This window comes from Protopterus annectens, chromosome 6.part1 (assembly GCF_019279795.1).
Source record: "Protopterus annectens isolate FY-2018-M chromosome 6.part1, PAN1.0, whole genome shotgun sequence".
NCBI lineage: Eukaryota > Metazoa > Chordata > Ceratodontiformes > Protopteridae > Protopterus > Protopterus annectens.
This window is the reverse complement of record NC_056738.1, coordinates 239,379,121-239,667,478: the sequence shown is the minus strand read 5'-3', so window position 1 is coordinate 239,667,478 and position 288,358 is coordinate 239,379,121.

Genomic DNA, 288,358 nt, shown 5'->3' with positions numbered 1-288,358 from the left:
GATGTGGTTATCAAAGGTGAGACCACTGTCCACCTGTGTCCCTAAGTCTCTTGTCACACTTTCTGTGTTTAGTGTACTGCCACCTATATGGTAATTCATGGATACATGTTTTTTCCCAAAGGGGATAACAATACATTTCTTGGCATTGAGCTTGAGCCCATGGCTCTGGCACCAAGCATCTGTTTCTGTAATACCCTTTTGTAGAGTATCCACATCATTTGGGGATTCAATAATGGCTCCCAGTTTGCAGTCATCTGCAAACTTTGTTAGCCAGAGTCCCTTAGTGTTGACCTGTATTTCAGAGAAGTAGATGCCAAACAAGAGCGGCCCCAGGACTGAACCCTGAGGTACTCCTCTTGTCACTTGTCTGGAGCTGGATTTGGAGTTGGCTACTTTTACAGTGTGGGTTCTATCAGTAAGCCATTTAGCAACCCATTGGGTGACATAGGGATTAATGCCCAACTTAGTAAGTTTATCTATGATTCCAGAGTGGGGGATGGTGTCAAAGGCCTTGGCAAGGTCTAGATAGGCTGTGTGGACCACCTTACCCTTGTCCATGGCTCTGGAGACTGATTCAAAGAAGTCAATCAGGTTCAGGAGACAAGATCGGCCCTTCACAAACCCAAACTGGGTGGGGTCCAGTGTTTGAAGGTTGCCAATGTCTTTGTTTATAAGTTCCGTGATAATACGCTCCATGGCCTTGCAGATAAGGCTTGTCAGACTGATGGGACGGTAGTTTCCGGGATCCAAGGTGGATCCCCCCTTGTGGATTGGGATAACTGTAGCTCTGCGTCACTCAGTGGGCATGAAACCTGAGGTGAGGCTATGATTAAACATGACACTTAGGTGAGGTGCCAGTTCATATTGTAGTTCACGTAGTACACAGCCCGGGATGTCATCTGGTCCCATGGATGCTGTATTCTTGGCTTTAGAGAGTGCGTTTTGTACCTGTGTGGCCGTTATTACTGGAATTTGGCAATCTTCCGGTATTGAGATGGGCCATTTAGGGGGTGAGAGGGGGGTGAAGTTGGCACTGAATCGATCTGCCAGGATATTGGCAATATCCTTTGGATCAGTATATTTAATGCCATTCTGTTTTAGCTCAGAGCAGATCTGAGCATTGCCATTTAGATTCTTGACATAGTTATAGAATGCTTTGTGGTTGTCTTTGGAATCTTTGGCAATTTTATTTTCGTAACTAGCTTTGGAGGATTTTATGAGGCATCTCAGTTTCTTACTGAGGCTAGTAAGGGAGTTTTTGCATCCTGGGATTTTCCTCTTTTCTGCAAAAGTTTCTTCCTTTTGTTGTAAAGTTTGTTTATGGCAGGGGACCACCAGATTGGCTTCCTTTTTTGGATGAGAGCATTTTGGTTCTATTTGGGATGGCACGATTCATGCATGAGTGGATGTGCTCGTACAGTGCCTTAGTGTAGGATTCAGCAGTTGAACTTTCAGTTCCGTCTGCATGGGTGTCATGAAGTTTGTCACTTCTGACTTGAGTAGCATGAAGTTGGCTTTGGAGAAGTTTTTATGGTGGTTTCTTTACTGGGGGTGGGGTGGGATGTGGATGTTAAGGGTGATTAGCTTATGGTCAGACTTGACTAACGAGGGGTGACCATAGGTATGGAGCATTGATTTCCCATGTTGGTAATGACCAGGTCTAGGATATTGGAGCCCCTGGTGGGACTATGGATTAGTTGATCCAGGGCATGGAATTTATGAATTCCAAGAACCGTTGCGCAAAGGTGTTGGGACATGAGTAGTTTTCCCACTTAATGGCAGGGTAGTTAAAATCACCCAGTATTAGGGTGTTTGGTTCTATCTTAATATTTTCCAGTATGTTTAGAAAGGTGTAGTGAGAATCTTGGGGTATGGTGGGGGATCTGTAGCAAGCTACAATTTGGATTGCAGTCTTACTTAGTGTTAGTTGCACTTGGAGAATTTCAGACACATTGTGTTGGCTAACTAGCCTGATGGTGTGAATATCCTTGGTGAATATTGACACTCCTCCACCTTTAGTGTTTCGGTCCTGGTTTGGTGGCCGAAAAGTGTGGTAAGAGTTGTAGCCTGGTATTGCAGGGGTGCTCTCTGGAGCCTTGAACCAGGTCTCAGTTACTGCACAGATATCAATGTTCTCCATTTTTAGGAGTGCCTCGAGAGAGTGCATTTTGAGGTTTAGACTTCTAGCATTGAGTAGCATTACCTTCTGATTTTGCATGCTTGTACCTGTTACGGTGGTGGTTTTGTCCTTTGAAGTTAAAAGGCACTATAGGGGTGGCAAGAGCCTTAGCCAGTAACCTGAATCCCAGGGGCGACAGGTGCAGACCATCTCTGGCAAAGCATTGTGGTCTGTCAATCATGTCATCCCAGGCAGACAGATACTGGATCCCCTTTGAATAACACCATAAGCTTAGCCAATTGTTGAAGTCAATCATTTTATCCTTATATTGTGGTATCATTCTGGGCGAAGGCAGGATGCTACTCAGGGCTAGGGTCATACCTGCCTGGGCCACATGATCCGAGAGCTTTTCCATGTCTCTTTTCATGTAGTCCAGGGAGGTACGTCTCAAGTCATTCACTCCAACATGGACAATGACAGAGTCATATTTGTACTTGTTGTGGAGTGACTTGAGTGCATGCGTTATGTGGTGGATCCTGGCACCCGACAGGCAGCTGACTGTAATTTTCTCCTTATTCAACCTGGTGAGAGGGACATCAGTGTGCCGGACTATAGAGTCACCTATGACTAAAGTGTTAGGTACATTGTCTTGCCTTAGGGGCTGTTGCTGGGTGGCACACTGGTGTTGTGAACTATGTGACACACTGGTTGTGATTTGTGTTTGTTTGCGTTTCAGCTTCAGAGGTCTTTGTTGTTCGGGCAGGTTACAGTTAAGGGCCTCTGCATATGTGGATTTAGTGTTGCTATATGTGGATGTTGGTGGTGCGGGTTTAGAAGGGCTATGTGTTGCTTGAGGTGTAGTGTGGGTGTTAACCTTCTCAGCAGGAGTGAATTCCGTACAGCTTCTGAGGACAACATAAAACTAAAAAGCAACTACACTAAGAAACAGTGTATTTGACAGTGCAACCCAGATGCAGGGAGAGCCCATAACCCCTACTCCAATATAACTGACAATGAGATCACCACATCTTAGGGAAATGGATTATTCTCAAGGTCATTGAATGGAGAGATGAGAAGTTTCACCTGTATATGGTCAGTGAGGTGTACTTCTACTCTTTTTCCATGAAAGCAACTAATGTACGTTATCTAATCTGTGGTCCTGTTCTTCTCTGTGATAATGTTCTACTTTTATCATTTCATGCTTATGCTATTGTCTATTTAGCTACTTTTCTAGAACCATTAATATGAAACTTTTACAATGTATAACTAACCCAGTGTTGCTCTCAATTTTTTCTACTAATTATCTCTCTCTCAGTATTGCTTTTACATGCCCTCTCCTATCTCTCTTCTATTCCCAGACCTATTTTCACCTTGTATTCAATATATATTTCTTTTTCTTTGCTCGGTAGGCCTTTCCTCCATTTTCTGTTCCACTCATATACATCTCTGGCATACTTCTACAACTTCTATCCATTCCATATTTTCTACATTATACTTTTGGTTCTTTAAAATCAACCTTTTTTGTAAGTCTTTCCTCCTTTCATCCTCTTTCCATTTCTTAATTCCTAGGAAAAGTAAGACTACATCGAAACTCACTTGTCTTCAGTACTCTTATTGGAAAATGAGCTTCTGTCTCAGTTAGATTTCCACTACCTTAAAGCTTATGCATGCAAACATTTTACTCTTCTGACTAATGTAATATTGCAATTGCTAAACTTTTTTGCTGTATTAATTGTTTAAAAACTTTATTATGTATTTCTTATGTTTTACTGTTCATTTTTGTTCAACTTTTCTCTACTGGTCTGCACAGACAAGTAGCATTTTGCACTGTCAAAATTTCCTATAGAAAAAAAAAATCAAATAATTAATTAATGCATATAATATCTTCTCAATATTCAAGAAGTAATTGAGTTATTAATTAATATTAGATAAGTATCCTTTGTTCCAGCATGATTCTATCTCCTATAGAACAAAGTCTGAGAATATGAAGAAGCTGTAAAACACAAGAATAAGTGAGGGCAGGGAAGAGAAGGAAAGATTTTAAGTGGATTAGAAGTAATTGAAATGGGACAGTACATGCTTAGATGTTTTGATATTGCAATGCAGGGTTATGGCATCATGTGACACAACAACTCCTATGAGTTTAGCATTTTAGGTGGATGGTGAGGACAGATGTCAAAGCTTGGATGGTATTTTATTGGGGAGTACTGTTATTCCAGCCATGATGACGCTATCCTCAGCAGCACAGTTGCTGTATTTTTTGTTGGACCTCTTAACACCCGAGGGTGAGCAGGATAATGATCAATGCTAGATGGTTTAAGGTTGGCTACATTTTCTTATAGTTTATTCTGTATGCCAACCTTAGTTGTTTTTTTATTGAATGATGACAGTGGAAGACAATTTATTGCTGCACTGCTGATGGACTGATGCAGGTTGTAATTGTACAGCAATGCATCATGGAAATTTGGTTTATGTGAAAGACACTTTTTGTATCTCAGACCCTATAAGGATAGCTGCAAAACCTATTTGCATGGGAACTAGTGAAAATAAATGAAGATAAAATATATTTTGCCAATAAGAATAGTTTAAAACTGTGAAGCACTCTGTTGGCATAATTTGTTCTATTACCACTGCACAGTCTTGCTTTAGCTTCATCTTGTTAGTCACATAAATTGCCAGTATGTGTTAATAGCTACATTTTCCAGAGTCTCTAGAGTAATAGTTAGACAGGCTCTGTCATTGTTAGACTTCACAGAACTTTAGAAAATAGCTGTATTTTGATTTTGCAGCATTAAGTATAATGCCATAGTTGGTAAGCCACTTGATTAGATTAATAAAATGAAATTTCAATTATTCATGAATATTTTGTTCCTCGGTGAAGAAAGTAGAAGCATCCGCATACTGTTCTTGGAGGCTCTTTGTTAAGAAATGGTACTGACAAAGTAAAAGAACAGTGAAGGACTACACAAACATCTTTGTGGTACTCATGAAGTAACTGACTTTGGACTTGATAGGTGTAATAGCAAATGCTATGTGTCACTTTCTTGTCCAGGACATGAATAAAGAGTCTTTGTGGGTTCTGCTCAAGCAGGTTTAATTATTTCATACAAACACATTACTACTGTTGACTATTGACTCTAATTAAATAACTTATATACAACTAAAGACTAAGATCTTGCATGCTCACTCCCTAGCTGCTCCTTCAAAATGGCACTAGAAGTTTTCACAAGTGGAATATATATACATGCACGTATAGCCTCGCATGCTTCTTAAAGACATAGCACACATTTTATACTATGATCTACATAATATCTCTTTGAGAAATAGACCATGCAATTGTTATGAGACTGTTTGGCATGCAGAAATCACAATCTTTTTTAGTCATGCATCATATTGCGTGACATAAAATGGAGTGTTAACTTTAGCAACTGGAACAGTTTCTGTAAAGTGATTAATCTGTAGAATGTTCAAATCACTTTCTGGAATGGAGTCAGAATTCTGAACACATTCCTGTTTGGAAATAGTGTCTAACTCATTCTTCGATTTATAGTCCGTATCACAGATACAGTGTTGTGACTGCAATGATGATGATGATTCTGGTACAGGAAGAAGATGTCTGCAATTCCTCCTATACTCCATGTCTTCGGAATTTACCAAATAAGATCTCAGCTCTGCACAGATGCCTGTAATCTGTCCTATTCGATCAAATAATTTTGTTGTCTGGATTCGTACCGTCTCTCCTTCCCTCAGTGGATGAAGTAATCTACTTAATGGGTCATAACTAGATTTCTGGATATTACACTTTTTAAACAATACAGCCTTAATGGTTTTAGTGTTCTTCAACTAAGGCTGCAAAAAACTTGAAGAAATAGGTAGTGTAGTTCTAATTTGTCTGGAATGTAGTCTTTGAGCAAGTGAGTCAAGAATATCATCATGAGGTATGTTTCTGAGATTAAGCAAATTCAGGAACACATCAGTAGTGTCACACTTTGACCTTTCAAGTAATTGCTTTGCACTCTGCACTGCTCTTTCAGCTACACCATTGGACTGAGGATATTCAGGACTACTAGTGACATGTACAAGGTCCCACTCTTTTGCAAATTTCTGAAACAACTGGCTAGTAAATTGAGTATCATTGTAAGAAAAAAGGTTGTGTGCACTACCATGAATTGAGAAATGATGTTTCAACTTGGTAATAGCAGTTGAGGTTAGGTTAGGTAGCAGATCAATCTCAAACCAATTTGAGTAAGAGTCTACCAACACTAAGTACTGTTGATTGTTCCACTCAAAAATATCAGTTGCTACAGTAAACCAGGGTAGTTCAGGAACTGGACTTAGATGAAGTGGTTCTCTTTGCAAATGCGATCTTGTACTATTACATACCGAACAATTAAAAATTGCTTTATCAATGACCCTTGGTAATGAAGGTGAAAATACTAAATCTCGTGTTCTTCTCTTAGTCGATGTGGTGCCTTGGTGACCATGATGCAAAATACCGATGTATTCTTATTGTTAAGAAGCAGGAACAATAATTTTTAGGACCTTTGAAAATAATGCCATCTTCCATCAAAAATTCATCTCTGTAAGAAAAATACGTTTGCACTTCAGGCGATAAACTAGATTGTTTTGACGGCCATCCGACAATAACATAGTGATTGAGCTTCTGCAAAACCAGATCAGACTTAGTGTGATGTCTTAACTCATCTAGTCTAGTGGTGGAAAAATTACACACTGACATCCCATCAAAGTCAAAAGTTTCTGCATTAAGCTGTTCTGTTGTAATCCTGGGAAATCTGGATAAAGTATCAGCCAGATAAAGCAATTGGCCTTTGGTGTAGACCATTTTGAAATTGTACTTTTGCAATTTGAGCATCATTCTTTGTAACCTCACTGGAGCAGAATGCATAGACTTCTTTAGAATAATAACTAGAGGTTGATGATCAGTTTCAATCTGAATAGCTCGATCATAAATATAATCATGAAACTTGGAGAATGCAAATACTAGTGCCAACAGTTCCTTCTCAGTTTGAGTATACTGCAGTTCAGTTTGAATTAGTCTACTAGATTCATAGGCTACTGGTCTGCCTTCTTGAAGTATAATCGTGCCTAGACCAAATTTTGAAGCACCACAGAAAAGAATAACTGGTTTGTTCATATCATAGTATCTTAATGTAGAAGGGTGGCAATTTTCTGCTTAAGGTCTTCAAATGCCTTCTGGTGTTGTTCTAAACATGACCAAACAACATTTTTTGTGTGTGCACTCTCTTAAAGATACTGTCAACTCACTGAAGTCTGGTATAAATTTGCATAAATAATTGACAATGCCCAGAAAAAGCTGTAAAGCTTGCACATTATCTGGTGCTGACATTTCAAGAATAGCTGCTTGTTTGGTCGGGTCAGGTCTCAAGCTTGTACTCATAAATAAATTTCCTATGTACGTAATTTCTGGAAGTCTGAATTTGCACTTCAGAGGATTGAGCTTTAAGTTTACTTCATGTGCTCTGTCTAGAACATTCTTTAGGTTTCTGTCATGCTCTGCTTCGCCATTACCTTCAACAAATAGATCATCTACTATTATGGCATATTCATAACCTGAAAAGATGTGTTCCATTGCACGATGGAAGATTTCACTTGCAGAATTTATTTCAAATGGCATCCTTAGGGATCTGTATCTGCCAAACAGAGTACCAAAAGCAGTCAGAAATGAGGAATTGCAATCTAGCATCACTTGCAAAAATGAACTCTTTGCATCCAAAATAGAAAATGCAGTGGCATTTTTTATTAAAGCTGCAACCTCTTCAACTGTGCGCATTGGATGATACAGTCTTTTTAATGCTTTGTTCAGATTTCTTGGGTTAATATATATTCTGATTCATCTGAGCCTTTTATGTGAGTGGCTACCATGGATGTCACCCATTCCACTGGTTCTGTGACTGGACAACTCACACCTTGCTGCACCATTTTATCCAGCTGAGCCTTAACTTTATCTTGCATTGGTATTGGAACTCTTCTTGCTGGTCTGACTACTTGAGTGACCTCTGGGTCTTACTTCATGGTATGTACAACTGGAAGCCTGCCTAACATGTCATCAAAAGCATCAGCATACACTGAGAAAATGGTTTCTGAAAAATTAGAACTCAGGAGTGCACTTATGCGATGGAATCCTTTGGTAAAAGAAAGCAGATTCATTCTTAAACTATCTTTGAGACCCAATAAAGATTGCACTTGTTTTTGGATAGCAAGCTGTAACAGTTCTTGGTCAAATAACATGAAAGTATGAACCTTCGGTTTGAATTTCTTCACCTCCATAAGAAACAAGTCTTGCACTACTGGTTACGCTGAGTGATTTGTTAGTTCTCACTCTAGCAAATGTGTCTGCTGATATAACATTACACTTTCAACCAGTGTCTACTTTGAACTTTGTGGATTTCCCATTAATCCAGACATACAAAATACTTTGCTTCTTGTTAATAAGGTCACGGCATCAACTCTTTCACCAAGCACTGATACACCATCCAGATAAAAAGCTGACTGCTTTGGCTCTACTTGAGCAACTTGTTTTTTTGTGCGACCTTTCTTTACAACTGTGTGAGGCTTACTTGATTTGAAAAACTTTTGGAAATGATTCAGTTTTTTCCACTTGTGACATTGCTAACCATATGTTAAGCATATTTCTCTTTTAGACTCGATTTGCACCACAATTGCGACAGTTTGCTAGATTTCGGTTTTGCTGATTCATGCTTATACTCCACTGAGCTGGAGTAATCTCCTTTCTTCAAACTTTCTGGAAAGCTGCATGCCTTTTTTAGAAACCCTGTAGCTGCCAAGTGCTTAAGCCTGCTCTTGTTTGCCACATGTTGCATACTATCAACATGTGCTTGGAACCAATTGAAACCATGCTCTTGTCACTCGCAAGCAGAGTCATGTGTTCTACTGTCACTTCATGGATTTGACAAATCTCTGTGGCCTTGCTCAATGTTAAATCACTGTCATGAAGTAAAATCTTTCTCATAGCAGCACTGTTAATACCACATACAAGCCTGTCCTTTATCAGCTCATCTTTTAAATCACCAAACCGACACATTTTAGCTCTGTTTCTGAAGTCAGTTATACAAGCTGCAAATGTTTCCCTTGGTTTCTGATCTCTTGTGTAAAGCAAATGCCTCTCTAGTGTAATATTTGTCTGGGGGGTTGCATGTTTCTCTGAACTTGAACTTCAAACACTTGGGGTCTTCCCTTGATTCAGCTTGTACAACAATATGGCAGTCTGCACCTTCTCCTTCATATACTGCTGGCACAAACACAAATGTATGCTCTCCTTCTATGGCCTCTGACCCAGCTAGGTTTAGCAAAATGAATGCCCTTGTGCATGCATCTCCATCTGCATAAGCTGCTTGTATTAAATATCCTACTCTTGTTCAAATATTCTCCAGTTCTCTGCAATATTCTGATCGAATACAAGTGGTGATGTTATTTAAAATCCATTTGCCATATTAACACATACCAGTGAAGGGTTTTGCAAATAAGCATAAACATACACACATGCACATATGCCAGAATTAATGCCAATAATTGTCCAATGCCTTTGTACTCTGAACTTATACCTTTGTTGGGCTTTTTAGAACTATGCAAATAAACAAACTTGTATTCCTTTCAAATAACTGGACTTCGTAAAATAAACTTCTCGACCAGTTTGGTACTTTTGGAATATTATCGGTAAAGGTAGAAATTCTACAGTCATTTACTATCGTTTGCTAAAGTAAGTTATTATCATTTTAAGAAACATTCAGGAACTTTATGATGTGACTGAATAACTCACAAGCACTGTAATACTCTTGTAATGGTATCTTTTGTAAGAAAACATCTCTTATCAGTGTAAGAAACATGCCAAGTAACTGCACAATGCAAATAAATCAATCATTTGTTGCCTTAAACTCAACAACTTTTCAAAGTAGTTGCACATTGTGAAACTGTAAGCAGTTTTACATACTTTGAGATACATCAAATAACTATAGTTGTGCCCTTGATACAACACAAAATCGTAGTTATGCCCAAACACAGCACTTTATCTAACACATATAGTCACCTTGCTTTTCTTTTGCTCAATGTGCCCTTTACTTATCTTTATTATATTTGTTTTGCTCATTTAAGTCCTTTTCATGCCCAGTATACTTTTTTGTGCTTGTTTTACTTTAAACATGCCCAACTTTTCCTTGAACACACTTGTTTTGCTTTAAACATGCTTGTTTTTGATTTTTAACATACTCATTTTGCTTTACAGTTAATCGTTCTATAAACATTTTGTTTAGTTAACAAACTTTTTGTACTTTTTGCTTGGCTGATAATGTGGTTTAGACCCTTGTAATGCCCCTTTATTTTCTTCTGTATTGAGTAAATAGTTTGTGTTATTTCTCATTACCTTTGCTTCTTTCTGGCTATGTTTGTCCACTTTTCTCTTGGTTTTACCTTTACTGTTGTCTTTGCACCCTATCACTCCCATTATTCTTCTCTATTATCCCGGTTCTGACACCATGTCACTTTTGTGTCTAGGATACGGATAAATAGTCTTTTTGGGTTCTCTTCAAGCAGCTTTACTTCATACAAATGCATTACTACTGTTGACTATTAACTTAAATAACTTCTATACAACTAATGGCTAACATCTTGCATGCTCACTCCCTAGCTGCTCCTACAAAATGGCACTAGGTGTTTGCACATGTGGAATATATATACATGCATGTATAGCCTTGCATGCTTCTTAAAGACATAGCACAGATTTTATACTATGATCTACACTATGTGAATTATTTACAACTTAAGCATTTGGTAAATCAGTTTTCTTGGTGACTCATGGATTCATTTCAACTGTCAAGTATAGCCTGTGTAGCAGTCTTTTTATCTATAGTGTTAAAACCTTTGGGAAGTCCATAAATAGTAATGCTACCATTTGTAACTATTTTTTTTCAAAACAGGTTTATTGTTTTAACATATAAGGGAAATATCATAACAATTTTATACAAGTAATTAAAAATAGGTATTGTTATAACATTCAACAAAACAACTAAAGTATTTACAAAGACATCCACTACAATCAGATCAATTAATTAAACTAAAATACCATGCTATTGAAATTAAATTTTTTTTAACAAATTTTGTAAATTATCCCATACAATATAATAAGATGTTTTTCTATTTGTTCTTGTCCTAATTGTGTTTATTTCCATATGGCACACTATATTCATAACATTTTTAAATTCATTAAACGAAGGAGGTGTATCTGAAATCCAATTTCTAGTTATTATTTTCCTAGCCACTGCTAGAATAGACCATAACAAGGGAAGCTTAACCTTTTTAACACTTTGAGGTACAGGTGTGTTGAATAATATAAGAGATTTAGAAATAATGAAATTATCTGTAAAAAGAGCCTGCAAAAATTCATTAATTGACTTCCAGTATTCTTTCAATTTTATACAGTCATAAAACATATGAGCCCAGTCAGCATTAATTTCTACATTACATTTCTTACATAAATTATCTTTATTATTTATTTTATTCATCATCAAAGGTGTATAAAAAGATCTATGTAAAAACTTCCATGTATAAAGTCTCCAGACAATGGACAACGTAGTTCTATAAGCAGATTCCAATATATATTGTTTATCTTGTTGATTTGGTGGGTCCCCATTAATAGAAATGAAATAATTCCAGTATGAATCTACACTGTAAAAAGTTTCTTGTCTGATAATTTTATGTATGTATGAAAGTTTACCTTTATCAGAAACTTTATGTTGTAAATTTAATATCAAGTAATCAATCAGTGTTGGAATAGATTCTTTAACTGTTATAGACATTAGATCTATTTTATTAATGAGATGTTGTCTAAAGGTCTGAACCTCTAACCAGCAAGTTTCTCTTAGATCAAATTCTTGTTTTAAAAAATCTAGATTTTAACTTTATTATCAGATATCAACTGATACCAGTACTTTAGATCATTATCTATAGCTAAATGAGTTCCTTCAGAAGTAGATGACAAAAGCATACCCTGAGTATACATTATAGGGAATACAATAAAATTCCATTCCCTATACTTAGGGTGCATGAATATAAAGTTACGATAACTAATAATAATATTTAATGGGTAACAAACCATATGTTTAGGTGTAATAGGTGAAGTACAAAATTCCTTTAGTAACCATAACATAGTGTTATTTACAATCATATTTTTATGTGTTAAGGAGAATTTCATGAAGTGCATACTAATTAGCTCCCAATAATCTTTCCATTTTGCAACATATGACTGATCTATTAATGAAGTAATAACTTTTACAATAGAAGAGATAGTATATAAATTAAAGTCTGGAAAAGAAATACCCCCCTTGAGACCAGCTATTAGTATGTTTCTTTAATGCAATCCTAGGTCTATTAGGTGCCCATAGGAAATTTAACATTAGTGTATTCAGTTTCTTGATAATTATTTTTGTAGGTGGAAGTATTATTGATTGTATTAAGTATAAAATCTTGGGGAATATTATCATTTTAATAATTGTAAGTCTCTCCTCCATAGTAAAAAACATATTATTCCAGGTATTAAAAAGATTTTGTATATTAAGAAAACAGGTATTATAATTATTATATATAATAGATGTAATATCTTTAGATAGTATTATACCTAAATAAGTTATCTGGCCTGAATTGGGTACATATTTAGTAAAATCACTAATGAGAATATTTTTTCGTGTATATATAGGTAGTATTTTAGTTCTTTCTTCATTGAATATTAAACCAGAAATACTTTTAAAATTCATCATGTTATCAAATAGAGACTGCATAGAAGAATTAGATCCTGCTGATGTAATTAGAACATCATCTGCAAAAAGTTGAATTTTGGATGTTGTATTTTTATCTATTTCAAAACCCTCTATGTCAGTACTGTTTCTGATCAAATTAGCCCAAGGCTCCATTACTAAAGTGAATAATAGTGGAGAAAGTGGACATCCTTGTTTTGTACCTTTAAGAATGGGTATTTTTTGTGAAACATATGTTCCTACCTTAATATAAGCCAATGTTCCTTTCTATAAATGCTCAATTAGATTTACAAATGCATCTGAGAAGTTTGTGCACTTCATTAAGGTAAACAGATAGTCCCAACTTACTGAATCAAATGCTGAACTTATATCAAGACTAATAAGTGTTAAATCTTTCTTTTTCCTATTTGCAAAATCTATTAATGTTAAAGTTCTTCTTATATTATCAAAAGTATTTCTATTTACAATGAAGCCTGTCTGATCTATATCTATAATGCCGGGAATGATTGTCTTCAATCTATCAGCAAAGATACTCATAAACATTTTATAATCAACATTAAGTAATGAGATGGGCCGATATGAAGAACATCTAGTTGGATCTTTATTAGGTTTTAAAATTGGTGAAATAAATGTATATTGCCAAGATGGGGGGGGGGTTATTAACTCAGTTTGGGCCAAAATAAAAACCTTATGTATTAATGAATATGTACTTTTAGAAAGGATTTTATATATCTCTGGTATAATACCATCATTACCCGGTGCTTTGTTTGATTTAAGCTTATTTATTTGTGTAATAACCTCTGTATATGAAATACTTTTGTCCAGTAGTTTAATCTGTTGTTTATTAAGCTTTTTATTCATGTTTGGGGTTATAAACTCCTTTATTTTATCTTTAGGTTCCATGTTAATGTTATTATGGTTAATTTTGTGAAAGTGATTTCTAAATTCATCTAGTATTTCTGGTATACTAGAAACATTCTTCGTTTTCCTTAGAGAAAAGATTTCTTTGATATGGTTTTGTTTATTCAACCTTTTTGTTTTATTTTTAAGTCTATGTAAGTATTTGGGGCTTATTGAACAAGACAAAAACTTGTATTTCTCTAAAGTTATTTTAACTTTATGAGTTAAAATTTCTTTGTATTTCTCATTTAGTTTGTTTATTTCTTCAATAACTTTCTTGTCTATAATATTTTCTTTATTATTATGTTTATAGGAGTCTAATTTACTTTGAATATCTAACAATTCCTTATCCCAAGATTTCCTTTTATTATTATACCATCTGATACTTTGTCCATATAGATATGATTTTAAGGCATCCCAAACATAAATAATGGAGACTTCAGGAGTATTATTTATGTCTAAAAAATGTTTTACTTCTGAAAGTATATATTCTTTATAGTCTTTTAGTTGAGTTAAGTATGCTGGTATCCCTTTGATCTGAACATTATGAGTATTTTTTATCATGAATTCAAAAACAATTGAGTTATGATCAGATATAGGACATTAAATGATTTTGAAATTAATTAAATCTGTTACCATCTGGTTAGAAATAAAGACTCTATCTATTTTTGAATAAGTTTTGTATCTGTTAGAAAAAAAGGTGTATGGTAATGATTTTGAATCTATCTGATTATTAATATCATTCAAATGATAAGAATTAGCAAAATCATTTAAATGTTTTACATTAGATGTAATTCTTCTTTTCCCTATAGTGGTAGTATCACTTTCATGTAGTATACAATTAAAGTCACCAGCTAAAATAATATCTCCTATAAAGAATGATATGATCTTATCAAGATGATGTTTCACTGTATTAATACCAATTCCAGGTATCCAATATACATTAATTAAAGTGTAAGTCTTCCCATTAATTTGTATTGTAACCATACAAAACATTCCTTTGTCATCCTGATAAGACTTAATGGTTTTAGGAATGGGCATACTTTTATTCCATAAAATAGCCACTCCTCTTTTTCTGAGTGTGCTCTGAACTAACCAATACTGTATATTTGTTTGTGGTTAGTTTATCAATATCTTTTCAAGAGATGGGTTTCTTGCAGGAAGACTAAGTTGGCCTTATGTAAATTAATGTATCTTATTAGGCTTGCCCTTTTACATGGATTATTCAATCCATTAATGTTTAAAGAAATTCCTTTTAAAGATGTCATTTGGCATTTTTAAAACTTAAGAATCTTATGATCAAAATAACAAATAACAAGATAAGTAATGTTACATCTCCTCCTTTAGGTGTACCTTTAAATATAGCTGTATTTATTGAATCTCTTATGGGATTTCATATAGGATTCAATTTTGTTTGTAGTGACAATGAATGTACAAAATATATTGTGGATGTCAAAACTATATACAAATAACAATGAACAAGTGAAAATAATGTAAGGATTCAACCTTGCATCCAGCCTGGAGTTATAAACTCCAACTTAGAGTAGTATTTACCACTCAAGTTAACCCCTACCCTAAGCAGCAGTACCTCAGTTACCACCTTATCAATATGATACTAGTTATATTTAACTGAGGTTAACAGTTTTCAATTCAATTATCTAGCAAGACAAGACTACACATTTGGTAAAACAGCATCATATAAACTAAAATAAACCTTTTTTTTTTAAAAAAAAAAACTGTTCATATTACTATATACATTCATGTAATATAAAACACTTGTATTCAAATAGCATTCAAATAATCTTGATGTTAGAAATCAAGAGGAGAGAAAAATAAGTTCTAACATTCATTTAAATCAAATCATTTAAATCAAAAACTTTGGCTAATATGATTCAGACATTACATATATTAAGATGCATCTATTTTCTGTCATGTAAATGCAATTAACAGCTTCAAAAAAAAAAACCTTGAATTGCTTGTATATGAGCATTTACTCAAACTCATTATTGTCAATAGAATAAAATATTGTATTCATAGACATTGTTATAAATCATACTGCATAGTTATGCATATTTTCTCAGAAACACTTATATACATATATACATACACACACACACACACACACACACACACACACACACACATACATATATATATATATACATATACACACACACACATGAATATATATATATATATATATATATATATATATATATATATATATATATACACATACACACACACACACACACACACACACACACACACACACACACACATATATATATATATATATATATATATATATATATATAGATATATATATATATATATATATATATATATATATATATACACACACACACATACACATATACATATATATATATATATATATATATATATATATATATATATATACATATGCATACACACACACACACACACACACACACACATACACACATACACACACACACAAACACACACACACACACACACACACACACACACACACACACACACACACACACACACACACACACACACACACACACACACACACACACACACACACACACACACATATATATATATATATATATGATCTCACTGAGTTGTGTCCTTACTTAGCACTATCTTACTTGCTGTCCCTACAATAAATCTGTCTGCTTTATACAAAATAATGCACAGCAAACACATTTAGTAACCAGATTTTACAACCATGCTATACTACTGCTTTAAAATATATCACATGACAATTTCTTCCAGTATAGAGTTATAAAATTATTTATGCTTGTCAATCAGATGAATTAAATGAGTTATAGTAATGTATATGTTTGGACCATAAGTTTTTAACACAGATTATTAAGCTGCTGTTAAGTAGATTTTCAACAAAACACTTGAATAAATGTTTCATTTTCTATGCCTTCTAAAATAAGACATTTACTTACTACAAGAAACTGTATCATTTAAATTCATTATAACTGACATATTTTATGAATTATAACATAGATATTTAAGTAATTATATAAAATAACTCACATTTAGATGTTAAAGAGTTCATTTTCCTTCACATAGTCACATTTGTATCATTTCTATTTCCTGGTAGAGTGTCATTCCTGAATCTGTGATGTGTCAGTGTGTTATGTAGGTCAAAGGTGAGACTAGCTGCTTTCAGCTTCTCTGTGAGAATTCTGAGAGTTGAAGCTTTTGAAGTAACTCATGGACACTGTGCATGAGACAGCCCACATCCCAGATTGTCTCTCTTAACATTTTGGCAGGAAACATATTAAAAACTAGTGACAAACATTCATTTAGCAGTGTAAATGCATCTAAACATGACAAAACCTTCACAATGTATTTTACAGGTTATTACAGCTTCTATGTAAGTGAAATTAAGCCCAAAATTATTAATAAGTAATAAAACTCAATATTTTTGTCCCAACTCAATTTTTATGCAAATCTTATTATTTACTGTGTTTATATGATCAAAAGCATTTCTATATATTAATAAAGAAAAGAAAAAGAGAGTAGAAAGTAAAAGGGTGTAAGGCAGAAATAAAAAATGTAAGAGAAATCTATAAGAAGTATATACAATGGAATATTACTTACTGTTTATATTAATAGAGTTAAAAATAAAACATATTATTTACTATTATTTAGTTCTAATTATTATTAGTTAAAGCATGACAGATTATTTACAAACAAGCATAAGCAGTGTAATCAAGAAAGTATAATTAGGAATAGCATTTGAAGTACATATAAACTTTTTACAAGGAATAAATATGTTATTATTCTATTAATCATATTTTCATTACTCTTCTCTCCCTGCCCTCCCCCACCCTTTACCCACTACATAATCTAAATAGAATGTCATTGTTTAAACAAAGAAAAGAAGAAAAGAAGAAGAAAAAAAAAGATAAAGAAAAAAATGTATCAAATTACTGACCTTACTTCTCCTTTTCAGAAAGAGAAACCAGTTGAATCACAATTTGCCATTAAATCTCCAGGTATTTTGACTAGTTATGAAACAAAACATTTCTTTGCACACAGAGAATAATTTTGATTAAATCTTTTTCAAAATATTTGTTGCTTCTTGGAAATGCAGGAACTATATTTAAAAAGATTAATAATGAAATAAAACGATGAGAGAAAAAAAAACATAGAACAAATCATTTGTTTTTTAGTCTCTTCTTCTTCTCTGAAGTCTTCCACGAAGTTTCAGTTGCCAGTCTCTTTAATGAAGGACTAGCCCATTCCATTTCTTCTATTTTATCCAAAATCTTATTTTTTGATAAACAGTAAAGCAGAGTCTAAGTCATCGAAAATTTTAGGACCATCAGGAAGGAAGATTTTAAGCTTGGCAGGAAACAGAAGGTATGTTTTAAACTGTGCTTTTTTAAGCTCCCTTATTAGTGGCAGAAAAACTTTTCTTTTAGCTATTACCATGGAAGAATAGTCATTGTCAAAACGCACAGTTGTCTCATTAATCTTAACAGGAGCTTTAGCCCAAGCAGATTTAAGAGCCATCTCTTTGTCAAAAGATGATAGAAATCTAACTATAACTGATCTAGGATAGTTTTTGTTAGAGTTAGTATTAGCTATAGATCTATGTGCTCTTTCGATACCAAAAGAGAATGCTTCTGGTAAGTCTAAAGTTTTAGGGAGCCATGTTGTTAAAAAAGAAGTAATATTGTTACCTTCAATATTCCATTTTATCCATCTTAGCAGTAAGTTGCTAGATTATAATTATCAGAGACTGAAGTTCTTTCTTGATGCTGGAGTCTTGAGAATTTGTCTTACTGGAACTCATTTCAGACTGATAAACTGACAGGAAAATTTCCAAAGTGATTTCTGACAGGAATATTGTTAAGATTTCCTTTCTTTTTTAGATATAGTTCAAGAACTATATAAAATAAACATATTTAGAAAGAAAATTACTTCAAAAATTAATTTTTTAAGTAATTAATTCCTGTCAGTGTAATGAAATTGGTGGAGCTGAAGAAATCTGCTGCTATCCTGTGTTCATCCTTGGCCACGCCCCACCATTTGTAACTATTGATTGCATGTTTTCCTTGTCCATTTATACATAGAAGTGCAATGCAATCAAGATGTGATACTGTGAAACTGTATTGTAAGATATAGAAAAGATTATGTGCTGTCATTATGTCAGTATAGTATTATTTTCTTTAATATCTTTGCTATAGGATTGTGCGTAATTGGTCTGTAGGAGGTGTATAGTCTGAAATTTCTGATTCACATGCAAGACCCAATGATTTTGCCCCCTCTCAAAACAAGTGTCCTTTCTTCTGTGGCATATATCCTAAATATGTAATTAAAGATACAGCATGTACCCGAACTAAAACCTATTCATTTGGCAGCCAAGAATATCACAAACACATTATTGTAACTGCACATTTCTTTTTCTGGGTCACTTGTACCTTTCTGATTTATTTTTGAGTTTGAAGACCAGAAGTTAGCTGACTTCAAATGGGTTGAAATACTGTATCCTGAAACATAAATTTGTACTTTAACGCATCTAGTTCACAATTATATTTTATAATTATACTGTACACATTTTGTTTCTATTACATTTGTTATTGATTTAAATAGAAACAAGGTTTCTCTTGTTGACAAAATCTCTCAAACAAAGGTAAAAGCATTATTAAGTCATTCCAATCACAACAAATCCTCCTGGGAGCAAAAGTCAAGTAAATTCACTCTCAACCCCACCAAATAAGTTTGCCAGTCTCAAACAATCTCGCATGCAATTCAGTCCTTATACAAAACTCTTTCATGATTTTTTTTTACCCAGATTGCTATAGAATTTCAAGCTATATATTAGTATGTAAGCTTGCAGCTCAGTGATGTTAATGTCTTTCAATTTCTACTGCTACTAAATCAACTCTCAATAGCTCACAAGCTCCACTAACTTCCAGAAAAAAAACATCACTCCAGCATCTAATTCAGCCCTACACAACCACCACAGCCTTAAGATGTAGCAACCAGAACCTAATAAATGTCATCAAACATAAAAATGATACTGGTAAATCTCTCTATGGCTGCACTATTGCTAAAATCTGGAACTCACTACCAAACCAAATTACGTCTACAAACTCCTCTACTCAATTTAAAAAAGTCCTGAAAACCCACTATTTAAACAACTGTCTCTGCTACACCCCTGGTTAATCTTTGACATTAAACTGTTACTGACATTCTGCTAAAGGTGACCAGTTCTTTTTCCCATGAAAAGTTTGTTTACCTGCTATTATGTACTATGCTAAATACTGCCATTTTCTTACAGTAAGAACATTATCACCAGACAGATGAAGACATTTTTAGATTTCTAAAAAGTGCTCCTTTAAAACTTGCTTAGTGATGGTTACAGATTGACTACTTTTACATCTTCTTAACCTCTACTTTAATATATGCTTATATTTAAGTTTTCATGTATTGTATTGAATGAGTCTGTATTATATTTGAACTGGTATTGATTACACTGTATTTCAATGTATTGTAGTTTTTGGAGCTTTTCTCCCCAGACCTCCACTGAAAATGGACCTGTGTCCAGTCATACCTCCCCGGTAAACAAATACACACACCACCACAAGTGCACATACACACAAGTACACATACACCTACCTAATGACACTAAAACACACAAAACAACACACACAAACACAACATAACAAACACACCTACCCTACCAATAAGCAGGGGGGCAAGCCCCCTGCACCACCCATGTGGGGGGGGTTGCACCCCCACAACCCCCGCTACATATATATATATATGCAAACTCCAAGGTCGCACTAAACACACAAACACATAAAACCCACCACTACATACACACTAAAATCCCTACCCAGTACCCTTACAAGAACACCAGTTACCTGAATCCCCAGCTAAATCCACAAACTGCACCACACATCACAAACACAACAAAACAACAGCAGATTTGATATTTCTGCATTCGACATTATGCAGTTTTGCCTAACTACACTTTCGACCTTATAGTCATAAAATACTGAATTCGGTATTTTAGTATTTCGAGATTATAAAGTGAAACGATATATATATATATATATATATATATATATATATATATAAATATATATATATATATATATATATATATATATATATATATATATCTATATATCTATATATATATATATATATATATATATATATATATATATACATACATACATACATACATATACATTACAGAAGAAAGGTCTGGCAATCTACTTTAATTCCTTACTTGCATAGCAAACCCTGTGGATGGCATCAGCTTTTCATGAGACCACTATGGTAGCCAGATTCAACTCAGAAGGATGGGGGAGATAACATACTCTAATTCATGATGAAGAACTTACCAATGGTTTTACACTTGGAGGATATCTATATATAGATAACCTTCAAAAGACTACATTTTACCTTGTAGTCTGGATCACCAATGAACTGATACTATAACTTAAGTTGTATTAACAAAAAATAAAATTATTATAATTATATATGCAGTTTAAGAAAGATCACTTTTCCATACAAATATGCCTATTGGTAATTGCATTTAATCCTTTTTCTTTGTTATGGCCAGTTTTAAACCTTTTGAATGCAAAACTTTTAGAACCTACTACAAATCTTTCACAAAAATGGTATTGATATTTAGGTTCATAGGTTCATAGGTTGGTATTAGGCTATCAGCCCTAGGGCCTATACAAGCCTAGCCATAACAGTTCCCTGGCTATTTCTTCCCACACTATTTATTTCCCTGGACCCCTGTCTAGCAGGGTGACTGACATGATCCCTGGGGTGAATTTCCTTTCTTCCATCCAATCGTCAATGTTCCTTTTGAAGAGGGCCAAAGAGGCACTCTGCTTGACATGTATGGGCAATCTATTCCAGAGTCTGAGGAGTCTCTGGGTCAGGAAGCTATCCCTCCAGCATATTTCAGAAGCACTTGATGAGGGTTTGCATCAATGATATGACAAGGCAAGACAGACTAAGAAGATATTCAGGGAAAATATCACTGTATTCAGGATTCTCTAACAGAAGCCAGTTTCATACCTCCATGAAGCTTAGGCTTCATATAAATGGCAATGGTGTTATAGAACATTTACTTATAATTATAACAGATACACTTACTTTTTCAATGAAAATCTTTATCTCATATTAAATCTGTTTGAACTTGTCCATTTTAACCATGCCTGGCTGTGTTGGAGTGACATTCATCCCACCAGTCTTTCCTCCTCCACCATTTCCATTGACCCTTTCTATAGCCCTGTTAATGGATTCCCTCATATATGGAATGCTTCTCTAGCTTGTTGTTTCTAATTGTTCTGTGTGGAAAAGTGGAGATGCTTGCATTGTTTTATTTTCTGTTTTCCTATAGTTAAGGCTTATTGCAATGTAAAATGCACTGTACTTATTAATTTCAAGTTTCTAGCATGTAATGCATATTCTGATTTTTACTAGTGCCAAGTCTTAGAGGTTCCTGTGTGTCCTTGTGAATAGCAAATAGTTAAAAAAGGGTAAAGAGAGTGAGTGCCACATAATCACTGACAAATAACTGTATTTAAATATTAGGGCATCTAAAACATACTTTAATTTTGTTTTCCTGATGCAAACAGAGCCTTTTTATACACCACTCCAATGGCATAATGGTTAAGATGTTTGCCTTACAAACAGAAGGTGCAGGGTTTGATTCTCACTTGGGGTAAGTGGCAAGGCTTAAAATGGCCTGCAAAGGCAGTTAGCCTAGTACCAGCCTATGTACCAGCCTATGTAATGTAGGTAGGACCCACTTGGGATAGCTAATCAGTAAGCGATGGGGATATAGTTGATGTGTTGGCTGCTATGGTGGCCACTTGCACCCAAATCATCCAGTGATTATGCCCCTATCAGTCCATGGAGCTAAGATTGACTGCCAGTGTGGGAATGCTTTAATGGATGAAAACTGCTTAGCATGCATTGCACCAGAGACATTACCTATCCACTTCAGACACATTTTGGGTGGTGTATCATCACAACTCACCAACATGCATCCATTCTCTTTGATAGGTGAAAAAAGGGTCGTATGTTAATGTGGTGGCTGTTCTATTGGTTTCAAGATACTAATGGAACAGAGAAAAGCTAATTCTTGGTTTGCTTTATCCTTCAGCAGTAGCCATAGAGTCCATATATTAAAATGTTTTGTAATGTAAAGAATTGCTCCTATTTGTATGTTGTTTTCCTCGTTATTCCTTCTTCCTGTCTCCTTCCCTTCCCTGTGTAGTATTCCGTCTTACCTAAACCCTATAAATTAAACTGGGTAATGGTCTGCATAGGAATGTCATGAAATATGCCTGAGAGTAATGCAAACTTGACTTCACTCCCTCCGTAAACTTTTTGCACTTGCCTTTACTGAAAATGTTGTGGAAGATAAACATTTGGTTTCTAGGTTTGATATTGTACATATACTGACAGTGTATAATAAGGGACAATAGTGCAATCAGAGAGCAACTTGGTTTGTCACGGTAAGTACAGAGCTCAGAATTCTTGTAATGAACTCTATTCTGATGGGCAGGTTTCAGCAGTGAGAATCAATACAAACTGTTCATATTTAAGTAATGGATTATAATGGTATAATAAACTGTTCATATTTAAATAATGGACTATAATGGTATAATAATCGGGTCTATATTACATAGACAAAAAATCAAAATTTGGAACGCTTGGATGAGTGAAAACGCAGGTAATCGAAATCGCTATTTTGGGGGGGTTGTACCCTCACACCCCCCCTAAAAATATATTCCAACTCTGATATCGCACTACAGTAAGGAAAGGGCAAATTTTCTGATCTTCACTGTACTGCGATCTCACACTATCAATTTCAATTACCTGTGTTATCGCTCACCTGAGCATTCGAGATTTTGATTTTTCATCATTCTGATAGGAACCCTAATAATCAGCATGGACTAATGTGCAACATGCTTGGTCAAGACTTTAAGAAAAATTCTCCTTTCTTGATGAATGACTATACATCTGCATGCCCTAAATAATTTTAATGTGCGCAGAGCGATCATCAAAACTGCCTACTTTTGTATGCATGACTTCAGTTACAATATGGGCTTTGTGGAGGCACTTTGAAGACACGTTTCATAATACTAGAGAAGTCTGAGCTTTCCATCCTAAACAATGTTACAATAGCTATTTTCTAGATGATTAGGCTGTTCTTACACATACTTCTGCATTCACTTATCTGCATTCTGAATTTCTTTGCCCCTTGTTTGTTCCTATAACCTGTGCACTCTTCAGAGATTGTTTCAAACAAGAAAGAATAAGTTACTCAGCAACCACTGAACAAACATCATCAGGACATCTTTAGCAGTAACTATTCAGATAACTCTTGTATTACCTCGTGTTTTTCTAGTACAATTAAAATTACCTCTTTGAATATCAACTGACTATAAAGACGAATAAATTATTCCAGAGATTCCCTGCAGAAGTGTTCAAATTACATGAATTCATATTTTTGTATGGAATGCATCTAAATCCCATGAAGTACTTCAGATTAAAAAATGTGGATACCAGATCTTTGCTGCAGCTTCACAACCTTTTGATAACAGAAAAGTATGATGGTATGTACAGTTTTACTGTAGGCTAGGTGGTAACTCTTCATGTCCTTTATGAGGGAAGATGGGTCATCCTTGATTCAATATATCTGCATCATGTTAAAGGGTAACAGGATCCTGCAGCCTCTCCTTAATTTAGGAAAAGGGGTAAGTTTTTTTTCTCTTTGGAGATGTTAACTGTGTTTTGGGCAGTGATGGTATCAGTGTGTCACAGTGGCTTATGTAACAGCTCTAGTCAGATGCCACCAATCCCTTATCTAAGGAGGGGACTAAATATTGTTAAGATGCCCATTCAGCTCATAGTACCCTGTATTACATATACTACTTTACCATGCACCATATGTTCAGTACATCTAATAGACTGTTGATGACACGGGCTCTTTGACTGTGTTTGAACTTTGACATACCACCTAATCCTCTCTCAGATTATTATCCTTCAATGACATGTCATTTCAATCCAGCTACCCCCCCCCCCCTTCGGAAAGCATGTGAACTACACAAAATTCATATTAGGCATCTACCTTTTAAGTACTTGCCTGCATATTTAACTTAACAGTGTATAGAGGTCCATCAGAATGAAATTGATGCAGTGAATGTCCATACATTAAGACTTCACCTATGGCACTTCATATCAATTATGTGACTATCTTGGTGTAAAGAGACATATCATCTTTGATGTATGACCTAGGAGAATGGACATATTTTTGAGTACCCAGACCCTGCATATATTGTGCCCTTCTGCTGCACTTGAAATGCAGGTTTCAGCACATGCTAAATAAGTTTGCAATAGTTCTCAAGAAACTGAAATCACATTTTATCTCCTAAATTATAGAGTTACTTCCACAGGTAATTTAATTACAATAAGAGCTTGACAATTTTCAGATCTTAAAGATGTTATGAGTCAGATACACACTCAACATCTTCAAAACATTTTTTTATCAGCCATTAATGGAATCCAGAAAGATGCAATCCTGTTGTGCCCAATCAACCTTCATGAGAATAGCATGGGTAAAATCTCTTTCCAGCTCATAGATATGTCTCTTTGAGACACCTATTTCAGAGATGAAATGTTCTGACAATTCAAGACATAGAATGAATAAATCTTTAAGCCATTACAGACTCTCAGAAATGATCATGCAGTGGACATGCATGCCCTCTTTATAATTTCTCTAAATCTTTTGAGTATCTAATACAAAGATGAGAATGGACCCCATTTCTAAGTCAACGTATGATTAAAGTTCATGAAATTAGTATTGTTTCAATCTTTAATGTCAGACAAAAGTGCTCTTCGCAGCACCAGCAATGTGCCCAGTAATGACTCCTTCTGCAATTTATATGGGGTTACATGTGTTGGTAACATATCTAAATATGATTGGAGAGTCTTTCTCATAAAACCCGTTGCTTCTACTATAATTGGAACTGTCTGGGTATCTTTCTTCCACATTGCTCTCATTTCAGCCTATAGATCCTGATATTTTATGACTTTGTGTCTCTCTGTACACAAGTCACTGGGTATGGTGATTTCAATGATCAATGCTACTTTTATCTTCTTTTCATGGACCACTATATGTGGTTTTCTAGCATCTTTCTTTTGAACTATTGGTAATGGATGATCCCATGTGATGTAAACTTCATCATTTTCTAGGATGCTTTGTGGCTTATGCTTCCAGTGTTTTTTTCAGCCAATTCAATACCATAGTGTTTGTACAATCCCCACTGCAACAATCTTGCCACATTATTATGTCTTTTGGTATACAGTCATTCTGCCATTAGTATGTCACAACCAGCAATGAGGTGTGTGACTTTTTTCTAATTCAGTTTTACAAAACCTGCATTTGTCTGTTTCTCCCACATGTTCAATCGACTTTGTAAACTAACGTGTACACAGCCCACTATCTTGGGCCGCCAATATTAACCTATTATCTCTTGGTTTGAATTCACCTCTCCTTAACCATTCTTGCATTCATTCCTGATAAACATGAGGTTCTTCCAGGTGTTTTCTATACTTGGTAACTATATTTATGCATTTTCCACATTTCTTGCTTTCTCATCTAGTCCTTCACTTTATAGTCTTTTGTTTTTTGGCACATGCATTTGCTGCCTGATTTTTATCTACTTCTGGTTTGAGTTCCATTCCTGCTTGATGCTAATATGCTTCTGCTTGACTAAGCAGATAAGTCATCTTAGATTTATTCTCCTTTGCATAAATATTGTATCCTGTTGTTAGCCAGGTTGGTGTCTGTTCAGTGTGTGCATATAAATACTTCTTACTCATGGCTAAATTATCGTGCAAAGATGTTAATACTTTTAGCCAAAAGTTAAGTATTGCATCTGGGACTGGGGTTTTCCAGTTAGAGGCTTTTCTTAACTTTGTTTCAATCTCTCTGGCTGTTACTTTATCCCATTTCATATCATCTACCTTTAAAATTCTTATTCTTTCTTTTACTTCTTCTATCCATTTAGCATCATTATTATGTTCCACAGGATCTTCATAGATACTTGTCCAAAATGTATATATTTCTACTTTTATTGGCAGTCTTTCAATTCCTTTTACCTTGTTTCCCAATTCTGTATAAAACTTTTTTGGGTCATCAATAAATTGCTTATTTTGTACTTTTTCTTTATATTTTTTCTGCATATCTTCTACGTCTTTCCACCTGTGCTGAGATTTTTAGTTTGTTATTTGTGATAGTGCATGATAGATCCTGGTCTGTTCTAATACTGCACATTGCTTTTATCATGTCTATCTTTCTTAGTATTTTTGTTGATGTGTTCCCTCTTATGTATTCCTCTAACAGTGACACTTCTTGTCTTAACTACTTTATAGTTTTTGCTATTTGATATTTCCATGATGGTATTTGATTTCTCCCCTTCCTTTCCCTCACTACCCAGTGTTCTTGTGGTAGAACATTACCAGCTATTAATTTAGCTGCATAGTAACATATCCTGTTTACTTCTGTTATATTGCATGGGTTTCTATGGACAGTCCTAATTACTGTGTTCATTTGTTTTATCAAACTTCTGACTTTTTGAGTTTTATTAACCTTCTGCAGTCTGTTTCTTTCATTGATCTTAATATGTCTGCCTATGTCAATTAAATCAAGCTACTCTTCTCAACTTATTTTCTTCAAAACTGAGGGAGCATTATTTGTTTTCCATTTCCTGCTGGCATTCTATAGAAAGTTCTATAGCATCTTCCAGTGGCACATTCTCTTCAGTTTCATCCTGTGCCATCCATTGCTCTGTCATATAGGAATTCACTGGTCTATCACTCCTCAACATTGACTGCATCAGAGTTTCCACAGATTTGTGCTCCTTTCCTTGCTGTCCAGCTTCAAGTGAACGTGTTTACTGGTTTCCTGTGGAAGACACCAAGATATCTTCATATGGAACCTGACCAATTGCTTCTCATGCCACTGGTTTCCCCTTAATTTGGATATCCATTGCGCTATCCTGTTTTGGTGCTTTCTGAATTAAATGTTCTATACTGAATCCTTCACTTTGCAGATACTCCATAACCTCTGTTTCTATTTCTTTAACTTCTCCATTACTGATCTCCTTTACTACTTTTCCTCTTTGTCCTCTTATTGTTTGTATTGTAAAAGTTTTCCATGTCTGGATTCCTTTGCCTGTATTTCTCTTCAAATATCTTTGGTGCTGCTTTTTTTGTATTGTTTAGTTTTGCTTTCTCCTTCCATAAATATTACACCATATTAAATCTCTTTTTCTTTCTAATGTTCATATTTCTTCTTCAGATGTCTCAAGATCTTTCTGCTTCTCCTTACTTTGGGGACTCACTCCATCATTCTGTGATGTAACCTGCCCTTGTGCACCAAATACTTCAATTTGTAGGCACTCCATAACTTCATCTTCTATTTTTTTAACTTCTGCTTTACTAATCTTCTTTTCTGCATTCCCTCTCTGTGATGTTATTTTTATTGTGAAATTTTCCATATCAGGATCCCTTTGCCTGTATTTCTCTTTGAACATCTTTGAGGCTGCCTTCATTATATTAATTAATTTGGCTTTCAGCTTTCTCCTTTGCATAAATATTGCGCCATATCAAATCTCTTTTTCTTTCCCATGTCTGTAGTTCTGTCTCCTAACAGGGCGATGTATTTAACACCCCATCCCTTTATAACTTCCATAGCCAATTTTTCTATTAAATTGTTGGGATAGCCCCTAACTCTAAAAAACCCAATTATTAATTCTATTTCAGAAAAGAAGTTGTTCTTTTCTGAGGTCATGCTGGTGGCCCTAACCATCTGACCTTTTACTATACTCCTTTTCTGCTTCCATGGGTGTGCGTTAGTGTATGGGCGGTATGAGTTACTAAATGTATCTTTTTGGTGTATTCTAGATTTCAAACATCCTTCATATTTTTCCAATCCCACATCTAGATAATCTATCCTGATAGATTCAAATTTATGTGTGAACTTTAGAAAACTAGTAGTGGAATTCAAATAATATGTAAAATAATTTAATATTTCCTTGGACCCATCCCAAATTGCAAAGAGACACTCAGTACAACCCTGCAGGCCATCAGGGTACTGAACAAAACTTTGGAAGGGCGCTAGTGATTCAATATAGCAATTTCTCAAAAGAAATTAAAAGCTTAATTGAGAAAAATTGGAAAATGTTGAAATTTAATTAAGACATTGTACATAAGTTAGGTGAAACCCCTCAATATGTCTTTAAAACAGGGACTAATCTAAAAAAACTCTTTGAGAAAAACAAAAATGACATTAGGAAACAGGGAGCTTTTGGGACCACAAGGTGTGGGAGATGTGGCTGTTGTAGATATCTTATAGATAAGGAAGAAATAGTGCTAAACAACAGTGTGAATAGTGCAATAAAATTTAGGAAGGGACATTGTTTGACCAGAGGTATAGTGTATTTAGCCCTGTGTAAAGAGTGTCCTAGTTTTTATGTTGGAAAATCAGAGAGAACATTTAGCAAACATATATATGAACACACGTATAATATTAGGAAGAAAATTTTGAATAATGCACTCTACAGACACCTTCACATGGAAACTAGTCACACAGGGTTTTTATTTGGAATTTTAGAACAAGTTGTAATGCCCCCTAAGGGGGAGACTGGGAAAACTGGTTAAGTTGGAGGGAAAATACTGGCAAATAAAACTGAATGCAACAAATCCTCCAGGTCTAAATGACCATATATCAATTAAACCATATTTGGTTAAAAAAGCAAAGAAAATGTAGTTTTTTTTATTATTAACAATTTAATGAAGCAGTAATAGGTGTATGATTTTTATTTCTGCATTGACTGTTATTTTGGTTTATAAGTATTGTATTTTTTTCTAAACGGAGATGTTGTGATAAGTGTTTATACAATGACATGCATTCAACAGCTTTTGTTGGTTGTTTTAACTAAAGGGGAGGGTATGTACCTTTAAAAAGATTTGCTGCCTTTTTGTTGGCTAAGAGTATTTAAACAGATGACTTTTAGCTATTTTTATTAACTTGAAAAAGCCCTGCATTTTGGCATGGTGAAAGCACTTGTGTATTAAGTTTTATTATAATAAATCAATTTACAGCCATTCTCAGTGTGCCTAGACCATTTTTTCTACATATTCCCAGAGTTTACAGCCAGTCCATGGAAATGTTATGCCACAACAACACAGCAGCATGCATACAGTCTAGAATATCTTGTTCCATATATGATGATTATATCTGTCTAGAGTAAAGTACCAAAAGAAAGCACCTGTTGTTACGTGGAGAATTCACAAAGCACATGCTTACAGCATAACACCTACTTAGTGAGTACTGCAGCACAAATGCAAATGTTATTAGTGTCGCTAGACACAAAGTCCATTTCAAAAATGTTAAGAAATACCCAGAAGATATATAAGATGCATGTGAACATGGTAAATAAATGTTGGAGAACATTGCATAATACTGCCTAAAAAATGCCTCCACCACTTCTTACCAAAGATATGGGCAAGTCAGTGGCCCAGACAATAACCATAGTAAAGCATCTACAGATCCCAGTCCTCAAATGTCAAAAATACCATTGATGTCTGCAACACATGAACATGTACATATTAATATAGAAAAATGGTAAGAAAGTGCAGTTGCACATATCCATAACAGTGTATGTTCAAATTCCTCACTGCTGCAGGAGCCCTCAAACTATATGGGCTGTTTTCTGCCCAGGAAACAATGACAGACCAGATTCAAAAGCCCCCCCCACACACAGACACATATATATATATATATATATATATATATATATATATATATATATATATATATATATATATATATATATATACACACTCCTTCACTCGGAATGCTGATTGGCTAACCCCAAGGAGGGAAATCAGCACTCAGAGTGAAGCTTCTTCAGGACTTTCTTGTTATACAATGAGAGAAGAGCTTAATAATCCTGAAGTAAACAAACCAATAATAACAGTAAATCATATAAAGTAGAAACAAACATAGCCCTATATTTTATATCCCAAGTACAACTATATACAAGGGTAGGGGGATCAAGGGTTGGTGTGGCTAATGCAGCAATGAGGAAATCAAACATTGACTATTATAGAAAAGTGAAACTAACACAACTACACCATGTTCATCATTCCCACTGATTTGCCCTTGCACTACAGGAGGTTTCAAAGTATTACAAAGTAAAGACTCTAGGTTGGTTGAGAATTTCACACAGTTTTTACTGAATTGTTTATCTATGTAATCTTTTTTACACTTTGCTTTGATGGGTTTTTTTTAGATATTTTGCAGGTATCTTAATGTTTGTGGGCTGATATCAGCTGGGTTTAAAGCCCTGTGTTTTTAAAGTATAGCCAAACAATCCACTTATGCTGTACTGTTGAGGTCAGAAAAAATTTGAAACATAGCATGCCTACAGCTACTTGGTTTTGGCTTTATTGGCCTGAATGAACCCATTAAGATTTAAAAAGCAAAAAGTCATGGGCAATCAGAAGCCATGTAGCTGACACACTGCTATATCCTTGAGGAGTCATTTGCATATATTCCATGGGCCTCCACTACAGGAGATTTAAGATATTATGCAGCATACTTATAAATAGATAGGCGGACAGATACAAATACAGAGAGATGCATCTGAAGGTCAGTAGGCTGTAAGCCTGAAAGTGAACTCATGAACCTATAATTCTGTGAACCTTTTACAGTGATTAGCACCATTTAGATTAAAGCTAAACTCTTTCCATATTTCTCATCATATATTGGTATTCCTTGAAATACTAATGTATCCTTATCACTGTAAGTCCTTAGCCTCTTTTTATTTGTTATACCACAAAAAATGACAGAAATTGGAATGATGGGGATTATCATACTAATAAGTTTTTGCTTTTCATGATATTTTTTTCACAGAGCACACTTGGTGTCCTCATAATATAACACAATTCAGATGAAATAAATGAGGTGATTTATTTTCAGATGTAGCCACTATTCACAATGGCTATATAACTTTGACTTCTTAACCTGTCACTGGAAACAAATTAAGATTAAAAATTATATAAATAATTTCAATTTTAGCTTTATTGGCAAGGATAGAGCTTCCCTGCCTAAGACTTATAGTATTACAAGTTGCACTGTATGACATGCATGTTCATTCTAGAAGGTGCAGAATTTGCAGCTCTCATGTTATTGTTAATGATATCACAGAGCTTTTGTCATAACATTCATCTGTCATCATGTTTTAATGTGATCTACAGATGGCTTGATATGAACTTGTGCTACATTGGTGTATGAAATGTTTTATAATTATATTTGTTTACAAAAAAGAGGAATGATCTTGATAGATAGTCAAAGTTATTTATCAAATATAAACTTTAACATAATACCTACAATAAGAGAACTAAAATAGCATCACATGGACTTTAACAGGGCACTTTGGCATACTTTCCCTGTCTTACGGTTATATAAAACAGTCCTTAACATGAAAAAGCAAGTTAGAAACTATGCATTTTAAATGCATTTTACTAAACAACAACATATATGTTGTCCTGAAATAATTTCCCAAGGCACCAAACATTACATGATATGATAGAAATTATTATGGTGACTATCTATTTTCATCAATTGTATTGGTGACAGCAATAATTCATTTGCCAAAACTAAGACTGATTTTTGTTCTTCATGTAATAATTTCTGCAATGACTAAATCTTAATAAAATAGCTCCTCTTTTGTTGTTATTTGTGATTGTTTTCACTTAAGCAAAGGCGCACCTGAAATATTTCAACAACAACAATTGCTGGTCATCTTTCCAAAGGATTAAAGTAGGCTTTAGTTACAAGAAGGCATGGTAATCCCATCAAGTTAAAACCAGTTTAAATACCAGCTAAGGGAAAGAGCAGAAACAAAAGAACAGGGGAATTTAATGCATGAGAACAGATGTTACTTTTACTTCCCTCACCAGCAAACATTTTTGACTCAATAGATAGCAACAGCTGCTTTACAAACAAGACCAAACATATCTCAATACGTTCTTCACTACACTTTTGGAAGACAGAATGCATCAAAGGTAGATTTCCTAGATGCTAATTTTCCTAAATCCCTGCATTATGCCAATTTAATAACTCCTGACAAAACTGGCAGGACCAATAAACTCAAGGGGATCCGACAATGGTTATGAAGAAACTGGATCCGGTTTCAGTTTTGATATTACCACCCCGAAACAAGAACAGCAGTGTAAATGATGACATCAAATGGACCACAGAGAAAATTTTCTAAACAATGCTTAACCGTCCATAAGCTAAAGGAATTCTGGGGATAGTTTGCAAGACTCATTATCATTCTAAGTAAAAAAAGCCTCCTAACAATAACCAAAATGCATGATTGGGAGAATAATGATGCGTAATTCCATAAACATCTTCAAATAACAGCCCTTGCACAGCCTTGTACATGGTATGCAAAAAGAAGTCTACAATTTCCTCTTATCTCATATGCATATTTTAAAAAAATTGCTGGAGTCATAAGCAATCTGATCCATCACTAAGTTGGGTCTAAAATATTTGGATGCCCCAACATCACCTACACCCACCACTAAATAACGCAATGATTACATAGTATGACTCTAGAGACATGAGGTCTAACATTTTCATCCAGCTAACTGCCAGTGATAGAATGCAAGCTCTCTAGTTAAATGGAGTAGGCTAGAAAACAGAAATGTGCCCTTTACACATTAGCAAAGCAAAATCCATGTGTGTCTTAACCCCACCCCCGCCCCCACACATAGATACCTAAACACAATAAGCAATGCCAAGAAAACCTAAATTATTACCTGGGATGGAAAGGATGTATAAACAGACAAAGTACACAAATACATCCCTGATGTAGACCAAAGACATTCAAGGTAATGGACAATACACACTGCAATATGTATGGAAATTACAACTAATGTATTACAGAGGGCTTAACTAATGCCTAAAGAAGTAGTCAAAAGAAATTTAAGAAGTAATGCAACAATGCAAATAATAAAAAAATGAAATGTAGACTGAAAACTATGAAGACATAAATTCCCCTTCAAAAACTAACAGTTTTCAGATATTAATGAATATACTTTATTACCTATCCACTTATCCAAATTTCCTTTCATTGTTTCCAATGATGTACTCTTTCTGACACCCACTGGAAATTTATTCCAAGATCTATCTAGGAGATGTGTAATGAATTCAATTCTTTTGGTCATTCTATTAAATTCAATTTTATATCTAATATAATTATTCCTCAATTTTTTTATTAATAAATATTTCTGTGCTACTTATTGTCTGTAATTCAGTATTGTGCATTGCATTATAAAACATAGCCTATAAAATATAATTGCAACTGTTTCAATCAAAGGAAATATGAAAGTTTCTTAAGCTCGTGTATTCAGTTGTAAAGTTTCTTTATTCACTTTCTAACAACATCAAATCACTCCTAGTGTAAGCAAAGAATGTTGAATTATATTCTAAAATTGGTCAGATGTAATTAATAAATAATTGCTTTAATACACATAATGACCTAGTTGATATACCACTAAACAACAATCCACATACTCACGAATCTTTATTTCTGACATTGCATGCATTATTGGTAAATAATAAAATATTGGACATAAGGATTTCAGCTTCTTATTTATAGACATCTGTTACGTTTGTGCTCCCCATAAATCAAAGCTATTCTATACTAGCTGGGCCATAAAATATAGTCCATTCTTGTCAGATATAATCCCACTATATATCACTATACATCAGTGATTCAAGAATGGAGCAACCAGAGTATGGTCACATAAAGTGGCTGGCTAATAAGCTGCCATGTATACATGCCTGTGAATATGTGGTGAGTGCATGTGTCTACAAGTCTGGAACTTCTTAACCTACTGGTTCTTTTTTAACGGCCATTCTATACCATCATGTGAGGTGTGAGAAAGGCATGCCTCGAGCCATTCAAACAGTTACACTACCTACAAGTCCTGCCTGCATACCAGCCCAGCTGTATGCCAATTTTCTGGGTTTTTTTGGTATCGCTTCATGTCATCTTATGGCTCCACACCCCAGTGCCTTGTGTTCATCACCCGGTCTACCAGCATGTCACTGTTATTCCATATGGGCTTGGCCTGGCACAGAACCTAAGGACATTTTGGAAGAGTATGTCTGTCTCACAATCTGCTGGGGGAAATCCAGTTATCAACAAATGCAAAAATGGGCCGACACTACAGTAAACCAATTTCAAGTACAAATAAACACTCAAAGAAATTAAATGCAAACTTGGAAACATCAGAAAAATGAAATTTATTAACAATAAGACCAACAGGCAAAGCTTTTGGGTACAACTTGGTCATCCATTGGTTAATGTGATAGTTCTAGGATACTATACCTTTAAATTGTTATTGTGAATGTGTATAATGTTTATAAAATGAATGGTTTGACATGTTATTTTTTTATACAATGAGGAAGGGTAGTTGTACCAGAAAGCTTTGCCTGTTGCTCTTATCATTAATACATTTCATTTGCTGGTATTTTCAAGTTTGCATTTATTTTATTTGGATTTTCAATTATGGCTTACTCCATTTCCACCCTCCCCTGTGATTTCTTGGTGATTTCCAAAAGGCAGATCAGCTGGGGACAAGCTGAAAGTATTACCATCCCTCTGAGGTAGCGCATTTAGGGATCCCATCCTAATCCTTCTCTAGTCTATGACACCCTTCTTCACATGTTCCCAAACTCCACCAAGGACTGTGTGGGGAATAGCCTCAAGACCGCTCACCCCCATGATTGTAACACTCATGCCTCTCCTGCCACAATATCAGTCTCCCAAGCCACGACACAAACTTAGGTCAACTAGGCTATAATCAGAGCTTTATCCCGCTATACTACCAAAGTGACATATGCTGATTTTCTGATCTCTCATCCGCTGTCAGGCAGCAGACAATGGCCTGCACCCCAGTGCATCAGAAATCACCCTCCATACTGAAAAATGCAAGCAGGCACATGTTTTGCATCTTCCCAATCTATCAGAGTCCATATCACCAAACAAATATGAGTCATCGGAATTATAGTCAGGACTTTATCTGAATAAGCCACAGAGCTGACAGGCTTGGTTGCTTTGAACAGAGACATCACTTTAAGTACATATGACAAATGTGCACACCGAAACATTCATGACATAAAACGTGACCTACATTGTCTGGATAATGGGAGCAACAGCACTGAATCAGCAATGTGTTATAATCTATATCTAACTATATATAAATATAGCTAGTGTGTGTGTGTGTGTGTGTGTGTGTGTGTGTGTGTGTGTGTGTGTGTGTGTGTGTGTGTGTGTATATATATATATATATATATATATATATATATATACAAATATATTCTGTATATATAATATATATAATATAAATGTGTGCATATGTGTGTGTGTGTGTGTGTGTGTGTGTGTGTGTGTGTGTGTGTGTGTGTGTATGTATGTATGTGTATATGTATCTATCTATATATATGTATATATATGTATATATATATATATATATATATATATATATATATATATATATATGTGTGTGTGTGTGTGTGTGTATGTATATAAAAATAAAAACTTCAAAACAAGGCACAAAGAAAACATTGAACATGTATCTAGTGCTTTCGTCAATTATTGCTGTGGAACTTCTTCAGAAAATATAAACATCATGACAAGTAACTGTATTTATATACAACTTTAGTCACTGAAAGACCATCCCATCAAAACAGAACAACCTGTCATATATTACACTGCCTCCTGTAATAGTATATCTATGTAACCAACCTCATTGAGACTTGACACTAAACAGTTCAATTTTTCAAATTATCCCAGGAGTGTTATCAGCTTAATTAATGCAAGTAAGTATGTCTTTTGATTTTTTCTGTTTGTATTATGTATAATTAATATTGCTAATGCTTTTCATTTTTTGTGTCTACACCGAAATAATTGTAGCAGAAAATTGAAGAAAACAACAAAAATTACTTTGTATTGTTCCTTTTTCAAACAAAAGATAGCGATGTGTGATTATAATACAACAGATAAAAAGTATAATAACCACTTTAATAAAGTTATTTTAAACAGTGGAGTCATATTATTTTGTGATATGACATTAACGCCTGTTATCTAACAAAAGACTGCTCTGTGTACTTCAGCAAAATATACGTAGAAATGCATTAAAAAATTAAAAAATAAATTTCCAAAAGTAGTTTGTATTGAACATTAGTGCTTATTCTGATTGGTGTTTATGGATATTGTGCATACTTGGTAATAAAATAAAGAAATACATATAGCAAGTGAAACTATGTTTTAGAAAGAGTAAGGACCAATGAGAATAAGCACTAATGTTCAATACAAACTACATTTGGAAATTTATTTTTTAATTTTTGAATGCATTTCTACATATATTTTGCAGAAGTACACAGAGCAGTCTTTTGTTAGATAACAGGTGTTAATATGTCATATCACAATAAAATATGATTCCACTGCTTAAAATAACTTTATTAAATGTGTTATTATAGCAATAACCCACGCCTGGGTGTGGGTAATGCTGGATTTACCCACGGTTGGTGTGGTTTGGTCATGAGGACGAAGCCCGAGTGGCCAAACAAAGCCAACCGTGGGTAAATCCAGCATTACCCACACCCAGAAGTGGGTTATTGCTATTATACAATGACATTATTTAAGAAAAAAAATAATTACTTTTCTTAAATAATGGCATTGTATAATGCCTCCTTGCTGCCCTTCCACAGCTGGCTGGTATTCTGCAGCAGTTCTGATGTACTGTGCATGCATATGCCTACGAAGTACATCAGAGCTGTGGGCAAAAGCAACGGAGAAAGGAAGATCTCGGTTGCTTTTTACAAACTGTTTTGCTATGTTAAATGGGTTTAACATAGCGAGACAGGTTTAAAAAAAGCAACAGAGAATCTCCGTTGCTTTTTTTAAACCTGTCTCGCTATGTTAAACCCATTTAACATAGCGAGGCAGTTTGAAAGCAATGGAGAAAGCAAGATCTCCATTGCTTTTTACAAACTGTCTTGCTATGTTAAAGCGGTTTAACATAGTGAGACAGCTTTAAAAAAAGCGGAGAATCTCCGTTTTTTTTTTGTCTCGCTATGTTAAACTCGTTTAACATAGCGAGACAGTGTGAAGCAATGGAGATCTTGCGTTCTCGTTGCTGTTAAAGAGTTATAGTAATGGAAAAAGTCCGGGCGACCGGGCCTTTTTCCATTACTATAACTCTGATTTACAACGTGCACGCTGACCAATCAGCATGCACGTTTTTGAATATTAATGCGGGGTCATTGTATAATATACTTTTTATCTGTTGTATTATAATCACATAACACTATCTTTTGCTTGAAAAAGGAACCACACAAAGTATTTTTTGCTGTTTTCTTCAATGTTCTGCCATGATTATTTTGGTGTAGACACGAAAAATTAAAAACATTAGCAACATTAATTATACATAGTACAAACAGAAACAAATCAAAACACATACTTACTTGCATTGATTAAGCTGATAACACTCCTGGGAGAATTTGAAAAATCTAACTGTTTAGTGTTAAGTTTGTTACATAGATATACTATTACAGGAGGCAGTGTATATATGACAGGTTGTTCTGTTTTGATGGGATGATCTTTTAATGATTAAAGTTGTATATAAATACAGTTACTTGTCATGATGTTTATATTTTCTGAAGAAGCTCCACAGCAATAAAGGGACGAAAGCGCTAGATACGTGTTCAGTGTTTTCTTTGTGCCTTGTTTTGAAGTTTTTATTTTTATTAAGTTTCAAGTCTTCATGATATTTTCACAGTTTTGTTGTGCTATATATATATATATATATATGTGTGTGTGTGTGTGTGTGTGTGTGTGTGTGTGTGTGCATATATGCATATACACACACACACACACACACACATATATATATATATATATATATATATATATATATATATGGGAGCTATGAATTTAACTGAATGTTGTCTTTGTCACCATCTGTTTAGTCAACTAAATTTGGTTACCTAAGTAAATATTCAACAGGTGTGTGAAATCGTAGTACAGTTCTTGGGATTTGGGAATATGCCCTTTCCCAATATAGTGCAGACTCAGAGTAAGTATGCATATTGCAGAGGTTTTGTAAATCTGCCTTCCCTGCAAAAATAAATAAATAAATAGTTACATAAATAAATAAACAAACATTTTAGCTGTTATTTTTGGTTTAATTGTGCATGTTCTAAGATGATTATTCAGTGGATGAGTAGTAAACTGTCAACACTTGCAATGTCAACACTTAGTAGAGCCATATATATATATATATATGTGTGTGTGTGTGTGTGTGTGTGTGTGTGTGTGTGTGTGTGTGTCTGTGTGTGTGTACATATAGATAGATAGATAGATAGATAGGTAGATAGATAGATAGATAGATAGATAGATAGATAGATAGATAGATGTGTGTTTGTGTACAGACAGATAATTGCTACGTCATATCCATTGCAAAAAAAAAAAAAAAAAAAAAAACAGTTTGCATATCCAAAAGAACAGAACATACATATGTTTTCTTCTTATCTAGTTTAGGCCCTGATTGCTTAGAAAGTGTAGAAACTCTTCAGCAGATTCTTCCGAGCTAATAATCAAGCAAAGATATGCAAGTATTTGATATTTCATTTCATAACATTTCACTTGCAGACATAAACAGTTTGGGCATAATGTTAAACAGCCTTCTCTGTCAGACAGTATTCTTCCCACACCTATTGGTTTGGCTGTCAATGACCACCAGGATGACGGAGATTCAGGCCTTGCTGGGACCACCATGATGATGGAGATTCAGGCCTTACTGGCTTAGTTCCGGTGATAACATCATTCTCCTTAGTCTTGAAATTATAGTGATTTAATCTTTTGCCAGAGGCAGATATTTTATAGTGAAACACAATATTGTTTTTAAACGTTAAGTTCTTATTTATGAACAACTCCTACTTGTGCAATCTTCTTTATGTATTATTGGATAGTATTTTGTTTCACTTTAGGGTAGTGATACTCTGCAATATTTGGAGTATTTCACAGCAAACTGCCCTCAGCTGCTAACAGACATCAACAGCAGAGCTGGTATGGGTATGACTGTCATAATATTGCAGTAATTACTGAGTGCTAACAGAGGATATTGGCTTATGATGGGACGTTTCACAGGTGAATGAGTCAACATAGTGATCTAAAACTTTACAGAATATTGTAATGGTTTTACAATCATTGTAACATGCTTCTAGGCCTATTGCATGCTGCAGTCTGATGTAGGAGCCATAACAGACTTTATAATGCAGCACTTACTACAAGTCAATACTGTCCCCAAACTGGTACCCCATCATCTCAAAACTAAATAATAATAGTATTAATAATAATAATACTCAGTTTGCTACAGTTACTAGTAGCACAGGCTAACCTAACATAAAGCACGTTGGTGCTTCAGTAGAGCCATAAATGTAGTAATAGCGTTCATTCATCAGTGGTACAACTGTACCTCCAGGCCAGTGGTACCTGACTATCATGCCTTCTGACAGCTTGCACCTGGGGCAGACTACACCAGTACTTATCCTTTGGTGATATACCTGGATCCACTGCACTGACAACCACATTCACCACTAGTACAATGACCTAGCCAGAAGGATGCCTATCGGTCTTTCACAGTGATTGCTTTTCATGGTGCCCTGTTATATAAAAATATGGTACTACAGTGTTATAAATTACTTTTCTGCAATTTCCGTCTACATATTATGTCTCAGCTATGATGATTACAGTATGTTTGATTTATGTTATTTGCTTCTGTAAGACTATTTAAGCACTGTCTGGTGATATGTTTGACAGGCTTAAGACTTTATGCTACTAGACCTAGACACTATAACAGTCCTAGGCTTGATTCCCGCAGCTTCCATTTGACTGGTGTGTGAGACTGAGCAAATCACTTACACCAGTGTTACTCAAAGGCTGCCCTTGAAATCAATAGTTAGAAATATTTGCCAAGTATTTTATAATGGATTTAAATATAGTAGCTTAGGGGTCGTCTAACTGCGGTGGTGGTGCTGCGGTAGCTTTGTCGCCTCACAGTAAGACGTTGACCTATTTGATTCTCAGCTAAAGCGTCTTCTGTGTGGAGACATGCGTGAATGGGCGTACCTTCATTGAAGGTTGTAGGTCAGGGCTGGCAACTCGGTACGTAAAAATCTACTGCCAATCATTAGCGGACCGGAGTTCCACTGTGGCGACCCCCAACCAGAAAAAGCCGAAAGATACAACAACAGCTTAGGGGTCATCTGTGCATGAACATTGTATTATGGGTATTTTCTTATCAAATACCACAGACATCATTAATTAGCACAGCAAAGATGGATGTCCTGTTGACTTAAAAGGCTGTAGCCATGCTTACAAACAACAGTGATCCTGTAGATAGATAGATAGATAGATAGATAGATAGATAGATAGATAGATAGATAGATAGATAGAGTGGTATATCAGTAGATGGATAGACAGATAGCTAGATAGACAGATAATGTTTATATTTAATAGAACTTAATACAGACATCTCATTGTGAGTGGAAATGCATTTCATAGCCTTGGTAGTTGCTATATTATTCAGTTTATATTGACTTTTTTCAGTGATTGATATTTCATTGTTTAATATTTTACTGTTTCATTTAAAAATTTTCACAGCGCAAAGTGTTTGGACTCAAGCAATTCAAATAAATTAAGACAGCAAGTCAGTTAAAAAATTGTTTCAAAAGAAGAAATTTAAGTTTTATTCCTGGAAACAAATTCCTGCTCATCCTGTATATTATCATTTAATGAGTGGGCCTGTCTCTTGTTTAGCTGTGGAAATCAATGCTTAAAAATGCAATTTTATGATTCTAAGAACTGGAAAGATCTATTACACATAAGCACATCTTTTCAAGGATGAAATTGAAGAATCAATGCTGTAATCAGACTTGCTCAAATTAACTCAGTTTGTAAGCTGAGAAGGTAGGAAGCAAACTCAAGTGTACAAAGCAATATTTTTGCATAGCTCATTATGCTAGTTTATGTTCCACTCTGCCAGTCTTTTCTTACCCATGATACTTCTGTGATACCAGCTTCACAATGGGGAACTTATACATCTATTCAAATCAACTGATTGGGAAACTATCCAAGCAAAGTATCCCAGTGGGAAGAAATATGAATGGTAAGCACAACAAATTTGATATTCTGTGACAATGAAAGGAACACAAGTTGGCACATTTCAGCAAGACACATTCTAATGAAACAAAAAGATTTAAGTAAAAATAAATGACTTAATAAACAGATGTAAAATATCTTTTATAATAAATTTGAATGTCTAAACTTGTTAAATTTAAGGCATTCACACAGAGATCATAAGTCCTCTGATACAGTGAAGATGTTTTAATATTGCAGTGATTGCAGCCTGAGACTGTACATATGGAAATAATATTTGTTAATGTTCTGAATGGAAATACACCTTTGAATGATCATACTAATAGCCATAGAATTACTTATATTACTTAATGCAACAGCAAACCAGGTTGATCACCTCCACATCTGTGTCATTACCATTTGAAGTAACAACCACGAATGCTATAGCATTCTACTATATCATTGGTATTTATCTTGATTCACAGGTCACCTCATTTCAGATAAACAACAACTGCATTTAACAATATTTAATGATTCAGGTTATCACAACATTACCCAAGGTTGATACAAATATTCATCTGCCAAATTAAGCTTGCATAAATACTTAAACAGTTTGGGCAGCCACGGTGATGTAGCGGGTAGCGTTGCTGCCTCACAGCAAGAAGTTGCCCAGTTCAGTCCTCGGCTGGGGTGCCTTCTGTGTGGAGTCTGCGTGTCCTCCCTGTGGTCGCGTGGGTTTCTTCTGGGTGCTCTGATTTCCTCCCACATCCCAAAGACATGCTGTAGGTGGATTGGACACTCTAAATTGGCCCTAGGCATGCATGTGTGTGTGTCTTCTGTGGAAGGTTGGGTGCCGGGTTGACAACTCGACACCGTAAAACTCCACTGCCAATCATGAACGGACAGGTGATCCACTGTGACGACCCCTAACCGGGAAAAGCTGAAAGAAGAAGAAATACTTAAACAGTTTATTTTGTCTGAGGTGTAACAACTGTTCATAAATCCTTCATCTGGAAGACTTCTGCCACATGATCTGCATAACTGCAACAGCTGTTTGCCATATCACACAGATTCTGATTGAAAATGATTTTACTCTTGTGTAGATGCAGGTCAGTTGGCAAACTACCTTTGAAATACTGCCACCTTGCTGCATACTGCAAAAATGCAGGCAATGATGTCAGTTCATGTACTGTAGCTAACTGAAGCAAACTTCCACTACAATGTAATTAGCATATCTATAAGATCAACAGTCATATTGATAAGCTTGCAAAAGCCGGCTTTGACACTATGATCAAATCAAATCTACAACTAGTCCAGACATATACATTCTCCCGTTCATTTACAAGGATAGGTCCTGTGCACTCTGAATTAAATCCTTACTCTACAGCCATTGGCTAGCAGGAAGATGAAATGGGATGTATTGATACCTCTCAAATGTCTAGATTTTCACAGACTGTACATATTTTTGCCTCCTATTTTTGGTCTGTCACTCATAAACTTTGTGTTTTTCTTGCAAATCATTGAGAATCGATATTACTAAATAATGACAAACATTTCAGTTTCAGACTTCATATCCGTTCAGAAAACACATGCTAATGCAAAATCTTTCAGCATATCAACTTTCTAAGTTTATAAGAACAATATTGAAAAATGATCCCTATTTTAGGCCTTTATCCCCCCATTATTTCTGGCTTTGTCTAGATTTCTTGTGCTTTCAGGTTGACGGGTATGGAGGTACTACTTCATTTTTAGAAAACCACTTTATCTATCCCAGTAGCAAGTCCTAGAAATGATTAAGAGTTATTAGAACATTTTTTTTTCTTTCTGCTTTTTCCCTTTTAGGGGTCACCAGAGCGGATCACCTGTCCGCTCATGACTGGCAGTGGAGTTTTTATGTCCTCAAGCTATAAGAAGTTGCTTGCTGCTTGCAATATCATCTTATTATTTGATAGTGATCACATAACCAGTCCCTATGACATATTATAAATGCAGGCAGGTTACACTATAAGCAAGACTCAAGAGATGGATGTACTTACTCTACCAGAACTTACATTTTTGGAAAGCCCTTATTCAGTAAAGTAGTGTACTACTAGACTTCATTATTTATTTTGGAGACTAATGCAAGTTATTCAAAAGTAAGATGTTAATGACATTGTATTATAGTTACTAGAACTAGTCAGAATGGTGCATGCTTTCAGAAGTAAGGGTGCACAATTTCAGAAAGAAAGCACAAATTGCTTGGTCACATGGCATAAAATAAAGCCCTAACTATGACCCTGATGATCTGTGTTTGACTAGCAGTACAAGCACTGGTGGAACCAGGCAGAGACAATTAGAGTGAGCAGCTGATGCTGGCTCAACCATCATTGGATGTGGAAGAAAACTAATGTGTTGGAGACATCTACAGGAGTGAGAAGATGTATCAACCACAGTTATGGGCCCGTGATATTCATTTTGCAATGAACAATAAGGTGCCATGTGCTCCATGGTATTTTTGGATTTGTAGGTTTAAGGAGAATAAATAAAACCAAAAAAGAAATTCTTATCCTGTCAGTGACTGACGGCATGACTTTAGGCATGTGACTTGGTTCACAGTGGAACAAATGGGCTTGTGGGCTCTTTAATTCTGGGAGAGAGAAATGGGGAAATTGCATGTCCATGGAAAGGGTTGATGCTCCTCATGGAGGTGGGGGTACCCAAAAAGAAGGCACAAACAATCAAAAGTCTAATTTTGCCAATAAAGTATTTAAAGAAAAGACTAAATTATATGGAAATTAGCAAATTTAGCAACCATTTTAGAGCTGCAAAGCTATAAACATTCCATCTCCAAAATATCAAATGCTGCTTGCCATAACAAGGAACAAATGGGCAAAATGTGAAACACATGCTACAAACTTCAATTAGGAAGATCACAGAATGGTTTTAATACAATCCCTTCATACTTGAAAAAAGCTTTGTTGATTAATTAATATAATGCCATGTTATCATGGTTTTAATCTAAGAATTCAGATTTAAAAAAAAGTTCTATGAAACAAGATTCAAAAAGTGGAGCTTTTTCCTCCCAATAAAGTTATTCTTCAAATTGAGATAAAGTTGAATGGTATGAGGATCAGACCAAGAAGAACCCACATTATTTACATCACGTGGGTATTACTAGGGTATAGCTATGTTCCCACATTCTATTATTACATTACAGGGTGAACTAGGAACTTTCCAAAAAAGGGGGGAGATAACATTTGGAAGTTAGTTATTTATTTATTTTTTTGTGGGGGACATTATGTCACATTATCCATATAAAAGATACTGAACATAAAAAGAGGTCACTTGCCAAATAGACTAAATTATGCAATACTTGATTATTTTGACATAAGCATGGATGAGATAGTAATGCTAAAGCTAAAAAGGACTACAGTGAGAAGGCTTGGGGTTGTGGCAGGAGCCCACAGAACATAGGTTGGCTGGACTATGCCACATAGCAGAAATAGTCTGAATTACAAAGCAGTTGGTAAATGGCCTGTTGTTGGTGAGGACCATGTAAAGACTATTTGAGCCCCTTGTGTGGTTGCAAACTATCTGTTCCAGGTTATTAGTGTTAGCAAAGTCCAGGAACCTTTGTGCAAGCAGGCTGGTACTCGTATAAGTTTGTCAGTCAATGGAGGAATACTTAAAAATCACCTATGACTAGAGATTTTGGTTGTAATTTGATTGACTCGAGTAGGTCCAAATAAACAGTGTGGGCATCTCGGTTCATTGAAAAGAGCATATAGCTAATGATGCCTTAAAGGGGGTTCTTGCCCACAGTTAATTGAACTTGCAGTAACTCCATGGAATATTCCTTTTCCTGTCTAACCAGTCCAGAGGTATATTTATCTTCGATGAAGATAGATATTCCTCCTCCTTTGGTTCTCAGATGTTCACTTTGTGGTCTGCAGCCTTGCAAGGCCAGGGCACTCTCTGTGGCCCTGAACCAAGTTTCTGCGACTGCACAGATGTCAACATTCTCCAGGGAGAGGAGTGCTTCCATAGAGTGCAGTTATTGATTTAAACTCCTAGCATTTAGCAGCATAACTTAATTTATTTGTAAGTAATATTTTCACATAAGACATTTTTTTTCTTGAGGCATAGCCTAAATAAGGCACTATGGGGGTGGCAAGTGCCTTAGCCACTAACCAAAAACCTAGAGGTGACAGGTAAAGACTGTCTCTGGCAAAGCAGCATGATATATCAACCATGTCATCCCAGGCTGACAGAAACTGGATCCCTTAGAATGACAGCAGAAACTAAGTCAATTGTTGAAGTCAATCATTTTTTATATTGTAGTAACTTCCTAGGTGAGGGTAGACTGCTGCTCAAGACTAGGAGCAAATCTGCCTGGGATGCATGTTCATAGAGCTCAGTCATGTCTCTCTTCATATAGTCCAGTGAGGTACATCTCAAGTCATTCACACCAACGTGAACTATGATGCAGACATAACAGTACTTGTTGTTGAGAGACTTGAGTGCATGTGTGATCAAATGAATCCTGGTACCCGATAGACAGCTGGCCATAACCTTCTTCTTGTCCAGCCTGGTGAGTGGGACATCTGTGTGTCTCACAATGGAGTCACCTATGACTAAAAAAATTGGTTTAGGTGTGCTTTGCCTTAGGTTCTTATTTAGTGAGACACTGGTGCTTGTGTTTTCATGTGCATTGAGTACTGTAGGTGCTGTATTAGGTAGGTTTCTTGTGAGTACCTCCAAGTATGATGGTTTATGTGTTGACTGCATGGTTTGCATAGGAGGTGTAATATATGAGCTGACAACCTGTTCAGTGTTACTGTTCTGTGCAAGAGAGAGCAAGGATTCCAGATTCTTGGTATAGCTGCATCTCTCACAAATTATAGTGGGTTATTTAGGAGTACAGGGTTGTCACTGTACATGAGGCAGTTGTTACACTGCCTCAGGATATCCATGTCAATCAGGTTTGGTGGGAGAAATGGAAGGAAACTGACCATCCATAATGCTAGGTTAAATCCTGTTTTCACAGTGGGGATTGAAAATGGAGGGGTGTGGTATAACTGGGTGCTCTAAATAAGGTCTATACTAATGGGGTGCTCTATAAAGGGTCTATACTAGCAAGGATTCTCTAAATGAGATGATACTATTGTATATTTGCTGGTTTTGGGAATGTTTAAGGGACAAAAGTGCAGCTGAGTTGTTCTCTGAACAGCTAAGTGCAATCTAAGAACTTGTTGGCTGAATCACGGGCAGCTACTAAGGGAAAATTTATTTACTGAAGTTTTTGTGTCTATAACTGCCAATGGTTACCCCCACTGGATGGTAGGGTGTGATGGTGCATGGAGGTGCGCTACTCATAAACAGATGACTATAGCAGAGCAGTGGTTGGTCACCTAACTCTGTCTGTGTTAAAACAAGTGCAAAACTGAGCAAAAGTGGGGCTTGTGTAGCAACAGTGAGCAAATTGTATTAAACAATTTAACCAATAACAAAATTCAAAACTGAGCCCTGTGGCAACACCTTCAATCAGATGAGTCCTAACTGTACTCTACTGCCTCAAGTGTGCAGGGGAGCCTTCACTAACAAAAGACAGCCTGGTTTAGTGCTCAAGTTAACAATTAGAACCGGATTCAGCAGGTCTGAATTTAGTCTAAGTTACAGCAGACAAAAAGTGCAATAAATCAGCAAGAACAATTTTGAAAATCAGCAATATAGCAAAAATACAGTTTAAAAGTGCAAAATACAGTATAAAATTGTAATTTTGTTTAGTAGAATGCAACAGATTCCTTTGGTTGCACTGATGAATACAGCAGAGCAGTGGGTGGTCGCCTAACTCTGTGGGGTTGTGTTAAAAAAGCGAGAAAATTTAATTAAACAATTTAACCAATATAAAAGCTCAGAACTGAGTCCTGTGCCAACAACCTTCAATCAGATGAGTCCTAACTGTACTCTCCTGCCACAAGTTTGCAGGGGGCCATCTCCAACAAAAGGTAGCTTGGTTTAGTACTCAATTTAACAAACAGAACCAGATTCAGCAGGCCTGGATCTAGTCTATGCTACAGCAGACAAAATGTGCAACACATCAGCAAGAACAGTTTTAAAAAACAGCACTATAGCAAAACTACAGTTTAGAAGTGCCAGTACAGAATAAAATTGTACTTATGGTTAGCAGAATGCAGAATGTTGGGCACATTTCTTGTAAATGTAGCATATGTATTAATTCAAAAGCATATCCACCTAAAACAATTTCTCTAGGTTTATGCATTCTTGTAAAGAAGCAGCTAGGATCATGGATTCTGCAGATACAATCACAAAGACCAGGGAGTCAACAGACTGGCTATATGGCTATAAAACACAGAGCAAGCAAGCTTAGAATGTGCTCAATCTCTACAGACTAAAGCAAAGCTAAGAGATGGCCTCATTATCAGTCACTGCTTCAGATAATATTACACTTAATTGGGCAATTATAGAGTTCTCAAAGAAATCAAGACTTCCTCAAGCTATTTGGCAATACAATGTCAATAAATGGAACAAGAAATAAGTAAACTCATCATTTTCAACATAATATAGGGGATACGTTCATTTACATATTTGCAGTCTGGTTTGATTTCAGCAGATGAGTTTCAGAAAAAAAATAATTGAGGTTAATGAAAGTCATTAAGAAACTGTAGCCTTTTGTAAATGATATATTAATGTTTGGTTGCACTATAGAAGCACTTATTACAAATCTTAATATGTTGCTAAGAAGAAATACTTGGCAGAAAGAAAGTACAGAAAGCTAAAGCAAAGCAAGTAATAGGGGTAGAGAAGTGTCTTTGCAAAAAGGAGAAGAAAGTGGAATTAAAAACATACAGGATCTGTGGGTAGACAAATCTAGAACAGCTATATTAAGTATTAATGAAGAAGGAAGTCAACATAATGTTCTCACATAGGTTGGTTAGGATTTGAGCATCTTAAACTTGAAATACATCCAAAGTGAAAGATAGATAGATAGGAGACTCCACAATAATCATAACTGTCACCAGATAAGTCCACTTTTATCAAAAAGGTAATAAATATCAGGAACTTACTGTAAAACACTATCTTGAGTTAAGGAAGTTCTGAGCCTTAGAGTCCTTTGTTAAATTATGATAAGCAAATATTAAAGGAGAGAAAAGCTGGAGACAAAGCAGCATACATTATAAAGCTTGAACTATGGCATAGTAATTCAAAAGTTTCAATTGCATAGATGATATTTACTCAAGAATTTTATATTTAACACTTTTGAAGTTAGATGAGGGAGTCTTAAAATTCGAGAACAAAATTTGCTGTGTTGGGAATTATGATGAGCAGACATATAAATCTCGACCTGCTTTACCCAGTTTATATATGACAGACAACAGCTACAGTCTCATGAGCAGCTTCATGACTACCAAGTAATATGCAAGGAAGAGGATGACCTTAAGAGAATACAGTAAATGCACAAAGCTGACTTAACAAATAGCCAACACCTGCCTGCCTCATCCAAATAAGTGTTAGACTAACCAGCAGTAGAATAGAAGAATAATTACTGCCTCCTCAGGTCCTCAGGATTTTACCCACCTTGCTTCCAGCACAATGCCTTCCAATTCTATATTGCTAACAGTAAATGAAACACATTCAAATTGTTTTGCACTTACAAGCACGTAAAAACACATATGCTCACATAGACATGCTTTTGAATACACAGTTTTGCAGGAGCGGTTAATGATATCTCTCCACAATGAATACCCCTTTCCTGACGTCACAAAAATCACACTGAGACCCGTTAGCAAAATCTGGCACACCAAAAATATAATGACCATTTGCACCTAAAATAAGCCAAGCATTAATCTTTTTCATGATAGGAATACCTTTAGGCAGTCACACTGCAAACAATGTATGCCAGTAACTGAAATGTTTCCAGGTCTCTCTCTCTCTCTCTCTCTGAATATGTATATACATACATATATATATATATATATATATATATATATATATATATTCATATTAATGGATACATCAACATCTGTATGCTTTTAAAATAAAACTAATAAATCTCTTTGCTTGAAATAAAATTAAGTAGAGTAAAGGAGAAGGTGTTGAGGGAAAAAAAGATATACAGTGGGATTCATGAACCTTGCGCCAGGCGCACGCATGGCGTAGGCGCCACAACGCCAGACATGGCCGCCGAGCAATTCAGGTACGATCCAATTCCACGTGCACCACCGGTGTACGCCTGAGTTGCGCCGCCTCCGGCATAGGTATGTTAAACACCCCATGTGCGGTGTTGCACCATGCAAATGAAGGCATGTAGCGATTCACGAAGTGGCGCAGGCATAGCATAAGGGCACGGCAATGTAAACCAAAAAAAACCGGTTTACATATATCCAGACATGACATAGGAGTAACGGAAGGCTGTCAACGTCAGGTGTCATACTGGTGCAACATGCCAATGGCGAAAGACACCGAGAATGTCAAAAGAAAACATGCAGAAAATGTAAATAATGACACAAATGGTATGTACGCAGAAACCACAGCAGAACCCCAGGACATGTCCGCGGAAGGTGCGGAACAATGAAATAATATGACAATGTCATAAAAGAGCAGTATAATACACATCAGCTTCACAGCCAAAATACACCATAGTATGCATGGAAAGCCACAACCACAGCCCAAGGGTTGCCAAGGAGTGGCGGCAGTGTCCGGCACCGTAACCATGTATTACTAGTCAATTCCATGCAAATGAGGCAGATAATACTGAATCGCAAAACCCCCGCTGGCGTAAGGCTGCACCAAACGGCGCAGCGGTAATACACCGAGGAGTGGCCTAGAGGGAATACATGTCAATCGCAGAGGGGTGTGCCACTGTAGGAGGAAGCACATTGGAGCCCAGCAAACATGGGCTGTACAATGCACATCACAGCATCAGGACCAGTGTGTGAGGAAATAGATGCGCTGAGAGTACACAATGCGCGCACAGATGCATGTGCACGAGGATGACTACATTCCCCAACCCAGTCATGTGACGGCCGCCCCGTCAACAACCACGGATACAGGAAGGTGATGCGGAGAATATGAGGAAATGCGGAAGCAGTGTAATTGGAGTCGTAATGAGCAATCAACACCAATCAACCCACGAAGGGCAATCGGCGGCAGCTGACAACTCTGCATGCAGAATCCCGCAAAACGGGAAAGGGGAGGCATATGAATGCAAAGAAAGTAGGGGATGTAGCAGAATTGCAAAGAGCGAAGAAATGATACAGCACAGACAAGTAGAGAGGTAGCATAATGGCGGCGGCAAACAAAATGCATGATATGCCATGTGCCTGCAGGATGCACTCCAGGCAATAGTAGGTGCAACGTGCAGAAACAGTAAGGTAAGGTGTAAAGCTAAACCAATGCAGGCAAGTGTAATGTAACACCAAAGGCAACAGCGTTGCAGTGCCAACGGTAAAACACGGAAGATAATCCACAGATACGGCCGCACAGACACACCCAATGACATCACCGGGTGTACAGCACAACAGTATAAAGTGTGAATGCACACAACACACAGCGTATTCCCAAACGCTGCACTTTAGGGTGTAAACACACGGGGAACTTTTAAAATGTATATGTTGGGTGCCGCCGTGGCCGTGATGCATCGGCATGTGTCAGAGACAGACGGAGTTGCGGAGGAGGGTGCCGACAACTACCGTAGGCCTCAGAGGAGAAGGAGAGTGTTCAGACCAAGGGTAACCTACCAGGGGCTTCAAGAACTGGAGATAGTAGAGCGTTACAGGGTGGACAGGGACACGTTACAGCAAATAGTGGAGCTGTGCCAGCCACGCCTGAGAACAACAGACAACAGAGGGGAGCCCATCCCAGTGGACACAAAGGTATGTGTAAGCTTGCGAATACTGGCAACAGGTACCTTTCAAAGGCCAACCGGGGATATAATGGGCATCTCACAGGCATCAGCATCCAGGGTACTACACCAGTTTCTGGATGCCATGTTACGACATGCCCATGAGTATATATACTTCCCCAGATCTCAGGAGGAGTTGGCTAGCAATATGCGCCACTTCCACTGTGTGGCACAATACCCAGAGGTACTGGGTGCAATAGACTGTACGCACATAGAAATCAAGTCACCACCCAGGGAGCAGGGTAGACGCTACATAAACCGCAAGGGATTCCCCTCCATCAATTGCCAGGTCGTGTGCAATGCGCAGGGCATTATCATGGATATGTGTGCTGGCAGCCCTGGAAGCTACCACGACTCCCATATCTGGCATGCCTCACAGCTGTATCAGGTATTTGCCAGGGGGGACATCACACAAGGTCACCTTGTGGGGGATGCTGGCTATGCACTGGAGCCGTGGATGATGACACCCATCAGAAATGCACACACACACATGCAAGACCGCCATAATGAGGCACACGCACAAACCAGAATAATCATAGAGCGTGTGTTTGGGATGTTGAAATCATGGTTCCGGTGCTTGGATACATCCTGTAGAGCCCTGCAGTTCTCTCCAGGCACATGTGCCCACATATTCATAGTATGTGCCATGCTACATAATATGATCCTGCGGAAACAGCTGCTGCAGGGACATAATGGTGTAGGGCCACCAAGCCCGCCACAACTGCCAAGGCAAGCACAGGCACAGAGCGTTCAGCACCATGAACACACTGTGCCAGCCCCAGTAGGCAGACAGAGGCGTACCCAATATGCCTATGCCTTGGCAAAGAGGGAACGTATAGCACATACTCTGACAGCGTAGGCCCCATGGACTGACACCTCCCTACCTGCACACACAGTGAAATGGATGGCACACAAACCTGGCCGCCCGTAATGTGTACCGTATGGGCGGTCCCATGTGTGACTCCAACATAGGTAGCACCCAAACACTGCACACCCAACAGCCAGCGGAGCATGGAACGCCAACACCTCAACCGTACGCGGGTCCTACAGCAGACGGCGTATGCTGCCACGTTCGCCGCAAGGTGTATACATATGTTACATATGTGCACACACAGATATGGAGATAGATATCATTACACACGTAGAAATATATGTACACATACACAGATATAAAGTACAACAGGTAAAACAGGGAATCACAGGGATGCAAGGTGACAGAGAAGTAAGACGCAAAATCTCTAGTAAACATAGTGAACGACAACCCGAGTATCCGGGAGGGTGGACAGAACAGGGAACGCCACCCATGGAAAGGTCAACCTACCTAAATGCATATTCGCGAGTCGGGATGATCGGCAGGCCACGGTACAGTAACAGGTCATGTGCGGGTAATATTCTTAGGATATGAGGGCGGAGGTAGACACCGCCGCCGGTGATGCGGGCAACATAGGTACTGTGTGCAACCGTCCCTGCGACAGCGGCAGTATGTGTATGTGTGAGGTGAGGGTGTCGTGTGTTCCGCTGTGCGAGTGTAATGTGTGTGCCACTGTAAAATGTGTATGTAGGTGACATGTGACAGGCGGAGTGGAATAACATGTGTAGGCATACAGTATAGGAACCACAGGCGTATGTACAGCAGTACCCACAAAGTAGTACTGAGAGCTCCTCCCTGGCTAGGCACGTGGCGACGTAAAACGATGCAAAGCGAAAATGTCCCAGAATGTACCACAGGAGTATAGCCAACATGAGATGTAAAGGATGCATGTACAAACCATGACCGTATGTATGGCACCGATATGTTAATTTCAAAACGATACGTCGGCAACGTTATACAGCAATAGTCATGTACCGCGGAAATACGCATGTGCTACCCCAGCACCGATCGTGGCCACGTATCGTCCCGTAAACACCACTGTGTGTTCTACGAGTGTTAAACAAGCAATCGCCACCCGAATAGGTGGCAGCCGGTAGCACACAGGCCGTCCCAAGTACAGGACCACAATGACCGTAAATATCCGTGACAAAATGCCAAGGGATAGTCGGCACGTACGAACAGCCGCAGATATACTACCGATGTGATGGAGGAATACATGCAGGAAGCACACATGCAGGCGATACCGACACCAGATGACATTAACAAAACCTACACTCCTAGAACAACAGACAGGTAACTTGCAGCTCACCAGGCAGGGATGGAGCACACACACAAGCATATCGTGTATGTATAAATGCAAGGCCCACAACCCGTACCCGTCACCCACAGCCGCCGATATACCCCATCGCACATATCAAAGGGATACAAGCCGCAATAGCAGCAAAAACATACAGGCAGTCAATGACAGCAGCATAACCGCAACATCTCGCGTGGGAAACACTATCAGCAGCGGATGCATACCTGCATCCATTGTGTAAAGGAATACAAGAGCTATGTTACACATCCGAATGCAAAACGCCATCGACAGCCGCCAGGACAGGGACACCCACATGTCGAACATAATACCATACCCAACACACACAATCCACGGCTAACACCACAGCGAAATGTACCTGACGCCACACATAGCGGCTGCAGTCACACATAACATAACACAATATAGACCATCTCCACGAAGGTAGTGCAAATAACCAACGCCCAGGCGAGGAATGAACCATGCCCTAGTTCCGACGCGTACTGTACGAATGGAGGAGATGCACAGGTGATATGCGCATAAGTACACACCGAGGAACAGCTATTGGTGTGATGAACCCACATGTCGCAGGTGACGACGGATATAAGGAAGACTCCTAGGATATTCAAACTGTATGTTCATACCGAACAAATACAACCAAACGGCTTGAGTGAGAATAAAGTATCTAGCGAGACTCGAACGGAATACGGAAGTCAACACAGGAAAGGTATGTAGAACCCACGAGATGTACTGGTGTGTAACGCATGATATGTATGACGAAGCTGCACTGTATGTGAACGGTGTTTGTAAGTAAAGATACCTGTCCATAAAGCAGAGAGTGATGAAAGGTGGTTATGTAGTGCTAACCCGCTGATCATACCAACGACTGTGTACACCGTGTGCACAGCAGTGGGACATCATGTACACAGCCAGGATAACCCAAGGGCTGCCATAGGGGGGCAAAACACAGAACAATGCCACCACCCACGCCGATGCTGGCAGTGGATGTCCAACAAGGAAGTGCCACAGCAGGGGATAGGACATGTATGTATACTGTCACAGCACACATGTGTATGGGCATATACCGTCGATGTCATACGTAATGTGCGCACGACATGCACGTATGCCTCGCAGTAGGGGTTACTATGTCAAGTATGTGTAATGTAAAGCTGTCATGATGGATATGTTCAGACATCATACACAGTATCACAGGCATAGCATGCATAATGGAGGTATGGCCTAGTGTTATGTACACTAACAGGATATGTATGGCCTGCACATATGGGACAGAGTAGTAGCAGAATAGCCACCCGAAATGGAAGGAACACCAAGTAACCATGTCCAAACGATCTGTAGCAGGTGCAATGTGTGCAACGATGACGTCCGGCAGGTCCATGTGTAAACACATGTGCAATGTACACAGTAGTGTCACCTCCCCATGGTAGTGTCCACTGAACAGCAGAGGTGGATGTCAACTGCATGTCTACACAGTACTGCCGCTGTGGTGGTACCATGTCTATGTGTCACCCTATCAGCAAGGGAGCTATCACATGACCAGTGCCACAGTGTGTCCCTGTGGGATGTGCACAGGACCTACGTTCCACAGCATGGTGTGTGTCTAGTCTGCGGAGGTAACACAGAAGCCCAGGCTAAGCAACATGGCATGTGTGCACATATGCAGGAGCGCTTCATTCACCCCGCCCACTGCAAACGCCATGTAGGAGTACTACATGCATCACTAATGTGGAGGACATGGCCCATGTCAGAGTAGATGACACCCCTGTGTAAGTGGTATGCAGATGAGTACAGATGTGTTCCCCATCTGTCATCTGCATATGTAAACTGTCTGAGCCTGGTATACATCACGGCATGACTATACCGTGCCATGTAAAGTTGTAGCTGTTGTGGAAGGTACACCACGAATGTGTTATTGTAAGCCTGCCCGTGTGTAGATGTGTGTATGGCACAGGTACAAAGGCTACCAATGTACCAGCAACACACACAGTACAGATATGTGTGGCCCTGCAGATGTGTACCCACGCCACAGTGGAATATGGCAACCACAGCACCATGTGGGGCATGTGTGTGTACAGCAACCATGTACAATGTGATATGCATGTATGGGGACAATATCCATGTGATACCCAGTGGATGACTGTCGCTATGCAAAGGTGATGTGTATGCACCATGTGTGATGTATCCGACGCAATGACATCTACACGATATATCTGCCACACCGACACCTGTATGGTTGTTAGCAGTATGAGCTGGTGGAGCTAGAATGCTGCCAGGTATGTAGATGTGGGATATGTAGGCATGGACAGTACTCTGTGACAGCATGTTGTGTATGTAAGCAAATAGTGAACATGAGGGGCCACATGACTGAGGACTGTGTAATGCCACATGTACCTGACATGTAGTAGGTAGCATGATATGCTTGCACCACTGTGTGACCTGTCCAGGAGTCATATAGCCTAACATCCTGAGACACAGGGTATGATGTGATGGTGGATGTGTATATTGGCAATACCAGAATGTGGAATGGTGCTGAAGGGCAATGTGGGGATAATGTCTGATCTGTTACCCTCTGTACCACACCAACCACCCATGCAATGGTATGACAGGTGGCCAGCATGTGGATGTGGCATGCTGTGGCACACAGAGGCCCAACAAGGGTGCCAGTAAAGGCATGGAGGTCATCAATGAGTGTGTGAAGCACGGATGTGAGGATGTGCCCCAGTGCCATACTGAATGGTCCAGTCATGGGTGTACGAATGCAGTCCCACATGTGCAATGCAGTACCACCCATGTGTAGTGTGATAGATGCGGTAGTGTGGTGGTCAAGGTACACAATGTCCATGAATAGGCTAGCAGTTAATTCAGTGGGCTGCTGCAGAGACACATACCAACCAGGCTGGCAGGACATAACAGCTAGGGAGATTGGAGGTGACATTGGGACAGTGTCCTAGGACATAACGTGTGCATGGCAGTACCATGTATGTGTCCACAGGGACAATGCGATGTCCATGTATGGATTGGAACCCTGTAGTGAGTGAGAGTGTGTATTGTTGGTAGGTACCCCATTGGCTGGCATGTTGCCAACAACATCTCAGTTGGCAATGCCTGGGTGACTGTTGTATGCTACATCGAATGTGGATGTAGCCAAACAACACAGACATACCACCACACTGCGTGAGGGCCCACACTGCAATGTACGGCGGTCATGTGTAGGTAGCTAGCTGTGGAGCATGTGATGGACCACGAGGACCCACCATGACTGTCAAGTGATGCACCCCACACATTTGAATATACCCACCGTGCAACAGCCTGCACATGCGCCCATACAGCACATGTGCATGGAACATGAATACCACTGTGGCATCTGTGAAAAGGCCAGTACCGCCATGTCTCTGTGTGGAATAGCATGGTCCCTACCATTGCATACATGTAGCGGAAGTGCACTGTGATATGTGTCAGCATAGTCATGTATACTGTCCAGCTGCCGGGGTGCCATGCCATTAACCACCCCCGTCAGCAGACGTCAGTAGTACCGGCCGTTGAGCACATGTACCATGTATGCTGCGATGGGTGTGTGTCCAGGGTGTGGCTTGCAGGGCCGCAAAGCATATATGCTCATCTACCAGAGGGGGGATATCCGTAGGTTTAACACACAGACACATGGAGGTATGGTGCATGCCGAGGGTAGTGTAGGTATGGTATGTGTTGTGTAATGTGTCACCCAGCTATGTGTAGTGCATGGCCAAGCATGTGTGGGTACATGGGAGTCCATACTAGGGAAGTGTGGGTTGCTGTCAGCACATGGCAGTAGCAACTGTCCGAGGTGCAATGTACAGTATGACAACACAGCCAGCATGTAACCTGTGGCGTACAGTGTACTCTCTGTTGCGTGTCACAATGTGTCTAGCGGTCACAAACATGGGTATCCGAACATGGAGTACCTATGATGCATTGTGTTCTGAAAATATACAGTATGTGTGTAAATCATTGTGTGATGTGGGATCCCCTCACCTGTGTGTGTTGCAGTCCAGGTATGTGCCTGGGAGGTATGATCTGTGTACAATCTGGACTGGCAGGTGTGCTGTGCAGAGCATGGAGGCAGGTCCCAGGCACTGCAGATAAATGTCAGGCGTGCCTTACTGTGTGTGCAGTGCTTGTGTGCAGCACAGTGGAGGGTGCAAGCATTGTCACACATCACTGCATGCCGTGCCTGCCTGTGACAGCCCTGCTGGAGACAGACATGTGACACCGCTGCAGAGGCAGCATAGCATGTGAAGATGTACATGTGGGCCCCACACCCTAGGCAGATGTCCGCAGGTCATGTGTGCCACAGTAGTGTGGTTGACCACGACTGTCATACTGGACAAATACCACATGCCTGTATAAGTACAGTATGAGCATAGTCAACAGTCGCAGTGACAGAGTAGGCCAATGTACAGTATCCCCGTGTGCAGACCACTGCCTACTGTACACCTGGCTAGACACACACCGGGGTGAATATACCTTTGAGCCATCACATGTCCCAGTCCACGAGCCTGTACAATGTCATCACAGGGTGGTCACAATAACGTGTGGTAAGACAGACACGTTGTACCAGGTGATGTGTCATGTGTGCATATGGTGAGTTGCACAGCCGTTCACATGTCCACAACATATCGGTGCATGATGTATACTGTTACATGATGTGTGGAACTGCACTGTGACCCACAACAGGGCCATCTGACACAGGTGTGTTGTGAATGGTGTAACCCATGTTCACACAGGATACACACTGCTGCTGTTGGCAGCCATGCTGGTGGCTACCAGTGGTGCCTGCAGTGGTCATACAGACATACTGCACACAGTGTTCATGCAGGGATGTCCATTGTTGTGGATGATGTGTTGCTACGTGAAGGTAGGTGTGTGTTGTGAATGTTACACATCCAGATGTCACCATCTGGCGCAGTCATGGTCGTCGACAGCATCACACACATCCACAGCAATCAGAACCCTGTCCTGAGAATGTGTGTCAGTCACCCTCGTACTGTGTGACATATGTGCACATGGCAGAACACCTCCCACTGGCCAGATAACAGTGTCAGCTAGGATGGCTACGTGATGGCTGGAATATGCTGTGATAATGTACAATGCTGGTAGCCCAATGAAGTACCTGGAATCACACACAGTACGCCATGGCTGCCATGCAAACCATGCACAACAATGACTGTCTGACAGACACAAACAATGCGTTGACATGATGAACATGCACACATGAGAACACCCAATGAGGTATGTTGCACATATCAATGTACAACTGTCATCTATGGCCATAGCATGGATACAGACGCACATGCCCCACAGGCAGTACCACGTGATGTAGGTAGGGGGCATTGCTCGTGTACATGTGACAGTTGCTGTACCGCCACATGTCCTGCATAGCCGTCATGTAGGGGTAGCAGTGGCATGTGACTGTTGGACATGCCTGTACATTTGACCATGTCCCACAGGACATGTGTTACGTGTACAACATGTGTTGTGCCGTCACCAAGCTGTGAAGTGTACGGCTGCCAGTGTACCTGTGTGACTTGTTCTGCGATGGGTGCAAAGGCACGTAGTACTGCATTGCATGCCCACATGCCCCACACAGGTGCATAGCCTGAACATACAATACAAAGAGGGTGTTGGATGATAGCAACCCACAAGAGGAGATGGGTACAGGTGGCAACCCACTACCACATGTTCGGGTACAGTGTGCATGTCTATGACACATTAGCACCCGAGAAGCTAGCGGTACAGCAGTACAGGGTTGCATGCATATATGTTCAACAATATCCCTGTGTGTCCCACCACTGGCCCGTGGACAGACAGACACCAACACAATGAGCAGATATGATATGTGCACAGCACATCACCGATGCCTACTGTAGAACAGGCTTACTGTGTAGACATGTGCACAGTAGGTCTGCGCCAGCCGCACTCAAACACGTTATGTGCCGAACCACACCAATAGTCCAGGCCATGCCACAGACGGACGTGCACGCATCTGTGTATGTACGTCTGTGAATGTCTCCGGCATAGCAGTATAGCTGTGTCAGTGTTGTGAACAACATAATGAATGGGTTGTATGTGTGAGGGGTGCATCATACGTGTATGGTCAGATCGACGATACCATCAGTGCCCCTGCTATGTGAACATCCCTGTCCCCATACATGGATACCTATGCTGTGCCCAACACCACGTTTCCCGTGGGAGGGATGGCAGTGTGCAGTGCACCAGCAGACATGGGGGTGGCAGCAGGCACTGGATGTAGACATATGTGGTACCCACGTCAGTCCAGGCAACCATCCATGTGCACGGGATAGCAGTGTGTGGCCACATACAGCACTGTGTTGATCAATATCGCAGCACATAGCACCTGTCAGGGTTAAAGTGTATGCATGGATGTGCGATACCTGCATGCACCTGACACACCCCCACCAAGCAGCGTGCAGCCTACCTTGCATAAGGCCAGTGTCCACACCATGATGATAGACATGTGTAATGTCCATATACACATAGCAATGACATATGGAATGGACAGCCACCCTGCCAATATCATTACCCCCCAGGTGGATCACATCCCAGTGCCATGTATGTAGCATATCCTGCCATACCATGCAGCCCTGCCCAGCAAGGCTGCACATGCTATCACAGTCCTACATGGTGTGATGGACAAAAGGCACTGTCACTATCAACCGTCCACAGCAGTAATGTGGCGGTGATGCACCCTGCGGTGTTACAGGTGCTGTGTGTTGCTGTGGACAACGTGCGTGTGCACATGCTATGCATGACCTTTCCTGCTAATGTGACATGGTTACACATTGTCCCATGTGTATCACATGTGCAACACAGGTGAGCCGTGGCAAGTTGTCCAACACCCGTACAGTGCTGTGTGGATGTACATGGCACAACACATGCATGTGCAGGTGTCCATGTGTATGTGTGCAGTGCCACCGCTGACGTTCATAATGGCCGCGTACGTGATGTCTAGTGACATATACACAGCATCCAGGTGAACAGTAGAACTGTTGTCACATGGGGACCCGTGCCAACTGATATGGACACAGGTGCAGGCAGGTACACATGTCCACAGCAGGCTAACATCAACATGGTGCGTGTACAGTGTGATGAGGTGACACACAGATATGATATGACACCCACTGCTCAATGGTGTGACGGCAGCACATCAGCTGTGTCACTGCCATGATGCATCACAGAGATTACTGTGCAGATGTTGTACATGTCATAGCAATGTATGTCCAGCAGTATGCCAGCACAGCAGTGTAAATGTGACCTGTCACCATCATTATGTCTTACAGATAATGCCACGTTCCCGGCTGCCTGCCTTTAGCCGACAGGAAGATGAGGTGATAATACAGTTGCTCCATGATAACTATGACATCCTGTTCAGCCACGTGCCACTGCAGGCACAACAACATGAAGACATGTGGCAGGATATGCGCAGGAGGGTGAACACCCTGGGCCACAACCGCACATATCAACAGATCCGCAGGCACTGCACAGACCTAATTCGGCATGCGAGACAGCGTGCCGCTGCAATCGCCAGACAACAAGCCCCCACTCACACCCACGGAGGAGCTCCTGGCCAGTCTGGGGACACCCATGGAACAACATGCTGAAACCCTCGCATCCATCGTGGAGGTGGGTGTCTCCCAACCAATGAGCTTGGAGCTGCCTGGTAAGTCAGTGTTGCATGTTTGTATGATAAGCGACATAGGAGTGGGTGTCATAGTACAACACATAATATAGCAACACATGCCAGGTATATGGCCACACAAGATGCATACTACAGTATGCTATGTTGTGTTTGCAGACATGTGCATAGCACATGCTAACACACAGGTGCATGATGTGACATGCACAGTGCTTACCGTGGCGATAGTAATGGATAATGTGTATACTTTTGTGTCGTCCCTATACAGGTACGTCTGGCGTGTCGCACAGACATGGGTCTGTCGCAGGTAAGACTGTTGCTAGTAAAAGGCATGATACAGTGTATCGACATTCCCCATGTGTCCAGGTATGACATGCACACCTGGGTGTGCCCCAGTCACGGTATACAGGTTGCACCACCCGACACACACACCACCCATGTACAGTAGATACAACCATTAGTATAGACCGGCATGCAACCACATAACCCATTGGTGTGATATGTGCAGTCAGCTATGCATACAATGGTGGAGGTGTTCCACAATGGCTGCATGTGTAGTATGCATCGGTATGCCTCTGCGGCATGCACACAGTACCACATAGTGAGCTGTGATCTGGCCAGAACACAGGTGTTACCACTGTGACCTATGCCCCTGCATTGGGTGCACATGTTGTGACATGGCACATGACATGTCCCATGCACGTGGATGTCTGTCCGCAACATTGTCACACCACAACATGACCTATGCACGACATAGCAGACATCCACAATGTCTGCATAGCCTTAGGGAATGTGACACCTCAGACTAGTACGGTTGTATGTCACATGGGTCACCACAGGGCTGTGTGCACGATGCCCATCACACACAATTGTCGATGAACCAGACAAACATGGCCATGGGTGATACCTACAGGCATGTTGCCACACAGTACATCCGCAGTGGGTAGTCATCGTTGCACCCTGTCCACACATAGTGGGCTCATCACTGTAGTGGACTCCCTGGACATCCGATGTGGTACACCAGAGGAATGGAATGCCTGTCTGCAGCCCCTACAGGTGCCACCAATGTCTACCATATACGTGCTGTTGAAGAGCAGAACTGACTTGCAGACATGGCAACGCAATGCGTCCCGGTCACGCATCGCACAGAAACATACCTGTGTCCTGCTGCCGTGCAGTGGCACAGTGCCCGTACTCCCCACTGTACAGCTATGTACACAGCTCACACCAACCACACCTGCACAGACATCCTTGTTACACATGCATTCTATCTGTAGACTGTACACATAACACTGCACTGTGACATCCGTTGTGATGTGGTGCATGTGGTGGGACACCATTGTCACATGTCCGCATTATACCGCACATGTTTGCGGTGTACATGACATAGTGACGCCAGCCATGTGTACTGTTAACCCACCCGTGGCCACACGGTGTATCACGGTGATGCATGCAAACTACCATGAATGTGTGTACTGCAAGCCTACTAAAAGACACCTGCCTGATGTAGTGTGCACTCCAGGGCAGTATGCATACTGCCACTATTAATGTCTGGGCTGCATTCACTGGGCTGTGGTGTGGGAATGCTGCTTGTCACCTGCAATATCACATGCATGATGTGTCTGCATGTGTGTGTGTCCGTGTGTGTATGTCAGCGTGTGTGTGTCCACATGTGTGTGTGTGTGTGTGTGTGTGTGTCTGTGTGTGTGTAATGTAACTTACGGTATGTCTTTGTATTCACAGGTGCTGTAGGTGCATTCCCCTCCTGCGGTCCATCTGATGCTAGTGTCCCCACAGATACTAGCGGTGATGACCATGTGCATGAGGCACAGGCAGGGTCATCACGGGCAGACACTGTGCCATTGGAGAACAGCACACTTATGTCCCCTTCATCCTCGCACACGGTTTAGATGCCGACACATACCACAACACCGTTGCCCATAGATGACGGACAGTCAGCGTCTGTTGGCACCGAGCAGGAATGTGTGGTGGCTGCAGAAGGTGCGGGTACACACCATGTTGCCAGTGTAATGTCTGGTGAAGTGCCACACAGGCATGTGGCAGGTGCTGCTCGTAGGAGGAACACTGCTAGACATTCACCTGCCGTACAGGGTGCAGCAGCTGGTATAACCAGACGCATGTTTCAGACTGTAATGGCGGCGCAGGCATGTGCCGAACGGCAGAACCAGGAAGGGCAGAGGCTGCAGAGGTCCGTAATCCGTTCCTTAAATGAGAACATCCAGTCATTGGCGAATGCCCAACAGCAGCTTACCGATGTTCTGGATAGGAGATTAGGTGAGATGGCTGGGATCCTCGACCGAGGCATGGCCATCCGTGAGCGTGAGCTGTCCGTGCTGGAACACCTGGTATGGGTGAGGCATAGGGCACGTGGGCATAGGCCAGCAACACCACCAAGTGCAGGTCGACGTGTGCGTGCCACCTCCCATGCCCACCCACACAGTGCTGGTAGCAGCAGCAGTGCAGCTGCTGCTACACCAACCACACCAGGACACAGCAGGCCACGTGGACATGGCCCTGGACGGTCCCAGCATGGACACGTTTCCAGCGGACATGTGTCATCGAAGAGTGGCCACTCTGTACCTCCACCCGGTAGTGCCCGTGCGACCCCAGGCAGGCACGGGTCACATCGCCGCAGGCGGACACAGTGAGCCGTACCACCTGCACTGTACAGTCTGGGGCTGCCAAGTATACCCCGTGTAGGCATCACAGATGACTGAACTGTGTACACACATACCCACACACAGCAGACACAACTGTAGGGCTCCACCACATCCACATGCATTCTGCACAGTCATGCCCAGTAAATGCACAGGCCCTTACACACACACATGATGTCATCCATTGGTACAGCCTATGCCCGTGGCACACATATCACCCTGTGCATATGATGAAGCCTCTGCCACAGAACCGTGAGCTACACCATCGGTGCACGGTTATGCAAACATATTCGGATGCACAGGGTGGACAAGATAGTGAGAGGTGTATGTGATACCTGTGTCCACATAGTACGCGATGTGTATGTTGCGGTGGTTGTGTATGGCAGGTGACAGGTGCGTATGTGATGTGGGTCATGCACTGACATCATGCAGCAGACATACCATGTAGTGCAGGTGCAGCATTCATTGTTTTGTGTACACGGTATGCGTGGTGGTTACATGTGTAGCACCATGTTGGTTCAGTTAACCCGTATGCCAATTATGGTGTACTTGCATGTGCCTACTGGGAGCACTGTTATCAGTTCCCCACGTGTAGTTGTGGGGTACCCACAGGCACATCTGGCAATATCAGCATAGCACAGGTACCCGCAACCGGCATGGACCCCTACATAGGTACATAGGCGCACATGTACATACCAGGCTATGTGCCCTATGGCATGTGTAATCCTAGCCAGAGTGTGTGTGGCTGCTAACACCCCTTAGGATGAGGATACCACATCCATCGGTCTCCTGTCCCCCGTCCAGCACTGACACAGAGATGATGCCTGGCGCATACCTATGATCACACATCCACACATCATGATTACTCCTGGACAAAGTCAGTCAGGGCCTCTGCTTCACATGGGCTGGCAATCCTCTCCGTGTTGTAGGGGGTCTCTGGGCGTTGACCCTGTTCCCCCAGCACGTCCTAGTCATCTTCGTGGTGAGGTGTCTGACAGTCGCTTCTGTGCCCGTGTTTGCCTGGAGCCTAGGAGGTGGAACATGTCCATGTCACCCAGGTCGGACATGGCCGTGTATGTCAGGCACAGATCACCACAGAGCAGATGTGCTGGGAAGGTATACAGCCGGAGTCCCCTTGGTCGGGCAGTGTGTGACACATGTCCCAGCACCTTTATCCCCGCGTCGTGGAATGTTTGTGGTCCTTCCGAGTGCTGCAGGTGTCAGGTTAGGTACAGCCCAGATGTGCCATTGTACGCAATCATTGGTCTGGTGTGTGATGTGTACAGGGGTACAATGAACACCCCTGATGTGGATGTGATTCCTTCCAGACCAGGTGGCCACAGTGGAATGTCTTCCCACCCACATTGGCATTGTGTGTGTTGACAGAGGTTACCGACAGGTGTGGTACCCATTTCCCTGAACACGTCCACCATGTTGAATGGATTACCACCTACATGTTACGTCAGGGCGAACATGTCCTTCCCACTGGGTAGGTCTGCACCTTCTCTGGCATGTAGCAGCAGGCCATGGCTCTGGCACCAGTTATCCATGTCTATGAGGCCCCAGGTGGATGTCCGTGTCAGATGGGGTGTTGGGTATGGTGGCCGGTGTGCAGTCATCTGCATACCTTGTCTGCCACAATCCCCCTATGTTTGCATGCACATTGGAAGGTTGAATGCCGAACGGCAGGGGGCCCAGGACTGAGCCCTGTGGGCCTCCACTCGAGACCAGCTTTGAGTCTGACATGGCACCAGGAACACAAACCCTGTGTGGTGTGACCTCCATCCATTCTGAGAACCAGCGTGTGACATATGTCCCCACATATACGCTGGCGAGCCTTTCCATGAGTCCCACGTGGAGTGTGTTTTGAACGCTCCCGGCAGGTCATGGTAGTGTGTGCAAACCGACGTACCCCCATCAATGGCCTTAGTGACCGCTCCAGACAGGCCGAGCAGGTTTGGGAGGCAGGATCTGCCCTTGACTAAGTCGTTGTGGGTATGTTCCGGTATTGGCTGTACACCACTGTCTGTATTCATGGGCACCAGTATGGACCTCCCCGCAGCTTTGCAGACGAGGCTTGTCAAGCTGATAGGGCAGGAATGTCTACAGTCCATAAGAGCACTACCCTGGCGTAGTGGGACCACAGCTGCCGTATGCCATCCAGCGGGGACCTAGCCCGTAGTAAGGCTAACATGACACAGCGGCCTTATGTGTGGGGCGAGGGCCTCAATGAGGTTGGGTAGCACACAGCCAGGGACACCATCGGGGCCCATTGGTGCTGTGTTCACCGCCTAACAGATATCCAATCACTCCAGGGCATATGAGATGTTTTGGAGGCTAGACTCTGGTGGGATGGATACGTCCCCTCTTGGGGGGGGTGGATATATGCATGGAACATGTCCGCTGGTTTGTTGACAATGTCTGTGGGTGCAGTGACCGTTGTACCATTCTGGATTAATTCCGGCCATGACTGTGCACTCCCACCCATGTCCCTTCCACAGCTAAGGAAGGCCCTATGGTTGTCTCATGTGCCCTCTGCAGTACCACTCCCACAAGCGGCCTTGGATGATTGTATGTGTGGCCGTATGTTAACGCCGGTATGAATGGGTGATGGCTTCCCTGGTACTGATATTGCTCTGTCATGTATTAGCTCCAACTGTTGATGTACAGTTTGTCAGTGGCTGGGGTCCACCAGACCATGTGCCTGCCTTCGGTGGACAAGGTCCTGATGTTATCATGATCGCTTGGTGCAGACATCCCTGGGGGTGCTCAGAGAAGGCATTCGTAAGGGTTTTGGCAGTGCGGCCTGTGTTCACCACTGGCATGGAGTACTTGTAGGGTACCACACCGGTGGTAAGATGTGTGTGGTTTGCTGTGGAGAGGTCGTCACTTAGGTCTCCCATGCCGGTGTTGGGTGCAGGATGTGGATTACCAGTGGATCCACTATATGGTCTGACATCACCATTGAGGGATGTATATCCTGTGTGGAGCATATCCTCCCCATGTGTGATGAGCAGAACTGGTATACGTCCCCCCCTAGTGGGTATGGTTCATGGCTGTTTCACAGCAGTCAGGTGTATGAACACCCGGGACCTGTGGCGTAGGGTGTTGTGTCATGGGTAATGTTCTCAGTCTATGTATGGGTGGTTGATGTCACCCAATACGGCGGTGTTGTGAGAGCATGCACACTCACCAGTGTCCTCAGGACGGCTGTGCAGGTATCCTGGGTTTGGGAGGGTGGTCTGTAGCATGCAACAAATTGTAGGGCAGTCCTACCCATGGTTAATTGCACCTGGATATTCCCCGCTGCAACGGCCACGTCTGTGTCATGGCCGGGTTGCTGTTGTGTGGCTGGACACACACGACTGTCCACAGTCTGCCACCCATGCCATCGCACCATGTGTATGCATGTCTGCTCTGTGCCGAGTCTAAGTGTCTGAGCATGCCCAGTAAGCAGCTGTGTAGATGGACACACAGTACAGTGCACACCGCGCCCGACTGCATTAATACCCCGGGTGCATGCCTGTTTCCCCGCAACGCCACGCCTTTGGCATGGCCGGGTTGCTGTTGTGTGGCTGGACACACACGACGGTCCACATTCTGCCACCCATGCCGTCGCACCATGTGTATGCATGTCTGCTCTGTGCCGAGTCTAAAGTGTCTGAGCATGCCCAGTAAGCAGCTGTGTAGATGGACACACAGTACAGTGCACACCGCGCCCGACTGCATTAATACCCCGGGTGCATGCCTGTTTCCCCTTTACAACGGCCACGTCTGTGGCATGGCCGGGTTGCTGTTGTGTGGCTGGACACACACGACGGTCCACATTCTGCCACCCATGCCGTCGCACCATGTGTATGCATGTCTGCTCTGTGCCGAGTCTAAGTGTCTGAGCATGCCCAGTAAGCAGCTGTGTAGATAGACACACAGTACAGTGCACACCACGCCCGACTGTGTTGATACCCCGTGAGCATGTCTGTCTCCCCTTTGCAACCGCTAGGTGTGAGAGGCATGGCCAGTACACCCGCCGGGGGTACACACGACAGTCATCACCGATGTCTGCTACTAGGCGTGTAGCCATGGCCAATGGCATCCTGCATAGCCATTGTGACCATCCAGGTGACACATATGTGGCTGTCATGCCACATTGGCTGCCTACATCCTGCACGCCGGATGCCCTCTTATAGGGTATACTGTCATGTAGTGCATCCCGTATTCCTGTCGTGATGTACTGATCAGTAGTTATTTGGTATTCCCGACTGCAGCACTAACGTGTTACTGTACGGCCACCTTGGGATGGTAACAGGCTGCATGACTGCGCACTCTGTCTTCATTCCCTATCGGACGCATTGCCTCTGCAGATGATACCACCCACCTAGGAGTATGCCTCCTGACAGTGCTGTGCTCAGTAATCCCGGTAGTGCGTTCTGTAAATGCTTCATGCTGTAGTGAGTTCATGTAGGTAGGCGTAGGTTCGACTCTCGGCCCTTCTGTGTGTGTGTGTGTGTGTGTGTGTGTGTGTGTGTGTGTGTGTGTGTGTGTGTGTGTGTTTCCAGCTGCCTCTGCAGATGAACAAGCTTTTAGATGCTTCGCAACACATACCTTGGCTATTGCCAGCTATTCTCTTACGGGTGATGTCACCCGCCTAGAAGTATGCCTCTGACAGCGCTGTGCTCAGTAAACTCGGTAGCGTTCTGTAAATGCTTCATGCTGTAGTGAGTTCATGTAGGTAGGCGTAGGTTCGACTCTCGGCCCTTCTGTGTGTGTGTGTGTGTGTGTGTGTGTTTCCAGCTGCCTCTGCAGATGAACAAGCTTTTAGACGCTTCGCAACACATACCTTGGCTATTGCCAGCTATTCTCTTACGGGTGATGTCACCCGCCTAGAAGTATGCCTCTGACAGCGCTGTGCTCAGTAAACTCGGTAGCGTGTTCTGTAAATGCTTCATGCTGTAGTGAGTTCATGTAGGTAGGCGTAGGTTCGACTCTCGGCCCCTGTGTGTGTGTGTGTGTGTGTGTGTGTGTGTGTGTGTGTTTCCAGCTGCCTCTGCAGATGAACAAGCTTTTAGATGCTTCGCAACACATACCTTGGCTACTACCAGCTATTCTCTTACGGGTGATGTCACCCACCTAGAAGTATGCCTCTGACAGCGCTGTGCTCAGTAAACTCGGTAGCGCGTTCTGTAAATGTTTCATGCTGTAGTGAGTTCATGTAGGTAGGCGTAGGTTCGACTCTCGGCCCTTCTGTGTGTGTGTGTGTGTGTGTGTGTGTGTGTGTGTGTTTCCAGCTGCCTCTGCAGATGAACAAGCTTTTAGACGCTTCGCAACACATACCTTGGCTATTGCCAGCTATTCTCTTACGGGTGATGTCACCCACCTAGAAGTATGCCTTTGACAGCGCTGTGCTCAGTAAACTCGGTAGCGCGTTCTGTAAATGCTTCATGCTGTAGTGAGTTCATGTAGGTAGGCGTAGGTTCGACTCTCGGCCCTTGTGTGTGTGTGTGTGTGTGTGTGTGTGTGTGTGTGTGTGTTTCCAGCTGCCTCTGCAGATGAACAAGCTTTTAGACGCTTCGCAACACATACCTTGGCTATTGCCAGCTATTCTCTTACGGGTGATGTCACCCGCCTAGAAGTATGCCTCTGACAGCGCTGTGCTCAGTAAACTCGGTAGCGTTCTGTAAATGCTTCATGCTGTAGTGAGTTCGTGTAGGTAGGCGTAGGTTCGACTCTCGGCCCTTCTGTGTGTGTGTGTGTGTGTGTTTCCAGCTGCCTCTGCAGATGAACAAGCTTTTAGACGCTTCGCAACACATACCTTGGCTATTGCCAGCTATTCTCTTATGGGTGATGTCACCCGGCTAGAAGTATGCCTCTGACAGCGCTGTGCTCAGTAAACTCGGTAGCGCGTTCTGTAAATGCTTCATGCTGTAGTGAGTTCATGTAGGTAGGCGTAGGTTCGACTCTCGGCCCGTGTGTGTGTGTGTGTGTTTCCAGCTGCCTCTGCAGATGAATAAGCTTTTAGACGCTTCGCAACACATACCTTGGCTATTGCCAGCTATTCTCTTACGGGTGATGTCACCCACCTAGAAGTATGCCTCTGACAGCGCTGTGCTCAGTAATCTCGGTAGCGCGTTCTGTAAATGCGTCATGCTGTAGTGAGTTCATGTAGATAGGCATAGGTTCAACTCCCGGCCCTTCCCTGTGTGTGTGTTTCCAGCTGCCTCTGCAGATGAACATGCTTTTAGACACTTCGCAACACATACCTTGGCTATTGCCAGCTATTCTCTTACGGGTGATGTCACCCACCTAGAAGTATGCCTCAGACAGCGCTGTGCTCAGTAATCTCGGTAGCGCGTTCTGTAAATGCATCATGCTGTAGTGAGTTCATGTAGATAGGCGTAGGTTCGACTCTCGGCCCTTCCCTGTGTGTGTGTGTGTGTGTGTGTGTTTGTATCCAGCTGCCTCTGCAGATGATCAGGCTTTTAGACGCTTCGCAACACAAACCTTGGCTATCAGCGGCCATTCCTTTACGGATGTTGTCACCCACCTGTACATGTGCCTCTGATGGTGGTGTGCTCGGTGGTCCACGTAGCGCATTCCATACCTGTGTCGACGCTTGTGCGCTTGGGTATGTGGGGTGTGGTCAATCACCATGCCTGCTACATGTGTGTGTGTCTCCATGCTCCCAGCTGCATGGGTTCATACGGTATTGCCTTGTGGTTTACGAGAACACTCATATCCTGCCGCCATCCCTGTGTTTGTGGATGGTGGTACGCAGCTCGTGTACTGCTTGTGTGCCTGTTGTGGTGCACCATACTATGGTGTGGTGGGGTGATGCTGTGTACCTTACACTCCCGGGCCTGCCACATGTGTCCGTCTGTATCTCTGTCATTGTATATCTACGCATCTATGTTGTGCCCGCATTGCTGCTCTAGCATGGACGGCTGTCTTTCCCATGTATCGCATATTTGCACGGCTGACACATATAACTGTGGTACGTTGCATATCCACTCATTGTCCATGCACTGTCTGTATTCCAGAACACCGTAATGACATCTGCTGGATATCGTGGCAGACAGCTATCCTTGCTGTCCTGACAGTGTACCCGTACACGCCATACACCTTGTGTGTACTTGCCTAGTTATGGTGTGTGTATGTCTACCTGTGCTGTATGCATGGCCGTGTGTGTGTCCCGCTACAGCCATCTGTGCAGGTGTCGCCACTATGGGTAATCCTTGTGGACCGCTGTTTCCTGTGCATGCCTGCACATACCTGCAGACCGTACTACCCCTCCTACGGCAGCAGACTTAGATCGACTGCTGCCCTAGGCTGTAGGGCTCCATGGCGCCCACCACCACAGCACATGGTGCCCCCATCTTGGTATACCTACATGACACAGCTATTAGACAGGTGGCCCTACTAGTGCGGCGCTCTGGGCAGCCGCAGGATTGCTGTATGCCTACGGCCGGATATGGGCACATCACAAGGCATACGTCTACATTCGGTGTTTTACGACATCCAGGTTATAATACCAGAGGGGGGACCTCATCAGCTATGCTATAGAATGCGGATCTAGTTGGATTAGTAGGTGGAGGGTTGGCCACACACCAGGGCTGACCGATGGAACACTGATAAGGCCTCTTTTGAGAGGCAGGTGGAGCAAGCCCCCGTAACAGTTTGTAGTTTAGGTACAGATGTAGGGTTAGCACACATTTGTCCACTCTTTCAGTTTTGTACCGCTGTATTACAGTGATATGCTATGCATATCTTCCATATACATTGTTAAATCTTTGATTGATGAGTATTCGGCATAGTACAATATCATATGATACATGTGTTAATAGGATGCCTTCTGAGATGTTAACATATGTGTGTGTGGTTAACATTGCGTCTGTGCTTTCTATGCTGTGGTTACATGTTCATTGTTTGCACAGAAAGTAACACATGGAAGTGTAAGGGGATATATAAAGCCTGGACACCTCTATGTTATGTGTAAGTCTCACGGAGCCTACGGGTGATAGCGCTTACATGTCTATGGAGTAACCTTTGGATACCACATGTGACCTGTCATGGACGAAATGTCTACGTTGACTGTTTCATCTACCTATGTGTGTCTTGGTTTGTGTGCCATAAGGTGCCAGCGGGTCTTTGATGTTGATTAGGTGTATTCCATGGTCAATTGACATTAACCCTATTAATTCACTGAAGGATGTTCTTCATTGGTGGAGACGCCATAGTTTGACTATCGTATGGCTTTCCTAGCTGATGTTGATATTGTGCCATTGGTATGTGTTCCACAGGTCACCCATTTTTTCCGCGATATGGGAGCGTGTGATCCCCATTTCGGTGCTGGCAGATTGAGTGCTGTGTACGCCGGTATTCGCACAGCAGTCTGGCTTTGTATGGGGAGTGTCTACTGGTTTCCCTATCTGTATTTCCTGTGTTATGCCTCACTGCAGCTGTGTGGTTACACCAGGTTCGCGGTTATGGGTGCCATCTTGGTCCTACCCTTGTCCATCCCTAGCGATTGTCTACTGGACACTGGTATGGAGCAGTACACATTTCACACCTGCATTTCGCATTAGCCGGTGGATGCTTTGCACTATCAGTGGGGAGTAAGGCACGTACTACTCCCACATCCTTCCCACGGTGCGGGACAATGTATTATCTGCCAAACAACACTGAGCCCCGTTTCTGCATACCCAGGATCCCATGGCTGCAGCCCTCGATGGTACCCATTACACATCCGGCATGTGTGCGGGAATGGGATGTGGACGCACCTCTATGGACTCTACAATATGGGAATATCTGTACATATGTCCTGCATTCCGTGGACAGTTGTCGTCAACCCTGAACACGCTGGGGGTGCATATGTCTGGCTGTACCATAGACACGGCTGTCAGTTCTTTCGGGTCTCTCAATCATAGCTGGTTGACATTGCGTACGGATGAATCTCTGGGGTCCTACTATGAACACCATTGTGCATATGTACAGTGTAGACCTTGTTGGACTGTGTCCATCTGGCTAGTGGGTTTGACCGCTGCTGTATGTTCCCCAATCGCGGATGTGTGGTTGCTACCCATATTATGTAGTGCTATGTTAACCAGGGTATTCTAAACTGAAACCGGATGGTGTAGATCCAATGATGCAGGCTAGGAGATGCTTTAAGTAATCCTCAAATGTCCCATTAGGATATGTCCGCCACTGTATTGTCAAACTGACACAACCAAAACATGTAGATCCCATTAATTCATTGACGGATGTTCTTTATAAGCGTGAACGCCATAGTTTTAGGATCCTATGTCTTTCCTACTTGACGTTGTTGGTGTGCCATTAGTATGTGTTCCGCAGGTCGCCCATTTGTTCCGCGGTATGGAAGCGAGTGATCCCCATTCACTTTCTGGCAGATTGAGTGCTGTGTACGCCGGTATTCGCACGGCGGTCTGACTTTGTATGTGGAGTCTCTACTGTAGTCCCTATCTGTATTCCCTGTGTTGTGCCTTACCACAGCTGTGTGATTCCACCAGGTTTGCAGTTATGGGTGCCATCTTGGCCGTACGTTTGTCCATCCATGGGAACTGTCTAATGGACACTGGTATAGGGCTGTACACATTTCACAGCTGCATTTAGCATTCTCCGGTGGATAATTTGCATTATTAGTGCGGAGTAACGCATGTGCCATACCCACATCCCTCACACGGGGCGGGACAACAGATCATCTGCCAATCAACACCGAGACCCATTTCTGCATACCCACGATCCCATGGCTGCAACCCTCGACAGTACCCGTTGCACATCCTCCATGTGTGCGGGAATGGGATGTGGACGCACTTCTATGGACTGGACAATCTGGGGATTCCTGTGCATATCACCTGCATTTCATGGACAGTTGTCATCAACCCTGAACACACTGGTGGTGCATATATGTAGCTGTGCCGTAGTCACGGCTGTCACTTCATCTGGGTCTCCCGCTCGCAGCAGGTTGACATTGCGTACGGATAAATTTTTGGGTCCTACAATGGACACCAGTGTGCATATGTAAAGTGTAGAACTTATTGGACTGTGTCCATCTGGCCAGTGTGTTTGACTGCCACTGTATGTCCAGCAATCACGGATGTCTGTTTGAGTACCCATATTATGTAGTGCTACGTAAACTGGGTTTTCCGCCACTGAACCCAAATGGTGTAATTCCAATGATGCAGGCTAACAATTGCTTTAACTAATCCGCAGATATCCCATTGGGACATTCCCGCCTCTGTATTGTCACATTAACACGAAGAAACCATGTAGATCCTATTGATTCATTGAAGGATGTTCTTTATATGTGTGTACGCCATAGCTTAAACATCCTATAACCTTTCTAGTTGACGTTGGTGTGCCATTAGTATGTGTTCCGCAGGTCGCCCATTTGTTCCGCGGTATGGAAGCGAGTGATCACCATTCTCTTGCTGGCAGATTGAGTGCTGTGTACGCCGGTATTCGCACGGCGGTCTGACTTTGTATGTGGAGTCTCTACTGTAGTCCCTATCTGTATTCCCTGTGTTTTGCCTTACTACAGCTGTGTGATTCCACCAGGTTTGCTGTTATGGGTGCCATCTTGGCCGTACGTTTGTCCATCCTTGGGAAATGCCTACTGGACACTGGTGTAGGGCTGTACCCATTTCACAGCTGCATGTAGCATTCTCCAGTGGATGATTGTCATTATTGGTGGGGGGTAAGGCATGTTCTATACCCACATCCCTCCCACGGGGCGGGACAACGGATTATCTGCCAAACAACACCGAGCCCCATTTCTGCATACCCACGATCCCATGGCTGCAGCCCTCGATGGTACCCATTATACATTCATCATGTGTGCGGGACTGGGATGTGGATGCACATCTATGGACATGGCCATATGGGTATTTCTGCCCATATGTTCTGCATTTCATGGACACCTGTCATCAACCTTAAACACGCTGGTGGTGCATATGTCTAACAGTGCCGTAGTCATGGCTGTTACTCCTTCCGCGTCGCTTCCTCCATCACGTTTATCTTGCTTAGGGCTAAATTTTTGGGACCTACAATGGACACCAATGTGCATATGTAAAGTGTAGAACCTGTTGGACTGTGTCCATCTGGCCAGTGGGTTTGACTGCCGCTGTATGTTCCCCAATCGCAGGTGTGTGTTTGACTACACATATTATGTAGTGCTACGACATCCTGGTCTTTCAAACCTGACACTGGATGGTGTACATCCAAAGATGCAGGTTAGCAACTGCTCTACATCATCCTCTGAAGTCACAATACGACATATCCGTCACTGTATTGCCAGAATAACACCACCATGACATGTGGATCCTATTAATTCATTGAAGGATGTTCTTTATATGTGGGTACGCCATAGCTTGACCATCGTATAACCTTCCTAGTTGACGTTGGTGGTGTGCCATTACTATGTGTTCCTCAGATCGCCCATTTGTTCCGCGGTATGTAAGCGAGTGAACCCCATTTTCTTGCTGGCAGATTGAGTGCTGTCTACGCCGGTATTCGCACGCCGGTCTGGCTTTGTATCGGGGGTGTGTACTGTGGTCCCTATCTGTATTTTCTGTGTTATGCCTTACTGCAGCTGTGGAATTACACCAGGTTTGCAGTTATGGGTGACCATCTCAGTCGTACGTTTGTCCGTCCATGGGAACTGCCTACTGGACACTGGTATAGGGCTGTACACATTTCACAGCTGCATTTATCATTCTCCGGTGGATGATTTGCATTATTAGTGGGGAGTAACGCATGTGCTATACCCACATACCTCCCACGGGGCGGTTACGACGGATTATCTGCCAATCAACACCGAGACCCATTTCTGCATACCCACGATCCCATGTCTGCAACCCTCGACGGTACCCATTGCACATCCTTCATGTGTGCGGGAATGGGATGTGGACGCACGTCTATGGACTCGGCAACCTGGGGAGTCCGATTCATATGTCCTGCATTTCATGGACACTTGTCATCAACCTTGAACACGCTGGTGGTGCACATATCTAGCTGTGCCGTAGTCACGGCTATCAGTTCTTCTGGGTCTCTAGATCGCTGCCTGTTCACATTGCATACGGATAAATTTTTTGGTCCTACAATGGACACCAATGTGCATATGTCAAGTGTAGAACGTATTGGACTGTGTCCATCTGGCCAGTGGGTCTGACTGCTGCTGTATGTTCAGCAATCACGGATGTCTGTTTGAGTACCCATATTATGTAGTGCTACGTAAACCGGGTTTTCCGCCACTGAACCCAAATGGTGTAATTCCAATGATGCAGGCTAACAATTGCTTTAACTAATCCACAGATATTCCATTGGGACATTCCCGCCTCTGTATTGTCAAATTTACACGAACGAAACATGTAGATCCTATTAATTCATTGAAGGATGTTCTTTATATGTGGGTACGCCATAGCTTAACCATCCTATAACCTTCCTAGTTGACGTTGTTGGTGTGCCATTGGTATGTGTTCCACTGGTTGCCCATTTGTTCCGCAGTATGGCAGCGAGTAATCCCCATGTTGTTGCTGGCAGATCGAGTGCTGTGTACGCCGGTATTCGCACAGCGGTCTGGATTTCTATGGGGAGTGTCTACTGTAGTTTCCATCTGCATTTCCTGTGTTATGCCTTACTGCAGCTGTGTGATTCCACTGGGCTTGCAGGTATGGGTGCCATCCTGGTCGTAGGCCTGTCCATCCATGGGGATTGCCTACTGGACACTGTTATGGCCTGTACACATTCCACACCTGCATTTAGCATTATCTGGTGGATGCTTTGCATTATTAGTGGGGAGTAGGTCATGTGCTACACCCACATCCCTCCCACGGGGCGGGACAACGGATTATCTGCCAAACAACACCAAGCCCCATTTCTGCATACCCAAGATCCCATTGCTGCAACCATCAATAGTACCCATTACACATCCATCATGTGTGCGGGACTGGGATGTGGACGCACATGTATGGACACGTCGATCTGGGGTTTTCTGTTCATATGTCCTGCATTTCATGGACACCTGTCATCAACCTTAAACACGCTGGTGGTGCATATGTCTAACTGTGCCGTAGTCATGGCTATCGCATCATCTGGTGGTCGGAAACGGCTGGATGGAGTTCTGTTAGAAGGTATTTTTGGGTCCTACAATGGACACAAATGTGCATATGTAAAGTTAGATGTTGCTGGACTGTGTCCAACTGGCCAGTGGTTTCAACCGCTGCTGTATGTTCCCCAGTCGTGGATGTCTGTTTGACTACCCATTCTACGTGGTGCTACATAAACCAGGTGTTTTAGAACTGTGAATAAATGGTGTATATCCAAAGATGCAGGTTAGCAACTGCCTTAAATAAACCTCAAACGTCCCAATAGGACATATCCGTCACTGTACTGTCAACATAACACCACCGAACATGTTGATCCCCTATGTATTCATTGAAGTGTTTTCTTTATAGGTGGGAACGCCATAGTTTGCATATCCTAGTTGACGTTGTTGGTGTGCCATTAGTATGTGTTCCACAGGTCGCCCATCTGTTCCGCTGTATGGTAGCGAGTGCTCCCCATTTTGTTGCTGGAAGATTCAGTGCTGTGTAAGCCGGTGTTCGCACGGCGGTCCGACTTTGTATGGGGAATAAAACAAATATCACAGAATACTTTCAAAAAACACAGAGAACCAGCTGAGAAAGTCCAAAGCAAAAATAAGGTACTGTAGAAACGGTCAGTGACCACTCAGAGCCCACCAGGAATTAAATTCAGTCACCAGAGTTTATTGAAGCGCTTTTCGTCTGCTTCATAAGCAGACTTCTTCAGAATACATACAATGCAGTTCAACCTACTACATTTAAAACCCTTAATTGGTCATTAAATTAGATGTGCTAAGTATTAATTAAATGCCTTAAAGACAAACAAGCTAAAAAACTTTACTTGGGTTACAGATTCCACACAGTGAGTAAATCACACATTGATTCAAAAAGTATATTCTTCATAAAAAAATAAAAATATATGTATATATATGAAAGAAGAACCAACATACCACGAGATTCATGAACCTTGCGCCAGGCGCCCGCATAGCGTTGGCGTTATAAAGCCAAATATGGCCACCGAGCGATTCAGGTATGAACCAATCCCACGTGCACTACCGCCCCCGGCGTAGGTATGCTAAACACACTGTGTGCGGTATTGCACCATGCAAATGAAGGCAAATATCGATCCACGGCGGCGCAGGCGTAAGCACGGCAATGTAAACCAGGAAAAACGGTTTACATTTACCCAAACATGACCAAGGAGTAATGGAAGGCTGTCAACGTCAGGTATCATACAGGTGCAATATGCCAATGGCGAAAGGCACTGAGAATGTTTAAAGAAAACATGCACAAAATGTAAATAATGACATAAATGTTATGTACGCAGAAACCACAGCAGAACCCCCGGATATGTGCACAGAAGGTGCAAAACAATGAAATAATATGACAATGTCCTAAAAGAGCAGTATAATACACATCATCTGCACAGCCACCACACACCATAGTATGTATGGAAAGCCTCAACCCCAGTGCAAGGGTTGTCAAGGAGTGGCGGCAGTGTTCGGCGCCATAACCATGTATTAGCAATCAATGCCATGCAAATGAGGCAGATAATAGTGAATCGCCAAACCGGCGCCGGTGTAAGGATGGAGCAAACGGCGCAGCGGTAGTATACCGAGGAGTGGCCTACACGGAATACATGTCAATCGCAGAGGGGTGTGCCACTGTTGGAGGAAGCACATTGGAGGCCAGCAAACATGGGCTGTACAATGCACATCACAGCAGCAGGACCAGCGTGTGAGTAAATAGATGCGCTGAGAGTACATAATGCGCACACAGATGCATGTGCACGAGGATGACTACGTTCCCCAACCCAGTCATGTGACGGCCTCCCTGTCAACAACCACGGATATAGGAAGGTAATGCGGAGAATATGAGGAAATGCGGAAGCAGTGTAATTGGAGCCGTAATGAGCAATCAACACCAATCAATCCAGGAAGGGCAAACGGCGGCAGCTGACAACTCTGCATGCAGACTCCCGCAAAACGGGAAAGGGGAGGCATAGGAATGCAAAGATAGTAGGGGATGTAGTAGAAATGCAAAGAGCAAAGAACCGAAATAGCACAGCCAAGTACAGAGGTAGCATAACGGCGGCAGACAAAATGCATCATATGCCATGTGCCTGCAGGATGCACTGCAGGCAATAGTAGGTGCAACGCGGCAGAAACAGTAATGTAAGATGCAAAGCTAAGCCAATGCAGGCAACTGTAATGTAACACTAAAGGCAATACCGTTGCAGTTGCAACGTAAAACACTGAAGATAATCCACAGATACGGCTGCACAGACACACCCAATGACATCACCGGGTATACAGCACAACAGTATAAAGTGTGAATGCACACAACACACAGCGATTTCCCAAACGCCGCACCGTAGGGTGTAAACACACGGGAACTTTTAATATGTATATGTTGGGTGCCGTGGCCGTGATGCATAGGTATGTGTCAGAGACGGACGGAGTTGTGGAGGAGGGTGCCGACAACTACCGTAGGCCTCATAGGAGAAGGAGAGTGTTCAGACCAAGGGTGACCTACCAGGGGCTGCAAGACCTGGAGATAGTAGAGCTACAGGGTGGACAGGGACACATTACAGCAAATAGTGGAGCTGTGCCGGCCACGCCTGAGAACAAGAGACAACAGAGGGGAGCCCATTCCAGTGGACACAAAGGTATGTGTGAGCTTGCGAATACTGGCTACAGGTACCTTTCAAAGGCCAACCGGGGATATAATGGGCATCTCACAGGCATCAGCATCCAGGGTACTACACCAGTTCCTGGATGCCATGTTACGACATGCCCATGAGTATATAAACTTCCCCAGATCTCAGGAGGAGTCGGCTAGCAATATGCGCCACTTCCACCGTGTGGCACAATACTCGGAGGTACTGGGTGCGATAGACTGTACGCACATAGAAATCAAGTCACCGCCGAGCAGGGTAGACGCTACATAAACCGCAAGGGATACCCTCCATCAATTGCCAGGTCGCGGTGCAATGCGCAGGGCATTATCATGGATGTGTGTGCTGGCAGCCCTGGAAGCTACCACGACTCCCATATCTGGCATGCCTCACAGCTGTATCAGGTATTTGCCAGGGGGGACATCACACAAGGTCACCTTGTGGGGATGCTGGCTACGACTGGAGCCGTGGATGATGACACCCATCAGAAATGCACACACACACATGCAAGAACGCCATAATGAGGCACACGCACAAACCAGAATAATCATAGAGCGTGTATTTGGGATGTTGAAATCACGGTTCCGTGCTTGGATACATCCGTGGAGCCTTGCAGTACTCTCCAGGCACATGTGCCCACATATTCATAGTATGTTGTATGCTACACAATATGATTCTGCGGAAACAGCTGCTGCAGGGACATAATGGTGTAGGGCCACCAAGCCTGCCACAACTGCCAAGGCAAGCACAGGCACAGGGCGTTCAATGCCATGAACACACTGTGCCAGCCCCAGTAGGTAGACGGAGGTGTACCCAATATGCCTATGCCTTGGCAAAGAGGGAACGTATAGCACATACTCTGACAGCGTAGGCCCCATGGACTGACACCTCCCTACCTGCACACACAGTGAAATGGACGCCACACAAACATGTCTGCCCGTAATGTGTACCGTATGGGTGGACGTATGTGTGACTCCAACATAGGCACCACCCAAACACTGCACACCCAATAGCCAGCGGAGCATGGAACGCCAACACCTCAACCGCACGCCAGTCCTACAGCAGACGGCGTAGCCGTATGCTGCCACTTTCGGCGCAAGTTGACCACATATGTACTTATGTGCATACACAGATACGGAGATAGATATCATCACACACGTAGAAATATATGTACACATACACAGATATAAGGTACAACAGGTAAATATGGAATCCCAGGGATGCAAGTTTACAGAGAAGTAAGAGGCGAAATCTCCACATAGTAAACATAGTGAACGACAACCCGATCATCCGGGAGGGTGGGCAGAGCAGGGAACGCCAGCCATGGAAATGTCAACCTGCATCAATGCATATCCGCTGGTCGGGATGATCGCCAGGCCACGGTACAGTAACGGATATGTGCGTCATATTCATAGGATATGGATGCGGAGGTACACACGCCGGCGATGCGGTCAACGTAGGTACTGTGTGAAACCGTCGGTGCGAAAGCGGCAATCATACCTCTCAAGTGTATGTCATTATGAGGAACGTACCTCATTTGGGGTCTAAAGCAGTTCATGTTCCTCGAAGTTCCTCAAAGTTCCACATTGAAATAGTCTGTCACACATTCATTGTTAGGAATTTATTGAAATGAAATCCTGGTAAATAGAAATTAATCATATTAATTCATTAAAGGTTCTTCTTTATAAGTAAATCAGCATATTTTAACCATCCTATGATCTTCTTAGCTGAAGTTGTTAGTAAGCCATTAGTATGTGTTCCACATTTTGCCCATTTGTCCCATATTATGAAGGTGTGTGTTCCTCATTTTGGAAATGGAAGGTTGAGAGCTATGGCAATATGTGTATGTGTGAGGTGAGGTTGTCGTGTGTTCCGCTGTGTGTGTGTAATGTGTGTGCCACTGTAAAATGTGTATGTAGGTGACATGTCACAGGCGGAGAGGAATAACATGCGTAGGCATACAGTACAGGAAACATAGGCGTATGTACAGCAGTACCCACAAAGTAGTAGTGACAGCTCCTCAGTGGCTAGGCGCGTGGCGACGTAAAACGATGCAAAGCAGAAATGTCCCAGAATGTACCACAGGACCATAGCCAACAGGAGATTCAAAGGACGCATGTACAAACCATGACCATATGTATGGCGGCCATATGGTAGACTCAACATGATACGTCGGCAACGTTACACAGCATCAGGCATGTACGGCGAAAATACGCATGTGCTATCCCTGCAACGATCGTGGCCACCTACCGTCCCGTAAATACCGCTGTGTGTTCCACGACTGTTAAGTAAGCAAGCGCCACACGAATAGGAGGCAACCGGTAGCATACAGGCCGTCCCAAGTACAGGACCACAATCACCGTAACTATCAGTGACAAAATGCCAATGGATAGTAGGCACGCATTTAACAACCGCAGATATATAACCGATGTGAAGGAGGAATACGTGCAGGAAGCACACATGCAGGCGATACCGACACCACACATCAACAAAACAAACAGTCCCAGAACAACAGACAGGTAACCTGCAGCTCCCCAAGCAGGGATGGAGCACACACACTAGCATATCGTGTATGTATAAATGCAAGACCCACACCCCGTAGCCGTCACCCACATCCGCAGATATACCCCATCGCACATATCAAAGGGATACCAGCCGAAACCGTAGCAAAAACATACAGGCAGTCAATGACAGCGGCATACCCGCAACAAGCCGCGTGGGAAAGACTAGCAGCAGCTGATGTATCCCTGCATCCGTTGTGTACAGGAATATAACAGCTATGTTACACATCTGAATGCACAACGCCATCGACAGACGCCACCTGGACACGGACACCCACATGTCGAACAAAATACCATACCCAACACACACAATCCACGGCTAACACCACAGCGAAATGTACCTGACACCACACATAGCGGATGCAGTCACACAAACATGATACAATACATACCATCCCCACTAAGGTATTGCAAATAACCAACGCCCACACGAGGAATGAACCATGGCCTAGTTCCGACGCGTAACGTACGAATGGAGGAGGATCACCGGTGATATGCGCATAAGTACACACTGAGGAACAGCTATTGGCGTGATGAACCCACATGCCTCAGGTAACAACGAATATAAGGAAGACTCCCTGGATATTCAAACCGTATGTTCATACCGAACAAATAGTGAAGACAAAACAAGGAGTATCAAGCAAGTAGTGACGAATACAGAACCAAAGGCCAGAAAGGTATGTCGAACCCACGAGATGTACTGGTGTGTAACGCATGATACGTATGACGAATCTGCACTGTATGTGAATGGTGTGTGTAAGTGAAGATACCTGTCCATCAGGCAGAGAGTGGTGAAAGGTGGTTATGTAATGCTAAGCCGCGGAGCATACAAACGACTGTGGACAACGTGTGCACAGCAGTGGGACAACATGTACACAGCCGGGATAACCCAAGGTCCGCCATAGGGATTTCAAACACAGAACAATGCCACCACCCACGCTGATGCTGGCAGTAGATATCCAACAAAAAGAAAGTGGACATCGCCGATCTGGGGTTTTCTGTTCATATGTCCTGCATTTCATGGACACCTGTCATCAACCTTAAACACGCTGGTGGTGCATATGTCTAACTGTGCCGTAGTCATGGCTATCGCATCATCTGGTGGTCGGAAACGGCTGGATGGAGTTCTGTTAGAAGGTATTTTTGGGTCCTACAATGGACACAAATGTGCATATGTAAAGTTAGATGTTGCTGGACTGTGTCCAACTGGCCAGTGGTTTCAACCGCTGCTGTATGTTCCCCAATCGCGGATGTCTGTTTGACTACCCATTCTACGTGGTGCTACATAAACCAGGTGTTTTAGAACTGTGAATAAATGGTGTATATCCAAAGATGCAGGTTAGCAACTGCCTTAAATAAACCTCAAACGTCCCAATAGGACATATCCGTCACTGTACTGTCAACATAACACCACCGGAACATGTTGATCCCCTATGTATTCATTGAAGCGTGTTTTCTTTATAGGTGGGAACGCCATAGTTTGCATATCCTAGTTGACGTTGTTGGTGTGCCATTAGTATGTGTTCCACAGGTCGCCCATCTGTTCCGCTGTATGGTAGCGAGTGCTCCCCATTTTGTTGCTGGAAGATTCAGTGCTGTGTAAGCCGGTGTTCGCACGGCGGTCCGACTTTGTATGGGGAATAAAACAAATATCACAGAATACTTTCAAAAAACACAGAGAACCAGCTGAGAAAGTCCAAAGCAAAAATAAGGTACTGTAGAAACGGTCAGTGACCACTCAGAGCCCACCAGGAATTAAATTCAGTCACCAGAGTTTATTGAAGCGCTTTTCGTCTGCTTCATAAGCAGACTTCTTCAGAATACATACAATGCAGTTCAACCTACTACATTTAAAACCCTTAATTGGTCATTAAATTAGATGTGCTAAGTATTAATTAAATGCCTTAAAGACAAACAAGCTAAAAAACTTTACTTGGGTTACAGATTCCACACAGTGAGTAAATCACACATTGATTCAAAAAGTATATTCTTCATAAAAAAATAAAAATATATGTATATATATGAAAGAAGAACCAACATACCACGAGATTCATGAACCTTGCGCCAGGCGCCCGCATAGCCGGGCGTTATAAAGCCAAATATGGCCACCGAGCGATTCAGGTATGAACCAATCCCACGGCACTACCGGGCGCCGACCTGCGCCGCCGCGAGGGTATGCTAAACACACTGTGTGCGGTATTGCACCATGCAAATGAAGGCAAATATCGATCCACGAAGTGGCGCAGGCGAAGGTATAAGCACGGCAATGTAAACCAAGAAAACGGTTTACATTTACCCAAACATGACCAAGGAGTAATGGAAGGCTGTCAACGCCAGGTATCATACAGGTGCAATATGCCAATGGCGAAGGCACCGAGAATGTCCAAAGAAAACATGCAAAAAATGTAAATAATGACATAAATGGTATGTACGCAGAAACCACAGCAGAACCTCCAGATATGTGCACAGAAGGTGCAAAACAATGAAATAATATGACAATGTCCTAAAAGAGCAGTATAATACACATCAGCTGCACAGCCACCACACACCATAGTATGTATGTAAAGCCACAACCCCAGCGCAAGGGTTGTCAAGGAGTGGCGGCAGTGTTCGGCACCGTAACCATGTATTAGCAGTCAATGCCATGCAAATGAGGCAGATAATAGTGAATCGCCAAACCGCGCCGTGTAAGGATGGAGCAAACGGCGAGCGGTAATACACCGAGGAGTGGCCTACACGGAATACATGTCAATCACGGAGGGGTGTGCCACTGTAGGAGGAAGCACATTGATGGCCAGCAAACATGGGTTGTACAATGCACATCACAGCAGCAGGACTGGCGTGTGAGGAAATAGATGCGCTGAGAGTACATAATGCGCACAGATGCATGTGCACGAGGATGACTACGCTCCCCAACCCAGTCATGTGACGGCCTCCCGCCAACAACCACGGATATAGGAAGGTAATGCGGAGAATATGAGGAAATGCGGAAGCAGTGTAATTGGAGCCGTAATGAGCAATCAACACCAATCAATCCAGGAAGGGCAAACGGCGGCAGCTGACAACTCTGCATGCAGACTCCCAAAACGGGAAAGGGAGGCATAGGAATGCAAAGATAGTAGGGGATGTAGTAGAAATGCAAAGAGCAAAGAACCGAAATAGCACAGCCAAGTACAGAGGTAGCATAACGGCGGCAGACAAAATGCATCATATGCCATGTGCCTGCAGGATGCACTGCAGGCAATAGTAGGTGCAACGCAGAAACAGTAATGTAAGATGCAAAGCTGCCAATGCAGGCAACTGTAATGTAACACTAAAGGCAATACCGCTGCAGTTGCAACGGTAAAACACTGAAGATAATCCACAGATACGGCTGCACAGACACACCCAATGACATCACCGGTATACAGCACAACAGTATAAAGTGTGAATGCACACAACACACAGCGATTTCCCAAACGCCGCACCGTGAGGGTGTAAACACACGGGAACTTTAATATGTATATGTTGGGTGCCGCCGTCGTGATGCATAGGTATGTGTCAGAGACAGACGGAGTTGTGGAGGAGGGTGCCGACAACCACCGAGGCCTCATAGGAGAAGGAGAGTGTTCAGACCAAGGGTGACCTACCAGGGCTGCAAGACCTGGAGATAGTAGAGCTACAGGGTGGACAGGGACACGCTACAGCAAATAGTGGAGCTGTGCCGCCACGCCTGAGAACAAGAGACAACAGAGGGGAGCCCATCCCAGTGGACACAAAGGTATGTGTGAGCTTGCGAATACTGGCTACAGGTACCTTTCAAAGGCCAACCGGGATATAATGGGCATCTCACAGGCATCAGCATCCAGGGTACTACACCAGTTCCTGGATGCCATGTTACGACATGCCCATGAGTATATAAACTTCCCCAGATCTCAGGAGGAGTCGGCTAGCAATATGCGCCACTTCCACCGTGTGGCACAATACTGGAGGTACTGCGATAGACTGTACGCACATAGAAATCAAGTCACCGCCCGGGAGCAGGGTAGACGCTACATAAACCGCAAGGGATACCCTCCATCAATTGCCAGGTCGTGCAATGCGCAGGGCATTATCATGGATGTGTGCTGGCAGCCCTGGAAGCTACCACGACTCCCATATCTGGCATGCCTCACAGCTGTATCAGGTATTTGCCAGGGGACATCACACAAGGTCACCTTGTGGGGATGCTGGCTATGCACTGGAGCCGTGGATGATGACACCCATCAGAAATGCACACACACACATGCAAGAACGCCATAATGAGGCACACGCACAAACCAGAATAATCATAGAGCGTGTGTTTGGGATGTTGAAATCACGGTTCCGGAGCCTTGCAGTACTCTCCAGGCACATGTGCCCACATATTCATAGTATGTTGTATGCTACACAATATGATTCTGCGGAAACAGCTGCTGCAGGGACATAATGGTGTAGGGCCACCAAGCCCGCCACAACTGCCAAGGCAAGCACAGGCACAGGGCGCTCAGCGCCATGAACACACTGTGCCAGCCCCAGTAGGTAGACGGAGGCGCACCCAATATGCCTATGCCTTGGCAAAGAGGGAACGATAGCACATACTCTGACAGCGAGGCCCCATGGACTGACACCTCCCTACCTGCACACACAGTGAAATGGACGCCACACAAACATGTCCGCCCGTAATGTGTACCGTATGGGTGGACGATGTGACTCCAACATAGGCACCACCCAAACACTGCACACCCAATAGCCAGCGGAGCATGGAACGCCAACACCTCAACCGCACGCCGGTCCTACAGCAGACGGCGTAGCCGTATGCTGCCACTTACCCCGGAGGTTGACCACATATGTACTTATGTGCATACACAGATACGGAGATAGATATCATCACACACGAGAAATATATGTACACATACACAGATATAAGGTACAACAGGTAAATATGGAATCCCAGGGATGCAAGTTTACAGAGAAGTAAGAGGCGAAATCTCCACATAGTAAACATAGTGAACGACAACCCGATCATCCGGGAGGGTGGGCAGAGCAGGGAACGCCAGCCATGGAAATGTCAACCTGCATCAATGCATATCCGCTGGTCGGGATGATCGCCAGGCCCGGGTACACTAACGGGATATGTGCGTGTCATATTCGTAGGATATGGATGCGTAGGTACACACCGCCGGGCGATGCGTCAACGAGGTACTGTGTGAAACCGCTGCGAAAGCGGCAATCATACCTCTCAAGTGTATGTCATTATGAGGAACGACTCATTTGGGGTCTAAAACAGTTCATGTTCCTCGAAGTTCCTCAAAGTTCCACATTGAAATAGTCTGTCACACATTCATTGTTAGGAATTTATTGAAATGAAATCCTGGTAAATAGAAATTAATCATATTAATTCATTAAAGGTTCTTCTTTATAAGTAAATCAGCATATTTTAACCATCCTATGACCTTCTTAGCTGAAGTTGTTAGTAAGCCATTAGTATGTGTTCCACATTTTGCCCATTTGTCCCATATTATGAAGGTGTGTGTTCCTCATTTTGGAAATGGAAGGTTGAGAGCTATGGCGGCAATATGTGTATGTGTGAGGTGAGGTTGTCGGTGTTCCGCTGTGTGTGTGTAATGTGTGTGCCACTGTAAAATGTGTATGTAGGTGACATGTCACAGGCGGAGAGGAATAACATGCGAGGCATACAGTACAGGAAACATAGGCGTATGTACAGCAGTACCCACAAAGTAGTAGTGACAGCTCCTCAGTGGCTAGGCGCTGCGACGAAAACGATGCAAAGCAGAAATGTCCCAGAATGTACCACAGGACCATAGCCAACAGGAGATTCAAAGGACGATGTACAAACCATGACCATATGTATGGCGCCATATGGTAGACTCAACATGATACGCCGGCAACGTTACACAGCATCAGGCATGTACGGCGAAAATACGCATGTGCTATCCCGCAACGATCGTGGCCACCTAGTCCCAGAATACCGCTGTGTGTTCCACGACTGTTAAGTAAGCAAGCGCCACGAATAGGAGGCAACCGGTAGCATACAGGCCGCCCCAAGTACAGGACCACAATCACCGTAACTATCAGTGACAAAATGCCAATGGATAGTAGGCACGCATTTAACAACCGCAGATATATAACCGATGTGAAGGAGGAATACGTGCAGGAAGCACACATGCAGGCGATACCGACACCACACGACATCAACAAAACAAACAGTCCCAGAACAACAGACAGGTAACCTGCAGCTCCCCAAGCAGGGATGGAGCACACACACAAGCATATCGCCTATGTATAAATGCAAGACCCACACCGTAGCGCCACCCACATCCGCAGATATACCCCATCGCACATATCAAAGGGATACCAGCCGAAACCGTAGCAAAACATACAGGCAGTCAATGACAGCGCATACCCGCAACAAGCCGCTGGGAAACACTAGCAGCAGCTGATGCATCCCTGCATCCGCTGTGTACAGGAATATAACAGCTATGTTACACATCTGAATGCACAACGCCATCGACAGACGCCACCTGGACACGGACACCCACATGTCGAACAAAATACCATACCCAACACACACAATCCACGGCTAACACCACAGCGAAATGTACCTGACACCACACATAGCGGATGCAGTCACACAAACATGATACAATACATACCATCCCCACTAAGGTATTGCAAATAACCAACGCCCACACGAGGAATGAACCATGGCCTAGTTCCGACGCCAGAACGCATTTAATGGAGGAGGATCACCGTGATATGCATAAGTACACACCGAGGAACAGCTATTGGCGTGATGAACCCACATGCCTCAGGTAACATTTAATATAAGGAAGACTCCTGGATATTCAAACCGTATGTTCATACCGAACAAATAGTGAAGACAAAACAAGGAGTATCAAGCAAGTAGTGACGAATACAGAACCAAAGGCCAGAAAGGTATGTCGAACCCACGAGATGTACTGGTGTGTAACGCATGATACGTATGACTAATCTGCACTGTATGTGAATGGTGTGTGTAAGTGAAGATACCTGTCCATCAGGCAGAGAGTGGTGAAAGGTGGTTATGTAATGCTAAGCCGCGGAGCATACAAACGACTGTGGACAACGTGCACAGCAGTGGGACAACATGTACACAGCCAGGATAACCCAAGGTCCGCCATAGGGATTTCAAACACAGAACAATGCCACCACCCACGCTGATGCTGGCAGTGGATATCCAACAATGAAGTGCCACAGCAGGATAGGACATGTATGTATAGTGTCACAGCACACATGTGTATGGGCATATACCGCCGATGTCATACGGAATGTGCGCACGACGTGCACGTATGCCTCGCAGTAGGGGTGACCATGTCAATTATGTGTAATGCAAAGCTGTCATGATGGATATGTTCAGAAATCATATACAGTATCACAGGCATAGCATGCATGATGGAGGGATGGCCTAATGTTATGTACATAAACAGGATATGTATGGCCTGCACATATGGGACAGAGTAGTAGCAGAATAGGTACCCGAAATGGAGGGAACAGCAAGTAACCGTGTCCAAACGTTCTGTAGCAGGTGCAATGTGTGCAACAATGATGTCCAGCAGGGCCGTGTAAACACATGTGCAATGTACACAGTAGTGTCACCCCCCCCACAGTAGTGTCCACTGAACAGCAGAGGTGGATGTCAACTGTATGTCTATACAGTACTTCCGCTGTGGTGGTACCATGGGTCTGTGTCACCCTACCAGCAAGGGAGCTATCACATGACCAGTGACACAGTGTGTCCCTGTGGGATGTGCACAGGACCTATGTCCCACAGCACGGTGTGTGTCCAGTCTGCGGAGGTCACACAGACGCCCAGGCTGAGCAATGTGGCATGTGTGCACACATGCAGGAGTGCTCCATTCACCCTGCCCACTGCAAACGCCATGTAGGAGTACTACATGCATCAGTAATGTGGAGAACATGGCCCATGCCAGAGTAGATGACACCCCTGTGTTAGTGGTATGCAGGTGAGTACAGATGTGTTTCACGACTGTCATTTGCATATGTAAACTGTCTGAGCCAGGTACACATCACGGCATGACTATACTGTGACATGTAAAGTTGTATCCATTGTGTAAGGTACACCACACATGTGTCATTGTAACACTGCCCGCATGTACATGTGTGTATGGCACAGGTACAAGTGCACCCAATGTATCAGCTAGACATACAGTCCAGAAATGTGTGGCCCTGCACATGTGTACCCACGCCATAGTGGAATATGGCAACCACAGCACCATGTGGGGCATGTGTGTACAGCAACCATGTACAATGTGATATGCATGTATGGGGACAGTATCCATGTGATACACAGTGCATGACTGTCACTATGCAAAGGTGATGTGTATGCACTATGTGTGATGTAACTGATGCAATGACATCTACATGATATATCTGCCACACTGACACCTGTATGGTTGTTAGCAGTATGAGTAGGTTGAGCTACAATGCTGCCAGGTATGTAGATGTGGTATATGTAGGCATGGACAGTACTCTGTGACAGCATGTAGTGTATGTAAGCAAATAGTGAGCATGAGGGGCCACATGACTGAGGACTGTGCAATGTCACATGTACCTGACATGTTGTAGTTAGCATGATATGCCTGCACCACTGTGTGACCTGCACAGGAGTCACATGGCGTAACATCCTGAGACATAGGGTACGATGTGATGCTGGATGCCGACACTGGCAATACCATAATGTGGAACGGTGCTGAAGGGCAAAGAGCGGATAATGTCTGAATTGTCACCCTCTGTACCACACCAACCACCCATGCAATGGTATGACAGGTGGCCAGCATGTGGATGTGGTGTGCTGTGGTGCACAGAAGCCCAACAAGGGTGCCAGTAAAGGCATGGAGGTCGTCAATGAGTGTGTGGAGCATGTATGTGAGGATGTGGCCCAGTGCCATACTGAATGGCCCAGTCATGGGTGTACAAATGCAGCCCCATACGTGCAATGCAGTACCACCCATGTGTACTGTGATAGATGTGGTAGTGTGGTGGTCAGGGTACACAACGCCCATGAACGGGCTAGCAGTCAATGCAGTGCTGCTGCAGAGACATATAACAGCCAGGTTGCAGGATACAACAACCACGGAGATTGAGGTGACATTGGGACCGTGTCCTAGGACATAACGGTGCATGGCAGTACCATGTATGTGTCCACAGGGTTAATACAATGTCCAGCCATGGATTGGAACCCTGTAGTGAGTGAGAGTGTGTATTGTCGGTAGGTACCCCATTGGCAGGCACGATGCCAGCAACATCTGTGTTGGCAATGCCTGCATGAGTGTTGTATGCTGCATTGAATGTGGATGTAGCCAAACAGCAGAGACATACCACCACACTGTGTGAGGGCCCACACTGCAATGTATGGCAGTCATGTGTAGGTAGCTAGCTGTGGAGTATGTGATGCACCATGAGGACCCACCATGACTGTCAAGTGATGCACCACACACATGTGAACATAACTACCGTGCAACAGCCTGCACATGTGCCCATACAGCACATGTGCATGGAACAGGAATACCACTGTGGCGCCTGTGAAAAGGCCAGTACCACCATGTCTCTGTGTGGAATAGCATGGTCCCTACCAGTGCGTAAATGTAGTGGAAGTGCACTGTGATATGTGTTGGCATAGTCACGATACCGTCCATCGACGGGTGCCATGCCATCAACTACCTCTGTCAGTGGATGTTGGTATTACCAGCTGTAGAGCGTATGTACTATGCATGCTGCGATGGTCGTGTGTCTAGGGCGTGGCTAGCAGGGCCGAGAAGCATGGATGTTCAGCAAACAGAGGGGGGATGTCTGTAGGTATAGCACACAGACACATGGAGGTATGGTGCATGCCGAGGGTAGTGTAGGTATGGTATGTGTCGTGTAATGTGTCACCCAGCTATGCACTGCATGGCCAAGCATGTGGGTACATGGGAGTCCATACTAGGAAGTGCGTGTTGCTGTCAGTACATGGCAGTAGCAACTGTCCCAGGTGCAATGTACAGTATGACAACACGCCAGCATGTAACCTGTGGTGTACAGTGTATTCACCGTCGCTGTCACAATCTGTGTAGCGGTCACGAACATCGGTATCTGAACATGGATTACCTATGATGCAATGTGTCTCCCGAATATACAGTATGTGTGTAAATCACTGTGTGGTGTGTGAACCACCCACCCGTGTGTGTTGCAGTCCAGGTATGTGCCTGGGAGGTATGATCTGTGTACAATCTGGACTCGCAGGTGTGCTGTGTAGGGCATGGAGGCAGGTCCCAGGCACTGCAGATAAATGACATGTGTGCCGTATTGTGTGTGCAGTGCTTGTGTACAGCACAGTGGAGGGTGTAAGCATTGTCACACATCACTGCATGCTGTGCCTGCCTGTGACAGCCCTGCCGGAGACAGACATGTGACACTGCTGCACAGGCAGCATAGCATGTGAAGATGTACATGTGGGCTGCACACCTTAGGCAGATGTCTGCAGGTCATGTGTGCCACGGTAGTGTGGTTGAACACGACTGTCAGACTGGACAAACACCACATGCCTGCATAAGTACAGTATGACCATAGTCAACAGTCCCAGTGACAGAGTAGGCCAATGTACAGTATCCCTGTGTGCAGACCACTGGCTACTGGACACCTGGCTAGACACACACCCGGAGGGTTAATTCACCATTGAGCCATCACATGTCCCAGTCCATGTGGCCTGTACAATGTCATCACAGGGTGTTCACAATAGCAGGTGGCAAGGCAGACACGGTGTACCAGGTGATGTGTCATGCGTGCATATGTTGAGTAGCACAGCCGCTCACATGTCCGCAACATACTGGTGCACGATGTATACTGTTACATGATGTGTGGAACTGCACTGTCACCCACTACAGGGCCATCTGACACAGGTGTGTTGTGACAGGTGTAACCCATGTTTGCACAGGATACACACTGCTGGTGTAGGCAGCCATGCTGGTGGCTACCAGTGGTACATGCAGTGGTCATACAGCCATACTGCACACAGTGTTCATGCAGGAATGTCCATTGTCGTGGACGATGTGCTGCTATGTGAAGGTAGGTGTGTGTTGTGAATGTTACACATCCAGATGACACCATCTGGCGCAGTCATGGTCATCAACACCATTACACACATCCACAGCAGTCAGAACCCAGTCCTGACAATGTGTGTCAGTCACCCTCGCACTGTGTGACATATGTGCACATGGCGGAACACCTCCCACTGTCATCTAAGATGGCTACATGATGTCCGGAATGTGCTGTGAAATGTACAATGCTGGTAGCCCAATGAAGTACCTGAATCACACACAGTACGCTATGGCAGCCATGTAAACCATGCACAACAATGACCGCCCAACAGGCACAAACAATGCGCTGACACGTGGAACATGTGCACATGACAACCCCCAATGAGGTATGTTGCACATATTGATGTACAATTGTCATCTATGGCCATAGCATGGATGCAGACGCACATACCCCACAGGTAGTACCACGTGATGTAGGTAGGGGGGCATTGCACGGTACATGTGACAGTAGCTGTACAGCCACATGTCCTGCATAGCCGCCATGTAGTAGCTGTGGCATGTGACCGCTGGACATGCCCGCATAATTGACCATGTCCCACAGGAGATGTGTTATGTGTGTACCACATGTGATGTGCCGACAACAAGCTGTGACGTGTACGGCTGCCGGTGTACCTGTGTGACATCGTCTGTGATGGGTGCAAAGGCATATAGTATCGTATTGCATGCCCACAAGCCCCACATAGGTGCATAGCCTGAACATACAATACAAGGAGGGTGTGGGATGATAGCAACCCACAGGAGGAGATGGGTACGGACGGCAGACCACAACCACATGTGCGTGTACGGTGTTCACGTCCACGACACATGAGCATCTGAGAGGCTAGCGTTACAGCTGTACAGGGTTGCATGCATATATGTTCAGCAACATCCCTGTGTGTCCCACCACTGGCCCGTGGACCGATGGACACCAACCAAATGTGCAGATATGATATTTGCACAGCACATCACAGATGCCTACTGTACAACAGGCTTACCGTAGACATGTGCACAGTAGGTCTGCGCCAGCTGCAGTCAAACACGCTATGTGCCGAACCACACCAATAGTCCAGGCCATGCCACAGATGGACGGCATGCATCTGTGTATGTATGGCTGTGAATGTCTCCGCATAGCAGTATAGCTGTGTCACCGCTAGAACAACAATATGAATGGGTTGTATGTGTGAGGGGTGCGTCATACGTGTATGGTCAGATCGACGATACCATCACTGACCCTGCTATGTGAACATCCCTGTCCCCATACATGGATACCTATGCTGTGCCCAACACCACATTCACAGAGGGAGGGATGGCGGTGTAGTGCAGCAGCAGACATGGGGGGTGGCAGCAGGCACTGGATGTACACATATGTGGTACCCACATCAGTGCAGGCAACCATCCATGTGCACGGGATAGCGGAAATGTCCACATACAGTACTGTGTTGATCAATATCACAGCACATAGCACCTGCCAGGGTTACAGTGTATGCATGGATGTGTGATACCTGCATGCACCTGACACACCCTCAGCAAGCAGTGTGCAGCATACCTTGCTTGAGGCCAGTGTCCACACCATGGTGATAGACATGTTGAATGTCCATATACACATAGCAATGACAAATGGAATGGACAGCCACCCTGCCAATAACGTCAACCCTAGGTGGATCACAACCCAGTGCCATGTATGTGGCATACCCTGCCATACCATGCAGCCCTGCCCAGCAAGGCTGCATGAGCTATCACAGTCCTACATGGTGCAATGGACAAAAGGCACTCACTATCAACCATACACAGCAGTAATGTGGCGGTGATGCACCCTGTGGTGTTACAGGTGCTGTGTGTTGCTCTGGACAATGTGTGTGTGTACATGCTATGCATGGCCTTTCCTGCTAATGTGTCATGGTTACACAATGCCCTATGTCTATCACATGTGCAACACAGGTGAGCTGTGGCAAGTTGTCCAACACCCGTACAGTGCTGTGTGGATGTACATGGCACAACACATGCATGTGCAGGTGTCCATGTGTATGTGTACAGTGCCACTGCTGACGTTCACAATGGCTACAGACATGATGTTTACTGACATATACACAGCGTCCAGGTGAACAGTAGCACCGACGACACATGGGGACCTATGCCAACTGATATGGACACAGGTGCAGCCAGGTGCACATGTCCACAGCAGGCTAACATCTACATGGTGCGGTACAGTGTGATGGGGTGGCACACAGATATGATGTGACACCCACTGCTCAATGGTGTGAAGCCAACACATCGGCTGTGTCACCGCCACGATGCCTTTCACAGATTACTGTGCAGATGTTGTACATGTCATAGCAATGTATTTCCAACAGTATGCCAGCACAGCAGTGTAACTTTGACCTGCCACCATCATTATGTCTTACAGATAATGCCACGGTCCCGGCTTCCCGTGATTCATCCGCCAGGAGGATGAGGTGATTATACCATACCTGCATACAAATCATGACATCCTATTCAGTCATGCGCCACAGCAGGCACAGGAACGAGAGGAGATGTGGCAGGAGATGTGCAGGAGGGTGAACAGCCTGGGCGGACACAACCGCAGTTACCAGCAGATCCGCAGGCACTGCACAGACCTGATCCGCATGCAAGACAGCGTGCCACTGCAATCGCCAGACAACAACGTGGGACAGGTGGTGGCCACCAACCCAGCCCCCACTCACAGCCACGGAGGAGCTCCTGGCCAGTCTGGGTACACCCACGGAACAACATGCAGAAACTCTGCGCCCATCGTGGAGGTGGGTGTCTGCAAACTATGAGGTCGGAGCTGCCTGGTAAGTCAGTGTTGCATGTCTGTATGATAAGCGACGGGAGTGGGTGTCATAGTACAACACATAATATAGCAACACATGCCAGCTATATGGCTACACAAGATGCATACTACAGTATGCTATGTTGTGTTACCAGACATGTGCATAGCAGATGCGAACTCACAGATGCATGATGTGACATGCACAGTGCTGACTGTGGCGATAGTAATGGATAATGTGTATACCTTTGTGTCATTCCTTTACAGATACGCCTGGCGGTCGCAAAGACAAGGGTCTGTCGCAGGTAAGTCTGTTGCTAGTCAAAGGCATGATACGGTGTATTGATATTCCCCATGTGTCCAGGTATGACATGCACACCTGTGTGTGCCCCAGTCACGGTATACAGGTTGCACCACACACACACCACCCATGTACAGTAGATACAACCGCTAGCGAGAGTGGCATGACACCACACAACCTATTGGTGTGTTACGCAGTCAGCTATGCATACAATGGTGTCGGTGTTCCACAATGGCTGCATGTGTAGTATGCATTGGTATGCCTCTGCAGTATGCACACAGTACCACATAGTGAGCTGTGATCTGGCCAGAGCACAGGTGTTACCAATGTGACCTATGCCCCTGCATCGGTGCACACGCTAGACATGGCACATACCATGTCCCATGCACGTGGATGTCTGTCTGCAACATTTTCACACCATGACATGACCTATGCACGACATGGCAGACATCCACACTGTCTGCATATCCGTAGGGAATGTGACACCTTAGACTAGTATGGTTGTATGTGACATGGGCCACCACAGGGCCGTGTGCACGATGTCCACCACACACAATTGTCAATGACCCAGACAGACAAGGCCATGGCCGATACCTACAGGCATGTTGTCACACAGTACATCCACAGTGGGTATTCACTGTTGCACCCTGTACACACATAGTGGCCTCATCACTGTAGTGGACTCCCTTGACATCCGATGTGATACACCAGTGACATGGAATGCCTGTCCACAGCTACTACAGGTGCCACCATTGTCCACCATATATGTGCTGCTGAGCAGCTGAACTGATTGTCAGACATGGCAATGTAATGCGCCCAGGTCACGCATCGCACAGAAACATACCTGTGTCCTGCTACTGTGCAGTGGCACAGTGCCTGCACTCCACACTGTACAGCTATGTATACAGCTCACACCAACCGCACCTGCACAGACATCCCTGTTACCCATACATTGTATTTGTAGACTGTACACATAACACTGCACTGTGACAGCTGTTGTGATGTGGTGCATGTGGTGGGACACCATTGTCACATGTCCACATGATACCGCACATGTTTGCAGTGTACATGACATAGTGTCGGCAGACATGTGTAGTGTCAACTCGCCTGTGGCCACACGGTGTATCACGGTGATGCATGCAAACTACCATGAATGTGTGTACTGCATGCCTACTAAAAGACACCTGCCTGTTGTAGTGTACCCACCAGGGCAGTGTGCATACTGCCACTATGAATGTCTGGTCTGCATTCACTGGTCTGTGCTGTGGGAATGCTGCATGCCACCTGCAATATCACATGCATGATGTGTCTGTGTGTGTGTGTGTGTGTGTGTGTGTGTGTGTGTGTGTGTGTGTGTGTGTGTGTGCATGTCTGTATTGTAACGGATGGTATGTCTTTGTATTGACAGGTGCTGTAGGTGAGTTCCCGGGCCATCTGAGGCTAGTGTCCACACAGATACTAGTGGTGATGACCATGTGCATGAGGCACAGGCAGGGTCGTCACAGGCAGACACTGTGCCATTGGAGAACATCACACTTACGTCCCATTCATCCCTGCACACGGTTCAGATGCCGACACATACCCCAACACCATTGCCCATGGATGACGGTCAGTCAGCGTCTGTTGGCACCGAGCAGGAATGTGTGGTGGCTGCAGAAGGTGTGGCTACACACGATGTTGCCAGTGCAATGACTGGTGCAGTGCCACACAGGCATGTGGCAGGTGCTGCTCGTAGGGGGAGCACCGCTAGACATACACCTGCCGTACAGGGTGCAGCAGCTGGTATAACCAGACGCATGTTCCAGACTGTAATGGCGGCACAGGCACAACGGCAGAACCTGGAAGGGCAGAGGCTGCAGAGGTCTGCAATCCGTTCCTTGAATGACAACATCCAGTCATTGGCGAATGCCCAACAGCATCTTGCCGATAGGAGATTGGGTGAGATGGCTGGGATCCTCGACCGAGGCATGGCCATCCGTGAGCGTGAGCTGTCTGTGCTGGAACACATGGTAGGGGTGAGGCATAGGGCACGTGGGTGTGGGCCAGTAACACCAACAGGTGCAGGTCAGCGTGCATGCCACCTCCCATGCCCACCCACACAGTGCTGGTAGCAGCAGCAGTGCAGCTGCTACTACACCAACCACACCAGGACACAGCAGGCCACGTGGACGTGGCCCTGGACGGCCCCAGCATGGGCACGTTTCCAGCGGACATGTGACATCGGAGAGTGGACAGTCTGTATCTCCACCCGGTAGTGCCCGTGCGACCCCAGGCAGGCGCAGGTCACATCGCCGCAGGCGGACACAGTGAGCCGTAACACCTGCACTGTACAGTCTGGGGCTGTCAAGCATACCCCGTGTAGGCATCACAGATGACTGAACCATGTACACACAAACCCACACACAGCAAACACAACTGTAGGGCTCCACCACATCCACATGCAATCTACACAGTCATGCCCAGTCAATGCACAGGCCCTTACACACACACATGATGTCATCCATTGGTACAGCCCATGCCTGTGGCACACATATCACCCTGTGCATATGATGAAGTCTCTGCCGCAGAACTGTGAGCTACACCATTGGTGCACGGTTATGCAAACATATTCTGATGCACAGGGTGGACAAGATAGTGAGAGGTGTATGTGATACCTGTGTCCGCATAGTACGTGACGGTATGTTGTGGTGTGTGTGTATGGCTGGTGACAGGTGTGTATGTGATGTGGGTTGTGCACTGACATCATGCAGCAGACATACCATGTAGGGCAGGTGCAGCATTCATTGATCTGTGTACACAGTATGCGTGGTGGTTACATGTGTAGCACCATGTTGGTTCAGTTAACCCGTATGACAATGATGGTGTACTTGCATGTGCCTACTGGGAGCACTGTTATTAGTTCCCCACCATGTGTTACCCACAGGCATGTCTGGCAACATCAGCATAGTACAGGTACCCGCAACTGGCATGGACCCTACATAGGTACATAGGCGCACATGTACATACCAGGCTATGTGCCCTACGACATGTGTAGACCTAGCATGACTGTGTGTGGCTGCTAACACCCCTTAGGATGGGATGCCACATGCATCAGTCCCCAGTCCCTCGTCCAGCACTGACACACGGATGATGCCTGGCGATAACTATGTTCACACATCCACACATCATGATTACTCCTGGACGAAGGCAGTCAGGGCCTTTCCTTAACATGGGCTGGCACTCCTCTCCGTGTCGTAGGGGTCTCTGGCCATGACCCTGTTCCCCAGCACGCCCCACTCATCTTTGTGGTGAGGTGTCTGACAGTCGCTTCTGTGCCCGTGTTTGCCTGGAGCCTAGGAGGTGGAATATGCCCATGTCACCCAGGTCGGACATGGCCGTATGCCAGGCACAGATCACCACAGAGCAGATGTGCTGGGAAGGTATACAGCTGGAGTCCCTTGGTCGCGCAGCTTGTGACACATGTCCTAGCACCGCCATCCCCGCTGTGGAACGCTTGTGGTCCTTCCGAGTGCTGCAGGTGTCAGCTTAGATACAGGCCAGATGTGCCATCGCACGCAGTCATTGCTGTGGTGTGTGATGTGTACAGGATACAATGAACACCCCTGATGTGGATGCGATTCCTTCCAGACCAGGTGGCCACAGTGGAATGCCTTCACACACACATTGCCATTGTGTGTGTTGACAGAGGTTACCGACAGGTGTGGTACCCATTTCCATGAACATGTCCACCATTTTGAATGGCTTACCACCTACATGTTACATTGGGCCGAACATGTCCTTCACACTGGGTAGGTCTGCACCTTCTCTGGCATGTAGCAGCAGGCCATGGCTCTGGCACCAGTTATCCATGTCTATTACGCCCCTAGGTGGATGTCCGTGTCACATGGGGTGTTGGGTATGGTGGCTGGTGTGTAGCCATCTGCATACCTTGTCTGCCACAATCCCCCTATGATTGCATGCACATTTGAAGGTCGAATGTCAGATGGCAGGGGCCCAGGACTGAGCCCTGTGGGCCTCCACTGGAGACCAGATATGAGTGTGACACGGCACCAGGAACACCAACCCTGTGTGGTGTGACCTCCAACCTTTCTGAGAACCATCGGGTGACATATGTCCCCACATGTACGCTGGCAAGCCTTTCCATGAGTCCCATGTGGAGTGTACTGAACGCCCCACCAGGTCATGGTACTGTGTGCAAACCGCGATCCCCATCAATGGCCTTGGTGACCACTCCAGACAGGACGACCAGGTGCGGGAGGCAGGATCCAACCGTGACTATGTTGTTGTGGGTATGTTCGCATTGGCTGTACACCGCTGTCTGTATCCATGGGCACCTGTATGGACCTCCACACAGCTTTGCAGACAAGGCTTGTCAAGCTGATAGGGTGTGGCTGTCTACAGTCCAGAAGAGCACTACCCTGGCATAGTGGGACCACAGATGCCATATGCCATCCATCGGGACATAGCCCATAGTAAGGCTAACATGACACAGTGGCCTCATGTGTGGGTCGAGGGCCTCAATGAGGATGGGTAGCACACAGCCAGGGACACCATCGGTGCCCATTGGTGCTGTGTCAACCGCCATAGAGTTATGAGATCACTCCAGGCCATATGAGATGTTTTGGAGGCTACACTCTGGTGGATGGATATGTCCCTCTTGGGGTGGTGGGGGTGGATGTATGCATGGAACATGTCCGCTGGTTTGTAGACAATGTCTGTGGGTGCAGTGACCATTGTACCATTCTGGACCATTTCTGGCCAAGTCTGTGCGCCCCCAACCATGTCCTTACCACAGTTAGGGAAGGCCCTATGGTTGTCTCATGTGCCTCTGCAGTACCACTCCCACAAGCGGCCGTGGATGATTGTATGTGTGGCCGTATGGTGACGCCGGTATGAATGGGAGATGGTTTCCCTGGTACTGACATTGCTCTGTCATGTATTAGCTCCAACTGTTGATGTACAGCTTGTCAGTGGCTGGGGTCCACCACACCATGTGCCTACCTGTGGTGGACAAGGTCCTGATGTTATCATGTTCGCCTGGTGCAGACATGCATGGGGGTGCTCAGAGAAGGCATTCGTAAGGCAGTTGGCAGTGTGGCCTATGTTCAACACTGGCATGGAGGACTTGTAGGGTCGTATGATGTGTGTGGTTTGTTGTGGAGAGGTCATCACTTAGGTCCCCCATGCCGGTGTTGGGTGCAGGATGTGGATGACCAGTGGATCCACTATATGGTCTGGCATCACCATTGAGGGCTGTACATCCTGTGGGGCATATCCTCACCATGTGTGATGGGCAGAACTGTTAGACATCCCCCCCTAGTGTGTATGGTGCATGGCTGTTTAACAGTGGCCAGGTGTGAGAACACCTGGGACCGGTGGCGTAGTGTGTTGTGCCATGGGTAATGTTCCCAGTCTATGTATGGGTGGTTCATGTCACCCAACACGGTGCTGTTGTGAGAGCATGCACACTCACCAGTGTCCTCAGGACGTCTGTGCAGGTATCCTGTGTTTGGGAGGGTTGTCTGTAGCATGCAAGAAACTGTAGGCCAGTCCTACCCATGGTTAATTGCACCTAGATATTCCCCGCTGCAACGGCCATGTCTGTGGCATGGCCGAGTTGTTGTGTGGCTGGACACACGACGGTCCACATTCCGCCACCCATGCCGCCGCACCATGTGTATGCATGTCTGCTCTGTGCCGAGTCTATGTCTGAGCATGCCCAGTAGGCAGCTGTGTAGATAGACACAGCACAGTGCACACCGCGCCGACTGCAGTTATACCCCGGTGCATGCCTGTATCCCTTCGCAACGGCCACGCCTGTGGCATGGCCAGGTTGCTGTTGTGTGGCTGGACACACACGACGGTCCACATTCCGCCACCCATGCTGTCGCACCATGTGTATGCATGTCTGCTCTGTGCCGAGTCTGTGTCTGAGCATGCCCAGTAGGCAGTGATGTACTGATCAGTGGTTACTTGGTATTCCCGACTGCAGCACTAACGTGTTACTGTACGGCGACCTTGGGATGGTAACAGGCTGCGTGACTGCGCACTCTGACATAATTCCCGATCGGGCGCATTGCCTCTGCAAATGATACCACCCACATAGGGGTATGCCTCTCGACAGCGCTCTGCTCAGTAAACTCGGTAGCGCTCTGTAAATGCTTCATACTGTAGTGTGTTCATGTAGATAGGCGAGGTTCGCCTCCGCCCTTCCGTGCGTGTGTGTGTGTGTGTGTGTGTGTGTGTGTGTGTGTGTGTGTGTGTGTGTTTCCAGCTGCCTCTGCGAATGAACATGCTTTTAGACGCTTCGCAACACATACCTTGGCTATTGCCAGCTATTGTCTTGCGGGTGATGTCACCAGCCTAGAAGTATGCCTCTGACAGCTGTGCTCAGTAAACTCGGTAGCTGCTCTGTAAATGCTTCATACTGTAGTGAGTTCATGTAGATAGGCGTAGGTTCGTCCCCCGGCCATTCCGTGTGTGTGTGTGTGTGTGTGTGTGTGTGTGTGTGTGTGTGTGTGTTACCAGCTGCCTCTGCGAATGAACATGCTTTTAGACTTCGCAACACATACCTTGGCTATTGCCAGCTATTGTCTTGGCGGGTGATGTCACCAGCCTAGAAGTATGCCTCTGACAGCGCTGTGCTCAGTAAACTCGGTAGCTGCTCTGTAAAGGCTTCATACTGTAGTGAGTTCATGTAGATAGGCGAGGTTCGCCCCGACCTTCCGTGTGGTTTTGGGCGTTTCCAGCTGCCTCTGCGGATGAACATGCTTTTAGACGCTTCAAAACACATACCGTGCCTACCAGCAGCCATTCCTGTACGGTTGTTGCCACCCACCTGTACATGTGCCTCTGCTGGTGCTGTACTCGGTGGTCCACGAGCGCATACCATACCTGTGTTGTACGCTTGTGCGGTTGGGTATGTGGGGTGTGGTCAATCATCATGCGTACACATGTGTGTGTGTGTCCAGGCTCCCAGCTGCATGGGTTCATACAGTATGGCTTTGAGGTTTACGCAGAACACCCATAACCTGGCGCCATCCTTGTGTTTGTGGATGGCGGGATGCAGCTCGTGTACTGCTTGTGTGCTTTTCCTGGTCGCGACCTCCGAAGCGCAGTTCTCCACGTGCACCCTACTATGGTGTGGTGGGTGCTGCTGTGTACATTACACTGACGGGCCTGCCGGATGTGTCCGCCTGTATCTCTTTCTTTGTATATCTATGTACCTATGTTGTGGACATACCGCTGCTCTACCATGGACAGCTGTCTTCCCCATGTATCGCATATTTGCACGGCTGCAACATATAACTGTGGTACGCTGCATATCCACACATTGTCCATGCACCCTCCGTATTCCAGAACACCTCATAGACATCTGCTGGATTACGTGGTAGACAGGTATCCTCGCTGTCCTGACACTGTACCCATACACATACACCTTGTGTGTACTTGCCTATTTATGGTGTGTGTATGTCTAACTGTGCTGTATGCATGGTCGCTGTGTGTCCCGCTATAGCCATGTGTGCAGCTGTCGCCACTATGGGTATCCTTGTGGACCGCTGTTACATGGGCACGTCTGAACATACCTGCAGACTGTACTACCCCTGCGACGGCAGCGGCCTTACATCGCCGCTGCCCTAGGCTGTGGGGCTACATGGCGACGCCACCACAACACATGGTGCACCCATCTTGGTATACCTACGTGACACGCCTACTAGACAGGTTGCCCTACTAGAGCGGGCGCCTGGGCAGCCGCAGGATTGGCGATGCCTACGGCCGCTATGGGCACATCACAAGGCATACGCCTACATTCGGTGTTTTACGACGCCTACATTATAACACCACAGGAGGGACCTCCTCAGCTATGCTGAAGAATGCGGATGTAGATAGATTAGTAGGTGGAGGGTTGGCCACACACCAGGGCTGACCGATGGATAACTGCCGAGGCATCTTTGAGAGGCAGGTGGAGCAAACACCGTAACGGGAATGTAGTGTAGATACAGATGTAGGGTTAACATACATTTGTCCACTCTGTCAGTTCTGTACCGTTGTATTACAGTGATATGCTATGCATATCTTCCATATACATTGTTAGGTCTTCGATTGTTGAGGATTCGACATAGTACAATATCATACTACGGAAAACTGCAAAACAAACAATTGGTTTCCGCGGTAAGTCTTCAGAGCCGACATTAAAGCTTTAAACAGTTTATTAAAACATGCAACGCTTATTAACTTCTTCAGAAAAGCAAATTTAACATAGCCACAATCAACAATGTGAGATTTAAGAACCCGCTAAAACTCACATTGTTGATTGTGAACATTTGTAGAATCTGCTGTTTTCTGAAGAAGTTGTGGAAGCAACGAAAACGCTGCATGTTTTAATAAACTGTTTAAACGTTAAGAAGACTTGTGTTGTGTCGAACTACGGGGACTATTCTTGCCGCAGGTTTCTGGTTTGTTTGTTTGTCATAGTACAATATTATGTAATACGTGTGTTCATAGGATGCTTTCTGAGATGTTGACATGTGTGTGTGTCGTTAGCAGTGCATCTGTGCTTTTCATGCTGTGGCTACATGTTCATTGTTCGCATAGAAAGTGACAAATGGAAGTGTAAGGGTGGATATTTAAAGCCTGGATGCTTCCATGTTATGTGTAAGTCTCACGGGGCCTACGGGTGATAGCGCATACATGTCTATGAAGAACCTTTGGATACCATATGTGACCTGTCGTGGACGAAATGTTTCAGTTGACTGTTCCATCTACCTATGTGTGACATGGTTTGTGGCCATAGGGTGCCAGCGAAGTCTTTATTGTTGATTGGGTGTTTTCCATGGTCAAGGACATCAATCCTATTAATTCACTGAAGGATGTCTTTCATTGGTGGGAACGCCATAGTTTGACCATCGTGATGTCTTTCCCAGCTGACGCTGATATTGTGCCATTGGTATGGTTCCACAGGTCACCCATCTGTTCCGCTGTATGGAAGCGCAGGATCCCCATTTATGTGCTGGCAGATTGAGTGCTGTGTACGCCGTATCTGCCCAGCGGTCTGGCTTTGTATGGGGAGTGTCTACTGTAGTCCCTATCTGTATTTCCTGGGTTATGCCTTGCAACAGCTGTGGGATTCCCCCAGGTTTGCAGCTATGGGTGCCATCTTGGCCGACGCTTGTCCATCCATGGGAACTGCCTACTGACACTAGTATAGGGCTGTACACATTTCACAGCTGCATTCTGCATTTTCCGTGGATGATTGGCATTATTAGTGCGGAGTAACGATATGCCATGCCCACGCCCCTCACACGGGCGGCACAACGAATCATCTGCCAATCCACACCGAGACCCATTTTTGCATACCCACGATCCCATGTCTGCAACCCTCGACAGTACCCATTGCACATCCTTCATGTGTGCAGGAATGGATGTGAACGCACGCCTATGGACGCAGCAACCTGGGGAGTCCTATTCATATGTCCTGCATTTCATGGACACTTGTCATCACCCTTGAACACGCTTGTGGTGCATATATCTACCTGTGACGTAGTCACGGCTGTCACCTCTTCTGGGTCGCACGATCGCAGCCTGTTGCCAACACGTAAGGAGAAATTTTTGGTCCTACAATGGACACCGATGTGCATATGTAAAGTGTAGAACATGTTGGACTGTGTCCATTCGCCAGTGGGTTTGACCGCCGCTGTATGTTCCCCGGTCGCGGATGTCTGTTTGCCTACCCATATTATGTAGTGCTACGGAACCCGTGTCCTTCCACAATTAACCCATATGGTGTTACTGTAGTACTGCAGGTTGGCAACTGCTTTAAGTAATCCTCAGAGGTCCCATTGTGAACTATCCGCCACTGTATTGTCATTATAACACAGCCGGTACAAGTAGAACCTATTTATTCATGAAAGGATGTTATTTATGGGTGGGAACGCCATAGTTTAACCATACTATGACCTTCCTAGTTGTCGTTGTTGGTGTGCCATTAATATGTGTTCCACAGGTCGCCTGTGATGTTCCGCTGGAGTGGAAGCGGTGATCCCCATATACTTGCTAGCAGCTTGTTTGCTGTGTACGCCGATTCGCACGGCAGTATAGATTTCTATGGGGTGTGTCTACTGTTGTTTCCATCTGTATTTCCTGTGTTATGCCTTACTACAGCTGTGTGATTCCACCAGGTTTGCTATTATGGGTGCCATCTTGTCCGTGACGCTTGTCCATCCTTGGGAAATGCCTACTGACACTGGTGTAGGGCTGTACCCATTTCACAGCTGCATGAAGCATTCTCCGTGGATGATTGTCATTATTGGTGGGTGGTAAGGCATGTTCTGTACCCACATCCTCCCACGGGCGGACAATGGATCATCTGCCAATCATCTCCAACACCCATTTCTGCATACCCACGATCCCATGGCTGCAACCCTCGACAGTACCCATTGCAAATCCTCCATGTGTGCTGGAATGGGATGTGGACGACATCTGTGGACTCGACAATCTGTGGATTTCTGTGCATATGTCCCGCATTTCATGGACAGTTGTCATCAACCTTGAACACGCTGGCGGTGCATATATAGCTGTGCCGTAGTCACGGCTGTAGTTCATCTTGGTCTTCCGCCGCACCCGGTTGGCGCAAAAGGACAAATTTATGGGTCCTACAATGGACACAAATGTGCATATGTAAAATGTAGAACATGTTGGACTGTGTCCATCTGGCCAGTGGTTGTGACCGCTGCTGTATGTTCCCAATCGCTGATGTGTGTTTGAATACACATATAATGTTGTGCTACGAAACCCATGTTCTACTACGATTAACCCAAATGGTATTGATGTAATGCTGCAGGTTGGCAACTGCTTTAAGTAATCCTCAGAAGGCCCAGTAGGACATATACGCCACTGTATTGTCAATATAAAACAGCCAGAACATGTATACCCTATTTATTCATTGAAGGATGTTCGTTATATGCGGGAACGCTAGTGTTGAAACATCGTATGACCTTCCTAGTTGAGGTTGTTAGTGTGCCATTAGTATGTGTTCCACAGGTCGCCCATTTGTTCCGCAGTATGGAAGCGAGTGATCCTCATGTTGTTGCTGGCAGATCGAGTGCTGTGTACGCCGGTATTCACACGGCGGTCTGACTTTGTATGGGGAGTGTCTACTGTAGTCCCTATCTGTATTTCCTGTGTTATGCCTTACCGCAGCTGTGTAATTCCACCAGGTTTCCAGTTATAGGTGCCATCTTGGTCGTACACTTGTCCATCCATGGGAATTGCCTACTGGACACTGATATAGGGCTGAACACATTTCACACCTGCTTTTAGCATTATCCAGTGGATGCTTTGCATCATTAGTGGGGAGTAAGGCACGTTATACCCACAGCCCTCCCACGGGCGGACAACGGATTATCTGCCAAACAACACCGAGCCCCATCTTTGCATACCCAGGATCCCATGGCTGCAACCTCCACGGTACCCATTACACACCCGCCATGTGTGCGGACTGGGATGTGTACGCACTTCTATGGACACGACAATCTGGGGATTTCTGTTCATATGTCCTGCATTTCATGGACAGTTATCATCAACCTTAAACACGCTGGTGGTGCATATGTCTAGCTGTGCCGTAGTCACGGCTGTCACTCTGTCTGAGTCGATCGCAGCTGGTCGATATTGCGAACGGAACAATTTTTGGAGTCCTACAATGGACACCGATGTGCATATGTAAAGTGTAGAACGTGTTGGACTGTCACCATCTGGCCAGTGGTTTTGACTGCCGCTGTATGTTCCCCAATCGCAGATGTCTGTTTGACTACCCATATTATGTATTACTTGGCCTATCTATATCCACGTGCCAGTAGGCGGAAATACAGCAAACCTTGAGTCCTGCTCATGTTCATGAAAGACATTATTGAACATATATCGGCCAAAACAGACACTGACAAAAACGATACACTCCACAGTCAAAAGATACTGAGCTCTTTCACCCACTAACATGGGGCATCGCCGGAGTACGAAATACATTACATATTCGTCCCTTATACACTTCCTTCAGAGTCAGTTTAAAGTCAATTAATCAATAAACCTGCTCATAGTTAAGTGGACAGTGCTCCAAGTCTTGATGATAACGTGACATATACAAATCAGTGCTGCATACATTACTTAATGGGAACAATAATACGACAACAATGTGTTAATATAAATACAATATTGGTCAATACAATCAGTATATTGAAACATACTTGATAATTGTTGTGAGTAAACCTTAGAATGTAGTGTGTTGATCATGATATTGTATATCAATGTGTATAATTGTAGCATTACGATTCCAAAGCATGGAATCAATATGTACAATCTAAGCATATATTTTATAATTATGAATGTAAATGTGTCACAATGGTACATATGAATATGACTGTATTATAACTATATCAATATGAAATGGAATAAACTGTAGTTGTTTACATCTTGTTTTCAAGTGACAAATCTATGTCCATGCCCCATATATACCGCCCGTCGGACTGCTGTGTGTAGATGTGTACATGTGAACCCCTCGTTTCATACCTTTCTTTGTTACCGACTGTGGATTACCTGTCTACACTGATCAATAACCATGCCATACCTTTCCACTGTACAGGTTCTGGCATGGTGTACGGCGGTTGGCCCTTACTCTTGCTGTGTGTTACATTGACCAGTGTCTATCTGGCACCCGCTGGCGGTCATGTGTGACCTTCTTGCTACTTTAGGACCTGATCCCATAATTGTGACGTGCTTCCACTGGCCATATATCTGTCTGTCGCCTGGGATCTGTGTGTAACCAGTCCTTTCAGGACACTTTCTATTGTTGTTCTTCTTGGTTACATATATGAGTACTTTGGTATGTTGTGCTATTATTGTGTGTGGAGAATTTCTCCACGGGCCTCTGCTGACACTGGACATATATCCAGCTAGCCTAGCCCGGTCAACAAGTGTGAGCCAACTGAACGCAATTGCACGGGGCACCTTCTGACAAGTGGGTCGGGTTACTGATGCATAACCGACATCAATCCATACTACTAACACATACGTTATTCTATCCACAGTCTATGTTTGTCTCATCACATAGCGTGTGTTTCTCACTATTTCTAACGGTACTTTACATGGCATTGCCCGATGCCATACATTCAGAGGCTAACATTGTTGAGACATGTCTGGTTGACGTGGAGGACACATCCTTAACCTTCCCTGCTTCGAGTGGATGACACACGCACACACGCATTTCCTAATTGTGGGTTACGCGCAGGCGCACATGCATATCCGTATTCTGTTTACATATGTTTACTGGGACTGTGTGGTTACGTGGTGTGTGTTAGTTGTGACTATTCCGGTAACATATCTCTGATCCGGTTGACGGACGTGTGCAGAATGCACTTACACCTTTATACATGTAACAGTCTTTGCAGCATGGACGATTACGCATCACGCTCACATGTATATGTTCTATAGTCGTAATTCAAACGGACTGCATTCACGCTTGCCGGTTACTGTGACCACTACACGTTAGCTGTTCGGTCTCATTAATATGCATACCCATGGTACTTAGCTACATTAACATATCCCCCCACCCCCACCCCCCCGCACTCACGCACGTCACAGGCATCCATTCCCCTGCTGGGAAAGGTGCGGTACTACATGTTAAACATTCCTTATTCCCTCTCGCTCATGGCCCAGGATGCATATGTCGTGACCGCAGGGATGTTCAGATCACAGGTGCTTATATCCCCCACGCATACAGGCCTTCGAGTGTCAGGGTGTTCCTGTGGTGCTTTGGGTTTGGTCATGTCCGCCCAGTGTACGGAACTGCCCTGACCGTGTACGAATGTTAGATGAGTCACATGGGCACGGTTTGTCCGTGTCTATGATACCATGTCCCCCCCATTATTCATAACCGTGTGCGCTGATTGGCCGGTGTACCCGCTGTAGATCTTGTTATACTAATTGCACACGGTCCGTCAAACGGACCTATTTCCATTACTAACCCTCGGTATGTATGACCTGTGTCGCTATATTACATGGGTTTAACATTGCGTGACGGCTTTCACTGAGCCACAGACATGTCCGTTCCGTAGTTTGGCCCGGTTCCGCCCTGCTACACACATTTAACATGGCGGGACAGGTTCAACAGCTCAGCAACGGCGACATCGGGCTCTCCGTCGCTGTTTAGTATTAAATCGCTATGTTGACTTTGTTTCACAGAGCAAGACAGTGTCAACATTGGTAACGGACATCTCGCGTAGTACGCCCACACCGCGGCGGGTGCCGTATGTCTGCGCTTTGGGCGGACAGGCATTATGCTGTGCCATTATGTCTGGGAATATATGGTTTCTTTCCATAGATGATATGGCATACTTGCAATGACCCGCTGCCTGGGTGTGGGTACTGCTGTATTTACCCACGGCAAGAGTGGCCTTAGGTTAAGTAGTGCCCCAGGCAGAAGGACTCCTGGTGCCACCGCCACATCAACCGCCACCCTCCTGGTCTACCTACACCAAAGAAAGGCTGGAAAGGTGCCCCGAGTAGAGCAACGCCTAGACGCCTGCCTAGTTGGCCTATGCCTAAGGCCGGCTATGTGTGTGGTCCTCGGCATCGGACTCTGAACGCACCACGTCTGCCATGGGTATGTCCAGCATTACCCACATCACGCCGTGGTTTATTGCTATGATGTTCCATGTGTACAGTGGTGCCGGTTACCATACATATGCCTTTCTCAAAAGCCAAATTCACACTTCTGAACACTACTGTGGTCTCCTTTAAGGCCCCTGAGCCAGTGGTAAACATTACTCAAACCGCTGAATCACGTACATATGCCTTCCACCAGCACCTACAGGACTGCATGGATCAGGCAATCCCATGCAAAACTGAGACTCTTTGTACCAAAGCCAAGCAGCCAGTGTGGTGGACCCCAGCCATGAACAAGCTCTACAACGACAGGAGGTAGCTACTACAAGATAGAGCGGAATACTTGTAAGGTAAGACACCCTTGCTCATTATATGTGAAGAACTACAAGCTGTCATGACATCATCCAGGGGAAATTCAACAGAGAAATTAACAAGGACTCAACAGACAATCATAAGGCCTTCTTTAGCTATGTTGGACACCTGGGAGGGCACTCCCAGATATGCTCAGACTGGGTTCAGAATGATGTGAAGATGACTGAACCTACACACATTGCCAACATACTGGCTGACAGGTTCGGTGCTAACTTCTCCCTCCCCCACATGGAGAGATATCTATACCAGAGGATTGTAGATCCTGGAACATCTGTAACGCACAGGTGGGAAATGCTCTCTCCAAGGCAGTAAACACAGCATCCATGGGACCAGATGTTGTCCCAGCTGTGTACTCCATGAACCCAATGGGGAATTAAACCCACAGTTAGGACAGCTGTTTAATTCTAGCCTCACCTCAGGATACGCACTCCAAGTAGTGGCACAAGGCACTGTAGTCACACTTCACAAGGATGGTGCCTCCACTGACCCTGGTAATTACCATCCCATTAGCTTGACAAGCCTTATCTGCAAAGCCGTGGAGAAGGATCATAATGGAACTCATAGATAAAGACATACGGGACCTGCATACTTTGGATCCAACCCAGTTTGGCTTGGTCAAAGGCAGATCATGCCTTTAAACGTGTTCGACTTTTTAGGATCAGTCACCAAGGCCATTGATGAGGGTAAAGCAGTCCATACAGCCTACCTCAACCTGGCAAAGGCCTTCAACACAATACCCCTCAGGTATCATTGATAAACCCGCCAGCTTGAATGTGAATACATACATCGCCAGATGGGTTGCAAACAGGCTAAGTCACAGAACCCACACGGTCATAGTTGCTGGCGCCATGTCATACTCACAGCCGGTCACAGGTGGTGTCCCACGTGGCTCAGTCCTGGGTGCACTGTTTTTCAGCATCTACATTTCCAAAGTACAAGCAAACACTGGGGGGTTATGGTTGACAATGTTTGCAGATGACTGCAAACTGGGTGCCATAGTCGGACACACATCTGCCACAGACATCCTTCAGAAGGGCCTCACAGATGTGGATAACTGGTGCCAGAGACATGGCCTACAGCTAAATGCCGGGAAATGCATAGTCATACCCTTTGGGAAGAACAGGGTTACCCCTAGCTACCATATAGGTGGCAATCCACTGAGCACAGAGGGAGTTACCAGGGATCTGGGGACCCGAGTTGTTGGTAACCGTTCGCTCGACACACACGCTGCTAACGTAGTTAGGTAGACCTTCAACATTGCCCAGATCATCATGAAGGGATTCACATCTAGATCAGGGAGGTCATTGTCCCCTTGTACTCATCACTCATTAGACCTATGATTGGGTACAATGCCCGCTCAGAATGTATCTGACCCAACACCTGCAGCAGCTGGAAAGGCCCCAACAGTTCATCGACAAACAGATGCAGGGTCTCAAGAATATGTGTTATGCTGACTGACTGGAAGGATTCCAGCTCTATTCAGTCGCATACCACTTGCCCAGAGGTGACCTGTGCCTGGCATACAAGGCCATGTCGAACCCAGATTTGATGACTATGCTTCACCTAAAGAATCTAGATCCCTCAGATCCACAAGGGCAGGTGACATACACCTTGACACTGTCATTAATAGAACGTGCTGGTGGGACAGAGTCATCACCCAGACGCTCACTATGCTGTGGAACAACATCCCAGTACATGTGAGGCCAAGCACCTCGCTGGCCTTGTGTTAGTATTTTGACAAGGATGTCTGAATTGATTTATTTAACTCACCTTCTAAATGAATATTTACTTTACCACATTGTGAATCAATACATTTCATTGATATATTTGACATTAGTCATAATCATAAGGTTTATCTCTATATATTATGGTTCATTTATATTACTAGGTGTCTGTAGTTCTTTAATATATTGGCACAATCCCTAGAACATATATATGTAGCTTAAACACTCAGACATTTGGAAAACATTATGTTGGTTCTTCTTTCATATATATACATATATTTTTATTTTTCTATGAAGAATGTACCTTTTGATGCAATGTCTGATTTACTCACTGTGTGGAATCTGTAACCCAAGTAAAGTGTTTTTGCTTGTTTGCCTTTAAGGCATTTAATTAATACGTAGCACATCTAATTTACTGACCACTTAAGGGATTTAAATGTAGTAGGTTGGACTGCATCGTATGTATTCTGAATAAGTCTGCTTATGAAGCAGACAAAAAGCGCTTCAATAAACTATGGTGACTGCATTTAATTCCAGGTGGGCTCTGAGTGGTCACTGACTGTGTCTACAGTACCTCATGTTTGCTTTGGACTTTCTCAGCTGGTTGTCTGTGTTTCTTGTATGGGGAATGTCAAGTGTAGTCCCTATGTGTATTACCTGTGTAACGCCTTACGGCGGCAGTGTAATTCCACCAGGTTTGCAGTTATGGGTGCCATCTTGGTCATACGCTTGTCCATCCATGAGAATTGCCTACTGGACACTGGTATAGGGCTGTACACATTTCACACCAGCATTTACCATTCTCCAGTGGATGCTTTGCATTATTAGTGGGGAGTAAGGCAGGTGTTACGCCCACACCCCTACCACGGGCGGACAAAGGATTACCTGCCAAACGACACCGGCCCTATTTCTACATACCCAGGATCCCTTGAGTGCAACAGTCGACACTACACATCACACATCCTTCATGTGCGGACTATGATGTGGACGCACTGCTATGGACTCGGTACCCTGGGTATTTCTGTGCATATGTGCTGCATTTCATGGACAGCTATCATCAACATTAAACACGCTATGTGCATATGTGTACCTGTGACGTGGTGACGACAATGAGTTCACGTAGGTGATGCCGGAGGCTAGCAGGCATTCAATGAATGGAATTTTGGGTCCTACAATGGACACCACTGTGCATATGTAAAGTGTAGAGCTTGTCGGACTGTGTCCTTGTGGCCAGTGGGTTTGACTGCTGCTGTGTGTTCACCAATCGCTGATGTCTGCTTGACTACCCATAGTGTGTAGTGCTACGGAAGCCATGTTTTCCCAGACCGAACCAAATGTTGTACATCCAATGTTGCAGGTTAACAACCGCTTTAATTAATCCCCAGAGGTCCCGTTGGGAAGTATCGCCACTTTATTGTCGGAACGACACCTCCAGACTAGGTAAATCACGGCACTTTAGCCCGGTCTTACCGCCATTTGCAAGTGTGATTAGCAGACACGTGTCAATACATGTATGATAATACATATTGTCATGCCGGGTTAATCTATGTTATTTGGACAATGGCTTCTGCTATTGACATCCATTGCTGTGGGTGTTGCCGGTTACCATACACATGGCTTTCTCAAAGGCAGAATTCACAATTCTGAACACTACTGTGGTCTCCTTTAAGGACCCTGAGCCAGTGGTCAACAGTACTGCAGCCACTGCATCACTTACATATGCCGCTCACCGTACCTACAGGACTGCATGGATCAGGCATTCCCTTACCCAACTGTGGTTCATTGTACCAATGCCAAGCATCCAGTGTGGTGTACCCCAGCCATACACAAGCTGTACAGCGAGAGGAGGTGGCTACTACAAGGCGGAGCAGACACCTTGTGAGGTATGACACCCTTGGTCATTATATGTGTAGAGCTACAGGCTGTCATGACATGGTCCAGGGCATGTTCCACAGATATATCTACATGAACCTGGCTGACAATCATACAGCCTTCATTTGCTATGCTGGACACCTGCCAGGTCACTCCCACATATGCTCTGACTGGGTTCACGATGATGTGGAGTTTACTCAACATACACACATTTCCAGAATACGGGCTGACAGGTTTGGTGAGGACATCTACTCACCCTCCCCCCCACATGACGAGATGTCTGTACTGGCGGTTTGTGGTCCCCAAATGTTCTGTGACGACGGTGGGACATGCTCTCTCCAGGGTAGTGAACATAGCATCCATGGGACCAGCTGGTGACCCGACTGTGTACTCCACGATCTCATTGACGGATTACACCCACAGTTAGGACAGCTGTTTCTTTGTAGCCTCACCTCGGTAATGTACCCGGGTTGTGTCGCACGGCGACTGTGGTTCCACGCCACAGGGCCAATACCTCCACTGACCCTGGTTATTACTGTTCCATTACCATGAGGAGACCTATCTGCAAAGACATGGGAAGGGATCATACTGCGCTCGTAGATGAAGGCATAGGGGACCTGCATACTTTGCATCCAACACGGTTTGGCTTGGTCAGGGCGGTTCATGCTTAAAGCATGGTTGACGCTTTTGCGACAGTCACCAAGGCCATTGATGGGGTCTTGCAGTCCATACAGCCTACCTCGACCTAGCAAAGGCCTTCAACACATCACCCCTCAGGTATCATTGATAAACCCATCGCCTTGATGTGAACACGCATATCGCAGGATGGGTTGTAAACTGGCTATGTGACACGCCCACGCCGTCATAGTTGCTGGCAGCATGTCGGACCCACTGCCTGTCGCAGGCGGTGTCCCACAGGGCTCTTCCCTGGGTCCACTCCTCTTATACATCTACATTTCCACAGTACAGGCACACACAGGGGTGTTATGGGCGACATTGTTTGTAGATGACTGCTAAACGGTGCCATAGTGGGACGGACATCTGACACGGATATCCTTCAAAGGGCATCCCAGATATGCATATCTGCTGTCAGGAGCATGGCCTACAGCTAAATGCAAGGTAATGCAACATCATACCTGTCGAGGAGTACTAGGACACCCCTGTCCAGCATATGGGTGGCAGTCCACTGAGCGCAGGGGTGATTACCAGGATCAGGGACAGGAGTTGTCGGTCACCATTCGCTCAACACACACGCTGCTATCGTGGTTTGCTGGGACTTCTACATTGCCCACCTGTTTGTGCAGGGATTCACATGTAGATCAGGGTAGGTCATTGTCTCCTTGTACTCATTACGTGTTACACCTATGATTGAGTACAATGCCCCGTTCAGAATGTCTGTGACCCAACACCTGCAGCAGCTGGAAAGGCCCCGACAGTTCATCCACAAACGGATGCAGGGTCTCAGGAATATGTGTTATGCTGACCAACTGAAAGGGTTCCATCCCTATTCCGTCGCATACCACTTGCCCAGAGGTGATCTGTGCCTGGCATCCACGGCCATTTCGAACCCGGATTTGATGACTATGCTTCACCTAAAGAATCTAGATCCCTCAGAATCACAAGGGCAGGTGACGCACACCTTGGCACTGTCAATAATAGAATGTGCTGGTGGGACACATTCATCACCCAGACACTCACTATGCTGTGGAACAACATCCCAGTACATGTGAGACAGAGCACCTGGCTGGCCTTGTTTTAGTATTTTGACAAGGATGTCTGAATTGCTTTATTCAACTAAACTTGTAAATGAATATTTACATTACCACGCTTGTAATCTTTACATTCCATTGATATATTTTACATTAGTCATACTCATAGTGTTTATCTCTATATATTAGGGTTCATTTAGATTACTAGGTGTCTCTACTTCTATTAATGTATTGGCACAATCCCTAGAACATATATATGTAACGATACACTCAGACACTTGGTAAACATTATGTTGGGTCTTCTGTCATATTAATACATATAGTATTATTTTCATGAAAACTGTACATGTTGAAGCAATGTCTGATTTACTCACTGTGTGCAATCTGTGACCCGAGTAGACTTTTTAGCTTGTTCGCCTTTTAAGGCATTTAATGAATACTTAGCACATCTTATTTACTGGCCAATTACGGTTTTAAATGTAGTACATTTAACTGCATTGTATGTATTCTGAAGAGGTCTGCTTATGAAGCAGACGAAAAGCGCTGCAATAAACTATGGTGACTGCATTTAATTCCTGGTGGGCTCTGAGTGGTCACCGCCGCTTCTACAGTACCTCAGTTTTGCTTTGGACCTTCTCATCTGGGTCTCTGTGTTATTTGTATGGGGAATTCCAAGTGTAGTCCCTATGTGTATTACCTGTGTAATGCCTTACCGCTGCTGTGTAATTCCACCGGTTTGCAGTTACGGGCGATTCTTGTTCATACGCTTGTCCATCCATGTGAATTGCCTACTGGACAGTGGTATAGGGCTGTACACTTTTCACGCCTGCATTTAGCATTCTCCGTGGATGCTTTGCATTATTCGTAGGGAGTAAGGCAGGTACTACGCACACATCCTCCCACGGGCGGACAAAGGATTGCCTGCGATACAACACCGTGCCCAGAGTCTACATACCCACAAACCCTTGACTGCAACAATCGTCAGTACCCATTACACATCCTTCATGTGTGCGGACTGTGATGTGGACGCAGTTCTATGGACCCGTACCCTGGGTATTTCTGTGCATATGTGCTGCTTTTCATGGACAGCTATCATCAACATTAAACACGCTATGTGCATATGTGTACCTGTGACGTGGTGACGACAATGGGTTGACGAGGTGATGACATAAGCGGCATGCTGTCCCATAAGAAATTTTTGGGTCCTACAATGGACACCACTGTGCATATGTAAAGTGTAGAGCTTGTCGGACTGTGTCCTTGTGGCCAGTGGGTTTCACTGATGCTGTGTGTTCACCAATCGGATGTCTGCTTGACTACCCATACTGTGTAGTGCTACAGGAACCATGTTTTCCAACACCAGAACCCAATGGTGTACATCCAATGTTGCAGGTTAACAACCACTTTAATTAATACCCGGAGGTCACGGTTGGGAGGTATCGCCACTTTATTGTCGGAACAACACCTCCAGACTGTGTACATCACAGGAACTTTAGACCAGTCTTATGCGCCATTTGCAATTGTAATTAGCAGACACGTGTCAATACATGTATGATAAGACATATTGTCATGCAGAAGTTAATCTATGTTATTTGGACATTGGCTTCTGCTATTGGCATCCGCTGCTGTGAGTGTTGCCAGTTACCATACACATTGCTTGCTCAGAGGCAGACTTCACAATTCTGCACACTACTGTGGTCTCCTTTAAGGACCCTGAGCCAGTGGTCGACAGTACTGCAGCCACTGCATCAATCACATTTGCCATCTACCAGTACCTACAGGACTGCATGAACCAGGCATTCACTTACCCAACTGTGGTTCATTGTACCAATGCCAAGCATCCAGTGTGGTGTACCCCAGCCATACACAGGCTGTACAACACGAGGAGGTGGCTACTACAAGGTGGAGCAGACACCTTGTGAGGTATGACACCCTTGGTCATCATATGTGTAGAGTTACACACTGTCATGCCATGGTCCAGGGCACATTCCACAGATATACCTACATGGACCTGGCTGACAATCATACCACCTTCAGTTGCTATGCTCGACACCTGGGAGGTCACTCCCACATATGCTCTGACTGGGTTCACAAAGAGGTGGAGTTTACTCAACATACACACATTGCCAACATACGGGCTGACAAGTCCAGTGAGGACATCTCCACACCCTCCCCACACATGAGGAGATGTCTGTACCAGCGGTTTGTGGTCACCAAATGTTCTGTGACACACAGGTGGGACATGCTCTCTCCAGGGTAGTGGACATAGCATCCATGAGACCAGCTGGTGACCCGACTGTGTACTCCACTATCTCATTGAGGAATTAGACCCACAGTTAGGACAGCTATTTCTTTGTAGCCTCACCTCAGGTAACGCACTCCAGGTTGTGTCGCATGGCAACTGTAGTCCCACGACACAGGGCCAATGCCTCCACTGAGCCTGGTTATTACTGTCCCATTACCATGAGGAGACCTATCTGCAAAGACATGGGGAGGGATCATACTGCGGCTCATACATGAACGCATAGGGGACATACATACTTTGCATCCAACACGGTTTGTCTTGTTCAGGGGCGGTTCATGCCTTTAAAGCATGGTTGACATTTTCGCACCAGTCACCGAGGCCATTGATGGGGTGTTGCAGTCCATACAGCCTACCTCGACCTGGCAAAGGCCTCCAGCACAAGACGGCCCTCAGGTATCGTTGATAAACCCATTGGCTGGGATGTGAACACGTATATCACAGAATGTGTTGTAAACTGTCTATGTGACACAACCCACACGGTCATAGTTGCTGGCAGCATGTCAGACCTACTGCCTGTCGCAAGTGGTGTCCCATGGGGCCCTTCCCTGGGTCCACTCCTGTCATACATCTACATTTCCACGGTACAGGCACACACAGGGGTGTTATGGGCAACATTGTTTGTAGATGACTGCAAAACAGGTGCCATAGTGGGACGGACATCTGACACAGATATCCTTCAAGGGGCCTCCCAGATATGCATATCTGCTGTCAGGGACATGTCCCACAGCTAAATGCTAAGTAATGCAACATCATACCTGTCGAGAAGTACTAGGTCACCCCTGTCCAGCATATAGGTGGCTGTCCACTGAGCACAGGGGTGATTACCAGGGATCAGGGACAGAGTTTGTCGGTCACCATTCGCTCAACACACACGCTGCTATCGTGGTTCTGTGGGACTTCTACATTGCCCACCTGTTTGTGCAGGGATTCACATCTACATCAGGCTAGGTCATTGTCTCCTTGTACCCATTACGTGTTACACCTATGATTTACTACATTGCCCCATTCAGACTGTATCTGACCATACACCTACAGCAGCTGGGAAGGCCTCATAGGTTAATTGTCGCACAGATGCAGGATGACATCGATTTGTGTAATGCTGCCCCACTTGTAGGACCCCTGCCCCATTAAGTCACATACCTGTTGTTTAGTGTTGACCTGTGCCTGACATACGAGGCCATGTCAACCCATATGTCATGTGTATGCTTCACCTACTGTATCTGCATCCCTCAGAACCACAAGGGCAGGTGACATGAACCTTGTCACGGTCATTAATGGAATGTGTTTGAGTGACACATATATCACCCAGACACTCACAATGCTGTGGATCTACATCACAGTACATGTGAGACAGAGATCCTTCCTAGCCTTGTTCAAGGGTATGTTGTCCATTGGATGGAGAATTGCAGGTATAGGCCAGGGATTACATCATTATCACTGCTTGACGGAGGTACAGCAATATCATGAGTATTTTATCTGAAGCACAGAAGGTTGGCAAAGTCATCCTAACTATGGTGTAGGGTTATGGCTGAACCTGGGACGATGGCCTACCCTGTACCTATGGACGATGAACCTATATTCATAGTTTGTCACATTTACACTTGTCTATCCCCTATCCTCTTTCTCCAGTGTATATTTCTGTGGCACATGATTGTCCTCTGTATTACTTGCAGGTATGCTGTCTACAGTGCACATACGTCACAGTTGATGACAGTGTATCTGTGTCCCTAACACTGTGATACTGAGGACTACCACACATCCTTCACAACATTACATGCATATGTCCATTCTATTCTTCTTTGGCCTATGGGGTTGTGTTAAGGCGAACATTACACAAGTCCCTGTTTGTGCATGCTTCATGTTGGTGTCTGACCAGGCTCCGCTGCAGTCGTGTGTTGGACGGTAGTGTTTCTGTGTGTTTGGCATGTGTTTTTACTGCCGGTACATCTGTGGGAGGTGTGGTTGGCACATGTTCCTCTTTGCAGGGACACCCATCCTGGGGTTTGTGTCATGCATCTGCACTTGGCATGTGCCATATGTCCTGTACTATTCCCACAGTCGTGTATGCCTTCATGCACTACTACTGCGTGTTACTGGCTGTTTGTATGTGGTACACATGGACATTGTGATGGTTGGCTTGACCTATTCCCATGCTAGAACATACACATCTGTCAATTACGTTGTTTAAATCAAACTGTAACACTCATTCGCCTTTTCAAAATGACAGTCAATAACACAGGAAGCTGAGATTAACAACGTTTTACTACTGTGCAGCAGGAGGCAAATAACTATGCAGTACAAGTTTAGAGTTTTGTTTTACTCTATACATGTTACAGCTGTATGAGTATTGTGTTTACAATCATCTTTTGCACACATTAATGATGTGGTCAGTCACAGGGCATTTACATCACTATAGTCCACAATATTGTATTCCTACAACAGTGCTAAGGTAATGCTTATTAAATGTTTTCCCATGAGGATAGCACAGCCTTGCAGCCACATAGTCAATTAGAATGTACTTCGTAAATTCTGCTCTGTCACGGTTCCAACACTGTTCAGATCCGTCGTCACTTCATTTCCTACTAGGTTCCTTTGTCTCTCTGGTGAGCAGCTGTACTCTGTGTTAGATAGAGCTCACAAGCCCATCCTCCTCAGTGGAAGGATGACAGATATACCTGTACATACATTTATTATTCTCTAACCAAGCAGATGACTAATGCTGAATGACATACACCTGCTGCACTGGTTACTGCCAGGGTCAGGGTTCAATCACACTGCAGCTACACTACAGGCAATTACATGCATGATAAGCTCTACTGCCATATTGTAAGATAGAATAATATGCATTATACACTATTTGCTTCTAAAGTAGCACGTCATATATATGTTTAAATATGTATTTTGATAACATTCTCCTCCTTTGATTGCTTCTATTCTATCCAGAAACATATACAACATTATTTCATTCCCTAGCCTCTTCCTCTCTGGAACGCTTAACTAGGCAAGTAATTTGTTGTACATTTCAGGAAGGATTGCATTTTGTATTGACAAATACCACTACAGGTCTTGATACATAGTCTCGGTACAGATACGCCGACAGAGTCCCTGACTAATACTTACATGCAAAGTATCCCGCAACAGACACATGCTCCCAATATGAGCAGAACAACACAAATGGCAATCATGATATTCAGTATGACTGAACCCCATCCACCAAATGGTTTGTGGAAATGGTTCGCCAGTGGGTTTGGGCCTGGTTCCGCCATGGATGACACCTGCTGTATTACCTCTAGGTGGGCGTTGATTTTGGTCTTTTATGTGGTACTTGGACACAGCGGTCTTCTTTAATAAGCGCCAAGACGCATCAATTCTCGCCAGGGTGCAGTCGTATGCTATTACATTTTGTGACACAACAGTTCTCATTGCATCCAGTTCATCAGTCACAAGTTCAAGAGCGGAAAGTCACATTGATCAGTCCTCCGACAGGTTTTGACAACTTCCTCTGTTCCCTGATTGATTTCACTACTCCACAAGCTGGGAGTGTTCCAGCCCAGGTTATGACGCTGTCACCATGTCCATATGAATCGATATTCCTTTATCTCTTGCAGAAGACTGGAGTTTCAGAACAGCTTCCATTTCACCCACTGGATTAGTAGGTTTCTCGACTGTGTTCCCAGTTCTTCGAGCTATATGTGTTATAGTTCGCTTGCACTCCAGAGGCAATTGTGCAGTATGTCATGTGACTGGAGCCAGATAACCCAAATAACAACTGCCGGACCAATTCTCAGGTAACCATTGATATGCTTTTTTCCCACAAACAACATAACAATATTCTACTTTACTACTGATGCGGGTTACCTCTGCATGTAACATTTTCCTGTCTATAACAGAGGACTGTTTAAACAATTCAGGATGTTTCTGCACATCCTTCCACGTTATTCTCATGAAGCTTCAATACAGATAATGAATGGTGCTACAAGTAGTACTGTGATCTTTGGCTGTTATATGACATTTGTAAGACACAGTTATGTTACAAATACTCCCACCAACTTGAACTGTATCATGTTTATGACAACATACAATTACTTTTTGTGTAACAGGTAAGTACAGTGCCACTTTGTCCTGTGATCTCACAGAACCTGTATCAAAGTGTAAATATTCACAAGTCTCAATCTATCCCCAAGGGGACAACATACATCGGAAGTCCTCCATATGATGTAGGTATGGCAGTACAAACACAGCAATTTAAAATGTTCATAGTCTGTACATGCACACGCCATGCCTAGGTATGTGTTGAAGTGTGGAAGCCACTCTGTGGCCAGTTCATCACGTATCACTATTTGTATCCGTGTAGTTATATGCAGGTAAGGTCCCAGCAAATGTAAAGTAAACACAAACATGGTTAATAGGTGTATAATCATTAGGACAGTAAACCAAATGTCTTTGGGGTTGCTTTGTATTGTTATACAGTCTGGCCCGGTGATTCAGGCTCTATGGTATATCAGCTACAAGATGTAAATCAGACTTGATATCCTTTACCGGTTTGAAAACTGTGAGGTGAACCCAGGACGACCTCTCTGCAAACTTTACTGCAGTAGGCAGTGCCAACAGTAGCTGGTACAGACCTTCACACATTCCACTTGGCAATTATGTTCTTTGGATAACAGTGACATACACACAGGATACTGGTGTCAGCTATGCGTCCGCTTCGCTTTGCTCTTTATCTGTAAAAGACTTTAACTGCAAAACAGTGTTATTGGTTAACAATCCTCTCATGTCACCTGCTAATGAGCCATCGACCTCCGCTCTGCAGGCATGACAGCTTTCCACTCTGGCACATGATATGCCATTCCACATACTACTCAAGTGGGTGCAACACTTTACATTTGGAACTGTTGTCATGCTCAGCAATGCTAGAGGTAGACAGCAAATGTAACTCGCCTGGGTGTCACCCACCAACCTCCTCTACTTATTTCTCGATCCCATTGTACCGCCAGCAGTCATGCTGACTGTGGGTTGTACATGCAATTTACATTCATGGAAATACAAAATAATCCCCAGGTTGCGTGATTGTCTGGTTCACTAAATGTGTTCTATTGTCACTGTAGCTTCTTTACAGTATGCCAGATCTAGGATACTTTATTTTACTGGCACCTTTGCCACTGCTGCTGCATCCGGATTCATGGTTGGGAATGCTTCTACCCATTTTGATTATATATATGTGTAATCACTAAACAGTATTTCTTCCCTTCACATTTATTCAGATGTATGAACTCCATACAAATAGTACGGAACGGTTATGGTGGTGTAGGTAAACTCACTCCCTTCGGTTTAAATGCTCCCTGTGCATGATGTCTACTGCAAATGTGACACGCTGCTCATGATGTTTGTATGTGGTTCCTAATTCCGTATGTTAGGGCTATTCTGTTAACCAACTGTACCATCCCCCCTGTTGAGACATGGCTCTACCCATGGCTCCACAAAGCCACATATCTGAATACATTAGACGTTAATATTGGCTTTCTCACTGTGGATATGTGCAGTCCGTCTTCAAGGATTGCTCCTCGCCATACCCACGACGGCTTTTCTGCTTTCGTAGTTGATGTTTGCATTGTTTGTAACATTTCTACATCTAGAATGTCTGAGGATTGTCATTCCTCATTCAAACAGACACTTTCCAACTGTGAGGCTGCTTGTTTTGCAGCTGCATCAGCTCGTGCCTTACCTTTCCTACTGTTATCCTGTTGCTTTCTATGACCTGCACATTTACAATTAGCTACTTTAGTGGGTAACTGAATGGAATCTAATGCATTCAAGATCAATTGCGCATGATTAATCGGTTTACCGGTGGATGTTATCATTCCCTATTCTTCCACTGCTGCTCATAAACATGCACTGTACAGACAACATACTGACTATCGGTATAAATGTCCACACATCAGTTTTTCGCTAGAGTACAAGCACGTGTTAAAGCTATCTATTCTGCTGCTTGAGCAGACACGCTATGCTGCAGGGGTTGGGCGCCTACAATCTCATTATCAATAACTACTGCATAACCTACTTGATTCGCTCCTGTAGGACTCTGTCTACATGATCCGCATACACATAAACTGTCACCTCTGCATCATCTAAGGGTATATCAGTGATATCATGTCTGTGTGGAGTTATTTCATCCATTTCATATAGGCAACTGTGTGGTGTGCCATACACAGGTGTCGGACGTGACGCTGATAGGTTTAATGTTGTACAACGTTCAATCACCATATGAGGTTGACTCAGTGGTATGGTCAAACAAGACAAATGTCTAGCACGGGTCAGGAATGCTATCTTCTCTTGCAGCAGAATGATCGCAACTGCATGAGACATTCTCACAGTGAGAGGGTGGAATAATAACATTAAGGCCGGGCCTGTACTGCCATGGGTGCTACAACAACTGCTCTGTACACAATGTGGCACTGACCATGCCACAGTGTCCAACTGCAATGAGTAGTAAGCTATGGAGCGTTGCTTACTTCCATGCTGTTGCATCAAGACTGACGCCATATATCTCCGCTTACAATCTACAGTCTGACAACATGTGTTATGATTATTCGGGAGACCTAATACAGATGTTGAAGCTATCAATCGTTTTAGTCTGCAGAAAGCTGTTTCTGCTACTGGAATCCAGTGTAGTATATGTTGTGCTGCCATAGGTGTATTAAAGATTAAGGCAGACAATAGAGCGGATTCCAAAGCATTGTTTGGTAACCAGCTTTGACAAATGTTAGTCGGCCCAGAAAGGACTTCATTCCCTTCTTGGTAGTTGGCTTGGGTGCTTGTGAAATTGCTACCTTCCTATCGCCATGTAATGTTCTACCCTCCTTGGATACCACATATCACAGGTACTTGACCTGTATTCTCTGTAGTTGCAATTGATGCTTGCTTAATTTATGTCCCTGTTCTGCTGAATATCTCAATAATGCTATTGTATCTTCCATACATTGCTGCTGGGTAGGGGCCGCAAGCAGAATATCATCCACATAAAGTAGAACTTGACTGGCCCCGGTGGAGTAAACACCGAATGTAGCTAGCCATCTCCTGTGGGAATGTCGCTGTACTTTCACAGTATCCCTGCGATAGCCGGGTATGGCTGTATCTGTTACCCTGAATGTAAATGCAAAGCAATACGGACTATCTGGATGTATAGGTATTGCAAAGGAAGCATAGCTTATATGTACCACGGTAAGATACTTCTGTGGCGTGTTCATAGCATTCAATATTGTGTGTGGGTCTGGCACCATCGGTACCCTAGGTATTATTACATGATTTACAGCTTGTAAATCCTGTACCATCCGCCATTCCCCTTTGTTTTCCGATCAGAAGATACAGGGTATTGCATGGTGAATAGCGATTACTTTGTAGATGGGGAATTCTCTGTGACTTTACAGATATCTTCTGGTGTCCACGGTCTATACACTAAGGGAGTTGGGTCCTGGCCTTCCTGTCCTGCATGAGGGTTCGGTACTTCAATTAATTGACAGATATCCTCACTCTGTTCTAGTGACTGTCTTCTTACTCGAAAGTGTCCCTAGGTATGTTACGAGTTCGGGATGTGGTTTCAATAGCTTCTGTTACATTTGGTCGCTGTGATACCTCTGTTGCCACAGGATAACGTGGGGACTAGCCTGCCCTCCCGCCTCATATCCTGGATGTGGTATCGGAGGTGGTAGGGGTGGGGGCTGTCGCTACTACTGTATTATGATCTTCTCTGTGTAATGATGATGCTTTCGCATTTTTAGTGTTCTGTTCCCTTCGGTTCACTACCTCAATCCACCTATGTGCTTGACGGATACCCAATTGTCGCTGTTTTGTCGCCTGCACATCTTAGGGCTGCCACCTTTTCAAATGCACAATGTGGGACATTGGTGTTTGAACGTGTAATTTGCCAGGAAAACATACCCACGGCCAGTACATAGGACAGGAATTCACTTTTTGCCAGGAGAGCTACCAATTCTTGTAGCATTTCAGTTGCTTATTCTGTTTATTATGATATTTTGTTGTTCCAGATACAAAATTACTGTTTTATGCTACCATTTGAAAAGATATCTGAGAAATCTTTGTCCTGAGATATCAGGACATTTGCCATTTGTTCGGTTTGTTTGCAGGACACAACTGGCCAAAGAGGGACTGTCCTCACAGGGTGGGACAGGTGGTTACCCTAGAACATCTGCATCACATTTTCAGAGATTCCAATGTTTCAGTAACGATATTTTGTCTAATATACCATCAATGACATATTTATTACCCCATTTTGCAGAATATCTCACATTATGTGCTCTCTGCGATTGCATATACTTCACGCCACCCGTCAAACGCGGATCACATGATCTGTTTGTGCACTAATCTCGCATATCCTCTACACGACTGTTACGCACCCTTCTCTCGCACTCACGTGGTATCTCCTTCCCTGTATCCACTGTAGTGTCTACAATGACTATTTACTCTACTCTGTGTTCCCTGATCTATGTCCAGATTTAACACTATTTGGATTGGTCTTCGACCTGCTATCACAACTGTTAACAGAAATACAATGTAGTCTGGTCCCTGATCTACAATAGACACAAAGAGACAAACCCTCCTTACCTGAGCCTCGTATTTATGACTGCACGCTTTCTTCTTGGGATCCAGTTTTCCGCTTTTCAGCCACAGATCAGACAGTGGACAGCCTCTTTACACACAACAATTCAGTCGGAGGTCTTTTCATTCAAGAAGAACCATTTAGGCAAATTCTCCCAAGCAGATGTCTAACCACCCATGCACTCTGACCTGTAGCTTACCAAGGGAATTCGCTAAGAAGGACCACAATGTCAAATAAGTTGTTAAAACCAGACTGTAGTGATCAGTAGGCTTTTCTAAGTGACAGTCAATAACACAGGAAGCTCGGGTTCACAACGCTTTAGTAGTGTACACAGGCAGGCAATATAATATACAGTCCAAGTATGAGAGTTTTGTCTGACTCTATACAGTAAGCAATTTCTTTATATAGTGTTTACAATCAGCTTTTGCCCACCTTACTGACGTGGTCGGTCACAGGGCATTTCCATCACTATGGTCCGCAATAGTCTATACATACGTGGGTGCTGAGGTCGTGCTTTTAAAATGTTTTCCCATGAGAATAACACAGCCTTGCAAGGCACCTGGTCAATTACAGTGTCCTTCTGTGATTGTAGCTGTTTCAAGGACCCTGGACTGTTCCGATACAGTAGTCAGTTCATTTCTTACTACGCTCCTTTGTCTCTCTGGTAAGGAGTTGTACTCTTATCTTCGATAGTGCTCACAAGGCCATCCTCCTCAGGGAAGGGGTGATGTTATGCATGTACATACATTTATTTTTCTGTAACCCAGCAGATAATTAATGCTGAGAGACATAAGCCTGCTGTACTGGTTACTGCCAGGGTCAGAATTCGATCACACTACAGCTTAGCTTCACCAATTACATGCATGATCATTTCTACTGCCATATTGTACGGTACAATTCAATGCATTATATAGTATTTTGATTCTAAACTGGCACTTCCTATGTGTTTCTATATATATTTTTCTAACAACATCCATCCGCCATATGCATGTTGTTCCGCCCTTTACCTTGACCGTGTGTATTTGGCCATCCGCAACGCTACTCTCCACATGTGATGTCCCACCTTCCCTTCTTTGCCTGTAGCACCCTGTTAGGACGTCCTGTTTGGTAGGCACATGTTCCGCTATATGTGTTTGACTTCTCTGCATAGCTAATCATCGATGCGGTGGTTCAACAACCCGACTTGTCCACATGTGTACAGTTATGTGCACCGTGGCGTATGCAAACCTATATGGTTTGGACGGGTACATACCACATGCGGGATGTACACATTCTGCACACACATTCACATGCAGCCATTTCCATATCTGTACCTGGGGTGGGTTGGTGACATGTGGGGTATGATTTGCCGCGTGGCACTGCCTAACACATACTTCTTACCACATTTCAGGTATGCACATTGTGTGTAGGTGTATAGCTGCACAAGGATGCTAGCTGGTTTGGGTGCACAGGTGTACATGGGTGGGACTTACATGCTACAATGAGGCTATTGTGTATTACATCTGCATGCATGGGTTCTGCTTCTGGATATTACACTTAAACATACGCCATCCTGTGTATGCGACAGACACGTTGCTGGGTGTGGGATATGTTGCTATGCACATGTTTGCCTGTGTTTAGGTATCTTGGTTCCTTCCTGTTGTTGTGTCGACACAGCTACCCGGCTATGTACTCTCACTACTGCTTGTGACCATTATGGTTGACACCTTTTCCAATGCCCATAGTGGGACATGTTTTGTGGAAACATCGGATTTTGCAGGACAACACATACCCACGGCAAGTGGAGTTGACAGAACTTCACTTGTTTGCCATACTATACGCTTATTCTGTTAGCATTTGGGTTCCTTATTCAGTTTCTTATGCCATGTATGTGTTTCATATACAAAATATATGTTTTATGCTACTATTACAGGTATATTGGGAATATTTTTGGCAGGGAATCTCAGGTCATTTGCCAGTTTTTCGATTTTGCGGGACACAACTGTCCAATGAGGGACTGTCCATGGCAAATTGGGACAGCTGGTAACCCTGGTGACCATGCCCATGTCGCTACTGGGGTTGCCACCTTTTCCAGTTGCCAAGGTGGGATATTTTCGACTCACATCTGATTTTACAGGCCAACACATACACACGGTCACTATATAGCATAGAACTTCACTTGTTTGCCTAAATAAAAGCTTATTGTTGTGGCAGTTTGGTTGCTTATTCTGTTTCTTGTGACATTGAGATATTTCAGTTACAGAAATAACCAATTCATGCAACCATTACATTAAATACGGGATATCATTATGTCCTACAATCTTAGCACATTTGCCATTTTAATATTTTTTATCGGGACACAACTGCCCATAGAGGGACTGCCCCTCGCAAAGTGGGACAGGTGGTAACCTTAGTCGCTACTCCTATGTCGGTGCGGCGCGCTGACATGCTGCGGTACACCTTCTCTGGGTATGACCACTGACGGTGCATTGCGGGACAAACGCGGTCTTAAGCGTATCCTTTGCTCCTTGGACGGGTACACTTAGGGCTTCGTGGGTTGTATTTGCTTCTCCGTTTAGTTGGGACGGTACTATGTTGCATACTCTACGTGCGTTTCATTCTGCACGGGCCCTGGCTGCTGCCATTACTATTATGGGCGGACCGTGGCAGTCAGCACATTAGGTTGCTCACTGCCTGCCGGCTTAGCCACGCCTCCAGACGCATCCTACTTGGGCTCCCTCACGTACACTACGCACGTGTCTGTGGTTGCGGCGCACTCTCATTACTATGCATATGGCACTACTACGCCAGCTATTCACTGCACCGCCGGCGCAGCCCTTACGCCGGCCTTGCGCCGAGCTTCATGAATCCCGGGGATAATGTTTTCCAAATGTCTGAGTGTATAAGCTGCATATATATGTTCTAGGGATTGTGCCAATATATTAAAAAAACTAGAGACACCTAGTAGTATAAATGAACTATAATATATAGAAATAAACCTTATGATTATGACTAATGTAAAATATATCAATGAAATGTAAAAATTCACCGGGACCTCTGGGGATTAATTAAAGCAGTTGTTAACCTGCAACATTGGATGTACACCATTTGGTTCCGGTCTCGGAAAACATGGTTTCCGTAGCACTACACACTATGGGTAGTCAAGCAGACATCCGCGATTGGTGAACACACAGCAGCAGTCAAACCCACTGGCCACACGGACACAGTCCGACAAGCTCTACACTTTACATATGCACATTGGTGTCCATTGTAGGACCCCAAAATTTTCCCGTACGGAATGCATGCCCGCCTTCATCGCCACTCACGTGAACCGATAGTCATGACCACGTCACAGCTAGACATATGCACTGCAAGCGTGTTCAATGTTGATGATAGCTGTCCATGAAATGCAGCACATATGCACAGAAATCCCCAGAGTTCCGAGTCCATAGAAGTGCGTCCACATCACAGTCCCGCACACATGAAGGATGTGTAATGGGTACTGTCGACTGTTGCAGTCAAGGGATCCTGGGTATGTAGAAACAGGGCTCGGTGTTGTTTGGCAGGTAATCCTATGTCCCACCCCGTGGGAGGGATGTGGGCGTAGCACCTGCCTTACTCCCCACTAATAATGCAAAGCATCCCCCAGAGAATGCTAAATGCAGGTGTGAAATGTGTACAGCCCTATACCAGTGTCCAGTAGGCAATTCTCATGGATGGACAAGCGAACGACCAAGATGGCACCCATAACTGCAAACCCGGTGGAATTACACAGCCGCAGTAAGGCATAACACAGGTAATACACATAGGGACTACACTTGACATTCCCCATACAAAAAACACAGAGAACCAGCTGAGAAAGTCCAAAGCAAAAATAAGGTACTGTAGAAACGGTCAGTGACCACTCAGAGCCCACCAGGAATTAAATTCAGTCACCAGAGTTTATTGAAGCGCTTTTCGTCTGCTTCATAAGCAGACTTCTTCAGAATGCATACAATGCAGTCCAACCTACTACATTTAAAACCCTTAATTGGTCATTAAATTAGATGTGCTAAGTATTAATTAAATGCCTTAAAGGCAAACAAGCTAAAAACTTTACTTGGGTTACAGATTCCACACAGTGAGTAAATCAGACATTGCTTCAAAAAGTATATTCTTCATAAAAAAATAAAAATATATGTATATATATGAAAGAAGAACCAACATAATGTTTTCCAAATGTCTGAGTGTATAAGCTACATATATATGTTCTAGGGATTGTGCCAATATATTAAAAAAACTAGAGACACCTAGTAGTATAAATGAACTATAATATATAGAAATAAACCTTATGATTATGACTAATGTAAAATATATCAATGAAATGTAAAAATTCACAATGTGGTAAAGTAAAAATTCATTTAGAAGGTTAGTTAAATAAATCAATTCATACATCCTTGTCAAAATACTAAAACATATGGACTCGGAACTCTGGGGATTTCTGTGCATATGTGCTGCATTTCATGGACAGCTATCATCAACATTGAACACGCTTGCGGTGCATATGTCTAGCTGTGATGTGGTCATGACTATCGGTTCATGTGAGTGGCGATGAAGGCGGGCATGCATTCCGTACGGGAAAATTTTGGGGTCCTACAATGGACACCAATGTGCATATGTAAAGTGTAGAGCTTGTCGGACTGTGTCCGTGTGGCCAGTGGGTTTGACTGCTGCTGTGTGTTCACCAATCGCGGATGTCTGCTTGACTACCCATAGTGTGTAGTGCTACGGAAACCATGTTTTCCGAGACCGGAACCAAATGGTGTACATCCAATGTTGCAGGTTAACAACCACTTTAATTAATCCCCAGAGGTCCCGGTTGGGAAGTATCGCCACTTTATTGTCGGAACGACACCTCCAGACTAGGTAAATCACGGGCACTTTGGCACGGTCTTAACGGCCATTTGCAAATGTAATTAGCAGACACGTGTCAATACATGTATAATAATACATATTGTCATGCCGAAGTTAATGTATGTTATTTGGACAATGGCTTCTGCTATTGACATCCGTTGCTGTGGGTGTTGCCGGTTACCATACACATGGCTTTCTCAAAGGCCGAATTCACAATTCTGAACACTACTATGGTCTCCTTTAAGGACCCTGAGCCAGTGGTCAACAGTACTGCAGCCACTGCATCACTTACATATGGCGTCTGCCGGTACCTACAGGACTGCATGGATCAGGCATTCCCTTACCCAACTGTGGTTCATTGTACCAATGCCAAGCATCCAGTGTGGTGTACCCCAGCCATACACAAGCTGTACAATGAGAGGAGGTGGCTACTACAAGGCAGAGCAGACACCTTGTGAGGTATGACACCCTTGGTCATTATATGTGTAGAGCTACAGGCTGTCATGACATGGTCCGGGGCACGTTCCACAGATATATCTCCATGGACCTGGCTAACAATCATACAGCCTTCATTTGCTATGCTGGACACCTGGGAGGTCACTCCCACATATGCTCTGACTGGGTTCACGATGATGTGGAGTTTACTCAACATACACACATTGCCAACATACGGGCTGACAGGTTCGGTGAAGACATCTCCACACCCCCCCCACATGAAGAGATGTCTGTACCGGCGGTTTGTGGTCCCCGAATGTTCTGTGATGCACGGGTGGAACATGCTCTCCAGGGTAGTGAACATAGCATCCATGGGACCAGCTGGTGACCCGACTGTGTACTCCACGATCTCATTGAGGAATTAGACCCACAGTTAGGACAGCTGTTTATTTCTAGCCTCACCTCGGGTAACGTACCTGGGTTGTGTCGCACGGCGACTGTAGTCCCACGTCACAGGGCCAATGCCTCCACTGACCCTGGTTATTACTGTCCCATTACCATGAGGAGACCTATCTGCAAAGACATGGGAAGGGATCATACTGCGGCTCATAGATGAAGGCATAGGGGACCTGCATACTTTGCATCCAACCCGGTTTGGCTTGGTCAGGGGCGGTTCATGCGTTTAAAGCATGGTTGACATTTTCGGGAAAGTCACCGAGGCCATTGATGGGGGTCTTGCAGTCCATACAGCCTACCTCGACCTGGCAAAGGCCTTCAACACAATACCCCCCTCGGGTATCATTGATAAACCCATCGGCTTGGATGTGAACACGTACATCGCAGGATGAGTTGTAAACTGGCTATGTGACATGGCCCACGAGGTCATAGTTGCTGGCAGCATGTCGGACCTACTGCCTGTCGCAGGTGGTGTCCCATGGGGCTCTGCCCTGGGTCCACTCCTCTTCTACATCTACATTTCCACAGTACAGGCACACACAGGGGTGTTATGGGCGACATTGTTTGTAGATGACTGCGAACCGGGTGCCATAGTGGGACGGACATCTGACACAGATATCCTTATCTGCTGTCAGGGACATGGCCTACAGCTAAATGCAAGGTAATGCAAAATCATACCCGTCGAGGAGAACAAGGTCACTTCTGTCCGGCATATGGGTGGCAGTCCACTGAGCGCAGGGGTAATTACCAGGGATCAGGGGACACAGGTTGTCGGTCACCATTCGTTCAACACACACGTTGCTATCGTGGTTCGGTAGGACTTCTACATTGCCCACCTGTTTGTGCAGGGATTCACATCTAGATCAGGGTAGGTCATTGTCTCCTTGTACTCATTACGTGTTACACCTATGATTGAGTACATTGCCCCATTCGGAGGGTATCTGACCCGACACCTACAGCAGCTGGGAAGGCCTCATAGGTTAATTGTCATACAGATGCAGGGTGTCAGGGATTTGTGTAATGCTGCCCCACTGTTAGGACCCTGCTCCATTCGGTCACATACCTCTTGTTCGGTGTTGACCTGTGCCTGACATACGAGGCCATGTCGACCCATATGTCATGTCTATGCTTCACCTACTGTATCTACATCCCTCGGAACCACAAGGGCAGGTGGCGTGAACCTTGCCACGGTCATTAATAGGATGTGTTGGAGTGACACATACGTCACCCAGACACTCACTATGCTGTGGATCTACATCACAGTACATGTGAGGCAGAGATCCTTGCTAGCCTTGTTCGAGGGGATCTTGTCCGTTGGATGGGGGATTGCAGATATACCCCAGGGATTACATCATTATCACTGCTTGACAGAGGTACGGCAATATCATAGGCATTTTATCTCCGGACCGGAAGGTTGGCAAAGGAATCCTAACTATGGACTAGGGTTATGGCTGACCTTGGGTAGATAGCCTACCCTGTACCTATGGACCTATGAACCTATGTTCATAGTTTGTCCCATTTACACTTGTCTATCCCCTATCCTCTTTCTCATGTGTATATTTCTGTGGCACGTGATTGTCCTCTGTATTACCTGCAGGTATGCTGTCTACAGTGCACATACGTCACGATTGATTACAGTGTATCTGTGTCCCTACCACTGTGATACTGAGGACTACCACACATCCTTCACAACATTACATGCATATGTCCATTCTATTATTCTTTGGCCTATGGGGGGGTGTTAAGGCAACGGTTACACGTGTCCCTGTTTGTGCGCACGTCATGGTGGTCTTTGACCAGCCTCCGTTGTGGTCGTGGGATGGACGGTAGTGTTGCTGTGTGTTTGGCATGTGTTTTCATTGCCGGTACATCTGTGGGAGGTGTGGTTGGCACATGTTCCTCTTTGCAGGGAGCCCCATCCTGGGGTTTTGTGTCATGCATCTACACTTGGCACGTGCCATATGTCCTGTGCTATTCCCACAGTCGTGTATGCCTTCATGCATTACTATTGCGTGTTACTGGCTGTTTGTATGTGGTACACATGGCGATTGTGGTGGTTGGCTTGGCCTATTCCCATGCTATGACATACACATCTGTCAATTAAGTTGTTAAAATCAGACTGTAAAACTCATTAGGCTTTTCAAAATGACAGTCAATAACACAGGAAGCTCAGTTTCACAACATTTTAATAGTGTACACCAGGAGGCAAATAACTATGCAGTACAAGTATAGAGTTTTGTCTGACTCTATACAGGAAGCAGCTTTATGTGTATTGTGTTTACAATCAGCTTTTGCCCACCTTAATGACGTGGTCAGTCACAGGGCATTTACATCACTATAGTCCACAATATTCTATTCATACAACGGTGCTAAGGTAATGCTTATTAAATGTTTTCCCATGAGAATAGCACAGCCTTGCAAGGCACCTGATCAATTAGAATGTCCTTCTGTAAATGTTGCTCTGTCAAGGTTCCAAGCCTGTTCGGATACAATAGTCAGTTCATTTCCTACTAGGTTCCTTTGTCTCTCTGGTGAGCAGCTGTACTCTATCTTCGATAGAGCTCACAAGGCCATCCTCCTCAGTGGAAGGAAGAAAGATATACATGTACATACATTTATTATTCTCTAACCCAGCGGATAATTAATGCTGAATGACATCGCCTGCTGAACTGGTTACTGCCAGGGTCAGAGTTCAATCACACTGCAGCTACGCTTCAGGCAATTACATGCATGATAAGTTCTACTGCCATATTGTAAAATAGAATAAAATGCATTATACACTATTTGCTTCTAAACTAGCATGTCATATATGTTTAGATATATCTTTTTCTAACATTCTCCCTCCTTTTAATGCTTTTATTCTATCCAGAAACATATACAACATTACTTCATTCCCTAGCCTCTTCCTCTCTGGAACTTTTAACTAGGCAAGTCATTTGTTTTACATTTCAGAAAGAATTTCATTTGGTATTAACAAATTCCACTCCAGGTCTTGATACATAGTCTTGGTTACAGATACGTCAACAGAGTCCCTAACTAATCCTTTCATACAAGGTATCCCGCAACAGACACATGCTCCCAATATGAGCAAAACAACACAAATGGCAATCAAGATGTTCATTATGAGTGAACCCCATCCACCAAATGGTTTCTGGAAATAGTTCATCAGTGGGTTTGGGCCTGGTTCCGCCATGGCTGATACCTGCTGTATTACCTCTAGGTGATCGTTGATATCATGCTTATTATGTGGTATATATGCACAGCAGTCTTCTTTGATAAGCGCGCACGTACCACCTCTCACCGCCAGGGTGCAGTCAAGAGCCATTACATTTTGTAGCACAACAGTTCTCATTGCATTCATTTCATCAGTCACAAGTTAGAGAGCGGAAAAGTCGCATTGCTCATTACTTCGAGAGGTTTTGACAACTTCCTCAGTTCCCTGATTGATTTCACTGCTCCATAAGCTGGGATTATTCCAGCCCAGGATATAACACTGTCACTCAAGTCCATAGGAGTCAATTTTCCTTTATCTCTTACAGAAGAATGATCTTTCCAAACAGCTTCGATTTCACCCACTGGATTAGTAGGTTTCTCGACTGAGTTCCCAGTTCTTCGAGCTATATCTCTTACATTTCATATCGTACCCAGAGGCAATTCTGCAGTATGTCTTATGGCTGGAACCAGATAACCCAAAAAACAACTGCCGGACCAATTCTCAGGTAACCATTGATATGCTTTTTTCCCCACAAACAAAATAACAATATTCTACTTTACTACTGATGCGGGTTAACTCTGCATGTAACATTTTCCTGTCTATAACAGACAACTCTTTATACAATTCAGGATGTTTCTGCACATCTTTCCACATTGTTCTCATTAAGCTTAAATATGAATCATAAATCATGCTACAACTAGTACTGTGATCTTTGGCTTTTATATGACATTTGTAAGACACAGTTATGTTACAATTACTCCCACCAACTTGGACTGTATCATGTTTATAAAAACAAACAATTCCTTTTTGTGTAACAGGTAAGTACAGTGCCACTTTGTCCTGTGATCTCACAGAACCTGTATCAAAAGGTAGATATTCACAAGTCTCAATTTATCCCCAAGGGACAGCAGACATCAAAAGTCCTCCATATGCTGTAGGTATGGCAGTACAAACCCAGCAATTTGAAATGTTCATAGTCTCTACATGCACACGCTTCATGGCTAGGTATGTGTTGAGGTTTGGATGCCAATCTGTGGCCAGTTCATCACGTTTCATTATTTGTATCTGTGTAGTTATATGCAGGAAAGATCCCAGCAAAAGAAAAGTCACCACAAACATGGTTAATAGGTGTATGATCAGTAGGACAGTAAACCAATGTCTTTGGGGTTGCTTTGTATTGTTATACACTCTGCCCCTGGTCATTCTGTCTCTGTGGTATATCGGCTACGACATGTAAATCAGACTGGATATTCTTTACCGGTTTGCAAAGGGTCAGGTGAACCCAGGATGACCTCTTCGCAACCTTTACTGCAGTAGGCATTGCCAACAGTACCTGGTACGGACCTTCCCACATTGGACTCGTCCGGTTACTTGTTTGGATAACATTCAACCACACCCAGGATCCTGGAGTCAGCTCTGCGTCCGGCTTCGTTTGTTCTTTATCTGAAAAAGAGTTTAACTGCAAAACAGTGTTATTGGTTAACAATCCTCTCATGTAACTGGCTAATGAGCCATCGACCTCCAGCTCTGCAGGCATGAGAGCTTTCCACTGTGGCACATAATATGCCATTCCAAATACTACTTCAAAGGGGGTCAAACCCTTTACATTTGGAACTGTTGTCATGCTCAGCAATGCTAGAGGTAGACAGCAAATCCAATTCGTCTGGGTGTCACTCATCAACCTCCTCAACTTATTTCTCAAAATCCCATTGTACCTCTCCACTAGTCATGCTGACTGTGGATGGTACGTGCAATGATTCTTCAAGGAAATCCCAAAGAATCCCCCAGGTTGCTGGATTGTCTGGTTCACAAAATGTGTTCTATTGTCACTGTAGCTTCTTTCCGGTATGCCAGATCTAGGGATACTTTATTTTACTGGGGCCTTTGCCGCTGTTGCTGCATCCAGATTCCTGGTTGGAAATGCTTCTACCCATTTTGAAAACATATCTATAATCACTAAACAGTATTTCTTCCCTTCACATTTATTCAGCTCTATAAACTCCATACAAATAGTATGGAACGGATATGGTGGTGTAGGGAAACTCCCTCGCTTCGGTTGGAATGCTCCCTGTGCATGATGATTACTGCAAATATGACACGCTGCACAAAATGTTTGTATGTGGTTCCTAATTCTGTATGTTTGGAATATTCTGTTAACCAACTGTACCATCCCCCCTGTTGAGACATGGCTCTGCCCATGGCTCAACAAAGCCGCATATCTAAATAAATTAGACGTTAATATTGGCCTTCTCACTTTGGAGATGTACAGTCCGTCTTCAAGGATTGCTCCTCGTCTTACCCACGTCTGCTTTTCTGCTTTCGTAGTTGATGTTTGCATTGTTTCTAACATTTCTAAATCTAGAATCTCTGAGGATTGTCATTCCTCTTTCAAAAAGAAAGTTTCTGAGTGTGAGGCTGCTTATTTTGCAGCTGCAGCAGCTCGTGCATTACCTTTCGTAATCTTATCCTGTTGCTTTGTATGAGCTGCACATTTACAATTAGCTACTTTAGTAGGTAACTGAATGGAATCTAATAAATTCAAGATCAATTGCGCATGATTAATCAGTTTACCAGTGGATGTTATCATTCCCCTATTCTTCCACTGCTGCGCATAAACATGCACTGTAGAGACAGCATACTGACTATCGGTATATATGTCCACACATCTGTTTTTCGCTAGAGTGCAAGCACGTGTTAAAGCTATCAATTCTGCTGCTTGAGCAGACAAGTTATGCTGCAGGGGTTGGGCTTCTACAATCTCAATATCAGTAACTACTGCATAACCTACTTGATTCTTTCCTGTAGGACCCTTTCTACATGATCCGTACACATAAACTGTCACCTCTGCATCATCTAAGGGTATATCAGTAATATCCTGTCTGGGTAAAGTTATTTGCTCCATTTCCTGTAGGCAACTGTGTGGTGTGCCATACACAGGTGTCGGACGTGACGTTGATGGGTTTAATGTTGTACAACGTTCAATCACCATATGAGGTTGACTCAGGAGTATGGTCAAACAAGAAAGATGTCTAGCACGGGTCAGGAATGCTATTTTCTCTTGCAGCTAAATTATCGCAACTGCATGAGGCACTCTCACAATGAGAGGGTGGAATAATACCATTGATGCCGAAGCCTGTACTGCCATGACTGCTGCAACAACTGCCTGTACACAATGTGGCAATGACCGTGCCACTGGGTCCAACTGCGATGAGTAGTAAGCTATGGGGCGTTGCTTACTTCCATGCTGTTGCGTCAGAACTGACGTCATATATCCCTGCTTACAATCTACAGTCTGAAAACATCTGTTATGATAATTCGGGAGACCTAAAACAGATGATGAAGCTATCAATCGTTTTAGTCTGCAGAAAGCTGTTTCTGCTACTGGAATCCAGTGTAGTATATCTTGTGCTGCCATAGGTGTATTAAAGATTAAAGCAGACAATAGAGCCGATTCAAAAGCATAGTTTGGTAACCAGCTTCGACAAATGTTAGTCGTCCCAGGAAGGACATCATTCCCTTCTTGGTAGTTGGCTTGGGTGCTTGTGAAATTGCTGCCTTCCTATCTTCATCTAATGTTCTACCCTCCTTGGATACCACATATCCCAGGTACTTGACCTGTATTCTCCGAAGTTGCAGTTTATGCTTGTTTACTTTATGTCCCTGTTCTGCTAAATATTTCGATAATGCTATTGTATCTTCCCTACATTGCTGCTGGGTAGGGGCCGCAAGTAGGATGTCATCCACATAAAGTAGAACTTGACTGCCCCCGGGTGGGGTAAACCCCGGCAGGTTGCTAGCCATCTCCTGTGCGAATATTGTTGGACTTTCACAGTATCCCTGCGGTAGCCGAGTATGGGTGTATCTGTTACCCTGAATGTAAATGCAAACCAATACGGACTATCTGGATGTATAGGTATTGAAAAGGAAGCATAGCTTATATCTACCACGGTAAGATACTTCTGTTGTGGGTTCATATCATTCAATATAGTGTGTGGGTCTGGCACCATCGGTACCCTAGGTAGTATTGCATGATTTACAGCTTGTAAATCCTGTACCATCCACCATTCCCCATTGCTTTTCTAACAGGAGATAGAGGGGTATTGCATGGTGAATCTGACGTTTCTACCAGTATCCCTTTCTTGAGTTATGCCGCTATGATAGGCTTGATTCCCTGCTCTGCATCCTTCCTCAAAGGGTATTATTTCTTTGGCGGTCTAAATGCTGACTTCGGTGTAATGGTTACTGGACGTGCTGTCCGAATAAGCCCTACATCTGATTTCCCTGTTGACCAAAGGGTGCTTGATATGTCACACAAGGCTCTCTTCTCCTTCTTTTAACAGGAACACCGATCAGCTGTCCTCACTCTGCTGTAAGTGTACAGCTGGACGTGCTTGTGTTAGCCACTTTACGTTTTGCTTCTGTAGTCCCTGTTGTGACAATTGTAAGTCGATTTGCCTTTCCCATCGTGTCACTTTTTCACCCTGGTCCACCCATCTGACATTTCTATGTTTGGTTACACTGACATGCGGTGGCCTGTTTGACTTATATAGTCCCATGAATTCCTGTGGTAATGAACAACTCAGCACACTATTACCCTCAGTATCCCAGTACAAGGTTCGTAACACTAGTCTATTGGCAGGATGTCTGCACAATGTTTGCTCATATTCCTTATCAGGCCCTGGTGTGCTACAATAGTACAGAGTACAATGTAACAAATGCTGCTGATCAATGTGAAGGGAGCGTACCTTACTGATGGCTACGTTCATCAGTTCCTCAGTTACTGCCCCTGGACCAGTCGTGACGAGGTCCTGCCTGTACCAATTATGGGATTCACCCTCCGTTCGCACCACAAAAGTATCCATTTGCCTTTGTGCCTCCATACCCTTCTTGGTAGGGACTACTGCTATGCCAAAGAGCTGCATAATGTCTCTCCCCAGTATATTTACTGGACATTTTGCAGAAAGTACTATTTTACTTCTCTGGGTCATACCTGACACAGGGTCAGTTATTGCTATATCATGGAAAAGTGGTTCCCTGTATAGCTGCCCATTTGCTGCTTTCACTAATATGTAGTCAGGTGATTCTGAGTGTTCCAGTAACTTTGAAGGGTGTATCAGAGTTCGTGATGCTCCTGAATCACACAGGAATCTCACATCCTTCCTCTCCACCAGACGTGTAACTTCCGGTTTTGTGTCCGCCAAATAGAGCTCCAAGCTCAACAGGGCTAATTCTAGAACTTCGTTTTCCTCATTTTCTACATCTGTTTGCACTTCCTTTATTCCTTCTACTGCGTTTACATTTTCTCCCTGCCCATTAGTCTGTCCTGATGATTGTTGAACGTTATGACTGTCATATAGTCAATCCTCATCACTCCGATCCTTCCCTTCCGTAGACGGTTTTTTATTCAACCTGCACTCCCTTGCTAAATGTCCCCTCTTCCTGCAGTTAAAGCACTCACCTTTTCTCTTTCTTTCCTCAAACACCTCCGAGTCTCTGTCAGAGCATTTATTGCCGAGTGTTTCTCTTACCCTTTTTACCTGACTGTACTACAAAGACTTCTGCTCCATCTTCAGCTGTGAAGACCTGCGTCTTCCTTTTCTTCTTACTGTTAAGATGTCTTTCAGCAAGCCTAGCATACTCCAGTACGGCTTGTAGCCTACTCGTTCGGTGATCTATCATATGCTTTGTAATATAGCTACCGATAGGGGCAATGCAACCTTTCAAAAATGCATTTTTCAACTGTTGTTCATATGCACTATCATTTTTCAGATTTGCAGGAATAGGCATGCCACTATGGTTATTGAAACATTCCAATAATCTACCATAGTATCCATCTACAGTTTCATTATCTTGTTGTATGCACTGATTAATACAGGTCCAATCTGCTCTAGGTTTCCCATTTTCGTAATTCGTCCATAAGACCCTTCAACGTGGTGTCTACTTCTGCGTCACTATGTGGGAGTGGTTTAAGTTCTAGCGTCACGAGCATTCCGGACGACACAAAACATGTGCCAGTCTGGACCTATTATTTGTCTAATCACCTTCTCTACTTCTTCCCCATTTAAGTGGTAACTCATTCGCATACCTTGTAAATGTTGTATAAACTTTTCATGATTACTTTGTGGATGGGGATTTCCCTCTGTAACTTTCCGGATATCTTCCGGTGTCCACGGTCTATACACTAGGGGAGTTGGGTCCTGGCCTTCCTGTCCTGCCTGAGGGTTCGGTACTTCAATTAATTGACAGATTTCCTCACTCTGTTCTAGTGACTCTCTTCTTAGTTGAGTGTCCCTAGGTGTTTTACGTGTTCGGGATCTAGTTTCAATAGCTTCTCTTACAAATGGTTGTTGTGATACCTCTGTTGCCACAGGATAACGTGGGGGGGACTAGCCTGCCCTCCCGCTTCATATCCTGGATGTGGTATCGGAGGGGGTGGAGAGGGAAGGGCCGTCGCTACTACTGTATTATTATCTTCTTTGTCTAGTTATGATGCTTTCGCATTTTTAGTCTTCTGTTCCCTTCGGTTCACTACCTCAATCCACCTATGTGCTTGAGGGATACCCAAATGTCATTGTTTTTTCGCTTGAACATCTTAGGGTTGCCACCCTTTCAAATGCCCAAAGTGGGACATATTTGGTAGGAACGTCAGATTTTGCAGGGCAAAACATACCCACAGCCAGTACAAAGGACAGAAATTCACTTTTTGCCAGAATAGAAACTTATTCTTGTAGCATTTGAGTTGCTTATTCTGTTTATTATAATATTTTGGTGTTTCAGATACAAAATAACTGTTTTATGCAACTATTAAAGAAAATATAGGAAATATTTTTGTCCTAAGATATCAGGACATTTGCCATTTGTTCAGTTTTTTTGCAGGACACAACTGCCCAAAGAGGGACTGTCCCTCGCAAAGTGGGACAGGTGGTAACCCTAGAACATCTGCGTCACATTTTAAGTGATTCCAATGTTTCACTAACGATATTTTGTCTAATATACCATCAAAGTCATATTTATTACTCCATTTTGCAAAATATCTCACATTATCTGCTCTCTGCAATTGCATATACTTCGCATCATCCGTCAAATTTCCCATGTCTTCTAAACGACTGTTGCGTAACCCTTCTCTCATACCACGTGGTATCTCCTTCCCTGTATCCACTGTAGTGTCTACAATGACTGTTTACTCTGCTCTGTGTTCCCCTGATCTATGTCCAAATGTAAAACTACTTGAATTGGTCTTCGACCTGCTATCACAAATGTTAACAAAAACACAATGTAGCCTGGTCCCTGATCTACAACAGAGACAAAGAGGCAAACTCTCCTTACCTGAGCCTCCCGTTTATGACTGCATGTTTTCTTCTTGGGATCCAGTTTTCCACTTTTCAGCCACAGATCAGAAAGTGGACAGCCTCTTTAAACACAACAATTCAGTTGGAGGTCTTTTCACTCAAGAAGAACCATTTAGGCAACTTCTCCTGCGCAGATTTCTTACCACCCATGCACTCTGACCTGTAGCTTACCAAGGGAATTCCGGCTAAGAAGGACCACAATGTCAAATAAGTTGTTAAAATCAGACTGTAGAAATCAGTAGGCTTTTCTAAATGACAGTCAATAACACAGGAAGCTCAGGTTCACAACGTTTTAGTAGTGTACACCGGGAGGCAAAAAACTATACAGTACAAGTATAAGAGTTTTGTCTGACTCTATACAGGAAGCAATTTGTTTATATAGTGTTTACAATCAGCTTTTGCCCACCTTACTGACGTGGTCAGTCACAGGGCATTTCCATCACTATGGTCCGCAATATTCTATTCATACGAGGGTGCTGAGGTAATGCTTTTAAAATGTTTTCCCATGAGAATAACACAGCCTTGCAAGGCACCTGGTCAATTACAGTGTCCTTCTGTAATTGTTGCTCTTTCAAGGACCCTGGACTGTTCGGATACAATAGTCAGTTCATTTCTTAATACGTTCCTTTGTCTCTCTGGTAAGGAGTTATACTCTATCTTCGATAGAGCTCAGAAGACCATCCTCCTCAGTGGAAGGGAGGAAGATATACATGTACATACATTTATTTTTCTCTAACCCAGCAGATAATTAATGCTGAAAGACATAAGCCTGCTGAACTGGTTACTGCCAGGGTCAGAGTTCAATCACACTGCAGCTAAGCTTCAGCCAGTTACATGCAAGATCATTTCTACTGCCATATTGTAAAGTAGAATACAATGCATTATATACTATTTTGCTTCTAAACTGGCACTTCATATGTGTTTCTATATATATTTTTCTAACAACATCCATCCGGCCATATGCATGTTATTCCGTCCTTTGCCTTGGCCGTGGGTGTTCGGCCGTCCGGCAACGCTACTCTCCACATGTGATGTCCCACCTTCCCCTTCTGTGCCTGTGGCACCCTGTTAGGACGTCCTGTTTGGTAGGCAGATGTTCCGCTATATGTGTTTGACATGTCTGCATAGCTAATCATCTGTACGGTGGTTGAACATCCCGACTTGTCCACATGTGTACAGTTATGTGCACCGTGGCGTGCAAGCCAATGGGGTTTGGACGGGTCCATACCACATGCGGGATGTACACATTCTGCCGACACATTCACATGCAGCCATTTGCATATCTGTACCTGAGGTGGGTTGTTAACATGTGGGGTACATATTTGCCCACGTGGCACTGCCTAAGACAATACTTCTTACCACATTTCAGGTATGCCCATTGTGTGTAGGTGTGTAGCTGCGCAAGGCTGCTAGCTGGGTTGGGTGCACGGTCGTACATGGGTGGGGTTACATGCTATAATGGGGCTATTGTGTATTACATTTGCATGCATGGGTTCTGCTTCTGGATATTACGCTTAGACATACGCCGTCCTGTGTATGCGACAAGCACGTTGCTGGGTGTGGTACATGTTGCTATGCACATGTTTGCCTGTGTTTAGGGTATCTTGGTTCCTTCTTGTTGTTATGTCGACACGGCTACCCGGCTGTGTACTCTCACTACTGCTGGTGACCATTACAGTTGCCACCTTTTCCAATGCCCAAAGTGGGACATCTTTTGTGGAAACATCGGATTTTGCAGGACAACACATACCCACAGCAAGTAGAGATGACAGAACTTCACTTTTTTGCCAAAATATACGCTTATTCTCATAGCATTTGGGTTGCTTATTCTGTTTCTTATGCCATGTATGTGTTTCATATACAAAATATATGTTTTATGCTACTATTAAAGGTATATTGAGGGAATATTTTTGTCCGGAAATCTCAGGTCATTTGCCATTTTTCGATTTTTGGCGGGACACAACTGTCAAATGAGGGACTGTCCATAGCAAAGTGGGACAGTTGGTAACCCTGGTGACCATGCCCATGTCGCTACTCCTATGTCGGTGTGGTGCGCTGACATGCTGCGGTACACCTTCTCTGGGTATGCCCACTGACAGTGCATTGCGGGACGAACACGGTATTACGTGTATCCTTTGTTCCTTGGACGGGTACACTTAGGGCTTTGTGGGTTGTGTTTGCTTCTCTGTTTTGTTGGGACGGGTACTATGTTGCATACTCTGCGTGCGTTTCATTCTGCACTGGCCCTGGCTGGTGCTATTACTATTATGGGCGGCCTGTGGAAATCAGCACTTTAGGTTGCTCATCGCCTGCCGGCTTAGCCACGCCTCCCGACGCATCCTACTTGGGCTCGCTCAAGTAACCTACGCACGTGTCTGTGGTTGCGGCGCGCACTCATTACTATGCATATGGCGCTACTACGCCGACTATTCACTGCACCGCCGGCGCAGGCCTTACACCAGCCTTGCGCCGAGCTTCATGAATCCCGGGGAGTGTTTATGCTAATTAAGTTGAGATAATAATGCCAGAGAAAGTAAGATAGTTGAATGTTGCCTATTTATCTAATGTCAAAAGAATAACAGTTAAAAAAGAAAAGATTGACTAAGGTAAAATAATAAGCAAGTAAATGAGAAGAGATAGAATACAAATGACTGTGGTTAGTGTGGTATGAAATAACACAAGTAAAAATGTTTTAATAAAGGGGTAGAAATAAAGTTGTTGGTTTGTATAGTTCCTGCAGAAGAGGCATATGGCAATACAGAGTGGACTAAAAACAAGCATATCAGAGTTCAGATATATGTAAATAAGATGAAAGCGGGTGGAACAAGGTGAAGCACAAGGATGAGACTGTGTCAGATAAACAACATGAAGAAGCACAGTGAACAGTTAAGAGGTAGGCAGCACGCTTAAAGCTCCAGCAAAGGAACAGCTCAGGAAAATGGAATCTTGTGGCAAGGGAAGTAGGAAATATTCGAAATTAAGGTAAAATGGGAAAAGGAGCAAAATGAGAAGGTGAGATGGTGCTTTTGAGATGATCGCTAATGGAACAAAATTGGCAGATATAGCTTAGAGGTATATGCCATCTGTATGGTGATGTGTCAGAAAAGATGATGGAGACTGTGGAACAATGCCTAGTGAGGTACACCTGGAAGGAAAAGAAGAACCTGGGTATTGTTTACCATGCAGACATGAACAGCTTAACTTTGGAGATGACTGAAGGGCTCATAGTCAAGGCAAAAAAACTATCAGATTTGTACAGACTAGATGATGTGCTATTTAATTTGCAGAAGGTCTGCATACCACCAAGAGTTATGTGATTTCTGGAACCTTGTGTGAGGATGTGGAGGGGGTAGCATAAGTGAACATATCCATTTCTAGAGTGTCAATGAATACAGCTACCTGTAGGGGGCTGAGCAGACACCATGAATAAGCTGTAAAGGCTCACTGTCATGAAGAAACCTTAAATTTGGGGATAAGCAAGGTGTTATGAGAGTTCATTTACAAGATAATGGAATTCACCCAGGTTCTATTGTTTGACATTAAATGAAAAGCTTATATTGTGAGGAAGAAGAGTAATTATAATCAGATGGGCTGGAGTATGGTGACGGAGAATGCAAAAAAAATTTAGATATTAAAATGATATAAAGTGTTAGTGTTTTAGGGTTACATATAGTGGTAGTTACTGATACAAAATTATTTGATACTAAGAAGTAAGACATACCATTAGTGAGTTTAGGGTCTAGACAAGTGTAACCAGGAGGTTATACTATAGCGAAGAGGGAATTGAGGAGTATGTTTAAGGTGGAGAAGTATTCATTAACTGATACCGTAAATAAATAAGGTACGCGGCAATGTGTACAGACATTTGAGGCTATTAGAAACAAAATATAATGAACAGGGAGAAATGTGCTGCACTTCACAGATAAAAAAATTCAGAGGAGCTAGATTGTGTGTTTTCTGAGGTGAAAAGAAACTGCAGTACCTGGAAAAAGCTTCTTCAAGCAAAAGATCATGCAAAGTTACACATGCATAATCCAAAGGTCAGGACTGAATTCACAGACCCTGGACCAGAGACTTAGCAATAGTTAATACGTATAATATTATGTTGTAAACAGCATTCTGGCAGCATACAGGTTGATGGGGTTAGTAAGTTTGAGATGTTTAAGAAGTATTTAATTTCTTGGGTAAAATGATAAACATCATTGGCAGAAGATGAAGCCATTACCTTTACTGCAGAACTCATAGGCCAAGCCTGATAACAACGTGTAGCTATTAGGTCTATATTATATCCTAGAATGCTTAAAAAAGTGAATGCTGATTGATTGAACTTATTTTCGTGAAACTGCAAAATATCGAAGCAGCAGAAACTCAAATTTTTTCCTAGGGAAAGAATTCAGTTGTCCGTTTCTGTTTCTTCGGTATTTTCGGTGTTATGGTGGAAAGTTACCGGTCAGATTCAGGTAAGTGTGCGATTGCGTGGATGTGAGTGTTAGGGTGATTTAGGTGAGTTAGGGTTAGGGCTTAGGTTAGGTGTGTGTGCGATTGAGTGGACATGAGGGTTAGGGTGGATTTAAGTGAGTTAGAGTTAGGGAGCAGGTGAGGTGAGTGTGCGATAGTGACGGACCTTAGGGTTAGGGTTTGGGTTAAGGTAAGTGGGTAGTTATTGGTGTGTGCATAGTTTAGTGTAGGGTTAGGTATCAGATTTTAGGTGTATGTGTGTGGATTTCTGATTGTTTGGTGTGCTTGTGTTGTGTGTATGTGTTTTGGATCAGCGATTTTTTTCCCCTCGGAAAAGAATCGCTGATCTGACAGTTCGAGATTGTAAGCTTTCGTTTAAATTAGGTTGATCAATCAGCATTCGGTTTTTTAAGCGTTCGATGATATAATATAGACCCTAGCTATCATGGCTGGTATAAGTCTTAATAGGCTGCAGTTATGAAGATACTGTGTATCATTTATGAGTATGTTGACAGGGTGTATGGTCTGCTGGACACAGCTGTAGAACTTATATGCTACATTATAGATTGTAATTTTGTGCATGCTTTCCTCTTTCTTATTCTGTAGTTGAAAGTTTATGATTTCAACTGTAGGAGATCAGTACTAAGAAAAAGGCAAAAGATTTGCAGCTGAAGCAAAATTTCAACTGGCTTATCATGAAAAAACAGAGATCACAAATACTTCATTTTATATTTGTGCCTTGTTTTCTCTACCATGTAAACACAGCACTGGAGTCTTTATGAACATAACTGTAGAATGTTTTGGAGTGCTAACATGACCAAAGAGAGAAATCAAGAACATTTCCTGTATAGCAGACCTGTGAGAGGAGTGGGCATTTCATATCCTAGTGAAAAAACAATGTATATTTTTCCATGGAGAAGACAGAATAAACAAAACACGCTGCTACATGAAGAAATGGAGTTCAGAAGGGTGTGGGCCCAAGAGTGGGTGCAGCAGGTAGCAGATACCTGCGGGAATAAGAAGAGGGTCAGCTATATAGGATGTAGCTGATTACAGGGAAAATCGCAAAGGAAATAAATTAATGTCATTATATTCATGTGCTGGTATGTACTTGTGTCACCTCAGAAATTTCTATAGCATTATCTAAGCATAACATTTTTAATGCAATGTAGACTATTGCAAAATCATTTACAAGAAACTGCATGGAATGCCATTTTTTCTTACCAATCACAGACATTTCATTTTTATGACAACAAATTTGGACTGGTATTTGTATGGAATCCTGTTTGACATTTACTCATTAAATATGACCATCTAGAATTAAAAATTGTCAGGGATTAACTGTTATTAAGATAGAGCAGCCTTTCCAGTACAAAGAGAAATGGTATAATCTGCCCCAGCATAACAGCAATGCCACCTAACAAGTATTACAGAATATTCCATGTGTTGTCACTTTTCTGAAAGAAACATGACTTTTAAATATGTAAAGTTGTGAGGCTGCTAGTTTACAGCAGACTCGTTAATAAAATAAACATTCACTGACTTTATATTTTCAATATTTATTTAATCGTATACCTATATTCACTTATAATTTAATATCTGCAAAACCCGATGTGTGTTCTTAAGCTATATATTTCACTCATTGCCTGGTGACTTTTTACATGCATTTTTAATGGTTCTCTCCAGGTCCAGTCAGTACTTGTTAGACTGTTGAAAGCTACTGCCATGGTAAAGAACAATTTAATTGTCATCCTCAGTAAAAACTAAAGCCAGTTTTAGTAATCAATGTGAATCATCTCAATGTACATTTCATTGCAGGGTCTTGAAATGTGATCAGATAATCACTTCACTGCTCTTTATCTAATAAGAAGCAGAACATTTTGTATCACACATTTGTCATGCTTCCCAGTTTCATGGTGAAAGTGAGAAGTGCCCCTGGCTTCACAGTTCAACAAGAATTTGAGGGGCTTTTAATACTCACATTTTCATCATTTTATTTTGAAAGCAGTGACCTGCCAAAACAAATGTCTGAGAGTGTCATGCTGATTACACTGGTCACTTCACGTCTTGTTCTTCTTAGCAAGAATGAAATAAAATTATTTTTTTTCCTTACGTTTTTTTGTACATGTTGTCCTATTTTGTACAGTTGCTACATGAAAACCTCTACACATCAAATGCACTCACTATTCTTTCTTTTCAGCAAATAAAGATAAATGAGCTATTAAAAGTTAAATTCATGCAGAAAATTAATGTAGAAAAGTGGCCCCAGCTAAGTGCAAGACTATTTTCTCAATATATCTTTGCATTCAAATATTAAGTATTTGACAAGCAGGATTTAGGGGATAGGCACTGATTCAGGCAGCAGTTACTGGATTGGATCAGAGCAAAACTGTTATCCCTCTCTCTTTCCAACCAAAACTTGGGGGTCCTCAGAAGACAATTATTGCATAATATGCTTTCTACTTTTACTTCTCTAAGGATGCATCTATTGATGTTCTTTGCATATTCTGAATGAAAAATGTAAGAAAATATTTAGTCACTTTATGACATAAGTACTTGCAGATAACAATTAAAGAAACAATGGCTTAGAATTCATCTATGGATATGGCTGCTGAAACACACAAATTATGTTGTGAAAGGATTTTCGCTTTCTTGTGACTGCATCAGATCTATGACTGTACATTGCCTCCTTTGCTAATCACATTAAATTGATTGTATCTTTTTGTGTTTTTTCCTACTGTTCTTACCTAGTTCCTGTTAGAATTGCTAAGCTGCCCATAATTACTCCTGACTAAATTAAAATGCTGACATTTCCAGCCTGGTGTTCACTTGTAGAAAACATAGTATTCTTTATTATTCTCAAGTCCGTAATTAAAACCACAACATCCAAGACATATATATATATATATATATATATATATATATATATATATATAGTAAACAAGGGGGTTTGTGGGGGGCATAGCCCCCCACATAATTTTAATGTATTCACTATTATAAGAAAGTATATCCATTAGAAATGCATTGATATATATATATATATATCTTTAGTAAAAACTATTGGCATAATTTGGGGGGATATGCCCCCACACCCCCCAATGTGGGGGGCTGTGCTGCCCATATCCCCCTTAGTTTAATATTCTTACTCCAGGGTTGCACTGCATTGGGGGCAGGGGCTATATTCCATTTTCGACCAAATGAACTTCGACCAAGTGAGCTTTCAGTCAAGTGAGCTTTCAGTGAAGTGAAATGCCTGGAATCATTTTCAGCTAAGTGTAATTCGACCAAATGCATGGAATCCATATATATATATATATATATATATATATATATATATATATATATATATATATATTTTTTTTTATGTGTATGTGTATATATATATATATATATATATATGTGTGTGTGTGTGTGTGTGTGTGTGTGGTTGTATATGTGTGCATGTGTATGAGTGACTTCAAGTAGGAAATTCTGTAAACCATCAGTGTAGCATGAACAGAGTCCATTGTTAGATCTGTTTTTTGTTTTGACTTAAGCTAAGCTGGTAGCATCCATGAAACTTTTAAAACCTGGGTAGCTGTTATATTGATAATAGGTAGAAAACACATCAAATAAAGCATTGTATTTCCAAAATTAAGATATAAAATCCTCCCCCTGGATTATCAGACTATGCTTTATGCCTGCTAACAAGGCAATGATGTTTTATCTGTAAGGATTTCATTAAAAAAAATGTTGACCCCCCCCCCCCCTGGAGCACAGACTTGTTTTTACCCAGAACTGTTAACAGTGTTACACTAGTTGTGTATTCCTTATAAGTTAATATAGCAATAACCCACGCCTGGGTGTGGGTAATGCGGGATTTAACCACAGTTGGCGTGGTTCGCCCTCGGGACCAAACAAAGACAACCGTGGTTAAATCCCGCATTACCCACACCCAGAAGTGGGTTATTGCTATTATACAATGACATTATTTAAGAAAAGAAATAATTACTTTTCTTAAATAATGGCATTGTATAATGCCTCTTTGCTGCCCTTCCGCAGCTGTCTGGTATTCCGCGGCAGTTCTGATGTACTGTGCATGCCTACGCAGTACATCAGAGCTGTGGGCAAAAGCAACGGAGAACGCAAGATCTCCGTTGCTTTTTACTGTTTCGCTATGTTAAATGGGTTTAACATAGCGAGACAGGTTTAAAATAAGCAACGGAGATCTCCGTTACTTATTTTAAAGCTGTCTCACTATGTTAAACACATTTAATATAGCGAGACAGGTTTAAAAAAAAAAAAAGCAACAGAGATCGCAAGATCTCCTTGCTTTTTACACACTGTGTCGCTATGTTAAAGGAGTTTAACATAGCGAGACAGCTTTAAAAAAAACAACGGAGATTTGCGTTGCTTTTTTTAAACCTGTGTCACTATGTTAAACTCTTTTAACATAGTGAGACAGTGTTTTATACTAACGGAAAAAGTCCGGGCGACCGGACCTTTTTCCGTTAGTATATTGAGGGATTTACAATGGTTTAAAAGAAAACTCCACCTTCTACTGCATTTTAGCTCAACTCTTAGATTGCTTTTCTCCCTACTGTACGATTCCAGTGCTGTGTAGGTAGATGAAACCTACATGTACTTTATAAAACTTTAATTTCCTCACTTTGGTATCAAAGGAAGGGAAATACTACCCACTTTTTTTTATAACGATTATATATTTTATTTCTAGATTTACTAAAATCATACATTACATAACTATTGTGTGTGTTTTTTTTAATAATTTTATTGAATTTTTATAAACAAAACAAAGAATTCTGTGCATTTAAACAAATTGAATAAAACAAAACTATATACAACACAACTATTTAGACCAATAATGTACAGAATTTACAATGTATATGTTACATCTTATCTAATAAATTCTTTAGATTTATCCATGATAATTTCTTATGAGTTACTTTTATTGATCTTAAGTAAAGGGTAAACAGTTCTCTTTTACATACATTTTTGGCCAGTAAAATAAACTCATAAAAAGAGAGGATGCTTCTACTTTTCCAATTTGATGTTATAATTTTCCTTGCGATTGCAAGAAGAGACCAGAGAAGATGCACTTGTGTCTTTGGAATATGTATTGGTATCAGTGCATTAAATAATATCAAAGAATCTGAGATATCACATTTGTCAGACCACAAAGCCTTTGAAAAGGACTTAAATTCCTGCCAAAAGGTTGTAACCATTTTACATTCAAGAAACATATGTGCCCAGTCAGCACATAAAGTTTCTTCACATCTCCAACATTTATGAGTACTCGTATTTGAGATCAATGCCAATTTATAAGGGGTAATGTAGCTTCTATGGATAAACTTCCAAGTGGAAATTTTCCAGAAAGGAGATGAGGTTGTGTCATTAACTGATTTCAATGTCAAGGCTCTATCAGAGTCTGAAAATTTAGCTTTATTTAGTTTTTCAATATAACTCCATAAAGAATCTTCTGGTATTTGTAAGTCTGTTTGTAGTGTTTTGTAAATCCTAGATAATGAAAAGCCTGTGTTGTGGTTAGTCATATTCAGTTCACAGAAAAGAGAGATTACTTTTGGATGTAATGAAACATCAAGCACTTGATTTGATTTGAGCTCATTTAGTAGATGTTATCTAAAAATCGGGATATTTAACCAGTTATTTTGATTAGAATTATACCTAGCCATAAGACTATTTGTGTCATATATATCCTTGCTACCAATGAATTGGTGCCAATATAATAGAACATTTTCCTTCATCACCATTAATTTTCCTCTATTAAATGAAACTAGACATTTTCTTGTCAATGCCACTGGAAATATTAAGAATAATAGATGTCTTGTCTTATAGTTACTGTTCATTATCTTTTTAAAGTTGTTTAATATGTAGCTGATACAATGAGGGTATCTTTCAATTCTATTTTCTTTGAAAATTGTCTTTTACAACCAAAAACATCTTATTGTTATCTGTAAACAAGTCATTATTTATTGTCACATTAAGGTTAGAAAGCAATATAGTTTCATGCAATTTCTTCCAGTTTGACGTATATTTATTACTTAACCACTGACTCATTATATTAAGTGTAGCTGCTTCAGCATAAAGTTCTAGATTCAGAAATGCAGTGCCTCCCTTATCCCATTTCCTACAATGCCAATCATATCTTATTCTTGGTTTCTGCGGATGCCATACAAATTTAAACAGAAGTGAGTTGATTTGTTTTATTAATTTTTTTGGAGGTCCAACTATTGTAGTTTGAAATAGGAATAACATTTTCGGTAAAATGCACATTTTTATTAACGATAATTTTTCTTCCATAGAGAAACACATTTTCCCCACTTGCTTAAATGTTCCTTAACCACAGTTATCAGGTTATTATAATCTGAATGTAAAACATCTTTCCAATTTGTTTTTATCTGCACACCTAGATATTTCAAGGTGTCATTTTTCCAGTTAAAATTACTGTGTTTTTTAATATGGTGCTGATTTTTTTAACAGTATAGTTTTTGTTTTGTTAGTATTAAACTTTAAGCCTGAGATTTCTTCAAAATTGTTTTAGAGATTTTATAATATGGTTTATTGAATAATATATATTCTCAATAGTTAACAGAATGTCATCTGCAAAAAGTTGTATTTTACAAGAGTGATAAGAATTAATATGAAAGCTAACAATATTAGTGTCATTTCTGATGTAGTTAGCTAATGGTTCCACTGCTAAGGCAAATAATAGGGGTGAAAGTGGGAAGCCTTGTTTGATTCCTTTTAATATTTTGATTTTGATGGACAAGAAAGCCCCAATTTTGATGTAAGACACCAAATTTTTATTTAGATTGTTTATTAATTTTATAAAATCAGGCGAAAAATTAAATGATTCTAGTACTTTATATAGGTAAGGCCAAGTAATAGAGTCAAAAGCTTTGCCCAGATCTAAACTAATGATGGATAATTCTTTCTTTTTCTTCTTCACTAGATCTATTAAAGATAGAATTTTGATGTTGTCTTGAACTTTCCTGTTCGATATGAAGCTTGTTTAATTTTCTGCTATTAATTTTGGCATGAAATGGTTTAATCTTTTAGCGAGAATTTAGGTGAAAATTTTATAATCAACGTTCAATAGAGATATTGGGTGATATGATGTTACTAGTGTGTCATCTTTGTCCTGCTTTAAAATGGGAGAGATTATGGCATATTTCCAAGAGGGGAAGTGATCTCCATGCTTTCTAAATTCCTCAAAAGCTGCTACTAGAATTTTTAGAGTATCAACAGAAAGAAGTTTATAAAATTCACCAATAATACCATCTATTCCTGGGGCCTTATTGCTTTTAATATTTTTAATATTTTCCTTAACTTCTATTAGTGAGATTTGTTTTATCAATTTGATGTTTTGTTCATTGGTTACTTTCTTATTAACATTTTCAATCAGATATGTTTCTTTTAGAGTGTTGCTAGAATCTTAATTAGCATTGTTTAATGCCTCATGATGAGATCTAAACATTTCTAAGATTTTCTGTAAGTCTGTAACTTGCCTATATTTGTTCATTGCTTTGACAGTAAGTTCTTTATATAGCTTGTGTTAGCTGAGTTTTTTGATTTAACTGCCAATCTATGCAGATTTTTTGGATTTGCAGAGTATGATTGTAATTTAAGCCTCTCTAAATTTATAGCCACTTTATGATTCAAGATTTCTACATACTTTGCATTTAATTTTTTTAGTTCAGAGTTTGTATTTATATCTTTGCTATTTAAATTCGTTTTAGTGCATCAATTTTTGTTTATAATGTTATTAGCTAATCATGCCATTGTTTCATTTTGTTTAAATACCAGTTTTTTTTTTATTTTACCATAAAGATATGATTTTAATGAATCCCAAGCAATAGCCTTAGAAGTCTCATTCTTGTCATTGATAGCAAGCAATGACTTAGTTTCATTTAAGAACCAGTCTTTAAACCCATTGAGTTTCACAATGTAAGCAGGTAATCTTTGCCAAGCTATCAGATCTTTAGGACTGATGTTAATCTTGAATAAAAGAACATTGTGATCTGACAAAGGGCAAGAACTAATTAAAACGTCACGAGTTTTAGAAATTAAACTATTAGAAATTAATACTTTGTCAATAGCTGTCTGTGTTCCATATCTACATGAGTAATGCATGTAGTTGAATGTTACTGCTTCTTTTATATCATATATGTCTCAGAGATTCAAAAAATTAATAACATTTTTTAGTTATTTAGCTGGAGCAGACAATTTGAAGTTATCATTGTTGGTGGTATCCTTTTTAGTAAGAATACAATTAAAAGCTCCAGCATAAACTATGTCTCCTTTTGCTTTAATAGATATTCATTCTAAATATTTATTAGCAGTTCCTGCACTGATACCATGTATCCAATATGTACTAGCTAAAGTGATGTATCTTTTATTCAACTCTAGCACAACTAAACATGACATATCATTCTTCTCTGAAAAAGTGTCTACTATTTTGGGCATCAGTAAAGATTTGTTCCACAGTATCATAGTGCCACTTCTCTTAGCCTGGAAATGAGATTCCACACATGTTGTGTAACCATTGAAAGATATTTTATCTAAATCCTTTTTTATAAAGTGTGTTTCTTGTAGAAATGCTATGTCTATTTTATTCATTTTCAAATATTTGACAGACTTCCGCTTTTTATGGGATTGTTAAGACCATTAATATTTAAGGATAAACATTTATATTTATGCATTTTTAAAGAAGCAATTGTCATTCTTAAAGTTTGTTATGGGCACAAATTTAAAACAAAACATATCTAATGAAACAAGTATAACTATACACAATCCTAAATATGGAAAATTAGATTCTTGGTGTGATGAATGCATCATCCAAACCGCAATCTTCACACCCTAAGACTCTCATCAATATCCATCAACTGCTTCTGTCTTCATTTAAATACTTATACAGATTAAATATGAGAATAAACCTTTTAACAATATAAAATATGATTTGATTCACAATAACTAATGTCATGCAATAAAAATGTAGCATAGCTCCATACAGCATATATGAAAGTGAAATATGCTAAATTCTAACAAACAATAGAACTTTATGTTGATTAATCTGAGTGAAGTCACTAATTATGATATCTCAATTCCTAATAAAAAATAAAATATAAAGAAACAAAGGACATAAATAATGATAATAATAGTTTATTATGAAACTAAACCTATTATTTACATTTACGAAAACTATCTGTATTTGTCATAAAGTAAGTGTAAAATAAAGCGTCTGATACTATATCTAAAACTCTCATCCTTCCCTCCTCTTCTTCCCCTACTTCTGTACAATATTACGGTATCCGATTTATGTTATTATATAGTCCTGCATTTTATTGATCCTAAAGAGCTTTAAGAATATCTCATTAAATGTCCCATCTCACATCTCGCTCCCCCTACCCTTTCTCACTCAAGATTATCTTAATACACTGATCTAGATGTTTAGACAAGGATTATATGTACCTAAATATACCATTTAATAGATCAGTAGACGTAATGATTAATTACAATCAAACATAACTTCCACTATAGATTAATCTGATATTGGATATCCAAGAACATCTATTGACTTATATACATTGCAACATAATAGTATATGAGAGGTGTTTGGCTTATCATGCTTCATCAGCGTGTAGTATACTTAGTAAGATTTGTTTTATACATTCCAGTCATTAAATCTGTACATACAACTAGTTAGTAATGAAATATACTTGCCCTTACAACAGAATTATAAACTTCTACCTAATCTTTTATACATATCTTTAAAATATCAACATAAATATGGGAGATACAGTACCATTCATGTGTAAAATATTTGCATAAACCATATCCTCTATTAAAGCAAGGTACCTTAGATATGTAACGATGTTTCTTATACTACTTGCAAAAAAAAGAAAAAATGAGATAGTTTCTCATGTATTAACTACTCAAAACCTGCCTGAACTCTAGCAAATCAAATCCTATTCAGAACTAACCTTCAAAACTCATACTACTGTACAATGCATTTGACATCTATAGAAGCTTTCTTATTAAGACCCGCGGTGGTGCTGCTGCGGTAGCGTTGTCGCCTCACAGTAAGATGCTGTCCAGTTCAATTCTCAGCTAGAGCATCTTCTGCGTGGAGACATGCGTGAATGGGGCGTACCTTTGTTGAAGGTTGTGTGCCAGGGCTGGTAACTCGGCACGTAAAAATCAACTACCAATCATTAGTGGACCGGAGTTCTGCTGTGGCGACCCCTAACCGGGAAAAGCCAAAAGAAACAACAAGAAACTTTCTTATTAAATGAGTAGTGCAGTTAACATAATGTGTGACAAGTTACGCATGCATTGTGAAGAAATAGGCAGGTAAATATAATGATGTAGCATTAATAGTATAATTGTGAATAAGTCACATTAATTTCATATAAAAACAACTTCATATCAGAAACTGTATTAAAGAGAAACTACTATGCATAGTGTACTGATTCATTCCTCTCATGACATGTGTAGCACATTCATGAAAAGTAAAGGCTGTGAGGTTAATACAAGCCAGTATTTCTGTGATTAAACAGATGCAAGAACATAATTAAAATAATAGAATACAGCTTATTTTTAAGTTATAAGCTGTAACTTACAGTTTTTATAGTCTAAATAAGCTGAAATCTTCTTAAAATGTATATACAGCACTGAGACATCATTTTCCTTTGTCACAGATGTTAAACAATGTGTGACGCAAGTTCAAAGGTCATCTGGATCAGTCTTTCAGCTCCCATGCTCATACAGAGTCCTCAGGGCTCGGGGAAGCTGTAAAAATGCTTGAGGAATGGATCTAGTGAAGCTTTTCAACTTTATGGTGCCAATACAAGTCTTGAGGTTAGTAAAGTATGCAATTTGAAGGAAATGCCTTTTTAACAGGTGCTCACATGTTAAAAGCTGGAATTTAGTGCATTTAGAAGAAAAAAGAAACTGTTAAGTAGGTGTTACAGTAAATGTGTTCCCCAGCATAAAACATCACCCCTATCAATGTAACCTCATTAAATATACTCTAAATAAATAATTACATAGTTTTATCTAACAATAAGGGTAATAAGCACACAATTAACTGCAATCAACTGCTGTTAATACAAACAAAGGAATCTTCCTAGCTGCATTTCTCCTCTATAACATACATCCCCTATTTCCCTTTCATATGGAATAGTTGTCTACTTAATGTTAATACTATGTTTTCCTACTGAAAACATGTTACTAAGCCATACAAAGGAATGTTCTCTAAGTGTGCATTATATTTATAAAAAAAAATCCTGTTAGAACATATTATGTTTTTCTGCAAGAGGTAAGGTCAATATCAACAAGCTTTAACATTAGAAAGTATTAGATGCTTGATTAACTCTATATAAGAAACATTACTAAGATAGAAACTAAAAGAAAGAAATGGGTAGAGAGAGGAAAGGAAAGAAGAACAAATAATAAAGCACAAATATAAGGAAGAAGAACAAAGGAAAACAATAAAATATCATATTTTTTAAAGTGTAATAAAGCTTTTACCTTGTAATATATTTGCTGATTTCTTATGTTTTAAAAGAAATAAGTTCATTGCAAGCAGTAAAGGGAAAGATGAGTTAACTTACTTCCCTTTAACTTTCTTAGTAGTTTCATCACTTATTGTTTTCACATTAGTAGCTTGTCTTTTTAATCTTGGTAAAGAGAGGTCCATGTCTTCTAGTTTATCTACTAGATTGTTTCTTCTGACAAAATCAGTAGCTTCTTCTAGATTGTTAAAGATTTTCTGCCCATCTGGTAAGGTAATTCTTATTCTAGCTGGAAAAAGGATCTGAGTTTTTATGTTAGCTTTTTTTAAGGTCTTTGATTAGAGGACTGTATGCTCTCCTTTTTGTTATGGTGGTAGATGTATAATCATTGTCAAATCTAATGTTCCTTCCATTTTCTTGGATTGGGTTCCCTGCCCAAACAGCTCTCAGAACTAAATCTTTATCCTGAGTAGATAAAAATTTGACAATAATAGATCTCACTGAGGATGAATTTTTTGAGAAAGATGGATTAGATAGAGACCTATGAGCTCTCTCGATTCTGAATGACAGGAGCTCAAGAAGGTTTAATACCTTAGGTATTCAGTTGTTCAAAAACAGAATCATGTCCAGGAACCCCATGAATTCTAATGTTGTTTCTTCTTGATCTTGATTCCAAGTCCTCTATTTTTTCTGTTAAGAAATTATTTTGCTTCAAAAGAAATTTAATTTGAGTATCATTCTTTATTTGTCTTTCATCTAATTCATTGACAGATTCCTCTATGCTAATGGTATGGTAATTTGGTCTGAATGTTTTGTGATTATTTCTTTCAAATCTTCTATTTGTTTCTTGCTTTCTTTCTTCATGTTTTTCATTATGTGTTCCAAGTTGTTCATTTTTCTTGAGAGGTCTTGAATGCTACTAATTAGTTTAAAGTTCTTTTTTTCATGAGGGAATCTTGAACTGAAGATTTTGATTGGCTCATCACTTCAACAATCTGTATACAGATTTAGAAGTTCTGACAGTAAACTGTGAGGAAAATTCAATAAAAGTTTGATTTTTTTTCCCAGTAGATAATCCACAATAGTATAAGGAATAGTTATGATGTGAAATCTTAGAATTATTTTAAAATAAAATTATAAAAATCCTGTCAGAAACACTACTTCACATGCAGAGCAACAAGAAAGTGTTGTTCTCACTCTAGCATCTTGGCCGACTACTCACTTTTTTAAAGCTTAACTTCTCACACGAGTTGCAGAGGAATTTGTCTATACTTGCATGACATACCACAAACACATTTAAATCTGTAGTCAGGAGCTCAGGCTGTTGTAAACAAGACAAAGAGGTGTGAAACTGTTTTCCATTGTGTTTATTGCAGAGAGGAAAATAACTTATACACTGATTCACAGCTACTTCTAATGTGACTGTGCCTTTCAGAGCAAAACAGAGCAATTAAAACAATCAATGGTTCAAAGGCAGTTTGTCACCTCCCCCCAGATTCACTAATCCTGCGTGTAAGACTTAATAAGTCTTACTCGGAGCCTGCAGTTGAATGGTTTGACGTCAGCGTGCCATGAATATTCATGAGGGCACGCTGACTCAACCATAACTATTACACGGACTGAGTAGGAAAACAGGGGGCGTGTCCGACTGCCGAGCAGTCTAAATGTGCACGCCCCTGCAAGGTTTTAAAAAGCATAATGTCAACACACAAGAGCAAGTTCGCTCAAATGTACTTGCACCCAACTTGCTCCCTGACACTGTAAACCCCCATCACACTTATATGAAGTATATAATTACATTTATTTTTTTTAAATCCACGATATAGCTGCCTGTATTTGCACATGCGTGCACGGGTGTGCCCATTGCTTAGCTAGGGTTAGCAATTCTGACATGGAAGAGCATAAGAAAGAATGTTTATGCAACTCACACCAAATTGCCATAGTGTAATGGAAGAGCGCATGCACAAAGAGAAGGCATTCATGCTTCGAGTCCAACCACTCCCCTTCTTATTTATGTTTAAAATCAGTATTTGAAATAAAACCAGACATATATGATTAAAATTATATTAAAAGCAGTGACATGGCCAATGTATCAGTGAACAAACTAAATATTTTTAAAGGACCCAGATATATAATAGCATGCTGTTAAACAATGCTTTACACAGCTAAACACAGGTGCCCATAGTTTAATAGTGCTTTACCCAGCTAAACAGAGTTGCTCATAGTTTAATAGCGCTTTACCCAGTGCAATAGAGTTGCCCAAAGGTTAAAAGCACTTTACCCAGCGCAATGTGTTTGCACGGATGTGTGCGCCATGCCAACCAGGGCACCGTGGAGCAACGTAGAGCTAAGTTGCTTAAATGCAGCCACACCCCCTAGCCTGTCTAGACAGTATTAAAATAAAAGAATGACAAGGGTTGAACCCAGGACCCTGTGCATCATAATCAAAGTACAGAACCACTGAGCCATGACAACATAGGGGAAGCAGCCACTATTAACATTCATATACTTACGAATGGTAGTTTAACCATTACTAAGCAGGTCTGCAGTCAGCCGAGAATTTTACAAAACGGCCAATCACAAAAAATTGTGGGGAAATGCGGCATATTTAAGCCCTATAGGTGGGAATACTCGCCATAGCTAATTGTAGCTCACATTTGCAGTCAGAATGGCAGGTGCAGGAGAGGGTTCACGCTTCCGAGTGCAACATTGGGGCATTGAGGAGTCCAAATACATGGTTTGGCTCCTTGTCCACCGTCACAAGTCAAGACTCCTGCAGGGCCAGTTCCAAGGGACTGAGTACAAGGCAGAGGCTTGGAACCGGTTAGCTCGTGACCTCACCAGTGCCACAGCCATTCCTCAGACTAGTGAGCAGGTCCATCACCACCATGCAGACCTAAAGAGACGAAAGCAGGACCGCCTGATCCAGTGGATACAGGAGGCCCGTGGGATGCAGAATGCCCCACAACTGAGTATGTAGCCATGGAATGCAGTATGTAAGAATCGATAATGGAGTATGTATAACAGATAGGTATGTCTCAATATCCCTTCATTTACTTTACAGCTGTAGGTGACCATGCTACAAATCAGCAAGCCTATGCTGATAGGCTGCTAAGGCTGCCCCACCAGGCAGGTTAGTGATTATTCTGCATGTATTGTTATATAAAAGATGGGAGAGAGCATGAAAGAAAGTGTTGTCGTCCAATAAAACAGCTATAGAATTGCCTGAAAAAGTCCTCTGCATGTACTGTCAGATAAAAATATCAGAGAGGCAGAAAAAGAGTGTAGTAACCCATTAAGAAAGGTAACATATGTCTGGAATAATATCTCTGCAGGCACTGTCATATAACATAAGTGAGTGAGCCTGAAAAAAGATTGTTCTAACCTATTAATAAAGGTATAATATGTCTTGAACATGTCTGCCATAAACACCATTAAAACAAATAAAGGAGTGAGCCTGTGGAAAAGTGTGCAATGTCATTAATAAAGGTCTAAAACCCAGAGTGTGTCTGTGTCACAGAGTCTGAAATGTTGTTGTACCCTTGCACTATACAAACAGTACTGTCTGAAAATGTGCTGGCAACCCAGAGTTATGCAGTCCCATTTAAAGTGGGTGATGGAAGTGCTAGTAGCTGTGAAACATATATACAGTCCACAATAGTGAGTTACTGGCTGGCATGAATAAGTAAACCTGGCACACATGTAGCATGTAATTATTCACCAGAAATGTGAGTGTGTGTCAAGAAATGCAGGGTTCTGTACAAATTGAAGTGAAAATGTCATGTGAAAACATCCCAGATATGTAGATAAAGAAATATAAATGCAAACAAGAAATATGTAGCAGTAACATCTGCATCCTGGGAAGTTAGTATGTCAGATATAGATCAGGCATATATTGAACTAGCCAAACCCATGACACAACCTAATATATGGTGGCAAGTGTAATAATACAAGTAGGGGATACACACTTGCAATCACTGGGAATGTAGTGTAGACTAAAAGGTCATTATAAGATGTTAACCGAGGTTTTTTCTACACCCTACCATATGTGCATAAACCATGCAATTCCACACCTCAATGGGTATGCGTAACCTTAAATATTTGTTGGGACATATGTCCTATTGTTTTATAAATATTTGCATTGATGTTGATTCATGTGCCCTGTTCAAACACCACGTTCATGGTGGCCTGTTGCTACCAAACATCCCTGCATGCTGTTGGAATATCCACTGTCGTTCAATATATGCATGTGTTATGCTTGCTGTTCAACTGTTGGAACCTTGGTGTGTTGGGTTAATGGGAATATTACTGCATGCTGTTACAACTAATCTGGAATGCTGTTGTTTATGTTGTAATTAAACACACCTAATCACAGAACGTATGGGAAGGCCGGTCCCAGCAGACCCACCTGTCCCTCCTCAGTTGGCGAGTGCACCTGACACCAGCGGCTCTGGTGCCCAGCCCGGGCTCCCCTCCTCCGTTGGTCCTGTGCCACCTTCGGGTGGAAGTGCTGCAGGGGATGGGGCTCGTCCCCCTGTGCAAGCATGGGTGGAGGAGGGCCACCAGTCACCCTTGCTAGGGTCTGGGCTGCGGTGCGTAGGGAGATCCAGCATTCAGTCGCTGATCCCCTACGACAGCTCTAGACGACAGTGGCGCATTTCTTGGGAGAGCCTGCCTGTCCTACACAGCCCTCAGCACAGCCACCCTCGGGGCTGTGAAGGTGCAGTGGTGGCTGCCCATGGGTGGGGATCTCAGCTCCACTGTTACCATCTGTGGGCTCATGGGCTTGCGATTTCCAAACATCCTTCCACGTGAATTGTGTTCACCCACCCCATGTGTCAAACTCTGCCCTTGTATCTGTCTTGTTTGTCTTGTCTGTTTACCTCCCCAACCTACCTCCCCAAATATACCTACTTCCTCTACCTCACATTCCACTCTCACCTGAAAAAAAGAATAAACAAAAGGGCAATCTGTTCCCACAAAAAAATTATGCCCCATACATAGCTGCCCAATTCGCACACATGTCCACTGGACATGTAAACTGATAATTCTAATTGGCAGTACAACATATTTTGTTGTCCTCACCCCTCTCTCAGGGGTGGAAGGTTTCAAATTTCACACCAAATTTCAAACATATGCACAGCTGTTGCTGGTAAGAAAATGGGCAGCTATGGACGTCCCTACACCCATCTTGCACATCCTGAGCTGGATTCCCTACTGTCTTTCCCTCTTTGTGCCCCCTTTTTCACCACTTTCCTATTTCCCCATTTTCTTTTCTTTCAAAGAAATTAGCGCGGGTGTTAGCGGGAGTAAGCACTTTTAAGCAGTAGTTAGCGAGGGTGCGCAAGTGTGAGCTTGCGTGTGCTTAGCTTAGCATCGCTAAGCATCACGCAAACCCACACAAACCCGCTTATAACTGCTTAAAAGTTCCTTAGTCACTCTGTATGACAAGGCCCTTCTACTGCTCAGCAACAAAATAAAATACCCTTGTCAGTCTCAAACCCGGGACCTCGGGCTCACCAGTCTGCATGAAGTACCACTACACCACAGCAGATATAAAATAACTTGGTGCTGAAAGCAATATATCATGCATTACCATGAGTGAATGTAAAGAGAAAATAGGAATGGCATAACACAAATCTTGTTTTGTGGGCCTTAACCAGCAGGTGTTGTGGAATTGCATGACATGACTGTGAAAAGAAAATCAGCCATGCTAGTAGGGAATAATGTTACAGTAGCACCTTACAAACCCCACACAGTATCAGAGCTGGATAAACACTGGCATATTTGCATAAGTCTCACAGGCCAGACCTCCCAACAGTGACTGCTCTATAGTGATGACCCTGATTTATAAACAAATGTTAGCTGTGGCCCTCTGACTCCCTGTGAAATGTACTAGCAGTAGGCAGAAAGGTGGGGAATCTCACTTAATGACAAATGTCAATAAGTGAGAGTAGACACTGCTTGCACATCAGAAAATGTGTAGTAATACATATGCTCTGAATCCCCCAAGGTCTGAACTGCAAAATGTCTGAAATATATCACAGGTGTATCCCAGTTATATGTACCTTTCCCTGAGGCTGTTCAAATATATACGTGAGAGTATCTGAGGCCTGGAAGAGCCAGAAACACACAGGCATATCAGCTTGTCTACTGTTACACACTCTGCAAATAGCTGTAGAATGAATCCCACAAGCATGCCCTTATGTAGAAGTACAACACAGAAATATCAAAGGATGTAGCCATGTACTGCTAGCAACCACCTGTGACAATGCCATTGTTCAGGTGCTGAAAAGACTGCTGTGGTGCACAGTCAAAGAATACTAGGCTGACCTCTGTCTACCATCTGGATATGTTCCCAGGTGGGAGCTACTCAGACAGACTACTAGCCTTTATAGACTTACAGGTACACAGCAACTCTGCATGTTCAGTAAGATAAACATCACACAATAATAAATAATGCACTCTGCACTTCTGCACCCCTACACAAAGGTACTATATACCTGTGTAGTCAGGCACAACCAAGGGTGTAGGTAGGCATACACAGTAGTGAAATATGTCCAGTTGTCCTGAGCAGACTGTGCTAATGTCAACACAAACAAACCACAAACTGTTCAGAAGTGAGTAACATACTAATGACAGTGTAGCAGTTCACAAACAGTGCATGTGCCTGATATTCATAATTGGTAGTACAATGCACTTAGTTGTCCTCACCCCTCTCTCAGGGGTGGAAGGTTTCAAATATCCCTCCTAATGTATTGCATATGCACAGCTGTTGCTGGTAAAGATATGGGCAGCTATGGACCCTCTCCACACCCATCCTGTACATCCCGAGCTGGTTTCCCTACTGACTTTCCCTCTTTTTGTACCCTTTATCACCACATTCCTATCTCCCCATTTACTTTTCTGTCAAAGAAATGAGCGCAGGGGTTAGCGGGAGTGAGCACTTGTAAACAGTAGTAAGCGGGTTTGCACCAGTGTGCGCATGTGTGCGCTTAGCTTAGCATTGCTAAGATATGATAAGCTAAGCCAAGTTTGGCTTAGTATTGCTAACATAAAATAAGCTTAGCTTAGCTTAGCTTAGCGTAGCATCGCTAAGCGTCGCGCAAACCTGCTTACAACTGCTTAAATGTCCCTTAGTCACTCTGTATGACAAGGCCCTTGTACTGCTCAGCAGCAAAATAAAAAACCTTGTCACTCTCGAACCCGGGACCTTGGACTCACCAGTCTGCATGAAGTACCACTACACCACAGCAGATATACAATAACTTGGTGCTGAAAGAAATATAACATGCATTACAATGAGTGAATGCAAAGGGAAAATAGGACAGCCATAGGAATACATTGCAATAACTACTGTTGTACGTCAGTTAATTCTCTAATTCGAAAAGAAAGTACATACTCCCATGTATCCATTGTTAGCATTAGGAGGTGTGAGTAACCCTACACACTGAGAAGAGTGTACTGGAAGAAGCAACAGTCAGGTTTCAGTACAACATGCATTTCACTGGCTACAACCCAGCCTCAGATATGAGACATATACCAACCTTCTGACTGAGACATCAGTGTCCACAGCAAACAAGCATGGTCCCCACCTTGCAAAACTGAAAGGGCTATGCCTACCTAACCTATCATTTTATAGCAGTGTCCTGAAATCACAGTGAGAACTGCAATTACCACACAGCAGGCTGCATGTAATTACTAAATGGTGGGCACCAATTGGTGCAGAGGCCATCACATGCACATGTGCAGATACCTAGAAAAGCAGCCTGTATCTGCTGTCCACACATGCAATAATATCATTGCAGCAACTGGGAGAGAGAGAAAGAGAGCATGAGCGAGAGAGACAGACAGAGACAGACAAACACAAACAAGCAGAAGGAGACAGACACTGAAAACAAACAGCAACACACAGAGGAAACAAAACAAAACAAATAAATAAATAAATAAATAAATAAATGATAAAAAAACAACACCTACAACAGACGGAGGTGAGGGCTACAAAGGTAAGGTATGTAACAGATATGTATTTGGTAACATCCGAAAGATGTGTCTGAAGGGTACTCTACATACTGTGAATCATCCATATGTGGCAGCAGTCCATATCTATATGTACATGCACATTTGCATAGGGCAAGGGACATACTGCAACTGTTAGTGAAGGCTGGACATAAGTATGTTGTTGAAGGCTGCTATGTGCACATATGTATGTAGGTTGTAGTGTGTGGCATTGCAGAAGGCAAGCAGTGCCGGTATATGTCATGTGGTGTTAAATGCTATGGGACTGAGCTACAGGCAGTGAGGCCTGCAACAGCTATATGGCCTGAGGACAGCAGAATGCATTCTGCACAACATTGTGCAATAGTATTACATAACCGTATGTCTCACAACTGTTGCATAATTGACATCCCCACCATGAAAGGTTGGCAGTATATGTGCCTATATGTGCAGCTATATGTGCAGCAATGGATGTTTACATGTATGTGTATACATACATGTATATATACATACATATGTGTGTATATATATATATATATATATATATATATATATATATATATATATATATGGATGTATTTAGATATATATGGATATATATGGATAAATATAGATATATATGGATATATATGGATATATACAGATATATATATATATATATATATAGATATATATATATATAGATATATATAGATATATATATATATATATAGAGATATATATGGATATATATGGATATATATATATATATATATATATAGATATATATATATATATATATATATATATATATATATATATATATATAGATATATATATATATAGATATATGTAGATATGTATGGATATGTATGGATATGAATAGATATGAATAGATATGTATAGATATGGATAGATACAGATAGATATGGATAGATATGTATATATGCATGTATATATATATATATATATATATATATATATATATATATATATATATGAGAGAGAGTGAGGGAGACACGAGGTCATATGTACTGCAACAGGTGTCTGTTGTCCAAGGCATGGACTGAAAACCAGTGCTGATACCGCAGTGCCAAACCCCATTTCAAAACACCTTACGCAATAACTGCCACATAGGTGGTAGCCTGCCTAACACTGATGGTGTCAGAAGGGTACATGGGACACAGGTGGACAGTAGGCTCCCCTTTGATAATCACAGTGACAACAGTAGTAATGTAATCTGTCTACATGGTACGTGTCATCACAAAAGGTGTGTCATCTAGGGAAATATAGGTTGGCGTTCCCCTCTACTCATCACAAAGCCCCATGTGGTATGTACCTCACATGACAACTACAGCAAGTGGAAAGGCCACAGACATACCTAACAAAGAGTAATACTGCCCTCAAACACATGCCCTATGCAGACTGACTCACAAACCACAGCTAGAGTGCGTTGCATACCTCCCACCCAGAGGTTACCACTGCCGGACATACAGAGGTATGTCACACCCATAGCAGTCGGCCAACCACCATGGCAACACCTCACAATCCCTCTGGGCTACATGACCTAGGGCCCTAATCCTTGCCACCTCACTAAACAGCACATGCTGGAGGTACAGGTTCCTATCCACAAATATGCCATACTCTGGACTAAACCACCCAGCATGAACAAACAAGGCTCCTCATTAGCAGATGTCATACATACCCCTGATGATTGTTTTGGAGATAGGTAATATGTCCTGGGAGTCACCTCTGTGTCTCCAGTTGACAGGAGCAAGTGAAATCACATTACATGTGTGTCAAAGGCCAGGGTAGCATATGGCTAGGCTGCTCTAGGCCCTAGGGCCAATAACGTATTACCTACCTGTGAAACAATGCACACACACATGTACTCAGTGCAATACCTGCTATGTGAGGTGGAATGAGTGTGATAGTGACTGTGTGCTAGGTTTGCAAAGGTGTGATCGCTTAGTGTGAGGTTGTGTCTGTCATGGTAGTTTGTGTCCTAGGTGTGATGCCGGAAAAAGTTATGTCAGTTATTGGGATGCAGACATAGTAGGATGGCATATGTTGTGACATAGTTCCTTGTATACAACTGTGGTGTCCCAATGTAGGCTGAAGCAATACATGTATGCTCAGTAAGTGGTACTGCTGGTGAATCCAGATCACATATGGACTGTTGTACTACCTGAAGCTGTAGGCCTAAACACCACAGTATGGTGTATGTTCATAGTCCCTGGTAACACTGTCTTGTGTGTTTCCTGTAGTCTGCACAGATTACATACCACAAGCATAGGTATCTGTAAGTAGGGGCACACAGTCCTATAAGGTACACAGGTAATGCTCATCTGTGTCGGCATACATCTGTGTGTTGTATGTATGTCCGATGTGTGTTTAATGATGCCTGTACCATGCCCGCAATGACATGTGTGTTACAGGGTATGTGTGTGTACCTAGCAACATGTATACTCTGTTACAGCAGTATGCCAGCTGTATTAACAACCATGCACATATGTTAGTTAGGGGTACGGCATCAAAGACTAGGGTGGTTAACCGGTAATACTGTAAATGTACATGACATTCATTGCATTGGATGACATATTTCTTCATGCATTAGCTTGATATATGCCCCCGGGGTGAGGTTGTGCATTGTATCCCAAACAGTGTGCCGACTACTGGTGTATACTGGTGTGTTATATGGAGTGTTGCAGGCACTGTCAGCCAGTTGTGGGCTGAGCACTGATATGTGGTATTGAAAGTGTGCATCCTCTGATAGACAGATAGATGCTATATATGGCAGTTAAGTGATATCTGTACTTCATAATGTTAAGTGTGCCACTTGACATGCTCACACATATCATTTAATTGTCTTCCAGGGTTATGGCTCATCAATGTAACCCATCGTATTAAGCTGCCTAGGAGCAGGAAATTCTGAACAGCCTGGTGCAGCACTATAACCTGCTTTTTTCCAGGGTCAGCCAGCACCAGCATGACCATACTGCACTGTGGCAAGACCTTGTTCGCCGGGTAAATGACATAGGCATGCATAACCGGACATATGAGCAGGTACGCTATCACTGCAGTGATTTAATTAGACATGTCCGGCGGCATGCATCTGATATCCATAGGCAACAACTTGCCACAGGTGGTGGGGTGGCCATATATCCCCCCTCACCAGAGTGGAGGAGCTGCTCCTAAGCGTGCTGGCTCCTGGCCTACAGCAGCAACAGCGTCACACAGGTGTCATCATGGAGGCCAGAGCCACCCAGCAGGATGACATGGAGCGTGCAGGTAATACGCCCTAGCTGTAGACTACCGTTACCTGTATTGTTAGAATATGCATATGTGAGATGTGTACTGTGTGTTTAGCAGTTGTGCTGCCTAATGTGTGCAATACTGATATTTGGAATAGTATCCATACACCTGTGACTGTTGACTGTTGCTCCACTGTCGTTTAGCACACTCACAGTAGCAATGCCACAGTTGTAGCCACTGACAAACTGCGTCATATTCTTCTAGGTCCCTCTGGTGTGACAGCAGGGCAGACAATACATGCTGGTGAGTGTGTTAACACTTTAATATTGGTAATGAAATGTGCATGTCATAGGTGAGGTGTAGGCCATGTACACGTAACACACCTACGCATAATGCATGCTGTGCATGTTTGCTGTGAGACATCGATCATCTCAGTAAAGTCAGTAGCTGCCTCAATCACATGCAATGCACAGTGCAGAAGACACAATTGTAGCAACACTGTACTGCACATTGGCTATGCATAGTTGCTACAGCTGTACACAACAGAACACGTTTATCATACGCAGTACACAAAAACATGCTACATTTGGCATTACCACACACCCACTGTAAGGTCACACTTCAGTATCCCACATGTCATGCACACACACATGATGTACCTCAGGGGTAGAGGCCTATCATGGGGCTGTGCAACACTCTGCAACACATAACACAGTCATGTTAGGCAACGCTCCCTATTGGGCACCTAACACAACCATGTACAAGGTGGCTGTGTAATTGTGAACGTAGCCACGGCACTGCAGTTCAGGTACAGCATGCTAGGCGGTGGTCTTGCACACATTAGTAGCTGTGAGTGACCACAAGATGCAAGTTGATGATGGCACAGGGTACTACACCCCATCCAGTTACAGTGACCACAGTACTACTCATAGCAGTCATTGCTTTGCACCTCAGTGTTGTGTGTGTGCACACATATGCACCTATACACAATATGCATAGCATGTTTCTGTGTGCTTACATATGCCAGTATACACCATATGCACAGCAGTCACCATCCACATAAAGTGTCACATATATGTCCTGGAATACTAGTGGGTGTATAGGTCACTTGACACACATTGGGTATGTGTGGTGTTTAATGTTGCAGTCGTGTAGCATGCCATGCCATGTCTATCACCCACATATCTGCAATATGTCCCACACTCACCATAACCACTGTACACTGGCCATGCTGAGCATTGGGAATCCTTCACGTCAACATGCACCGCACATCCCGTGTGTGTACATAGCATGCATGTGCTACACCCGTGCCCACTATTATCTGCTATGGACACAGACACTGCACTCAGACATGGATATCTATGTGTCACACAGATAACACATGCAGCCATGGCATGTATACTTTTGAGTGATGGTGCACAGAGCATTGCAGACCTGATAATACCTGCACAGCAATGCTGTGTCCATGTACACATTGTGTTCCAGGGTGTAGCCAATCACTGAACAACTACACAGTTGCATCAAAGCCATGTATACTGCCATTTAATAGGGGTGTCTACACTTGCACTGCATGGTCTTGTGCAACACGTATTCTGCATGCTGACACATGTGTGGTGACTGTCTACCTTGTGATACTGATACCCACCTTCACCCTCTATAGAGTATGTGTTGGATTGCTGGTATGTGTGTGTATGTGCTGTAGTGAGGTGTGTATTAGTGTCCATGTGTGCATGTGTGCATGTGTTCATGTGTGCATGTGTGCATGTGTGCATGTGTTCATGAGTTCATATGTGCATGTGTTCATGTGTGCATGTGTTCATGTTTCATGTGTGCATGTGTGCATGTGCAGACCGTAAAGTGTGTTTCCTGTCTTCCTCTCACAGGTGCTGAGTTAGGGGTTGGCGAAAGCAGCAGGCAACCTGAAGCCACTGCCACGAATAGTGGTGATGATGACACATGTATTTTGGCACAGGAAGATTTGACAGGGTCTGTCGTTGGTCCGCCAGTCGACAGTACACAGCGTTCAACCCCATCTATGCGCACACACATACTGTCAATACATCCCTTACCACAAATGGCCATAGGCGAGGGACAGCATACAGTTGGCATTGACCAGGAGAGTGTGGTACCCATGGCACTTGCATCCCCTCACAGCAGCCATAGCCGTAGACCCGGAATGGTACCACATAGGCGGAGGTCCAGGGGTTCTCAGGGGAGCACCACTGGTTGTATTGCCCCTGGCAGGCGTGCCCTCACAGGTCTTACGATGACCTGTATGTTCCGGGCTGTAATGCAGGCTCAGGCACGTATGGAATGGTACACCAGGCAGGGACTTAGGGCGCAGAGGGAACATTACACTGCTATCAACGACAGCATCCGTGACCTTGCCGGTGTCATCCGGACTTACACCAAGGTCATTGAGAGACGTTGGGGGAGACATTAGATGCCCTCCACAACATGTCTTCCATGAGCCAGGACCATGTGGGACAGTTGCGACGTCGATGCGGACGCATGCCAGCAACAGCAACAGCTGGCAGTGGTCGCGGACGGCCCACAGTTCACAGCCACTCCTGTAGTGGCAGTACCAGCCCCAGCAATGCTGGGGCTGGCCTGTCCATTGACCGTCCCAGTAGACCATGTGCACATGGCTCTGGCCAGTTGCAGCAGGGACATGGGTCCAGTCGTCATACCTCTGCCTCTGATGACAGTACCCAGTCAGGGTTGGTACCCGATACTGTCCGTAGCACCCCTGCCAGGCACAGGTACTGTGTCCATGGCCAGAGACAGTGATCTGTACAGCCTAGCAGGTACAGTCTGTGGCTGTCCCACAAACTACTGTATATGGCAGCCACATGGTGGAGCTGTGTGCATGCAGACACACACACATTAACCAAACAGCTAGGGCTCACACATACACACACACATTACATCAACATTGGCCCATGCTGTACTGTTGTCCCACACACACACACACACACACACACACACACACACACACACACACACACACACACACACACACACACACATGTCGATTGCATGGGTCAATGTCAGGCTCTGGCAAACAATAAAACGTCCTGTGCATATGATGATACCTGTGTCACCTCCTGTCATCTGCATCATTGATGGAGGGACAGGCTAACATGGTGCTGATGCACAGTGTGACACTATAGCAGTGTAGCAATAATAGCAAGTTGTCAACAAGGAAGTGTAACAACATCCTTGTTGGTATATCTGAGCAGACATTATGCATCAAAGCTCTGATTGTCAATGTAGCATTGTTTACACCACTGTTAGGTCTGAGTATGTATTGTCCACCCATGTGCCACTTGGCTGAAGTGTAATGTGTTGCCAGCATGTGTTAGTGAGTGGACAGTATGTGTGTGATGTGTGCAGTACAGATTAGCAAGTGTACATATGTAAACATGGTGGGTGTGCACTGTCTGGATGTACGTGCATAGTGGGCACATGGGACATGTGGCATACCCTGTCGTACACATTATTAACATCTCATAGTATCTTTCAATGGCCAGTATGCATTGTACTACAGTTATGTACTAACATGGGTAGACGTGTGTTTGACATGGGTTGACACTATGCTGTGGGTGATACCGTTAATATCTGTCAATGATTTGCTTTCTGGTAGTATACACAACCTCAACAGCATGACTATAAGCAATCATTGGATGATGTCCTGACAAATGACACACAGTAGTAGGGAACCCAGTAACAATTGGATCCTTCCGGTGCTACACTATAACACTAACCAGTGGTAATGACCGCCACCCATTCCTGTGACCACACCTGTTTGGCATATATCCCCTTTAGGTACATGCAGACACACTAGGGATGTGTCCATCCAAATCTGGAAATGCATGGATTGGCCTACAATGCATTCCCTGGATGGGACGCATATCCTACACAAGGGTATCATACAGACAGATACCTGTTGTCTGATACATGCTGTATAGCAGTAAGCCGACTATGGCATAGTCATCCTCATGTACTATACATACTATCCCTTCAGTACCAACATGTATGTTGGGTACCAATGTGTGCATACAGCCTCATGTTGTGTCATGTGTCCCTTGGTATCCACATATCAATAGGTATTGTGCAGTCCCAAGGTGTATCACATAAGACATTAGAGGCCTGAATGCATATCCACAAGGCAGTCGTTCACCTATAAAGACTGTCCATTCTTGGCAGTCTTTGTTGTGTATGACCATGTCTGACATATACCCCAGGCATATACCCTCACTCACACTACTCTTAAGTAACTGTCATGGGTGTGTGTGCCACAGATGACCTTGGCCACAGAGCACGACAGTGGACGGCCTTGTCACATACATAGATATGTGACCTACGATCTGAGAAGCAGCAGCACAACCTGTCAATGGAAACAAATGTATTCATGTAGTATGCAGGCTTCACACTTATGTACTGATTGAGGGGACATGTACACATATATATTTGCCACGCAGATACCTGATGTGTGCAATGCACTTACTGTTGTAATCATACTATGTCATACCATATTAAAAGCAAAACCCACACCGTATTGACCAACAATGACACACACGCAGTCAGCATTTGCAGGATTCAAACCCCTATCTAGCTATGTTATGATATTAGAGAGCGATGAATTAACACGGCGCGCTGTCTGCTATACTGGGTGGTTTCCCTTCTCCGGCTGTATTTGTAGGATGTTGACATCATCAGACTTTCCAAAGAGGAATGTACCTCTTTTAGTGAGTTTTCCCAGTCTCCAAAAAGGGGACACCTCTCAAAGGAAACTGCACACATACCCCCCCCCACAGACACACTCACTGTTTGCAGGATTCAAACCCCTACCTAACTATGTTATGATACTAGAGAGAGAGACGCATTAACATGGCGCGCTATTTGCTTTACTGGATGGTTTCCCTTCTCCTGCTGTATTTATAGGATGGTGACATCATCAGTCTGGAGCAAACCAAAATCACGCACGGTGGATCCAGTGCAAGGCTCAATCTAAATTAAGTCAAACACACAAAACGAGCCAGCACCAGGTTAAAGGCAAGCAGAAAACTTTCTTTTATTGTGGCATGATAAAATGAAGTATTGCAAACCGGTTTCGGCCTAACCAATAGCCTTCATCAGTGCAGAGAAATTTTTCTCTGCACTGATGAAGGCTATTGGTTAGACTGAAACCAGCTCGTTTTGTGTGTTTGACATCATCAGACTGGACATGGTGATGTGTGTACACTTTGTTTTATGCCATTCCAGGAATGGTCCATGTGGGTCAGCAGGTGTCAACAGCTTGAACAAGACCTCAGAATCCTTACCTTGTGTGATCTATCTGTGGACACATTGACATTCCGTCATATGTCAACACATATTTATGCACAGCTTGTTGGTTTTGTGGATACTACATGTGTCTGGTATGTTGATAAAGGGCTATTCAAAGTCTATGTGACACATGTGTAGATGTGTTCATTGATGTATGTCCTGAGTGGCTACCTTGCAAACAGTCTAGCATGTTTGGGAACCATGATCCGCACATGAACATACCACAGTTGGTAGGGTTGTGTGTATGTCAGCTTCCAATAGCTCTGTTTATGACTGCAACCATGATGGACTCCATGACCTTGCAGATCAGACTTCATAGGCGTACTGGACTTGACTTCCCATGGTGTGTTGTGCACCAACACTTGTGGGGAGTGCCATATGTAGCTGTGACACATTCAATGGTTCTACATCCTGTGTAAGGGGTGAGGCTCAGCTGGCTGTTAAGGTGCATGATCTGTTTGTTCTGTAGTTTGTGCATGACACATATTGGGAATCAATGTATTCCACTTGCTGCCATGCTTTTGGCAGTGGTGGTAGCTGCTCATCCATTCTACATGTGATATCTCCTGGTATGATGATGTGGACAATTGTCAGTGGGAGATGGGTATGTACATATGGGCCTGTCTGTCATGATGTCGGCATTGTCACTCAGGTACAGTTGGCCCTGACTCAGGACATATATGGGTGTACATTGCTATTTATGACATAGCTGAAGGAGGTGTCATGATTCAGTCTGGACTCCTTCTCAGCTACTCTTTACAAAACACCAACGAACATGAGCACTAATCCCTGTTATACTCTTTTACACGCTTAACACCCTACTGATCCTTTGTGATCAGGCTACAGAGTATGTCATGATAATATCCTGGCATGTCCAGGGATCAGTTTGGTGTGTAGTCTTCAGTCCAGCTGATGGATATTGTGATATTGACACAATGTCACATCTGCCTCATGTACACAGACAGCCCTCTCCTCCTCCTGACAAACTCATATATATGTGTGAGATGCACCTATATAAACATACAGGATGCTGAACTCTCTCGACCCATGACTGGCACAGTCTATCAGGTGGTGAAGGTAACCACACACACCACATATCAGTCTCACATATCCTCTAACAACAGCACTCAAACCACATCATCACACATAGACATACTCGGATGCTGTAAATGTACTCTACCTAAGCAGCAGAGACCTCCAAAGCAGACACACACACACCTGCTACCCCACTACAATACCCACATATCACATAGTTCACAATGTCAGTGTGCCACACAGTCACTGCCCTTCGGGCTAAACAACACACCTAATACACTTGTAATAGGCGACACTTATTGTCAGACACACTGACATACCACTCACCAGCCCTAACAAGGGAATGGTCACTTTGGGCTGTCTTTTGGGTGCCAGGATCTGCCGCATAACACAGTCAGTCAGGTCACTCCAAAGCAAGTACAGGACTGGCACCATCATTGTCCATGCTGGTGTATAACCTCAGACGTTACTCCCTGGACCACATAACATGTTACATGGAGGAACACTCTGATCATGTAGCCCAGGCCAGTATGATCCTGACCTTGTCTAGCATCTTACACCCACCAATTATGATGTCACAGTATACGGACACACATATCACATTTAACAGTTGCCTAACAAATTTGTTTAATTCATAGGGGATACAGTGTCTGTCAACCTATGGTGACATGCTCAACATGCCACGTAGCTTCACTATGGACAGCTTGCACCTGTCACCCTTGGACTTTGGAATGCTGGCTAAGGCTTTTGCTACCACCATAGTGCCTTTTTTAAGCAGGGCTCAGAAGACAAACCCACCTCCATAGACATTGCAGGTTAAATGAAACTAAGGGTAATGCTGCTCAACAACAGTTGTGTTAACCTCATATTGCGGCCACTCAGGATTCTCCGCAGTATGGAGGATAGCGATGTCTGTGCACTGACAGACACCTGGTTCAGGCTCGCTTATGCACACCAGCACTACCAGGTTATGTTTCATACCATGCTGTCTGACAACAAGACTCGGAACAGACAACACAACTAGGGGGAGTATCCATATACATCACAGATACACACACCTCAGGGTTAGTAGCACTGCACAAAGCATCACAGACCATACATATACAACTACCATTGTGCAATACTGCCTTTCAGTTTGTTTCCTGCTACAGAACACACTCCCAAACTCAGGAACCACACTCGGCTTTCGTGGGAACTATGGAGAATATGAAGGTCTCCACAAACAGCATTATATTGTGTGACTTCATATACACAGCTATTGACTGGGGAAACTACTCAAGCCCCGACACCCTCACCCAACATTTTCTACAATTTCTAGACTCATATGCTATGGCACAACCAGTCAACACAGCCACATGGCAGAATACATATTGGACCTGATCATCACCAACATGGGGAATCTATGTTCCACACCAGCGATATACCCCTCATTGGTAAGGTCAGAACATACATGTATCTCACTGGACATACATATACTCTCCACACACCCATCCTGGGTAATCTTGGTGAACTTCTCATGAGCCAACGTCTCACTTCACCGAAGCAAGGTAGTATCCTTCAGAGACGCTGAGACAGTGGCAAATATGGCTCACACTGTTGCATCCTTTACATACACATTCTATGGACACCTAGTGGACTGCATGGATTGTGCTATCCCAAATAACAACAGGACTCATTACTCCAATGGCAGGGGACCTGTCTGGTAGACCCCAGCCATTAATAAGCTGTACAACGTCAGGAGGAAGCTACTACATGATAGAGCACAATCCCAGACTGGGAAGGCATCTGTGATCTGTACTAGCAGACAGCTACAATCACTCATAAACTTTTCTAAGGGCTACTTCTACCAGGCAATTGCAACAGACACGTAGGACTATCACACGACCTTCTTCAGTTATGTCAGGAACCTGGGTGGACACTCACTGATATGCTGTGAGTTACTGCATACTGACTAAACCTACCCTGAACCCACTGGCATTGCCAACATCCTGGCAAACAGGTTCAGTGCAGATGTCTCCCACCCATCACCCATAAGGAGCAACTATCCATCCCAACAGAGTATAACCTCCCTGACATCACACAGTAACAGGTGAGTGCTGCCCTCCCCAAAGCATACATCACAGTATCAATGTGACCAGACAGTGTCCCAGCCTGCATCTTACATGAGCATCATGACAGACGCAGCCCTCACATTACATCACTGTTCGATATCGGAGTTACTACAGGATATGTACCCAAGGAATGGCGTACAGCGACAGTGGTCCCACTCCACAGAGTTGGTGCCACAACGGACCACAGACAATATTGCCCTATAAGCCTAAGTAGCCTGTTCTGCAAAGCTATGAAGCGTATTGTCATGGGACTCATACACATAGACATCGGGAACCTACAGACACTGTGTCCTAAACATTTCAGCGTTGTTGTGGGCAGATCTTGCCTCTTGAACCTGTTTGTAGTCTTTAAATGGCTAACAGGTCCATTGACATAGGGACGGCTGTCCACACAGCCTACCTGAACCTTGCAAAACCCTTCAATATAATAACCCACTGAGCCATTATGCATAGGCTCACCAGCGTCGATATAGACACATATCTCACACGATGGATTGATACCTGGATCAGGGATAGCATCCACATGGTCAGAATTGCAGGTGCCATGTCTGACTATACACCAGTTACACATGGCATCCCACACTGCTTGGTCCTGGGACCTCTCTTGTTCAGTATATATTTTTCTGACGTACAGGCTACCACAGGGGGAATATGGCTGAACATGTTTGCACTTGACTGCAAACTGGGTGCCATGATCAACTCTCCAGGTTGCCACATGCATACTCAAACAGGGTCTCACAGAGATGGATGACTGCTGCCTGAGCCATTGCCTACAGCTAAATGCCATTAGTTGCATAATCATCCCCTTTGGGAATAACAACATGCCCACACATTACCACATAGGTAGTACTCCATTACATATGGTAGGAGTTGTTAGGGGTTTGGGGACATGACTTGTTCGTACTGTCGCCTTTGACATTCACGTTGCCAAAGTGGTTGGACACACCTTCTATGTGGGCCACCTTATCCCATATGGTTTCACATCTAGATCAAGTGAGGTCATTGTGCCCCTATACTCATGACATCCATGCTTGGTTATAATGCCACATTTGGGGTGTACCTTAACCGACACCTGCAGCAACTGTACTGGCCACAGAAGTTCCTCACCAAGCAGATCTAGGGACTCACACAGATGCCCTGCACAGTTCAGATGCAGTAACTCCAGCTCTACTCAGTCACTTACCACCTACTCAGATATGATGTGTGCCTGTTGTTTACAGATATACCCAACCCAGAATTACTGGACATGCTCCACCTCAGGATATCTGACTCCCTTGGAGCTACACACTCCAGGGACATATACCTCAGCACAGATGTTAATAGGAAATTGTGGAGGGGAAGATTCTTATCCCAGAGGCTCCACTCACTCCAGAATGTAATCCCAGTTTCACATAGGCAGAGCCAGCCACTGACCACCTACAGGGGACATCTTGATGACTGTATGGGTGATCGTATGTTTACCCCTGGGATATCTTCTGTGTTCCTGCTAGACAGAGGCACACTAGCCTAAATGTATATGGGTTATCTTGTGTGACCTACTATTCACGCACACTGTGTAGTAGTCTGACAGGGTTGCAAATGCCAAGCACACTCTGGCTAGGCTTGTACATGCCCTAGGGCAGATAGCCTAGTATCGACCTCTGAACCTATGCTAATGTTCAAGATGCACAATGTTTATTGCTGATACTGTTTGCAGGTCTTTATCATCTTTGCTTTACCAGTTTCTATAAACAACTTCGGTATCTGCAGAACATATTTGATTATGACAGGGTTCCACCATATTATAGATGTGTCTGTTGTCATATAACTGTGTGCACAGGGTGGATTGCTGTATAGTGACAGGTTCCTGGGTTAACACATGCAACTGCCAGATATGCGTGTCCCACTGCTGTACTCAGACATGGCCTAAGTGTGTGAGCATGCCCAGTTCTGCCATTCCGTGTTTTGTTGCCTGTCATTTGTCTCATTTATTCACGTGTGTGAGCAAGCCCAGTGTGACCTTTCAGTATGTTGTTATCTGAGGTCCACTACATTTGTTGATGTGTGCGAACATGACCGATATTAACATTTATACTGTGTGTGTGTTGGAAGTCAGGTTCTGTTCTCACTGCAGGACTCAGCTTTGTGTCATAACTCGACAGGGATTATGCTGTGCCTGTAGGGTTTCCATGAAATACTTTGCATAGACTTATCAAAATTCCTTCATACAGGCTAACCACTGCAATACTGTCATGGTTTAGTGGTTCAGTACTTTGGCTATAGTGCACAGTATCCTGGGTTCGAGGCCCATCACTGCTTTATATTTTCATACTGAGCAGACCAGACTGCTTAAGGGCCAGTTAAGCAAATATGAGCATGTTGGCTTTTGTTCAGCTATGCCCTACTTAGACCAGGCTTGTCCGACATTGCTCAATATTCACCAACATTGCTGGACGTTGCCTAATATTACTGAACATTGGCCACAGTTGTGCTAGTTGGTGTGTGTGATTTCGTTTGCATATACTACATGGTGGTAAATGCTGTTTAGCACTGCTTTATATTGCTTAAGACATGGCAATCATGCCTTAGGTGGTGCTGCAGGGCTGCCCATGTCGGATGCACATACTACACTCCCTGTACATGTTTGAAAGCAGGTAGTGTCAACTTAGGCATCCCTTTTACTACATGTGCAAGTCAGAGAGAGGTATAATTTCCAGAGTTCCTACTGAGCCAGTGTATGTGCTATGCATTGCCTCTTTGCCAAGGCCAAAGCATACTGGGCATGCCTCCTTCTGCCTACTGGGGCTGGCTCAGGTTGTTCCTCCTCCGAGTCACGCTGTGCCTGTGATGGCCTTGGCAATGGTGGGGGGCTGTTTGGGCCAGGCCTATGCTGGTCCTGCTGCAGCTGTTTTTGCAGGATCATATTATGTAGCATAGCACATGCCATGACAATTTGGGTACATGTAGTTGGTGAGTACTACAAGGCTCCACCAGATGTGTCCAGGCACCGGAACCGTGACATGAGCAGCCCAAACACACGCTCTATTACATTACGTGTTTGTGCGTGTGGCTCATTATGGCATTCCTGTTCAGGTGTGTGTGCGTTTCTGATGGGTGTCATCAGCCACGGCTCCAGTGCATAGCCAGCATCCCCCACTAGGTGACCATGTGGGATGTCCCCATTGGCAAATGTCTGGTACAGCTGCGTCAGATGCCAGATATGGGAATCATGGTAGCTTCCAGGGCAGCCTGCACACACATTCAGTATTATGCCCTGGGCATCACACATGACCTGGCAGTTGGTGGAGGGGAAGCCCTTGTGGTTGAAGTAGACCCTACCCCACTCGCCGGCTGGTGCTTTTATGCATATGTGCGTGCAGTCTATTGCACCCACTACCTCAGGGTATTCCACTATTTGCTGGAAGAGATGCATATTGCTGGTCAATACCTCATGGGAATTGGGGAAATATACATGATCACAGACATGTGCTGACATGGCATCCAGGAACTGGTGTAGTACCCTGGATGCTGATGCCTGTGATATCCCCATCATATCACCAGTTGGTCTCTGGAAGGTACCTGTTGCTAATATTCTTAGGCCAACACATACCTTGATTTCCACTGGGATGGGTTCCCCTCTGTTGGTTCTGTGTGTGAGGCATGGCCTGCACAGCTGAACAATTTGCTGCAGTAGGTCTCTGTCCAGTCTATAGCGCTCCACTATCTCCAGCTCATGTAGCCCCTGGTAGGTTACCCTGGGCCTGTACACTCTTCTCCGTCTCCTCACTGTGGGTTGTCCAGCAGCATTTCCATTGTCACCACCCTCAGCATGTTGCATATGTCACCTTATAACAGCAATGGCAGCCCCTAACATTTCTTTGTCTCAGTAAAGCTTTTTCAGTTTTCACTTCTATTAGCTTACTGCAGTGTCTGTTGTGAGAAACATAATGGACTGTTGTTTGCAGAGTTTTAAGTGCTAGGCTGGGCTGGGCTAGTGTACTGCCTGTGTAATTGCCTGATTCTGATTGTCTTTACCTGCTAGCTCTGCTAGTATACTCTGGTAGCTTCCTACTATTTGTTGTGCTTCCTTTTTCCTTTCTGTTTTCTTGGGGGGGGTGGGCGCCGTGCACACAAGTGCAAACATGCGCACAGCAGCTAACACGCACGCACACATGCTTACACAGACTAAAACGTGCTTATTCGGGTTAAAACACGTGCACACCAGCACAAACGCACTTACAACTCTTTAAACAGCCTTATACATGCTTTCTCCGGCACTCCGGCTTAAACGTGCGCACTCACGCTTACACGCGCGCACTCTGTTTTACTCGGGTTTACACTCGTGCACACGCGCACAGACCCGCTCAGCAAGAAACTTTGGTGTTATCCACGGCATACACCTTCCATTTCTTGCCTTTCCCTAGCCTACCTGCTGAGACACCTCTTTCCATGATGTGTGAATGACAGCTGACACATACCACTCTGCTCCAATGAGCTTCACTTCTTTCATACATACCCCCTCGTGATGTCACCTATCTTCTACTCTGTTACTCCCCATATCCTACTCCTACACTCCACTGACTGTGCTCATTTGCTATGTAAACTTGTGATTCACTATCCTAATGCACATTTATATAGGATTGCCTACTAATGCTTGGTTACATGTCTTAGATTGAGCTTCCTCCCTTAGCAACCTCTACTCGGTGGCCATGTTGTCTTCAGCCTGCCATTCGCTTGCATTGTACATTAACAATTTCAATAAAATCCACATTTGTGGGTTTTAATTTTTAGTATTCTGGGTTTTAGAGTGCACCCCGTTTGTGCGGCGCTGAGCTACGCTTAAACATCGGAAATCGGCGAAAAAAAATAAAATATTATTTTCATATTGCATCAGGAAACATTTCACATGGCCATATATTTGGCAATTGGCATGCTTCTTGCACTGCATGCAACCTTTATTTGGAGCTGTCACGGCTCCATTTTGCTATTTGCAGAACGGTACTCAGTTGTCAACTGAGTACATTTTTGCAGATAACACTGCTCTTACTCAGACAGGTTCGGGTTTCCTGAATCACAAATCTACCTCATTTGCATACTTTTTGCCTGCAATTGAGGTAATTTGCATATCCCAGCCCTGTCCGTGTAAGAGCCGTTTTAGGAGCTCTCTTACACGCCCCTACAAGCTGTTCCTGGATAGCTCATCGGACATGATGGTTGCATGGAGTTTTACTCTACTCTAAGACCCGGTGCAAGCCTTCGTGAATCCGGCCCCTCTTTTGACAAATTTACATAAGTAGCTTCACAGTTTTGAAATGCTAAATTTAAACTTTAAATGCTTGTTGTTGATGCTACTTTACATTTTAAGATGACATGAATGCAGTATCAAGGATGTCTGTGACATTTAAGAAAAGTCAGAAAATATTTTCCTTGTAAATCTTGTAAAGTATCAGCGCATTTACTAAAGTGAAGAGGCTGTCACTACAAAGAGGTACTTTGAACAAAGGCCTGCAATTTAATAACCGTTTTGGTTGCAGCTGTATAATTCCTTAGTATACTGTAAAGCTAGCACTGAGCACACACACAAATGAAGGCCATTCAAAAAATAAACGAAGCAGTCCTGTTACAGACAGTATATAAGATGAGAGCGACTGACACTAATCCCATTATATGTCAGTGGAATGGGAATGCACCACTACTTCCTTACATCTAGAATGACTCATATAAAACAGACTCGAAATGGATTATGGGAAAGAGGAAGGTTTGAAGAAAAAAGGTCACGTTGATATGTCAAGCCCCATTGACAGCCATTTTGCAGAAAACATGCTAAAATTCTATAAGATGCAGCTAGAGTGATTTTGAGATGATAAAATAACTCAGAAAGCAGACAGAGTGAAAAATAGATTTTTTAAAAAATTTTAAGGTGGCATTTTCCTTTAAAGGAAAAGACGGATATATAGAGAGATAACATGGAAACAGAGTTCAAGATAACATGAAGTTTACTATTAAATGGAAACTGTGTTGCATTCTTTTATAATCTGCATTGCAAACTAGTGTTTTTAGACAGTAAAGTGAAAATATTGATTGGTCTAAATTAATGACAGGAAATGGAATTTTGACATACCCCCATACAGCATAGCAACAAACACTGGCATATTTGGATGGAGGAGATATGTGCCCCCCCAAAGAAAAATCACAACATAGTTTTAAATAATATAGAAATAATCTAAAACATTTTCAAATAACTTGTTTTTTTTTTCATTCACCTAAATCTTTTTAAATCTCTAATCAGAGACGTCATAAAGTATACTTAACAAACATTTTCAATGCCGATGTGACAGAACCCGAAAGAACAACATAAGCAGCAGTGGTAGCATCATTTGATACTGACATAGACATAGTTTTAAAAGACTCAAGTGTTTTGGAAACCATCTGGTATAACACGAAAAGGAAAATACACTGCACTATCAAAAAAACAAGTAAGCAAAAATGAAATATTCATTGGATACAAAGATAAAGAGCACGCAGAAGGGAGTCATCCATAACTAGTGGAGTTGATAAGCACAAAAGCAGAAGTCTTTTTCCCCCCTAGAATAGTCATTCATGTAGTTAAGATCTTTAGTCTAGAGTTTAGAGGGAATGGCTTAGGAAATAAAGAGAAGACCAAATAAGTGAAAAGTGGTATAAGAGAAGTAGCTTTAATAACTATATATAGGACCCAGAACTCAAAAAAATAGTCAGATTATATATCAAGTACAGGTCTATGAATATTAAATGCAGACGTTTATTAGAAAAACAGGTAGTGAAAAACAGAAATTCTATGAAATGCTACGGTCTATATTAGATAATTGAAATCTAGTTACCCTGAACACATATTCATCGACACCGAAACAACACACTTCAGCAAACATCGAAAATTTTACTAAGGTAAGGAAGCAACTGGCCAACACCACAGCTTTGTTCTTTTCCCCACCATAGTGCGATCTCAAAGTTGGTATATATAGTTGGGGGGTGGAGGCGCAGCACCACACAATGGGTGGTGGGGGGAATGGCTCCCACTTCAGTGGTTTTTATTTAGTGCAAAGTGTGCTGTGGTGTTATGGTGGACAAGTTATTACTACCCTTGTAAAGTTTTCAATGTTCACTGAAGTGTGTTTTGCTGTTCCAGTGTTGATGAATACATTTTCGAGGTAAGTAGATTTTGATTATCTAATATTGACTCAAATGCTATTTGCATCTTGATATCACAGAGACAAGCAATCAAATATGAATAGCATTATTGGCATTAATGGTCAGTCAAAAAAAGAGAAAGGAAAAGAATGTCATATTAGCTCACAAGCAGCTAGAAAAAACTGCTAGCAGCCTCTGAAATATTCAGTAGACAACAATGAGAATTTGTTTTGGGATAGTTTACCAAAATGTTGAGTGAAATCTAAAGATGATTTAAAGAATAATAAGGTATACATCACACAGCCTCCTCAACTAACATATATGGAGGGCTCTGTTCCTTTACAAAAACTTTGGTTGCAACTACAGTAGTTTTGCTGTGGTCTGAAATTGCATATGAACATGTGTTTTGATCAGCTATGATAAGGCAGGTTGGTTACTGTTAGTAATCTCTGATGTAGTCAATGTCCTTGGCAGAGACCGGCAGGCATATTTGATGTTCAGTGTTATTAGTATAAACTAAAAACATTGATAAAGACTTTATTAGAGTTTGCCTATTATTAGTGGATATGTAAAAAACCTACTTCCAAAATAATTATCTAATCTTCTTTTAAATGTCTCTATTTATTTGATCATTCTTATTTATAATGGTAGGCTATTTCGTAAAGAATTTGCTATGCCATGGAAAGAAGTATTTTCCAGAGCTATTCTAAAAGATGGATAATTGACATAAAGATCACCATTCCTTATTGTAGCATGACTTGATCCAAACATATTCCCTAAGGCAGCTGCCAGTGAAATGTTTCTTAGGCATTTGTGGATTTAAGTTAAATCACCCATTACTCTCCTATAACTAATGGAGGTTAGAAACAACTCCATTAATCTAGCCTCCTAGGCAAGGTGTTTGACCCTGGTGATATGATTTGTAATTTTTGTTTTCAATCTCACTAACTGGGTACTATTATTCATGAAGGATGAGAAATAGTATTCAGTGAAGGTTCTGACTATCTTCTTAAAGTGGGGGAGGAGCACTCTTTCATCCTTGCTTGATATACTACGGAAGTTCCTTTAAAGTAGAGTAGCCTTTCCTACGAGTGTATGTAAATTGTCACCATAAGTGAACCAGTTGTCTACAATAAATCCAATTCTCTTATCTTATAATCTTCAGCAATGATTGTATTCTTTAGAGCATACTGATAACACAAGTTGTTTTTCCAACGTGAATGCAATTTACATTGCTAAAACTGAAATCCATAAAAATTAAACCTGAATCACAGGTGTAAATTATCCAGTGACTTTTGAATCCTTGTATGATCATATACTGAATTTATAACTGCCGCAGTTTTTGAATCATCTGCAAACTTGCTGACCCACACTCCCTCATTTACAGAGAAGATGGATATAAATAAGTTGAGCAGAAAAGGCCCCAGACAGCTACCTTGCAGGACACCCACAGTTAAGGCTGTATTCTTTGAATTGTCTGAACTATCTCTAACCCTGAAATATTTAGCTGTCAGCCAGTTGTTTATCTATGTAGATTTGTTTTGGTTTACATCTATTTGTATAATTTATTAATTTATATGATGGGGAACAGATTCAAAATCCTATGATAAATCCAAATATATAACATCCAATGCCAGTATCAAGTTGATTACTTCCAAAGCATTTTGGTAAAAAGCTGATCAAATTTGTCATATAGGATCTGCCTTCTGTAAATCCTTGCTGATAAATATGCAGATCTATATTTCTTTGCTATTTCTTTAACTTACATAATACTTTTCTAAAGCATTTCTAAAAATGTCAGTCAAACTGATTGGTCTGTAGTTGTTAGTACCAACTTTATGTATGGAAGTATCAGTAGCAGGTCTCTGTGAATGACAGACATAAATTGCTTCCAAAGTCATTTGGAAAAGCCTGCGAATGTACAGAAGTAGAGATATGTAAATGTTTGAAAGAAACAAGACATTCAAATTATCTGGTTAAGAAGCTGATACATGGTTTACTGATTTCAGTACTTCTTCAAACAAGGTCAGTGAAATGGTGGGACAAATACCAGTACACATGTAAGTGCCAATTTTGTTCAATGAGGAAAAATTGAAAAGATTCAAATTTTTTTCTAAAAAGATAGATGTTAATTGTTTTGAACTAATTATTATGTTTTCATCTTTAATCCTGCTAATACGTCTATCATTGGATTTCCTGTACTTCTTCAGACTCTTAGCACTCCTCACTAACTGGGGGAAATCTGTTCTAAATTTCTAAAACCTGCTCTTATTATGCATTCTGGGTGACTTCCTGATTGTAACCCATGATTTCTTCTTCCTCCTCCTAATCCTTTCCAACTGTCATGTTCACCATGCATTTTTCTTCTTGTAATGTATCTTAACTGCTACCCCTGGTACATACTCATCAGTCATTAAATAAAACCATACATACAGTAGCCCCCAACAGGTTAAGATTGACTAATGTTTCATAGCTATGATCTAATTCTAATTATCCAGCTCCCTAAATAGCTGAGTATAGTCTGCTGATAAAATTCAAATTTTGTGAGACAGTAAAAATAGAAGTCCAGCATCATGGATTTGTTCACTTCCACATCTCATCAACTCAGGTTCAGTTGCATATTTGATGACTACATCTCCAGCCTTGATCCAAACTATATGTAGAGTATTATTCTTTCTAGTTGGTTTGTCCACAATTTCCATATACTCCATCTCTTTACTAGTTCTTGTTATGGAGTCTATGCCCTTATGCCAGGAGGCCAAAATCGTCCAGTTTACATGGACTGCATTTAAGTTGGCCACAGTCATATCAAATCCTTGTTGAAAACAGTTTTCAAGAGAGACACAAAAAGTGTCCAAGTTAGTATTTCATTAGTTGTTTGGTCTATAAAAAATGTCAATGTTGATATCTAGACAAGACAGCTGCAGGGTTCAAGAGGAAATGAAGAGAGCTAGGTTAATCAAAGACTATAATATATTTCATGAGAAGACTTTGTGATGTGCTAAATATACACACACAAGGAGGCAGACACATTAAGACAAACAATTGTTAGTACAAAAACCTAGAGGTCACTCACTCTAGATCAAAGAACACCATACAGATGTGTGACACTTAAGAAAAGAAGAAAGAGGGTAATTATTTAGAGAAGATAGATAGAAGGTTTTGTAGCCTACTAAAAAAACAGGAAATAATTATAATAACAAGATGGATGATGACTGAAACAAAATTCAAAGGAAGAGTACTTTGAATTGTTATACTAACAAAACTGGAACTGACTGAAACAAGATATAAATAACTGGAAATCAGATTAACAATACTGATGTTTAAAAGATATCCCTGGTTATCTATGCTGCAATAAGTGGAATGCCATATTTCTTGGTCTTAGTAGAGCAATGATTGAATCAATGGCAAGGACAGAGCAGCAACTACCTTGGAACTAGAATTTAATGGCATCACAAATTAATGAAACCAGAACAGTACCATAAACAAGTAAACATATTCTAAATATAGCCTTAATAAAAGGAAACCTTCAAGAAAATAATGTGATATTCTAGACTGAGTGCCATCATAATTGTCCAGTGTGCACACACTTCTAGAACAGATGCTTAAGTTGCTGTGCAGATATTATGAAATTGATATAGTAGGATCTAGTTCTTGCATATGCATAGTGACACAAGTAACAAATATTTGATTTGAAATATATTTTATGATTACACAAGTCTTGATTCATTGAGGTCCACTTTTACTGAAAGTGCTTAACTGGGTTGGGGGGTGGCATAACGGTTAAGGTGCTTACCATACAGACACAAAGTGCACTATTTGATTTTCACAGGATGTATTAATCTCATAATTTCTTGGGTACTTTTCCAATAACGGGGTAGCAGGTAAAATGAAGGCACAGCAATGATAGCATGGGACTTGCACACAGTACAGTAACAAAAGTAACTATGACTACTGCCATGCTAAAAGCCATTACAGTACTACTTCTAACACAAAGTTTCGGCACCTGTACTGTTTGGGAAATTAAGGTTAGCAGTATTTTGCCTTAAATACACAGACAATCATTTTGTGGTTGTGAGAAATGCTGGTGATGTGTGCTGCAGATTATTCCACTGAGAAAGTGGGGCACCCCGACAAAAGTACCTTAAAAATTAATACAAAAATGCATTAACATAACTACCAACTAGAGGGTCAAAGTGGATTGCTCTGTCTTCCCACATTTATTCTACACTTACTTCCAACTTGAAGCTAAAGGTACCATTTTCAAAACATCATCCAACACTTCGCTTTCCCTTCAACAGAAAAGTTCCCTTAGAGTCAGTGACTTTTGAAAGACAGACCAAAAATTTTGCTTTTCTGGCTACTCAGTAGGAAATCACTGAGGTGTGCAATCAGAAAAAAATTATGGACATTTCAGTTTCAGACTTCATACTCTTCATAACATTTATGCTAATGCAAAACCTGTTAACTCTTCAAAAGCAATATTTAAAAAATGTCCCTATTTTTGGCCCTTTGTCCCCCGTTATTTATGACTCTGTCCAAATTTCTTGAAGTAAGACAGACTGAGCTATATGTTTACCAATGAACCTATGAAGTATGCATCGATGCGTCTGTAATGTATCACTATTTCAGGCTGCATTTCATGGCAACATTTATGTTTGGCCACGACTGCTGCCCTGTTAACAGAAAAGTAACATTTCTTGTAATAAATAGGGAGGTATAACTTTGTCCCTTAAATTTAGGGAGTCCTGCTGAAAACCTTTAGCTTTTCAAAAAAATGTGAATAAGCCTCCAAATGCCTTATAGTAGAACATAGATGAGGCTTGTATTATGCGGATTTGCATAAATTTTTTTCATAAAAAGTTGAGGTTATTTATTTCAGTAACTTGCAATATGCAAATGTATAGAATGTAAACAAATGTAAACTCAACCGAATATGTCATTGTTTTCATTAGAAATGCAAAAGAACTGTTAAAATGTGTAGTTTCTAAAGCTCAGTATTTTTTGAAATGATATTCCAGAACATAAGTTGCATTACCTTATATGTGTACTTTATTGACTGTTAAAACAGAAAACTTTGCATTCAGAAGGAAAGAAAAACAGGAAATGCAGAAGCCAAGACCTCTTTTAAAAGTAAAGAATAACTGCAAATTGTTAACTTCCGGATTTTACTTTACTTTTGAAGTATTTACAGTAAACTGCAGCTCTAGGACATAATCTAAGGCCTGGAATGCTTTGCCTTTTTAACACTAACAAACAAGAGATAGTTAGAATTCAGTAATTCTTTTTCTGCTAGTAGATGGATGACCAGGTCTATATTAGATGAAAGAATGATCAAAATGTGGAGTACAACATGCTCAGCACACTTTGATCGATCGTCCATCTAATCGGAATCTGCAAATTCAGAAAACTGGAGTTTCGAAAAGTTTTAGTTGGCCATGGTAGTGAGTGTAGCTTGTGACGTAAAGATGCTACACTGTCTGAAATGGCTAGGTAAGCAAATGCTTTACTCGTGTAAGTATTTGTTTTGCTATTACTGGGAAATTGCCCTTGCCCCAATGTAGAGCAATCTCAGAGTTGGTATATTTAGTTAGGTGGGGTTAGGGGCACAGCCCCCACATCGGGGGTGTGGGGGGCAAAGCCCCCATTTTGTTTTAAAAGCAGAAGAGTGTATTTAGGTTTTAAAGTTGTTGAATGATGTGAGCATGTAGGGGTTTATATGTATTCACTGTATGTGTGTGTGTTGTATGTTAGTATAGGGAAGGTGTGGGATAAACAAAATGTTTCAATTTAGTTGTATTCAGGCTTTTCAGTTTTCGAGTAGGTGACCATTCGATCAAAATGTGTCAAGCATGTTGTACTCAACATTTTGATTGTTTGTTCATCTAATATGGACCCAGATAACCAGGTGATCTGTAGTATAAAGTTGTACTGTTCAACTGCCTGTACTTGTATATCCAAGTGTAGAACTGCTCAGATATTTAATTATACAATGTACATTATTTATTTTTCATTTATTTCAAGTAAAGAATTTCATTATTTTAATTTCAAAAGCTCATTGTTAGTGGCTTATTTTACTTCTATAAAAGGTATTGTGAGGATCTGATGATATATCAACTTCCGGTATTCACCTTTAGAAAACAGACTAAAGTTATCGCCACCACAAAAACATCTAATGGTTAGTTTTAAAGGTAAACTAATTGTGATCATGATGTGCCAGATCAGTCAGAATGGTGTTAAAATCTTACCATAAAGGGAAGGCACTGTTAGTGTTTGGGAGATATCACTAAACTTTCCTGGAAGACATTCCTGGGGTTTTAATAAAATCCATGTAGGAATAGTGTAAGTCCTACACGGAAAGTACAGTGGCTGTGCCTGCAGCTCCCACTCGGCAGCGCGCCTTGCATATTGATGAAGGCATGCTACTGAGGGAGAGCCATGTAACATGGTTAGAGAATCAGTGTAGGGGGTGTGTTACAGTGTCCAGAGATATGTAACACACCCCTGCACTGTTAAAGCAGTGAAATTAAATCATTTAATAAATGTCTTTTTTGTGTGTGTGTGTGTGTGTGTGTGTGTGTGTGTGTGTGTGTGTGTGTGTGTGTGTGTGTGTGTGTGTGTGTGTGTGTGTGTGTGTGTGTGTGTGTGTGTGTGTGTGTGTGTGTGTGTGTGTGTGTGTATGTGTTTGAGCGGCATGGCGCTTAGCTGTGGACATGTCCCAGACATCTAAAAATAGAAACCAGTTACATTTAATTATTTAGGAAAGATCAAGTTTAAGCATAGCTAAGTGGGTTTGCATGGTGCTTTGCTTAGTGTTGCTTAAATGGTGTGGAGAGATATATGTAAAAGTAGCACAACCTTTCACGCAGAGATGTAGCTGAATGGTTAGAGCATCAGCCTTATGTGCAATAGGTGCAATGTTCGAATACACAGACAGGTTATACATTCTGAGAATTATTTTAAGTCCCAATGAAATATTGTGTGATTCATAGGTTCATAGGTTGATACGATGATACTAGGCTATCTGCCCTAGGGCATTTACAAGCCTAGCTAGAGTGTATTTGTCTTTCATCACCCTTCTTAGATTAGTTGATTGTGCCTCTGTACAGTAGGTCACAGAAGATAGCCTATTTAAGGTTAGTTTACCGTGCCTCTGTCTAGCAGTGACAAAGAAGAGATCCCAGGGGTAAATTTACGATCTTCCATCCAAACATCAAGATTCTTCTTGAAGAGGGTCATTGAGGGGCTCTGTCTGACATGGATTGGGATTTTGTTCCAGAGTGAGGGGAGCCTCTGGGATATGAATCTGTCCCTCCAGCATATTCTATTTATTTCTGTGCTGAGGTTTAAGTCACTGGAGCATGTAGTTCTCATGGATTTGGATTTCTTGAGGTGGAGCATGTCCATTAATTCTGGGTTGGACATGGCTTTATACGTCAGGCACAGATCGCCTCTGAGTAGGCGATAAGCAACTGAGTAGAGCTGGAGTTTCTTTAGCCTAACTGCTTAGGGCATCTGTTTGAGTCCCTTGATCCTCTTGGTGAGGTACTTTTGGGGTCTTTCTATTGGTAGCAGGTGTCGGGTAAGGTACATCCCAAATGGGGCACTGTATTCAATTATGGGCCTGATGAGTGATGAGTAGAGGGGCACAATGACCTCTCTTGATCTAGATGTGAACCCCTTTGTGATAAGGTGGGCTATATAGAATGTCTTTCTAACCACTTTGGCAATGTGATTGTCAAAGGAGAGATTGCAATCTACTTGGGTCCCCAAATCCCTAATTACTTCTTCCGTACTTAATGGATTACCACCTATGTGGTAATTTGTGGGCACTTTGTTTTTCCCAAAGGGGATGACTATGCACTTTTTGGCATTTAGCTTTAGGCCATGGCTCTGGCACCAGTTATCCATCTCTGTGAGACCTTTTTGGAGGATGCTTGTGTCAGCCGTCGAGTCAATTATGGCCCCCAGTTTGCAGTCATCTGCAAACTTTGTCAGCCATAGTCCTCCTGTGTTAGCCTGTACCACAGAGAAATATATACCGAACAAGAGAGGTCCCAGGACTGAGCCTTGTGGGATGTCACTTTTAACTGGTTTAGAGTCTGACATGGCACCTGCAATTCTGACCATGTGGATTCTATCCCTAAGTCAGTTTGCAACCCATCTTGTGACATAGGGGTTGATATTTAAGCTGGTGAGTTTATTTATGATGCCCGAGTGGGGTATTGTGTCGAAGGCATTTGCAAGGTCAAGGTAGGCTGTGTGGACTACCTTCCCTTCGTCTATGGCCTTGGTGACTATTTCAAAGAAATTGACCAGGTTCAAGAGGCAAGATCTGCCCTTAACAAAGCCAAATTGGGTAGGATCCAGTGTTTGTAGGTTCCCAATGTCTTTGTTTATGAGTTCCATGATGATACGCTCCATAGCTTTGCAGACCAGGCTAGTTAGGCTTATAGGGCGATAGTTTCCAGGGTCCGTTGTGGCACCACCTTTATGGAGTGGGACCACTGTTGCAGTACGCCATTCTTTGGGTACATATCCTGTTGTAAGGTTGAGACTGAACAGTGATTTTAAGTGAGGGTTCAGTTCTTCTTGGAGCTCATGTAAAACGCAGCCTGGGACACCGTCTGGTCCCATTGATGCTGTGTTTTTTGCTTTGGAGAGGGCAGCTCTCACCTGTGAATCTGTGATGTCAGGGAGGCTACACTCTTATGGGGTAGTCATTTGCTCATTGGGGGGGGAGTTTGCACTGAACCTGTCTGTGGGTTCAGTGTATTTTTTGTCATTTTGCACTAACTCAGAGCATATCTGGGAGTTTCCACCCAGGTTTCTGACATAACTAAAGAAAGCCTTGTGATTATCTTTAGCATCTTGTGCAATTTTTCTTTCAAAGCTAGCCTTAGATGATTTTATGAAGGATCATAGTTTCTTGCTAGTACTGATCAGAGTTGCCTTCCCTTGCTGCAAATACATGTAAGAGCATGTTTACACCTTTGATGGAATATTGCTTGCATGCACAGACATTTTACTGAACATTCATTTTGCAAGTACACACTTATAAAATATATTATTAAATCCTGCAGCTGCACTCAGCTAAGCTCTGCTAAGCACAGCAAAGCACAGCCAAGTACTGCTTAAATCATGAATGTTTTAGCAGTGCTTGGCTGGTTTGTGCATTGAAATGGTGCCTGTTTCAGCACTGCTCAGCCCAGCTAAGCTGGTTTCTGCACTACTAAGCATTGCTAAGCACTGACAGTTTAAGCAATGCTCATCTGAGCTCAGCGGGTTTGCCCAGTGCTAAACAAAGCACCGCATTTTTAAAAATGGCTCAGTGGTGGCAAAGAGCAGGAAAACAGCCTTATTTAAGTTGAACAGGTGGGAATACTGCCAGAACCTGTTGGAGTTTGACCTGTGCAGGAACTATGGCAGGAGTTGGAGTGGGTGCTAGCTTCCAGGTGCAGTGGTGGGACATTCAGGAGTCCAGGGTCATGGTTGGACTCCTAGTAAAAGACCAGGACATCCAGCTGTTGCAGGAACAGGACCTATGGTCGGAATACAAATCAGAGGCCTGATACTAGCTGGCACACAACCTCACCAGTGCAACTGGTTTCCCCCGCACAGGTGAGCAGATGCATCACCATTTTGATGACCTGAAGCATAGTAAGTGGGATCTCTTGGCCACTTGAATGCAAGATGCCGGGGATGACAATGCCCCACAAGTTTCTAATTATTGTTAGCATTGTTTTACCAATAACTAACCTGCATGTGTGATAGACAGGTATGCATAATGGGGTTTTTCTCTCCCCACAGCTGCAGAGGAGAGACCTCGCAACCTGGAGGCCCATGCAGGGTGCCTGGCCAGGTTGCACCATGAGTATGGTGAGTACATATATGTCTTGCAATCTATAGTCAAATAAATAAGAAAGAATACAGTAGTAACTGCAAGTAGGTATATTCTGTTTTGAGTCTATTGCAATGAATGTGGTCATAGACCTGGACTGATATATGTGAGTAATGTCAAGTATAGTTCAATATAGATGAAAGTATGAAACCTGATAATGTTAAGGAAATAAAGTTACTACTACATTAATAATGTTAAGGAAATAAAAGTTTTTACTGTATTAATAATGGTAAGGAAATAAAGTGCAACAACATTCATAATGTTAAGGAAATAAATTCAACTGCATTCATAATTGTTAAGGAAATAAAGTTACTACTGTATAAATTGTGGAATTACAGCTGTCTTGCAATACCTGCATTATCTGAAGGGTTCATCAATAAAGACTGTTAGATGTATACCAGTCGCTGCTTGATGTCATCCCTAATAAAGTTGTGTTTTGCAAAATGTGTGTATTTTAGACTGTTGGTGAAGAAATCAAATATTACAAATGCTGTGAAGTAAATATGGGAATAATACCATGAAGTGACTGAAGGTTAGCTGATAAAACTGTTTTGTTAAAGTGTAGATGTGGAGCTGTACTACAAGATATAATGCATTATATTTGTTCTGCACTAAGATCTGAACCTAGAATAGTAATGGCTAAGGTATAATAGTATGTTTATCTCAGGATTGTCGTCTGTTAACCATTGCATTTCAGCTATATGCATTCAGAACTTAGTTACGCTGCTGCAGGCAAGTATGAAACTGTTATATGCAACTATATGTGGGTCAGATAGGCAGCCCAGCAGTCTGATATGATCTGTACACATCAAACATATTCCCACCCACTATGGGTTAATTGTGTACACCTGCAGTCCAAGTATTAATACATAGTTCACTGACTTTCTCTATCATGCATGAATCTAATGCATGCGTGTTCAAGTGTCACTGCAGTCTTGTATAACACTCTACTTCTACTACCAGGTCACAGTTTGTTACCAGGTGAGCTCTAGGCATATATAAATCAATCAATTTTCAGCACTGGCTGAGTAGCTCAGTTTGATAAACACTTGGTATGATATGCATTTTGTCACACGCAGACCAGGATTCAAATCCAGGGACAAGTACTTCTAAATATTAATAGAAACAGTTATGTATTGTTAACAGATGTTCTCCCCACAGGAATTACAGGTAAATACATGGCTCTAGTACCTGTTCAAATGGGTTACTAATTTGTGTGTCCAGATGTACCAGAGTGTTAACAGCATTGGTCAACAAGGTGATAAGACTTCAGTAAATAAAAAGTCAACAAGGACAATACTAATACAAGTTATTAAAATAAATAAAACTTTTTAATCTTTGTACAGCTGTATGCCTGGTGTGTCTGTGAATGTCTGCTGATAGTCTAACCCCATGCCTGCCAAGGACGGCATGATAAGCATGAACTCTCTGTACTGTGCAGGATACATGTCTCTCAAGTGTCACAGTGTCATGGACTGTGATCACTGTTGCCAAGTTCCTGGGACACAGATTTAACATCCCCTTGATTTATCTCAGTAGCACAGTTACACTACAAAGTCAACAGTACACCTTGGTAGTCACATATGTTCCCCTGATATATAATAGTCCCCTGTAGTTGAGTACCTGTAGGTATTACAGCTTGGCTCATACTGTCCCATGCAGATAGCCTGAGAGGTATGTAGGTGCTACAGAAGCTATAGGGCACTTGTACACATAAAGTAAGGGCAGCTGTAGAGTATATAAGAGTACTGTTGCAAACAATGTAGCCTATACTGGTAGTAATTGAATGTCTCCCCCCCCACCCCTTATCTGCATCATAATTTATTACAGTTATATATCAGGTATGGTTTACGTTTGACATATGTTGTTCTCAAAATGTTATGTTGGGCCTTGTGTTTTATTATTGCTATATATTACAATGGTTACATATTAACATACCTTGTAGAATTACCTATGAAGTTGGCCTTATGCTTTAACTGTTACTGGCATGCTGTTACAATACTGACTGTTATCCCACTTATTGTTGTGTTCCATATGCTATGCAATGTTATCTTACTGGGTTATTTGCAATGTCCTGGAATGTTGTTATAACTAACATTAAAATGTTCTGTTCATTACTAACCTATACACATTGAAAAACCTCAGAACCATAGCTTGACTGGGTAGGCCGGTTCCCAGCGATCCACCTGCCTTACCTCAGCCAGCCATGGCACTGAGTCCTAACATGTCTGGGACCCAACCTGGAGCTGCCCCTTGCACTGGTCCTGCACTGTCTATGGGTGGAACAGCCTCAGGGGATGGGGAATGTCCCCCCCAGGAGTGGGCACAGAGAGGGAGTTGTCACACATCAATAGCTACCAGAGATGGTGCGCAGGATTGTCCACCATGGTTTGGACGATTGCCTGTGCCAGACTGAGTGCAAACTGGCCAACCTGAAGGGGTAGGCTGGCCCCGGCTCCCAGTACCCAGCACAGCTACTTTTGAGTTGGTGAAGGAGCAGTAGTGACTGCCCATGGGTGAGGAGCTCAGTCTCACTGCTGCTGTCTGGGGGCATATGGCTCTCTGATTCCACAACACTCTCCCTGCTCAAGGTGTTTCCCCCTCATGTGTCATACACTGCCCCTGTATGCTGTTTTAACTGTCTTGTCTGTTTGAAAATGCTACCTCTCCTACCCAACTTACCTCCCCACACATACCCATATCCCTTCCCCAACATTTCACTCTCTCCTTAAAAAATGGGCATCAGTCCTACAAAAAAAAAATATATCATCCCATACATAGCTCTCCATTTTGCCAACACATACACTGCCCACAATCAATCATTACAGCAATTAATCAACACAGTTATGTCACCTACACCCCTCTCTCTGGGATGTGAGGCTCCAAATTCCAAGCAGTAGGCAGGAATATAGAATATTCTGTAAAAGTTTTAATTGTGCAGGAACTATGGCAGGTGTAGGAGAGGGTGAGCGCTTCTGGGCACAGTGGTGGGGCATTCTGGAGTCCAGGGTCATGGTTGGACTTATCATGAAAGACCATGAACACCAGCTGCTGTAGGGACAGTTCCAGGGATCGGAGTGCAAATCAGATGCCTGGGACTGGCTGGCATGTGATCTTACCAGTGCAACAGGTATCCCCCACACAGGTGAGCAGGTCTGTCACCATTTTGATGATCTGAAGCGGTAGAACAGGGGACTTCCGGACACCTGGGTCCAGAATGCTTGGAATGAGAATGCCCCACATGTTTGTAAGTACTATTAGCATTGTTTTACTAATACCTAATCTGAATGTGTGATAGACAGGTACACATAATGGTGTGCTTCTCTCCGTACAGCTGCAGAGGAGAGAGCTCACCACCTAGAGACCTGTGCAGGGTGCCTGGCCAGGTTGTGCCATGAAAGTGGTGAGTACAGATTAATTTGCAATCTATAGTCAAATACACAAGATAAAGTAATTCATTCCCTGCCAGTAGGTACATACAGTACAGATTTGTGCATTGCAATGGATGTGGACATAGGCCTGTACTGCAATAATTCACTACTGCCAAGTATAGTGCAATAAAGATTAAAGCACGAAACCTGATAATGCTAATGGAATAAAGTTTCTCCTGCAATAATTGTGGAATTACAGCTGTATTGCAACACCTGCATTATATAAACTGTTGTGCAATAAAGACTTGAAAATATGCCAATAACTGCATGACAGCACCCCTAATAAAGTTGTGTTGTGCAATATGTTTGTAAGTAGGGCTGTTGCTCATGAAATCAAGTATGACATTTGTTCTAAAATACAAACACAAACAATACCACTAAGTGACTCAAAGTTAACTAAGGAAGAGTGTTATGCTTAACTGTAGATTTAGAGATGTAGTACAACATATATACATAATGACATTTGTTGTGCACTAACATCGGAAGCAATACCAGGAGCACCCACGATAGACTGTATATCAGGATTATCATGTGTTAACCATTGCATTTCAGCTATATGCATACCTGCTATGAGGTAAGGTGCTGCAGGCAAGTATGAAACTGTAATAGCTGTATCTGCAACTGTATATGGGTCAGGTAGCCAACCCAATGCTCTGATATAATTTATACATGTCACAGATATTTCCACCCACTAAGAGATTATTCTGTACACCTGCATGTATTAATGTACAGTTTACCTAGTATCTCTGTCATGCATGGATCTCATGCATGTCTGTTCAAGTGTTACTGCAGTCTTGTATAGAACTGCACTACTAATACCAGGTCATATGTTGTTTCCATGTGAGCTGTAGGCAAATATTCGTCAGTTAAGAGTCAGCAGTGGCTCAGTAGCTCAGTTTTTTAAATGCTGTGTGTGATGTACATTTTGTCACACACAGACCAGGGTTTAAATCTAGTGATAGGTACTAGTAAATATTACTGAATCAGTTATGTATTGTTAACAGATGTTCTCCCCCAGGATCTACAGGTAAATGGGTGCAGAAGCCCTTATTATGGGTTAATAATTTGTGTGTTCAGATGTGACAGAGTGTTAGCATAATATGAATGTGATAAGACATCATAAAATAAAGGCAACAAGTACAATACTAATAAAAGTTAGTACATTAAATAAAATGTGCAATCTTGATATGGCTATATGCTTGGTGTGTCTGTGAACGTTTGCTGATGGTCTATCCCCATGCTCGCCAAGGATGGCATGATAATTGTGTACTCTCTATACTGTACATGATACATGTCTCTCAAATGTCACACTGTCATGGACTGTTATCACTGTTGCCTAATCCATCTGTCACAGATCTATCATCAACATGATAATGTCAATAGCACAGTCACACTACATCAGTCCACAGTACACCATGGTAGTTATATAGGGCCACTTGACATGTAATAGTCCTCTATAGTTGTGTACCCGGAGGTGTTACTGTTTGGCCCGTACTGTCCCATGTGGATAGCTTGAGAGGTATGTACATGCTATAGCAGCTATAGAGCACTATTATACATAAAAGAAGGGCAGACCTGTAGAGTATATTACAGTACTGTTAAAAACTATATAGCCTAAACTGGTATTAATGGACTGTATTTCTCTCTCCCCCAACCTCTTATTTTCATTGTAATTTATTATTGTTATACATTAGTTATGGTTTACTATTAACATATGTTGTTCCCTAAACATTATAGTGGGCCTTGCATTTTATTATTGTCATGTATTACAATGGTTGCATATTAACTTATCTGGTTGAATTACATATGTTGTTGGCCTTATGCTGTAACTGTTACTAGCATGCTGTTACTATACCGACTGTTATCTTACTTATTGTTGTGTTCCATATACTATGCAAAGTCATGTTACTGGGTAATTTGCTATGTTCTGGCATGATGTTATAACTAACTAAATGGTTTGTTCATTACTAACCTATACACATTGAAATACCTCAACACCACAGTTTGACTGGGTAGGGCAGTTCCTGGCAATCCACCTACCCTACCTCAGCTGACCATGGCACCAGGTCCCAGTACATCTGGGACCCAAGCTGGTGGTTCCCCCTCTGCTGGCCCTGCACCACCTATGGGTGGAACCACCTCATGGGATGGGGTCCATCCCCCTGGGAGTGGGGGTGTAGGGGGTTGTCACCCAGGATCAGTTACTGGTGATGATGCTCAAGATAGCTCATCATGGGTATGAGCAATGCCTGTGCTGGATTGAGGGCAGACTCACCAATCTGGAGGGGCCTGGTGGCCCCAGTGACCAGCCTTGAGCTCAGCCATTGAGGGCAGACTCACCAATCTGGAGGGACCTGGTGGCCCCAGCAACCAGCCTCCATCACAGTCACCTTTGGGAGAGTGAAGGAGCAATGTTGACTGCCCATGGGTGGGGTGCTCACTGTCACTGCTGCCATCTTGGGGCACAACACCCTCCCCATCCAAGCTGTTTACCCCCTAATGTGTCATACACTACCCCTGTCTGCTGTCTTGTCTTTTTGTAAATGCTACCTCTCCTACCCAACTTACCTCCCCACACGTACCTATTTCCCTTCCCCAACATTCCATTCTCTCCTTAAGTGAAAAAATAGGCATCTGTCCCACAAAAAAAATATCGTCCCATACATAGCTTTCCATTTTGCCACCATTTATACTGCCCACAATCAATCATTACAGCAATTAATTAACACAGTTATGTCACCCACATCCCTTTCTCTGGGATGTGAGACTCCAAATTCTCTACAACCTGAACAGCTATTGCTGTACAAGAAATAGAGAGCTATGGTCCTTTCCTACACAAGTCCTGCACATCCCTACCTGCCTTTCACATTGTTTCCCCCCTTGCGTGCCCCCATTTCACCGCTTTCCTTTTGCCTCTTTTTTCTTTTCTTTTTTTGGAAGTAGTGAGGGTTTAAACAGAGGTAAGAAGTGCATTACACAAACCCGCACAAACACGCTTAAAGTTGCTTAAATCACCTTCTGTCTTTCTGGCATTGTTCTGCACATCAGCAGAATGATCATCTCTGCCAAGTCTCAAAGCCAAGACCCTGTCAACTACAACATAGTGTATTAGCCCACTAGGCTACTAAGCTCTGAAGAATAACAGGTGTTTCTATACACATATCCTGAGTGCCAGTGACACACTGCTTGTACATATAATAGGAAAAATGACAGCATATTTCAGACTGTGATGCAGACACCAAACCAGTACACAGCCAAATAAATGTTGATGGATGTAAGTGAGGCCTAGGATATCAGGTAGAGCTGACAACTGCAGATTGTTGCAGAATGCCCACAGTTGTGCCACCTCCTTTTGGCATGCTTGTCACCAAACCTTTTAGGTCTATTGAAGAACTGGCAAGTCAGTACAGCTTGAGATTAGAAAATCATGACACAGTTCAGTGACACACATCATACCCATCTGAACACACATGTTCATGCCAATCCTGTGTAACAGACTGTATGCATGCACATGTCTTGCAAATGTGCAAATACACCTGCTATAATATTGACTCAGTAGCTCAATCTGTTACATTCCTAGCATGCTCTACATTTTGCCACCCACAGTTCTGGCTTCCATTCCAGTCTGTTGCATGTCAAGTACATGCTTGTCAATGCAACAAATAACTAAGTGAGAAGTGAAATTTTAAGCAGAACCAGATGCTGCTACTGCAGTCATTCCTAGCATGGTGTACGTTTTGCCTCCTGCAGTCCTGGCTTCCATTCCAGTCTGTTGCATGTCAAGTACATGCTTGTCAAAACAACAAATAAATGACTAAGCCCTGCAATTTTAAGCAGAACCGGTTGTTGCTACTGCAGTCACTGCCACCCATATTTGCACATCAAATGCCTGTAAGTTGGGACACACTTCAGAAATATGTATAGGCATCCTAAATGTCACCTACCACTCTCTGGATGGCACTATTACATTACATATGTACCTGAGGCACATGCCTTACATGGACTGTTATGGGTACCCTCACCCTGGCTATGCTGTGACAACAAAGCTGACACTGCTCCCTCACTGACATATACAGCTTGCTGTCCACCAGTGTGTTCACAATCCCCAGTATGACTTCTGGCCAGAATGCAACAGCTGCATCCTGAAACATAAGTGGCAGTATGTTCAGCTACCTGCTACAGACCCACCATACCTCCCAAACACCTAGAACAGGGGATCCACACAACACCCATACATAAAGGGGTGGGGGATGGTCAAGTGACAGGGACATGTGTGACAGTCTTCCCCTACAAAAATACACAACTGTTAGACCAGCAGCTACTACAGCAACATGCATATTCTGATGCAAATGATGTATGACACTCACATCTGTCTATTCTCCTACTGACCTCAAGCCACATTATTAAACAGTAAACTGCCACATAATCAGAAAGTCTGTTCACAATAGCCAAACACAGCATGCCAAACTGTGGAAATACCACATAAATCCAAACAGTGGACAGTATTATTACCTACCCTCTGTGATGCTGTAGTCCCTGCACCTCGATAATGTATATCTCACAGGCCAGGAAAAGGGCCTAGACCTACATGAAGGCCTTAAATATAGCACTGTGGTGCCATACCATTGGCTAATGAAAATGCAACTCACCTATTCTGGATGCAATTAGCAAGTGTGCGCCACAGATTGGTACACAGGCAATCACCTGTTCATGAGCATTACCTACAAAAGGTAAGCTGCTGCCTATGGTAAACAGGTCTGTGACTTTCTTTATGAAGACAGACTGCGAGAACATAAGCATTATACTACAGGATTTCTGCACATAAAGGAGAACAGCACTATACCTCGTATGTAATAGAAGTCCCCATGTAATAGGACGCAGATGGGAGGATGCAGTTATGGGAAATAGGGATTACAACAGTAGGTCTGTAGTACATATCTTGGAATGACATATTGCTGTTAGTCAGCTGTCTAGCACCTATAGCCTTTCCTTTTGGCTCTGTCTGCTGTGACATAGATCACAACTCTGGCCCTCTGAGTCCCTCCAACAATGGTCAGCTCATGTATGAATGCTACTGGATTGTGTTTTAGACAATAGTGACAGTAAGTACTGGTGGATACAGCAGGCATATCACATGATGTACTGTCAGCCAGCTCCTCTCAGTCTGCGAATGTCACACAGGCATGCTTCAAACATTGCCCAGGTGTCCCTGACTGTTCCTGATGTACTCTGGCTAGGTCACAGTGTGCTCCACATTAGTATCTCATCACTTGAGAGCTATGCTTAGCATACCTGTTGACCCCCTACAGCAGGACAGCAGGTTGTAGCCAGTAGTAGTGGGGGGGACAGGCCTGACCTCAGCGACAGAGTGTAGATATCAAGCATACAATGTCAGGAAATTAATACAGTGCCAGATATTAATGTACCATAACTGTTTTCTGAGGGGGTCTGGTGTGTGACAGCCAGATTTCCCAAAGTCTGGGAACAAGCATTATGTATTATCCAACTGTTTGCCAGACATCCACATTTGTCTGGCAAAGGGTCCATATATATCAGGCACATGTACACATTCTGCAAACATTTGTGTACTGTGGATGTTGGACACCTACAGGGAGGATATCCCGCAGCATGTTTGCAGTGTTGTTTGTTATTGGGTCACACAGATGTTGCTGGACTGTGCCCATACACTTGTACCACTCACCTATTTGTCGGACGGTGGCTGTATGACATGGTACTGTGACATCACCCATAGGGGACACACCACAGTAGATGGCAGTGATGGGTGTGGAGACATAACAACACAGTCCATCACAGCACACAGGGCCACATAACCTGTATACCTAGGATCATAGGTGGTTACTAGGCTATTGGCCCTGAGACCCTCATAAGCCTATCCCAGAGTTTAGGTCATGTTTATGCAACTCAGCACCTGATGCCCCAGTCCAGCAGGGACACAAGTGATATCCTAAGGGTGTATGTCCTGTTTACCATCCAGTTATCCAGGTTTCACTTAAAAAAGGGTAAAGAGATACTCTGCCTGATGTGGACGGGGTGTCCAATTCACAGCTGGGTGACCCGCCAACAAGACCTGTTGATGTCACAGACCAGGTTGAGGGTGCATTTGCAGGTTACTTGAGTGGAGCTTGACTTGCAGATGTGCAGAAGTCACCTTGTATGCCAGATAGAGGTCACATCTGAGGAGTCTGTATGAAACCAGGTAGAGTGATAGGGCTTTTAGCCTATCTGTGCATGGTATATGTTTGAGGTCCTGGTACTCCCTGGTGAGGAACCTCTGTTGTCGCCCCAGCTCCTGCATGTGCTTTGCAAGGTACATGACAACAGGGGCATTATATTCAATAATGGTCCTTATTAAGGAGGAATACAGGGATGTTATGACCCCCATGTCCCTGGATGAGATACCTTTACATATGAGGTGGGCCATGTGGAAGCAACATGGTGGTCAAATGTCATGGTGCCATCAACCTGTGTGCCAAAATCCCTCACGGCTGATTGCTTGCTTAGGACTTTGTTAGTAATGTGATAATTTGTGGTGACGTCACTCTCCCCAAAGGGGATGACACTGCATTTAGTGGTATGCAGCCTGAGGCCATGTGTCTGGTCTCACTCATGTGTCTGCATGAGACCATCTTGGCAGATGTCCACATCACTAGGGGATTAGGTGACAGCACCCAGCATCCAGTCTTCTGAAAACATGGTCAGCCACAGCCCACTGGTTGTGCACTGCACCTCAGAAGAGTAACTCACACATGACAGAGGCCCCAAGACAGAACACTGTGTTATGCCACTTGTTACGGGTCTACCGCTTGAGGTGGTTTCCCCTGTATTGAGTAGGTGGGTGCTGTCAGTGCGCCAGTGTGCTACCCATCTGGTAACATATGGATTGATGCCTAGTTGAGAGTGTATATCTATTATGGCCAAGGGGGAATACTGTGAAAGTCTGACCAGGTCAAGGTAGACACTGTGCACTGTCTCGCCCTCATCCATGTCTTTGGTGACTGTGACAAAGAAGTCAACCAAATGTAACAGACATGATCCCCCCTTGATAAAGCCAAACTGTGTGTAATCGTGCATGTGGATGTCACCAATGTCCTTGTTAGTGAGGTTCATGATAATCTGTTCCATGGCCTTGCAGATCGAGCTAGTTAGGCTGATGAGTCTATAATGTGCCAGATTGGTGAATGCTCCACCTTAGTGTAAAGGGATGACAGTGGCTGTCCTTCACTTGGCTGGGACAAGGGCGGTACTCAGGCTTTGGTTGAATACAGTGCCTAATTGTGCTGCAGGTTCATGCTTGAGGTCATGAAGGATGCATCTTGTGATGTGATCAGGTCCCTTGGAGGCTGTATTCCATGACTTTGAGATGGCAGTGATGACCTGTTCCTTAGATATAAGGGGAATGGGGCAGGTACTGGGGATCTCCTGATGTACTAATGGGGGCAACAGGGGGTGAAACTTTCAATGACTCTATCAGGCAGCAAGTTTGGTATATCTACAGCACTTGTATATCTGGTGTCCTTGACCACCACTTTTGAGCAGGTATGGGTGCTTCCTTTGAGATTGCAGACATATGTGAAGAAGGAGATATGACTGTCTGTAGTGGATGTTGCCATTGTGGGCTCGGAATTTGCTTTGCAGGATTTCAGTAGTTCTCTTATTTGCTCGTTCATGCTAAAGAGACATTGCTTCAAACTGGGCACCTGCTCCTTTTTGGTCTTGGACAGCAATATTTCACTCCTGTTATAGAGCGTATTTATTGCATATGGCCACCAGACAGGTTTACTTATCCTTGCAGAGGATGATGTAGTCCTGTTGGGTATACCTGACTCCATGTATCTATGCAAATGCATGTATAGTGCTTTGGTGTATTTGTGGATATCTGTGCCAGTTCCTATGGGGGGCTGTGAAGCTGTTTATACTATCATTCAGGACACTGTGATCAACTTTGGAGATGTTTGTATGTCTGACCCTAGCTAGATGGGTATTGTGTGAGATGGTGACTCCAAATGTGACTACTTTATGGTTAGTTTTGCCATGGAGGATGATACTGTAGGGATGCAGCAGTGGTTACCCGTGATGTTTAATATCAACCCTAAGAGATCTTCATCTCATGTGCAATTAGCAAATAGCTGTTCCAAGGTGTTTGCATTGCCAAATTCCATGAATCTCTGGGCATTTGTATGCTGGCATGAGTAGTTTTTCCAGTCTATGTTTGGGTACTTAAAGTGACACAAGATCAGAGTACAGAGTCAAATCCTGATAGAGTTGAACAGGTCCATATACAGAATGGGCTTTCTGGTCACATGTGCGGGCCGGTAGCAGGATATGATTTGAATAGGGTTCTTGGCAATGGTTAACTGCACCTGGAGTGTCTCCTGTACATCTTACTGTTTGGCCAGCCTGGAGGTGTGTATGTCTTTCATATATAGTGAAACCCCACATCCCTTGGCTTTCCTGCCCACACCTTGGGGTCTGAGTGTATGATAGGATGGGTGAACATGTAAAGCTGGGGTGCTATCTGCAGCTTTGAACAATGTGTCTATAACTGCACAGATGTCAGCATTTTCCAGGGTTAAGACTGCTTGCAATGCATGCAGATTCATGTTTAGATTCCTTACGTTTAGCAGCATGACCTTTAATTTGTGATTTGTTGACAGTTTCATGTTGATAGTGTTAACATCACCACTTTTCCTAATAAAGGCACTATGGGGGTGGCAAGAACCATAGCCTAAAGCCGAATGTCAGGTGAGACAGATAGAGGCTATCTCTGGCAAAGCATCATGGTCTTTTAGTCATATCATCCCAGGCTGTCAGGTACTGGATCCCCCTGGAATGGCACCAGAAACCAAACCAATTGTTAAGGTAAATTATTTCTGATTGTATTGCAGCATCATTCTGGATGACGGCAGAATGCTGCTTAAGGCTAGGGTCATATCTGCCTGGGACCCATAATCAGCAGGCTCAGCCAATTGTCACATCAAATAGTCCAGGTAGGCACATCTCAAGTCAGGCAGGACAACATGGACTATGACGAACTCATAACAGTACCTGTTGTTGAGAAACTGCAGTGTGTATGTGATATGGCAGATTCTGGAACCTGGTAGACAAGTAAACGTGACCTTCTCCATACACAGATAGATGCCCATCTGTGTGTCTTACAATGGTGTCTCCTATGACTAATATATTTGACTTATGGTGCCGCTTTAGTGGGTGTGGGACACAGGTGTGTGGCTATGCTGGTATGTGGTGTGCAGGGCTGTGGAGTTCGCGTGTGTTTTTGCCTTGGAGGTCTCCTTTGTTTGAGGATGTTTATGTTGAGCACCTCCCCATATGTGGTTTTGTGTTGTGTAGGTGTGGGTGGTGTGTGATGTGTACTTATCATGTTGACAGCCTTTTCAGTGCCAGATATGGGGGCTTGAGAGGGAGAAAACATGGACTGCAGGTTCCTAAAGTCATTGCATCTCTCACAAATTGTGTTCCTTGGTGGTGTTTGTAGACGGTTGTCTGTGTACATGAGACAGTTGCTACACTGTGTCAGGATGCCCATATCAACCAGACTGGCAGGGGAAATAGTAGGATATTGTCCAGCCATATTTGTCAGAATCTGAAGGAGGAAGGCCAGGGAGACTGAAGGGATGGACCTACAGCCTAGCTACTTAAAAAAATGTAGAAGGCTTACATTACCACATACAATGTTGACAAGCTATAAACAAGCAATAATAGGTGAAACAGAAAAGATGCAGTTGAACACCTTAGACAACATACAGCAAATAGCAGGAAACAGCAGGATGAGGAGGGAAACACATAGAGAACATGTAGCAAATAGCAGGAAACAGCAGGATGAGGAGGGAAACACATGAGATATTGCCTCTATATTGCTGATAGCCACATACATACTGCGGTGAGAGATGGTGGGGTATAATGTGGGAGTTAGCAGAGGATAGTGCTGGTGGATGTGCAGGGTGTGTACATAATGGAGATCAATGTATGTGGTCCTGTGATGTGTTCCCCTCTTCTTGTCTTTCCAGAGTGATGTACAAATGGAGAAACCCACCTTTTTCTGCAGCTGAGAATGAAGTTATAGTTGATGGCCTCAGACTGCATCATGCCATCCTGCTGTCAAGGAGCCACCATAGTCAGGAACAATGCGCTGTCCTATGGGCAGACCTTGTTGAATCAGTAAATCACATTGGGCTACAGGAAAGAAGCTATGAGCAGGTCCAACATCGGGCCACCGACATGATAAATGCTGCATGGCAAAGGCCTGCAGCTGTGGCCAGGGACCGTGCTGGCACTAGTGGAGGGCCTGCATCACAACAACCACTCTTGGCCACAGAGGAGTTCCTGGCAAACCTGGGTTCAGCCACTAGCTTGCAAACACCCATCACCCCATCCATCATGGAGGTGGGTGGTACAGATTCCACAGCAGAGGAGCATCCAGGTAAGCCTCCTGTGGTTATCACTTTAATACTGTGCAGTCATAGTGGCAGCCTCTGCATACCTGTACATGGATGCCAGGTCAATCTGTATTTAGGAGGATTGTAATGCACACGTGTGTACACATACTGAGAATGTCAGTAATGTGGGCAGAATCACAGTTTGTACTGCACATGTTGGTATGCGCACATATCATCTTGTACCAATGCCACATTTGTGTTTGCTGACAATACCTCTCCCTCAAATTTCCATAGGTACATCTGGTCTGGCCGGAGTCCAACATCCTGTAGCCGGTAAGTGTGACACTGTTTTATTATGGCTCATCTATACTCTAGGAATGTTAAGGGTTGCCAGTCTGCTGTGGACACAACTGTTGAGCTTAACCATAGTACAATACTTATATGTTCAGTTGTGGAGGGGTTCACTGCAGTGCATTGAATTGGTAATCACAGTAGCATATTTGCAGGAGCTGTAACATATTTGTATGTATTTTTGTGAAGGTGTATGCAGTCAACTATACAGGGAGCAATAGTATGATGGAGACAGGTGCACTGTAGTTTAGGTAAAGATACATCACATACACTGACATGTTGCTTATCTCACAGGTGTATAGTACTGGCAACATTAACCAGATGCAGTTGCACTGCATGTTAAGGGTGTGTCTTGTCTGTGTCTGTTGTGGTCTGCTTCTGTGTTGTGCATGGGAACATTAATAAGGTGTGGTATATATAATGCTGTTGTGGCACCTCACCTGTTGTGTTTGTCTGTGTGGATCAACAGACATAATAGTGCAGGTATTAATGTAGTCATGTTGTCCTCCTCATCAAAGGTGACCATGGGGGTTGGAGTCTATCCCCCTCACAACCTGATGTCAGTGTCTCATTGGACTCTGATGATGATGGTGACCATAGTGAGGCACATGTGGGGTTGTTGGGGGCTGAATCTTTCCCATGGGTTGACATCCCACTTCCTCCCCCAGTGTCCCTGCACACAGTCAGTATGCCCACACATACCCAGTCCCCTGCAGCCATAGATACTGGAGCATCAGAGGGTGGTGGCATTGAACAGGAGAATGTGGCAAATATGGCATCAGTGACTGTAGACACTAGCCATAGCCAGAGAGCTGGGGATGTTCCACACAGGCAGATTGACAGGGGTGCTCAAAGGAGGACTGCTGTCCATCCACCACCTGTCACATTTGTCACATCACGAGTCACTCACTGCATGTTTTGGTCCATCATGGAGACACAGTCATGTTCCAAATGCAACACCAGATGGATGCTCTGGATCATAGATGCATCACTGTCTGGCATGCATGACTCCATCTACAACATTGGTAATGCCATGCATCATTTCACCGATGTAGTGGGCAGATGGTGGAGTGAGACAGTGTCAGTCCTTAACCAGGAATTGTCTGTGCTGGAACATGTAGTAGGAGTAGGGTGTCAAACAAGTGTTCATAGGAAAGCCCCAATATCAGCTGAGAGTCCACATGGCCATGCACAGTCACGTTACAGTAGTGGCAGTACCACCAGAACTATAGAAGAGAGGGTGCTCTCCACATCACTACATGGCAGGCTATGGGCATGTGGTCCTGGCTGGTCCTGTGAGGGAGACAGAACCAGCATACACCAGTCACCATCAGCAAGTAGTACCACATCTGACCCTGGGCATGGTGGTGCCAGTGCCACTCCTGGCAGAACCAGTTCCCATGTTTGGGGCCAGAGACAGTGAACTGCACATTCTGCCATGTACAGTCCACAGCTGTCCGACATACCATCATGTAGGGTTAGCACATGGCTTGACTGTTTACGCTCACACGCTCACATATCACTGCACCATGCAGGTCACTAACAGACACACACAGCTCCTGTCCATGGCTCAGCTGACCTGCACCCCTCCAGACACACACACAATGTCAACTGTGTGGCACAGCCTAGGCCTTTGGCAACCCACCACCACACCCTGTACATGTGATGATACCTGTGCCACATCCCTGTCATCCATACCGTCGATGCAGGGACATGCAAATATGTGTCTGATGCACAGGGTGACTATAGTACATTTAATGACAGTTTGTAGTGCAGTATTGTTATGCCCTGTAAGGTTCTGTCTGCTGGCATGTGTCATGAGTACACATAAAAGTGTATGTACCTTTGTTTCATGTTGCTGCATTGGTAGTAGTATTGCTGACTGACTGTTGTTTCCCACACCTTTTTCTGTTTCTGTTCCAGGGGTCTGTGTGTCTATGCCATGGACAGCTGGTGCCAATACAGTGGCTCAGGATGCATGGTGGCAACACAAAAATGTGACTTAGCCAAGGTACGGCTGTATATGTGCATGTTTACCTAGGTGCATATGTGTAGAACAGTGTGTCAGGGACAATGGGGGCAGACAGTGTAATCTTGCATGCATATCCCATGACACAATATGTTACTCCTGATACATGTCATCTGGTAGTTCAGTACGCTCATAGGTTCATAGGATCATAGGAGATTACTAGAGTAATGACCTTGGGGATCTTACAAGGCTAGCCATTAGTTTATCCCCAGAAAGAAACATCAGTTATCACCTGTTGTCCCTGTCAATGAGGGGACAGAAATGTAGTTTCCCATCCACTCATCATGGTTGCGCTTGAAGAGGGTCAGCATGGTACTCTATTTGATGTGTATGGGAAGTGTATTCCTGAGACAGAGCAACCTCTGGGAGACAAACCTGTTTCTCCTGCAGGTTGTGTTGATGTTGCATATCAGATTCAGGCCTGTCATGCAGGTAATGCCTGAGGAGTTAGACTTACAGATATGGGGCAGCTGTAGTAGGACAGGGTCATACATTGCCTTGTAGGTGCCACATCTGAGCAACCTGTCTGATACCAAGTGGAGCAATAGTGATTTGAGCCTGTCTGCATGGGATAGATGTTGGAAGCCATGGATTATCTTTGTGAGGTATTTCTGTGATGTTTCCAGTTGGTGCAGATGTATAGATAGGTGCATACCAAATGAGGCACTGTAGTAATATATTGGTCTATGAAGCAAGGACTATAGAGAGGTAATGATCACCTTTTTTCTAGTTGCAATACTGTTACCTATAAGACTAACCATGTAAAAGCCTTTTCTGACCACTGCTGCTACATGACGGTTGAATGCAAAATTATCAACCTGAGTACCCGGGTCTCTTAACACAGGTTGTGTGTTTAGGGGTTGCCACTGATGTGATAAAAAGTGGGTCTATGTCTTTGCTGTCTAGTATGATGGTACATTTTTTGCATATAGCTTGAGTCCAGAACCTTGGCACCAGTCCGTAGTTAATGCAAGACCCTCTTGCAGTATGTGATCATCATTTTGGGAGTTAATGGCAGACAACACCAAACTTTCAGTCATCCACAAACTTGGTCAGTACCTACAAATGTAGGTGGTGATGGGAAGTGTTCATGCCTAGATACATGTGGGTTATTTACTGGCAGCAGCTACTCACAGGGCCTCAAAATGTATACATATTGCACACACATAGGCAAGACAGATTAGGGTTGCCACCTTGTCGAATGCCCAATGTGGGACACTTTTTGTAGTAATGTGAGAGTTGGCAGGAAAAACTATACCCATGGTGAATGCAACAGACAGAACCTTACTCTTTGACAATATAACAGCTTATTTTTTAGGATTTGCCTAGAATATGCTATTTCTCATAACATTTAAGTATTTGTGGTGTAAAATGACTGTTTTATGCAACTATTAGAATAATGTAGGAAATGTTTGTCATCTTACACTCTTGGGACATTTGTGTTGTTTTAGTTGTTTTCACAGGTCACACCTGACCAAACATGGACTACACCTTGCATGGTGGAACAGGTGGTAACCCTAACACACTCATGAACTGCCCTTGTTGAGAGTAGAATCTCTGCCTGTCCAGTTGTACATACTATAGCGCTACATATGTATTGCATGTACCATGCAGCTTATGTGTTTGTGGAGTGTCTGCCACTACTGTTCAGGTGGATGACATCTGCAAGCACTGTAAAGGCCACCAGTGGAGGGTTAGCAGGTTTGCACAAGCCCTTAAAATTGTTTAACCATTGCCCACACACACAGGCAAGACAGCCACACTGCTGTGAAGGGATATACTTGCACAAACATACACTCACAGATTTGCCGGTTTTGAGAGTAAAACTCCTACTTACCTACTTATATATACTACAGTACTATATACATGCACTATGGAACTATTGTTTCTGAAGAGTACCTAACTGTGCTTCTAAGGTGGATGCCAGCAGTAGGCCCTGAAAAGGTTGCCAATGGGGGGGGGGTTAACAGGCCCTTAAAATTGTATAACCATCACACACACACACACACACACACACACACACACACACACACACACACACACACACACACACACACACACACACACACGCACACACTGCTGCAAGGGGATCTGCTTACACACACAAATACCCTCACAGTGTTGCTGGGTTTGAGAGTAGAACCCCTACCAATCTAGTTACATACAAGATAGTACTATGTACTTATCACATGCACCATGGAGCTATTGTTTTCAGAGAGTGTCTAACTGTGCTTCTGAGGTGGATGACAGCAGTAGGCCCTGAAAAGGTTGCCAATGGGGGGGTTAACAGGTCCTTAAAATTGTGTAACCACACACACGCACACACACACACACACACACACACACACACACACACACACACACACACACACACACACACACACACACACACACGACATCCACAAGGGGATATACTTACACACACATATACACTCACATCATTGCTGGTTTTGAGAGTAGAATCCCTACCTATCTAGTTATATACACTATAATACTATGTACTTAGTGCATGCACCAAAGAGCTATTGTGTTTGGACAGTGTCTAACTGTGCTTCTAACATGGATGACATCAGCAGGTCCTGTAAAATAAGCCAATGTGGGGGTTAACAGGTAGGCACATGCCTTAAAATATGTTAGTATTGCACTCACATAGACAAGAGACACATACTGCTGCAAGGAAATATAGTTATGCACATGGACACGCACTCAAAGAATTGCCATTTTTAGGATTAGAACCCCTATCGACTTAGATGTATATATTATAGTGATATGTGTTTATTGCATGCACCACTGAGCTTACGTGTTTAGAGAATGTCTAACTGTAATTTTGACGTGGAGTACATCAGCAGACCTTGTAAAGTAAGTCAATGTGGGGGTTAACAGGTAGGCACAGGCCTTAAAATGTATTAGAATTGCACACACATAGGCAAAACCGACACACTGCTGCATGGGGATATACTTACACACAAGCACACACACTCACAGATTTGCCGTTGTTGAAATTAGAACCCCTACCTATCTAGATGTATATACTATAGTTCTACATACATATTGCATGCACCAAATACTTATGTGTTTGGAGAGTGTCTGCCACGACTCTTGGGGTGGATTATATCAGCAGCTGTTGACAGGGAAGCCACTGTTGTGGAGGATGTTAGTCACAGGGCCAAAAAATGATTGATCATTGCACAGATATAGGCCTGCTGGGCATGTGTATGCTGCTGTATGTGGAATATCTAGACACACACACACACACACACACACACACACACACACACACACACACACACACACACACACACACACAAGGTTGCTGATGTGAGATTAGAACCCCTACCTACCGACTAATACACACTACAGCTCATCTTACTAGCTGCACAGGCCACTGGTAACAATTGCTGTACAAGTGGCTGCAGCACTACATCACTCTATACCTTTCTGTCTGTCTGTCACTCTCCCCCCCTTTCTGTCTCTCTCTATAATATATATATATATATATATATATATATATATATATATATATTTCTGTCTCTTTATATATATATATATATATATATATATATATATATATATATATAAGTCTACATATACATATATATATATATATCTTATATGTGCCACGTACTGATAGATAAGGGTAATCATGTCTGATGGGGATAGGGAGAGACAGTTAGTTATACATAGCTGACTGTATTCACAAGGATATATTGCATCTCAGTTCAATAGGTAGATGAGGCTTCAGACAGGGGCTGAAATTAGCTAAGTGTAGGAGCATGCCCAGTGTGACCATCAGTACTTACAAGGGGACTCCAGTCCAGACCTACCTCTATTCCAGTCTGGGATTTTGTGTGCTACAGCCAATTGGCTGCTGTACCTGATTACACAGTTCAGCACATCCCTGACATAATGCCCAAGGGATTCCCAGCTGTGTGCTGGCCATAATATCTGACTCATTCCTAGGGTGTATACAGATTGTATTCGACTGAACAGGGTTTTTCATCATATGTCGGTACGTTTTACATAGCAATGTGATTTCTTGGTATATCAGTGGCAGATCATTATAGACTGATGTGATGAACTGCTGACAGACATTTGAGATACTGACTCCATACACAGTAGGGAACCCAAGCTACTGCATGACCTGTTTTACCCTGAACTTTCTACATTTGTCTGGCCAGTAGTTCATCCTTCTCCTTATAAGTGGCCCTTTGTCCCACTCCTTTTGCTGGCTTTGTCCACAGTTGTCACTCTATGTAGTTCTAGGTATGCTGTGACTGGGGTACAAGATGTAACACCACACATAGGGTAACAGACTTCATACCTCTGACTTTACCTGCATTTTGCAGGATGTCCAGCATTACACCCCATATGTCTGTTCTGGTCCTCAGAAAGTTTGTTTTGTATTGGTATTATAATGCTACATGGTGCCCATACCTCTCAACCTCTTAGAGCAAGAAATATGGACAAAGCCATACATAAAAGTAGGACACAGGCCCAAAAATAGGAAAAATTATTTTATATTGCTATTACAAACTTAGATAGTTGGTAGAATAGCAGGTTTTGTATTAGCATGAATTTTCTGAAAGGTATGAAGTTTGCATCTCAAATGTCTGTCATTATTTTCTAACATCAGCATTTACTGATTTGCCACTAGTTTGCCAGAAAAACGCAATGTTATGAAACACAGACCAGAAATGTGAGGCAAAACTGTGGACATTCTGTGAAACTGTGTATATTTGACAAGTATGATGGTGCCCACTGACTTGTAAATACTGACACAGTTACTTGATGGCCTTTGCATCCTGCTGCTACTCAGACTTGTTGCAACCTGAAGTTCTACTAACCACTATCTAGGTTACTTGGAGCTGTGTACTGCCCATATCCATGGCCTTCTGTCCCTCCATTGTCTCTGGCTTTGTCCAGCTTTCTTGTAGTAACAAATAGTGACATATGGACAGTATGTAGTACTCTTACCATAGATGTAGCTCACATGCAACCACTGAAACCTGAAAAAAATTGCTGTTCTGTATGTTCGATGTTTTAGATTTTCGATTAATAGGGTTCGATATTAGAACACTCAAAATTTTGAAAGTTCAGTATTCTAATATAGACCCCTGGCCCTTTCCTCAGGGGTGTGGGGTAAATACATGTCCTCACTGGAATGTGTTTACATGGCAGCCAGGAACTGGTGGAGTAGCCTGAATACAGATGCCTGTGAGGCCCCCATTATGTCCCAGTAGGTCTTTGAAAAGTACCTGTAGCTAGTATTCTAAGGGCTACACATACCTTTGATCCCACTGGGATGGGTGCCCCACTGTTATTTCTGGGTCTGAGTTGAGGGCGGCAAAGCTCAGTGAGTTATTGTAGTATGTCCCTGTCCACCCTGTAGTGCTCTATCTCCAGCTCATTTAACCCCTGGAAAGTTACCCTGGGTATGAACACTCTTTTCCTTCTCAGTCTAGGCCTATTATCAGCATCAGCACCAGCACTGACCTCAGCCTCTAGCACATGCAAACATAGCAGAACAGCTGCAGCCCCTATCATTTTGTCAGTTAAAATTCTCAAGTGGCTATTTACTTGCATTTTTTTAAAATTTCTTTCACTGCTCAGCACTAGGGTGTGGCATGCAAACCAATCCTGCTAATATAAACAGTGCTCAGCAGTTTAGACACACCACCATGCACGGGCACACTCAGCTTAGCTTAAACCAGCTAAAACATGTGCCCCGCAGCTAAAAAATGCTTAGCAGCACTGGACACACCCCTGCTTAGCTGTGCTTAGCTGAGCGCAAACGGGCACCACTAAGCTCCAATCCATTTAAACACAGCGTGACACACCCCCTTTTGATGTCAGCTACCGGTTCTACTAACAACAACACAATTCTGGCCCTACACAGGTTTTATCTGTAGACACAGTGGCCCATTTTTGCTATTCAGTAATCCCAGCTCATTTGCATACAAATCATTGCATATTCACTGGATACTTCACTACTCCAGCGCCTGACTCCTTAGCAACCACTGAAACCTGCTATTGTACACTCTGCATACAGGGCACTATACTGCATTCTTTTTGCAAAGTGTTATTTTCAGTTTTTCAACATTTTAATATACATATTTTTTTCATAACGGCATGTTTCGTGTTTTAGCATACCTTGCAAATGTAATATGTGTTTTAAAAACAAATTAATATTTTATAATGATTTGCATTGCTTTTTGGACTCAATGTGCATAGTTTTGGCCATGTCAATCCCTACTTTGCTATATCTAACCTTCATTTTGGGCTTTTACAGCCCCTGTTTAGTTTTTACATTTCTGTGCAAGGTTCCTATTAGAAGAACTAAAGTCCAAAATATTGAACAGCTGTATATGCAAAAATATCGTTCATCAATGTGTTTTTTGTGAGATCGTGGTACAGTGAAGATCAGGAAATTTGCCCTTTCCTCACTGTAGTGTGATCTTGGACTTTGTATATATAATTTGCGTGGGTGTGGCTGGTGCAGCCCCCCACAATAAAGGGTTCGAAGCCCGTCATTTTTGCTGTTTACAGCATTCAGTTATATGAACTTTCGTTCATATAATATAGACACTCTGTGCATGCGTACTTTCTGTATACATTTCTGACACCAATTTGCCTCCTACATGGGTACCGTTCAGCTTACTGGATCACAAATCACCATCACTTGCATGGATTTTACCTGCTTAAGAGGTGCTTTGCATTCCACGGGCACTTTCAAGTCCGCACATTCGTGCACACCCCTCTGCTCTGTTTACTGGATTGCTCAGCTGCCATTTTCTATGTTGGGGCCATGCCACTATGCCTACACAGAAAATCACTCCGTGTAGGCTTTATTGAATTCCCCTGATTGTGTGTGTTGGTCTCCATGTATGTATGTATGTATGTGCATGTGCAAAATAATCATAGACAATTCTAAGTTATGTTTTGTAATTTAGTACTCGATTACATTTGCCTGGGACCAAGACAGATATGATTCTGTGGAGCCAGTTACTGTAACCTTTCTCTGCAGCTGATCAGTATAAAGCTTATTTGAGGATGGCAGGTGCTGGCTATTACCCTTGGTAGCCAGCTTTGAAGCTGTGGTTATAGCCCTAACAATCACATATAAATTGGTGGCAACAGGTGTGGATTTGTATGCCAGTTCCTCACAAATAGTTGGTGAAAATTTGGTATTTATTGTATACTGCACTTGCTTAGCATGCAACACATTGAAACTGAAAGATAAATATATAGTCAGTTACCTTCCTCAGCAGTTAGTTTATATTTCAGTTAGTGTTGTTAGAAAACAGGACTGAGCTTTGCAGAGTAAGAAAAAATGTGCCACAGCTGTATAATGAAAGCAGATGAAACCTGCCAGCTTGACTGAAATTGAGATTATGACCAGCTTGAATGAAGCTGATTCAATCCACTGTACCCAGTAAGCCTGGTATTGGCAATGAAAGCTTGATATGTGGCTAAATACCTCAATAAATCTCTAGATGACCTCAAAATACAGCTTGAATTGAAAAGACTAATGCTGAATATGACACACTTTGTGGTTAATGCAGCTGCGAGAATGAAACAGCGTGTGTGTTCGCACGCACCCGTGTGTGTGTGTGTGTGTGTGTGTGTGTGTGTGTGTGTGTGTGTGTGTGTGTGTGTGTGTGTGTGTGTGTGTGCGTGTAGAGACAAAGAGAGATAGAGACAGAGAGAAAGAAAGACCACAAAGAAGGGAACCAAGGACATTGAGAGATCAAAGCTTCAAAAAGAGATAAGGAGCAAGAAGAAAATGGAAAATATTACCAGCAACATCATCAAAGGCAAATGAGCTGCAGTGGTGAAAACCTATCCTTGGATGTCATGGCCAGTAGTAAAATGTTTACTTAGTATAAGGAAAATGAATCTGATAATTTTATTCAGACATTTGAATGCAGGTATAATCAGCACTGGATTAACTGGAGTAATGAGTAAGGTTTTTAAATCCTGTGCTCATAGGCAAACCATTCCATATTTTCTCAAAGATGTCTGACCCTAATTGCTTGTAATATTTTACAATGGAAAGCATACCTTTTGAGTGTTTTATATAAAACAGAATACTGTCCATCTGTTGTTTCCTATATTTAAATGTATACACCTGTATCCATTCCTCTCTCTCTCTCTATATATATATATATATATATATATATATATATATATATATAGGGGATTCCTTTTGCTTTTGTGGTTTGAGCTTTATTGCAGAGCCCACCCCACCTCACACAATGTAATGATAATTTTTCATATGCTGTATTTCAATATTTCAGAACATTGTTAGACTCTAATTTATGCTGACTGATGAAAAAAAGAGCAAAACATATTATGTCTGCAGCTAACTAAATCTGGCATCCACTGCTTGTATACATTAATAAAGTATTGTGGGCCACCCTGCATTCAAAAATCAGTGTGCATAAATATATCTGTTTATTGGTTAGTTTACTTATCCCTCATGATGCCTTCGTCAAGAGTGGTATATAATTAAATGATTTGTTAAATATTACATTCTTGATGAAGTTAACAGATAATGATGCTTGCTACATCCCTCAAGACTGTTTACATGACTGTAAGATAGCACACTTGAACTGTGCCTTTTCAATATCTGAGCTATATGTCAAGTCATGCTACAGTTAAGGGCCTGTTTCTATTCTGTTCCAGATTCTAGCACAGCAAATGATTTAATGCTGCCAAGGTAAAAGTATTTTACAACAGTAGCCATATTTTTTCTGCCTTGGCTTTCATGGGATAATTTGTTTGCATTGATCTTACTAAGCTGAGGGATCTTTTCATTAAGATGAGTCAGAGATGGATAGACTGCAAAAGGATTGTACAAAGATATATTGAATAAAATAATCTGTAAACAAAACAAATTATTTAATTGTAACAGAGACAACAAAAGTACCTATGTACAGTCAGACAAGCAGCATTCACAACTTAACTAAGTATATGTATTAAAAATGTTGCAATATGGCCTAATGGTTAAGGTGTTTGCCTTACAAACACAAGGTGCATGGTTTGAGTCTCACAAGGGATAATTGGCTAGGCTTAAAATGTCTTAACCTATGAACCTATGAATATGTTGATCACAAGCCCATACACATGATATAAATTCTTCAGAGTGAGATGGGCTTTAATTTGCATGTAATTCACATACATATAAAAATGTGAAGATATTTACAAAGGAGTCTAGTTAATCACAGTTAAGATCAATGTGGTCTGTAGTCTTCATAATGGTTCACAAAAAATAAATTTGCTTTTAACTCCTTTTGAGCCAAAATGATGAATTGTTGCTTTAGATGGAAAAGAGAAGACAATTCATTTAAATATGTATAGAAATGAAGACTTTTCTGTGACCATTTTACTTCCAGATAGGTAATCTTGGAGATATCTTGATTCCATACCAGGTGTGCATTCCTGCAGGAGAGGTTGATGAGACATGGCAAATAAGGCAAGAATTAAATAAGATTTTTAGCTCATTAAAAGATTTGGTATGGAAAGCCAATGAAACCTCTTAATTACAGTGCCATCATGGGAAGTCCAAAGAAACCTAATGCAAATCTGGTTCCTGTTCAGTAGGTAAAGTATGGTTCTCCATGTATCTACAGGCTAAAAACCACACTAATGCTGGTTAGTGTTGGGTGGAATGTAAGTATGAGTGCAGTTAATATGGTAGCTCTATGGAGTGGAGTGATTCAGTTGGTATAGTATATCTAGTTTTTTATGCATATTTTTGACAATTGCACTTACATTTGATGATAACATGATACATTTGTCCAGTAATATAATAAGGACTGTGATGCATTCATCTTAAGGAATACTCTCTCTTCCTTGGAGAAGAAACATTAGGAAGAAAATTGTGGGTGGGAGATTGAATACTGTGTGTGAGGTAGGATGGCACTGGATTTTCTTTTCAAAAACGTTTAATGAAACTTTCAGACAATAACGTAAAAAAGGGACAATTGGTAATGTTTGAACAACCATTAAGTTTTCAGTTCCTCTAGACAACATTATGAGTTCTGTCCACTGTCAGATAGGAAATACAGGAATCATACCAGCAGTACAATATAAGGTTGCAGATTCTATGCAAACTTCAGTTATACCGTAGACATTAATCGATTAAACAATATCCCCTTACCTGTAGATTTATGTATTAAAAATTAGAACATCTCTTGTTTACACTACCCACAGTTTGCCAGATTTAGTTTTCATCTGTAGGAAATATAACTATTTCATAAGATTAATCGACCTTACGAATCAGTGATGAGTTAGGTGATTTTCAATTTTTAGTAATAACCATCAGACAGAAAGATTTTCAGTTTTTAGTAATAACCTTTTTAGCCATCAAACAGAAAAGTTAAAGCATCCTGGTTTATGCCCACAGAACAATGTTCTGGAGTAGAAAGTGACTAGAAATAGCATGGGTGTCAGGGAATTGGAGATCCCCAGTTTTTGCCATGGCCTTCTGCAAATCCTTTTTTGAAGTGATATAATCTAGGACACCCCCCAAAATTTATGTACTTTGTTTGTTTGTATGCATGTACATAGGCAGTTCAGTTTGTTAATCAGTTTAGTCCCTGCTGGACATTGCTCATTTTCAGAGTGGACCCAAGAGTAGACAACACAAAAATCTGATTAATAGTGTACAACAGATTACAGATTGAAAGTATAATGCAGAATATATAATTATCATAAATTAGATTACTGATTTCAGGCATTCTCTAAAGTGGACAAAGAATGAAATATATACAATATATGTATAAATTAAAGAGATTATAAATGAAAGAGAGAGGATGGTAAAAGGTGTATTGAGTATTAAATAAATAAGTGGCTTAGAAGTGTATTAGTTAAGGATGGGAGAATAATGAAAATATTGAGGAACCAGTCAGGAGGAGTAGGTAGAAGAGAATAATGACAAACAAACGTGATAGATAAAATGTCAATCGTAAAGATCTTACAATGATATTTGTTACATTAGGGACCAGATCAGTTTCTGTAGCTGAGCAGTCAAGTGGCAACACATTTGGGACAAGACACTACATTGTTAACCTCTTTACATTGTTTTGAAGTTTTCAGAATTAGCAACTTCATATGGCTATTGATGCAAACAGTTCCATAAATGAGGTAGACAAGCATGGAGCCAAACACCCAAACATTGTCTCTTGCATATACGCCATCTATTTTCAGGTCTCTGGTACATTCTTGACAGCCTAGAAGGAGTGCAAAATTGCTTAAATAAAAATTGTAAATAAAAAATCTGTATTGGTGGTATTGTGTAGCATATCTTATAAAAATAATTAATTTAATCCATAAACACTGTGATATCTGGCTTTTAGTTCATTTTCCCAGTTGATTCTAAGCTTATTAGCAAGGATTAAGATTATTCCCTTAAAGTATGTTATAGCTCTCCCCAATCAATCTTTTCTAAGAAGGACATTCTCCCATAGATTCCACTATCAAATGTATCACCAACATTTGGCCTTTCATTGTTTTTGTCTGAACTTTAAACATTCTGCTAGTTTCTTCAATTCCCTATTTCAAAATAATCAATGCCCCTCTAGTCCATATCTTATATCAAAACTTACTCCAAAATAAATTATTGTTTTCCAGACTTATGTGTTACAGACCTCAGGATACAGAGTTATCAGAGCCAGTTCCATATCCATTTTCCCAGCAAAAGATAAGTCCAGATCATGTCTGACTGCCCTTAATGAATGTAGTGTGAAGGCAGAGTTAAGATTTTTAGGATTAACCCTCTGGTAAAGAATATTGTCCCAAATCCCCTTTACTCCTTCTGAAACTGGTAGATGTGTTGTTTTGCAATAGAAGTTGTTGTCATCATTTAATTAATAAAATAATCTTAGTATAGCTGACCTTATATAATATTCCAAATCTTAGGCCCCAGGCTACCATTCTCTACTGAGATGGCAAAAATATCCCAGGCTACACATTTTTAATTATTGCAAATAAAAGGTACAGATAACTTATTTAACTTGAGCAGAAAAATTTTTCACAGGGAAGTAAACACTTGCCCAACATGGGAAGAAATATCCCCTTTTCCCCACTGTAGTGCAATCCCGGAGTTGGTATATATAGTTGGGGGTGGGGGTGCAGCCCCCCACATTGGGGAGTGTGGGGGGATTTAGCCCCACACCTAGGTGGGCGTTACATAGTCCAGTGTGGTTCCGTGAAATTTTGGGCAAGTAAGTAAAAGCAGCACAAACCGAGAAATAATCTCTGGAATCAAAGCAATAGGGCAACACACAAATGTACCACAGAAGTCACAGGAAAGTAATATTCAATTTAATGAAGCGCTTTTCGTCTGTGATATACACAGACTTCCTCAGACAAAAAGTATCACAAAATGCATTTAACAAACCAGCAGCTTAAATATACAGCAGTATTAATTCAAAAGGTGATTAACCAATCAGGCACACTTTGAATCATGAGTAAAATTTAAAGTTAAAACACATACTCACAAAGTTTGTATTAAATCACTCACATTATGTTAAAAAACTGATCCTAAAAAATCAACCAGTCACTAGCCTATCGTCCAAATGGACACTAGCCACTACCTAAGGGGTACAAGTACAAATCACAAAACAATCATAGTGTGTTGCAAACTCGTAGAAGCGGGGAAACACACTATCTAACCAGGTTCTTAAGTTTAAGAAGGCTACTAATGGAGCAGCCTTCATTAAGACCCGGAAGAGCGTAGGCATTTAGTCTTATTTGCCATCGCAATTCAGATGCCTCTAGTAGTAGATGTACAGGGGCTCCTCTAATAGTGTCATGCAGTTGTTCTATGACCATATACTTAAAATGGTGGTCCTCATGCTGAATGATATGTTTAGCAAGAGCATTTTCATCTTTTGCTTTATTAATTGCATATTGGTGTTCGTAGATCCAATCTTTTAATCTACGCTCAGTTTTACCTACATAGAACCCTGTACATTTTTGGCATAATGCCACATAAACCACCATTTTAGAGTTGCAGGTACATCTACATCTGATGTCATATCTAATATTATCAATGGTGAATCGGTTTGATTCAAGAATGTGCCAACATTGATTGCAATTTTGGCATTTGAACATACCGGGAGTACGGGTACTCTGCTGCTCAGGTTGTTCCAACAGCATTTTCATATTTTTACCCCTTCTATATGTAACCTCTGGTTTAACTCCCAGTTTATTCATGATTGCAAGGTTAGAACGGAACAAGTTCCAGTTCTTAGTAATGATGTCCATAATAAGCCTGCTACTCGAGCAGTATGTAAGAATTAATCTAGTGTTGTTATTTTGAGTTGGAATTCTTCCGCCTATGTATTCTAACCTAGACTCGGCTATCCCAAAAGTACTGTTATTCAGTATAGGTTTATAAGTTCCACTGGATCTTTTATTAGTAACCTCATTAACTAAATTGTCTAATAAATTAAGCGGGTAGCCTCTATGTAGGAACATGTTCTTAAGTAAATCACGTTCCCTAAGAAAGTTGTCATCTAGGCTCACCATCCGGGCTGCTCGTACGAGCTGGCCCTTAGGCACAGACCTTTTTTGGTAGCTGGGGTGGCAGCTGCTAAAATGGAGGAATGAATTAGAGTAGGTAGGCTTTCTATATTTACTAGCCACATATTTGTTCAAGATTACATTTTTCACCAACCATACGTCTAAGTAGGCTATTGCCTCAGTATTAAAAGAAGAAGTAAATACTAGAAAGTCAGTGGAGTTGTTAAATAGATCTAATAATAACAGGCTCTCAGCTTCTTCACCCTCTAATAGAATAAAGATGTCGTCCAGGTAACGGGTGTAGTACTTGATCTTAGACACTAGTACTGAGTCATTACTTAATATGTTCTCCCTTTCCCAGTACGACATCACTATATTGGTCAAGCTGGCTCCGCAAGGGGACCCCATAGCCACCCCTGTTTTTTGAAGATAAAAGTTCTCTCCCAGTAAAAAGTAGTTGTTGTATAAGATCAACTCCAACAATTCAATCACAAGGGATATTTCTTTTAAGGAAGAAGGCCACCCAGTCCAAAGCTGTCTGCAAAGGTATGCAAGTGTATAAATCCTTGACATCTATTGTCAGGAAGTTATACTCTGTACTGAATGGGATATTGTTCAATTTGTCAAGAAAAGACCAAGAGTCTTTACAGATTTGCTCTTCTTCCTCGAGGTATTTCTGCAAGATAGTATCAACCAGCTTGGCACAAGGGTATGTAGGAGAGCCCCGCCCATCAACAAGTGGGCGCATGGGTGGGTTAACTAAGTCCTTATGGATCTTGGGTATACCAAAGATACAGGGGTACCTAGGAAATAATGTGGTAAGGTATTTATGTTGACCTTGGTTAAGTCTACCCTCAAAAAACATTTCATCCAAAGAGCTCTTAATCTTACGATATGCGTGATTCACCTCAGATCTTGAACTAATCATGTACGCATCATTAGACAGTAGGTCCAACATCCTGTCAAAATAGTCTAACTGATCAAAAACTACAACCCCGCCACCTTTATCGGGTTTACAAATTCTTAAGGAGTGTATCTTAACAAATTCCAGTAAGGCCATTTCAGTCTTCCCTAAATCATTAATACATGTACTTAAATGCAAATTACTATGTCTTAAATCAAGTTCACAGGTGGTTTCAAACGTTTGTACTAATGGGTGCAAAGGTGGATTAAACATACTAGGGACAAACATGTCAGGTGAAACATCATGACTGAAACCACGTGTTTCAAACAACAGATTAAAGTTCAATTTACGAGCAAACATCTTAATGTCAATAATGGTGTTCACTAAATCGAACTTCTGTTGGGGTACATAAGTATGTCCTTTTGATAAAAGGTCAGCCAGTTCATCAGGAATCAGCACATTAGAGTAGTTAAAAATGTTAAAGTCACCAAGTTGGTTGGTGGAAATAACTGGACCCATTCGTTGGTTAGTAGAGGGAACAACAGTGTCAGCTTCGGCATCCTGAAGTTCATCAATAGTAGACATAAATGAAGCCACACAAGGAACCTCAGTGACAACACAAGCCGAGGCCTCGGTTAGACCAGAAAGCAGAGGTAGAGCCAGGTTGTGGGTGCTCCTGGTATCTACTGCCTCTGAAAAGTCTGTTTCTGTTGCTTCCCCCTAGTAGGTTGCTGCAAATTGTTCCTTTGCTTAGGGATGGCTCCCTGTCTGTTGGCAAAAAAATGGGCCTGTTGCATTAGGCTGGCCCCGGCGACTACACTTGACACAGTGCAACCGGTGACTACTTCCGATCCAGTGCAAGTAGCACGAACAGTAAATTCATCTATGCTAAACGAAAGTTTAGCTAGGACAGAGCCACTACCGACCGGAGGATTACCTAGCCGGTTACAGAGTCAGGCTGAGTCTACCGACCGTACAGCGGATGCTAGTCGGTTTATTCCTGTTGCTCTTCTCGATGGGGCCCCAATTTTGGGCAACTGGTTATCCGAGGATTTTGTGTTTACAGGATATGGGGACAAGGCAACCCGTAGGACGCATGACAACTCTACCGATGGCCACGAGGTAAATAGTAATGATTTAGCTGATAAATTAAAAACTTTTGCTAAACTTTTATTGAAACTCAAAAAACTGAAACTGGAAATATCATACTTTAATGAATGTATCGCGTGCAATGTCATTCCTAAAGGTCTAAGGCATTTCCAATACCCGACAGGGTTGGTTTTGAATTCAGAATTTCACAAGGAGCTGATTAATTTATTTGACCAACAGGGTCAGGATCTTTTAAAGCTAATGATTAAGCATTATTCCTTATGGGTGACACAGTTAAATGAAGAAATTACTGTGTTGGATAATTCCATCAAAACCCATGTAGAATTTAGCAGGTACAAATATGATTATAATAGATGTTTTACTAGCATCGACCAGTACCTGTCTAAATTAAAGTTTAATAAAATCAAGAAACTTGAGCGCGACTTGAAAGCATACCAGTTAGGGGTGGCTTATCCACCCCCTGCGCCTTCACAAGCTTGGAATCTTAATGGTAGTAGTGGTGATTCTCTCACCACAAATTGCAGAGGTGAGGCAACATCGGACAACATCAGGGACCTTGATACATTTGGGGATACCTCTGTCGACCAAGGCGTTAGAAGGAGTGAGAGACTAATGAATCGTAAACAACAACAGGGTCCTCACACCACGACCACGGGTCAGCAACAGGCCCATTTTTCTGCCAACAGACAGGGAGCCATCCCTAAGCAAAGGAACAATTTGCAGCAACCTACTAGGGGGAAGCAACAGAAACAGACTTTTCAGAGGCAGTAGATACCAGGAGCACCCACAACCTGGCTCTACCTCTGCTTTCTGGTCTAACCGAGGCCTCGGCTTGTGTTGTCACTGAGGTTCCTTGTGTGGCTTCATTTATGTCTACTATTGATGAACTTCAGGATGCCGAGGCTGACACTGTTGTTCCCTCTACTAACCAACGAATGGGTCCAGTTATTTCCACCAACCAACTTGGTGACTTTAACATTTTTAACTACTCTAATGTGCTGATTCCTGACGAACTGGCTGACCTTTTATCAAAAGGACATACTTATGTACCCCAACAGAAGTTCGATTTAGTGAACACCATTATTGACATTAAGATGTTTGCTCGTAAATTGAACTTTAATCTGTTGTTTGAAACACGTGGTTTCAGTCATGATGTTTCACCTGACATGTTTGTCCCTAGTATGTTTAATACACCTTTGCACCCATTAGTACAAACGTTTGAAACCACCTGTGAACTTGATTTAAGACATAGTAATTTGCATTTAAGTACATGTATTAATGATTTAGGGAAGACTGAAATGGCCTTACTGGAATTTGTTAAGATACACTCCTTAAGAATTTGTAAACCCGATAAAGGTGGCGGGGTTGTAGTTTTTGATCAGTTAGACTATTTTTACAGGATGTTGGACCTACTGTCTAATGATGCGTACATGATTAGTTCAAGATCTGAGGTGAATCACGCATATCGTAAGATTAAGAGCTCTTTGGATGAAATGTTTTTTGAGGGTAGACTTAACCAAGGTCAACATAAATACCTTACCACATTATTTCCTAGGTACCCCTGTATCTTTGGTATACCCAAGATCCATAAGGACCTAGTTAACCCACCCATGCGCCCACTTGTTGATGGGGGCTCTCCTACATACCCTTGTGCCAAGCTGGTTGATACTATCTTGCAGAAATACCTCGAGGAAGAAGAGCAAATCTGTAAAGACTCTTGGTCTTTTCTTGACAAATTGAACAATATCCCATTCAGTACAGAGTATAACTTCCTGACAATAGATGTCAAGGATTTATACACTTGCATACCTTTGCAGACAGCTTTGGACTGGGTGGCCTTCTTCCTTAAGAGTAAGGGCGCCCCACCCCACGAAATATCCCTTGTGATTGAATTGTTGGAGTTGATCTTATACAACAACTACTTTTTACTGGGAGAGAACTTTTATCTTCAAAAAACAGGGGTGGCTATGGGGTCCCCTTGCGGAGCCAGCTTGGCCAATATAGTGATGTCGTACTGGGAAAGGGAGAACATATTAAGTAATGACTCAGTACTAGTGTCTAAGATCAAGTACTACACCCGTTACCTGGACGACATCTTTATTCTATTAGAGGGTGAAGAAGCTGAGAGCCTGTTATTATTAGATCTATTTAACAACTCCACTGACTTTCTAGTATTTACTTCTTCTTTTAATACTGAGGCAATAGCCTACTTAGACGTATGGTTGGTGAAAAATGTAATCTTGAACAAATACGTGGCTAGTATATATAGAAAGCCTACCTACTCTAATTCATTCCTCCATTTTAGCAGCTGCCACCCCAGCTACCAAAAAGGTTCAGGCTAAGGGCCAGCTAGCAGCCCGGATGGTGAGCCTAGATGACGACTTTCTTAGGGAATGTGATTTACTTAAGAACATGTTCCTACATAGAGGCTACCCGCTTAATTTATTAGACAATTTAGTTAATGAGGTTACTAATAAAAGATCCAGTGGAACTTATAAACCTATACTGAATAACAGTACTTTTGGGATAGCCGAGTCTAGGTTAGAATACATAGGCGGAAGAATTCCAACTCAAAATAACAACACTAGATTAATTCTTACATACTGCTCGAGTAGCAGGCTTATTATGGACATCATTACTAAGAACTGGAACTTGTTCCGTTCTAACCTTGCAATCATGAATAAACTGGGAGTTAAACCAGAGGTTACATATAGAAGGGGTAAAAATATGAAAATGCTGTTGGAACAACCTGAGCAGCAGAGTACCCGTACTCCCGGCATGTTTAAATGTCAAAATTGCAATCAATGTCGGTATATTCTTGAATCAAACAGATTCGACATTGCTAATATTAGATATGACATCAGATGTAGATGTACTTGCAACTCTAAAATGGTGGTTTATGTGGCATTATGCCAAAAATGCACAGGTTTTTATGTAGGTAAAACCGAGCGTAGATTAAAAGATCGGATCTACGAACATCAATATGGAATTAATAAAGCTAAAGATGAAAATGCTCTTGCTAAACATATCATTCAGCATGAGGACCACCATTTTAAGTATATGGTCATAGAACAACTGCATGACACTATTAGAGGAGCCCCTGTACATCTACTACTAGAGGCATCTGAATTGCGATGGCAAATAAGACTAAATGCCTTCCGGGTCTTAATGAAGGCTGCTCCATTAGTAGCCTTCTTAAACTTAAGAACCTGGTTAGATAGTGTGTTTCCCCGCTTCTACGAGTTTGCAACACACTATGATTGTTTTGTGATTTGTACTTGTACCCCTTAGGTAGTGGCTAGTGTCCATTTGGACGATAGGCTAGTGACTGGTTGATTTTTTTAGGATCAGTTTTTTAACATAATGTGAGTGATTTAATACAAACTTTGTGAGTATGTGTTTTAACTTTAAATTTTACTCATGATTCAAAGTGTGCCTGATTGGTTAATCACCTTTTGAATTAATACTGCTGTATATTTAAGCTGCTGGTTTGTTAAATGCATTTTGTGATACTTTTTGTCTGAGGAAGTCTGTGTATATCACAGACGAAAAGCGCTTCATTAAATTAAATTTTGGGCAAGTGTTTACTTGCCCTGTGAAAAATCGTCTGTTCGCGATTTCAACCATTCATTATTTTCTTCTCACAAAAAATAACATTTGGTCTTGTGGGATTTCAGGACTTAGAAGTAGACCCCCCACGCGCATGTGTATACACACACACACACACACACACACACACACACACACACACACACACACACACACACACACACAGACACACAGACACACACACATTCTCTTTTTTCTTAATTGGTATTTGAAACAAAATATTACCTCATTGCAAGGCCTTTGATCTTTCCTGCTTTATGTCTCAAAGCAAAATAACTTAAAATTCTTGGTGAGCATCAAAACGAGATAGTTTAAGGGCTTACTTTTCCTGCTCTATTCTATAATTAGACATTTCAAGAAAATCTTTCTTATTTTTTTATAATATCCATATAAAAAAACCCTAAACTTTATCCTTTCCCTTTGCATCCACACATAAGCTTATTTGGAAGCTGAGCAACATTCTGATTTACTCAACAGAGGAAGTTTCTTGTATATTCCATTAAATATGCACAAAGGGTATCCTTAAACATTTTCCACTGTTTCTGGATTTCTACATATAACTACAATATGTTAGATAATTCTGTTCTGAAAATTCTGACTTTTACATAAGTAGACGTGCATATCGAATGATTTATTATCTAACTCAATCACTAAAAACATGAGAGTGATTTGATAAACTCAAAGTAAATAGCCCAAATGTTTGTGCATGTATAAATACTCTAGCATACAAATAAATGTATCCAGTCTAGCTGACGACTTGCACCTAAATGAGTAGTAAGTATTAATTTTCTTATTACTTATTAAGACTTTATGGACATCAGACAGTCCCATCACAGGTAAATTCTTATCCTGGCATTTGACAGGTCTAGGTAAGCAGAATAATCTAGGAAGGTCTCCAACTTCATCTGGAGTAAATATCATATTCTAGTCACTTGTCCAGAAACCCATTTCTTCATCAGATATTGCCCACTGCCTCAAAAGCTTAGTGCCTTGTGCCGTATATAATTCATGTAAGAGATTAAGTGTCTTCCAGGTCTACCCCCAATCATGACAAACCTCTTTTTATCTGACTCTAGAGCAATGAGGTCCCAGTGGCAATGTTTTCCTTTTGAGAAATAAAACTTATTTTCTTCTGCCTTAAGGAGCTTTATACCACATTTTCTCAAGTTCTAGATGTTCAGTGTCATTTAGGTATATTTCATAAAGTAAATTCAGATCTAGTTGCTGCCCTATCAGGTATACAATACTATTTTATACTTAATTAAATACCATAGTCCATTTATATTCCATGACAAAACATTATAGCTTACATTCTCTTATTGTTATTATTTATATAACCTAATATTTTCCTTAGGGAACTTTCTCCAGTAGTCTCCCAACTTAAAATCCTGCTTACATATTCCAAATAATCATAGCAAGTAGACAATAATACAGTGAGACTCACCTCTCTTTAGGCTGTTTGTGGTTAACATACATTTTCAATAAAAGTATTAATTAATGCTAAAATCTTTGTGACACACTTTAAAATGAAGTCAGGCATGTACAAGAAGGCTTTTCACCCACACTAATTGTTAAGAATGGCTGGATTATAGAATTAGTTAAAGAGCCAAAGTGTTCTTCTTCTAGCATTGTGTAATTACAAACTCTCATTTAATGATGGTACCTACACCCCCACCCCCCCCGAAACACATATTTATATCATCAGTTAGCAAGACTTACAAACTGCTTATCCATTCCTGAGTTATTTAAAAGCTACTTGGAAAAACAGATTACATTTTCTTTAAAGAGTTGTTAAAAATGAGGGAAAGCTTTAGCTCATTATATAGTACTAATGTAAATGCCCAAATGATTGTCTTTAGCCAGTAGTGGACACATTCTCTGCTGTCTTTATTCGGGTATCACCTTCCCGCCTTATTAAAATCCATGGAATTGACCATAGCCACCCCCAAATAACAGACACCCCCAAAAAATGCATTTCACATTGTTTAATAATTTAGACAGGTCAGATACAACAACACAATTTGATTCTATCACAATCAAAATGCACAAAATAGTCAAGTGGAGTTTTTTTTCACTGAAAGAATGTCGCCTTGCTTGTCTATTTCTTTTCAGCTGAACACTGGATAATTATCTGCCTCTTGAGTTCAGAAGATTTGTTCCTTCAGCTGCAATGCCCCCCCCCCACCACCACCACCACCAACCATCTGAGCATCTGACTGCTCAGGCATAGAGGCATTATGATTTGAAGTAGTTGAAGGAACATAATGTCTGCTCCCTCTGGACTAGAAAAAGTGGTAGGATCATGACATAGGAAAACTTGCAATCCCACTGGGAAAAGCCATTGAGTTTTCCATCTATTCTGTCCATACACTCTTAGGATCACCTTAAATGTAGATCTCTTTCTGGGGGGTCTCCACAGAAATATCATTTTCATAAAGGGCTCATGAACCATTTATTTTAATTGCTTTCCCTGGTTGCCTCTTAGAGTATAACATCCATTCTAACATGCTAAACAATTCAAATCTCACTAAGGTAAGTCTCAGTTACTTCACTCTAATAGGCTACGGGATAAATTTCATTCTAATCTGATTCAATCTAACAACTGAATAGTGTTGATTTATAAACAGTTATTATAGCAAATGCTAATAAACTAAAAATGAAATTGCTGAAACAACCTGCGATGCAGTTTTTATTCAGGGGCAAGCCCCCTTGTATTACCCATATAGGGGATTACCCCATACATCTTCCAAGCTTATATATACCTATTCTGAGATCAAACAATAATGGAGAGAATAGTAAAATTTGATGTCAGTGAAATTTGTTTGGTAGTTTTTATTCTAAATACCTGTATAGGTTATTGATCAACCTATATGTTCCCTTAACAGCACATCTGTCCATTAAATAATCTTATTAGTTATGAAGCCAATGAAATCCCCTCCTTCAGTGTCCTCAGGAATGTAAAAGAAGAGCAGATTGCTGCACGTCTATGTGTCTTCCTTCAAACAGACAGTCTTGCTTCTACAGCTGCCATAAAATAAGCTATGACTGTGAAAGTTGTGTCCAACTTCAACAGATGATTTCAATGGCTCATCAATCCCTGATCTATATCTGTGATCTTAATCATGAGTCCATTTGTATATAGTCTAATATTTTTATCCTAATATTTTATAATTTGGGTATAATCAGTATAAATTGGGTTACTTTCTGCAGTGCTTCAATTTAGGAGAATGCACTACTAGTTAGGGAAGTATGCTAGGGAAATGAGGATCACGCTTTACCCTGATGAAAGTTTACCGAATGATTCAATGTTTATGTCTTTACTCAGTCTTGGCTTGTCTCCTTTCTTCTTATAAATGCTTCTCACACTTCTCAAACAGGTAATGCGTTAATGCTACCATAACCAAACAGTGTTAATTCCTGCTGACTATTTATAAAAAATAACTTAAATGCAAATGGGAGGCTCAATAGCTCTGCATGCATTTCTGCGCCAGTCAGATAGCACTTATATTTAATGCACTGACCTGTAGAGTTCTGTTTGTTTGTTTGTTTGTTTGTTTGTTTGTTTGTTTGTTTGTTTGTTTGTTTGTTTCAGTCTTCCAATGTGGTGTGGTCTGATTGCAGTTCACTTTCCATCTGTGCATTTCAGAGACCTGTGTCTAGTAGGGTCACATCTTCTGCATAATTAGTTATTTGTAAATATCTGCAAATCTGCTAGATGTTAATAGAAGCAAGGAATAGCAGGGAACTCAATAGAAATGTTTAGGGCCCAAAGCTGTATATTGTTGAGAACTATCAGCAATGGAAAGACTTATTCGACAAATATCCATTCAGTAGCATGGCTGACTCCCTAGTCTTGGACTATTGGGTTTGCACAGTAATACATTTTGAGACATGTGGCACAAAGCCTTGCTGAAATCATGCAATGATCTTCTAGTGGAAGCACCTTTATTTATTGCTGATTAAACTAAGTTATTCAATTGTTTATGGCTATAATTGTTCCTGTTTTTGCTGGAAGGATTTCTATGTAGCAGAGAGAAAACCATATTATCTGAGAAAATAATTGATCTGAGTTTGTAGAGGTTTAGCAATTAATGCAACAAAGAATAAAGACAGATTGGGGTAACTGCAGTTCTACATATTTGTGAAAAGGAAGAATATTAATAATTTTCGACTGGCTGGGGAAAGTGGCTTTAGTAAAGGTCATGCTGAATGGTAAGGCAATGTATATATTAATTTTTCTTGATGCCAATTTTGGGAAATGGAGGGAGATGGCATACTGGCTGAGCCTAATAACTAATATGCCTGATTAAATCTGGAAATGGAATGAATGCAGGTCAGCGGGATGTTTTCTAAAAAAAGCATTTTGGACACAACATGACTAGTTCATAAAGCAAATGCAAAGTAATTTCAAAAACCCATTAAAAGCAAATACAGTAGAAAAGAAACATATACAAATGCGAAGCAGATTGTGATAAAAATATAGCATATATACAAATGCAAATTAGATATCGATAGAATATAGCATATGTAATCCAACAGAGGCTAAATAATGATGCTTCTATCAATACATTAGCTAAGACATGGGACACTTAGAACAAATCCTGATGGTAGCCTAGAAAGGTCCAGAAGGTGCTCGACCAATACCAACTGAAATAAGTAGGGACTTGGGAGGTCTGCATATATAGGCCAGATAGACCATTCTCAAATCCACAGTGGTCATAAGTTCTACAAAAACAGTGCTTGATATGCAAAGGAGCAATAGCCATATGTTTCTAGACATATATGTAATCTCTAACAACCTTCATAAGGTGGTACCTAATGCCCAAGGAGGGCAATATTCCACTGTAAGATCTTTCAGATAACCAAAGCTAAGATCATGTGCGAACAAATTAACCAAAACCAATATGTTTAAAATAATATTCATTGAAATGGAAACCAGTACAAACTCTACAGCATTAGTATAATGTGTTAGTAAGGTGATATAACAGTAAGTACGCTGCACACAGAGTTGCCTCTTGATACATAAGGTCTGCCTCAGTGTCAGGAAGTTCCAGATAAATGCATTGTGATGATCAATGTAGGATAACCAAATTCTGAGAGATGCTTTTGTGGTATGAGAGGCATGACCATAGAAATGGTCTGAAGTCAAAAACTAGATGGTCTTCTTCTAAGTATTTTTTATCCATGTCTACTGACCATTAATCTTCTTAATATCAGTCATAATATGACCCAGGGCAGGGGTGAGAGATGACTGGAGTGGTCATCATTCAGATAGCCATGACAGTTGTTTGTTTTTGCCCTTCTCTGTATCTAGCTGATAAAGAATGTGAAGGCATTTCTAAGGGAACTAACCCTCATTCTGGGTGGTGATGGCTACTAAGGGAATTCATGTCAATGTATGATCTTACCCTATGTGTGAATGCTTCCACATAAATGCTAATGAACGTTACTATTACTATCCTGATAGCACCAATTCCACAACCCATGGCATTTCATGATTACAGTGGCTTCAAGATTCATGTTGCTGACGGCAGAACTAAACACAGGCTCAACAATCTTCTCCCAGAATGGACAAGTCAGCACTGGACACTCACTCTCATGCTGGCCCATCTGGCTGCTCGCTATGCCTGCAGGAAACCTAAGTAAAGTATTATTTAATGGGGATTCCATGGGCAGACACAAACTCAGCACTCTTAAGCCATATATGGGTAAGGTGACAATACGTTGTCACTCTGTTGCCATCAGGAATATTACTAGGACCCGTTGTTATCACCACTGCCCTAAATATGACTATAGACTTGTGGTTGCCCATGTGGGTGTCAATGATCTTTTGGAGTTTTTCCTTAGGTGTGATACAGGCACACATGATGGACTACTCCACGTATGTTTCTGACATAAGCAACAATAGTAAATTTCTCCAAGAATGATGCCTAGGTATAAGAATAAGATAATTTGTATACCAGCTGAGTAGTAAATTGATGTCATTCCAACTGGGATCCAGTGTGTCACAGCATGGGATGGAATGATTGACAGTTTTTGCTAGGAATGGTCCAAACCACTACTTACATGGCATTTGCATGTTACCAAAACACTTGTTTCTCACATAGTTTCTTTTAAGGCAAGGCTGAGTAGTGGGCATTTCAATGTAACAAATGTTCAGTTCTGATAAAATTAACTCTGTGCAGCTTAATGCTACAAACTTGGACAACAAAGTGCCTGAACTTCTGACTTTATTGACTCCCAAAAACAATCATTGTGTGCAGATACTGAAATGTGGTCTCGTGTAATGACAGTATATCCCTGTTACCAGAGTTCAGCACCTACCATGCATTCAGGCCTAGGGAGCTGAAGAGGTATGTCAGTATTTATCTTTAACCCTACCACCTCATGCCACATTTCACGACCCAACCATGTAACCTGTAGTATTAGTAATGCAGAGTAAAACTATCACAGTATTACCTCTTATTGGTCCCCCTCTATGATGTCTGTAGTATGTGCTGTGTATCTACGATATAATGAAAATAATATTAAACTGGATATGTTACTCATAGGATATTTTATCTACACTTCCATCAACTGGCAAACTTATACAACTGGAAATAAATAGTTGCAAAGATTCCTAAATTGTGTTAATGCCAATTCTCTTAGCCAAAACTACAGGGGAAATCTTCTTGGTTTAGTCCTTACTAACATACCCCCCAACTAATTATTTTCCTTGTAACACTGTCTCTCTGTCTGACCATCTGTTTGTCATCTTCTACCTTAATTCCTGGGTCAAAAAAATGACAATTCATGTGTTTCTGCCTGCCTGAAAAAGTCTGTCCATCAAGCTATTATCTCTATCCTTAGGACTCATCCTATAACCCTTATGAAGCCAATTATATCCATGAAATAATTTGGGGTCATTACATGGCAGTTATTGTCTGTATCAATAGCTATAAAGGGGAATGCAGAGCCCTTGATATGCCTTCTGATACCTTGACATACTCAACTGAAGATTGAATCCCTTACTTTCAGCATTTTAGAGTGTATCACACAAAGCAAATGTTGGTAATTTAGTTGTGAGCTCAGAGTTCAACCATCAACCAAAAACAGAAGGTTATGATCTGGCTCCAATCATAACCATGTTATTATGTGCCAAGACATGAATACCAAGAAATTTGCCTCGAAGCTCGAGAGGTGAATCTTGCCATCCATGTGGAGAACATATAATAACAAGTTATGATCAGTAAGACCGGATCATAATTCTTTGTAATGCATGGAGTCTTATCTACTCTATGTACTATCAGTCACAAAAGATAAAAACAAGTGCAATGCATTTTACTGGCTTTGAAAGCCAGTAAACACTTGGTGAGTGATGTTGCATAGATTTAAGTAAGGAAAAAGTCAGAGACAGTTTTTTAAATACTGTCCTAATTTAAATAAGTTACTTACAGACTAATGTCTGTAAATTCAGTGGACATAGGAGGAAAGATAATTAGGGACCTAAGGAACATCCCTTCCCTTATACGTGACTATTACAATACTCAGATAGTGTGCAACACACCTCTGAAAGCACTGTTATAGTCAGATCTCGCTCTACAGTAGCGTGTAACAGGTTCATCTTTTTTCAGATTTTGGAGTGTAATCAGTGTGCTCCGTGTATTGCATTAATATTGTAACATTGGAAAAGCAATAAAAGTAACATTTCATCAGAGCTGACACCAAATATTTTATGATACCTTCACTGGCAAGCTGTGGTATAACTAAGCAGCACTTTACTTTAATCAGCATATCCGGTTCACATTTGTCATATTGATGGACTGTTTGAGCAGGACTTTGTACAGTGAGTCAATATGGATGTCATAATTTGTGTGTGTTCCTTATTTGTCATTTAGGAAATGGGAGTCCTATAATATTAATGTTCTGTGTGCTTTGATTTTAGTATGTCACATTCAGTGAAATATGATTCAGTGTAATTGCATTTATAGAGTTGTCTCTGATATGGTACTTGTGATTACTCAGTTGGAGCTGCTGTACATTTTTTTGCGTTTTTGTTTTATTTCTAAGGTTTGACTCAGGAGCACAGTCTGGTAAAAAGTCTAGCTCAGTCATACAGTCAGCAATGGAGGCTGATGGAATCAAACCCTAGATTACAAGGACTAGCTTGTTAACAGGATTATTTCAATGTCATGTAGGAAGGCTTCAATCGGCAGAAGCACTTGTTTGGATATATTTGACTTGCACTCTCCAGGCAGGCAATTAAACCTAAGGGTATCTTATTTTTCACAATTAGCAGTGACTGCACCTTGCCTATATACCTTGAATGTTTTACAATTGATGTTTCCTATTCGTTGCAGCTTACAGTTGTCTGGTCTATAAATGCATATTCTAAAGAGTCAGGGTGTCATTTCTGATGATTCACAGAAGCCTTGACTGGTTGAAGTCTTTCTATAAAGCATTCATTTTCACATAATATGTTAAGATACTGAATGCTGTCATTCTGCTGAAGACATCTCACAGTATTTTTGCTTTTTGTTTCTGTGAGTTTTGTTGACTTTCTGGAATAGTATAAGTCAATCGTAGTGTCTCATCTGAAACCCTAGCTGTGACACCTGTGCCCTAGTCATGACTCAGTTTACTAATTCTTACCTGAAAACATAATCGGGTGCAGAGTAGACCAATAATGCACAGATATTAAAAGAAAAAAAAATGCCATTTTATTATATATTAAAACCTAGGATTTTATGCAGCCTGTTCAAACAAATCACAATATTTACTGCTTGATTTCAGATACCATAGCAGATTTCCAGCTGTTTTCAGTTTCAAAACACAATACCCTCTGTTTCTTAATAATGGCACTCCGAAAATGACGTAAAGCTGTTAACATTTGCTCAAAACAGCCTTGGCTTTGAATGACAATACCAGTGTATTTTTCAATTTGTAGTAACACTGGAAGGCTGAAGATTCTTTTTCTAGTTGGCATTACGACTGTTTTAGCCATATACTGAGACACACACATATTATATAAGCCTAAATTAACTCAACATGCCACATATGAATGAATACATTTGTAGTCAGTACTCCAACATAAATCACAAACAACACATTTTAAAATGGACTGAAAATTCAAATCTGTGCACGGCATTCTGCTTCAAGAAGTGTCATAATACATGCAAGTGATAACAGCTAGAAGCAATGCAGTTTACTTAGGAACATTGAAAAGGTTTTCATCAATGCATCGCTCTCCCTTTGTGATTTTATGACATTTGATGAAGCAATAAAATGGTACACAATGCTTGTTTAAACCATCATATTCAAGGTGTATTCACTTACGTATGGAATTTGAATCTGTGCAATACATAGTATACTGAAAATAAGCTTCCATTTGCTGCACACGGTTTAATTTATGGATTTATGTGTTGTTTCTGGTAACACTGCACTACTGACAAATGTCACATTTTATTATTGATGAGTTTTGCCACATTGCAAGGCTACGTGGATGGTAAATCATTATCATTTATTATGTTTTTACACAACAAAGGTTACAGCAGCTGAAAAAATAAAATTATGCATTTGTCTGTTTTTTAAGAGGCACCTGCTAGAAAGTAGAGAACTGATGGAAAACTGATTTTGCTAAAATGTTTTCATTCATCACCAAGACAGCACAGCAATAGTGGTGATAACAGTGATGTAATATAACAACGAAATTCTAAGGCCTGAAGTGTGTCATTTTTGTATTATGTAGAAAACAAGAACCAGAAGTCCTTTAATTATACAGTGATAAAGCTTCTAAAAGAGAAAATACATTTCAATGGCTATTAAGTAATTACAGTCAAACTGTATTTGTCCTTATTCTGGACAGCTGCCTGAAAAAGTTAATCATTTATTAGGTTCATAAATGTTTACAACATTTGAAAGTTACATTCCAGACGTACCATAGTATCATGGCTTATATGTTAAAACTGACAGTTTACTTACATATATTTAAAGGGTTACAGCAAGTCTAATAGTGGTTAAGCCTCATAGGCAAGGCCATGGAAAGACTTATCATGGAATTAATTAATCAGGACATATGAAACTTCCAAACTGTAGACCTGTCTCAGTTTGGATTCATGAAGAGCAGGTTATGTTCACTCAAACTGGTGGATTTTTTTTTGAAAAGGTCAGCAAAGCAATGGATGAAGACAAAATGGTACACACTGCATACTCTAATCTGGCCAAAGCTTTTGACACAATTTCCTACTCAGGCATAATAGAAAAGCTAAATAAACTGAGAATAAACCATTATTTCACCTGTTGGATTGCCAAGATAGGATGTGGATAACCATAATAGGGGAAGTTACCTCCACAAACATACCAGTCACCAGTGGAGTCTTTCAGGGTTCTGTGCTGTGACCTCTTCTGTTTCACAACTACTTTTCTAAAGTAAAAGCAAATACCAAAAGACTCTATATGACTACATTTGCAGATGACTGCAAGCTAGGAGCAGTCTTTGAAACCCCAATGACTTAGCTATCCTGCAGGAAGGTTTGTCTCAAATAAATAGCTGGTGGCAAAATCATGGTCTGAAGCTAAATGCAAAAAAATGCCTTACTTTATCCGTTAGAAAGTCAGCTACCCCAAGGAACTACCACATTGATAATATGCCTCTGAGAGTTGACCCAGTTGTTGGTGATTTGGGAATATATGTGGACACTGAACTGACTTTTGACCAACATATGACTATTGTTGTAGGAAAGTACTTTTATATTGCACAGCTTATAAATCATTGAATATAATGCCTCCTTTGACATGTATCTGTCCAGACACATGCAACAACTGGTACATCCACAGACATAGCTTATTAAAAGGATACAACACCTAAACAACATGCCCTACATGGACTGACTAAAAGTCCTGTCACTATACTCGGTATCCTACAGACTGCTAACAGCTGACCTATGTCTGGCATACAAGGCATCCTCTGACTCATTACTGATGGATTTACTACATATCAGCAAGTCAAATGGCATCAGAAATACTCAGTCTAGGGGTCTAAACTTGTTCTGCAACATTCACAGAATGGTTTGCAGGGATAGGTATATTTTGTAGAAGATACCGCTGCTGAGGATCATACTCCCTGTCCACATAAAACAAAGTTCATTCCGGCCCATTTTCAAGCACAACTTAAATCTATGGATGAGAAACAGAAAATTTACCATAGGACTGCGCCCTGTACTACTAATAGACAGTTTTAGTCATCTCAAGGGGTCTAGTCAGCTATAAAGTCACACAGACGGCAGAGAGGACAATCCAAAGCTTATCTAATCAATCCTATCTTGGTTTGTGATTTACTGTGGAATTGGCTGGTAAGATAAGTTTTATTAGAATTGCAGTTGGCTGGTAAGATAAGTTTTATTAGACTTGCAGCTCCTAAATGCTTTATCCCATCCCCTCAATTTATCTATGATATGATTCCAGTTATTCTCATTAGGATAATATATAATTATCGACCATGGGATGGTTAAGGCCAATCAATAACCAAATGACATAGGTTATTTTGAGGACAAAAAGGGAAACTGGCTAGGCCTAAAATGGCCTGCATGGGCAGCTAGCCTAGTATGTACCTCTGAACCTATAAACCTATAAACATGACTGATTCCAGGCCCAGCTTGTATCATGGATTGCAGTGAATATTACAGCAGAGTACAATTACTAATATTATATTCCTTTTATGAATATTATATCTGCCTTTATTTCATGAGGCTTTTGAAAAGAGGGAGGGAAAATATTCATAGTAGGAACATTATAGTGACTTCAGAAAGTAAGTGTGCATATGTTTGTGGTATAAAAAAAACTATAGGTATCTGAGTAAGAGTCCATATTTTTTTATATCCATGTCCTGAGAAAACGTATGGCACATGTGGCAGATGTACTTCTATCACTTGGATTTTCTCAGTCAATGTCACAAAATATTTCCACATATTAAAGTACCTTAAAAGTGGGTGTCATGATCCATAGATTTAACATAAGCTCTGGCCAACATTGCCCTTCCAGCAACAGGCTGTTATACAATGGTCACAGCTAGATGCTTTGATTAGGCCTTCCTTTGAACTCCACAAAGTTCTTTGTCTGAACTTCCCTCAGGCCACATCAGCACTAGTTCCCAACTTAACCATCCAACTTCAGGAACCACAAATCTTTTGGACAGAGCCCATGCTCTTCCCCATGATCACAGATGATTGCAAGTTGGGAGCTATTATTAACTCCCCAAGTGATGTTGACATCCTATAGAAAGGCCTCACTGTCTGAGACCAACGGCTGGTATCAGAATCATGGCCTTAAGCTCAATGCCAAATAATGTGTCATCATCCCCTTTGGGAAAAACCCAGTTCCTATTAATTACCACATCAATGGTAGTCCACTGAACACAGAAGGCGTTATAAGAGATCTGAAAACACAGGCTGACAGCAACCTCTCTTTTGATCACCACATTACTACTGCGGTCAGAAAGTGCTTCTATGTGGCACATCTCATTACTAAGAATTTTGCATCCAGGAAGAAAGAGGTCATTGTCTCCCTCTACTCTTCCCTCAACACCAGCAGTAACTGGAGTGGCCACAAAAGTACCTCACAAAGAGGATCCTAGGCCTTAAACATTTGTCCTATATGGTCAGACTCAAAAAACTCCAACTATTCTTTGTCTTAGATCGCCTACTTAGAGGCAATCTCAGCTTGACTTACAAAGCCATGTCTGACCCAGCTCTGTTAGAAATGCTACATCTAAACAAATCCCAATCCCTCTGCACCACATGCTCCAGAGACCTCAACCTCATTACCACAATCAACAGAACATGCTGGAGGGACAGGTTCATAACCCAGAGACTGCCCATGCTGTAGAATAGACTTCCCATACAAGTGAAGCAGACCATTTCACTGGCCCTCTTCAAGAGAAATCTTGATGAGTGGATGGGAAATAGAAAATTCACCCCAGGGATCACTCCAGTGGCTTTACTCGACAGAGGCACTGGGAACTAAGGTCGGTGACATGATGCCAGGGTAATCCTATGGGCTAGGCTTGTAAAGGCCTTAAGGCCATTAGCCTAGTGCACACCTATGAACCTTTGAACCTATGATAAACTTTAGAAGTGAGGAAAAAACTTCCTAAACTTCATTTTCTAGGCTTCAGCCTTTCTGTGAACCAATAAATGGGCAATTATTGTCACATTATTCTAACTAATATGATTCATTACCTGTCTAATTTGTTTGGAAACAGTTAGATATTATGAATATAAGGCTGAAATTAATTCTGTTGTAAATATGCTGAAAGAAAAAGTTTGCTTGAATATATGTATAGAGTTTAAAATGTGCATTCATACTATATGTATAACAGACAGGCTTCTCTTCACAGCATCAAAAAGAAAATGCCTAACAAAGCAATATCGGAAAACAAGCATTACATGATTTTCTCATGTTTGCAGAACAAATATCTATTAACAGACATCCTTTTTTTTATAAATTCAGCAATACGTGATGTTTTTTCTATAGGAACAGCTTATACAGATGTTTCCTTTCAGAATGGCATCCTCACATCAGCAAAAGTGCTTAAATCATAAAAGGACAATAGAAAAGTCTAAAAACAGACATTATGTGACTTCCCACAAAAGGCCAGAAAAACATACCAAGAGGAAATGTGTGCATGACTAGCTCTCTATATAGCAATTGTAGTAATTCAGTTATGTGAGAGAAGGACAGAGAGAGGTATTTTGTAGAAGTCATCATTCATATCTGTAATGAAGGAAAACTTTGTAAATATATGCTACAAATCTGACAGACCACATGTGGTTTATTATAAAATAAGTTGTTTGTAACTGTGCTTTTAGCTGCAAAATATATTTCTTTATCAGTGTGCAATTTTAAAGGCTTGGTGCTTTAAACAGACTACAGATGGAGTCATGCAAAGCTATGTGTCTCTGATTCAGCAGTAAACAGCACAGCAAGACTGCATGTCTTAAGAAGACTTTGAATCCAGCAGGCATAGGAGCAGAGCACGCAAATTAAAATAAATTTTTCAGAAACCTAAAGAGATAAGGCACATTCAAAGGCATATACTCCAGTTTCCACACATAATTATAGGTGTATACCTCCCACTGCACAAAACCCTCAGTTTCAGACTATGAAAATAGGGGTAAGACCTAGGCAATCCAGTCAGCATTCCTATTAACCAGCCCAGGTCTTTGAATAATAGAAAGGCAATGTTGTACAGTACCATCATTTTAAATTGCCATCAATACTTAGCAGCTGCAAAGTATTTATTAAATATAATACTTCAGGAAATAAGACGTACACTTGAGACTTGGTCTACTTCACTTGAGAGAAAACCCTTTTCTTTGAACTCCAATTTATCAAACCCTAATTGTCGAAAGCTTGCTCCATCGAACAGATGTTTTAGTGAATTTTTTCCTAGGGGAAACAAAAAGCTTGGCCATCATTGGAAATTTGGCCTTTTTCCCATTGAAGTGCGATCTCAGAGTTGGTATATTTAGTTAGGTGGGTTGTAGGTCCCCACATTGGGGGGTACTTGCCAGGTTTTAAATTTTGTGACATTTTTTGGCATTTGTTAGACTGGCCAAGCATTTATTTCCTCTAGGAAAAAAAATGCTAAAACTGCCATTTGATAGACCAAGCTTTCAGCAATTAGGGTTCGACAAATAGGTGTTTGAAGAAAAGGGGTTTTTGATCAATTGATATAGACCTCAGGCCCATGCATGCCTTCTTTCAATTGATGAATATCCTCTTTAAGCGTTGCTTATGTTTTGACACATGTAGCAACTAGGGTACTCCTCAATGTGAATATTCAAGAATATTGCAGCTCCATCAGCTACTTCTAATGTAGTTGCATACAAAGTAAGTTCCTAAATAAAATCATCAGGACTCAATAATATTGATTCAGAACATAATATATTTTTTGATAATAAAATGCACTACTGCTTAGGAGTTTGTCCTTTATGATATCTGTCAACTGATAAGTTTTTGCTAGATAAAATATTTTTGTCATACACAGAAAATCCAAGGAAAGTCTTCATCTGTCTTTTTTTTGTGGAAAGTTCAAATCTTCTGTTTATAACCTGTGTCTTTTTGAGTTGTAATTTTAATACTCCACTTCCTATAAAAAACTCTGATGTTTGGCCTCTGCCGTGCAGAATTTGCTTTTCTTAACATTCATGATGAAGTCTGACTATCATATAGAGTCTAACACAGCCTGTACTTTTGGTAAGTGGTACTTCCTTTCTTCTTAATGAATGACTGCATTGCCTAAGTATGCCACAGGATACCATGAGCAGGGTTTGGATATTTTATCCATCATTCTCTGAAAGGTGTCTGGAGCTCCATGTACACCAAATAAAAATACCATGTAATGAATTAAACAAACCATCAGGGCTTACAGAAGTTGTTTAATTTAAAAGATGTGGAAAGCAGAATTTTCAATTCTCATTCTTCAGTTGTAATGTTAAGTATCTTGCTTTTTCTAAGATCTTTATCAGCTCATAAATTCTGGGCATGGGATAGCTATCAAACTTTGCAATGTTATTCAGTTTTTGTAAGTTAATGCAGCACCGGATACTTCAGTCAGGTTTAGGAATTATTACTACTGGGCTTCTCCTTTCACTCTGTGGTACTTCTGCAGCTCCTAATTTGTGCTTCTGCAAAGGGTAGTTCCAGAAAAACTCCATCTAAATAAGACTGTTGAGAGTTCCCTTTTTTTAATCTTTCTGTTCTCCTTTCAAATAAACAACTTGAAAACTCTGCATTTTCATACCTGTTAAACTTTCAGTGCTCAATCTGATTTTTTCACTAGGAGGGCCCATACTTAAATGTTCTTCTTTTATTTACATTTTTTCTGTTGCTGTAATAACACTTTTAGGTTACTCTGCAAGCATCTGTTTTGCGGTGATTTGTATTTCAGAGTTATCTGTCTCATCACCTCCAGGTCCCCTGCTGACACATTTTATAGTATTGGGTGTCTGCTGTATTACCAGTAGGAAAAGTTTCTGGTTATACACATAATCTTGTTTGCAATATACACATATCCAGATTCTAGATCCATTTATAGCATCTATGTTAATTCCCTTCTCCTCAGCTTCATTCTGGATTTCTGTAAGAGTGCCATTCTCAATCACCCCACTACCATCCTTATACTTGGTGGTACATCAATCTGTAGTTATGTGTCTTTTTTATTAGTTGCTTACCACACTGTGTCTAGGGAGTCACCCTTCTCCCATATCCTCCACAATAACTTAACATGGGGAAGATAGTGTTTTAATATAACATCATAATTCAAGTCAGAAGTCATAGCCACAACATGCAAAAGTTTTCATAGAACTGTTTTGATTTCAACATTTGTGAATTGGTATTCCATTTTACTACTATGAAAACATATCATCTTTACATTCTATTTGTTATTAGACTTATGCTTGCACGCATAGAAACCTTTGACAAGGGTAATCATATTTCCAGACTCCAGTACACAAATGTTCTTCTCTCTTCCAGAAATATAGTACACTTTATTAACTTGGTTATAAGTCACTGACATGAACATGTCTCAGTCTTCAGTAGTCTTACCGTCGGTCTTACCGCATTCCACAGGAAGAGTTTAATTTATACTAAGTATATCCGTTTTCACATTTTTATTGCTGGTATTAGTGGAACAGTGTCTGCATATATGGTTCCTACCTTCAAATCTGAAACAACTTACTTGATTTATTGCTGCTTTTTGTTTCATAGAAAATTGTATTTTTTTTCAACTGCAGAAAACTCTGGTTTAAACTATGTGCCTATGAAGTGAGGATGATGCCAGACTAAAATTCAAAGAATTCTGAAGCTAAGGGGTAATGTCAGGCTAAAGGAAGTAGTTAAGATGCAATGTAATGCATTTCTTCTTTTTCTTCTGTTTATTTATAGCCAGGCTGTCATTGTCATAGTTAGGAGAAGGTTTGTTTTTTTTTATTTTATTTTTTACTATCAAAGATTACAGAATGTATTTGCAGTATGTTGGATCTCTAGACTTGATGTCTCCTCCTGTTAGTGCAACAAAGGAGAATGAAAGAAAAGGCATTGTCCTCCTACTTGGCTCTAACTGTTGATGGACTTAAGGTACTAGAGGGGATTTGGAATTCAAGGAAAGAAGACATGGATGTATGCTCACAACCATTATGGTTGTTATGATAATTAAAAGAACTAGTCTAGCTACTTGTTTTCTCTAGCAGCAGGATTATGATATCACAGACATGGGAGGGGGTGGATTGAGGAAAACCATTGCATAAAACAGTGTATGAACTGAAGTTGTTAGAAAGAGATGTTGTTTATGCATTGTTAGTGTGGAACCATCTAAGAGTACTAGTTATTAATTCTTCTATGGTCCATAGTAAGTTATCCATGGAACATATAATTTAGTTTTTCTGTATGTGTCCTATTTGTTTTTTTTACTACCTTTTATTTGTTTTCTCAACATGCACTAATCTACTTATTTTTTACTTTATATCTGCATTATTTTCTTTATTATATAAGTAAAATTCTCTTGTTAATTTTCAAGCTCTTGAGATGGATGTTTATTTAATTATTTATTAATTTGTGTACATTTAAGAATATGTGAATTCTGTTTTATTTATTTGTGAAGAAGAGCTTATCTAAACCATCATACTTTGTAACAATTGATAGAGCAGATATTTCTGTATTAGAAGTTGAAGATTCTTCAATCTCGTCAGAAAAGATATTCTTGTAATTAGAGATTCATTTATTAGAAGAACTGATGCTTACATTTGCAGAGAAGATAATGAACACTGAATAGTGTTATACTTCCCAGGACTAAAACTAGAAGATGTGAAACAAGCCTTGGAACACCTTAATGTAAGGAAGTATGGCTCTGTTTTTATTTATGTCAGTACAAATGATCTCATCTGCAAGGCCACTCTGACTGTTAGTAGGGAACTCACATCCCTCTTAGATAGTTTAGCTTGTACCGATGCTAGGCCATATTTTTCACAAATCACATATAGAAATGATAGTTAGGTCACTGTGAATGAAAAAGGTTTTGGGATAAATATCTACATGGAAAAATATCCCGTTTTAAAAATGGAAATATGTAGAGCATCCAAGCCAAGTTTTGAGCACACGTGTTCAGACAGGATGGTGTGCATTTGTCAAGATCGGGAAAGAGATTTTTTTGCAGCAGATATTTTGCAATATTTGACAAACACTAGGCAGGTTTTTTGCCAGGTCAAAAAATTTTTACAGTTCACAGATACCAAAATTTGATGCATCTCTGATGGTTGTTAATGCTAGGAGCATTAATAATAAAGTTTTTTATTGGAAAATGTGATACATTCTCACAATATTGATGTTGTTATTGTTTGTGAGACATGGTTAAAGAGCAATGACTGGAAACCAGTTCTACCAGGATATGAATGTTTTACTGTAATAGACATTCTAACAAAAAATCAGGTGTAGGTGTTATGAGAAAGATTAAAGATAGCTATGAGACCTGTGATTATTACATGCTCAATGATAACACCAATACTATAGACTGTGTAACTGTGACAATATAAAACACCCTGGAACATATAACAATTGTTGGAATGTATAGATCACCAAAGTCAAGTGCAGATGACCTAGAAGAAATCATACATTTCTTGCATGAAACATGGGAGAGAAGAATAATATTAGCTGGGGACTTACATTTACACGAAAAAGACTGGAATAATATTGATTCAACAATGTTAGTAAGGAAATTATTCACAGAGTATATTCAGGAACAACAAATGCTTCAGATTGTAAAAAAATCTACCAGGGACAGAATATACTAGACATTGCTTGTGTTCATAAAGAAATTACTGTTACTTCAAGTCTTGTTTTACCACCATTGATGTGCAATGATCTTGAGGTTATAAAGGTTAGTTTTTTGCAAGATAATTCTTCTAATCTCAAATCTAAACCAATGCACAGAAGATTAATTACAAATTATATGGAAACAAAACAGTCACTATGTAAAACTAACTGGAGTGATGTGTTCAGTGGAAAAACTGCAGATGGAATCTGGAATGCTTTTAAAGCGAAATCGTTTGAGTGCAAAAAAATGAAAACGTTTAATATCAGGATCTTGGCATACAACATCAGGGAGATATATTTCCATAATAATATTTCCATAAACAAAAAAACTCCACTCCCAAGAAAGTCTCTTTACCCTAGAAAATGCGGATGTCTGTACGGTCACTGAGACATGGGTTAAAGCCATGAGCAGCACACCAACAGTCCAAGGTTCTAATTCCTTCCATGCATTTAGACTAGCTACTACACAGACAGGGACTAAAGGTGGCTGTGTCTTGATTTACATAAAAAATAAATATACCTCAAGGCTGATAAAACAGGACAATGCACTTGAGCTGCTCTGTGTTCAAATCCCCATCGACAAAATCCAATACCACTTCCTTGTAAGCTAATCCCCCTCTCTGACCCAGAAACTCCATACCATGTAATTAAACTTATTGGAAACATTCAGCATCAAACCCAATACCATATTCATGGGCAACTTTAATTACCCCACTATTAACTGGGTGTCCTATATTACACCAAATGTACAGACATAGAGATTCCTGGATTTTGTAAATATAAACTTCCTGGATGAGATTGTCAATACACCAACCAGGGGTGCAACCATACTGGATCTGGTCCTCTCTAATATGGGAGAGTGCTGCACACTCCCTAGTGTAATGTCTTCCCTGATAAGGTCAGACCACAAAATGGTCTCCTTTGAAGTAAAAATAAAACCTGGATCCCCAGCTAACCTTGGAATATTCAGGAACTACTCTAAGGCAAACTTCCTACTATTAAGTGATAACCTGGCACAATTTCAAGCCCCCATAAAACCTGAGAACACTACTGCCTATGCAACTTAATGGTTGCATAGTGGAAGCTGTACCCAACAGGAAGAAGTACAAAACTAACTCAAAAAACAAGACACCCGGGTGAAATTGCAAAATCAATAGGCTGTATAACAGGATGAAGAAAATCATAGCAAAAATTAGGAGGTGCAGAACCCAACAGGGTAAAAACAATCTCGTCAAACTAAACAAACAACTCAGAGGGCAAATAAAAGCTATCAAAGCCAAATCTGAGGAAACTTTGACCTCCAAGGCCAAGGACAACCACAAGACATTCTTTAGCTCTGTCCATAACCTCAAAGGCAATACACAATTGTGTGCAGAGCTCATTATAAATGGAGCCACCTATACTGAGCCAGAAGATATAGTAAACCTACTGGCCAACAAATTCAGCTCCAACTTTACCCCTCTCCCCTTGACCTTAATGCTCTCAGGCCAAGAACACAGCATCAGTGGGCCAAGACAATATCTCAGGATGCCTTCTAAATAGCATGAAACATGACCTATCAGGTCTGTCTGCACAAAGTTGGGCCATTTACAGACCCAGTAAACTAAAGACCCATAAATTTCACTAGTCTTATATGCAAAGCCATGGAAAGAATTATCATGGAAATGATCAATAATAATATAGTAAACCTCCAGATACTGAAAACAACTCACTTCGGTTTTATCAATTCAGGTCATGCCTACTCAACCTGGTGGACTTCTTTGAAAAAGTCACCAAAACAATGGATGATGGCAAAATGGTTCACACTGCCGACCTTGACCTTTCCAAGGTATTTGACACTCAGGCATTGTTAACAAATTCAAGAGGTGAGGTATAAACCCTTATGCCACCCAGTGGATAGCAAACTGGCTCACAGACAGGACCCAGGAAGTTAGAATTGTGGAATCCACGTCTATAAAGAGGCCATTTACAAGTAAAGTCCCTCAGGGATCAGTCCTTGGACTGCTCCTTTTTGTGATTTACTTCTCTGAAATCAAGGCCAATGTCAATGGTCTCTGACTGACTAAATGTGCAGATGATTGCAAATTGGGAGCTGTCACTGAATCCCACACTGACCCAAATGTTCTCCAGGAAGGGCCGACACAGATAGACAACTAATGTCAGAGCCATGAACTGAAACTAAATGCCAAGAAAGGCATAACAGTATCTATCTGGAAGTCATCCACCCCTGGTAACTAACATATTGACAACTTACCCCTTAGAGTTGACCCAGTAGTCAGGGACTTAGGGACACACATAGATAGTAATCTAGCCTTTGACCATCATGTGTCAACAGTAGTGAGGAAATAATTTTATGTTGCACAACTTATAAACAAAGGTATGGCATGTAGGTCCAAGGAAGTCACTGTATTCGGCATTCATCAGACCTATCATTGAGTACAATGTATCCTTTGGTATGTACCTAACCAGGTATATCCGACAAATAGAACATCCACAGAGGTTCCTCACTAAAAGAATACAGGGCATTAGTAAAATGTCCTATGTAGACCTCCTCAAGGCCCTATCCCTGTATTCTGTCTCCTACAGGCTGTTGAGGGGAGATATATGCATAGCATACAGGGCATTGTCAGACCCCACTCTGTTGGACCTCCTGCATATCCACAAAACAAACAATACCAAAATCACCCATTCTAAAGATTTAAACCTTGCCTGTGATATAAATAGGACCTGCTAGAGAGACAAGTATGTATCCAGGCTCCCCATCCATGCGAAGTAGAGTTCCTCCCTAACCCAATTCAAGTGTGACTTGGACAATTGGATGGGTAACAGGAAATTCATCCCTGGCTTGGCACCTGTGTCTCTAATGGGCACAGTCACCCTGTAAATGGTCCATCTCCCAGCCCCCTGCTTGTAAATGTTTCATCTCAAAAGCCCCTGTGTATATCTATCAAGGGTACCATAACTCGTCAGAGAGTTGGGATGCATGGCTAGGCTTAAAAAGCCCCTTGTGGTCATTAAACTTGTAAAACACCTATGACCTATTATTACTACAACTTTGACAACTGAAATAAACAAGCTGGACAATGAAATTAAGCATAGTATAAGACAAAATCAAGAAAAAATTAGAAGAAAATGTATATAAAGATAGTAAGCATAACAAAAACCTTTTTTATAGATACATAAGATGTGGAAGGAGTAAAGACATACAAATTGATAAACTGTGTTCAGATTCTAAAATGTATTCTCAGACACAACAGATTATAGAAATATTTACAAAATCTTATGCAAAACAGTTTGGCTCCACAAAGAGGGTGATAAGCCATCCTAGTGACATCCAGGTAACCCCAGATACTGGGATCAAATTAGATTATATTGAAAAAGAACTGCACAAACTGGATCCAAACAAAGCACAGGGATGACACAGAATTAGTAGCAATGACTTGAGAACACTTCAGCAAGATCTTACAGTACCATTATATCAATTATTCACTAGGGCATGTAAATATAGGGAGATTTCTCAAGATTGGTGACATGTGCTTATTAAACCTGTCTTCAAGGGAAATGGGAGTAGGACAAACCCAGAGTCATTCATGCATCCAGTCTGGAAACGAGTCATTCAAAAACAACTTCACAAGAATCACTATTTAAAAAAGAGTTGCAGTCAGTCCACAAACAAATGGATCAGATTCAAGAAGCTCTTCAGCAACAGAAGTCACAAATGTCAGATATTGAGAACTCATTAAATGACACAGAAGCAAGATTAAATGAAGAAATTAAATCTACTTTCATGTTGTGGAAAAACAATGGAGAAGGTAATATTGGATAAGTTATGACAGGGTCATGTACGAAACACTGATCAATAAATTAGAACAACTAGGTATCAATGTACTCTTGATACGATGGATAGCTGTATGACTTACAAATAGGATATGGCTGGTATCATACAGCAATTGGACAGGTGAAATTCTTGGTTACAGTTAGGGTGTCCCACAGGGCTCTGTCCTAGGCCCTTACTTGTGTAGATTGTATCTTTCAGATCTAACTTTTTCATCTGAGGTGTTCTACAGTTTATATGCAGATCATTTAAAATTGGGTAAACTGATGTTATGTATTACAGATAAGGCATATCTGCAAAAGAACTTGACGAGATTGACCATTTGGGCACAGGAGAATAATATGCTGATAAATACATCAAAAACTAATCACATGAGACTTGGGAGACATAAACTAAAACATGAATATTTAATACAGCACACAGTGATTGAAACTGTAGATTCATTTAAAGACCTGGGCATATGTGTACATCCAGATTTGAGTTTTTCTAATCAATCAACCAACTGGTTAATGATAGTTATAGAACTATATTGTGTATAAAAAGATTTATAAAAACTAGTAAATCAAAAATGATGAAGTCATTATTTGTTACATTAGACCCAAACTTGAGTATGGAATTACAATATGGAAACCCTATAAGAAAACAAGTATGAGAAAACTGGAAAGAGTACAGTGGAAATATATCAAGGGCATCCATGGATGTGAAAATTGAAGTTATGAAACACTAAAATATCTGAAATTGTACAGTGTCTCTTACAGGTTTCTAACAGGAGATCTTATTAAAGTATATAGGGCATTTAGAGACAACTACCTGTGAGAATGTTTGGGGTTATCAAAAAGTAGTACAACATCATCAGACAACCTATGTAGAAGATTCTAAAGGAATGTGAAGTGTGCAAACTGGTTCTCTGAGAGACCGTCTGATGCATGGAACAGAATACCAAATTACATTAAAGCAAGTACTAGTTTAGATATTTTAAGAACAGCCTGGACACTTATTATGGGAACAAGTGCCTTGTTATATTGGCAGGCTAGTAGGGCATTAATGCCTATGCTTGAAATACTTGTGTGATTGGGACTCTCTGGTTTTAAATCTCAGAGTGGTAACAGTATTACCATGCCAGTACAAAAGCTATGGGGAATTAGAGAGATCTGCCAGCTTTCCCTGAGAGGCTGGTATTTCTGTGTGTGTGTGTGTGTGTGTGTGTGTGTGTGTGTGTGTGTGTGTGTGTGTGTGTGTGTGTGTGTGTGTGCGTGTGTGTGTGCGTGTGTGTGTGTGTGTGTGTGTGTGTGTGTGTGTGTGTGTGTGTGTGTGTGTGTGTGTGTGTGTGTGTGTGTGTGTGTGTGTGTGTGTGTGTGTGTGTGTGTGTGCGTGTGCGCACATGTGTGGGTGTGTGTGGGCGTATGTGTCTGTATGTGGGGGAGCTCTGCAAAAATAACACTTTGTGGAAAAGTGGTTACAATGGATAGAAGGGGATGGGAAGATACTGAATCTCAAAGAGGGTGGTAAGACAACGGCTTGCAAGTGCTGTGCCAGACTCAGCTCTGAAAATGGCCTGTGTGCAGTCCAGTTTGTGTTTGCTTGTTGGACGCTAATACAAGGACAGCAGTACATATACTATTTATAGTTTTAGAGCCAGGTTGTACTTTATAAACTAGTTAATGAAACAGATTATTCTACACTTTTTGTTGTTATTCTACCCTTGCTTGGCAATGGTGAGATTCAAATCCCACTGGTACCAGCCATCTTGACTTCATTTGGTGGAATCTTGCCATATGATTGACACATTGCTGAAAGTGATGCAATAATACCTTCACATTTAGGGGCAGCATTTACATTTTCATTTGATGGTAGCACTGCCAGTTCAGCTTCATAGTGCCATTAAGCAGCAAGCATTCTAGAGAAGGTGCTGATGTGTCTGAGTACTTTTTCAACATCCATTCTTTATGTTACTTGGTAATGAGGTTTTTAATTTGTCCATTCCTGGAATTTGTAACATTTTCATTGTATTTTTTAAACACCTTTATTAAATTATCACTTAAGACATAGACAAACCTCTATTAACAGAAAGGAAAACAAACCATATTAAGATATTTCCATGTATATGCATTATACGTCACATATTCTTTCTCTCCTTATAGCTACCATCAGTCCAAAATGACATAATTTGCTCATTCTTGGCGTCCTTTCTTTAATGATCTCCTTATTCATTCTTTGATATTTCCCAACTACCTATTTGCCCACTTTCGTCAATCCTTTTGTTCTCCTCTGTACTACCTATCCACATAAGTAGGTTATATGGTAAGGCCTCTGTAGGTATGTGTGGGAGTTTCTAGCCTCCTCTTATCCTACTCACTCTTAGCTTGGTTTATTTAGATCCTTCTCCCTTTTTCTAGCCACTCTACCAGGCCCTTCTATAATTTTAATAGTTTGGTCTCTGGTGGGACTGTTGGCAGGTTTCTTAGTATGTGCACTAAAACTGGATAAATCATATTTCTAATCACATTGATTCTACCTGATTGCATTCAGTTTTTCTGTCCGCTCCCCTCCTGAACCCCTGTATGTTCTCTCTCATCTTCCCTGAATTCTTTTGTACTGTATCACTTAATGTGTGTCCTACATATACTGCAGAATATTTGAGGTATTCCCTGTACTGAATGCATCACACCCATCCCTTACTTTTTCCTATCCTGACCACAACTGTATTTTTTATTGCATCTAATCCTAACATTACTCTTGTTCTTCCCTCCAGTTGTGATTTTTCCTCACTTCAGTTGAGAGCACTTGTGTGACTAATGAGAATATCCCTGGGGAGAGAGGGCACCCTTATCTGATCTCTCTTTCTATTCCTATTCTCTGTTTGTAAGCTCTGTTAGGCCTGACCAATTAATGTCTCCTCTTCTTCCTTTCACAAAACTATTTTGCCCTTTCTCTATTATTTTTAGCAAACTCTCAACCAGTCTCATTGCTATCTATCACCTTTGCTATTACCTTGATGTCTATTAAACAGATTGTTATGTAATCCCTTACATCCATCCTCTTCCCCACCCTCTTTTGGGCCCTCCCCTGGCTCCCTTCATAGTATCTGCTATTCCCACTGTTTCACTTATCATTTCATACTAGTCCTTCATAACTATCCATATTACTTCTCCCCAGATGTAGAACTGTAGTATTTATCCATCGGGGCCTCAACCTTCCTGCCCTTCATTGCCACCCCTGACTCTGTGATTTTCTCTATTATAAATGGTACATTCATGTTCTCCTTCTGGATTCCTTCTAGTCTGTTTGCAACTGTTCAATGGATTTTCTTTTCCTTATTCTGTTCGTTGTATATTTGTTGGTACTATTCCCTAAAGGCTTCTGTTACCCTGCTGTCCTCCTTTATGATGTCTCTTGCTTTTTTCCTAATGCTTGGTGCCATCATCTTACCCTTTTCTTCTTTATACTTTCTTGCTAGATGTTTCCTCTGTTTCTCATCTGGATATCCACCAGTAGTCCTCCCAGTACCATTTGCTTTCACTGCAGTTGGTACTGTCTCTTCTAGCTCATTTTTTTATTTCTGCTTCCTCTGTTGTTAGGGCTTCTCCTTCTAAACCACTTTTATCTATTTCCAAACCTGCTCAGTCCTCCTTCCAGTTTATCTCCTTCTCATCATTTATTATTTTCCATTCATCCTCTCTCATGACTCTTTCTGCTAACTGCTGCTTTGATTCCATTCCACCAGTGGTTCTCCAGTTCTGTCTTGTCTATAATGTTCTACTATGATATTAGAATCAAAAAAGAATACAATGCCCTTTTCAGGCATAAAATTATTTGCAACACAACAGTCTTTTTTTTTTGCAACAAATTGTTCTTCATCCTTGAAGGGGACCTTGAGAACATATTTTAGAATATTGTGATTTGTTGTGGCACCCCCCCACCAGAGTCTAAATGAAGCTGTTTCTTTAAATAGTGCTTTGAAACTTTGAGCTAATAAATTGTAATTATTTTAACTTGGATATAAGATTTTCATTGTTAGCTTTATTATTTTATTATTTCATTACTTAATGTAATTTTTATATGGTGTGTGTACATATTATTACTGTTCTTTAACTTTTAGTACAAAGAGATTTAATTATTTTTTTATTACAATTTGATTGGATACCAATGCCACATGATGGTTTTAGAAGATTATACAAATGCTGTATTTCTTAATTGTTTAGTTCTGATGAAGTCTTGTACACAAAAGTGCTTAACTGTACAGAATAAAAGCATTTTTATATGACACGCTAACTTGCATGCTCAGTCTGTCAGACTATTTATGGTTCTTACTTTGTTTATTAACTGACAAGTTTACTTCATTGATACTTGTATACATTTTAGTTTAGATACATTTGTGAAGGTGGCTGTAATTGTTGAGTTTCGTAGCAATGATTAGCATTTTCCGGTGGAGAAAAAAAAAACAGTTTGTGAAATACGATGATTTAGTATGTCAGTGTGACAGGTGGTTAAGATGCTCAAGCTATGTAGATCCATTAAGCATATTTAAATTGCTTACTAAGAATCATGTTTTCCTGTTGAAGCAAAAGGTTAGCAACATTGGCTTAGTGATGTCATTCCGCTTAGTCTGAGGAAGTAAACAAGCACAGTGATCATTAATGTAAAAAAATGGCACACTGTTATATTCTTATTTATAAATTAAATGCTACAACTTATTTACCCTAAGTATAGGCTGACCCACAGTAGTAACTTTGTTTTGATTTACCTAACCTAGCTGGACAATCTTGAAAGCAGATTAATACACATGGATGCTGGACGTAAGTATAATAACTCTCTATGTCTATATCTGAACAAGCCACTTTGGGCATAGTGCCCTAAAAGTCATGGAGAACTGACTGAGGTGGCATAAACTAGATGGTGAAATCCTCCTTCCTGTTACAAATGGAGGTTGTGTGACAGGCTGGATCACACTAGCACTGTCTACAATTGTCTGAGATGTCATGCCTACAACCAAAATACTGTCACCTTTAAACTAGCCCTTCATACTCACCTTCACCTTAGGTGGAACTGTAATTGTACTCAATCTCCTCCTGCCATACCCTAATATTTATTTTCCTCACTTCTCACCTAGTATCTTTTTTCTTCTCTAAACTTATTCTAGTATACCCATCTACTCCTCTCTAGCCTCCCTCTATCCGATACATATTAGACTCTCATTGTCCCTTACTTTCAGACAGACTCTAACACCGTCTATCTCTTTCTTTTTACTACTTGCCTTCTTAAATTAGATTCTTTGCACTATTACTCATTATTTCTCTCAAAGCTTACTTTTTCACCATTAAACAATTTTTCTATTGTTAATCCAACCTGTTTTATTTTATTAGATGAAATGTTTATAGTCAACCTTATCCTGTATGCTCTGTATAACTAAATGTACTACTTGCATCTAGTTTATTCCTGTATTTTAGTTATTTTTGTAATAGTATTGTAATTGTACTGTATAAATCATGGTTGTGGGGGCTTTTCTCCCTGGGTCTCCACTGAAAATGAACTCTGCTTGGCCCAGTGGAGTTTCTTAGTAAACAAATTCCAATAAATAAATAAATTGTAATAGTAATTAGTGATGTGGAATAAGGCTTGATTGTATGCATCTTTTTAGTCTAGTTGATTATATAGTGTAGTAGTGTTTTAGTATCTAAATGTTTACTGGCTGGATTTTATAATCATGGGATCCTTTTTTCAACAGTATTTATGGAAATAAGGTTGCTGGGTAACTTGATCTGATGAAGTATTGTGACTGCACAAAAGTGTTGAATTAAAAACTGATTTCCTGAAATAGTTACATCTCCACTGATGTTTTGCTGGCTTCTTCCTCTTTACCCAAGATCAAGACACAGAGAAACTTAAAGTCCTTTATTTGTTGTAGATGCAGCTCCCTTAAACCTCTGTCTGTATGGAAATCTAGTCATGTGAAGAGGGAATCATGGCCACTCTTTTGAAGGTGCTGATTTACATCCTATGCATTTCATAATCACACTGAATACCTCCAGTTCATTATGGATATTGTAGTCACCCCATGTTATGAGGACAACATCATCTTCAAACAACAAAGATACAAACCTCAACTTTTGACACTAAATACTTTTCAGAACTTTGCTGGACATTCATATACTGTACATGAAAACCATGTACAGGAGGGAAGACAAGACTTTTGATGAAGTTCTGTTATGTCCTTGAATGCATTTGGTATCACACTGGCTGAAATTCAAGGACATAATTATATTCCACTGCAGTTATGAGACTTCATAATGTTGTAGCACCTCTCACAAGATATTCTTGTGTACATTATCATATGCATTCTCCAAGTTCATAAAACATATACAGACAGTACTGACAAACTCTCACAGTATCCCCCAGCTTCTATGCAAGGAGAAAACCATTAATCCATGTACCATACCCAGACTGGACTATAAGTTACTCCATTTATATTAGAGGCATAGATACCTGATGAAGTCCACTTTACAGCACCCTTGATATACTTTCACACAGAGGCTAGGCAATGTAATAATGTAATCTTTCTATTACTGGAACTTAACCACCTCACCCCTTTTTAAAAAATGTTGACCAACAACCTACATTGCCGAGCCTAAGGTACTTTACACAACACTGGCAATATTGGATCGATGTTCAGCACCCTCAGTATTTCATCTGGATTTCATCTATCCCCATAACCATACCGCAATAGACCAGTGCAGTTGCTGCAATGATCTCATCTAAAGAAAGGAATCCAATTCACTCATCTACTTCATGAATTGCCTCTTCAGAGAATAGCATGTTCACTAGATTCCAGATTTCCTATTTGTTCTATCTCCCAATATCCCACATCTATATCAACATTTCTCTATTCTTCCTAAGGAGGCCCTGTTTTTTTCATACCTCTATTATTTTGTAAATGAATGGTTTACTGGAATCACCCAGATGCCATCTGAAAGTTACTCTCAGTGACACTGACAGACACTTCCCACACCTGCATCTTCACTTCAGTAATTCTAGTAGATGTTGCATTTCTGACCTTCTAGTATCTGTCTATAAGATCTAAACCACCACTTCTAGCATTGTGATAAAGGGCCTTTTTCTTTAATATGACAATATTCCTTGTTATTGGTGTCCACTAGCAGCTGCAACTCCTTCCTCTGTGACAAACACCAACCAACTTTCATCCAAATATATTTTCTTCCTCTTCAACTACTGAGGCCTTAAATAGCACCCAAAAATTGCAACTAAATGTAATTAAATAGTAGGTTATACTGTGTCCTTGAATAAAGAGTAAACATGAAATGCTGGTAAATGTTATTCAGAATAATTATGCTACTATTTTATTTATTTTGGAGAGGGGGAAACTATTATGCATTATTCACAGATTTGTATCATGTATGCAGTACTTTTGAAAAGATTATTGCAGTGCAATACCCTTGGACTTTGTGTGTATCAGTGATTGTCTCCTTTTTCATCTAATGTGCTTCTTGTGCTTACCTTAAGTCAACCATGAACATACATGACTAGTTCTGTCCATTTAAAGCTTGTAATGCTTTTGTGTAAAATTAAACATTGTGATTTTAGTCACAGAGTCTCATTATACAGTCTGATTAGAGCTTGGAATCTGACATGCATAATTTGTTCTACCTTCCAGAAATGACAGTCTGTTTAGCAGCTGCTATTACTTTACAATATTGTACTGTCTACCAAAAGACATAATTTTGTCTGACTTTATATATTACATGAACAGCAATTACCCAATTATAATTTATTTTAGGTGCATCAGTCAAACATTTATTCAAAGTACTTTAGGTCATGATACTGTCACACTGTACTGCATGCACCTTGCTGTTCTAAAAATAACATGCTTTTCATTTGTTACAAGTCACAGAATACGATACTGCTGTTAATTATGTTTGAGAGATGAAAATAAATGTGACAGTCAAAGTAAAATGTGACAGCCTACCTTAAAATTAAACGTGCGTGTCTGTGTGGGGGAGGGGGTGTCTATCGATATACCTGTTAAAAATGAATCAATGCAGTACTTAGAGTCAATTTCAATATATCATTAGTAATGAAATACAACATTAAGACTTATATGAACTGTAACCTAGTTTCCTCCTGTTAAAACTAAGGAATTAAACATACACACATATTTCTCTACAAAGAGAGATATGTCAATACAGTGTATATGAAACTCATTTAGTTTAATTGTAACCATTTTATAAATTGTGTTAGTGAACTGGTCATTAATGGGATCTTTTCAAAAATAAAAAAAATGTAATACAGTGTGTGTGTGTGTGTGTGTGTGTGTGTGTGTGTGTGTGTGTGTGTGTGTGTGTGTTGTCCCAAGGCCCCATTCTCCCTTTCCTCTAAAATCTACAATAAAAAAACACTACACCAAATGGCTTACAGATAGGTTTACTTCAGCAAGACCAGCAGATTATTAGTAGGGTCAACTCTTTATAAAGAATACATTGTTACAGTAGAATCAAAAGCTAAACCAACTGTTTTAGAAGAAATTAATAATGTTAAGAGATAAAAGAACTGGAAATTTGATATTTAGAAAAGGAAATAAGCAATTTACATATAAATAAATAGAATTTGTGGTAACAATACATGCAAAATAATGTTTACAAGGAGGTATGATGTTTAATGAAAGGCAGGAATTGAGCAATGTATGTAATAATGGAGTAAATGAGAGTTATATAAAGAAAGAAAAAAATCTGTAATGTATAATTTATATAAATAAAAAAATGTTAATGTGTTTTATCTATTAATGTGTATGTGCCAATGTTTTAAATGATAATTTAATGTTGTTTGTCTTTCGGCTTTTCCCGGTTAGGGGTCGCCACAGTGGAACTCTGGTCCGCTAATGATTGGTAGTTGGTTTTTATGGTGTTGAGTTGCCAGCCTGATGCCCAACCTTCAACGAAGACACACCCATTCAACACATGTCTTTTGAATGCCCACTTGACCGCAGGGAGAACATGCAGACTCCACACAGAAGGCACTCCCAAACCCAAGAAGAGAATCAAACAATAAAGGTGTTTAAAAAAGGCATGTGAACATTTAAGTTCAAATCACAGGAATTACTAAAACATACCAAAATAAACTTTCATGATGAACAGCATGTTGCCATACTGATAAACAATGTACAGAACCACAATCAATAGCCAGCCTCATAACAAGCAAATAAGCAAGGCTGAGCAGCGTAATCAAACATTCATTCCAAAACCTACCTAAAGCAAGAAGTAGAGTGACATTTAATACAGCTTACCCCAGAAAGCTCCCATCAAACAGAAATAACACTTCTGTAGCATCCCCAAAATCTCAGTCCAGGAGCCCAAGTACTCTCTAAATTCAACCAAGGAAACAAAGGGGGAAGTACAGGCAAGGAGGAAATAAAATGCTTATGCACCGACCCACCAAACTTTGTTTCAGTGGCAGCCTGAACCACCCCCCCCCTTTTCCTGGCTATCACTAACTAATGTCTAGAATGACCCTAAGACTTCTGCACCCTGTAATGTGGGTCTACTAAGTCCTGAAGAAGCAATGAGAAATGTACATTAAATAAATCTAGGACCACCTGACTCAGATGCATCCTGTATTCCCTAAACTACGGAGGATTATCCCAGTGATCAAGAACTGAAAAACCCATATGCAAAACTGACCTCTCTGCCCTGTGATTGATATACGTCTGAGCAGCTTCTATCACTGACACCTTGAATTATTCTTTCCCCAGCAGCCTAAGAATAATGGATGGCCACATTATAAATGTAAGACAATACCATTGCTGAATAAAAGTCATTCCTTAACAATCCAAGACTGCAACCTGCACTTTAACAAAACCACGATTATTACATCCCAGAAGTATCATCATGATTTATGCATGACATGCCACTTCCTCCATCCAATTCAAGGCTAGCAAGAGGTGACTCTTTTCCATCCTTCTGTGATTCTGCCAAATAACATCCCATAGACTGTGATCCCGTCCAGACTATGTTCTGCCAAGCCTCACCATCATTCAGCTGGCAGCCCAGAAGATTAAAAGAATGCCCCACAATCAACACCCTTTTCCCCCTCTGAAACACAAATAAATAACACAGAAATAAATGCTAAACAAACGCACATGCCATATACTATACTACTACTCCAATTACCTAATGTAAGTAAAAAAAAAGCATGGATGAGCACATAACCATCTCTTTGATCACTTTGATTGATTGGTTTTCCTTCTCTAAATATGATGTCTTGCCTGTCCTGAAGAAATTACATGAATAATGATCCCCTAAATATCCTGATTAATAAATACCTGCCTAATCACTATATGAAACTGCCTAGGACCCACTGGTCTGAATCCAGTTAAATTGACTAATGAAAGCTCTTGCCAAGTAATGGCCCAACTGACTGACCAGAGCAAGTAATCAGAACTCCTCTCCTGCACCACTTACTGGTCTATACCTGACTGACTATTGTTCAGTTTGCCAGTCCATATCAAAACAGCTATATTTGTCAATTTTAAATCTAGTCACATTAAACTCCCCAACAACTTACTTTTCCTAAATGCATCCATATATAAGAAAACAGCATAGATTTCATAATTAGCACTCACTAGGTGCAGCCTTTTCTAACATGATCTCAGCATGTGTCAACAAAAGGGGATCTGCTTGTTCTGGGCTAAGCCTGAGATCCTCTCACAACCCTTCAACATCCTTGAAATTACCCAATGTTTGATGACATCTGGGAAACCTGCCAACCAAGCCACAGTATGAAAAGCTACCTGATGTGCCATGAACTATGTGAACTGACCACCTACTGTCCTGAGATGGCAGACCATCCAGGAAGGACAAGAATGATGCTAATGTTGACCCATAAGACTTTCTTGTGCTCCACATCCAAAACTGCTGGAACAACTACCCTGCTATGAGCTAGCAATGATCCAAACCTCTTCCAGTATCACTGACAGGTGCCTCTCTGCTTTTGTGGAAAAAGGCCAAAACTGTTAACCTTAAATGACTAACAGCTAAATCATTCAGCTGTCCTAGTATATACTTACCTGGGAACAAAATGTTTATTTTGAGGCTATACAGCACCAACCTCCTTAAGAACACTGTCCTAGTATATATTTACCTGGGAACAAAAAGTTTATTTTGAGGCTATGCAGCACCAACCTCCTTAAGAGCACTGTCCTAGTATATATTTACCTGGGAACAAAAAGTTTATTTTGAGGCTATGCAGCACCAATCTCCTTAAGAGCATCTGCACCAAAGGCAACCTGCCAGATTTTTTCAATAAGACTGAACTACTGCTTTAATATCAAAATGAAATAAAAACATCTTCCTGTTGCTCAAGTCACTTTGGCAAAACACGTGGCAACCCAAATCAGCATCAAGAAGATGTTGATCCTCATTCCTTCTGCCTAATCCTATGGCCATGCTGCAGCAGACCATTTGCTTTGAAGTAGGCCCCTATACCTAAGCCCCAGGAGCATATGTCTAGATGTGGAGATTTGAGAAAGAGGTCTCATCTGACTGACACATGGAGATTCCAATAAAATTAATCAAAAATGCCTTCCAAATAGCCAGATCTTCTTTGGCTCTTTTGACCAACCTCACTTTGTATGTTTACAATGGGCTCTGAAAAGCAAACCAGCCAAAAACCTGGTAAATATTCTACTTGGCTCTACTGCTGTTCAAGCAAAAGTCAACAATCCTAAAAGCTCCATGACTTTCTCCACCCTTAGTGTAGACGTCTCAAGGAAAATGTCAGTCCTTCTTTATAACTTGTCTAGCTTATCCTCTAGGAGACTAAAATACCCTCTTCAAACATGTTGCTAATAAAGACCTAGCTGGGCCTTCCAGCTTATCTGTAGCCAAGGGCATGCCCAGTTCTTCACACAGTTTTTAGAACATACAGTTACCTGTTTGACACCTTACCATCCTTTACATGCAAATAAGAAATCATCCAGGTAGTGCACAATACTCTGACCCATGACCTTTCTCTTCCATAACCAATGCATAACCATTGAGGAACATGCCTAACAGAAGATAATCCTGCTTCCAGATTGGCAGCCAAAAAGCTGACCCAGTGCTGAGCTTTGCTATCCAAGGATTTATACCTTGATAGACAATATTGGCCACATCTTCCATCGATACATATTGGACCCTAGCCTTTTTGTCATTTTGATAATTCACTGAAGAAAGGACAACTGGTGAATTAAGTGGAACTCACGCAGCCTTTTTTTTCAGCATTATGATTAACAGTGAGACACTACAGTCAAGAAAAGGATGGCTTTTTAAACAGAACTGCCATCCTAGCTATCCACACCTCCTATTCTACCAAGATTAGACTTCAGGTTCAGCATACCCATCCTACCCAACAGCACTCATTTTAATGGAAAACCATTTACCAAACATTTGTACCAAGTATTGTACTGCTTCTTTGTCAGGGTTATCTGCCAACAGATTCCTCAATACCCCTACCCTAATAGGACAATGATTTGGCTTGCCTATGTTGCCACCTCAACAAACACCTCTATCTCACCCATATATTCATCTGACATCCCCACCTTTCCTAACTCCTAACTCCTGAACCATGTCAGCAGATTTCACCACTGATCAACCATCCTTACAACAGTGTTTCATGACTTCTTGCATCCCCCCAACAAATACAATGCTGCAGATGTACAAGAACTTGCAAGCAGATCAGAAAAGTCTCACAGTCTTGAAAACCCAAGAAGCCTTCAGCTTTGTTGCAATGCCCATGAGAATAAACCAAGCCTGCTCAGCAATGTCACCATATGACCCCCTCCTCTGGGATCCTAGGCTTCCTTCTTTCCTATTTGAGCAGTGCCTCAGTTGTCCTCTGGAACTGCTTTCAGCTATCTTGAAAGAAATCTCTGAGTGGGATTGAATGTCCTGCCATTGTCATTCCAGATCTTCTATATTCAACAAAGAAAACACATCATTAATTCATTAGGAGACAGCAACAGTATCCAGCCACCTTTAAAACAAAAATCTTGTTTAATTACCCACCCAGGAAAATGTCTCAAGGCAAGTCCAGAGATGATCCCCATCACCTATGTCTCCCCATGCCAATGCATCCACTGGCCAGTATGCCAGATGCCCATTTTTAGCCCTTATTACATATCAGCATTGCAGAGTGTATGCAATAAAGAATCCACTCAACCTCTAAAATGAGAAGGACTAGCATTACGCAACAGATAGACAGATAGATAGATAGATAGATAGATAGATAGATAGATAGATAGATAGATAGATAGATAGAAAGATAGATAGATAGATAGATAGACAGCTACATAGATAGATAGATAGATAGATAGATAGATAGATAGATAGATAGATAGATAGATAGATAGAGAGATAGATAGATAACCACAATATCAGACATGTACGTATCTTTCAACTTTGCTCCAAAATTCTGAACAAAGCCAAAATACTAGGGAGAACAAGGTCAAAACTCTTTGACACTAATATATGTCAAATTTGCTTGAAGCAGAGGTATTGCAATACTGAAGGAAAGGTGGATAGAGTCAATACCCTTCACTCTTGACTAATGGAAACAGCTTGGTAAACCTCCAAGCCATAAACCTTTACAAGACTATTGAATGGCTCAGCTGAATGAGAGCAGATGAGCTTCCCCTTCTCTTCTACTTCAATAAATGGCTTGTTTTCTTTACACCCTGTTTTGATCTCTCTTTCCCTCTTTGTGCGTGTGTGTGTGTGTGTGTGTGTGTGTGTGTGTGTGTGTGTGTGTGTGTGTGTGTGTGTGTGTGTGTTTTATATTCAGGTCCTGCTTCCTATATAAATGTGGCATACTACTAGAATGCCCCACAGCAGAGAGGGGTGGAAGTATTTCACTGTCCCTCCTCTCTGTCATTCATGGAAACTGATGTTGCTGTAGTGACAAGTAATCCTACAAAGCAGTAAGCTTATGCATGTCATGTGACTTGCAGAGCCTAGGCTTAAAAGAGAATGTTTGTTTGTTAAGTTATGGCATAATCAACAAGCCTGCCCTTAAATTACTAAACAAAACCAATCAAAAGATTTAATGCTACTGGCTTACTTTTATTCTGTTTAATCAGAAGTGGATCCTCATACCTAGCTGTCTCAGCACTGGTAACCAATCACTTTACTGTCTATGATTCATTTTTGACAGTCATCCATGAGTGAGAACAGGCAAGGATGAAAAAGAGAAGGCAAACTATATTAGATGGACATAGATGAGGTAAATCCATCTGACAACCACATTTCCTTCATTCTCTCTGGGACTCTCAGACAACCACAATGATGTCTATTCAGGAAAAAAAAACAGTAACCAACAAGAAGAAAAAACAAAAAAAGTGAAGTAGGAACTATAAAAGTACAGCGAAAAAAAATGTATTGTAAAATACTAAATACTGCTAAGCACTTTCATCCCTCAAGTAACTTGGACTTCATCAGATTAAAAACACACTTCCTGAAGAACATTTAGAATAAATATCAACCAATCACAATTATGTGAATCATAAATTAAATAATTGGTAACTCAGCCTTAAAGAACCAGAGTGCCATAAAAAATTCCTAATAAAGCTCTGTGAAGTAAAACCAGTATTTAAAAAAATTATACATTAAAAACTTTGGTACTTATGTATTATCGCAACCACATTTCGAACAGGAGCAACGAGTGTTTTCCAAGCCGTATAGCTGTTTCTCCTGTTCGAAATCTCATTGCGAAAAGATGTAAGTCCCACTTTCTTTTTTTACTTAAAGTATTGCTTTGTTGTTCGTGAGACTCACTCAATTAATAATATCGCAACCACATTTCGAACAAGAGAAATGTCTCTTTTCCAAGCCGTATACGTGTTTCTTCTGTTCGCAATCTGATTGCGATAAGACGTAAATACCATTACATATTAGATTCCTTTCAAGGTATAATTATTTAAGTTAGATGGTAACAAATATATATGATTTTTGTGATATTCTGCTATCCAGTAAATGATTAAAACTGTAACTAATAATATAGGTAGGCTTTGCAAATAGATGGGGGGACGAGGAATATAAATGGGCTGTTGAATACACACTGACTGATTAGTTAGGCACTTATGGTATGTAAAAAGGGTACTTTTAAAACATTTGGCAGCTTTGGTTATAAGTATACTAATTTCATGCACATGGTTGTAAACCCCAACTTAGGTAATCTATGTTATGGTAACAGGATGGGTATCTATGGTACAGTACCAGTTCTTTATTTGACGATTTGTGAACGTCAGCACTTTAATGTAGGTGAAGCTTCTGTAGAACACAGATACACAGGGAAAACTGTTGTAGAACACAAACACACGTGTTTTCAGGTACTCCTCTTCCTGCTTCATACACAATGTGACAGAGTAATAATTAATAGCTCGGACATCCCTTTTAAGATTAACTAAATATTTTTGGCAAAACATAAGGAATTATCGCGGGTTGGAAATGTGGTTGTGATAATACGTAAGTACCAAAACTTCTAATATAAATGTGCCCTGCATTTTAGGACACTAATCAAGGATACACAATCATTAATACCCATTGAATTTAATCTTATCTGCCACACTAATTCCTTATACTCCAAAGTTGTCTCCGCATCATCACCTCTCTCACTGTAAAATTATCTATAACAAAAAATATAAAGCTTTTAAAGGCTTGACCATCCTCAGAGTGTATGCTTACAGCGTTGGTGTTCTTTCATTTTCTGGTGTCATTAGTATGTCGTTTCCATGCCCCACGTCCATTGTTGGGTCTACCGACTACTCCAATTCACCCCTTGTCTATTACCATTTTTTGCCTGGGCCAGTGCAGATATTAAGGGCATCCTGGGGATTCAGTGATGTCATTCAATCAGCCAGGGGGGTTTCATATGAACTATCCTCCCCCCTTTCAATGCCTGTGGTTACATCTGAGGAGCGGACATGCAGCGGAGATGTTGCAGAGTTTCGCCTCACCTCTGCAACAGCTCAGCCATGTCTGGCTTCTGCTTCCTTATTGGACTACTCCACCTTACTATGCAATGTCCCTGGCCAACACCAGAGATCAATACAAGAGATTCCACATCACTGCCCCTCCCTCATGGTTGGCATGACCATTCCTCCCTGCCATTCCATCAGTCACCCAAGCCACTAATCAAACCCAGGTCAGCTGGGCCATAGTCAGGGCTTCATCTCCGTATGCCACTGGAGTGATTGGGGAAGGTATAGTCTCTTGCCCTAAAAGGAATGGCACTGGAGCTTCTTTTATGTCATTTCCTACAAAGAAAGGTAGCTACAGACAAACATACCTTCCACTTTATTGTCTCTGCTACCTCTATAAGCCTCATCACTGCTCTCTTTTTATTTAGGTGGCCCTCTCACTGACTTAATGTGAATTGATATCATGCTTTAAGCTGGTTTTCCTCTCTGTGTTGCCCTCCTACTGCAAAAAGTATTCAAGAAGTATTATCTTCAGTTTTACTTCTTTCCTTACTTGTATATACTTGTTGATGAGAGTCTGCCTTTATTTAAATGTTTTGCTTTACATTAATAGAAGTGGCTTAAATGGTTTCACAACTCTGCATTTTTCTACTTACCTCACTTTTAAGACTGGCTTCTTTCTGAGTATCTTCACTTGAGTGCCTTTATTCCTCTACTTTTGTTTCAATTTCTGTGCTAAAACTCCATGTAACCTCTACCTTCTATGGATTATTACATCAACTTTCACTTCTGGTTCACCTTCATTTCCTATATGACAGCTTTTACAGTTTTGGCATTCTTTTGCTTTACAATTGAAGCATGTTTCTTGTAATATACAGGATATTTGTTACTGCTTAACCACAATAAAAGTTAAGAACCTCTGATCACTTTTATGCCAACTCCATTCTCCTAGTTTTGATATTGTATCTTTATATGAGCACTACTGCCTTTCTGCACTCTCATTCTGAAATTAAATGGTGTATCAAGCAGTTCTTTTGCCAATTTCCTATCAAATGGATCATCCAGTCACACTGCATCTATAGATTCTCCCTTTCTCTACTTCTAATAGTGCTTTAAAATGGGAAAAAAAAATATTTTCCTTATGTTACATCACGGGTAAACTCAAGTGCTAGAACTACAGGATGTAACAGCTTTCCTAGAACTGTTTCAGTTTCTACGTGTGAGGTGATATTTTTCCCTATCACTTTTGAATGCTGGGGTTAAGTTCTGAGGCAAGAATAGAGTTATTGTTAGCATGCATGAGTAAGGATGGGCAGGCAGGCTAAACTTTATGTCTACTACAGACCTCTTACCCCTTCCCTGCATCTTACCTTCCAAAAAAACTCTTTCCCTAGCAGTACTACCACTCTAGACAAAAAGAAAACACATCCACAAAACTAAAACTACTGTTTACTTAGCCCTTACTTTAATCTGAACCCACAAATGCTCACACATATAGTCCCACCCTATACACTGACCCACTTACATCTATAAAAAAAATGAGCTGCTGGTAAAATGAGGGGTCAGTAAATAAAATTCACATTTCAGTTTGTTGACAAAACTGTCACCAAACAAACAAAGTGCACATATATGCACAATACACACAAGGTGTGTAGTTATTATATGCATTTATATATATATATATATATATATATATATATATATATATATATATATATATATATATATATATATATATGGATTCACTTCATAACATTGAAATATCAAAATACTGAAACTCAAAACACTGAAACCAAAATACTGAAAGCTCAAAATACTGAATACTCAAAATACTGAAACTCAAAATACTGAAAACACATATTATGTGTAAACTCAGCTTAAACAACATAAATTATAACAATTTCTACCAAATATATGCAGGGCAAGCCCCTGCACTCCCATGTGGGCTGCCCCCCACCGTCTTAATTAAATATATCAACTCCAAGATTGCACATAGTGTAGTTAAGTGCAATCTTGGAGTAGATATATATAATTAGCAGGGGGTGTGGGGGTGCAGGGGGCTTGCCCCCTGCATATATTTGGTAGAAATTGCTATGATTTATGTTGTTTAAGCTGAGTTTACGCATAATATGTGTTTTCAGTATTTTGAGTTTCAGTATTTTGAGTATTCAGTATTTTGAGCTTTCAGTATTATGAAGTTTTGTCATTTTCAGTATTTTGAAGTTTCAGTGTTATGAAGTGAATCCATATATATCTATATATATATATATATATATATATATATATATATAAACGTAAATGTTTGTTTGTACAAAATCTTAAATCTCAGAAAGTTCTTCACCGATTGCTTTGAAATTTTCACACAATGTTGCATTGCATTCGAATACGCGCGTGTTTTTATATACCTACTATTATATAGATGTCACACGTTGCATTCGAATACGCACGTGTTTTTATATACCTACTATGGATTCTATATATTTGTATATAAATATGCAATTTTATATGTTTTTGTTATAACTTTCTTACTTCTTTTTCAGTGCAATCAATCTGCTTTAGTTCATCCAAATAATGCCTCACAGAAGATCAAACTTAGGTCGTCATACTCGCGGAGCAGAAGCAGTGCGACGAGTAATTGCAAATCAAACTGAGGAAGAATGGGCATCAGCGAACGAGCAAAACAGACAAAGAATGGCTCAAATGCATGCCGAGGAAGCAGCAGAGCGACGTGCAGCCAAACTTGAGGATGCACGGTTGCGAGCAAGGCAATTGCGTTCTGCAGCTTCAGATCTGCATCGTTCTCCTCGATCGACACCAGCGGACGAAATAAATGCTTGCCTGAAATACTCTACTTTCTGGCAACATGTAAAGACATTAAAATTAACTACAAATATGCGTGTCCAGCTACAAAACGATTGATCAGCTGAGATATTCTCACATAAATTGCTGGAAATTGGGAACGGAGTGGTGCCGGTTGATCTGACCTCAGGATGAATTTCATTGCCACATAACGTCTGCAATTTAGTGACATCAAAAGAAGAATTGGTTGAAAAAGTAGTTCCCAATATTCAAACCAATTATAAGAATCACGATTGGCTGACTGAACGAGCTATTCTTGCGGCCAAGAACAAAGACGTCTACGAACTTAACAATATTATTCAGTCTAACATTCAAAGTGAGGCAGTCACATATAAGTCCGTCGACACTGTTGGGGAAGCAGATGAAGTGGTTAATTATCCAACAGAATTTTTGAATTCACTCGATCTGCCAGGGATGCCACCGCATGTACTGCAATTGAAAATCGGCGTGCCAATTATCATGTTGCGAAATATCAACTAGCCAACGCTTTGCAACGGCATGCGGTTTGCAGTAAAAAAATTAATGAGCAACGTCATAGAAGCAACAATCTTGACAGGGCCTTTCAAAGGTGAAGATGTCCTCATTCCTCGCATTCCTATGATTCCAACGGATATGCCATTTCAATTTAAGAGTTTGCAATTCCCAATTCGATTGGCGTTTGCAATCACCATCAACAAAGCTCAGGGTCAATCTTTAGAATTGTGCGGTTTAGATCTACACACAGATTGCTTCTCACATGGACAATTATATGTTGCGTGTTCTATAGTCGGCACACCAGACAATCTCCATATCTGCACAGACAATGGAACAACAAAAAATATTGTATACCCACAAGCATTGTGAAATTAAACATATTAGAAACGTGCACTTTCTCTTTTCTTTTTTTTCCATTTAACCAGACTGAGCCACAGCAACGCGTGGCCGGGTACAGTTAGTATATATATATATATATATATATATATATATATATATATATATATATATATATATATATATATATATATATATATATATATATCTATGTATATATATATATATATATATATATATATATATATATATATATATAGATATAGATACATATAACTGCAGTTGTGCAGCAGTTGCATTGTAACCTCACAACAAGAGGTTCTCCAGTTCAATTCTCGGCTGGGGTGCCTTCTATGCAGAGTCTGCATGTCCTCCCTGCGTTCATGTGGGGTTCCTCCAGGCACTCCGGTTTCCTCCCATGTTACAAAGACATGTATCTAGAGCATTTCTACCCAGACCTCCACTGAAAACTGGTTAGCTCCAAGTCGGACTTTCCTAGTAAACAAATGTTAAATAAATAAATATAGGTCTATGTAATGTAAACTCAAAACACTGACACTCATAAGGTCAAACCCATATCACTGAAAACTCATAGCACTGAAAACTCATAACACTGAAAACATTCTCCTCAAGAAATATAGCCTAAAAATCCCCTCTGTGGCAGTGAGTAATGATGGAGTGTATGATTCATCCTCCTTGAAGTTCTCTCTCTCTGATTCATTGACCTGCCTGATCTCCTCAGAGGAAGAACTTCTAAAGAGCCGTTTGTGCCCCCATATTTGCTAATATTGTACTAGCCCAATGGGAAGAACTTTTTGTTTTCTCCTCTCAATACAGTGATTGCTGGGCCCTATATGGGTGATACCTAGATGACATTGTGGTCTTTTGAATGGATAGTCTTCATAAGCTGAGAGATTTTTACAACAATTTGAATTCAGCTACTCAGTTCTTGAAGTTTACTATGACAGTTAACTTGGACAGGGTCAATTACTTGGATGTGAGCATTTTTAAGAACTCTTCTGCTTACCAGTTTCAGTCTTTCCTGTACAGGAAACCAACCTATTCGAACTCTTTATTGCTCTTTGTTAGTTGGCATCCACTCTACCAACAAAATCTTTGGTGAAGGGGCAGTATGTAAGGTTGCCCAGGGCGGTTTCTGAAGATCTAATGTTCCAGGATGAATGTTTAAAACTCTTAGAGATGCTTGTAAAAAGAAAATACGCTGAGTCTTTCATCCAGGGGATCCTTTCTGAGGTTAAAATAAAAAGGCAAGCAGAAGCATTTACACTATTGTTAGTGACAAATGCAACTATTAGTGGGCAGGTTTCCCCTGGTATAGACAAGTGTTTTCATAGAGTTCTAATCTTTCCATTTAATCTTCACTTTTTTGATATTCAGGGCATCATACAGAAAAATTGGAATTTTTTGCTTTAGACCAAGAGTGCCTCAGTATAATAGGTGAAAAACCTAGAACTGTATACAAAAAAGATGTTAGTTTTAGAATGCGGCTTGAGAGGCAGAGTTCAAGGTCAGAGAAGGGAGTTATGAATAAATGTGGGCACTGCCCCTTGTGTAAATATGTATTACAGAGTGACAGTTTTTTTGTTAAGAGATATGAAATGGTAATGCCCATACATAAATATTATTGTTTTATAAAAGGTGTGGTTTACATTGCCTTATGCCAACTATGCAAGGGTTTTTAGGTAGGAAAAACAAAGAAGGCCCTGAGAAAAATAGAATACCAGCATTTCTATGATATTAAGACACAAGATGACAATAACGCTTTATATAAATACATTAAAAAATTTCTGCAGCACTATTTTAAAATTTTTACCATTGATCATGTGGACTTGGGGTCCAGGGGGTCCAGTTACTGATTATTTAGAGTACAAAGAGCTTAAATAGCAGTTTAGAACTAATGCTTGGGAACCCCATGGACTGAATGAACAGATGTCTCTTAGTTGTGTGTTGAGACTCAGAGCAGCTAATTTTACATTATCAAATTTTATTCCCTTTTTCTCATTGTCATTGGTTTTAACATTGTTATAACTTTAAGAAGTATTTATTGTTAATTGACTTAGTGTGATTGTTAATTGCTATAGCCTTGTGAGTTGTATAAAGGAGGGTGAAATTAAGTGTTTTACATTCTGCTAAAGTCCGTTGTACCAGGATGAAAACAATTAATTTTGTGGATTATCAAACGTAGAATAGTACTTCTCCTTCGTCTCCTGTTGTATACTTCATAGTTTTTTTGGTGTTTGTTCACTTCTCAGATAAGTAAGATACCTCGCTTTATCTTGTGTGTGACAGTCTATTTGAGGCAGGCCAGTACTGTATGATGCAACTCATCCATTCATGTCTCATTCCTGTATTAATATACACATAGATTTCAAAGTCTTATTGAATGTTTAGATAGAATAAACATTTTCTATTGCTATTATTCTTTTTCAACTACTTTATTTTAAATTGCTATGCTATGCAAAAAATATACTAGTTGTATAAACCTACTTACATTTGCAAATCTTAACTGAAATCATTACTCGGCAATGAATTTCTGCTCAGGAGCTCATTAATATGCATATCTAATGTTACATAACTCATCATTTAATCATATTTCTAGCACTCTAGTTTCCATTGTTAGGTCATTTCAAATAATGCATAGTTAAGATCTCACCTGATTGAATTTATTGAGTCAGCTTGAGTGCAAGGAGCAACTGCCACTCATTGTGTCCAACAACTTGTACAGCAACTCATCTTTGTGTTACATAAATACTGTGTCTCACAGTCACGTGATACCCATAAAAAAGTATTCAGAATATAATTTGGCATTATAACTTGTCAACAGTTTGTGTTATGCACTTGCTAGCCTTAGATCACAGCAGATGTTTAAACAAAGCTGACAATTATGCTATGACTTTCATTTTAATTTGTCCATAGACTTCTAACTAAATCTAAGTCTCTTTTTTTCCACAGTCTGTAACCACTCAATACAAAGCATGGTGCCTTTATTATTCATTCCTACGTAGCAGTTTCATTCAAGTTAAATAAATTAATATTTCATGGCCTTGTCAGTCTTTCTTCACTGTACTTGTTTTGAAGCTTTTTTCCCCAACTCACTCAAATTCCTTTCTTCTACACCAGCACATGTTGTCTTTTAAAGTTCTATTAACACCTGTTTGATATAAAATTATTTCTTTCAATAGAAAACTAAACCACCACTCTCAGATTAAGAACTCCAAGACAACCGAGTCACATTATTCTACATCATTTTTCCATGCTCGTATGTACAGGGCAGTATCTACTTCTTCATTTGTTTGTGCAAGTATTTCCACTGCTGAGGCTATTCAGAAACTAACAACACTTAGTAAAGTGCTCCTTAACACAATCAGTTGGTTTTAAAATCATGGCTAGTTTTGTGGAATGTGACTAGAAATGTATCCCATAATGTGCATTTAAGTGGTAAAACATTTATTTTAGATGCACAGCTAGCCACAATAACAACATTTTGTGAAACTAAGAATTGTTTCAAAACACCCAACCTCATTATGGTTGGATTAATGAGCAATTTGCTAACCTTTTGAATACCCCTCAACACCTCATAAAAGGTGTCCTTCAGTTGGATGTCATCTTTGTAATGTGGCATTTCTTTACTTTTAAAAAGTCCATTGGCAACCCAAAAACCACAGAAAGGAGAGGCACCTCTTCCACTTGGCAACTGCAGACAAGTTATCAGTACTTGGGGGCAGTAGCACTAAATTCAAATAACTCGATATTCTCCACTGACCACTTGACTTACCTATAAAGAAAGTAAATGCTGTAGCATCTACAATTTCATCTTCTGATCAGATGCACTTTGATAAGATAAGTAATTGCAAAACAAAATGTCGTGCAAAAATGTGGCAAGAAATTCCAGACAAAGCTGCTGTATCCTAAATTAACTGGATCCACCAAACTCAATGATAACAGATGCCCTTCAGCCAATAGTGGACAGATCATTCTCCGTAGTCAAAGGCACCACAATCCAGATAATTAATCTTTCCTTCTAAATGCTTTTTTAATAATTTATGCATATTACAACAATTTTTCAAAACAAAATAGCAATTACAGAAAATACTACATAATGCATTTACTATCTTGCTTAGACACACCTGCTTAAATTATCTATATATTGTATTAGCATGCAAAAAATCACTCCAGGTGAGAAGTGGCCAGCCAAAACAAGAAAGTGCCATAACTGCAGCATTGTCTAAAGACAATTATTTCCAGTTATGGGTAGTAAGAGTTAACAAAGAATTGCCATGAGGAAGATGAATGGAGACTCAGCTCTGGCTCAACTTCTTAGTGCAAGAATTCTAGACAAAGCCAAAATAATGGGGGGCAGAGACTTAAAATTATGGATAGTATTTAAATATTGTTCTTATATACTTCAAAAGTTGATAAAATAATAGATTGTATTAGCATGCATTTTCTGAAAAGTACAGTCTGAAACTCAGATGTCTGTCGTTTTTTTTTAGTGACTTCAGTCTTGAATGATTTTCCAGTTAAGCCACAACTTTTATGAAGAAAAGACAAGAAATATGAGGCAAAAATCAGAACATTATGTGAAATTCTGAACAGTAAGGAGGTATGAATGGAATTAGCTCTCTTTGATCTGTTATCCATATCAGTAGCTAGCATGGAGAAAAAAGAGAGGGATAAGAAGTGAAATGATCATCTCTGGCAATGGATAACGTAGATGGGGTGACCTGGCAAAGAGAACAGCTCTGTGTCCAAGTAATGTTCCACGGAGCTGAGGAAGCAAGGGAAGTCCTAATGCTGGGTTGAAAAAGTACATTTCAGTGACTATCCCTTTAAACTAGGTTGGTAGAGGGGAGGAAAAGTCACAACCAGGAGTGTAGATACTCAAGCTGCAGATAGGTTATGACAACAAACATGGAACACAGCAGCAGAACAAACACAGATTAATGGAAGCATGACTGGGTACTAGAGTTTTGCAATGTAAGTTGTCTAGCTATAATGATGGAGAGCTGTAAGCACTGACACAGAAAGGATAATAAACATTGCCTATAGTACAGAAACATGGGCCACTGACAAAGGTGGTATGGTACATAGAAGAATATTGGTATTGGTTGCACAGTAATGAGAGCAAATACAGATATGGAAGTTATATGGCAATTTACATAATGTATGACACTCAGTGTAAGGGTACAAATGAAGACACATCAGTCCTTAAAGAGGTCAAAGGAATAGACAGAGCCAAAACATTAATTATATGGCATAGAAGTTAAGGCAAATGAAGACAGAGGAGAACTGCTGTATCAATCCCAGAAACAACAAAGGATGAGGAAGGGAAGGCAGATAAGAAAAAAGAAATAGGAAAGGATGAAAGTGTAATACACATAAGCAGCTTAGATCTGTCAGTAGCAGACTAGGAGATTCTGAGCTGCAGGGTAGCTAGAGAGTCAGAATTTACTGAGATATTTGAGCTTACATGGTTCCTTCAACTGCTGCAGGAGTTTATCAGAAAAGGCAGCCTTCTGGATGTTGTCCTAGGTAAGGCAGATGGGATATTCAGTTGAAAGGACAATTATCTAGCAGTGACCATATCGTTGTATTACTTCTAGTGGGAGAAGGGTAAAAACACGATGACAAAAACAGTGATGTGTGCCTTGCGTAAGTGGATTATACTGTACAAGAAAAGAATATCAATTATGAGTTGGGAAACAGGGATTAGACTGAGGGAATAAGCAAGCCATGGTGATGGCATGTCATACTCGGGGCTCCAGAAAAGGGCTTAAAGAGGTGAAAAGGCAGAAAATGCTGATCTGTCAGCAGAGGAATGTAAGACTAGCAAACAAGAAAAACAATAGAACATGAAGAGGTAGAAAGTTCAAGAGAGGCTAGACTGCATGCTGTAAGGCTGGTAGAAGGGTAGCAAAACTGCTGAAGATAACAAAGGCACATTAAGGGATCAGAAAAGGGATAACAGGATTTATTTATGAAGCAGAAGTAATGAGTTAAGAAAGTGAACTGGGCAGGATGAAAATAATGGGAATGAGATTATAGGAGGCTAGGAAGAATCACAAATACTGGATGAGTACTTTACTTCACTCCTCATAAAGGAATTCCTGAAGAGGACGCAATGCTAGAAAGGAGGTAAGACCCACCGGAGAGAAGTAAAGGACAGATGACAAGAAAGAGGGAGAAGAGGAGGAGAATTAACAGCTGCATCAAGAGTAGGTAGAGTTCAATGACCAACTGGTCTGCCTCCCAGAATCCTATGGAATCTGCTGGCAGATCCCCTAGTATGGATCTTCCAAAGATCACTGTTCAAGGACTGCAGAGTAGGAAAAGTGATACTCCTACACAAGGGGGGGGGGGGCAGAAAAAAATTCTGGAAATCTCAAGCCTGTTTGCTTAACAACAACAGTGAGGATAGCCATGAAGAGAGTCTTATCAGGAGGCTGGTTGTTCTCCTGAAGGATAGTCCTCTCCAGAGAAGCAAACAACAAAAGTTCATGGTCAGATGGAGTTGCCCTAAAAATCTGATCCAGATTTATAAATTGGTTTCAACTGGATTTGACAATGGAACTATGATAAATCTACCTGAATTTCACCAAAGATTTTAGATTGGTTCCACTACTGATTCTATGTAGGAAAAGTGGTATGACTGATGTAAAACCATAACTGACAAACTCAACTGCTAAATGACTAAATGAAAGAACACAGATGATCATGGTTGGAGGAATAATGGCAGAAATGACACTGATAAGTTGATTACAGCTGGGGTCAATTTCAAATGCAGTTCACTTTAGACGTACCTGGGAAAAAAGAGAAGACAATCAAACTCTTCACTGATGGTACACAGATAATGCAACAGTGCATAATAGGTGAAAGAGTCCAAGGAAGAGTTTGAAAAGGTCTGACCAAGTTTTACCATGGCACGAAGAAATTCTGTGACAAGTCAGACATATATGCAAATTAACTTGTTTTCTAAATCTCACTAACATCCCTTCATTTTTTTCTCTTTGTGGATCATTGTGGCTGCACACTAGGCAGGGATGACCAGACTTTCCTTTATCCAGTTGCGGATTTCATATATTCCTTGCAGATTCACCAATATCTATAGACTAGCTAAACTATATAGCTTCTCTAGCTTGCACAGCATCTGCCTGGGGGTATTCTTACAATGGGCCATACTGAAAATAATTCCAGTGGGAGATACCTGGATGCCTTAATATTAGTATGAGAAAATACTCTTATATTCTCTTCCCTGGTTATAGTAGATCTATCCCCATCATTTAACAAGCATATATCGCCTGATGGGAATCATGGGAAAAGCAACAATAGACACTCTGTGTACTCACAAGTGATATTCTACAGGTCAAGTGGGGGAACCAGTAGATTAAATTCCTTAAACTTTTCACATTTACATGTTGAAAGCATCCAGTCAACGTGAAAGAAAAAGAATGGGAAGCCGATGTTCTTACTTGAGAGAAAACATTACTGTGTGTGTGCGTGTGTGTGCATGCATGTGTGTGTGTGTGTGTGTGTGTGTGTGTGTGTGTGTGTGTGTGTGTGTGTGTGTGTGTGTGTGTGTGTGTGTGTGTGTGTGCGCACGCATGCGTGCATGTGTTACTCTGATATGGTAGTCGATATTTACAAGCTGCTGCCCATTTACACAATTTCTTGCCTAGTCTATATGGAATAGTTGATTATTAAAAGAAAGACAGAAAAACAAAACCGATATTTGTCCTAGACTTGCAGCAAAATTGCATACCTATGAAATGAGCATTATGTTTGCTGGAGTAACTGGATTTTCTTCAGTAAGTGCAGCATTAACATATACACAAGATACAAAATCCTTTAGAATAAATGGAAAGCATGCATAAAATAATTGGAATTTTAAAGGCTGTTCCCATGACTGTAGGGTCTAATGTAACTATGCAGATCTTGTGGATTTTAGGTACTAATGTTGCAATTTCACTCCCATGTCATGATTAGACAGAAAGCCTAGATGAAGTTCATAATTAGGCCCTTAAATCTAGTTTTGATAAACTGTGTGCTTACAAAGTAGCCTAATTCAAATTTATATTTGCTCTTATTATTATATGTTTCACAAAATACACCCCAATCCCATACTAACCCCAGGATTCATCAAGCAGCCATGCAGGAATAAGTTATTCCTGCACGGCAGGGACGGTTCCTGTGCAGCATGGGAATGCGCCATACATATGTATGAAGGCATGCTGCCATGCTGTAAAACAGACACAGTTATGTGTATGAGTGCAGGGGTGTGTCTGAGAGCAGAGCTCTCGCAATACATATGCCCCCTGCACTCCAGAATTGCCATTTGGCAATCTCAAATGAGCGAGAATGCTTGTAACTACCCCACCCTGTCAGGGTAAGGAATTTGGAAAAATCCATAAGGGACAATCATCCCTACCAAGCCATAAAGTTGATAGAATAATAGGTTTAGCATAAGCGTATAGCGCACACCTCCCAACCCATCAGAGTAAGGAATCTGGACAAAACCATAAGGGGAAATCGTCCCACAAAGCAGAAAGTTGATAGAATAACAGGTTTAGCATTATCAGGGATATTCTAAAGGGTACAATGAAAATAGCACAACAAATAATTTTTTTATAACTCCGATAAATTTTAAGCGTAGCTGCATGGGTGTGCCCATTGCTTAGCTAAGCTTAGTCCAGCTTAAACAGCACAAGAAGTTAAATAGCAAGAGACAACAAACTTAAGTAGGGCTGCAATAGTGTAGTGGTTAGAGTGTATGCTTTGCAAGCAGCCATTCCTGGTTCGACCCCCACTGTAACCAACTCGCATTTTACATGTGAATGCAGTACAGAAATTTTTTTTATAATTAGCTATAAAATATCATAATATTTGTTAATCAGAGTACTGTAGTAGGTCCAGATTTGATGTGTCAGTGTAATAAAGTTGTGAAACCCCCATATAAACACAAGTGCCCCATACAGTATAGTCACACATGAATAAATGTAATAAAAGCATATTGGGGGATGTCAGGGACAGTAAACAAATTTATAATATGTAATGAATGATGAATCAATCCCATACAGCAGATAGTGTATAAAATAAAAAAGCAAGCAATGCTAAGCATTGCACAGCTCTGCTTACCATGTGTAAGCATTGTGTAAATATGACTGCTAAGCACTGTCGCCCAGCTAAGTGGATGTGCCCATTGGTAAGCAATGCAGAACCTGCCTCTTTAAGCACTGCCAACCATAGCTAAGCAGGTTTGCCCATAGTTTAGCTTAGCTCAACATATTCAAAACCATTCAATCATGGCAAAGGGTGGGAAATTGGTCGTATTTAAACTACTCAGGTGGGAATATAGCTCATAACTGGCTACAGCTCCCCAGTGTAGGCAGTATGGCAGGAGTTGGTGAGGGCATGTGCTTCTGGGTGCAGATCTTGGGCATACAGGAGTCCAAGGTCATGGTAGGACTCCTGGCAAATAACCATGACAAGCGACTGCTGCAAGGCCAGCACCAGGGTTCCCAATATAAAGTGGAAGCCTGGGACTATCTCGCCCATGATCTCACCAGTGCCACTGGTATCCCTTGGACTGGTGAGCAGGTCTGGCACCACTATGTTGACTTGAAGTGGAGAAAGAGGGAGGTATTGGACCATTGGGTCCAAGAAGCAAGGCAGAGTGATGATGTCCCAGCAGTGTGTAAGTATTCATAGGTTCATAGGTTCATAGGTAGGTACTAGGCTATCTGCCCAAGGGCATTTATAAGCCTAGCCAGAGTGTGTCAGCTTTCACCACTCTGTTGATTAATTAACTGATCCTCTGTCAAGCAGAGCCAATGAAGTGATCCCAGGGGTGTATTTTCTGTTACCCATCTACTTGTCAAGGTTTCTCTTGAAGAGTGTTAGTGAGGGGCTCTGCCTGATATAATTTGGAAGTTTGTTCCAAAGCATGGGGAGTCTCTGTGACAGGAATCTATCCCTCCAGCATGTTCTATTTATTATTGTGGTGAGGTTTAGCTCACTAGAGCGCATGGCTCACAGTGACTTGGATTTCTTTAGGTAGAGCATGTCCATCAATTCTGAGTTGGACATGGCTTTGTAAGTCAGGCAGAGATCACCTCTGAGTAAGCGATATGCCACTGAGTACAGCCGAAGTTTTTTCAGTTGGGCTGCATAGAACATATGTTTGAGACCAGTAATCCTCCTGCTGAGGTACTTTTGTGGTCTTTCCAGCTGTTGGAAGTGTCTTGTGAAGTACATCTCAAATGGGGCATTATACTCTATGATGGGTCTAATGAGTGACGAGTAGAGGGGCACTATAACCTCTTTATTTCTAGATGTGAACCGTTTAGCAATTAGATGGGCCACATAGAAGGATTTCCTAACTACTTTGGCAATATGATTGTCAAAGGAGAGATTAATATCTACCTCGGTCCCCAGATCTTTTATTACCTCTTCTGTATTAAGGGGGCTGCCACCTATGTGGTAATTTTTGGGTGTTTTGTTTCTCCAAAATGGGATGACTATGCATTTTTTGGCATTTAGCTTGAGGTCATGACTTTGACACCATGTGTCCATCTCAGTAAGGCCCTTTTGGAGGATGTCCGTTTCAGCCAGAGAGTCAATTATGGCTCCCAGTTTGCATTCATCGGCAAACTTGGTTACCCATAGTCCTCCTGTGTTTGCCTGTACTTCTGAGAAGTATATACCGAACAGTAGGGGTCCCATGACCAAACCTTGCAGGACACCACTTGTGACTGGTTTAGAGTCGAACCTGGAGCCCGCTATTCTTATCGTGTGAGTTCTGTCTGTAAGCCAGTTGGCATAGGGGTTTATGTTCAGGCTGATGAGTTTTTCTGTAATACCTGAGTGCGGAATGGTTTCGAAAGCTTTGGTGAGGTCAAGGTAGGCTGTGTGAACCACTTTTCCCTTGTCTATGGCCTTGCTGACTGTCTCGAAGAAGTCCACCAGGTTTAGTAGACATGATTTGCCCTTAACAAAGCTGGGTTGGGTCAAGTGTTTGGAGGTTCCCAATGTCTTTGTTAATGAGTTCCATGATGATGCGCTCCATAGCCTTGCAGACCAGGCTAGTCAGGCTTATGGGGCGATAGTTACCAGAGTCTGTTGTGGCCCCTCCTTTGTGTAGAGGAATAGCCGTTGCTGTGCGCCATTCTACGGGCACATAGCCTATGGAGTGGCTGAGGTTGAATAGCATGTTTAGGTGGGGGGTTAGTTCATTCTGTAGTTCGTGCAAGACGCAGCCTGGGACACCATCTGGTCCCATTGATGCTGTATTTTTGGCTTTTGAAAGGGCTGTTTTCACCTGTGCATCTGTGATTTTTGGGACACTACACTTTTCCGGTATTGTTGTGGGCCCTTTTGGAGTTGAGAGGGGGATGAGGTTTGCACTGAATCTATCTGCCAGGATGTTGGCTATATCAGTAGGTTCAGTATATTTTGTGCTATTTTGCACTAGCTCAGTGCATATCTGCAAGTTGCCACTTAGATTCTTAACATAGCTAAAGAAGGCTTTGTGGTTACCTTTTGAATCCTTGGCTATTTTTCTTTTGAAGTTAGCCTTGGATGATTTCATGAGAGACCTCAGTTTCTTACTGATACTGATCAGGGATGTCTTTCCTTCTTGGGATTTGCTTTTTTTCTGAACTAGTTTCTTCCTACTATTGTATAGCCTGTTTATTGCAGGGGTCCACCAAACTGTTTTCCTTCTCTTAGAGGAGTGAGTCTTGTTTTTCCCAGGAATGGCACAATCCATGCATCCTTGTAGGTGCTCATAGAGTGCATTTGTAAAGGTTTCTGCATCTTGGGCAGCGTTATCCTTTAGCGTGGGGGTTGTGAAACTTACCACCTCTGTCTTAATTAAGGTGAGGTTTGTTTTGGAAAAGTTTTTTACTGTGGTTTCCTTTGTTGGGGGTGGTGGTGGGGTGTGGACATCCAGAGTGATTAGTTTATGGTCTGATCTAACCAGTGATGGGTTGACCTCCAGTGTCGAACACCTGTCACCCATGTTGGCGATGACCAGGTCCAATATGTTTTCTCCTCTGGTAGGGGAGTTTACCAGCTGATCCAGGGCATTTGAGTTGATGAATTCCAGGAAGTGCTGGGCCTGGGAATTTGCACTCGAGTAGTTTTCCCAGTGAATGGTAGGTCATATCAATAACTGTTTACTAAAGTCCAGCCTGTGTATGTGATGGATAGGTTTGCCTAAATATTTCTCTATTCCCTTTACAGCTGCAGCTGAGCAGGCTGTGAATCAGGAAGCCCATGCTAGCAGGTTGCAAAGGCTGTGTTGCGAGGCTGGTGAGTAACAATCCTGCTTATAGTAGTCATACCAAATAAATATATATAGTACAAAGTCACCTGGCAGTATAAAAACTGTTATGGGTTGTACTGAATAAACCATACAATATGACGGTAATAGTCCCATATAGTTCATATTTCAATAAAATCATAACTGCCTGGCAATAAAGTTCTAAATCCTGGACTGGTTGGGTTTACTCTGGTATTGTATGGCATTTAGTGTTGCAGTCTCTGAATAGTAATGTAAGTACAAGATCTGATTGTACAAACAAGAGAGTCTTAGACATAAAACACTGAAAGAATAGACAGCAGTTGTTAAATAGCTCACTCTGATGAAATTCAAATTGTTGTATTTTTAGCACACACAGCCATGGTTCAGATCCTCAGAGTGGTAGTAGTAAGCTCTATGCATAATCATACCTCTCAACTGTACAGATTTTTGCAGAATGTCCAGATAATTGGTCATATTTTAGGCCTGTTCCTCTGTCTCCCTGGCAAATCACTTGGATGATCCCAGAATTGTAGTCACTAAATAATGACATACATTTGATTTTCAGACCTCAAATCCTTCAGAAAATGTATATTAAAACAAATCCTGTTACTCTAGCAATTCTCCAAATTTATAAGAGCAATATTCAAAATATGTCCCTATTTGTATCCTCATGTTGTCAAGCTTTGTCTAGAGTGTGCGCATTAAGAGATTGAGAGGTATGTGCATAATATTAATTAGGAATCTGGGAATATGTGTAGAAACAGTCAGGTAGTGTTAACAAACATTCCCCCCACAGGTCTTTCAGATAAGAAAGCTTTAACTGCCTGGCAATAAAGTTTTAAATCCTGGACTGGTAGTGTTTGCTCTGGTATTGTATGGCCT